The following is a 288358-nucleotide window of genomic DNA, read 5'->3' as shown; positions in this document are numbered from 1 at the left end:
ATTCTTATTCTTATTATTATGCTTCTTCTTATTCTTCTTCGTCTTCTTCTTTTTCTTCTTCTTCTTCTTCTTCTTCTCGTCGTCGTCGTCGTGGTCGTCGACGTCGTCGTCGTCGTCGTCGTCGTCTTTTTAATTTCTTTATTTAACGTCGGTCTAGTACCAATCATCGACGGACATCGATTGCCATCCATTTACGACAATCGAATGTGTATAGGGAGACAGTTTCCACATCTGCGTAGGAAATCGCACCCATCAACACACATGGACCGGGACCAACGGTTTTACTTCCCTTCCGAAGGAAGACGTGGCCACAGATTTTTATGACTCAGCAAAATCCCACCGACCTCCGTTGGGATTGAACCCAGATCCAATGGGATGAGAAAGCTGTCACGCTTACCACTAAACCACTGGTGCAGGCTAACCTCACGTCGATCCCTCCACGAATGAACAACAAACGAATGTAAATAAACATTCCTGGCAGTGGTGCCAACAGTATTAGAAAATTTTGTCTTTTCATGCGACAGAAGGGTGTTTTTGATGTGCTAAAGTGGGTGTGGCAGAGTGACTTACCCCTTGAATAGCTCTTAGGTTAACAGTTTGTCTTGCGATCGTAATGCGGTTATTATCTACAACACCGACTGTACAATGTTTGGGTGCTGTAAATTTAAAGGGTTTATTGGCACGCTGAGATACTTCAAGGGGTTGGTTCGGAGAACATTGCTGAGGTAGATTCAACAACAGTCATGCGGACGTATTAGTAGTAGTGAATCATCAGCATAAACAATATTTGACCCTGCAGCCGAGTACTCCCCCATTCGGGTCAACAACAAGAAACCCAAACAACACCGACGAAGACCATGAAGACGTACATCCAACCAGAAAGGAACCGCCTCGAGACGATCAGCAGCCAAACAAATACACTCGAGAGATACAAAGAGAGCGCTGAGAGTTTTTGGCTCTCTTGAATCGATTCCGTTTTGCCGGTTGTTCTACCAACACCAAAGCCACCTTACCACAGCGAGCGAGGTAGTTATCTCCCAAACCATATGTTCGATTTTCGGCTGCAGACTGTATGGATATCCAAAATACTCCTACAATGAGGGAATGCCCTTGCATAACCGTCCAATTAGAGACAAAAAAAGGAAGTTTGCTCCATCCAAACAAACCCTGTACTGATTCTGTTAGCACTTTCGTATAGATGACGGATGTTTGGATTGACAGACTTGTTATCTATAGGTATATAATAGCGCGATGAAAGAGGACACTGAATTCTGTGCTTTATTTCTAGACCAACAATTGAAATAGGCGGAACATTCAAACGTAACCAATGGCTTCAAACAAAATTCTCCTGGCGAGATGGACCGTGAGAGGTCTTAGGCCGACAACATAGTAGAAGCGACTCGAAGCGATTCGATGCGATAGCAATTGGCAAAGCGAAATGCAGCGGCAAGCGAAGCAACATATGACATAGTGAAAGCGTTTTTGAAAACATTACAGTCGCGCGCGCAGTGCAAAATTTTTTTTTTCAAATTTCGGTGTCCATTTTTCCTCACTAGAATCAGTCCACTTGCGTTCGAAGGCGTCAAAACACAACACGAACAGCTCTGTCGCTTTGCTGAACGCTTTACACCTCTTCGCATCGCTTTCACTATGGCTGGTTTGGGCGCTTCCCATAGAACGCTCATAGAGGGTGCTTTCACGCAAGCGCTCCGCTTATTGCCAACGAATCGAATCGCCTCGAATCGCTTCTACTATGTTGTCGGCCTTAGCCGTCCAAAATAAGGACATAACAAAGAAAAAAAAAACAAAATTCTCGAGAATCAAAACACTCTCACGCACACTAACAATGTCATTCGATAAAGGAAGTTTGCTCTATCAGATGATGGTGTTAGATTGCTTGGATGTTCTTTGATTCTCGAGGAATTTGCGTTTAAAGCCATTGTTTACGTTTGATTGTTCCGCCTATTTCAATTGTTGATCTAGATTTTATATTGCACACATAGATAGACTGCAACGAGTGCTCAGCGCTCAGCTGATGATAATATCCCATGGTAGCGACGAAGACGACAAGGCGTGAGTGGTATTAGACTAGTGCTGCTTATTGCAGTAGTATCTGACGCGACGGTGAGGGTTATGGTAATGGCGATATCATCATAAAAATAATACTTGTGACAAAATGGCATGTTCTGATAGGAGCATTAAAGCTAGACGATAAAAGATTTCCTTTGCTTTTTGATCTCATTCATAATGTATGTCAGGATGGGAAGACGCTGACGGTTTAAATTAAAAACAACAATAGTATTCACTACGAGCCTTATCAAGATTCGATGGTAATTATTTTTCAACAAATTAGCAATTTGAAGCAAGTATAAATATTTACCTTACCAACCATTCCAATGTTTGCATTGTGTGCTCAGAAAATGGAAAACATTTGTCACCGAAATAGAATTTATGACCTTCATAGTCCACCCCGCGCTGATATGTAATTCTATCGCATCGCTATTTAGCGGAGTCGGCGTCAACGGCGTGAAACTCTCTCTCTCTCTCTGTCTCTAAGCGGGTTTAATACGTTCATTCATAACTTGGATTGCGTTCCAGTACGTAGATAAGAATGTATTGAGCACAGATTAGTATCAAGGAGTGTTGGTTCTATTAAACAGTCATCATTTGCTCGAATGTTGACCACCAGATCGGGGGTGATTTAAATTCAATTCACTTGCCGCGTATATCCTCGACTTAAAGAATAACATCTCAGATTGGTAGAGAATTAAACCTTCATTTAAACAATCGCTAAAGGTGCATCGTTAAAACGGTCCAACGGTCAATGGTTGAAGTCCATTGGTTTGCCTGTAATTGACCGCGTATCAGTAACGGTTGTAAAAATGTTCTCTTTATTTGCCAACACTGAACAAACAATTAAATGAATCAATGTGTTATCATCATCTATTTACGTCTTAAATAAGTTTTTACGAATACCAATTGCCGTTTTTTTTTATAAACAGGTGCATCATTCGAAAATAGAACTGAAACAAACAACTTGTCACAAATATCAATCATGTGGCAGTATTCATCAAAAGCTCCGGAAAATTTTTCCTCATAAAACGTCCATCAAATTCTCGTTACAATTAGCATATTATTTTGCTATTACACTTTGGCTTCGGTCGTAATCAGAATATGTTTTTCTTTCGTTGCCGATCGACCCTATAATCAGCAAACCTTTGACGTAGTTGGTGAGCTCAACATGGGAAGACGTGGGTATCCCGTCAGAAAGAAACGACTGCACAGTTTCCGACCACACTACTGTGTCACGAGAGTTCATCGGGATTGCTGCTTCCTTCACGGATTACAACTCGCGCTTATCAGTCGAATGTTGTTCATCCACCACGTTTGCAAGCAAAACAAAACAGGCCAGAATCCAATTTAATCGCTCACTTTTGAAGAACTGGATCGAGCTGCATTCTCCCGGGAATCTCTGGAATTGGACTTGATGTTTATTGCTTTTATTACGACCGTAAATTTGGCAAATCAGATTTCCTCTCATGGTTGCCGTCGCCTGAACAAAGTCTGATGCTCACGCTCAAGTGTGCACCAATTTAGGTCAACCCAATCTTCAATTGAGACCTATTAAGTGGCTATTGAGCTAATTGCTCTTGCTTGTTGAGAGGTGGACATTATTTATCACCTAGCAAGGACGTGATAGAACGTGGACGATTGGAACTTGCGATTGCGATTGAATGATGGGATTCCACTGGAGGCATTTGGACGATTTGTGGAACTCTTATCAATAATATGAAGACCGAACTTAATCAGTCAGCACATAAGAGTGAGTAGGAGTAACCTACCGACTTGAGCAGTATTGACTTTACTTTTACTGGTCCGACGTCCCTCTCTTTCAATGTTGCGCCAACTAACTTGACTGCTTGTCTCCAGTTTCTTGACCGTCCCACACTTCCTAGATCTTGCTCCAGTTGATCTAACCAACGGCGCCGGTGGTGTAGTGGTAAGCGTGATTACCTCTCACCCCAGCAGGCCTGGGTTCAATCCCAGTCGGCGCCGCCGGGATGTTCTGAGGCATAACATCTCTGATCACGCCTTCCTTCGGATGGGAAGTAAAGCCGTTGGTCCCCGGTTCATGAGTTGATGGGTCGATAGGTAGGGTCCAGGTGTGGGAGCTGCCTTCCTGGCACGTCGGTAGCATTGGTGCTCAGCACGGAAAACAAGATCGACGGAAAAAACAAACCAAAGGAAAAAAAAACCCGAATTTATCCACCTATGATGTGATCAGATCCTTCTTACTTATTCAAGTTTATTTATTTTATTGTCATTATCAGTGACCAAGCCCCCCACCCCCGTGTCATCCAGTGACGCTACACCACTGCCTGGGGGTACCCGGAATATATCCGGGTGTAGTCTATTTGCTGAGGTTACCAATCACGTTATCATCGTATTTTAATGTGATTTAATGGGTTTTAATTCAATTCATATTCAAGCAACTTCCCCGGGGTACCCGGAACATGTCCAAGTGTGTCCAATGTGGTCTGGAACACTTAACACGACTTGCATTGATCTTATTTTTGAATTATGTAGTAATTTGATGTGTCGAATGATGGTTTTAATACGTTTTCACATACACACACACACACACAGACATGTTCCGATCTCGTCGAGCTGAGTCGAATGGTATATGACTATCGGCCCTCCGGGCCTCGGATCGATAGTCGGTTTTTCAAGTGATATCTATACCCTTCTTTGTAAGAAGGGTAAAAAGTTGATCTAACCACCTAGCTCGCTTGTACCGGCCGGATTCGAGGCAAATACCATTTTTGCGGGACTGTTATCCGGCATTCTAACAACATGCCCCACCCATTGTACCCTTCCAGTTTTGGCGGCTTTCTGGATACAGGTTTCATCATAGAGTTGAGCCAGCTCTTGGTTCATTTTTCTTTTCCATACGCCGTTTTTACATAGCACCGCCAAAGATGGTCCTAAAGCACACGCCGTTTGAAAACTCCCAGTGCTTGCAAGTCCTCTTCGAGCATTGTTCACGTCTCGTGCCCGTAGAGAACTACAGGTGTTATAAGCGTCTTGTACATGGTACACTTAGTATGTCGGTGAAGTTTACAATGTGGATTCGTAGTAATCATGACTTCTGGCAATAATGCGCATACGAATTTCTCTGCTGCAGCTGTTATTCGACGTGATCCGCGGTTCGCACTTTCATCCATCACCTCGAACTCATCTCCGTCGATCTGCCTATGCGAGCTCTATCGCGCTCGGTTGCTCCAGCCAACAAATACTTTTATTTTCCAGACCGATGCATGCTGATTGATTTGGAGTCTCTCTCGGCAAGGCGTATCAAATTGCAATGACTGTTCATATTCGACCTAATTACCAGCAATGTGGACTGTTCCAAACTCCTGGAACGGATTCCATGGAACATTCCTCCTCGCAGATTTTGTAACTCCCCTTTACTGTCAATGCCATTCGACCGAACTAACTATGGATTCAATAACTGTTTAATACTGTTAAGAGAACTTACTTTGGATTCAATAACAATAACTGTTAATTCTTGTTTGCGTTTGTAACGAATTTGATTTTACTATGTCCAAATATGTGTTTAGTAATAGAATAAGAGGTTAAGATTAAACAAGTTTCAGTTTTAAGTAATCAGTCTGTACGACGTAGTCGAAGACGGTGCGCAATAAATAAAAATTAAATAAAACCAGTCGAAGTCAAACGCCGAGACTCAACATTGAGCAATTACAGGACGCCTAGGATTACGCGCAGCAGCTGGAAGCTGCATTACCCATGGAAGAGCAGCTTGGTGTAGCTACTCTTGAAGATGGCTGGAGGGACATCCGTTCCGCCATAGGTAGTACTGCTGCATCGGCACTAAGTACTGCGATCCCTGACTGAAGAAATGACTGGTTTGACGGCGAATGTTAGTAGAGGAGAAGAATGCAGCATGGGCGAGAATGCTGCAACACCGCACGAGATTGAATGTGAAGCGATGCAGACAAGCGTGGTATAGACAAAACTAGGTTTTTCGAAGGAAGAAGCTTCAGCTGAAAGACCGAGATCACGAGGCGATGGAAAACCTGTACCGTGTAAACGACAAATGGAAGCTCTACGAGAAGCTAAATAGTTCGTGCAAAGGCTACGTACTACAAGCCGATATGTGCAAGGACTTGCACAATAGCCTTCTAACGATCGAGTGTGAGGTGATTGAGAGGTAGAAGCAGTACTATGACGAGCACCTCAACGGTGAAGCAGCAGAAAACGAAGGTGGCACGGCGACAGACCTAGGAGCACGCGCAGAAGACGACAGGCTACCGGCCCCTGATCGTCAAGAAGTGTAGGAGGAGATAGGTCGGCTGAAGAACACCAAAGCAACTGGTGTAGATCAACTATGGAAGGTGTCGTATGCCCAATCTACAAAAAGGGCGACAAGTTGGATTGCTAAAACTACCCCGCGATCACACTGCTGAGCGCCGCCTACAAGGTACTCTCCCAAATTCTTTGCCGCCGCCGGTCACCATTTGCAAGAGAGTTCGTGGGGCAATACCAGTGGGAGCCGCGCTACCACGGACCACATTCGAGATACGGCAGGTTCTGCAGAAATGCCGTGAATATAACGTGCCCACAGAAGATTTGTTCATCGGTTTCAAATTAACATACGACACAATCGATCGAGATCAACTATTGCAGATTATGTACTAGTACGGATTCCCGGATAAACTGACGCGATTGGTCAAGGCGACGATGGATCGAGTGAGGTGCATTGTTCGAGTACCGGGGACACTCTCGAGTCCCTTTGAATCTCGAAGGGGATTACGGCAAGGTGATGGGCTTTCGTGTCTGCTATTTAACATCGCGTTAGAAGGTGTGATCAGAAGAGCTGGGATAGACACGAGTGACACGATATTCAGGAAGTCCATCCAGCTCCTTGGTTTCGCCGATGACATTGACATTATGGCACGGAACTTTGAGATGATGGCGGAAACGTACATCAGACTGAAGGCTGAAGCTAGACGGATTGGACTTGCCATCAACGCATCAAAGACAAAATACATGAAAGCAAGAGGTTCTAGGGAAGACAATGTTAGCCTCCCACCCCGAGTTCAGATTGGCGGTGACAAAATCGAGGTAGTCGACGTGTATTTGGGCTCACTGGTGACCACCCAAAATGATACGAGCAGAGAAATTCAAAGACGCATTATAGCAGGGAATCGTGCCTACTTTGGACTCCGGAGGACGCTCCGGTCGAATAAAATTCGCCGCTGCATGAAGATGACTATCTACAAGACGCTGATTAGACCGATGGTCCTCTACAGCCACAAGACCTGGACTATGTTCGTGGAGGACCAATGCGCCCTTGGTGTTTTTGAATGGAAGTTGTTGCGTACCATCTACGGTGGAGTGCATATTGATGAGGGAACGTGGTGCTGCTGGGAGAACCATCCATCGTCAACATTGCACAAATTGGGCGACTACGGTGGGCTGGGCACGTCATAAGAATGCCAGACGACGACTCAGTGAAAATGATTCTCGAAAGCGACCCAGCAGGAACAAGAAGAAGAGGCGTGCAGTGGGCAAAGTGGATCGACCAAGTAGTAGGCTACGAGGCTGGCGACGTATATCCATGGATCGAGTAGAGTGGAGACGGCTTCTTCGGACAGCAGAGGACATCAAGGCCTTAGCCTGATTGGAAAGGTAAGGGATTTAACTTCTGGGCCAGGAATGCAATCTAGCGGGACAAAATTATTAACTCTGAAACGACGCATTTCCGTGACTTGAAGTCTCCAGAAAAGTGGCTCATCTTAATAAGAACCATAGTTTTGGTAGGGTAAATTGCCAATGGTTGCACTGCCAAGCACCCGATTTAGCTATTTTGCGTATTTACGAAGTTGAAAATGATTTGAAAATAGGGACTCTTAAGAGTAGAAGCTTTTGAATGTGATTCTTCAAGCATTTCCAGAGTTCATTTGTAATTTAAATTCGATAACACTTTCTTTATATTAGATCTTATGATTAATTTTCGATTTAGCAGCAGACCCAAGTAACCATAAGCACGCTATTTCGCCTTTTTGGCTATATAAAGCTGAACAACGGCTATACCAGTGTTTGTAGGTTCTGATGAGGCCCGTATATAGCCAAAAAGGCGAAATAACGTGCTTATGGTTACTTGGGGATGGCCCACGATTCTGGTAATGATTTCTATCGAGCAAATTTAGCTTAATTATAGTCCTATCCGATGACTTCACGATGGACACTGTGACCTTATGGAGGTATTTATGTTCAATGATTGATCGTCGATTTAGCTGATGATGGCCCACGATTCTGGTGATGATTTATATGGAGCATATTTAGCTCAAGTTTAGTCCTATGCGATGGCATTGCGATATTGGACGCAGCGTGTCAATTTTGGTATTTTTACCCTATGGCCTTGTAGAGGAATTTATGTTCAATGATTGATCATCGATTTATCTGATGATGTCCCACGATTCTGATGATGGTTTCTAAGGAAAAAAATAGCTTAAGTATATTCCTATCCGATAGCATTGCAATATTAGACGTAGTGTGTCAAAATTTGCTATTTTTGGCCTTATGACCTTATGGAGGTATGTTCAATGATTGATCATCGATTTAGCTGATTGATGATCCATGATTCTGACGACGGTTTGTACGTAGCAAATTTAGCTCAAGTATAGTCCTATCCGATGATTTCGCGATATTGGACGCAGCGCGTTAAAATTTGTTACTATGACCCTATGACCTTATGGACGTATTTATGTTTGATGTTTGATCATCGATTTAACTGATGATAGCCCACGATTTCGATGATGGTTTATATGGAGCAAATTTAGCTCAAGTTTAGTCCTATGCGATGGCATTGCGATATTGGACGCAGCGTGTCAATTTTGGTATTTTTACCCTATGGTCTTGTAGAGGAATTTATGTTCAATGATTGATCATCGATTTATCTGATGATCACCCACAATTATGATGATGGTTGGTGTGGAGCAAATTTAGCTTTATTATAGTCCGAGGCGTCGCAATATTAGACGCAGCGCGTCAAAATTCAAAATTCCCACGAGTCTGATGATGGTTTCTGTGGAGTAAATTTAGCTCAAGTATATTCCTATCCGATGACGTCAGGATAATATGTGTGCTAGGTGGATTAATCATGGAAAAGTTAGGTTCGAACGAACGAGCTAGCCAACTATACAAAGTCATTGTATGTCTAAAATAATCTGTTTTCGCGTAATTAATAAAACGCACCCTTTAGCGCCTTTGAACCACTGTGCAGCGGGAACCTTCCAGAAGTTCTGAACATTTCAGGCAAGTCCAGAGAGATTTTTATTTCAGGGTAATTCAGGAACTTCATCAGGAGAATTGTGAGAACTTCAGGAAGAATAAGAGAACTTCAGGGCAGTCCTATTTACTTCACGAAAATTTGCGGAGAGCTAAAGAAGTCAGAAACGTGAAGAGAAGTTTCGAAAATTTCCGGGAAGTTACTTAAACAGACTACGGAAACAAAAGAATAGTACTCAGAACTCCTGGAAAAGTTTCGGGTTCTTCTACAAAGCTTCAAGAACTTCAAGGCAGTTTCATTAGCTTCAGGAAAACTGCAAGCACTTTCAAAAGTTCTTAGAACTTCAAGGATTTCAGTAGCGACGCCGGTGGTGTAGTGGTAAGCGTGATTGCCTCTCACCCCAAAAAGCCTGGGTTCAATCCCAGTCAGCACCGCCGGGATTTTCTGAGTCCAATGCCAAAGGATAATCGAGTAATAATTCAAGCAATGCTGTCGATGGAAGAGAAAACTTTCTGGGAGGCCCCGCAGCTCCAACAAAATCGGTCAACAACAACAGAGCAGCCGACTGAGAGAAATGAAATGAATGCGGCATATGAAACACTGGAAGCCGTCAAATTAGACGCATAAAATTGATAGGAATACACAGCTTATTGTCAATGGTAGCCTTCTCCAGAAATAATGTTGCGATGATGATCCGAATAGCATCAGTGCAAAACTGGAACTGGAATTCTGGAACAAAATCTATGATCACGTCTTCTTTCGGAAGAGAAGTAAAACCGTTGGTCCCCGGTTCATGAGTTGATGGGTCGATAGGTAGGGTCCAGGTGTGGGAGCTGCCTTCCTGGCGTCGGTAGCATTGGTACTCAGTATGGAAAACAAGATCGACGGAAAACAAATCAAAGAAAAAAAAAGGGGTTTTCAGTAGAACTTTCGGAAAGTTCGGAAATCTTCAGCGATGTTCAGAGAACTTGAGGATTTTTTTTTTAAATATTTGAAAAAGTTCCTTTAAGCTAAGATAAGCTTGAATTTTAAAAAGTCCAGACCGTTGGAGAAGTAAAATGATCTATATGGCAAAGTTCTGAGAAATTCAGGACAGTTGCAAGAATTTCAGGAAAATTTTGATATCCTTTAAGATGTTCCGAAAATTTCAAAGTAATGGCGGGATCATCAGGGAATTTTCATTAATATCAGGAAAATTATCAACATATTAAGGAAGTTTAGAGAGCTTCTTGTCAATTTAGGGAGCTCCAGGGAAGCAACATAAACTTCCTAAAAGAACTTAGAACCTAACAAACAATTATAACTGTAGGTCAGTCTTATCTTTATAAAGCAGGCTTGTTAGACATTCGGCCTAGTGTTTCCTACTCAGAACATCCAGGGAAATTTACCAGATTCACGTTTACCGATTCCCGGGAATCTGTTCCAATTTCTCGGGAAACAATTTTAGAAGGACTTTCAAGTGAAAGTTATAATATATTTTCCAGAGGAGTCCAAAGGAAATTTTCATGGAGAAATGTCCCAAAAGATGTTTGGAAAATTTTCAGGAGAATTCAGAAAATTACATACAGAGCCAAAAGGACTCATCGGATCTCGAAGAAACTTCCGCGAATGCCGAAAAAAACACTTCAGGGATAGTTGAAAACGATTCACTAGAAACTTCCAATCATAGTTTTAAGACATTTGTCGGCGAAGTTGGATGAACCTTCCAACGGATCTCAAAGAAGCTACCGTGGATGAAAAATGAATAAAACTAAAAAGATGGATCCAACTAGAGACAGAGAAAAACAAAATCGAGTGGGGTTTTCAAACGCAGAATCACAAGGAAATGCCAAAGGATAATCGAGTAATAATTCCAGCAATGCTGTCGATGGAAGAGAAAACTTTCTGGGAGGCTCCCCAGCTCTAACAAAATCGGTCAACAAAAGCAACAGAGCAGTCGACTGAGAGGAGCGAAGTGAATGCGGTTTACGAAACACTGGAAGCCGTCAAATTAGACGCTTAAAATGGACACAGCATATTGTCAATGGTAGCCTTCTCCAGAAATAATGTTGAGATGATGATCCGAATAGCATCAGTGCAAAACTGGAACTGGAATTTTCATCTGAAATTCATAGGGTATGATTTAAAATTCGCGAAGCCAAAACATAGTTAACTCCATGCATTAGGATTTTTACAGTCTGCTCAGATACCGTGGTGGCCGTCCAAATTTCTTGGAAGTGTTTGATATCTTTGATTCCTTGTTTCTTTCCAGAAAACTTCCCCTTCACAGAACCCAATATCTCTCGATTGGACGTAACTTTGGACAATTTCTCGTATGTGCGGTTTTTGATCAAATATTCACTTATTTTGCTTTGTACCACACCACTCACAGGTTTAGCTTGATTACATGATGCCAAATTGGGCCAGAACAAAGGGTTTTCTTTATGGCTTTTGATGAAGGGTAGCAATCGATTCTGCAGGCACTCTTTCTGGTACATCTTCTTGTTGATTTCAGACACTCGTGCAAATTGCTTGCCAAATAAGCTATTTTTTAGGAAATTTCGATGCCTTCTTCGTCCTGAAAAACTCAGCTGTAGCATCTTTGGTCATAGCAGAATAGAAAGCCAGTCCTGGAAGCTGCTTGAAATCCTCCAGGACATAAGTTTCATCTTATGGACGACATGAAAACGCATGAAATCTTCGTCAAATATTCGCAGTACAAACGTCGAGTCCGTGATTTTTCTGTCAAATTATGTTTGCCTTTGCGATTTGGAACTGTTTTAACTTTATATGACTTCAGTTTTCCTTCAATATCCTCGTCAAATTTCGGTCCATGACTGGATCAGTACGTCCAATGTTTTTATCACTTCTCGGTTCCTCTCGACCGTTAAACGTTCCGAAAACGATTTGAGCACACCGTGAACAGTGGATTTAGGTAAATCCAATTTCTTTGCAAGTTCCCGTATTGACAAGTCAGGATTTCCATTTCGTCCGTATAAAATCCGATAGCACACGTGTTTTTCATTCGTCGACATCTTGAACACTAAACATGGAATGTAAACACCAATCATAGTATTTTTCATCAATGACTCCCAGCTATACCTCAGCGAAATTGTTCGCTCCTTCGTGCAATATTTCAAAAGTTACTGTGATTTGAAGGTGTCGGATTAATGTGGATACAGACCTTACACTTTAAACATTGTTCTACAGAAGTTAAAACGTAAACATTCTGATGAAAAACGGTCATGAATTCAACTCTTAAATAGTTCCGCTGTTTTCCCTCGAATAAAAATATACATTAGCCCAACGTTTGATTTTGATGTCTACATCAGCATCGAAATCAAATGTATTTCTGATGTCAAGCATTAGAAAACATTACGATTTAGTTGTATTTAAGCAAGGTAACATGGTGTATACATCAGAAATTTTGGAACAAAATGTTGCTATTCTAATGTTGTTCTGACGTCAAAAATTTCAATGTTTTGACATTAGAACCAAACGTTTTAGGAATGTTTTCGGATGTACACAACGTTAGAGCTAAACGTTGGTCGGATGTTTTCAATTGTACCTCGTGTTTGTTGTTCTCTGATGTTTTCAGATGTACAAAACGTTTAAAGTAAACGTTGTTTGTTTGAAAACAGTTTTAGTTGAGCAGTATTGCCAATAGGTAGCTAGCCACACGAAAGACAGTTACACAAACCTTCGGAAGTACTAACAAAAGGATTCTTCTCTATTTCATTTACGATCACCTTGATGTAGATATCTGCCATCTGGGTCAGAAGTTGCCAAAGCGGAGGCAGAATTGTAGCCAGATAGCCAGATACTGATTGACAAACTTGGACATGTCCGAAATTCTGTGCTTCAGAACTAAAATTTGCAACAACTTAACTTTAACTTACCTTTAACTTTAACATAACTTTAACTTTAACTTTAACTGTAACATAACTTTAACTTAACTTGAACTTCACTTTAATAAAACTTTAACTTACCTTTACCTTAACTTTAACTTAACTTTAAGTTAACTGTAACTTTACTTTAACATAATTTTAACATAGCTTTGATATTAATTTATTAATATTTTAACCTTAACTTTAACATAACTTTACCTTAACTTTAACATAACTTTACCTTTACTTTAACATAACTTTAACTTTTCTTTAACTTAACTTTAATTTAACTGTAACTTAACATTAACGTAACTTTAACATAATTTCACCATAGCTTTGACATAACTTTAACTTTAACTTAAGTTTAACATAACCTTAACTTCAACATAATTTTAACGTAACTTTACTTTTACTTTTACTTAATTTTAACTTAGCTTTAACATAACTTTAACATTATTTTAACTTAACTTTAACATAACTTTAACATTATTTTAACTTCAACATAGCTTCAACTTTAACATAGCTTTAACCGAAGACAACAAATCAAGAAGACTGGCAACTCTTCCATTTTCTCATACGAACGGTATGAGAAAGGTACAATCACAAACGAGGTGACAGACGACTAACTGGCGAAGAAATCCATTAAAATAATGTGGTTCACTGTAATAGAATTTTCTTGGAAGCTTGTGTCATCATCCACCAGATGGGTTAGTTTTTTTTTTTTATTTGAACAAAGTTGATTTAGTGTACAATGATTCTTTGACAGTGTGCAAAGAGAGTGTGTGTGTGTGTGTCATCCTCTATCCCTCACCCAGCCGGGGGCGTTGGACAAGTAGAACTGCGGATAATTTGATCAAATCTCATGCTCCGTAATGGTGCCCTTTATGTTGTGAAGACTAGTACTTCAAAAAGGGTAACTTTTGAGGCAAGACAGGGTGTCCTCAACAAGTTAAGGGAACAGGATGCACTAGATGTCCACAACAGGTACAGCAAAACATCACATAGACGCCCTTATTCACACTAACTACTCAGGGGATAGAAGGTCAAGAAGAGCCACCGCCGCCAACTAAAGCTTGAACCGGGTACCTGGGACTCCCACGATATACCCGCGGCAATGGTCAGCAGACGATGCCCTGTGCGTATTTAGTATGTAATATGTTTTATTTGGATACACAAAATGTTTGAAGCCATGCGTCATCTAAACCATAATTTGCATCACCACAAACACACTTGTCAACAATCTTCAACTGGAACGTGCTCATCAAATCACTTCACCCGGGAGAGCATTCCCGATGCTTCCACGCAAATTTTTCTCTCCACTCCAACCACACAACAACCAAATATCACTTTTCTTCACTTTTCTTTTTCAATACACTCCGTGCACAAAAGCAATGCACATCGCAAAACCCTAACAATAGATCAGCGCCGTGCTCATCACCGCGTAAATAAAAATAAACTAAAACCCTCACTCGCGATGCCACAAATTTTCGGTCCGGGAGAAACATTAAAACCACGCAACGCCAAATCTTCTGATGCTTGCAATTTTGCAAACATGATGAATCATGTTTTCTTTCTCGATTCTAAAACTTCTCGGAAAGTGAGAAAACCACCACTCACACACGTATAACCGTCCGGGAGGCAGAGTGCCAGCGCTAATCCGGCAAATGCAGCCGAAAACTATGAAAGAGAATGCACGCACAAAACAGAGAGCAAATTTAGATACAACCGTATCCAAAGGCTTTCAAAACTCGACTCCCCTTTGACAGTGTGCAAAGAGAGTATCATTTTGTCATTTTTTTATGCATTTCAGTTTTGAGTAGAGTGAAAGAGATAGAACCAAAACATTCTAATACATTTGTTGAAAATGCTAGTACAATCCAGTAGTAGTGTTGCCATGTGGTACAATCTAGTAGTAGTGATGTTGCCATGTGGTACACTGAAAAATTGAAATAGCAGGTTAGTCACCAAAGTTTTCGAGCCGCTCCGTCTGTCACTTCGTTTGTGGTACAATTGCGTCATCTGCCGCTCAAAGGTAAATGCTTCGAACGAATTTGATAGCAAAGATTACAGCCTCAGAAGAAAGGTTTGTGTATTTGCTCATTTTTCTATGCGTTGCTTCAACCTTCACTCAAGCGTGGCGCTATTGTATCTGTCGCTTGGATTCTGGCAAAGTTGCCAGTCTTCTTGATATGATGTATTTGCTTTAACTTAACTTTAACTTTAACATAAGTTTAAAACACCTATAATTTAACTAAAGCCCGATTAAAAGTAAATTTGGACGCATTAAAGTGATCATTACTCAAGAATTAAACAACATACACGGTTGATCAAAACGTCGAACAACAGGGTATTTATTCAGCTTTCAAACGATATATAACAAGTTAATACATTTTACCGTTTCGAACGATTTGTCGCACTTTACTTGTGATCAATGCCATCATGATCTGCACAGTCACTGATGACACTGTACCGGCGAACTTATTCCACTTTAAACGCATTTATTGTGCATTTGTCACTTTTTTACCGCATCCTCGAAGTTTTCGCTTGACAATTGCCCAATATTTTTCGATCGGTTTGAACCCAGGGCAATTCGGAGAATTAATCTCTTTGGCGACGAAATTAACATTGTTTACAGCATATAATTCTAGTACCTCCTTAGAGTAGTGGCAGCTGGCTAGATTCGGCCAAAACATAACGTTGGTCTTGTGTTGCCGAATGAAGGGTAAAATCCGCTTTTTCAGACACTCTTTAATGTAAACCTTCGACGTCGGTGTGTGAGATGTAATGAAAACCTTGGTTTTAAGGCCACAACTACAGATTACTTACCAAATCATTAGTTTCCAAGCAAACTTATCAGCAAAAACAAATTTATACCTGGAATGGACATCCCCACGACCAGTTACCAGGTAAAATTTTCGTCCGGGGATTTGTTTATAATCCATTTTGACATATGTTTCGTCATCCATTAAAATTCAGCCATTAAATTTCGTCAAAACTCGTTCGTATAGTAATCGTGCTCACTTTTTGGCCACTAAATTTTGTTTCAGGGAGCAATTCGGATGTTGAAGGATGGAAAAGTTGGAATCGTATTTCTTTGCCAAATCACGTATGGAGACACCTGGGTTGCTTTTCACGTACCTCAACACCTTTCTCCTCAGCTCTTTGTCCCTAGTGCCACTTTCTCTAGATGTTTGTGCACAATTAATTTTCTTTTCTCAAGTTCCATGATCCATAATTTTGGGATGCGTCGATCAATCGAGAAAAACTTTTCACCAATGTCTTCATTAATGAAACATCAACAAATGCCTGTCAAACGTTTTTTGTTCCAACCACCAGGGGCGCGGTGGTGTACCATGCGTCCAGATTTACTTTGAATCGAGCTTTATAACTTAACTTAAACTAGACTTTAACACAACTTTAACTTAATTTTAACTAACTTTAACATAACTTTTACTTGAACATATCTTTAACTTTAACATAACTTTTACTTTAACGTAACTTTACCACAAATTCCACAAATAGTTTGGATAATACTCCGAACACGTCGTTAAGCTCTTTCTTATGGTTATTTTTATTAGGGTTCTCACAAGGACATTGATTTTTCCATGGAAAAATCCAGCTCCAGGTTACTATCAGCGATCTCAATATCTTTAAGTCAAATGGGAGAAATTAAACATCACATCAACATAAGGTATCATAAAGAAACTTACCACAAAATTTAAACATCACAAGACTATCCATGATATTCGTAGCTCCCCGGGGAAGCTGGAATCGAACCCGGATGATCTTGGCCATCCGATGGCCACCAAACACGATAAAAAAGGAGGAGGAACCGAGGAACTGTACCGATTAAGTTTTTCATCGGCTCACTGTCACATTTTCGCCCGGCCTTCATGAGGTTGTAGTGTTATAGAATTGCCGCGGATACACTTGTATCACAAACTATGAACATGAGTATTAATGGTATAATAATAATGAGCACTATACAAAAACTATACAAGTGTCACCATGGATGAGCATGAGTTGTATTATACAAATAAGACTCATGCTCATAGTTTGTCATGCAAGTGTATCCGTGGCAGATGCATTCAAATATTTTATGCGTGCAACAATTTACATCGTGATGAACTTTGATTCTAATGTAACGTTTGGTTCTGTTGTCATTGGATGTATTATGATGTTTTAGGTGTGCAACAAATTCCATCGCAATGAAGTTAGATTCTCATGAAACGTTTAATTCTGATATCAACGTATGTGTCCTGATGTCAAATTTTACATCGCCAAGACGTTTGATTCTAATGTAATTTTTGAGGATAATGTATTTTTATGTACTTGGACGTCACATTGAAGTCTGAATACATTAAGGGTACGGCAATACACATTAAAATTTAGTGTTTTGAAGATGTCTTCTGATGTTTCCTACATTACAATTTTTATTCGGGCCGTTTCCCGGGAAACCAAAAATGGCCGGGAAATGGAAATACAAATAGCCTGCCCAAATATTTCTAGATAGAGCTGGAATTAGGGCGTAACAGCTTTTGTCCCTCCCCTTGGCTAGTTTTTGCACCTTGCTGTTGGTGGGCGGGCTTAATTTCATGCTTTATAGTGGAATGTTGGAGACGGTAGGTTTATGGTCGGCGTTGCTGGCTCATGCCGCGATAGAATGGCGACATGGGCAGGCGATGGGGATTACTAAGCTTCCCCTCTCTGATAAACCGCTGCATGAGAGAACCAAAGATCTAGTCTAGCAGTGATAGTATCACACTTGTTACTCCTTTTATTGAGAGCCGCGTCGTAGTACGCTTACGTATAGGCACTGACGTTGGGTGTGATACTGGCGGGTTTTGTCGCAAATCACTCTTATTTTATTTATTTTTTACGCAGATAGATTTATTTGTGTTTGCAAGGGAATTATACTATTGAAATATTTCAGAAAGTGCCCAACAGTGCTCCTTCTATTTGCGTGACAAGCTTTCGTTGTTGTTTTCATTGAAGTATTACTCAGAAAACAATGTTAAACATCATTTTTGTACATGGTATTGTAACTAATCTTATATGTGCTTCATTTTGATTTGGGATAAGTGTTTGAACTATGGCTCGGGATTTCCACTGTGGTGTGCTTCTATTGTGACATATCCATATGTATTTTTATGGTGCCACATAGTGGAAACGTGAGAGCGTAGTTGGAACATTTACCCTATACAATATACAATTTAAAATTAGCATGGAAACTAACTTCAAAGTGAAGCATTTGAGTCACTGGAAGGTGTCATCTGGGACGAACAAAGATATAATTAATATATGTAAAAGCCAGAAGTACTTGAAACACGTTAAATTGTAGTTTAAACGCATGGGTTATGATTGTGTAGGTAGATTAGAGATTTCAGTTATTTATTAAATAAACTTCAATTATAGAATTCAGAAAGTTAATTAACATAAGAGATAGGACGCGGGGGGTCCGCTTAGGGAGGCGACTAGCCTATGAAGTTGTATAATAAATCTTCCTATTTAGTGTATTTGTTAATTACAGACAAAGTCAATAGCGAAAGTCCTATCTTCAACCAGGCGCTTACGAACAAGTGAAATTTTAGGAAAGATGTGTTAAATATGTTGATAGGTTTGAAATAAGAATTAGGATTGTTGTACTTTAGTTTTCGGTAAGGTATGATGTGTCAACAAAGCCCTTTTGAGCAAATTTTCAAACATCAAATTGATTGAGTGGTTTATTGAAAGACATTTCGTTGCGAAAATTGACAAGTCATACATCTAACATAGTAGTAGCAGCAGTGTCGCATAATCTTATCACAATTGCTGCAAATAGTGCTTGAGGGGCCAGCAGGGCTGAATACGGATCAAAACTAACATAACTACTAACACTAAAATGATTCCGGAACTAACACTTATCCATTGCACTTTTAGTTATTTATTAGTTTTATTTTTCTACTAAGTCATCTATGCTTCTTTCTATTGTTTGGATCAAGTACAACTAATACTAATCTACCTTTATGTATGTTTTACTCCCTTTTAACCCATTATCTTTATGAATGGCGAATCATATGACGTGAGACACGTACAAGCTGGAACTCAAAGAATTACTTCGAACAGGATGTCAAACAAATTCAGGACCAATCCAAATGAGACCAGAAACCAACAAAGCATCGGGGAATTATATATTCTGGGAGAGGTATTTGATAAATAATCAAAAAGTGGTAAGTTAAAATCAGAGCCAAGGATCATGAGAGGTAATTGTCAATAATTCATTAATTAGTAGAAATCTCGATAACTTTTTCAAGGGAGCGTATCGGCTTTTGTAGGCGGTGCGTTTGGTCGTCGATTTGGCGTAACTGGTGGCTCGCCCGCGCGTGCTGGCACTATCATCAGATAGGGGAAATTTTCCTCTACCTGCTGGTGGTGTTGATAAGCGTGTGCGAGATGCCGGTTGCGTCGGATCGACGATCGGATGCATTGTTTGCAGGAGCTGGTGCTTCCCTTTGAAAAAGTAATCGAGAAATAACCATATTATCCTGTAATTGATATTACTATTTTTATATATCAATGAAATTAGTCATGACAGAGTAACAGATGGGGAAGGACAATAGACACAAGTTGACACAATAAACAAGACAAGTAGGGGTTAATACACAAGACAAAATGACAAAATAAGTGACGACAGAAGACAAGACTGGGACGAAAATTAACCTTTTAAAAAATCAAGAATGCGCAATTATATTATCAAAACTATTTGGATCAGCACAAAAACAACAGTGACCAAACGGGCACCATAGCCTAGGAACGTCTGTGTGTTGATTTAAAATAGAGGCTCATAGAAGCAAAATTTATCAATAAAAGGGGTCCAGTGTAGAGTTTTAGCAAGTTGCTGCCACTGGATCACTACAAAAAAAAAAAAATTAGGGCGTAACAGCTTTTGTAAACAATGACTTCTTTCGATGATTTCTAGAAATTCAAGGCACGCCCACGCAAACCAACATAACCATTAGGTAGGAGAAGTCTTCCTTTATCCGATGCTGACGTTTATTTGCGTGGGCGTGCCTTGAATTCCTAGAAATCATCGAAAGAAGTAATTGTTTACAAAAGCTGTTACGCCCTAATTCCAGCTCTATCTAGATTTGTTAGGAAGCTCAGGGAAATTTCCAGCTTTTAAAAGTTGTTTCGTAAGCTTTAAGACAGTTTCTAAAACTTCGAAAATTGCCTTGAGGAATTAACTTCAGAAAATTAGTGGTATTTTTTTTTTTTTCAGGGAAGCCTAGGGAATTTTAGACAAGTTTAGAGAACATAACGGTTATTCCAATAATTTCAGGGGAAGCATCTAAAGTGTCACAAAAGTTCAGTGTACAACATCCCGAAGAATCAGTTCTGATAAATTAAGTGAAGTTTCATGAACTGGAAAGGCATTGGGAAATCGCTGATTGTGACTCTCTGAATGTGAAATTGACAGGTTTTAAATGGCAAACACATACTTTACCACCTCTTCTAGTATCTTACAATTACATATAATGGTTTCATAATTCCCGATAACATTTTTTATAGCAAATAAATGTCATCCATCCTATTCTGGGGTTTTATTTTTCTGTTGCGCTGCATCTGATAATAATGATAGCATTTTAATGCTTTGTTTTACCATATAATCAATCTGAGCGACAACTAACCGATTGCCATGTAGTCAAGTATTTTGCATCTAAACTGTAGTAGCAATACCTGTTCGTTTCATCGTAAACCCATCTCCTGTCAGTCAAACTGATAACCGCACTTCAACGTATGATTAACTCCCGTGAACGCGCTACCGATGATGTGGTAATAAATCAACTATCCACAGTTGCCGCTGGGGGGCCGAAAAAGAGACTGATACATTTTTACTTCGATTTGAACGCTTTGTTACCTTGGCTGATAAGCGAATCAGAAAGCCTCACTGAGAAATTTCTACCGTGAACGAAAAGAATGCACATTGTTGCGCTGTGTGTGAACGACTCAACCTTCATTCAGTGTCACAGCCAGTCAGTCGACCGCCAAATCGTTCCACCTATCTACTTTTCAAATCGTTTTAAGCCATGAAAATCCTTTGAAAATGGGATCTTCGTATTGATAGCATTGTTTATGAGACCTGTCGGTTGATGATAAGAAATTGAATCTATGACAGTTTAGTTTTGTTGCTGTAGAGTGCGATTTGTGTTGAAGGACTTTTCACTTTGGAACCGTTGTCAATTGCCTATTGAAGCGAGGTCTCTGTTATCAGTTTCTATCCGGTGTGGGAAACTGGGCCTACACTGGCGAATCCAAGCCAGTGTTGTTATGTTATCATTGGAAATGATATAATTTAAATTTTATGGAATTACCGTAGCACATTAACAGTATGCATCGTTATGAAATTCGATTTTGCATAACTATAGTTGAAATGAAAAGCTATAAGCCATCTGATAGTATGCCTCATCTAGGTGTTTATTAGGTTACGCAATCGACCAATCATGGGGAAACAGGATTCAATTATGCACTAGCTGTCAGGCAGGGTTGCTTCCACTCACTTGCTATAAAAAAATGATTTTCGAAATTTTGGAATCATTAGATGTTATAGTGATATTTTGTACTTGTTAGATTCAAGAAGAGGTTGAAATGCAAGTGTTTGGCACATGAAACCTATCAAATTCACTATCAGATAGTCACAATCAGCGATTTTACTGATTTTGACACTCTCAAAGCAAAATTGACAGGTTTCATGTGTCAAACACATAGTTTACAACCTCTTCTATTAACTTACAAGTACAAAATATCATAATAACATCTAACGATTTAATAATTCCGAAAAACATTTTCTATAACAAGTGAGAGGAAGCAACCCTGCTAGCTGTGTATATTAATTGACGGATATGCAAAACTTTCATCCTGGCTGACCATGAACGCAATTCCTGGTACAATATAAAGCTGCAATGGGATCGATAAATCTTACGTGATGTACTATACAGGAGCAGAAGCAAAGCACAAGCCATACCAGATACTTATTACAACACAAAACCACACTCACAAACGCTGACACTGTTCTTGTGAACTGAATCACCTTAATACCACTGGCAGATGAAGGAGAAAAGGATAATTCTCGCGTCACTTTTCAAATAGACCAATGTAACATATCCACCATTTTGAGAAAATCGAGGTTGATGTTCGATAGATTATTATTTTAACTGTTTAGAACAATACATTTTGAAATACTATTTTTTATGTAGTCATTGAATAATAACGTTGAAAATTCAGTAAAAACGGCAAAATCACAATTTTGCTTTGAATTTCATGCTACAATATAGAAAAAAAAACTACAAAAGACAGCCCTATGGGGTTGTACGCAATGGTGCCGTAGGACTACGTGGTCTTATATAATAAATCTTATTTGTTAACTGCAGCAGGAGCTTGTGTTTTGTGTAGGAATATGAATTTGAGCGGGGTTCACTCTGTTTATACAACACCATTTTCCAACCCGAAAAATTCCTAGGCCGGACCGGGAATCGAACACAGCCACCTCCAGCATGGTTTTGTTTTGTAGCTGCGCTTTTACCGACTGAGCTAAGAGAGGCCCCTACACACCACCACTCACCACGCGGTGATTGAATAAACACCGTTGGATGAGAGCGAAAGCAACATTTGCTCATTCGTGCAATTTTCAATATTAATATTTTGAAAAATGATCAAGTCTTAAATTTTAAGGATGCGTAGGAATATTTTTGATCGATTGGTGATAAATTTATTGAAATTGGTCCAGGGGCAACTGAGTTATAAACGTTCAAAATCTTTCATAATTGTGTTACATGTTCCATTTTCGGTTTTCACAAAGTGTACCCCCAAATAGAAACCACAGACGTAGTCGTACGTCAAAACCACATAGAACGTTTTGACTAGTCAAGTTGTACATCGGACATGTTACATTGGACGATTTTTTCTCAATGACATAATCAATGAGTGTTACATTGGACGTTTTGTCTACATGATACTAGATTCCCTTTCACAGATATCAGAGTAGAGTACCTAACTTTAAATTGACCCCGCCTTTTGAAAATGAGCACCAATCATGTAAGGCAGTCCGAATTACCGAAGTAACAATCATGTACCCATCATTTCAAATTGCACATTGGACAATTTTTGACCTATGATTATCTTAAATAAATGAAAGTAAATTTGGATTGATGTTTTTGTATCACATACACTGATAGAAGAGCAATAGTTTGTATTGCTTAACTCGATTTGTTTACATTTGTTTCATTGGTCTATTTGAAAAGTGACGCGTGAATTTTGCTCTGTTTTCCACCTGATGCGATCTTCTCTCCGTTGAGAAGTCGTTTTAGTTTTTGCGTTCCGCCCTATATAGCAAATAAGAACGACCCAAATTTGAGTTTAGTTTACTCATAATCGCAAAAAGTGCAGGAACGTAGCAATGGGTAAATTTGCCTTGATTATGTTTTTCTGTGGAAAACCTAAAAAATCTGCCAGAAAATGAGGAAATTGGACGACAATTTTACTCAGTCGAGGAGCAGGGGAGCAGTACCAATAGACTGCGTGAATCCAATCTTTACTTGTCTCATATTAGGGTATTTCTTCCTGGAAAATCTTGGAAAAACATGCGGCAAATTTACTCATCGCTGAGTTCCTGCAGTTAATGTGATTAATGAGTAAGCTAAACTCAAATTTGGGTCGTTCTCATTGGCCGTGCATCGCCATCATTGAGTGCAACAACATGACACGTGGTGCGTTGCTCACGTTGAACCTTTAACCCGATGGAAATGGTAATAAATTACAAAATCTAGCTCAAGGAAATCAAGTTAATTCATAAGGATAAGAATAAGAAGTGAGGAAGTCATTCCAGTTTGTTTGCAGCTTGTCGCATCACCTGACATTTCGCCTGAATCACAGAACAGATAGGTAACATGGGAATCAGAAACGGAGCCATTTAAATTTCAATTGGTAGTGACACCTAGCGGTGGAGAGAACGCTTTTTACACTCAAAATTTATTTACACTTATACCACCTTTTACCATTTATACCAAACATACCCAAGATTCATATATTGAAAGGTGTGTACACTTCTGTTGGTGCTTATGTATAGAGTGTCTTTAGGAAAGATGAGAAAATCTTATTTATTTTTTAGATTATATGCTTGTTTTGAATTCTTCTTCTTCTTCTTCGCATTTAAACTTATTGCTTATTGCATATAAGCTTATTGCATGCTCTGAGCTTATGTCGTTTTCGTTTTTGCGGTGCAGCACTGGTGTAGTGTAAGCAGGAATAAGCACGAGTCTTTGACAGCTCAGATCACTTCCTACCCACAGATTTCATCAATGCTTCCTGCAAAAGCAAAGGGTAAGTAAAATGCTAATTGTGGAGTGGAGATCACATAAAAGAAAAACTGTATGATGATTGTTTTGCTAATTCTAGTACGATTATCATAATTCCGTACACTTTGATATTCAAAAACACAATTAGAATAAGACATATCCAAAGTTTAACGATAGGAAATATTATCATCAGCGGGTATTTATTTGCATCATGTTCCAATGTATTGTTCTGCAAACAATTAACACTCTAAGACTTCATTTACCCCCGTTGCGATAAAAGGGAAAGAAGTGCCGAAGCTGACATTCCCCCTAATTAAAAAATATCCAATCTTTCATTCATCCTGAATTCTCAAAACTATATTCAATACACATGCAGATCGCTCTACCTATAGGATTAGAAAATATCTTGGGTTGTGAGAGGATATGTCGAAGGAATGGCAGGGAAACTCTCTTTACTCCAATGGCATTTCTCATGGCCGTGTGCGTTTGTGTTAAAAAGCAAAACATCTTCCGTCTTTCACTTTTTATGCGTAAAAACCGTCGTCCAGAAAAAGTGAAATCATAATGCATTTCGTCGTAGAAAAAAATCGTTCCATTCGCGACGGATGACCCCATTGTTTACGATTTATGAAAGGGAAAGCGAATACGAGCTTATCAGTCATGTAGCATATAGCCGTCTCTTTTGTTCTTTCAGTCCTCCTGGTAGCAGTTAGTGGGACACTACACTCGATATAGAGATTGCTAAAGTATGATTGTGTCAGTGATTTGTTTTCATCGGGAAAATTTTCCGGTATGAAGTTTTTTTTTCCCGATGAAAACATTTTGCGTATACGTATACGTGACGTAGTGTGCGTACGTTAAACGTCAGCAATCTCTATAGGCAAGTCAGTGGCGCCTTGTTGCTAGTTTTCCCAGACTTTTCGATTCGTTGCGTGTGTAATAATATTTTTTGCAATCCTTTGCTTAACGCCTTTGATGTTTTGATCAAATAATTCAATGAAATAATTCAATAAATGTTGTCATGTTTCTTTTACATGTAACATTTGAATGCTCATCAGTACATAGTGGCTTTAGCATTTTTGAATCCAAGGTTAGTTGTGTACTAGGATTTAATATTTTTCTTTCAATCTGGCATTGCTGGTACTAGTATAATGGACAACAAGAATCGTACAGTACTATCCTAATATTTTGATCGTGTGAATCAAATGAAAACTTTACCGTTTTATTAAAGTACGTTAAATTATTTTTTTACTAAAGATTGCTAGTATTGAAAAGCCAAACGCAACGGATTATAATTATATTATGCATGGACAGCTTATTTGACACATGATCTTTATTAGCATATTTGTATAGCTTTAGCTTATTAGTGGACATAAAACATTTGTTTCATGCGAAATTAATGGAACGCACCCTAATTACACGCAACAGAACAACGGCTCTCTAAACAAATCTTTACACTTTTAACATTGAAATCAGTGGTTATGTAAGGAAATTGGTTTAGTTTTGTTGCTATTGATTCGTGGAGCTTTGCTTATTTCTTAGACAAATATTGCATTTTTTTAATGTGCTATGAAACTTTCAGAAATTTTGGTTGCAAAATAAGAAAGTTATTTAATTTTTTGAGTTTGTGGTTGAAGCAAAATAAACCGTTTAGAATTGTCTCCGAAAAAAGTGCACACACAATAATAGTTGTAACTTTTTAATCATCGTTTTCAGAGAAGGTTATTGTGTACATAGTGCAATTTTTTGACGATCTAGAAGGTTTTATACCAAATTACAATGGAGTGAACACACTTCTCTCAGAAAAAAATGTGCACACTGTTCCAGGCCTCCGCTGTTCGGTAAATTTTTGAACTACGGTTTGTTTAGTAAAAGTTTAAAAATCAGTGAAAAATTCAAAAAATAATAAATTTATACGGAACATATACATATATACAGACTTCGTTTAGTTAACCCCATTTAATAATAAAAAATAAAAATAAAACTTGTCAATTTGACTGATTACTCACCTGTAACGGAAATTTGAATATTTTATCGACTTATTTAGATGTTCAAAAATTCAGTAAAATTCTACCGGTCTCATATATAAAATCAGCGGTTGCAAGAAAATTAGTGGATCATTGATGCTTTTGATTTGGGTCTTACCTATTTTTGCAGGTGAATGAGATGTAATTCAAAATATTGTGCAGTTTCTTTCATGTTTTATAGTTTTATAATCTGTAACTTGAACAAAGAACATACCGAATTAATAAAACATAGTAAAATGTACTATTTTGCACATCTAATGGGAATGTGTTATGGTCAAAATCTAGGGATGAAAATTATCTCAGAATTTCATAAAAATATAATTTGAAAAATATTTTCCATGAAAATTGAGAAAAGTTGCAAAGAAAAACCGAAAGAACTATTTTCTAAATAATCAATTTTTTTCAATATTTTTTCGAAGGATAAGTGTGACAGTTTTTAACCCTAGTTGTCATCTAATTGGCCCTATTTTGATTTTCAGATTTTTTCATTCATTATATTATTTATTTCGCTACAATGTTAGAGCACAAAACTGGAGCATTAGTTTTAAAACTGACACACTTACCTACTTGAAGATTTCTTATCTTTCACTGGTGAAAACTTCAGGATGGATTCTCTTATTTTTTTGTGTTAAGATCAAAAATCTAACTAATTTTAAAATTTGAATATAAAACATTATTTTTACAATGCCACCCTCAAGGCAAAATTGCAAAGCAAGTGACGAATGTAAAAATCCGTAAACTTGTGGGCAAAGTTTCTAAAAAAAATCTGAGACTCCTCTTTGGCAAAACCTGCAGACAGATCTTTTGAACCATATCATTTTGTCCGCGCACGGACTTTAAACTTTTACGTTGCGTTTTCGTTGTTGTGTAGTTGAATTGAACAAATAATACACCAATTGCTTGACCATACCTTGACTGAACCTTATTATTATTATCATACAGAGTCTGAACAGTAAGTAGCATAGTTGTACATACATACATAGTTGTTACACAAACACATTTGCAATCACCTTAATTAAAAACGAGACATTTCACCAACATCCCATCAAATATGTTTTTAATTGGTTCAAACAAATTGTGATACTAATAGTAATTTTATGCAAATCAATATAATACCCTATTCACGTATTCCAACAAAACCGCTAGAATTGCGTCAATAATGATTATTTTTGCCAAGCATTGAAAAAAAGAAAATTTAATTTTTGCATGTTCAAACAATTAGGAGCGTACTGTAAGCAAAATGTTTTAACGGTAATTATACCAATTTATACAAGATTTGAAATCATCATGTGCACTGCGAAATGAAAATAGAAAGGAATAGCAAAAATTACATGAAAAGCATGAGCTCAGTTTCAGATGAAACCGTTTGCTCTGAGTTACCTATCTGTTCTGTGCCTGAATGCTTATTCCTGGCAGAGTACATCTGCTGCAGATGATGTGCATAACACATTTTGCTGTGACGACTGTGAGCGAAAACAATTATGGCACAGCAAAGCGCACTCGGCGCCTTTGGTTATGCAGAGAAGCACATCGTTTATGCATAGCTGCACGGCCGATAAAATAAACTCAAATTTGAGTTTCGTTCATTCCAATTCGCCAAAACGTTGGTTACTCATAGACTGAGTAATTTTTTTTTCGTTTTTCAAGAAACTCTTATCGAATATGAAGAGGTTTCACTGAGTCTGTTAGTATACTTCTAGACTGTGTCAAATTATCGTCGATTTTCCTCATATTCGAGCAGATTTTTGAGTAGCGAAGAAAATTTAACTCAGTCGAGTTTACGTTTATGCGACTTTGAGTAAGAACCACTTAATTTAGAGTTGATATCATCAGATGTGTATAACATTATCGCTGAGCCAAAAAGTTGAGCACGTTATTTCGGGACCTTCTAGTCTTAGAGTTACCTCTATGATAATACGCGATTTAGACCAGATTTTCTAACATCTAGATTAATTTTTAAGGCACCATTCGATAGCACCAAGAGAGGATACAACCAACAATCAATACGAAACTAACGATTTTAAATTGGCTCACCACTTTAGTAGCCTATTGGTCCCAAGCAAACGATTAACGTACCCTATTCTAGTTGAAATTCTATTACTACACTATGTTTGTTTTGATTCGCTATGAAAGTTTGACAGATAACATCAGGGGTGTGTGGATTCATGCAGAACATGCAGGGGTGAGTGAAATAGCTTGGGACTGCTTGGGACCGTTGTTCTGGTACTGAGTGAGCCAAAAATAATAATGATTTTCTTCGGGACCCAGTGGTCTTAGAGTTACCTCTATGATACAACCATAGAGGTAACTCTAAGACAAGAAGGTCCCGAAATAACGTGCTCAACTTTTTGGCTCAGCTCTGGCACTCTCTTCGGTCCCAAGCTAATCGATTCACCCCTCGAAACATAGGAAAAACCAATAACCCCTCATTTTATCTGTCAAACTTTCATAGCGAATCAAAACAAACATTGCGTAGTACTAGAATTTCGACTAGAATAGGGTACGTTAATCGTTTGCTTGGGACCAATAGGCTACTAAAGTGGTGAGCCAATTTAATATCGTTGGTTTCGTATTGATTGTTGATACAACTTAGAACGCACGCAGCCATTCTCTCTCGTACACGCTATTTCAAAACTACCCAAATTTGGGTAGAATCCACCCAGATCTGTCAAAACTGAACCTACCCAAAAAAGGGTTAACTGTGTTGGGGGTTACAAGTTGACAAATGAAAACTAAAGCGACATGAATCCGATCGACGTTGTTAATTTGTCGACTTGTCACTCCCAACATAGTTTACCCATTTTTGGGTAGGTTCAGTTTTGACACATCTGGGTGGATTCTACCCAAATTTGGGTAGTTTTGAAATAGCGTGTATAGTAGAGAATGTCAAGGTGTGAGTGTATCACCGACAAACCGACATGAATGATCATACAAATTACAAAGAAATTTCTGGATCAAAGCACAAAACTGACATCTGCCGTCGTGTTCGCGGAACATATTTATCCTAGCCACGAACACGCGTACAAAATTTATGAGTTGGTTCGTGTGTAATCTATTTCCGACAAATTATTTTTATCTAGATAAAACATTTCTATGGTTTTGACAGATGGGATCGCTGCACATTTGAATCGGCCGTTATGGATTCTCGATCAAGACTTAAGTTTAAGTTTCATGTCGGTTTGTCGGTGAGTGTATTGCGTCATGCACACTCAAAAATATTACAAAACGAATATAGATTAAATTTTATGCATTTTCTGGTTTTTAAAAATTTATACATTGGTTCGATTAAAATTTTCGTTAAAATTATAGTAAGTCCGAATAACGGAGTGGAATTCGATTAGTGTTTACTAAAATGACAGGAAAAAGAACATCTGGATTCCCTTCGGAGCTTCGTGCTGGTGAAGAACTTCGTCCCGGCGGATTTGTTCTGTGCCTGTGATCTGCTGGGCAGCTAGACTGCGTGAGCATAAGTTCATCCTAATGAATATCGATATTGTAAGTATTTTTTCAATAATATTCATAAAAATAAACTAATAACAAAAGCTTCCTGAGACAATTTTAATTTTTATATGAAAAATACATTCTCTCGAATAAACCGTATCTATACATTGTAGGTATATTTCGATTTTATACTATGGCACGCATAAACCATTTTTATACTAAGGCTATGTTCCATTTGGTGAATTTTCACTTAAAGTTGATAGATGGAAAATTTTAAAATAAACCTGCTATTGTACCAGACTTATTTCCGACAGACCAGGAATCAATTTTGACAAACACCTTCTCGAAAATAGGAAGATCAACAACAGAGGGATTTTCGAACATCTTAATTTATTTTCGAAGTGTCAAATTTAAGTGAAAAGTCACCAAATGGAACACAGCCTAAGTTTGCATTCTCTCCCTTTATACCGACCTTTGCGTCGGTACGGAGAGTTGCGATTTAGCGTAACTTTTATACTATTTAGATTTCAATATTTGTTGAGTGCAGGCGGAAGAAGAGTACTAGATCAATAATTGAAATAGGGGGAACAACCAAACGTAACGCTATTTTCTCGAGAATCAAAATACACCTACGCAAACTAACACTGCAATGCGATAAAGGAAGTTTGCTCTTTTCGATGCTATTGTTTTGATTATCGAGAAATTTCTTACGTTTGGTTGTTCCACCTATTTCAATTCCATAATAAACAAATACAATGGTTCTATAACGAACTGCATTCCGGATGGGTAACCCTAATAAAAAATAACCATAAAAGAGAGCTTAACGACGCGTTCGGGGTATCATCCAAACCATTTGTGGGATAGTTTACCCATCCGGGATACAGTTCGTTTATGGTATTTGTTTATTAGGGAAACTATCCCTTAAATGGTTTGGGATCTACCGCCGACGTTGGAAGCCGTCTTCGAATAACTACGTCTATCTTGTTCAACGAAGCCAGTTCAATTATTAAAACACATACCTAATACATTCCAGGACGTCTAAACCCAGCTTAAACGTCCTGAAATGTATTAGGTATGTTCGTTGTCAATTGAGGCAAGTCAATTGAGCAAGTCAGTTTAATTCAATGTAGATAAATCGTTGAATCTGAGACAGAGTTTAACTTTGCGACTAAAATGTACTAGGCCTCTAATCTACTTATAGCAAACGAAAATAAAGACATCAATCTCCACATGCGATGTTTCATCAATTGACAACCGATCATCTTCAAGAAAACACATGTATCCAGCTGGCATCGCGGAGATAACAGTTCTCTGTAGGAGAATAACAATGAACTCTTGCCTGTCGGTACGGGACAGGTGGTGCGTGTTATTGACATAATCGAATTACATGCCTTCCAGCAAAAAGCTCGCTTGCATCGTTGCTCGCAGATGTTTGCCATTAATTAATTAATCACATTTTCCCCGTTATATCTCGTCGTGTTCTTCTTAAAAGCTTCTTTCAATGAGACAATGTTCGACTGCGGTTTCTTCTCCCACATAAACTGTTCCGCTTGCCTGCAAGCAATCCTTTCCTGATCACAAAACTTACATGATGATTATTTGAAAAGCAAAAACAAACAGAACAGTGACCGCAACCTTGACACAGCAAAGAGCATGTTTGAGCTGCACTTTCAAATGGACTATTTTCAGCATTTTCAGGTGGCAGCAAGTATCCCGCCGCGCGCCGTCCCGTGTACAGAGGATTAGTTATTACAAGGCGAAAGGTACACCAAGTTTTCTGCTTTTCAACATTCCCACCTTCCGCATCCGTTCAATTCTAGCACAGACAAACGGACGTATCCCTTTGAACACCTTTTCGATCTGCGGAACATGAACCTGCATGCAATTGTCTTGTTCAGACTAATGACAAGACAACTGTCTTCAAGATAGCCTTGTAACATGTTATAACTCCCTAGTCTGAGCATAGTTTAAGTCGCGAAGAATTGTTTCTGCACTTTGAAAAGCAGACAGACAGAATAGAAACGTCAAAACTATCCGACACCAGCCAGCGCTGCAGTGAGTTATCTGCCAAATCAACAATATTAAAATTGGACGTTCAATAACGTCTGTTTGTCTGAAATTCTATTTTATCGCGCAACTGGCAGGGAATGGGTTCGACAGAAGTTAACCATCCACCGGTGTTGATCGACTGGTTGGAATAAACAATGACTTTTGTACACGTGTCCGTTTTGTGACCCGTTTGCGGGGTAAACTCCCTTGACTGACCATGAACGTATCGCATATCGCATGCTATGGTGTGATCAGATCATGGCTTATAGTCGTAGCGAGAAAGAATAGGGAAACAACACGGCGAAGGCACTCGACCTGTGCGTCGGCAATATTTCGGTCTGAGCTTTACTGCTGATTTTGACAAATCTATGAATTTGATAACACACCAAAAGGTGTAGAGGAGACTGTGCTAAAATTGTGAACTTCTGGTGATAAAATTTGTGGGTTTTATAACGTTTAGTTGAAAACCATGTAGCTCACAGGATATAATTATAATTTCAGAAATACATAACATGTTTAACAGGGTAACCGCTCTGTTGGGATGACCGTTCTCTTGTACTAAAGGAGTGGTGAGATTCTGCAGCCAGTACTTTTTTTTTTATTCTAGTTCGTATTTAGTATAAGCAATGTTTGTATATGATCAATAATTTAAAACGATCTCACCAACTTTCGCCAGTTTTCCACTCTTCTGTCCAATTGTCGTGGATGATGAGCGAACCTGAAGAAGAAGATAACCATGAGCCCCTTCTCGGAACGAGTGTATTGTTGATGGACCTGGTCTACGATTCAAGATTGGTTTCTGTATTTTTTTTTGTTAATTACTTTATTTGTACAGGCTCAATCGAATAAACTTTACAGAGCCAAGTTATCATTTTCTTTATACATTATAAATGTCTTAAATCTAAAATTAAAGGATTGGAACCGATTACTCGCGGTCTTCTCGAGGTTAGTGGATGACAATTGTTTGGATCGGGAGAGGGAAAAGGAGATTTGGAATATGATTTATGATTCAAAAATTTCACTATTTCTAAAACATATACTTAATCCTATCGACGTTATATCAACTCTGTAATTATACAATTATTACAGAAACAAATCTACAAAAAAAAATACACACACACATACAAAACACAAACTAAACACAAGGTTAATCAAACTTACAATCTATGGTTAATATTCTTCAAGAAAACATGTATGAGTTGCATAAACTCCAGATCGCGTCTAGCCAAAATATCCCGAACTGGAACATTAGGTTGTCTACCTCGAGCCCGAAGGGAATCGTACAACTCGGATCTGACTCCACGGTGCTCAGCACATGACCAAATAATGTGATCTGCGTCCTGGTAACCTTGTCCACATTCACAGAGATTACTGTCCCCCAGCTCAACACGGAACAAGTGAGCGTTTAACGAGTAGTGATTGGACATGAGGCGAGACATCATACGAATGAAGTCTCGACCCACATCCAACCCCTTGAACCAAGGACACTTCGACACCTTAACCATCGTCCCAAACTCCCTTCACTCCATTTATTTTGCCAGCTGGCGAGGGACTGTTGACGATAAATGAAGAAAAATTCGTCGTAGGCGATTTGTCGATCGTAAATATCGCCTTCCTTCCTTCCATGCAAAGGTGATGACAAAAGATCTTAAAGATAAAGCACTTAGAAGCTCTCGTATTTTCATGAGAAAATACGAGGAGTGCTTTACCGGACTCATGGAGCGAATAGCCTCGACAGAACTGAGACTAAAAGGCGAACACGAAATTATTGCGACACCGAAAATGTCATGCCAATTTTCTTATAATGTTTAGAATCAAACCAAAATTTTAGAGTAGTTTTATACATATATTTACTTCAAAAATCAAAAGAAAAGTTAATCGATGGAGCCTTGCGTGTAAAATTGAACGCATTTTCGCTTGATGCCCTCCATCAAAGTCTTTACAGTGTCATCCGGTACCAGTTTCTGAGTTTTTTTTTTCTATTTTCTTAACATGTCCTTCTCGTCTTTGACTGTCTTCTTGCTCTTCCGAAGTTCCCGCTTCATTATTGCCCAGTACTGCTCCACCGGGCGCAGCTCCGGACAGTTTGGCGGATTCATGTCCTTTGGAACAAAATGGACAGAATTGGCCTCATACCACTCCAGGACACTTTTAGAATAGTGGCATGATGCCAAATCTGGCCAAAATAGCGGAACTTCGTCGTGCTGCTGCAAGAACGGCAAAAGGCGCTTCTCGAGGCACTCAGATTTGTAGATCTCGCCATTTACTGTGCCCTTTGTCACGAAAGGCTCACTCCTCAGTCCGCAAGAGCAGATGGCCTGCCAAATGAGATATTTGGAGGCGAACTTCGACATTTTCTTCTTCTTAAATTTGTCGTCCACATCGAACTTGCTCTTGCCGGTGAAAAACTCCAACCCCGCAATTTGCTTCGGCTTTTACATACGTTTCGTCGTCCATCACACAGCAGCCATATTTTGTCAGCATCTTCTCGTAGAGCTTCCGTGCCCGAGTTTTAGCCGTCGATTGTTGCCGCTCATCGCGGTTTGGGAAGTTCTGTACCTTGTATGTATGTAGTCCAGCTCTCTTCTTTGCATTCTGGACGTAGCTCTGCGACATCCCGATCTTTTTAGCCAAATCACGGCTTGAGACGTTGGGATTTGCTTTAATCATCCGCTTCACCTTTCCCTCCGTCTTTTTGTTCTCCGGTCCCGGTTTTCTTCCAGCTCCTTTGCCGTGGTCCAACGTCAACCGTTCCTGGAACCGCTTCAACACTCTGGAGACGGTTGAATGGTGAATGTTCAACATTTTTCCCAACTGCCGGTGCGACAGGTCAGAAAATTCCAGGTGTTTGGAAAGGTTCACCTCCATTTTCGTTGAATCGAAAAACACGACTTCGAGTTTGACAGCATGTACATAATACACATCAATGAGAAAGTGTGCAAAATTTGGTTGATTTTTACCCAATGGTGAAAAAGTTATGCCCTGTTGAATGTGTCGCAATAATTTCGTGTTCGCCCTTTAGCAGGGGACAATTTCGTTTTAACTCAAAAATGTGCCGTGCGACAGCTCTTTCTTCATGGATTTACAGGAATATTCTTTCTATAGACTTAAAGTGAATTATTTACCACATTGGCCGCTCACCTGGAGCAGAGGACAATTGCATTTTTACACCAAAACATGCCGTGCGACAGCTCATTCTTCATGGTTTTTCATGAATAGGCATTCAATAAACTTCAAATGAATCAATGACCACATTGGCAGCACTCGAAATCACGCGATACCCCCGGGGGAACCTGTAGTAGGGGGCAATTGCGTTTTTACTCAAAAACATGCCGTGCGACAGCTCTTTCTTCATGGATTTTCATGAACATTCAGCACTGGAGATGTTCGTCAGCACTTTTGTACTTGCTAGTGACTATCAGTTAGTGCCATTTCCTGCATTTCAAATAAACAATAGTGAACAATTGTAGGAAAATGTTGTAATGGTTCCGTCTAATATGATGTTGGACCACCATTTGCTTCAATAACAGCTTGGATTCGTCTCGGAATTGATTCATAAAGTTTTTGGATGGCTTCTAGTGGAATGTTGTACCATTCTTGGATCAGAAGATGTTCAAGAGTTTTCAACGACGATGGAGGAGGAAAAACGCTTCGAATACGAGCTTACAACGTCGACCAAAGTGGCTCAATTATATTTAAATCCGGCGCTGGCCATGGCAGGTGTGTAAAGTCCTCGTCGTGTTCCGCACTACAGGTTCCCTCCAGTCAATGTGGTCATCCCAGGAAAGGTCAATGTGGTCAATGATCCACTTCAATTCTATAAAAAGCATATTCATGAAAATCCATGAAGAAAGAGCTGTCGCACGGCATATTTTTGAGTAAAAACGCAATTGCCCCCTACTACAGGTTCCCCGGGGGTATCCTGTGATTCCGAAAGCGGCCAATGTGGTCACTGATCCATTTGAAGTTTAATGAATGCATATTCTTGAAAAACCATGTAGAATGAGCTGTCGCACAGCATGTTTTGGTGTAAAAATGCAATTGTCCTCTGCTCCTGGTTCCCTCGGAGGTATCCCGTGATTCCAAGAGCGGCCAATTTGGTCAATGATTCATTTGAAGTTTATGGAAAGCCTATTCTTAAAAAAAACTATGAAGAATGAGCTATCGCACGGCATGTTTTGGTGTGAAAATGCAATTGTCCCCTGCTCCAGGTTCCCCCGGGGGCATACTGGATGTTCCGAGAGTGGCCAATGTGGTCAATGATGCATTTAAAGTATATCGAAAGTCTATTGACGAGAAACCATGAAGAAAGAGCTGTCGCACGGCATGTTTTGAGTGATTAAATGATCTGCCCGCATTCAGAACCCTTCACCAGAACCAGGGAAATAGCCATATCTCGGTTGATTATTGGCCGATTTTAGTTCTTGGCATATGATTCGCTTAAGAAATGATTTTTCTTTGGTTGTATTTACTAAACATATATATATTTAAACAGCATCATATATAAAATTTCACCAAAAATTTAGCACGTTAGACAAGCCCTCCGGAAACCCGGAATATCTCCGGTATCCGGTGACCAGGATTATTTTCGTGGCTACACCGTAGAACATTTCTTGGAAGATTTAAAATCGGATCATATTTGACGAAGATACAACACTCCAAAGTTGACCAAAAATTTGCCTCTCCTAGTTATTTTGAGTAACCCATGTATAGCTCAATCAATTTTCGTCGAGCAACAAACTTTTCAGTCACCATTTTCGTTCCATGGCTCATTTTCGATTTAATAGTGTGATCCCCAGTATAGGTAAAAGTCTCCCCTGAGTGGTGCCAAAAGATGAGCGCAATAGAATCATCAAGTTGCCATAGGCACGGAATGAGACTATTGCATGGCTGGGTAGCAAAAGTCTTCCATTCGTTAGTCATTTCAGGTGGATTAGAACAGGTTTAGGTTCAGGGTGGGCGTTGGCCAGATTTGGATTTTTCAGATGTAATCCTGGATAGGACCCTGTCATTGAACGTCGCGTGAAAGTGGAACTTAATGAAGGCCTAAGTACTTTTTCGTAGTTTTTAGTTTTCGGATTTGAAAGATCGTCGGTTACAGTGGCCTGCTTACTGAGCAGAAAAACGCGGTCCCAGGTCCTTACATATCAAATAGATTTATGGTAAAATCGCTTGTGTATCGTGTATTTTGCGAAACTCGTTGTTGTCGTTGGTTCCGGGTTTGAATGGATACAAAAATTTGAGCAACGGTATTATGTGATATGAGGGGCTCGGTGGCCTTAGAGCAACCGTTTTTGCTTACTGAGCAGAACATCATGAGTCTAATCTCAAGCCCATCCACATTCAAGATTCGTCAATCGTTTTATTTGTTAATATGACTACATGGTAATAACAGCAACTCGGTGATTAAAAAGGTGCTCGTCTGCCTTGTGGCAAACGTTTTTGCTTACTGAGCAGAAGACCGTGAGTTTAGTCCCAAGCTCCTTCGCGTTATATTATCGTTAGAACATCAATTCAGCTTATAGTTTACCAAAACGAACCCTGCTGCAAACCCAACCCTCTTATCCAACATCCCAGTGATTCCTCGTGGAAGTGCAGAGGTGTTCTCGGCTTCCATCAAAGCGAGTGTCATGTCAACACAATCCTTCCGATTCCTTTCTTGACCTGTGTTCGGGGGCGGCCGGCGCTGGTATTGCCTAATTTAAGATCACCAGTTTTTACACATTGATGATGATTGCTAGTCCCAAGCATCGTCTATTGGTTCTCTGTGTAATTACAGCTGATCTGGCAGTAACAGAGTAGCAACCGTGGGCGGTCAAGCTCAAGCTCAAGCTCAATAGTGTGATCCCCAGTATAGTAAAAAAAGACGTAGTCCTACGCCAAAAATCTTCCAGTGACCACATTTCTCGAACCATTGCAAATTCTGCATATTTTGCATACAAATCTGTACTAGAATCTAACATTTCCCGGTTGGGTGTATGATCATTACTAACCGTATTTGGAAAGAATCCTCGAATCCCAACCAAATTTCAAACAATCGCGAAACTAATTTTATTCAGTAGAGCAAAATGGCAGAGTGGTACAGAGAGGAACCGTTGTTTGCTGATGGAGTTCTAACCAATGTTCTTTTTTCTCAATTCATAGCTGCCTGATCTTTAGTAGTACGAATACTTAGCGCAAATGGTATCTATATTACCAAAAACCAGGGATCAAGGATTCAAGAGAAAAGATTACCGACTAAAACTCTATCCGCAAACAACGGTACCTCATTGTACATGTTTTTAAATTCGGCAAGCCCTAATATTGTTATTAGCCAGCTACATCCTAAATCCTGCACACGTGTTCCGACTCTAGTCCAGCCCCTTACTTCCTCCATCTGTCAGTGAACGCATGCTGCAAACTGTAGACCAGCATGACCATAACACACGCTCAACCGTGACAGTAGCACTAAAGATGAACCCATTGAACCTGAGCGCATCAGTCATCGAGGGAGATCACAAAATGCCCCACCATAGTGTCCATGTGTCACTCCCAGCGTGATTTGCAGACACACACACCCACACATCCGGACAGCACGTGTAACTCGTTGATGCGGATCTGGGAAACTCGCGTGCCCACGTATCGTCAGCTCCACGCGGCGATCGTAAAATGATGACCAATTAGCAGTAGCAGGGATTTCAATTTCCCTACTTGGCTACTATCGAATGGATGATGCGATGTTTGTGTGTGTTTTGAGTTTTCGGATCCACGGACGTGTTTCGGTATCCGTGTGATTAATGAACCCATTCCACGAATCGATCACAACAGACCCAAAACATCTGTTTAAGTGTGTTCATTCATGCGAAGCTGCCGGTCCAGACAGCTGTGCAGCGTTTCCTCCTATTTGAAGAGTTTGTGTATTCGTTGAGAGGAAGACATTAAACTTAAAGTAATCACATCAATCAAGGCATCGATATGGGCAACAGCTGGTTGGATACTTGCCCGTTCATTCGCGCTCAGATGGTAGGAGAGTTTACGAGCCCATCGAGGAGCCACACGACCGACATTGCAACGTGAAAAATCACCTCTATCACCCAGCTCGTTATCATATGCAAACAGTGTCACAGTCACTCGGGAGTAGAACGGATAGAGCTTCACTCTGATAAACGCTTCGACCTAATCGGAAAGATACACACGTCGTAGTGATTTTTCGCTGTTTACCTACTGCATGCTTTGTGTAATCCCCAACTAGGTGTAAACCACCATCATCGTCGCTATTCAGTCGCATTCTTCCTGCTGTACAAAGGTGCAAAAATTTCCAAAGAACTTCAAATATTTACGACTTATATCGCTCGCCGTACAGACAGAGGAATGCGGTGATGATATTCGCCATCGGGAATTTAGCAGCGTTAATTAAACTAATAACTCATCTTGTTCGTCATCTTCGTTCTTTCTCCTATCGCATCCAGCAGTATTGGCATCACGTGTCACGTGAGCACATATCTTGTGACTAATTGTCATCCTCTTTCTTTTTGGGCTATTTTGTTTCACGACTCGTACAGCGGCAACAGTTGCGTGAATCCCGGTAGCTTTTGCAAACAGACAACTTCTACCGAGACAGAGAGAGAGAGAGAAAGGCTGGTCACGGCATTCCGAAGGTCGAGTCATAAACATGTCATTGCATTCTCTGTTGGTTAAAATAACTCACTTCACAGTTTGCTTTCTGTAATGGGAGGAGCGGTTCTGTCTAGCGGTTTTGTGACGGTAGCAGCAGACATAGGCAAACGAGATAGCATCGGATATTTTTTACATCGCAGTACATCCGACATGCAGTCACGGATGGGGTACAGTATAACAATGTACTTGTTTGAATTTACTGGGAACGTGATGTATAACTAGTTTCGATGCTTTCAGAGTTTAAACCGGAACAACCCCCAAATCATGGAAACGATCATTACTGAATTTGCTTCCCAGCGTTCCCAATGAGAAAGACACTTTCCGTTGAATTTTCAAGGATTGTCTTACGATTACTAATGATTTCCGTTGAACTCTTAGCGTTGATCGTGCTGGCATCATCCTACTTTGCTCGGAGATATTTTTGTTTTACGAAATACATCACGTTTTGGAAAAATATTGACATTCGCTGAATTGCGGATAAAACCGAACGCAAATCGTGTAGCGCCGGTGTTAATAGCTTCGATTCTGGAGAATTTCGCTCTTTGTTTTCGGAAGCACTCCAATAGATTCACCTGCTATGAATCACATAATTCGATAGGAAAGACTTTAAAATATTTAAAATTTGCTGGCACGCGAAATCTAATGAAGACTGTCATTAAATTTCATCCGGTTTCGATATATTGCTGTCTATCCAATTTACATCATACTGAGCAATTGATTGTTCGAGCGAATGGTCTGATAATTGACGTTGATCCGGATGACGGAATCCACTCTAATTAACTCGTTAGTTATAACCTTGCTCGTGTGATATCAGTTCATAAATTCGTTAATTTGAGAGCACGTTGACCTTTGCCAACATTGTACTCGCTCAAGGGGGATCAAAATTGAATGAAACGTTTAACCCATTTTATCCGATCGCATAGCATTCATTCCGGATCGAATTCCTAATATTTTATACCAACTACCTACGGCGCATCGTTGCATGGTGCATATTAGAACGAAACAGCTGCAGTGTTGAACGTAGTTGTAGAAAAATTTATGTCCAATCTTTTCGCCTTAATGGTTATGGCTTTCTATCCGGGGAGAACGAAAATTATAAACAAAGTCTCAATTCACAACAAGGTATATATTGGGGTATGAACATTTGGACTACACACCTCTGCTTGAACGTCAAACAGTTCAGTTCGGTCTTTGCTCGCTTTGTCGAGTTGTTCGATAAATCTATAGTTTGTTACAAACGTTCGCAGATATACTGCACGTCGCGTCGTCAGTAGTGTCGGTCGCATCGCGTGATGGGAAGACAGCGCTCTCGGAGCCGACTTCGTGACCAAGCGGAGAAGAAGAACAGTGGTGAGGGTAGCTCGGTACCTACCTCAAATAGGTACGCTACTCTGCCCACCGATGTTGGAAATACCAACCCAGTCCCGGTGAAGCGGACGAAAAAGAGGAAGAAGAACCAAGGACAGTCCGATGGTACGAGCGGACGCGACGATGTTACCGCGACGAACGCCAGCGACATCGGTGATTTCGGCAACGCCGTCGAAACCGAGAATTCTGCCGGCCCGAGTGCGGTGAAAGTCAAGCTTCCTCCACTGGTGGTGAAGGTAGTTCCACTCAAGACGCTCATTGGCGATTTTGCATCGCTAGGCATCGCAGCTGAGTACAAGATCAGCAGGATCGGCACTAAGGTGATACTCCGGACGAAAGCGGAATACGAAATCGCAGTCAAATTCCTGAAGGATTCCAATGCGGAATACTTCACGCACGACATTCCCGGTGAAAAGCCCTTCAAGGTAGTCATTAGGGGTCAACCGGATGTTGATCCCAAGGCGATCGAAGAAGAACTCAAGGACCGGTACAAGCTGGCCCCAATCGCTGTCTTTCAGATGACGAGGCGAGACGAAAACGTGAAGACGTACCCGGATTGTCTTTTCCTGGTGCACTTCCAGAAGGGAACGGTGACGCTGAATGCGCTGCAGGCTATCCGCTCAATCTACTCCATAATCGTACGATGGGAGCCGTACCGTGGAGGCCATCGCGATGTGACCCAGTGCCAACGATGTCTGAACTTTGGACACGGCACTCGCAACTGCAACATCAAGCCACGCTGTAGCAACTGCGCTCAAGAACACGCCACTTCCAACTGCCCTGCGGATGGAGCCGTGGCGTTAAAATGTGCCAACTGTGGTGGTGCTCATCAAGGTTCCGACAGACAGTGCTCCAAACGCGTGGACTTTAAACGCATCCGAAAACAGGTGGCAACTAACAACCAACCAGGACGCAAGAAGGACAAAGTCCCGGCATTTCGGACGGAGGATTTTCCGCCCCTTCGTGCTCCTCAGCAAAGGCAAGTGAATTCGCGGGTGCATTCCGCTCAAGCAACTTCCGGTGATTCTGCTGGCCAAAGCTCTCCATCCCCCCCTGGATTCTGGAGACAACCAACAGCGCAAAACCCCGATCTGTTCTCAGCGGATGAACTGATGGAAATTTTCGTCAACATGTCCGGTGCTCTTCGTAAGTGCCGCAATAAGCCCGAACAGATCAGTATGGCGTCTAAACCGCTAAGTATCGTCACCTGGAATGCTTGCTCTGTAAGAGCAAAAAAGATTGAGCTTGCCGACTTCCTCCGCAAGCACAGCATCGACGTGGGCCTTCTAACCGAGACCCATCTAAAGTCCGGTGACAGCTTCCGGTTGCCTGACCACAACATTATCCGGCTTGATCGCACCAGCTCCAGGGGGGGTGGTGTTGCGGTCGTCGTCAAGAAAGGAATAAAATACCACACTTTGTCCCATATCCGCACCTCTATCATCGAGGCCCTTGGTGTGGAGGTGGAGTCGTCGACTGGATACGTCCAGTTCATCGCCGTCTACTGCCCTCGACAGTGTGCCGCCAGCAGTGGACTACCGGCTAAATTCAAGAAGGACCTGACCACCATCACCCGTACCGGTTCCCGCTTCGTAGTTGGAGGAGATCTGAATGCTCGCCATGAGGCCTGGCGGAACTACCAGCAGAACCAGAACGGTCGTCTCCTGTTCGACCACTCACAGCATGGGCTGTACTCCGTTTGGTTTTCGGATGAACCAACATTCATCTCACCGGCGGGCAATCCATCGACGCTAGACCTGTTCCTGACAAATATCGGCTTGTCCAAGCCGGTAGCCTTGAACGAACTCAGCTCCGACCACCAACCGGTGGTGGCTGAACTGGGCTGCAACGTGGCTCCTGCTTCAAGCCTGCGCAAGGACTACCATCGCGTAAACTGGGCCCAGTTTGGACGCGTGGTAGACAGGCACATCATCGACAACCCGCCGCTTGACACCGTGGAGGACATCGACCGAGCGTTGGAGGGACTCCACCAAGCCATAACCGTGGCGGACGAGGCGTGCGTCCGACGAGTTCCTGTGAGGGGTAAGTTTATTGCCATTGATTCCCACACCCAACTTTTGATTCGCCTGAGAAATGTTCGTAGACGCCAGTTTCAGAGGACTGGAGATCTGGGCAAAAAACTGAAATGGCCGATCTGAACAGGCAGATTGCTTCCAGAATAGACTCACTCCGAAATGAAAGTCTCGGGAGTGTTGTCCAAAATCTGGATGACCGCTCCAGACCATTCTGGAAGGTAGCCAAAGTCCTCAAAACTCATCCCAAACCAGTTCCACCTCTCAGAGTCGAAAATGATGACGATCGGCTTTTAATCACCCCACAGGAGAAAGCAAATGCGATCGGCAAGCATGTCGCTTCATCGCATTTGCTTGGCTCGACTATCCAAAGTCCGCTCGATGATCAGGTTGCGCAAAGCGTTCAAAACCTAGATGCCTCCCTTTGTGTCGTGCCTCCGGCGGATATGATTACAGTACAACAAATTTGCTCAGCGCTGAAATGCACCAAGAACATGAAGGCCCCCGGGTTTGACGGTATATTCAACTTGATCTTGAAGAGACTCAGCATTAAAGTGCAGTCTCTCCTAACCGCTATCTTCAACAGATGTTTGGAACTGCACTACTTTCCAAGCATCTGGAAAGTAGCAAAAATCATACCAATCCGCAAACCAGGAAAGGATCCTACATTGCCTTCAAGCTACAGACCAATCAGCCTCCTTTCAGCGCTGAGCAAATTGTTCGAGAAACTCATTCTCAATCGTTTGCTCAAGTTTGTCGAGGAAAATAACATTCTCCTTCCGGAACAGTTTGGGTTCAGAAAGGGGCACTCCACCAATCACCAGCTAGTACGGGTGTTAAATAACATCCGAAGTAACAAAGCTGTATCCAAGTCCACAGCCATGGCCTTGTTAGACGTTGAAAAGGCGTTTGACAATGTTTGGCATGATGGACTTGTGTACAAGCTTTGTAACTTCAACTTTCCTTTACATCTTATTAAAATCACCCGTAACTACCTCCAGCAAAGGTCGTTTAAGGTATCGTTGAATGGTTGTCTCTCAGACACGTTTTCGATCCCAGCAGGAGTCCCGCAAGGTAGTCTGCTGGGCCCCTTGCTTTACAGCATTTACACTTCCTACATTCCTCCCCTCGGAGACGGTTGCGTGTTTTTCCTGTTCGCAGATGATACCGCAATAGCCGTCAAAGAAAGGATGCCTCGCGAAATAACGAACAAACTTCAACGATGCCTTAACGCCTTTGCTGATTATGCCACCACGTGGAAAATCAAAATCAATGCCTCCAAAACACAAGCGATCATGTTCCTCCATCGGCAATCGCCCAAACTGAAACCGGCTCCATCTTGTACTGTAATCATGGATGGCTCAAGGGTTGAGTGGTCCGCCGAAGTAATCTATCTCGGGATGTTGTTCGATGAAAAGCTCCTCTTCCGTTCGCATGTAGAGAAAACAGTAGTCAAGTGTTCTGCCTTGGTTAGGTGTCTGTATCCGCTGATTTTCCGCAGATCCCGCCTCTCAAGGGTAAACAAACTGGCCGTCTACAAACAAATCATAGCACCTGCGATCCTCTACGCAGCTCCGGTGTGGGAATCATGTGCACAGACTCACAGGAACAAAATTCAGGTCGCTCAGAATAGAGTGCTGAGGATGGTTCTTGATCGTCCTTTCGACACTAGAATAACAAATTTACACGAAGAGGCAGGCATTGCCAAAATAGATTTCAGAATTAACGAAATTAAGACTAAATTTGCACAAAAATGTAATTTATCAGAACATGTTTTGATAAGCAATTTGTATATAGTAGGTTAGGTGTATATAGTAGTTGTAGGTTAGTTTTAGTTGTAAATAGTAGTTATAAGTAGTCTCCTTTTTCCAATTTAAATCAAAACAATCCCACCAAGGTGGTCATACTTTAAAATAGGCCTGATAGGACTAGTAACTGTAAATAATAATTAAAATCTCAAATGAACTAAAGTTGAAAAGACGCATCTGTGTCACTTGAAAAATTCATAAAATGTAAACCACACAAACACAAGAAATAGAGATCATTTTAAGTAAGTTGGACTACACACTACTTTGCACTATCACGCGTGTTAGTTAAGTATAACGACGAAGAAGCTTAACTGATATGTTGTTGGTAATATCGGTTTGATCAAGGACAACACATGAAGGGTGGAGAACGGCTTCGACCTCACAAGGACGACACCCCATTAGGCATATATATGTTAGGCATACGGCATATGGTCGCTATGCATACGTATGTTAGGCATAATAGAATAGCTACGATAGGCATAATTTTTAATGGGCAGATCTAATTACGCTTGAGCTTGAGATTGATTGGATGCATAATTGGTTCGTATCAACACATTAGTTCATGTGATGGTTTAAGGTTTGATGATGAATAAAATAATATTCAAAAATCAACTACACAATGAATTTCCAGTTGATTTAAAAAGATTTGATACACAAGAAGTTAATGATTCCTTTCCACGAATGACGAATACCAGCATCACTAACGGCCTCAGCGGATGATCCAACACCTGCAGCGTATAAGGGAAAGCGCTGTGTGCAATTATGTTTTGTGGCATAATTTTCATGACCGATATAAAACATGAAGCACTCTTAGACCTTCATTAAAGCCTCATTACAACTATCATCTTTATCAGAGGCCTAAGATTCACAGATAAGAAATATACTACAACAATAACAAAAACAATACTTTGAAATTTGTTACCAATATTTAAAAAAAACGAATCGGTTCAAAAACAAGAAATGAAAACCCCTTCAGTGCTTTTAAACACGATGAAGATGAGACGATCGCCAATATGAAACTTCTAGAAGATCTACAGCTATGGGTTCCCTCATATAACATAAGGCACAGTGCGGTGAAGGAGCTTAATCTGGTTGGAGATGGCCAGTATCGGCATCACGGCTTTAAACATTGTTTTGAAAATGCTTTTAGTGGAGCCAATTAGCATTTCTTATATCTTGATAACAAAAGAAAATATAAGGATAATGATTCTTTAATTTATGGTGCTAATGTAGACAAATTAAAAATATCCCTATATTTAAGGATTCATATGGCACACTGAATGTGTGCTCCAATTTGGTATAATAATCACCATAAATATTGAACGGCATGATATAAAGCATATACAGATTGGTTCAAAATTGTTATAAAGTTGTCTTATTTTCAATGCACAACAATGTCAGCTATTATTACAAACTGACATTGATCATGGTTTCACATCAAACATCGAAAGAATATAACCACAAAAAATATTTCATCCAAATAAACTCAACTTAAAACCTTCAAGGTTGTCAACATGTTTTGCGTATCATGTTTTATCAACTTCTTCAGGAGCGATTTATGCGGTTGTAATATAGTGTTATTTACATTACTTAACGGTCCTGCGCACCTCCAGGGGTGCAAAGGGCCTTTGTGAAAGATTTCCACCCTGGGCGATTACTAGCTTTGGCCTTGACCTGTGCCCAAGTCAAATTTCGGTCAACGTTCTTAGTTTCACTGTTTAGGCTCCGCCACCACGAGCCTCCGGGTCTGCCTCTGCTGCAATTTTCTGCTGGATTCCAGTCCAGTGCTTGCTTGCAGATTTCGTTTCCGCTCCGTCGTAGTGTGGTGCCGACCCACCTCCACTTCCGTTCACGAATTTCTGTCTCTATCGGCTTCTGATGGCACAAACGATGAAGCTCGGAATTTGAGATCCAATTGTGGGGCCACCAGGCACGAATTATGTACCGCAGGCATCGGTTGATAAACACCTGCAGCTTCTGAGTGTTCTCCGCTGATACACCTCGTCGATTACGATGAGGAACAGTAGCGGTGATAATATACATTCTTGCCTCACACCCGCGATTACCCGAATCGGGTCAGACAAAGCTCCGTTGTGCAACACTCTGCATGAGAAAGCCTCGTACTGCGCTTCGATGAGGTTGACGATCTTATCAGGGACTCCCTTGCGTCTCAGAGCGCCCCACAAGTTTTCGTGGTTTAGTCGGTCGAAAGCTTTTTCTTAGTCAATGAATACCAAGTACAGGGACTCTTGGAACTCATTGACCTGCTCCAAGATGATGCGGAGCGTGACAATATGGTCCACACAGGATCTTCCAGCACGGAATTCTGCCTGCTGTCGTCGGAGAGTCGCGTCGATCTTCTCCTGTATCCGATTGAGGATAACTTTACACAGAACTTTGAGAACAATACACAGTAACATGATGCCTCGCCAGTTGTCGTATACAGTTGGATCCCCTTTCTTGGGGACTTTAAAATGGCTTAAATTGCTCGGCTGGCAAATGACTGAGATAATGCGTACCACCAGTACTTCGCGTACTTGAAAGTTATAAAATAGACCCGTCACGCAAGTGAAAGTGGTCCTATACCTTCCTCCCCGCCGCGCCGTCTAGGGTGCGTGTAACCTTAGGGAAGATCGGGTAATCAACCCCGGTGGGAGCTTTGGTCGTATGCTGACAGAGAAGGGGGAGCTGCATCCTTTTCGGAGGATGTGGCTTACAAAACCCGAGCGTCTGTTCTCCATGTTAGAGGCGGCTTAAACAGCATCTGACTGGCATGCAGCGGCTGAATACGAAATGCTTCTCCCCGAAAGCTATACCCAAGATGGCAGTCCCATCACGGCAGATAGGAGACCTTAGGCCAACCACCTACTGTCTCCGAAACCTTCAAATTGTTACAGAAACCTATAGTAATATAGTTTTATGGTAGTCATCAAAAGGTTGTTAAATCTTTCTGACCAGGAGGAGGTTTTATGCTTTCATTTTTAACAACCATGGGTAGAGTGTGATAAAACTGACATAAAACCTATGCTCCTGAGGTAGTTCGAATATCAAGTTTTAATGATTGCATTAAAACTGGGCCAATTGGCCATGACATGGCTTTATAGCGGTTGACAGGAGGTGTTAAAGCAATGAAATTGTAAAATGGTCATTCTTGTGAAACCGCGTTGAATTTGGTATGAGCGAAGTGGAAACATAACTTGGAGTGTAAAGATACGATTGTTGCTGTTTTTTTGGATCTTAAACGCGCTTTTGAAACAATTTCTAGGCCCTTATTGTTAAGATCAATCAAGCGCTTTGGAATTACGAGTACTGCATATAAATGGTTTGAAAGCTATTTGTCTGACAGAACTCAACGGACTGTTTTTAATGATTCTGTTTCCAGTACCGATAACCTTGGAGTGCCCCAGGGAAGTGTATTGGAGCCCCTGTTATTTATTATGTATATTAATGACTTGAGACGTGTTTTACGATTTTGTGATATTAATATTTTTGCAGCTGATACTGTGTTATTCATTGCAGCTAAGGATTTAGATCAAGGTTGCAAATTCTCATTTCAGCTAAAACAATGTTTTTTTTATTATGAAATTATTAGATGCCATGATCATATTTTGAATTGGTAGGATACAAGAAGAGGTTGCAAAGAATGTGTTTGACATATCAAACCTGTTTATTCCACTTCATGAGAGTCACAATCAGCGATTTTTCACACATTCACTCACTCACTCACGCACTCACTCAGCGATCAGAAAATCGCTGATTGTGACTCATAGAAAGCAAAATTTGCAGGTTTTATGTTTCAAACGCATACTTTGTAACCTCTTCTTGTAAGTTACAAGTAAAACATGCCATCATTCCATCTTTTGGTTTTATTATTCCGAGAAACATTATTTTAGCTGAAATAAGTATTTGCAACCTTGATTTAGATGATGCCGTTTAACACTTGCATGAAGATTTGCGTTCTCTAAGTAGATGGTTGAAGTATAAGCAGTTGAAATTGAATACAAGTAAAACTAAATATATGTTAATTTCGCGGAATCGATTAAATGAGAACGTCTCCGTTGTAATTGATGATGAGACAATACAAGTATCGAGATTACAGCACTTGCAGAATAAAATAATGCGATTGATTTTGAGATGTAATAGATTCACTTCCTCAACTTTGATGCTAGACGCCTTACAATGGTTGTCGGTGAAGCAAATAATTGTATATTTGACTATGATGTTCATTTTTAAAGTAGTTAACGGTTTGCTGCCTCGATATTTGTGTGATCGAATTGAAAGAGGAAGTGACTCTCATAGATATAATACTAGAAACGCGGATGAAATAAGAACACCACATTTTTGACTTGTGCTTCACAAAATTCATTATATTTTAAAGGAATAAATGTTTTCAATCATGCCTAGACATATCAAGCGTTCAGCAAAATTTACATATTTCAAAAGACACTGAATTTCACACTTTAAAACTGTCTTTTGAACAGCTATCTAGTGATTTTTTTTATACATTGACAAATTATGTATTTTGACGAAGTTATCTTTAACGGATTATTTTATATGGAGAGCTGTCATACCGACTTTTTAAAAATTATTGCAGCACTTTATAAACTATTTCTGTTCGCCACGATGGTGATGATCGATTTTTAATATTTGATTTAATAGTAGTAGATTAAACAAAAGTAGTCTGCAAAGGTTTGAGCCTTGCTCTCGTATTACGGATATAGAGGACTGAATTTAAGATTTGAAAAGAAAAAAAAAATGCAATGGAAGATACCTCCATGCATACTAAGTTTTCTTGCTGAATGCCAGGGGTTCATAAGCATAAGCTTTTTCACATTTATATCGTTGTGAAGCAACTGTAAACTCTAGAGAGAATTTATGTATGTAACTGTAACCAGTTCGATTTTGTTTGCTTACCTGGTTAAAATGTCATATTAAATTATCTTAAAGCGAAGACAACAAATCAAGAAGACTGGCAACTCTTCCATTTTCTGATACGAACACTATGAGACTGGTACAATCGCGTCATCTGCCGCTCAAAGGTGAATGCTTCGAACGAATTTGTGAATTTGCTCATTTTTCTATGCGTTGCTTCCACCTTCACTCAAGCGCAGCGCTACTGTATAGGTCGCTTGAATTTTGACAAAGTTGCCAGTCTTCTTGATTTGTTGTCTTCGCTTAAAGATAAATCGTCCAGCTCAAACCTTTGTAGGGGTAAGAGGTGGGACCATTATCATCATCATCATAATGTGGTCGTCAGTGAAGGTTTTATAATTTGGTTACATCAACTGCTATAAAACTTCAATAGAGCAAAAATTGTTGCTTGGGTGGTCGCTTCACTACCACTAACTAGCTGTTGCTTACTTCCTGCATCGCTAACATTACGTCAGATCTAATAAGGATTTAAAAATCTCAAACATAAGAAAATTCTCATGTTAGATAATTCTTAGCGTTAAATAATTCCATGAATTTTGTAACTAGATTGTTTTTACATCTTCCATATTTAATCCTCAGTTAAATCTCAGAAATAGGTACCAAAATTAAAGTCTATAACTTTGAATTTATAATATACAAATTTTTGACTTTGAAATAAGGCAATGTGCATATTTAGGACTTTGCAAAATGTAACAGGCCCAAAACTACGTTTGGGATCGAGGTAGGCCGTGCTTTGTTTCTGGCGTGTTTTGTTTATGCTGCTGCTTTATTTTTCGCAAATATTTAAGGAAAAATTTAAGGAAATTGAAAAATTCCTTAAACTGAAACTTATTCGATAATTTCGGGTGTAAGTGCTCGGTTGTTACAAAAAATAAGAGCGAACGGATTTTTAGACAACCAAGAGTGGACCGGTTTGGGAGATCGAAGAGTGCTGTGCTTGTAGATGGAAGCGAAACATTTTCATCCCTTCAAATTTTTTACTACTTAATAAAACACTGAAGAAATTATCTTATATGTAATAATTTTTTTGTTGAGAATTGGTGTAGTGATCAACTTCACCCCATTTTACGGTACTCAACATTAGTTAGGTTAACTTTGGCATACAATTGTGTTAACTGTCATAATAGCAAACGCCACGCATTTTGCGAGTATGGTATTATAACTATTAGTAAATTTTGCATTTCCTGATTTCAATTCCAATATAAAAGTTTAAAGTGAGAGCATTTTAATCATTATGTACTGGTAATCATATTTTAAAATATTTTGCTATTAAGTCCTGAGCGCCTCTCAAAAATGCGCAAATACCGACCGTTCTATTTTCCAAGCTACACTCTCGCTCAAAGATCGTATTGCGCAGCTAATCGCGAGGAAGCAGAAGGGGAAGTTGATCTCGTTCGATCTTGACCACGCGTTCGATCGGGTCTATCATGAGTTCCTGCATCGGACCTTGCTCTCTCTGGGCTTCGACCAGGTTTTCGTCTGTTGGCTCTCTCGAGTCGCTGCTGCCTCTTCATCACGGCTGCTAGTGAATGGGTGCCTCTCAGAGCCGTTCCGTATAGAACGGTCCGTACGTCAGGGAGACCCGATGTCGATGCTGCTGTTCGTGCTCTATCTTCATCCCCTCCTCACACGGGTGGAGCGTGTATGCGCTGGTGACCTTTGTGTTGCGTATGCTGATGACATCACGGTGATGGCCACCTCAACTCACACGATCGACCGTATTTATCAGCTGTTTGGTAGCTTCGAGATCGTATCCGGGGCAAAGCTAAATCGACTGAAAACAGTGGCGATCGATGTTGGTTTTATCAATGGAGATCCACTGACGATACCAGGGCTGCAGACAAAGGAGAATGTCAAGGTACTGGGCGTTATTTTCACCAACTCAGTGCGACTGATGGTTAAACTAAACTGGGACGCTTTAGTATCGAGGATCTCGCAACTCATATGGTTGCATAACATGCGCTCCCTTTCCCTGCAGCAGAAAGTGCTACTGCTGAACATCTTCATTACAGCGAAGGTGTGGTACCTCTCGTCTGTTATTCCACCGCAATGTGCTCACACGGCGAAGCTGACATCAACGATGGGGACTTTCCTTTTTCGTGGGCTACCCGCACGAGTCCCAATGCAGCAGTTGGCGCGCAGCAGAGAGCAGGGTGGATTGAAACTGCAACTGCCGGCGATCAAATGCAAAGCACTTCTAGTCAATCGTCACCTGCAGGAGATCGTTTCCCTTCCCTATTATCAGTCCCTTCTCGCCCAAAATATTCCTCCCCCCGCCGATCTTCCTTGCCTAAAACTTCTCTCACAGCCAATTCCCTTATTTCCACACCACATCCAACAAAACCCCTCCAGCGATCAAATCCATCGTTTCTACTTGGAACAAACTGAGCTACCCAGAGTGGAACGAAACCATCCAGGCATCAATTGGAAAAAGATCTGGATGAACATATCATCGAGAAGGCTATCGTCGAGCCAGCGTACTGATCTCTACCTGCTAGTGAACGAGAAGACGGAGCACCGTAGACTGATGAACGTCATCGGCCGTGCAAACGACCCAAACTGTCAGCACTGTGCGGTAGGAATCGAGACTTTGCAACATAAGTTTTGCGAATGCCCTCGAGTTGCTGCAGCTTGGGCACACATCCAGCGAAAATTGACGACGACGCTCGGCGGCTGGCAGAGGCTGAGCTTCGACGATCTTGTTCGGCCAATCTTGGGTAACATGACAACAGCGAGAAGAAATCAAATTTTAAAAACGTTCATTAAGTACATCAACTTTGTCAATGTGAATATTAATAATAGAATAGATGTAGGCGAGCTAGATTTCATTTTGACTCTAGAAGATTGATATATTTTTTAAATATCTTGAATATGTTATTTAAGACCTAAATAAACAATATTTAACAAAAAAAAAAAAAAAAAAAAAAAAAAAAAAAAAAAAAAAATAATAATAATAATAATAATATAGAAAAACTGGGTAACACTGGATGAATTCTAAAAAAAACTGGAAGATTTCAAACTTTAAGAGTTGGTGTATATTGAGTCACACCAAGGTGAAGCCAAGTCTACTTAGAGCATTAATTTGACATAAGATACGTTTGGTAATGATCAGTTATGATAATTTGTAATATTTGTTGTGAAGATAATTCGACCAAATCACTGATATAATGATTTACTACTGCCGCTAATTCCTCACTAGAAGTCATTTGAAGGTGATGCAGAAGTCCTCTGTTGCCAAGTAAAAGGGAAGGAAATCTTTAGAAAACTGTGATGGGAATTCCACTGTTTTTCTCTTGACGCGACTCTTATACACTGACTGGAATGTTGTATCACTGATAACAATAGTAACTGGGGGCGAACCGTAGTAGCTAGCTTCCATACCTCTCACGCCAAAGTCACGAGTTCAAATCTCACCCCCGGACAATTCACGAATGACCCAAGAGCGTTAAAGTGACTATAATAATAATAATAATAATAAAAAGAACATTAACCTTCTTATTGCATTAGGAAAAAAAAATCAGGTTCAGATTGCACCTAGCAGTGAGTTGAGGTGATACATCAATTTTGTTGTGAGTTAAAGAAGATCACACCTAATCGACATCCACGTAGTTCTTTCTATTCCCATCGAAGAAAACGGTTTCGATTTTACGCGATTCCATCAACCTGAGACTGACATATACGAGCGTCAATTTTGACATAAAATTGAGTCATAATAGACGCGAAATTCAGCTCAATCAAACGTACTTTTCGTCGAGCAACGAACTTTTCAGTCTCGGAGCACTTAATTTTACATGACATGTTTGCTTACATCTCATTCTTTATGTCAAAGATGGATTCCGTCCCGTGTATAATTAGTTATTTGTAAGTGCGTACCAAAGGGGAACATCGTTCACCAACTGGGTCGAGCGTCTCGGGTATTTTTTCCAGGTAACTGGCATAATCGATCCGGAAATGTAGAAAGCTTTCCTAATCACACTGCTCGATTCCACCACGTTCAGCAAGCTGAAGGTATTGTGTTTGAACAAGGATCTTAAGTTGGTTACTTACGAGGAAATTGTGCAAAGGCTCCAGGACCGGTACGATCGGAAGGATTGCAGTTTAATCCAGCGATACAAGTTTTACAACCATGTCCAACTGCCAAATGAAGCGTTGCTGGATTTCATAGATGCCGTCAAATTACAGACTGAGCTTTGCTGCTTTGGAAACTTTAAGCAGACGGCGACCGTTGATGGAATAGTGATCGGAATTCGCAACAAGGTTCTGCAGCGGCGGCTTCTGTGCGAGGAAGAGCTCACACTAGCGTCAACGGAGAAGACCATAGCTCCTTGGGAACTGACAGGGCCGAATAGAGGTCAATCGGTTATGGAGAGGATTTTAGTGGTTCGAGTTGGAAGAGCAAGTGTGGGCTATGAAGATCTCACCAAAACCATCAAGAACAAACGGACAAAGGACCAGTCAAACTCGACCTGTGGTTTCTGCAGTAGGTTGGGACACGCTACGAAACGGTGCTTCGTGTTGAAAGTTTTGACTGAGGAAGGAATGATGGATGTCTATGCTGGAATGCGCACACCGAAGAGAGTCGTCGCCACCAGCACTTCTGATTATGTGAATGAAGCGAACGGAAGCTATTATTGGAAACGTGTCGTCCCAGCGAATAATTCGACGACGGTTGGAAATTTTAGGCTTTAATTTTTTGTTTTACATCTTAAATACGATGTGAATTTATTGAAATAAATAATTGTTAAAATTTAAACAGAATATGCACAATACAATAAAATGTATCTATATGCCATAAGGGGCTGTCCTTAAAAATAAACAGTTTGTCCAGGCCAAAAAGAAAGTATAAATCACATCAAAATGGTTTTCTTACCTAGGTTCCATTATTGAAAGTCTGCAAAACAGATAGCGATGAATTTCCTCATTCTTCTGCATTTATCTCACCGGAACAAATTTAGTGTCCCAGGTTATGCGAATTCCACTGTTTTCTCTTGAAGTGACTCTTATACACAAACTGGAATGTTGGCATCACTGATAACAATATTAACCGGGGCAAACCTGGTGTAGAGGTTTGTTTCCATACCTCTCACGTCAAAGTCACGAGTTCAAATCTCACCCTGAACAATTCACGAATGACCCAAGAGTGTTAAAGTGACTATAATAAAAAAAATTAACCTTCTTATTGCATTAGGAAAAAAATTAAACAGTTTGTCCCAATGAGCAAGCCAGCTGTATGTACTCAGAGTTAATATTTATGCAGCGAGTAAATTTGAGTAACTCATGATTACTCATAATTGATCAAAGTAGTCGCACATGAGATCGTTCATTCATCAACAAATAAAAAATACAGACTGTTTGAATAAACGTCAACTGTCAGAGTGATCTTTTTTAAATTACTTTATTATAATGATACAAATACTCCAGTCCAATTTAATTCATTTACAGCCCACTACCCTTATATTGGAGACATCATATCAAGAAGACTGGCAACTTTGCCAGAATCCAAGCGATAGATACAATAGCGCTGCGCTTGAGTGAAGGTGGAAGCAACTTGATTTGTTGTATTCGCTTATATGTTAAATGTTGAAAAAAAATATGAACAGGATGTGTGATTTTAAGATTTAAGATCCAATCCAAATCAATCCATCCACAAAGATCCTTCGCATCCATCAATGTGAAATCATTTGAAGGGTCTAAATGGGATATTTTAGCTTGGATTGTATGGTTAGCTTGGGGAATCGTAGATTCAAATGGAAGCTTTTGGATATGAGTGGACAATAAGATCGTTGTCGAAACATCCAGAAAGGTGTGCATTATGATGGGGTTTTTTTCCCTTGATTTTTTTTCCGTCGATCTTCTTTTCGTGCTGAGCACCAATGCTACCGACGCACACTGGGGACAAAATCGAAACAATGTGTTAAAATTCAATAACTTCGGTGCTCGCTGGAACAAGAGACTAAAAAATAGTTATTCTTATAGAAAAAGAGTCTCAGGAATCGATTGGAGTGGGTTTCATCTTGGGCACGATAGGGTAAGTTGGGGTTTTCACATTTCTAAAATTGATCAAAGATTTAGAAACTTGACCTATTTTAAACAAAAAATTGTACTACTAAGTTTTTTTATATATACGTTAATTAAACTGTCATACCTAGATGCTTCTTAGTGAATCGAGCCAGCTCGCCATATTTGGTTTTACTTAACCCAAGTTTTGATTTTATCGCCAAAGATGACTCCTCCGAACACAGAGATGTTCCACGAATAGAGTCAACGGATTCGATGGTCTCTTTTGCCCAAACCTCACCGTCGCTCAACAAGTGCTGTAAGATTTGAGCAGTTGCTGGATTAGCAGCCTTTACGGTAGCAAGTTTGGCTGAATACAGCAAGTTCTTTGAAAAGTCCGATACTGCGTCTGTATTTCGAAAATCTTGTCAACTGGCTAAACTCCTTGCGCTTTCGACCTGGAGGCTTTAGGGTTGACGGTCTTCGCTGACTGTTGGAACTGGTATCCAAATCCGGAGTGGCAAAAGGAGGTGAAATAGGAAATGATTGTGACGAGGGATCTTAGGGTTTCCTTGAATGGACCCGCGTATTTTTCGAAGGCCTGGATCCTGAGGGTTGGTCTTCGACCTGATAAAATAATTGATGATGAATTATATTCAAGCATTTTTTTCGTAAAATTTTGAGTTGGTAGTTTTTGTTTAGGATTTTTATAAAATATTCATACAAATATCAAAGACAAATCTTCTTCTAATCGCGGTTGATGCTATTGATTATTTAGTAACATAAACAAAAACAGATTTCATTAGTAGTATGTCTTGCTTTACATTAACGCATTTCCACGCTAATTTTCGTTCAATTTAAATTGGTTTGGAACCCGTTGTTTTTTGAAAATTTAGCACTTCGCTCAACAGGTACAATTTTTCCGAACTGTTAATTTTTTTAATGTTCGACGGTATCGTATTAAAAACGTTTCTTCGTTAATTTATGCTGCTTTCTAAAATTAAGCACGCCCAGGGATTCTTACTTCGAATATGCTTTCAAGCCACTCTACATTATTCTTAAAGAACCGTTCCTTATTGTGGGTTTTTGACCATCGCCGATTAAATTGACCAATCCAGTTTTTAATTCCTTGCGCAACAGCCGCAGGTGCTTTCGACAGTGCCCTAGACACAAAGTCAAGTAAACGGTTTTTATCTCGACCAGACGCAAAATATTCCTCAACGATATTTTTATTTGACCGCATTTTGCTTAATGAAATTCAGTGGAACACACTTAACACCACGTAAGAAGCACTACACTGAGCTACTGTCACGCAAGAAACAAGAGTAAACAAATAATTCTTTTGGATTGAGTTTCCATGACGACATTTCACATTTTCGCATCAAAGTGGTCTTCGTGGTCGAGTGGTTAGCGGCGTATAATATATACAATAATGACCCGATTTTATCAGCCCCCTTTTTGAAAATATTTTCTAATATTCTACGAAACCCATGTGCTATTTCAATGGTTTTATTGCACCAAAGTTTACCCTAAACATCGATCAAGAAGATTAATGGAAAAGATTTCGAATTATGGATATAGGAAATTACTGAACATTAAAAGAATAATGAATGAAGGGACTGATAAAATCAGGGCATTACTGTAGTTTATTTTTTAATGAATATTAAGAGACCAAACTTGCTTATATGTATAGGAAAAATCCCAATTTATTCACCTATGGTCTGACCCTATTTACACTCAACATGACTACCAATGATCTTATTTAAAAATTCTCACGTCATTTGATGTGGCACATGATTGATTTTAAAAAAAAGTCAAATCTGGCCACTTCCCCGGTGCAACCCGGAACATATCCGGATTCAGCAAATCTGGTTAAGGGTACTAGATATCATTGTATATGAAACTTGTTTTCGAATTCTGATGTAATTTATTGTGTCGCATGATGGGTTTTGAACTTACTCATAAGCTGGTTATTTTCCCTGAGACACTAAGAACTTGTTCCGGCCGTATCTCCGGAATTGTATGACCAATTTTGAAACTATTCCGTAGCGATCTATGTAATCATAATCCCGAGCAAAGTAAAATATCAAATTGATAACAAGTTCTATGACCCGGTCATCACTTTTTGATAATGTCCTGCAAAATACCTCAGCGGCGAAACCTACCCAAACATGTTCAAGGAGTTACTGCACATCGTTCTTGATCTATTTGGATGTATATAAGAAGCTCAAGTGACGTTCTAGGTCATCCAAAGAATTCTGTAGTTTAGAACATGGCTCATACTGCCGTGAGATGACAAAGTGACGTAAACGCCACCATGGTTAATTTTCACTTTTCTTCATATTCATAATCTATACCCTAAGATACACCAGAAAACACTCTCTTCGTGATAAAAATGTGTTTTGGAAGCCTGGAGACAAAGTGACGTAACCATACATTTTCGGAGAAAGAGTAATATGTTTTCACTGTTTCTACGGATAAGTGACGTCCACCATATAAGAATGTTGAAAATCCAAAAGAGGTTCATATTTCCCGCTTAATTTTGACATTTTTTTAACAGAATGAAATTTTTTTGGCAAATTTTTATAAATATTGCAAGTTTATGCACCCAGGTCCATGAATATAATGCACATCATTTTCGTTGTAATTGATGGTGTATGAGATGTTCTAGGTTCTCCAAGTTGCTTTGGAGTTCTGATTATTTGATCAACTGGCTCTACCATGAACTGCACGATGTTCTCAGCGACAAAACCTACAAAAACATGTTCATAAAGTTTCTGCGGATCGTTTTTGATTTATTTTGATTTATAATCAAGGTTCTCCAAATTGTCTTGAACTCAGATCAAATGATTTACCTGATCAACCATAACTATACAAGGTCCTTAGCAACTAAACATCTCTGAACAACGTCAATTTAAGGTGTATTAGACGTTCTAGGTTCTTCAAATTGTTCTAGATGTCAGATTATTTGATCTACTGGATCAACTAAAATCTGCACGATGATCTCACCGACAAAACATTCCAAAACACGTTTATACAGTTTCTGCTGTTCGTTTATAGTTGATTTTTAGGTGTATAAGATACTCACGGTTCTCCAAATTGTCCTTGAGTTCAGATCAAATTCTCATCCAGGTTCACTGATTCAAAGCCCTTTGTATTAAAACATCTCCAAACAGAGTTAAACATATCATGCACATTATTTACGTTTGAATTCGATATGTTTAAGACGTTCTAGGTTCACCAAATTGTCCTCAAAACTTGTTAATTAGGCTACCATCTCGCATTTTAGTTTGATTACATTCATAGATCAGGGGGCCTCCATAACCTCGGTCGGTAGAGCCTGCGACTATAAAGCAAACCATGCTGGAGTTGGTCTAGGATGTCAGATTGGAAAATTTCTCGACTTCCCTGGGCATAGTATATTATTGTACTTGCCACCAGGCATGGAAAATCATTTACATTCATTTCATGCATTCATTTACATTCATTTGCCTCTAACTTTTTTAATCAACAGCATTTCGCAAAATGATGTACAGAATTTTTGTAGGTTTTGTTATTAACTACAAGTTTTATTAAGAACTCAAATCTGTATCTCTTATGCATCATGAATTACAGCGGGAAGAACTCGTTACTGTTTTTCAGTGAATGTAAAATACATTCACTGAAAAACAGTAGTGGATTCTGTTTGCTCTGGTTTGTCATGCATTAGAAATACGGATTTGAGTTTTTTACAAAAGTTGTAGCTAATAACAAAACCTACAAAAGCTCCATACACTATTTTGCGTAATTCTGTTGATAAAAAAAGTTAGGGGCAAATGAATGTAAATGAATGCACGAAATGAATGCAAATGATTTGCCATGCCTGCTTGCCACACAATATACACATGTAAAAATCGAACAGGCTTGGAAAGCTTTCAATTAACAACTGTGGAAGTGCATCTAGAGCACTAAGTTGAGAGCAGGCGTTAAGTTACAGTTGGGACGTTATAGCCATAGATAGCACTAACTAGCGGAGGAATTCCGAATTGTTCTGTCCATCATCCAACAGTCCTTGACCCCCTGATCAACTTTGCCCAAGAAATCATCCGTCTAAATAGTCAGGATCTTGAGATACAGCAGCGCAAATATATTCACTTTCAATAATCACTAGTGCCACATAGTGGAGGAATTCCGAATTTCTCTGTCGATCATCCAATAGTTCTTGACCTTCTGATCAACTTTGCCGAAGAAATCATCCGTCTATATCATCGGTATCTTGAGATACAGCATTCAAATCATGCAAAATAGGAGATTTTAGGGCAAAACTGTGAAAAACCCCAACTTACCCTATCGTGCCCAAGATGAAACCCACTCCAATCGATTTCTATTAGAATGACTATTTTTTAGTCTCTTGTTCCAGCGAGCACCGAAGTTACTGAATTTTAACACATTGTTTCGATTTTGTCGCGACGCCAGGAAGGCAGCTCCCACACCTGGACCCTACCAATCGACCCATCAACTCATGAACCGGGGACCAACAGCTTCACTTTCCTTCCGAAGGAAGGCATGATCAGAAATGTTTTGCCTCAGGACATCCCGGCGGTGCCGACAGGGATTGAACCCGGGTCTTAAATTTACGCAATTAAAATTACATAGAACGAATTTATGAAGAAGGAAATTTAAGAAGGTTACGGGCTTTATTTGGTTTGACCGAGCTTAAAGTTTTGAGTAAACAAATGTAACTAGACGCTGAAAAGATTCATTCCCACCGATTCCATGTAAATAGTCATGGAATTTATTTTAATAAATTTTCTAGAAAACCATGTGAATCAGTTTTCATTTTGGATATTTTTCTTAGTAGCACCAACCGGTGGAAGCTAACGATTTTAAATGGGCTCACTACTTGACTAGCCTATTGGTCCCAAGTCCATCTATAAGCGTACCCCATTCTAGTCGAAATTCTAGTAATACACTATGTTTGTTTTGATTCGCTATGAAAGTTTGACAGATTAAATGGGGGGTTCGGGGTTTTTCATATGTTTCGAGGGGTGCCTCGATTAGCTTGAGACCGAAAATAGTACCAGAGAGTACCGGTGCTCGATAGTTCCCGCGATTAATGTGTTGAGATGCTTCAAATGTGGAGAATTTGGGCACAAGAGCATGGATTGCAAAAATTGTGATAGATGCTCTAGGTGCAGCCAACAACACAAAACGTCGGAGTGTACGTCAACTGTATTGAAATGTATTAATTGTTTGAAAATGAATAAAGAACGAAAAATGAACTTGGACGTCAACCATGCCGCATTTAGCTCGGAATGTTTGCTCTATAAAAGACTTTTTGATCAGAAGAAAAGCAGCTTGCGTTTCAATAAATAGCAGCCAAGTTCCAGGAATGTGAATCAATTCGATTTTTTATATTTGAATATTGCGGGGTTGTCAACAAACTACGTAGCATTACGTCAGATTGTTGAGGAAAAACGTCCTCTTTTAGTTTTATTATCTGAAACTCATATTGTAGAAACTGAAGCTTTTGATCAGTATAGTATTCCGGGATATATTGTTGCTGCTTGTTTATCACATTCTAGACACACTGGCGGTGTTGCTATTTATGTCAAAGAATCAGTTCAATTCAACCTTCGTACCAACGAAGTTATTGATGGCAACTGGTTCTTGGGCATTACAGTTGTACGTGGCATGAAGATGGGTAATTATGGTGTTTTGTATCATTCTCCCAGTTCTAGTGACCAGCGTTTTGTTGAAGTTTTAGAGAACTGGCTCGAGACATTCCTTGATTCTAGTAAATTAAATATATTGGCTGGTGATTTTAATATTAATTGGCGTGATAACCATAATTCGAATCATTTGAAGCGTTTAGCTGAGTTTTTTAATTTAAAGCAAACGGTAAATGAATATACGCGTATTTCCAGGCACAGTAGGACTTTAATTGACCACGTTTATTCCAATTTTGATTCCATTTGTTCAGTTACGGATACTGATTTGAAAATAACCGATCATGAGACTTTAGTGATTAATGTCTTAGACCATGTTAACGATAACGATAATTTTGTAACATTGAAGTGCTGGAGGAAATATTCGAAGCAAGTTGTTTCAAACCTTGTTGAGAGAAGCCTGGATTTTCCATTCGCGGATGGTAACTTAGATGAATCTACAGCTGTTCTTAATAACGCTTTGAAAACGTGTACCAATCAACTAGTTGAGCAAAAGTTTGTTTCTTTGAAAAACTCGAACAGCTGGTACAATTTGGATCTTTTGCGTCTTAAACGGAAAAGGGACAAATGGTACAAAAAGTTTTGTAGATATAATAATGACAATCATTGGACTAGGTACAAAATCGCGCGTAATAAGTATTCACAATCGATAAAGAAAACTCGTTGTGAATATGTTCAAAGGAAGATTGATCAGCATCAAAACAACAGCAAAGAGTTATGGAAAATTTTGAAATCTTTATTAAAACCTAGTAATTGCAAACCGCGGTCCATAACTTTTAATGGCACATTAGAACAGTCAGAACAAGTAATTGCATCTAAGTTTAATTATTATTTCGTAGACAGTGTTTCATTGATTAATCAATCTATTGAATTGGTCGATGAACCTGACGAAATAAAACAGCCAGTTAATAGTAGTTGCAGATTTGAAGTTTTTCACCCAATTACATTAGATGAACTTAGAGTTATTTGTTTTTCATTAGGAAAATCGGCTGGAATAGATAATGTTAATGCTAGAGTTATTCAAGATTGCTTTCATGTCATTGGCCACATCTTTCTGGACCTTATTAATGAATCATTGCAGAATGGACATGTGCCACAAATTTGGAAGGAATCCTTAGTGATTCCTATTCAAAAAGTTGCTGGAACGATTAAAGCCGAAGAGTTTCGTCCCATCAACATGTTGCACACTTTAGAGAAAATCTTAGAACTTGTTGTTAAAGGCCAGCTGTTGGAGTATTTGAATAGCAACTCTTTGTTGATACCAGAACAATCGGGATATCGGGAAGGTCATTCTTGTGAAACTGCATTGAATTTGGTGTTAGCAAAGTGGAAAGACAACTTGGAGCGTAAAGATACGATTGTTGCTGTTTTTTTGGATCTGAAACGCGCTTTTGAAACAATTTCTAGGCCCTTACTGTTAAGTACAATCAAGCGCTTTGGAATTACGAGTACTGCATATAAATGGTTTGAAAGCTATTTGTCTGACAGAACTCAACGGACTGTTTTTAATGATTCTGTTTCCAGTCCCGTGGGGAACAACCTTGGAGTGCCCCAGGGAAGTGTATTAGGGCCCCTTTTATTTATTATGTATATTAATGACTTGCGACGTGTTTTACGGTTTTGCGACATTAATCTTTTTGCAGATGATACTGTGTTATTCATTGCAGCTAAGGATTTAGAAGTTGCCGTCTCACACTTGAATGAAGATTTGCAGTATCTAAGTAGATGGTTGAAGTGTAAGCAGTTAAAATTGAATACAAGTAAAACTAAATTTATGGTAATTTCGCGGAATCGACTAAATGAGAACGTCTCTGTTGTAATTGATGATGAAACTATTGATCGCGTTCAGGAGATTAAATATCTTGGCGTGATTATTGATGACAAACTTAAGTTCAACTCTCACATTGACAATGTCATCAAGAAAATTGCCAAGAAGTATGGAATTCTATGTCGATTGAAAAACGATTTAACTATTGCCAGTAAAATACAGCTATACAAATCAATCATCTCTCCTCATCTAGACTTTTGCCCATCCATTTTATTTCTGTCGAATGCAACACAAATATCGAGATTACAGCGCTTGCAGAATAAAATAATGCGTTTGATTTTGAGATGTAATAGATTCACTTCCTCAACTTTGATGTTAGACGCCTTACAATGGTTGTCGGTGAAGCAAAGAATTGTATATTTGACTATGGTGTTCATTTTTAAAGTAGTTAACGGTTTGCTGCCTCGATATTTGTGTGATCGAATTGAAAGAGGAAGTGACTATCATAGATATAATACTAGAAACGCGGATGAAATAAGAACACCACATTTCTTGACTTGTGCTTCACAGAATTCATTATTTTTTAAAGGAATAAATGTTTTCAATTCGATGCCTAGACACATTAAACGTTCAACAACATTAGCAGAATTTAAGAGACATTGCATTTCACACGTTAAAACTGTCTTTTGAACGGTTATCCAGTGATTTTTTTTTTATGAATTGACAAATTATGTATCTTGACGAAGTTATCTTTAACGGATTACTTTGTATGGACAGCTGTTATAACGACTTTTTAATAATTATTGTAGCACTGCAAAAACTATTTTGTTCGCCACGATGGTGATGATGGATTTTTGATATATGATTTAATAGTAGTAGTAAAAAAAAAAAATAGTAGTCTACAAAGGTTTGAGCCTCGCGCGCGTATTACGGATATAGAGGACTGAATTTAACATTTGATAAAAAAAAAATGCAATTTTGAAGATTATTTGGAAGATACCTTGAGTTAGTAGTAAGTTTTTTGGCAAATGTTGGGGGTTTGTGAGCATTCCTGACATTGCTGAAAATTATGATAGCATCAGATTGCGGGGTTACTAGTGTAATATGATGCTTTGTTGATTGTTCATTAACTCTTGATTGCTTGTAAAACTTATGAATATTTTAGGTGGACAAAAAGGCGAACTAAGAGGTGGACGCCTGAGCTTTTCAACATTTATATCGCTGTGAAGCAACTGTAAACTCTAGAGGGAATTTATATCTGTAACTGAAACCAGTTCGATTTTGTTTGCCAACCTGGTTAAAATGTCATATTTAATTATCTTAAAGATAAATCGTCCAGCTCAAACCTTTGTAGGGGTAAGAGGTGGGACCATCATCATCATCACCAGAGCTGAGCCAAAAAGTTGAGCACGTTTCTTCTGGACCTTCTGGTCTTAGAGTTACCTCTATGGTAGCACTAAGCTGTAGCAGTGAAGATGCTACTTGATGTTATACTAGAGAAGTAAGGGGTTGCCTTCCAAAATTTTTCATCGATTTCCAGCTGCACCTATGTAAAAATGTTTTTTTTATAACCAGGAGCATTACCTAGAATAAAACAAAGTTTTTTTTTTTTGTATTACATCTGTGATACTCTAAGGAAGCCTTAGCGTGAAACTTTAAAGGCACAAATGTCAGCTTCCACAAAACATACAAATTTGAAATTGCTACTCCTTGTTTGCTGTGCTACTGTGAAATCTGTTACGTAAGGCTTAGCAGAAAAGGTACGAAGATTATGGGATTTTAAGGTATCCAGTATTATCCGTCGATGGATGATGGTGGGTTGTAGACTTCTGGAATGCTTGCTTCGTCAAATATCTAACCTTGATATTTGGGAAATAAACACGCACAAAAACACGTTGCTATGTTACCGTGCAATCAACAACTCGAATTACTCAGAGTTACTCCAAATTAACTCCAATATTGCAATATTGCTCATGATTAAAAGCTGACTTGCCAATAGGTTTGTCCAGGCCAAAAAGAAAGTATAAATCACATGAAAATGATTACATGGTGTTATTACCTAGGTTCCATTACTGAACCAAAAGTCCGCAAAACAGATACCGATGAAATTCCAATTCTTCTGCATTTATCTCACCGGAACAAATTGAGTGTCCCAGGCTATGCTATGGCATTCCTCACGCATCCTCCCCAAAGGAAGGGGCATTATCAGGTCGGCTGTTTTTTGTCGTTGTTTTCATTCATCGTCTTACCGCTTTGCATCACCTTGTTTGTTGTTTTTGCTCATCCTCGTTTCGGCTGAAATTCTTACCCATTCAACCGGGAAGCGCTAGCCAGCTCCCCTACCGGTCAAGCCCCGGTGCGACATCAGCTCCCGGTCAACGCATGCGCTTTCCACCAGCTATAAAATTTTCCATTCGCAATTTATAGCACCCCTCGTCGCCGCGACGGGAGATGTGCGAAGGAGCTGGCTGGCTGTTCAGCTGTTCGCACAAAATATATATGACTCGGCACGGCTTGATCTGGTTTCAGTCTGTTGAAGTAGCTTTCCCGGTGTATTTCGCGAACCACGCGCTCTAGGCATCTCTCTAGCAGCAGAAGCAGCATCAGCAGGATTGTTGTTTGCATTTCTCTATAAGCTGAGTGTGTGTTTGTGTGTGTACGTTGCGGACAGTGGCGCAACAAGTTGTTTTCATTGAGTTAAAGCTAGCAGGAATTATCTGCCGCCGCCGTGTGTGGTTGTGTGGTAGTAGTTTCCCGAATTCCGTGCCACAATGGACTTAACGCTGCCCAGTGTAATGGACTGAAGAAGCGCACCGTGAAATTGGGTTAATTTCGGTGAAAAGAGCACAGAAGAAAAGCGCTATATGCAAGCGAAAAGTTCACAGTGTGGTGATTTTTAAGTTACAACAAAAAAAGGGATTGGAGTTTATTCGGCAGAATATTTGCTGGGACTTTGCACAGTGCATGTGTGCGTTGAAAAGAGAAAAACATTGTAGTAGGAAAATAATTGAGGCAGAGCCAAGTGCTTCACACAAAGGACTCATCGAGACCTTTCTGTTGATTGGATTTTAGCAGTTGCCGGTCAGGATACTTCAGAAGCCAAGGTAGGTGTTGCTGATCACACTCGAATTTACATTCTTTCCCACGCCCGTTCGACTCATGTCGAACATCAACGTCCCACGCACAGAAGTGCTTCGAGGAAAATCCTCTTCTAATTTCTTGCAAGTGGGTGGAAAAACCAACCACCCACCATGGTCATATTAAACGCCCATGGTCCGATTGGATAGAAGCACATTGATAATGTCAATGGGTTTGCAATCTCCGTGTAGTGGAATTCCTATACGTACCTACGATATAATTCTTGCTGAACATTACACCCATACAGTATTTTTTGCACATTGCTCCTAGAATGTTAAAATCCGTACACATACAAAAATTATGCTTCCCCCTTGGAGTGATCTAGTTAGACCGTAACGCTTTGTTTACAGTACTTCCGCTCATGCTACTAGATTTCACACCTCCCGAGCCGGATTGTTTACCGCACTATCCCGCATTCCGATCCGCATGTGTTCATGTCTTAAAACCCTAAAATGGAGGAGTACACAGTGAAGCTGACTTTTATGAATGAAAATTTGCGTTCCGAACAGAAAGGGGGTGAATCAGCCAGCGTTCAGCTTGCCTTTCTTGTTGGTTGATCCTTTGGCGATGGTGTCCATTCAAGTTAAATGATGGATGTCCGGATGGGCAAGTCGCGTGGACATATGCTGATGGGAATTGCGTCAGAGTTGTGTAGAAGATCGGCGAAGGAAAAAAAATAAAATACTGAAGACAGTGCACCACCAGAGATGAACGACGTGCGTTGATGGGTGGTTTGTTTTATATTGTGTTTTTTGGGAGATGGGATGGCGTTCATTGGTATTCGAGTTTTGTTTTTCTTTTGTTACGGCACTCGGCTCGGCAATGGTTTGTTTTTCGCTTTTTAATCTGTTGGTGGAAAATTTCTTTTTGTGAATGGACGGCCGTTGTTTAACTTGACGAACGGAAAAATCGGACACTTGAACGTCTATCCGTTGAATGTAAAAAAGCCGATTGTATGAAATTTGAGCGGATTGGAAAATGCAAACGCTACTCTGCTCAACGGAGCGGGCTTTGGCAGTGATCTTAGAAACTGTTATTGCTTACTTTTAAAGAATAATGTGACCCATACGGAAGTTGATGATTTGTTCAGATTGAGACAATATTTTAGCTTCTTTGGGCAACACAGTATTCCAGTAGAAAATCTTCATCAGTTAATTCAATGGAAGCCTATCAAGACTGAATGAAATGGATACATGATTAAGTACTGACATTTCATCAAACTCTAATCACTCACAGCTTGTGAAGGATTTTGACTCAAACTGATCGTCAAAGTTAAAAACGTTCTTTTGATTTTACATCGATTTTAGATTTTCAATACCAAATCTACAAAGGCTTTTGGGAAAGCATGCCAATTGATTCAATAATGACGTTCAAATCGTGCTTTTGTCTTCCACTAATATACCGGTACTCACCAAATGTACGAAGTAATACAAGATACAAGCATGTAGCAAATTTCCAACAGTCAAGTGACTCCGCACGTTGACTAGCAGTGGCTGAACGAAACAGTCGAGAAACTGCAAGAATGTGAAAATCATTCCCTACTTACTTCAGTGCGATAGCGACTGAAAACGAAACAAGTAAATGACCGTGCTTTGGCACTGTGTGAGAATCAAATCAAGCAATTTAATTTTATTTCTATTTGACGTGATATCTGCACTTCCATAGGTTTAACAATTATAAAATGCTTCATACCAGCACCAACATTGCTATAAAAGTTTCACTTAAGGTGATACTCTAAGGAAGCCTTAGCGTGAAACTTCAAAGGCACAAATGTCAGCTTCCACAAAACATACAAATTTGAAATTGCTACTCTTTGTTTGTAGTAGTACAGCAAACAAGGAGTAGCAATTTCAAATTTGTATATTTTGTGGAAGCTGACATTTGTGCCTTTAAAGTTTCACGCTAAGGCTTCCTTAGAGTATCCTTAAATCCGGAAAGCAAATGAGGGGGAAAATAATGAAGTAATTGCAAGGGACTTTATACTATGGCAAAATTGCTCCAATTTGTGAAAAAAATCTATCATTTGATAAAATCTTAAATATTGTTGACAATGCTGGTGAAACCAACTAAGGAAGAGTGTTCACTCTTTGACAGTAAGTGCATTTCAATACACTGCTATCAAATATGGAGCTCGTGTCACATAAGTTAAATTTTCTAGAAATTCGATTTGATAATCCATATTTAACAATATGGTATGGATAATGGCATGCAGACCTTTGATATCCAGGAGAAAACTCTTGATCTTGAGCTATGGAAAGCACTAAACATTATTTGTCTTAATCAATTTTCGAACATTATGGGACTTGGAATAAATCTTCAGAATTCACAATTGAACAATGTTTTAATAACAGACGAGCTTTCGGACGTAGAAAATGATTTAAAATTTCGAATTTAAAGACATTTTCATGATTATGAAACTGTGAGAAATTATTTCGAAACGATGAAAAATTGTGGAAGAAATGGCCAGAATCACATTTATGTTAAACGGCAGGCAGGAAATGTCTAGAAGAGGTCAGGGAACACCTGCAGGGAAATTAGAAGACATTTCCATTCGAAGTCAACAATACTAATCAAGGAAGTCAGAAGAAACTGCTGGGGAGGTCGGAAAAGTTTCTGAGCTAGTTAAAAACGTTTCAATCGAAACATTCCATGAAAGTTTCCGTGGAAGCCAGAACGACTCCTGGAGGAAACTTCCGATTAAATCACTTGAACATATCCGAGAAATTTGGAAGAGACTATTTTCTGGGTCAAAAGAAACTTCCGAGGGTAGTCGTAAAAAAATCTGGAAGCAGTTGAAAGAAAAATCGGAAGCAGCTCCGAACATGTTTCTGATGATTAAACTATTCCATACTATATTCATCGTTCTGCAGAATTTAATTTACAAACATTCTGATCAATAACTGTCATGAATTAAACTAAGTAAAGGGCGAACACGAAATTATTGCGACACCGAAAATGTCATGCCAATTTTCTTATAATGTTTAGAATCAAACCAAAATTTTAGGGTAGTTTTATACATATATTTACTTCCATAATCAAAAGAAAAGTTAATCGATGGAGCCTTGAGTGTAAAATTGAACACATTTTCGCTTGATGCCCTCCATCAAAGTCTTTACAGTGTCATCTGGTACCAGTTTCTCAGTTTTTTTCCATTTTCTTAACATGTCCTTCTCGTCTTTGACTGTCTTCTTGCTCTTCCGAAGTTCCCGCTTCATTATTGCCCAGAACTGCTCCACCGGGCGCAGCTCCGGACAGTTTGGCGGATTCATGTCCTTTGGAACAAAAAGGACAGAATTGGCCTCATACCACTCCAGGACACTTTTAGAATAGTGGCATGATGCCAAATCTGGCCAAAATAGCGGAGCTTCGTCGTGCTGCTGCAAGAACGGCAAAAGGCGCTTCTCGAGGCACTCAGATTTGTAGATCTCGCCATTTACTGTGCCCTTTGTCACGAAAGGTTCACTTCTCAGTCCGCAAGAGCAGATGGCCTGCCAAATGAGATATTTGGAGGTGAACTTCGACATTTTCTTCTTCTTAAATTTGTCGTCCACATCGAACTTGCTCTTGCCGGTGAAAAACTCCAACCCCGGAATTTGCTTAAAATCGGCTTTTATATACGTTTCGTCGTCCATCACACAGCAGCCATATTTTGTCAGCATCTTCTCGTAGAGCTTCCGTGCCCGAGTTTTAGCCGTCGATTTTGCCGCTCATCGCGGTTTGGGAAGTTCTGTACCTTGTATGTATGTAGTCCAGCTCTCTTCTTTGCATTCTGGACGTAGCTCTGCGACATGCCGATCTTTTTAGCCAAATCACGGCTTGAGACGTTGGGATTTGCTTTAATCATCCGCTTCACCTTTCCCTCCGTCTTTTTGTTCTCCGGTCCCGGTTTGAATGGTGAATGTTCAACATTTTTCCCAACTGCCGGTGCGACAGGTCAGGAAATTCCAGGTGTTTGGAAAGAATTTGTTCTCTCAACTCGCGTTGGTTCACCTCCATTTTCGTTGAATCGAAAAACACGAATTCGAGTTTGACAGTATGTACACAATACACATCAATGAGAAAGTGTGCAAAATTTGGTTGATTTTTACCCAATGGTAAAAAAGTTATGCCCTGTTGAATGTGTCGCAATAATTTCGTGTTTGCCCTTTACTTTATGGGTTTTGAACTAAAATATTTTCCGGTATTCAAAAAATGGCCAGGAAATGGAAATACTGCTTAAATATTTTTGCAAGAGCACGGACTTAGTAAAATCATCAGTATTTTAGGACTTTCTCTAAAATCTTCAGTATTTAAGGACAAATTCTCAAGATTGTTATACATATTTTAATTTTTTTTTGTATTCTAATAGTTTGGCAATTCTGTCTGTTTTTCAAAAGCAAACCATGGAAAGTTTTAGATTTCAGATTCAAAACATTGTTCTAGAAACCGGACGTTAGCTTTGACATTTTTGAAAAATTTCGGATTTTTCACGTCATGTTGCTTATCAATTCCGACGTCATTAGATTCTGTAATTTGTAAATTATATTTTTAGCAGATTTCTTCTTTAAATTTCAATATGTTCCGACTACTTTTAGGTGCTGCTCATTCAGGAAATTGAAATTGAAAAAGTGCAACATTTCCAGATTTATTATGGTCTTCTAGTCCATTCTAAGCTTTATAAACCTCTTCAAAACCATGATAAAACCAAAATTCTTACTTGGGTACTGATTCCACATGACTAAGTAGTCATTCCAATTTCAGTCTAATGACATTCAGCGAAATGGTAATGGTGTCTGGCCATTTGGTCAAATGCCAGTTGGCCGAATGGCCGTTGGCTGAATTTTGGTTGGCCGAATGCCATTTGGCCGAATGCCGGTTGGCAGAATTCCTTTTTCTCGAATAGGTCGAATACATTACAAGAGATTTTCAATTTTCGAACACTATGTTCGAGATTCTTGAGTGCCTTCATAACTCTTGTTTTGGAGCAAATTTAAGTTCCCAGATCTTTCATTAAAAGAGATTTTCAATTTTCGAACACTATGTTCCCGATTCCTGAGTACCTTCATAACTCTTGTTTTGGAGCAAATTTAAGTCCCAAGCTTAGTAGAATTTTACGACTGGGGTCTTTTTTTTCTTTTGGCATCCACAATTCTGGTTTTTTGAGATTATGAAGATGATAAATTTCCAAAAATTTACATATATTGTATAAATCTTTTTTTTTATATTTTCGATACATTCATTATTCTTTTAACTAGCTATTTTTTTTAGTTATATAATTGGCATGATTTTTAGCCGTATGACCCCTTAAACATTACCAGTTTTTTGGAGTTTTGATTGTCTATTTATTTTTATTCCAACATATGCAGCTTGCCATATAATTAAGATAAATTAAATTTTGTTTTCCTTTAGTCCAGGGTTCAGCATGCAAAGAAATGAGGACGCATAATTCTTCGTTTATAAATTTGCAACCACTCAGTATTAGGCCAAATGGCATTCGGCCAAACGGCAAACGACCAAAGGACCCATTTGACCAAACGGTATTCGGGAAAATGAACCATTCAACCAAACGGCATTCGGCCGCTCATGAATAACATGATGTAGAAAAAAGTAGCACATTCCTCACGCACGTACTGGTTAATCAACGAATTACCTTGATCATATATCTGCCAGAATAAAAAATCTCCATTGCTCATCAATCAACCTCGATGACCAACTTACAGTAATCAACAATATGCTTAAATCAACACTATAGCCTCATCAAAAATTATCATTTATCAATATTGATCTCCTGGATTAACAATTTATAATAATAATTATTATTTATTATGGCATGATAAAAACAAATTGTTTTGATTGACAAACTGCCTTGATTGAAAATCATTTATAATAAACAATCATCCAAATTGATTCAAGCTACCTCGATCTATCTGTTCGCTAAGTTGCCTCGATCAACAATTTGTCTTGATCAACAATCTGGCTTGGCAAATTATAATCTACGATCAACGATCTGTACTTCGATCAGGGGTTGAAACTGTTGACGTTTTTACGACACTCGCTTCGTCTGTTTTTATTCGTACTCTCATGCTCTACCGTCGTCTCTCTTACACAACACAAACGGTAGAACAACATTCGAGCAAAAAGAAATTTTTCAAATAACTATCATATGACATGTGTGATTTCGTTTTAATTCCTCAATTTGGTGTAAATTAAACCATTTCTGATCATAAATGTTATTACTAGGACATCGTTGCTTACTGTTTTCAGAATTCACACAAGCATAACATCAGCAGCTTTTATTATGAGAATAACTAAAATACATACATTGGTGACGGTGTTCGGAAACAGTGTCGTATGACAGAGCCTGTCATATGACATTTTTGATTGGTACTGTAATTTGATAGCTTGTTCTGCAAGCGTCGGAAGCAAAGGCAGTCGATTATCACAGAAAATATGACGACTACGGTGACCACTTACAAGACTGACTTTGATCCACAATATGCTGTGATCATAAATTTCTATCAACAATAAACTTCCTTGATCTATAGTTACTTTGATCATCAATTTGGCTTAATCAAATATCTACCTTGATTGTAAACTTTCTCTGGTCAACAATCTGTCTTGATCAACCATTTGCTTTGATAAATAATTTGCTGTGACGGTTGTAGGACAAAGTGTCGAACTACATAGGGTCCAAGGACAAAACGTTGAAGGGCAAAAAGTCGAAGAGACAAAAGATCAAGTGGACAAAAGGTCCACAGGACAAAAAGTTGAAAAAGCAAAAGATCGCATGGACAAAAGGTCGAATTGAACTTAGAGGGACAAAAGGTCGAATTGAACTTAGATCAAAACGTCGAAATTGAAAAAAAGGTAGAAATGAACAAAAAGTCAAATAGACAAAAGGTCGAATGGACAGAAGATCGAATGGACAAAAGGTTGAATGGACAGATAGTCGAAGTAAACAAAAGTCTGAAATGGACAAAAGGTCAAAATGAACAAAAGAAACTAGTCAAATTGTTGAATGATAATATGGATGGCTACCTCTCAACTATTTTTCCTTCTTTATATCATTGGTGATTCTTTGGAAAATTAAGATAACAAGTATTTACTGTGCGTTTGTCGGCAATTTAAGAGACAAATAATTGCTTTTCTGTAAAAGTTATTCCTTTTTTAAATTATTAACAGCTCTTTGGAAGTGTTTGCATAGTATTTTTTTAACTCTAATTTTCTAAACAATATTTTGTAAATTTTGATGTTGGTTTCTTTAACTGCTGTCCGCTTCGACTTTTTGTCCATTTCAACATTTTTTCATTCTACTTTTGTCCCTCTAAGTTTAGTTCGACCTTTTTTCCATTCAATATTTTGTCCATTCCACCTTGTGTCCTTCTAAGTTCATTTAGAAATTTTTACCATTCGAACTTTGGTCCCTCTAAGTTCAATTCAACCTTTTGTCCGTTCGACCTTTTGTCATTGTTTGACATTTTATCCCTCTAAGTTTAATTTGACCTTTTTCCATTCGATCTTTTGTCCATTCGACCTTTTGTCCTTCTAAGTTCATTTCGACATTTTTACCATTCGAACTTTTGTCCCTCTAAGTTCAATTCAACCCTTTGTCCGTACGACCTTTTGTCCCTTCGACATTTTATCCGTCTAAGTTTAATTCGACCTTTTGTCCATTCGACTATTTGTCCATTAAACCTTTTGTCCATTCGACCTTTTGTCTATTAGACCTTTTTTTCATTCGACCTTTTGTCCTTTAAGTTCAATTTTACCTTTTGTCCATTCGAACATTTGTCCCTTCAACCTTTTATCCATTTGATCATTTGTCCTTCATTCTGCCTTAACCAATAAGGCTAATGCAAATTTTTATTTTGATTTATGTCCCCTTCAAACATTTCAAAATATTAAAGGGGCAAACAAAATTCGGCCCTATTTATTTAGCTTTGCGCTTTATCATAAACTACAACAGTTGTTTTTAATTATTTATAATTTATTATTAAATTACATGTTTATACATTTATTTTTCTATCGTACCTTGTTTTTTTATATTTTGTCCCCACCCTTGTCCTATTTGAGTGATCTTGAAAACGAAAATAATATTTGCATCAAGCTAACTTATCTTGATAAATAATTTTCCTTCATCAATAATCTATTTAATAAATGAATTGCTTTTATCAAAAATTTGCTTACGATTTGCCTTTATCACCATTATACATTGATAAAAAATGTGGCTTGATCAGCGAATCCAAACACATAAAGCAACCAACGGTAAAGACAAAACGGTTGCTACGACTACCATGACAATCTTGCTCTGTAACATAGCTCGATCGGAGTGGTGGAAGGATAATGATATATTGCTTGCCTGCTTTGTTGCGATATACACGGATGAGGACAAAGCTTGATCTGAGTCGAGAAAAGACATAACAAAAAAATTCCCATTAACACACTTGTATTATCTTCGGCTTTACTTTGTGAAGCAGCTTGCCAACAATTTGCTCGTTTCCTTCTACCGCCCCGAGTGAGCTGTGTCGCACGGGCTGCTTGTCATGAAAAAAAGGAAGAAGATTATGTCATTTTTGCTCTCTACTTCTGACATAGCGTCATCATTCGCTAATCGCTTATCATTTTGCCATTTGGAGATATTTTTGATTCCTTGGTCTTGACCGAGAGTTATCGTTTGTCAACGGTTTGCTTTGATCACAATTTGCCTTGCCAAATAGTTTATTTTAATCAATAATTTTCTATGATCAACAATCTTTGAATGATTTGCCTTGATCTAACATTTACTTTTCATCAACAATTCACCTTAATCAAGCATTTACCTTGATCGATAATCGATCTTTTCATTAACGATTTGTTTTGATCACAATTCGACCAATAGTTTATCTTGATCAATGGTTTGTCTTGATAGACAACAAATGATGTCCCTTGATCATAAAAATGGCGGTGATGAAATCGCCAATCAGCCCTGACCAATAACCTGTCTTCATCATCAATCTGCTTTCATCAATAATCAACGTTGATCAAACACTGTCTGTGGTCAACAATTTGCCATGATAATCAATTTGCTTTGGTTTACAATCTTCTTTAATGCACGAACTGTCTTGATTGAAAATAATTTATAATAAACAATTATCTTTGATTCAAAGTGAGCTCAATGGTAAGCTTGTATTCTAAGTTACCTCGATCATTTCTCTTGATCAACAACCTGCCTGACTAATCTGTGATCAAAGATATGCCTTGATTGACAATCAGCCGTGATCATAATTTTGTATGATCAGTGATTTCGCTTGAAAACCCATATTTAAAATGTAATATTCCTTGATTTTAAACTTTTTATTATTAACAATCGATCTTTGATCAGAAATTAGAAATCTACCTTGGCCAACGAATTTCCATCACCATCTATCTGCCAGGATCAAAAATCTGCATTAATCATCAGTCTACCTTGATCAACAACTGCCAATAGTTAATCAGCACTATGCCTTACCCACATTATGCCTTGATAAAATCTGTGCCTTTATCAAAGATTGTCATTTACAAACGATATCCTTTGATCACAATTTGACCAACAGTATATCCTGATCAATGGTTTGTCTTGATCGACAATCTATCATGACAAATGATTTCCCTTGATCAGAAAATTTGCGTTGATCAACAATTTACCTAAATCAACAATTAGCCATGATCAAACAATTGCATTCATCAACAACATGCCATGATCGAAAATCTGTCTGATCAACCTTGATCTAGCACCGCCTGTGATCAAAAATTTACCATGGTTATCAATTTGCGTTGATTATCAATCTCCCTTGATGAACTAACTGTCTTGATTGAAAATCATCTATAATAAACAAAATATCCTACGTCGATAGTTATCCTGTATTCGATCAAACATTTGTCTTGAACAACAACCTGGTCAGTGTTCACTCGACTGTCGACAGAAGCAGACCACTTTCAATCAGGCTTGCTGAAACTTCTCAAACTCACTGGAGGTTTTAAAACACTCTTGTCCTGCGAGTTTACCCAGCCCTCACCTCGAGTGAGTGGCGATAGGAATATGGAAGAAGTAAACAAAAACTCATCGAGAGAGAGAACTTCAGTGAGAGGATGATTTGACGTGAGGTGCGCTTTTCGAGACTCCGGATGACTTTGTTCGACGCAAGAAGCTCAGAGTTTACCCAGAGTGAGAGTAAGAGCGTGTGATAGAAAACATGAACATGAAAGGCAGCAAACCACACTCTCATAATGATTTGGCAGTAGGCATTCTACTCTTCAGAAAAATGTTACGCTCAGCTCATTTCAAACTCGCGAGTAAGGCTCCATCAAGCCTGCTTTCAATGTGTGTCACGCGATCGTCTATTTACTCGGCAGCAACCATTGTGTGGTCCTCCTCATTGGTCTTCATCAGCAGTTCTTTCAGTCGATGCGTTGTCGAGTTTGGAAAGCAACCGTTTCGAGCTGAATGTGTGAGTGCTGACCACGTGTTGCATCCATTGCTGCAATGGAAGCGCTCTGACCCCCGTTGGCGAATTTTCCATACAATGAAACCCCTGGAAGGGGCTCTCGTTCTGGCGGAGGAGACTTATTGGATAGCGGAAGATAAACTGTTTATTGTGTTGTACCTTTTGACTATAGTTTTAAGATGTATTGTATAGTGAACAAGAATCCTCGGCTCTGTAAAGTTAATTCGGTTGAGACTTATCAAATAAATTAATATATAAAAATTGCTGGATCAAAAACAATCTATGATCAAAGATACGCCTTGATCGACAATCAGCCGCAATCATAATTTTGTATGATGGATTATCATCCTCATTTTGACTTGATCAAAAATATTCCTTGATTGTAAGCTTCCTATGATAAAGAACCAATTCTGATCAAAGCTTTGCCTTGATCGGCAATCTACTTTGATCAACAACTACCAGTAATCAACACTATGCCTTGATCAAAAGTGTGCCTTGATCGAAAATTGTCATTTTTCTACGGTTTGCTTTGATACAAATTGCGATCAACTCTTTATTTTGATAAATGAGTGCATAGACGAACCAGCTGAAAGTCTCTTTAATAAACTAACCTCATAAAATTTATTAAATAATTTGCCTTAACTAACAATCTAAATGATTAAAATCTCCTTTAAATGGCTTCATCATTGACCCAACATCTAACCAACATTATTATGATTCGATCCCGAAATCGGATCAACATTGGTTTAAAATTGACCTGACATTGATCTGATATCGGATTGACATGAGACCCCTTTCTGACTTTATTTCACTGTCTACTGCCATCAGTCCATTGAAAGTGAATGTTCATAAGTTTTCTTTCACTCAAAACGAAACTACCTCATAAAGTGAGTCACTTTTACTCAGTTGTGAGTCACTGTTACTCAGTTGTGAGGCACTGTTACTAAGATGTGCGTCACTTTTACTCATTCGTATGGAGAAATTAAAAAAAGAGTAGGTCATTAGGTAGAGTAAATTCTCCATACAAATTAGTAATAGAGATTCACTCCCTGAGTAAGATTCGTTTTCAGAGATGGAGCTGTTTCTCTAGGACTAATGAAGAAAATATACGTTAAACGGAATTGTTTGAATTGTTCAGTTAGATCGCATTCAATCAACACTGAATGCTAATTCTCTCACAGGATAAAACAAAACAAAATTCACCATTTCACTTAACCCTGACCCCCTGATAAAGCAGTCAAGTTTTCCCTCAGTAGGTATATTGTTCTCGCAATGCTTCGTACGACACAACTCTTACACTGCCTGTACACAACCTACCAGGCGCATCCTTCACCGCCCGAGGCAAAAATTTGCGGGCGCTAACGACGTTTCAAGTCTAGCAGGAAAACCGATAAACAGTCCGCGATAATTACTCCGTCACTCGCTTTACTGGCCGAGTCAATTTGGTTTGATGCTTCGGGAACGAGGTCAGTGAGTAGGTAATAATTTGCAAAAGCAATATTCCTGTCGTGCCTTGGTGGCTTGAAAATTCAAAAGTTTTTCGGTCGCCACCCACCATGAGCAACCATGGTTAATGACCGAAGGTATTGTTGGAAACGACGCACGCTCTATCGTCAATATGAGTATTTTAGACAGTACGGCAGTACTCAGGGTAGATAGACTTTTCCGGCAGATTTTTATTAGATTTATACCTGCGTCGTAGAATTTTATGACATTCGCTGGAGTTTCCTACTGGCAGGTGGTAACGACTGGAGACCCTCGTAAATCAATGCGAAAACTACGCATTAGCAAGCACAGTTTGCGAAAATCGAGAAAATGCAAAAACAAAATGCGCCACAACCAAAGCATACCATAAATGTATCACGTCATCGTCGGCAGATAAGGAGAACCACGTTCAAGATGCGCGTAATGAAAGTATAAAAATACACGATCAACATACCTTCACAAATCAAGCTGCGCGGAAAATAAAACAACGATTTCCTAAATTAAGCGTGAATCGGCCTTCAGACGTACGGAAAGTATAATTATTCCTCCCAAAATAGTAGCCGATTTCGGGTAGAATGCCCAGAACCATTTTATTGTGTTGAGAGAAAATCCACTTATTTAAAATCCAAATTCAACCGATAGATAGCAGAGCAAGAATGCTCGCATAGAACATCACTAAACACTAAATGCCACAAATTGGCTCGTGCACGGCACGCAGTGACCCCACTTGCTTACCCACTGAACCGCTCATAAAACGTGTAGCGCGTGTTGCATCGCCCAGATGAAGATCCAAAAAAGTAAACGGAGGCAAAAGACAAAAGGATCAACATCAAACAGACTGCTGATGACTGTTCGGTTCGTTGGATGGAATTAATCTTTTTTACTTCTCGCCGTAGAGTGCTGTTACCTACTTACACGCTACGATCAGACAAGTCATACATAGATTAATTTTACCCAGATTGCGTAAAGCGGACAAATTCAAATATTTACCCATGTTTGAGTTATAAAATTTACCCATATTTGGATTTGTCCGCTTGACGCCCAATCTGGGTAAACTTAATCTACAGATGGCTTACCTGATCTTAGCGTGTACCTAGATACCTACCCAGGAAAGTGGGGTGCTTGAGAAAATTCTGTCTATTTTTTCGCTTTTGTCGGCACCGTTGTCGACTTTCATCAACAAACTTTGTTGCCATGCTGACGACGACGATGATGTTGCTTTTATAGCGCGACACCGACGAATAATTCATCGCTCTTCCAAGAAGTGCGAACGAAATCCGGGAATGTCGTCGTCTGACAGAAGGTATACACAGTGCACGATTTGAATAATGGCTTTCGAATTCAAGTGGGAGCCCCCCTTCGGTGTGGGATGAAATTCCCTTCTCGGTAAGGAAGGCTACGAGAGCGAATCGATGCTGATTTGAATGATTGAATTATATGTCTGTATGTATGTATTCAATGGCTGGAAAATTGGAAAAATCTGAATGAATCGGCGGAATTGGTGGAGGTATACAGTGGCCTTTACTCAAATAAGCCGATTAGTAGTATCTGGTTTGAATGTAAAGCGAAAAAGTCAACTCGTTATCAACGGAAATGGAAGATCAAAATGAATCATTACTCATCTCCACTTATGCTTAGGCTCGCTTAGAATGACTGCACATATCAAATGGTTGTTACTCCGTGATTGATCAGAACCAGTGAAATTGCACAGTGACCTTCCATTCTCATTGTACAAGTTTCAGTGACTCCACGTCCTTGCAGTCAGGTGGGAGTAGGGAAGGAATATTAGAGCGACCTTTGATGTATGGGGACCGTGTTTACCTCTGCGCCCCCACAAATGTATTGATTTCTGAAATTAACGCGAATAAGACTTGCCATCTTTGGAATTGCTGGAAGGCAAATGAATCGACCCTATCAATTCAGTAATGTAAAGGGCTTGGGTTCTAACCAACGGTCTTCTGCTCAGTAAGTTAAAACTTCCGCTCTATGGCTACAGTGCCTCAATTGTAGGCCCGGCCTTGATCAACTCAGTAATGCAAAGAGGCTTGCGTGCTTACCGATGATCTTCTACTCAGTAAGCAAAAACGGTTGCACTAAAGTCACCGTGCCATTTACATCACAACAAGCTACGACAGTGTAAAACGCTATTAACGCCAGTTTAGAACAATGCTGTAGAAATTTATCCTCAATATTCTTGGAGATGATAGCGTTGCAGAAATGAAATATGTATTAGGGAAAACACATCAATCACAGAATCTGAGTCTACCGGACTGTAACATGCTTTGCATCAATTAATCATTTTGTTCGACCATTTTCCACAGAGATGGCGCTGTTCCGCTGGTAGGAAGTGATAAAAATCCCCATATAGAAATTGAGAGAAGTGGGAATAATTCGCTTTCGGTGCATATTCAGGTGAAAAAAGTGAACAACAACCTAAAGAAATTAGTCAGGGACTTTGTCGTTCAGTTTTTTCCCGGAAATTATTGTTAAACAAGCTACAATGATTAAAAATGATTTTTCCCCATACAATTTTACCTGCTTTACTACCAGTCCCCAGAGAGCCAAAAAAAAATCAAATTTTAGAGAGAAATTCTCTCTCACGAGCTCAATCTCTCAACATGCCATGTATTTTTTTTTTTTTTTTTAATAATTCGTTTATTTTTCCAGGCTCATTTGCTGTAGCTTTGCGGAGCCGATATTCATTGTTTAGATAACAAAATTACTTAAGACTAACGTTAGTAAAGCGGGGGCCGCCCACCTTAGCCAATGAGTCCGCTTTCTCATTACCCGGAATTGAGCAATGAGATGGGACCCAAGCTAAGGTGATAGTATAGGAGCAGTTAGATAAAGCACTCAGTTTAGATCGTATTTCAGGCAGGAAATACGAGGAGTGCTTCATCGGCCTCATTGAACGAATAGCCTCCATGCCATGTATTTTGATGACACTCGATTTGTGATATTTCCCTTTCACAGATTACAAAATAGAAAACCTGACACTACAAAGCATGTCTGGTACCTCTATATATGCATTTGCTTTAACATTTGGAATCCCTCCTTTTTTACATATTCTGCTCAAAATATAATTTATGCCCCGCCCCATACATGAAAATCGTCGGGAAATTCTGTGGGGGTGAGCAATTTTGTGTGCAGAATGTGTAAAAAAGGAGGGACTTCTAATAATAATCTAAATGCATATATAGAAGAACAAGACATGTTTTGCACTGCAGTGTCTTCTGTGAACAATTATAGGAAAACAGATTGTGTGTAGTTTCCGATAGATGTCACCGCAAACAACAGCAGTGACATCTGATGGAACATGAATGCAGAAGCTTGATAAAATGATTAATTTAGCCCCTTCTATTAAGAGAATTCGGCAAGATTTTTTTTGGCATAATTCTCTCAATAAGAGGGGCTTAAAATTTGCTTCAAAAGGCATGCTCAGTGCTTGGTATCAATATTCGGCGACTGTGTTAGGGAAACTACTTTTCCCATTACGGAAACGTCCACAACGGTTCACGACGAGCAACTGAATCGGATCAGCGGTTGAGGGCAGCCTTGATAGCTAGTTGCTTGCGGAGAGCCTTTCGTTGTGTACTGGAGAATACCACCACTCACCACACGCGGTGATTGAATGAACAGCGTTTAGTGAGATCGGATGGAATTCAATTTTGGAATCTGTGTTAGGGAAAGTGCTTTTCGCAGCCAATCGGTAATCATTTTAATTATCATAGCAACAGAATGACAAATTCATCATCTCTGGATCAAAATCAGACCACTTTCACCGACTTTCGATCGACTTTGGATTCTGAAATTGCACCGCCAATGTTACCTTAAAAATATATGGTATGTTAGATTTAAACATATGGAAACTGCCATCATCAATCGGATTCGGATCGGATCAACCTTGACAAATGTCCAAAAAATAGTCCTGAAAAGGACCGTTTTGTCATGATGGTTGAGTAATGCTGAGCTATTAGGGTGTTCAACACGGATGAGGCTGGCAAGCTGTTGTTTGGAACGAGGGTGACGCGCTTGGCATAGATGGCCCACAGCGACTCACGAAGATGAATCCCGGTCAGTAGTGGTGAGGCTTCTTCCTCCTTCTTCGGTGAATGGACGCTCATGTGCACAGCAAAAAAATAATTTTGATATCACGTCAAAGTAGATGCACTACAATCATGACGAAAATATGGTGTAATATTACTTGCTAAAAAGGACAAAATCATCATTAATACAATGCATGAACTGACATTACGCTGCTTTTACTGCATTTGTTTATTTATATGGTCATAAAAATTACATGAAATTTTCGACATGATTGTAGTGCATCCACTTTGATGTGATATCAAAATTATTTTTTTGCTGTGTGGACAGCAGCTCGCTGCTTGCTGGCAGCCTTTCGTTGTGTACAATGTTCAACGCCACACGCCGTAAGCATTGCTACTGCTGCTGCTACTGATGATGACGACCAACCGGGCACCACCACACACGGTGATTGAATAAGCACCGTTCAGGGAAGCAGGATCGAATTCGATTTTGAAATCTGTGTTAGGGAATGCGCTGTTTGCAGGCTCACTATTGCAACAGTTGGAAATTTGTGCAATTTTCGGTAGTGACCTATCGAAAATTAATAAAATGTTCAATTTAGCAGATTCGTAGCAAAATTTCGAATCGACTGGCTTGTTTAGAATTAAAATCCATCCGCTATTGACAGAGTAATATATGGTCACAACCTGACCACTTTTCATAATGAGATCAATTTTGGTTTTTTGAAATTGCATCCCCAATATGTTGCTGAAAGACGTAATCTTACATCAAAATACTTGCTAGTTGTTGGCTTTTTCTGCCACTCTCTTACGTTGGTCGGCTGCTTCCCGTTGTGAAAAGGTTCTCAGGGCGAAATTGTCCGCAACGTCTTATTTTCCACAGTTGCAGTTGCAGTTCACTAGTAGAACGTTCCGCAGAAACTAACATTTCATAGTAAAATCCAACCAATTACCGGCCACCCCGTGGCGCTGTTGTCGTAGCGGTGATAAAAATGTAAACATCTGTCAAACGTGACTCACATCAAAAATTTTCACTTTTTAAATTGAAAATTTGTCTTGTCTTGGTACGTTTTTGGTGATCAAAAAGCTTGTAGAATTGTAGGAAAAGTGTCCTTCTTCAAAGTGACAAATGACTACAATGATATCACTGCTTGCAATCAGGAAAATAGTTGAATTTTTAGACTACGTAAACACAAGCTCCACCGCTCAACATTCTCATTGTTGTTGCAGGATCTTTGCATTACCCTGGGATGCAACGAGAACAAATTTCAACTTTTTCGAGTTCCGAATTCAGGGAGCAACAAATTCGTGCAGTGGAGAAAGGTTGCCACTGTTTACGGATCAGAAGAATATAAGTTCCAAAGTTTGTTGTCGGGGGGGGGGGTTAATTTGAGATTAATTTCATGTGGCCGCTCCCCGGGATGGGAACTTTGCAGTACAAATCCATTCCCCTCAATTCTTGCATTGCTGCTGATCTACTGGTGTAGCCCAGGCACACAATATGCTAGGTCTCTAAATCCGCTAGCACGGAGTCCCCAACATCATCCAGTATATCTAGCAGACTGACTTGGACGTCGATTTTAATCATACAAACATAACCTAAATAATATCGGTGCTTCAAAACACGCATTGTCATTATCTTTCAATGACATTGCAATGAAAATTAATATAACATTACATTATTCGACAAATTTCCTACATGTATCATCCATAGTAATGCTCGTTTCTCATTATTTTGAACTCTTTTTTTCAATAATTTATCACGGAAACTCTGGAATTTAAATCGGCTGCCATAAATTTATCACCATCGACTAGTACTATTTCCCGCCACTAGTGACGCATAAATTTCACTTGGATTCTACTATTGTTCTTCATTAAAAGCACGTCAAAGCAGGGAATCACAAATCTTAACAGCTAAAATAAACACGACCGTTCGCCGGCACAGCCTACTTCGTTTCATTAAATTGGTGGAAATATAAATAAATAGTTCTAAATCTTATCGGACCCAATGTGGGCGGAAGCGGAACGGAAACGGCAAGTTTGACAGTTGTAGCAAATTACATAAAGGTGTCTAATTGAAACCGATTTGTTCCTAACAAATAACATGAGCACGGTTTACCGGCCGCAAAAGCTAACTCCAGACCTGCTAGCAATTTACTAAGAACCAAAAGATGGCGCTTGGGAGTATCATTTAACCGCAATGTGCAAATGCTGCCGACCTCGGCCGGATGCAACTCAATTAGGAAGAGGGACGGAAATTGTTGGCGTTATACTGAAGATCTTCTACTCAATAGGCAAAAATGGTAACCACTAGATCACCCAGCCCTTTACATCACAAAATTAATTATGAATGTGGCCCCGATCGAGTTGCTACCATAACCATTCAAACCCGGTGGCGGCCTCAACGACGACAACAGCCATTACGTGAAATGAAGCATCAGATGTAAAACGACAGTTAGATCATTCATTTAAAACCGTATGAAAAATTCATGTAAATTTCTGCGATATATAGCACACACGTTATTAACGCTAGATTTGGTGTGAATTTATACCATACTTCATGTACATTCAAGCGCAGTTTCGCTGTTTCTGCGAACTGTAGCTCAAAATTAAACGAGTGGAGATTTTACGGGACAGTTAAAATTCAGCGTCCAGCAAATGCGTCCATTGCTGCAATGGAAGAGCTTAGCGCCCCGTTGGCGATACTGCCATACAATGACACCACTGGAAGTGGATCCCGTCCTGATGGAGGAGGCTTATTGGATTGTTGAAGATAAAGTGTTTGCTGTTATGTACCTTTTGACTATAGTTTTACGATGTACACTGTAAAGTTAGTTTGAATGAGCCTTATCAAATAAATAATAAACAGAAAAAAACTATACCAAAACAATTTGACGCAAGTATTCTTTGGTATCCAATTATAAAATTTTAGTACGTACAAAGTATTTTGCTTGTATTTTTTAATATTATTTTATGGTATTTTACCAAAAGTTCGGTATCAGGTCAGAATTAGGTATTCATTGGTTATTTTCTCGTGCACGGGACGGCTAAACCATTGAGCCATTCTTGTGTTATCAATTACCGCCCCGCTATAACAAGTTAATTGCTTCCTCTATTTGTTCAGGATCTACACATTTAAACCCTCTGGGACCCGGATCCTAAAGAGACCTTGTATGTCGACCCCGGGACTTAAGACCAGTAGCACGGGACTTAGGCTGGTTTTCTTCTAGGGCATTTTCAATGTATCGGAACTGATGAAACATTTGGAAAAATTTGAATGGTAAAGGAAACTTATACTGGACGATGAATTTAGGGTTAATGGACATGACTGCGTATGTAACGTAGCCAAGAGGATCGTTGATCTACCAGATCGCCTACTTTGACATCCAGGACGATTTGACTAGCCTGAAGACGATTAAAATTGTATTGCTTCCTACATTCTGTATCATAGACGCATGAACCTGGCTAGATATATTTAGATAGTGAACATATCGCATAAGACTTTGCATATCACGTATATCTACATAAATGAACTCAAGAATATTTGGTTTGGTACCTATGGGTAAAATTTCGCATAATTTCTCAGTCATCCAACCTTCTAATCTAGGCTGCCAATCTAGCTCTAAACTGGTAGTTTGATCTTTTTCCTGAGTAGTAAGAACATCTTTTTTGAAGAATGTATGTTGCTATCACCTATGGTCGAGAGCTGGGACTTCAACTATCTGGATACTTAAGTTTTTTTTTTCAATAAAATGACTTTCAGACAAATGAAATATTAATGAATTTATATTCAGTATGCAGAATATCATGCTTTCTAGTGCCCAATATTGTTATAAAATAAATTTAGAAATTATTGAGATGGTAATCAGGCGGATAGTAACTATCCGGATAGTGAAATTTTAAACATGTTCTCCCTATAACAGTTTTCTTTTTTACTGTGTCATATATTTGTCAAAAAGTTGATTTTTCGGTGCCCATGTGGTCTGATGTGGAATGGCAGATTTGTTAATTGCCAAAATTTAATAAAATTAACAAAAAATCAAAATATCCGGATAATCCGAGTCCGAGCACTACTATGGGGTCATGAATGCCAATACAGATTCTGTAGGCAAATCTGATATTTTCCGCTTGGAACCAATCTTCGACGCATACACAAATGGGAGCAAGAATGGCTCTTCACTTCAATAATCCTCATCCAAACTGCAATAATTACCTTGAAAAAGTTCATCCTACTTCCGGGAAAAGTTATCAATGTCTACCTGAACCCTCAGCACCAAAAATTTCCCACTTCTTTTGAGTTAGGGTCATCCACCTGCTGCGAAGAAGATGTCCCAGCACGTTTCACCCAGTTCGTAGAACTCTTACCAAACGAGAAATTGATTGCACTTGATACACGCGTCCCTTGCAATGGATGAATCCATGAAACAGCTCTTGCTTCGGCAAATCAGCCAGGGCCAGGGCGTAAAAGTTCGTTAGCTGATAAATTAGTTCGAGGAAATCAATCCTCCCCTCGTCGTCTACCTTCGTTCGGTGTATTACCGCATTATTACTGTTGAATCAATGGAGTCGCTTGGTAGCTGGTTTCGAAACTTTCTAATGAGCAGTTGGTTCTTGGTAGACACATTAACTTTTTTTTTTGTTATGATCATAAACCTTCAGAATTGTACCTTCAAACCCACAAATACTCCCACATAACAATCAGTGAAATGTCAAGGGGAAACCTTCAAACAAATCATCAAATCGGCTGCTACCGAAGAGCCATGGATGCCGTTAAACTTCACTCGCTTGAAACGGCAAAAATTTAAATAACTTCAGAGCATTCTCCCACATTCTTGCCATAACTCCGATGGTTGAAAACAGCACGACGCAACGCTTCGCGGTTGTTGGCTCCTTGTTGTTGAAAATTGGCCATTTAGTTGCACGCGAGCGATGTTGTTAATCCGGTGTTTGCACGAGCATATGCTTTCCGTTTGAGGTTAGCAACCTTTCCGGACTGAGTGTTGTGCTATGTGTAGAAAGGAGGCTCTTCATTATGTTGAAGGATGCTGCGATGCCTCGGAACGTGCACGTGTGTGGGTTGCAAAGGTCAAATGAAGCGCGTTTCTAGCGGAGTAGCAGCTTTCGAGAAACTAAATTGTGTCGGGCATTGTTGCGTAGGATTTAATTTTGGCTTTAAACGAAAGAAAGACAAACAACAAATCACTGCATTCCACACCGTTTGAAACCGAGATAGTAGGTATGTGAAGGAGGAATTCAACGGTACACATGCACTACGGGCTGGGTAGAGTGGTGATGTGTGAGTGTAGAGATGCTCAGCGCGATGCTAGTTGGCGGGACTAGGGAGATGGTCATTCCTGGCGTGGTAGCGAGAGTTGGGTTGGGGATTGAAAGTGTGAAAAACGAATTAAAATGAGTGTATGGCTGTGGGGAAAAAATGCAGAGAAGAATCACTGCGCCTCCGTTGCGATGCTGAATGTGTGGTAGTGAAACCGTATCGTGTTGGGACGCCATAAAACAGCAATAATTTACGGTAGCTTCGTTAGGAGTCTTTGTCGTTCGGATAAATGCGTTGATGGCCTTTTTTATTAATCGTATATTTTTTTTTTCAATTATGTTTCAATTTTGGATCGCTTCGGGCTTACCAACGGAATCGTTAACGGACTTAAAACACAAATGTCGGTTGATTTGCTATCTGGATCATTGGTTAAATTTCCAGACTGCTGACTGAATTGCCTGGAAATTGATACGGATTCACAAATTTTCTCATACACACGTCTCTTACCGATGATATGTGACTGTGTACTCACTTTACTTTTTTTTTGCCCAGATTCCATCAACCGAGTAGTTCTGCAATTTATTATGCTGAGGTTCAGTAAAACAATTGCTTATATTGAACTACAAATTAGAGTTTCGCTGAGATCTCACTTAGCAAACCAAGAGGTGGTAACTCTTCTCATATTTTGTGCCAAATTCTTTCACAGTGTGCCTCACGTATGCCGCAGCTGTGCCGAGAGTGCCAAACAACGGACTGACTTTGTTTATTTGAGAAAAATGCGATGTTTGGCAACCCGGTTAGTTTTACAGTTCGAATGTTTTGGTTTGAAAGCACAACACAACAAGCAGTGGAATCCAAAGCGGTGACGACGATACAGAAGCACCCCAGCTGAACAAGCTGATGCCGGATAAACTGACCCTCGATAAAGCGATCATGTTCCCAACTGGACGAGAAGAAACGGGACGAAGCGTTTAAGTTGCTAACATCGGATGAAGACCCTAGAAATTGCGATGAAAGTGTTTCTGCTGCTAAAGGCTGGTTGTTCACTGGTGGCACGGAGGACCAGTTGGATGCATTCAAAAAGAGCTACCAAAATCGATTCCCGAATGTTTTGCTTTGACCATTGACCTTCCGAACATTAGCGTCAGCTATTCTCTCTGATGTTTTCAATGCTATTGAGGGTGTACTGCTTCGGACATGGATTAAGATTGCGCTGCTGAAAAATCCAACTAGGTTTTGAGGAATTTATGGCGGGTCTTGGCTGAAAATTTACGGTTGTCGCTATCCGTGTTATCCGAATCCAAAAATTGCAATTTGTCAAAAACAATGATTTGACACATGCGCTACGCAGACGCAGAGATAGTGCAGTGTTGCCAGTAACTTCAAAGATCATGACAATTTCTAATAATGGGTGCCAAACAGTGCCAATGAGTTTGCCCTTGTGTTTTTGGCACACTGTGCGGAGTGATCAACCTCTTGTAACAAACAGATATTTTGCAGAGACACCAGCAAAACATAAATGCCGAGGCAATCAGCTGTTTCAGATTCAACCGGCCTAGATTGAGTATATTTAATATACTTTGACTATATGTTTAGTATTACTTCTGCGTGAAGTCAACGATTTACATACCGTATGCGTGATAATGTTTGCACTATTAAACAATGTCAAATAAAAAAAAAATCTCAAAAATTTCGTTTTCGAGTTTTTTTTTATTTGTTTCTCAGAGTCTTAAACTATGTTAATAGTCGATCTAGTTTCCACTTGCTGCAATTACAGCCTCCACACGCTTCCGGAATGCACGGCAGGTTCTAATAATGTAGTCTGGATCAATTTCTCTCCAGATACGGGTCAATGTTTGTCTGAGGCTTGCTGTACTCGGGTGGCGTTTACAACAGGCCTTGGCCTTCATGACGTGCCAGCGTAATCCAGCGAATTAAGATTGGGGCTGGATGGCGTGCGGTTCGAGGTGTGGCACGGAGCCCCATCTTGTTGAAATGCAACATTTGGCTTCGGACCGTACTGTTCTTTGATCCACGGAAGAACATACTTACTTAAAATCCCGATGTAGACCTCCGTGTTGACCTTGTCGCCTTCTGGAAGGAACACCGGGTCCATTTTTTTGGCATCGGAAGCCACCAATCCAAACACCATAACGCTAGCAGGATGCTTGGTCAGATACACGTTCTTGTGCTCGTCGGCCACGTGTTTTACCGGATGAGAACTAATATACCGGTCGGTTCTGGAATTTGATACGGGATCGACGGTAAACATGCTCTCGTCGGTGAACAGGATTACCGGATTGTTTCGCTTAAGGAAGTTCAAGATTTTCTTGCATCGTTCGACTCGTTGCTCCCGGATGCGGTTGGTAATCATGTGAGGTTTTTTTCCGTGCCATCGACTTCACCCCGCAATCTTCCTTTACGATCTTCCGTGCCGTAAAGTCACTGATCCCGTGTTCCTTTGCCATTTTCCTTATTGAACGCACTGGATTCACCCGAATCTTCCTTTTGATAGCAGCGATAACCCTCGGAACCCGAGCTGACCTCGGACGACCTGTGGCCACCTTCGCGGATAGTTGTCCTTTCTTTTCTCGGTCTAAAACCCTTTTGACGGTCCACCGGAAAACTCCCACGGCGATTGAAATGTCTTCTTGCGACATTTGCGCGTGGGACAAATCACGAATACGCTATCACTTCGTCATGGTGCAACTGTCAAACTAAGTAAATCATTTTCTATTATACACAGCCTACTACGGTGTGAGCTGTAGGTTACGTGCATGCAAAGAAAACCAAGGCACAGGTGAAACGGGAACCTTATTTGTACGATGGTGCAAACATTATCACGCATACGGTAGTTGAAGATGCTAATTTCAAATAACAGACTAAAGTGGTAATTTTTATACGATAGATGAGGAGATGAAGGTATAGAATTGATAGTTCCGTTTAGAGCAAATTTGATTTTCAGGTATTTTTCTCTAACTTTGGAGATCTTTGAAAAACTTCAGGGACTCCGTAGTAATACAAAACATTTAACGGAGATCCACTTAATCAGAGGATTTCAAGGAACTTTATTAAAGTTCTTGAAAACTTCGTAGAAGCGGGAACATTGTACACATGTTAGCTGAATGAATGGTCATTAAGCCGAATTGTCATCAGCACGAATGGATTTCAGCTTACCCAGACTTGAATAAATATCGACAATCTTTTTTTACACAGTTATGTCCAGTGTTGGAAAAATATCAAAAAATCAAATCTCAACAATGCAAAAGATCACGCTTGATTGTGGAGACAAAAATCAACAAGCAAACATCTGCGGTTGATTTTGCAAGCTGTGATCTCACCAACTGAAAATCTCACCAAACTGTGTTGAAATTGAGTTTGATGATGTTTGCTTTACACCCGAATGCAACCGAAACTTGCATAACGGCTGGCAGCAGTCCCTTCGTGTCTGCCATCGGTGAAGAGTAAAAAGAGATAGCAAACTATGCTTTCTCTTTCTAAGAAAACGATGTGGAACGGAATCATTTTTGTATCGAGTCAGCTCTCAGCTTGATTTTTTCACGTTGCGAATAGTCTCGCAATATCAAAGGAGCTTGTAAAATCAATATCAAGCATGACATTTTGTTCCAATGTCACGCGTGATATTGAGAGCGTATGAGAGCGGAAATTTTTTTGTTTGATTAATGATTTTGCCAATACTGGCTATGTCTTAAAGCTTTTTAACGCTTAGATAATTTTTCAGGCTATTCGGAAAACTTTTTGAGAGCCTCGGACTGCGATTGTTGGATTTTCTGGAATAGAGCAGTTTCCAGGCCAAATAGTGGAAAAAATTGAAATTTTGAATTGACATTTTCCGCTTTGTATGAAACTTTGGGTTTGTTATGGACAATGATTCACAATTTTACTAAAAGTCGGCCATTTTGGATCATATAAAATTTTATAAATGGCATCATTGAAATTAAAAAAAATCAGGCACGCAAATGGCATCGTCCTTCAGATGTTCTCTCGAGATGGCCGGTCGAACAGAAAGTATATAAAGATTTCCAGTTGATCGAAAATTTCAACAATCCTGTGGATATTTTTTCCGAGATTTTTTCAAGACTTCAAAGATTCTCTGAACATGTTTAACTATCCAAAAGTAGGTTGATCGGAAAGTATTCGAAAGATCTCCAGCTAATTGAAGATTTCCGGATATTTTTCTAGACTTCAGTTTGTTCACATATTATTCTGACCTTGTGGTAGTTCTTGGAATCTAAGACATTCTGGAATTCATGATGGCATATGTTTAATAATGATAGTGGATTTAATTTCAAGGATGACGGATTTGAATTCAAGATGGCAGCATCCAAACAGCGAATACGCATCTCAACCCATGGTGCTGAATAGGTTCAATGAATAGAAAGTTAAAATCGATGTCCGCTTCCATTTTGAAATTCTAGATGGGTGCTTTCGGATAGTGAATACTCAACTGAACCTATAGAATATGGGCATCTAAGGAATGCGGTTGATGAGAATGAGTTGGGCTGGAAGTCACTGAGGGGTCCGCTCTAATGGGGGCTCGGAATGTGTCGTTGTCATCGAAAGTCGCATCAGAGCAGCTATCGTGGTAGAAGTAGTTCGTTAGTATTGTTGAAACATGACTCGGGCATCAGTAGCTGTCGGTTTAAGGTGAATCACTAAGGGAACCTTGCTCCTCATTCGCATCACCACCTCGAAGCACAAATATCGACTCTCACAAAATATACAGCAATCAAATGGGAACTCCACATTTCCTTCTGGGCAGCAAACAAGGAGTTCCGATTTCATGAGCGTTGTTGCATAAATGACCAAGATTTGTGCTCTGGAAAACTTGAAGTGATCGGGCATATTAGCCTTCAGGCGAATCACCTTAAGTGTTTTTAACATAAGATAAATGTGTTCAAAATAGCCTTATAATATATTATAGCTCCTCAGTCTGGCCTTTGTTAAACATTCAATAAATTAGAAACAATACGCGTCCTTTCATTCAACAGAGGCTTGCTAAACAGAATAAAACTCTGAATTTTAACTGTCCCGTAAAATCTCTACTCGTTTAATTTTGAGCTATAGTTCGTAGAAACAGCGAAATTACGCTTAAATGTACATGAAGTATCGTGTAAGTTTATGCCAAATTTAGCGTTAATAGCGTGTGCGCTATGTATCGCAGAGATTTACATGAATTTCTCATACGGTGAAAGAGATAAAACGGTGAGTGAAAGAGATAAAACATAAACATTCTAGTACATTTGGTGAAAATGCTAGGACAATCCAGTAGTAGCATAAAGGGTGTCCACGATGAAATTGCCACACACAAAATTGATTCGCAAAATTCGAGTTTTCATCCGATTGCCATCAAATTTTCAGGGATTGAGAAATAACTATTAAACTTCATTTTACCATTTTACTCGTATTTTATTTACAGTCCATACGCAAATGCCCGCACCTTGGCCTTAACCCCGGCCATAAGATTATGCACAACCTGTGAATCAACCGTTTTTTGCATGTAAACCCATACTTTCTTCAGTTCCTCGACTGTCTTCACTACCTTAGGTCGTTTAAGAAGGTGCTGCTTCATAATCGCCCAGTACTTCTCGATGGGGCGGAGCTCCGGAGTGTTGGGAGGGTTGAACATTTTCGGCACGAAATTGACCTTATTGTCCGCATACCACTTCAGCACGTCCTTGGAGTAGTGGCATGAGGCCAAATCCGGCCAGAAGATTGTTGGGACGTTGTGGGCCTTCAGGAGAGGAAGCAGCCGCTTCTGGAGGCACTCTTTTATGTACACCTGTCCGTTCATCGTGTCCTGGGTCACGAAAGGTGCACTCCGCTTCCCGCACGTGCAGATGGCTTGCCAAACCAGGAATTTCTTCGCAAATTTGGACATCTTCTGAGTGCGGACATGCTCCGGAACCCTGAACTTATCCTTGGCCGTGAAAAACAGGTTGCCGGGGATCTGTTTGAAGTCGGCCTTCACATATGTTTCGTCGTCCATGATGCAGCATTCAACTTTCGTCAGCATGTTGAGGTACAACTTCCTGGCACGGGTTTTGGCGGACTTGTTCTGCTTCTCGTCGCGATTAGGGGCCTTTTGTACCTTGAACGTTCGAAGCCCAGCCTTAGTTTTGGCCTTCTGGACAAAACTTTGGCTTAGGTGCAGCTTCTTAGCCACATCCCTAACGGAGGCGTTCGGATTTCGGTTGAAGGCCCCAACTACGCGGTTGTGATTTTTGGTGTTGTACGGAATATTTTTTCCTTCACTTCTGGGCTTCCGATCGGTGGTCAACCGTTCCTCGAACCGCTTAATCACTCGCGACACCGTGGAACTCGCGATTCCCAACGTTTTAGCGATGGAACGATGCGAGAGATCCTTGTTCTCGTGATGAATGCGCAAGATTTTATCACGCACGAGCTGTTCTTTCGACTCCATTTCCGCGAGTTTTGATCACAGGACTTTAAAACTTGCTGGATGTAAATAATGCACTATGAACTAAATCCACCCAAATTTTCATTAAATTCTACCCAACGGTTAAAAAGTTAGAGCAATTTCATAGTGTGGCAATTTCATCGTGGACACCCTTTAGAGGTAACTCTAAGACCAGAAGGTCCCGAAGAAACGTGCTCAACTTTTTGGCTCAGCTCTGGCACTATCCTCGGTCCCAAGCGAGGGGGCGACACATCTAAATCTGAATTCTAGATGCTCAAAAAATCTCACACTAGCGAATCAATCTTCGAAAAATCATCTTTCAATTCTCGCATCTACTTGCATCGCGCTTCATTTTTTTGCAGGAAATCTTCAAAATCGACATAAATCTTCCTTCTATCTACTCAGTGTGTGTGCAGCTAGCCACAGCAAAACACAATCTTTTCTGCATCGTAGATAGAGTCGTCCCCCTCGGTCCCAAGCTTATCGATGCACCCCTCGAAACATAGGAAAATCCACGAACCCCTCATTTTATCTGTCAAACTTTCATAGCGAATCAAAACAAACATAGTGTAGTACTAGAATTTAGACTAGAATGGGATACGCTTATAGATGTACTAGAGACCAATAGGCTGGTCAAGTAGTGAGCCAATTTTAAATCGTCAGTTTCCACCGGTTGGTATTACTGTTGCGTCTTTTCAGAAACCTGGGAATTCGGGAAGTGGACCATATTGTTTAATTTAGCTGAAGGAGTCAATTTGGGATTGCTACAAAAGGCAACGTATTCTGATTAAGCATGGAGTATGCTCAGTGCTCCGGATATATGCATTAAAATTTCAACAGCGTTGGCAGAAGTGACCGGCCAAATTTATCAAAGTATTCCAGGTTGGCGATTTAAAATTAACAATAAGTTCATGATCCTATCCTTGCAAAGAGTACAAAGTTCAATCTATCACTTACACAATTTTGGCTTAATGACCCATTCGGTCTAATGAATTTTGGTCTAACTGAATCTACAGGTAGAATGCAGCGATAATTGAATGAGGGTTGCTAGACAAATCGTCCGAAATGCTGCAGCTAGAAACTTTAGGGGGAAGGGGTTGGCGTGTGTCCCTTTCAAAATCGATCTACGTAGTTTATAAACAGCCATAATCGCCATAATGCTTTCACAAAACCTTTGCAGAAATGGCTGATACCGATCTTCTACTGCTATCCATTCCACGATGATCAGATTTTAAAACACAGTTGGCAGTTGCAATTCCTTCTCTATTGCTTTGTTTTTCTTTCTGAAAAAGAAAATAGCATTCAAACGTGAATGCAACTACACACAGAGAAAAAGTGGCCAATATGAGCACATTTTACCGCCAGATATTTTCATCACCCAGTCGAGAGAAAAAATCAACCATCTGAAAAAGAATACAGCGAATCTTTCGCTTAAAAATACACCTCTTTTGAGTCAACTTCCCGCTGACAGCGACCTGCTGTGGTGCGTTTTATGTTCCCATATACCGCACTCGAACCGCTCTGGCTGTGGGTACCTATTTTTACGACCCGCCTATTTGCGTGATTGAAAAATGAAATCTCTGCACAAGCGAACCAAAAGCTCTCGCATTGATTGGAAAGAAGATGATTGCACAGCCGATGAGATCGACTCGAAATTGAGGACTGAGTAAAATTTTCTTCGCTTCTCCTCGAAAATCTGCTCGTTTGCTCTAATAGACTGAGTGAAACCGCTCTCGATTTTCCGCATATTCGACAAGGTATTCTAATCAGTCTATGAGTAGCCTACGTTTTTGGCGAACGAAACTCAAATTTGAGCTGGTTTAATCGACCGTGTCCCTACACATATTAGAATTTGATTGAAGATTTAAGCAACATTAAAACTCGCACCCGCATTCGCGATGGTGTTGGTGGTGGCGCCAAGCAAGTGACATTTCCTACCACAAAACGCTCAATTTTCCAGCCGCCACCGCGAAAACCTATCGAATTCACACTATGATCCTATAGCGCGGCGCCAACCAGTTGGATCCGGTACTAAATATTACGCATGTAGGCAGAGCAAAACCTCTCAATTCCTTAACATACGAATTCACGTAACAGCAAACCAACGACGCGAAGCTGGGCGGTAATATAAGTAGTGTCGACGATTTTCCGCTGTCCAATTTCGGCCGTTCTGCCACCTCCACCCGATCGGCCGCTTGAATGAATCTATTTTAATGGGGATTCATTTGTCATCGCGTGTGTGGTGAATCTTAACGGCGGGCGGCCGCTTCCTTTTCGAAATTGAGAAACATTATTAGGGTAGCTTACCGCTTGTTCCAATGGAAACGGGGGATGTTTGATAGCATTTGTGTTGCTTCGCCCAGAACAATTGGATGCACTACATCTTACTCAATCCAATACAATGCCAATAGTGTACTTATCGAATTGTGCCCAATACAGGACAAGTGACCCTTGGCATGATGGGAAAGGTATTTACGACCTGCTATGCGCTTCGTTTGAAATGGCTGATCTCCCAGGCGGTGTTTTTCGCGGTCCATGCCGTTACGTATAATAGAGTGTGTTACTACAAACCGTCAACTACTGCCTGGCGCCAGCTGTTTGGTCGGTGTTTGGGTTATAACAGCTGACTCGTGGGAAGCGTGCATTCCACACGTTTCATCAACAACCATGGGGTGATAAAATTTCTATACTTTGTTAACACACAATCGCCAGCCAGCACATCTTTGAAAGAAACCCAACTAATGCACCAACCGCAACCTTCACTCTAAGCCCATTTAATCGATTGATGCAAAAGCATCCATTAGCACGCAGCCGGTTTCGTCCTTGATATTCATTATGCACGGAGTTTAACTTACGGTGAAAGGCATGTGTAAAGTACGCATATTTTTTCCAGCTCAAGGAAAACCTCTCATTATTCCCCCTTCCTGCCATTGTGATGATGCCACCACAGAACAGAGGAACTCAAAGGAGAAAAGTTGCCACCGCTCACTCTTCACAAGAACAACTTGCCATAATGGCTTTTTGCTGCTACGACGACGACGACGACGTCGTTGCTCTGTTGCTATGTGTATTGAAAATGAATAAAACGAGTTTTTTCCGGTGGCTTCAAGGAACGAACGACGACAGATGCTAACTTTTTCAACATAACATCATGGTTTTCCTAAGTTTCGCCTTCTGTGGTTGTGATCGCTTACATCACACATATTAACCGGTGATGGGTGGCGAGTTGACAACGAAGTTGCCATGGTTGAGCTGTTAGCTTTAATTTATCTGGAGCACTCACTTTGTGGAGGATTTTACTAGATTTGAAGAGATTAACCTCCGAGACGAGAACCAGAGAAAAACTCGGGTTTTTTTGCACAACCTTTCAACTTTGCTTTTATTCTCACACGGCGAATGAGAATGACTCAAATTTGAGTTTAGTTCACTCATAATCGCCAAAAGTGCAGGAACTCAGCGATGAGTAAAATTTGTCCCATGGTTTCCTGTGGAAAACCTAAAAAATCTGCCGGAAAATGAGGAAATTGACGAAAATTTTATTCAGTCTCGGAGTAGTACCAATAGACTGAGTGAATCCAATCTTTACTTTTCTCAAATTCAAGAATTTTTCCCTGGAAAATCCTGGTGGAAAAACCTGGGAAAACATGAGACAAATTAACTCATCGCTGAGTTCCTGCACTTTTGGCGATTATGAGTGAACTAAACTCAAATTTGAGTCGTTCTCATTCGCCGTGCACTACGGGCACTACGGGCATCATTGCTATGTGAAATGTACTTTATCGTCTGGGTTGAGATTAACATTTTGGATAGCGGTCATAATGTGAACCCTTTTTTCCTAATGCAAATGTGTCGTTTTTGCCATACTAATTAAATGATGGGAATTTACCTAACAGCCATGATTGAAATTTGAGTCCGTGAGATATTTCACATAGAAAGGTCAGCCAATGGTCAGATTAAATCCCTTGTGTGACTGTAACCCCCATGTTCTTGAGGAATCCTAAGGTCAGATCCAGTGTCAATGCGCTGCATTGAAGTGAAAAATAGTGTTTAAAGTTACTCTGTGAAATTCTGCTCATTTGGAGAATGCCCACATGTATCTGGGTATTTTTTAAACATAATTAGTTGGGTTCACTTTTTTTTTCAAATTTGATCTTCAAAGCCACCATTTTGGAATTGAATTTTCTCTGCTATAGCAGATTATCATAACTTTTGCAACAAATTTGCAGTGATAAATTCATCAAAGAACAACAACCATTTTGAAGATCAGCCACCATCTTGGAATTGAATTCGACAGTGAGCATGCTCACTGTCAAATTTGTCATTTGAATTGAAATAACATTTCTTTCAAAAAGATCGAACATTTTAATCTTGAATCCACCATTTTGAAAATCTATTGGCATCTTGAATCATTCATTTGGTAAATAATCAACCATTTTGGAAATTAAATTTTTATTGCTATCACAATAATACTGCATTTAGAACGCTCGACCATTTTATAAAAATTCGGCTATCTGGAAAACATTTTGAATTGGTATTGGCATTGGTACCGTCGAATGGTACACAGAGGGACAAAAGGTCGAATAGACAAAATGTCTAATGGTCCATAGTGGGACATAAGCTCAAATGATTAGAAGGAGAATAAATTGTCAAATGATTAGAAAGCGGACAAATGGTTGAATGTACAAAAGGATGAATGGTCTAAAGAGGAACAAAAGGTCAAATGGGTAAAATGTCAAATGATTAGAAAGGGGATAAAAGGTCGAATTCCCAGAAGCTTAAATAGATAAATAGTGTAAAGGGCCGAAGCGGTACAAAAGGTCGCATGTATAAATCGCCAATGTAAAAAATACTGTCTGCAGGTCGAATGGTCCATAGAGGGACAAAAAGTTCCATTGGAAATAGGTCGAAGGATCTAATGAGGATCAAAAGGTTGAATACTAAGCAATGATAATGACTCCAAATCTCGACCTTTAGTCTCTTTATAACTTTTAGACCTTGTGTCTATTCGACCTATTGCCGATTTTTGTATCATTCGATCTTGCGTCCATTCAACCTTCCGGTCATTGAACCTTTTGTAAATTCTACATTTTTTTCATTCAACCTTTGTGCTTCTTTGGACCATTAAACCTTTTGTACATTCGTTCTTTGGACCATTCAATCTCTTGCGCTTATTTTGTCCAATCGACCGTTTGTCCCCCTTCTATACATTAGACCTTTTGTTCATCTTTAGATCATTCGATTGTTTTTCCATTCAACCTTTACTTTATTCGATATTTTGTCCCTTTTTGGACCATTCGACCTTTTATATGTTAGACGTTTTGTCCATTCAACCTTTGCCTTTCCGACCTTTTTCCCTTTCAACCTTTGATCATTCGACGTTTTGTCATCCGATCATTAGTCCCGCAATTCCCTGGAGCTTTAGGCACTATCCCACCATTGTTGTCGACGAAATGAACAGTTACACCACAGACAAACAGACATAAAAAAAGCGTCACAATATCAGCTTTAATCGACAAAATCGATGAGACGAAGAGATTACTAGCTTTGTTTTTCTGTGAAGTCGAGCAGCTTCGCATCATTGCACAGTGGTCCAGAATGCAGATTTAGGTGGAATGATATGTTTTGAGCCTGAAATTTAAACTTTAGACTAAATGTCTCTTCTACAAAGTTGGTCCTTATAGTTAGGCTCTCATTTTTATGACAATGAATTCTAGGGTGGTTCTTATTATCATTAAAATCAAAAATACAACTTTTTTGTTTGAATAAATTAAGTTATACAGTTTCTAGCAAAGTTATAGCTTAGCTAATTTCAAGCAACTTTGTTGAAAACAACTTTTTTTGCATCTCTTAAATTGGCCGATTAAGAGCTATTTTCTTGAATTGAGTTAGGGTGGTTCTAAAAAAAAGCTATTTTGCTCTAGTTTTCTTATTTCAAATTTCTCAGTAAAGGTATCTTGAAATATCTCAATGTCCTTGTCAATGTCTTTTGCCGATCAAGAGTTATTGACGTGTTTATGCTAGAAAAATTTGCTTAATATCTCTGGTTGGGGCAAACAAAAAAAGTTTTTTTTTACCGCATTTGAAAGGGCGTATGTTATTCTGAATAATATGAAAAAAAAAATGATTTAATTTATATTTTAAACACGTATAAGACTCGGTATAAAATCAATTTGAATTTATTCATATGTTTTACTATATTTGGGTGTATCTTTTTTATTGGAAGAGATACAGGCAACAAATTTCGCTATAAAACATTTGCCTCAAAGTGTTTTAAAAGTCTCTAGAAGATGACTTTCATGAGAAATTTGAAATAAATAAGTTATTGGCAAAATATGGATTTCATAGGACCACTTTGCCCAAGAATGTACACCTTAATTTATACAAACAAAAAAGTTAGATTTTTGATTTTAATGATAATAAGAACCACCCTAGAATGCATTGTCATAAAAATCAGGATCTAACTATAAGGAACAACTTTGAAGAAGAGACTTTTAGTCTAAAGTTTCAATTTCAGGCTCAAAACATATCATTCCACCTAAATCTGCATTCTGGACCACTGTGCACTGTAGCACCTCAGTCGGCATCTACAAACCAAATTTTCAATCATTTTTCTCTCTTCGCTTCATTCGTGTTTCATTCAAGCTTCCGTGAAGCGGACGAATGAAAGAGCGCTCGACTTTGATCTGTTCGTCTTTCATGAAGTACATCAATCGAGGTTGCAACGAATTGTACGAAAATGAAAATATATATTTAAAGCATTTCTCCCATGAAATAGCTTGAAGATTACACGTAACATGGTATAATCAACAATCAATTCGAAACTAACGATTTTAAATTGGCTCACTACTTGACTAGCCTATTGGTCTCAAGCAAACGATTAACATATCCCATTCTAGTCGAAATTCTAGTACTACACTATGTTTGTTTTGATATGCTATGAAAGTTTGACAGCTAAAATGAGGGGTTCATGGATTTTCTTATGTTTCGAAGGGGTGCATCGATTAGCTTGGGACCGAAGATAGTACCAGAGCTGAGCCAAAAAGTTGAGCACGTTTCTTCGGGACCATCTTGTCTTAGAGTTACCTCTATGCTAGTACACCCCAAAAGTTGTGTTAAGCTTAAATAAGTCTTGTTTAGTATTTAGTTCAACTAACTTATTGAGGTTGAATTATGAGGATACAATTCGATTTATAAACTACTAAACAACTATATATTCAGCCTGGTGTTAACCAGCTTTGTACACCTTAAATCAACCAAAAATCAGCTTCTGTTCTTACTGTTCAGCTGAATTGTTACTCTGAATAAAGCTATAACTTCTGAGTCTTTCCATCATCTGAGATAATATTTGATCCGAATGTTCACTGCTGTATAGATCGTGTTATTCACGAGTGCTTCTTGTTGTACAGATTATAAACAATAATGCTGTCTGTATGCAATACAGTAATGACCCGATTTTGGATCATTCTCCAAACTCGAGTTAACCCCTTTTTTCAGTGGTCTTATTGCACCAAAGTATACCTTAAACATCCATCTTGAAGATGAATGAGAAAGATTTGGAATTACGGTTATAAGAAATTATTCAAAGATAATCACAAACTCGACAATTTGACAACTGTACTTTCAATGGCAAATTTTATTAAAGAGAGATACATATAAATTCATAAGATCTTGTTCACGATAAAAGTGAAGGCTACAAATCAAGAAGACTGGCAACTCTGTCAAAAATCAGGAGACAGTAACGGCAACGCCTCTTCTGAGCAAACGTGGAACCTGTGTATGATGGTGTGTGTTAATTCACGAGTGCATTCACACACATAGGTAGAAATAAATAGCTGTCGATTATTGGTTTTGTTATGACTGTCGTAAAACGTGAAACTTTTCTTTTTTTGAGTGCTGATAACGAGTAAAATTCCAGCTGAAATTGAACAGATGTGAAAGTAGACTTGTGTTGAAAATTTAAACTATGGCAATGATGCCATTCACAATAAATGGTGGAACCTTCCTTGATCATTAATTTGCTATCTCAGAATTATCTTCCACTTTTCCTAAGCCATTTAGTGATGCATTTATGGGCATTCGTATGGTGCATTAGTAAAGCTGGCCATAGCGGGGGGAGTTAAGTTGTGACGCTCGGAAACTTTTGCACAGTTCTCGTTGACCATTTGAATGTCACTGGCAAATCCGACACTGTTGTTATCATTCTCTGGAAGGAGTCGGCCGATTCCAAGAATTGTTAAAGCATACAGAGGATCACTATCCGGTGATTTCATGTTCTGACAACATCTAAAATGGAGAAATATTCTTTATCAATACGAAACGTTTGAGTTTGTAGTCCTTCAACCTTTCATTTTCATTTTCTCCAACATTAGATCCTGCTACGCCTTCCGTTGGATCGTGATATAGGTACCGAATCTTTCTTTTTTTTTAATCCTTGAATTTTGGAAGCTGCCAATTCCTTATAATTGATTGCTTCCTACAGGCAAAATAACAATATTTCGGTTCCTCGTTCACAAGTAAAAGTTACTTTCACTAGATATCGATCCGAGTTTCAATCCTCTACTTGATCCACCATGACAAGTTTTTCGGTTTGGAGTTGGAAAACCACCGGCTTGCTGGGATTAGGATTCAAATTGCCGTGAAATTTTGTAGAGCAAAACAAAAACAACAACGAGTACCGTGTTATAATTATTCGTTTCGGTGACTTTAGGTCGCACACACACAGTCACTGTTTATGAGCAGTCTCACTAACACTTGTGCTTCAAAGTTCCACCTTTGATTGACAGAGGCGCAGTTATCAGTGACGTTTGACATTTGTATGGGAGAAGGGAACAGTTGCCAGTCTCCTTGAATTGTAGTCTTCGATAAAAGTCAGCGTTTCCAACCCTATGTTCATATAAGCTTAGAATGAATTTAAAATAGAGTGAAATTGACTTAAAATAAATATTTCATGTTGAACAGGATACTGGGATTTCCAAAATTTAATTCCCGGATTCGGGAGTCCCAGGAAATGAAAACATCCTGGGACGGAAGCCCTACCAATAAATAGATGAAACGTGGACATCTCATACAGTACGATCCATTTTGGTAATTTTATGATTGGTTGATCGTTGAAAGTATCTAAAATGTGATGTTCCATTTTCCTCTAACTAACTCTTGTTCTAGCCTTTTATGGCTTACGATAATAGCGCCATTACTCGCTCACCAGCAGGGATTATATTCCTCAACAATATCTCCATCATGATGTAACGTAAATACAGTGAGTGCAGTAACCCTTTCTGGTAGTATGTTCAACTCATGTTTATTTTCATAACGCATAATAACGAAATTTAAGAGCAAGTAAGTTGGGATCACTCGAAAATTATTTTCCATAAGTGATCCCTCAAGAGTTATACAATTCATACCAAAAAATGTCATAATACTGCTCAATCAACTGTATTGCCCAATACTGGCAGCAGGATATAAAAACACGCACGGTTCAATCAAAATGATATTGTTTCGTAGAATGAGAACGCCCGGAAGTGATAGCAATGTAACTCAATTTCCTACACTGGCAAAGCACAGTCTCTCAGTAATTGGTAAAAGCATACAGTGGAGCAATATGATACTTGCTTTTGCGGCATTCAGCCCATGGAATCTATAGCCAAAAAGGAAAAGTAGGTATGTATATATGTATGGGAATCACGTGCAGGTTGAAGCAATTTATTTTTTGCTCTTGTTGGATCAATGTCACTTTTCTGTATTGCAAAATTTATACTAATATAACATCAGGACTTTTAGGACAGGATTTGAGCAAAATACTTAAAGGCGTGTATGAGAAAAAGTTCATGAGCAACCGACGAAACTTGCACATGTCACGTTTCAATATGCTAAATAATCATGTACATGAGTAATTGAGTGGCAAAACCAAACGCGACACTCTTGTGCCAACAATGCTTCTGTTCAATTAGCTAAGAATTGATTGCTGCACGTGCATCCACCGCAGCTCACATTTCGCTTTAACCGAGAGGATACCAGTTACAAATTGAGTGCACTGAATTCAATCAAGGAGTGAAGCAATAATTTCATCATTGATGTTGAACAGCTTTTCAACCGTTGCACGTGGACCTCTCGATCGATGGACTGGTGGCGAACGTGGCAAGCATTCATTCAGACGCGCCCCTGCTAGTCATTCCTCCACGCAACCACGCCCGCCGACCAGACACGCAGTAGATTTATCTAATCAAGCGATCCAATAAATTTCGTAGTACAATCATTCATCAGCCGTAGTCGGTCTGCTCTAATTCAATTCGCTCTCTTCTGGAAACCGTCACGTGTTTCTTCAACGCAAGGCGAAGGCGGATCCGCTTCGGAATGCTTTCCCGACAATTAGGATATTCATTCTTCCGTTTCGGCGATCCCTTACGGATAATCATCACGTGATTCAGCCCGTGGAAAGACCGGTACGACACCCACAGTTACACGGCCAACGGGAACCACCCGAATTAGAGTTTAATTTAGTCAGAATCGTCAAAAACTCAGGAACTCAGCGAGTACCAATAGACTGAGTGAATCCAATCTTTACTTTTCTCATATTCAGGATTTTTTTCCTGGACAAACCAAATTTACTCATCGCCGAGTTCCTGCACTTTTTGCGATTTACGAGTAAACTATACTCAAATTTGGGTCGTTCTCATTGACCGGTGGTGAGGATGCTCGGTTACCTTCCAACTAAATTGTAAACGAGCTGCGGTGAAAGGAATCGTACGCAAATTCAATCCGGACGTTTGGCTTTTGGTTTCCTTTGTCCGAGCCTTCCGAGAAGTGGCTGATGATTGTACATAGACTTCCCGAACAGTCTCGGCTGGTCGTTGCACAACTGCGGTGAAAATGTCAAATGACGAAGATGGCCGCTCAATTTTCGCAGTGGAATAATATATTTGTTTCATTATGGAAATTCCTCATCGGAAGAAACTGATACTCAGATGAAATTTCCCGCATGATCCAAACCAGGTCAGGCAAGTCGAACGAACCAGCTCGCAACCGAACCCCGAAATCATCACTGTTTGTAAACATTCCACACCGTTTCGCCCGGCGGCAATTTGAAGCAACTCCGGGGCTGATGAAAAAGAGCAGACTATCAATTCGATGTTTCTTCTGGCATGAACAAATTACTACTGCCCTCCCTCGCTCGCCCAAAACGATGGAGACGCTTGGTGGGTGGACCTGATTCGACTCGGATGTGTTTCTCGCAGTCAGTCTGTTAGTCAGCGGAATGCGAAAGGAATCTTCACTCTAGCTTGAGAGGGTGCTGGTCTGAAACCACTTTTTCGCAATTGTTATTTACTTAACCTTACCCGGTTCTTACGGACACCCATCAAACAGTGTTGCTCAAAAAGTCTGACGGATCCGTGAGACGAATGAGTAGAGTGGAATAAAAAGGTCGGGATCGAATGCGCCCGTCTGGGGGAGCTCTCCACGCACACACAAGTGGCCACAGATCTTTGTTTACAAACATTGTGAAGTGGATTCCTTCGCGCTTGGGTCAATCTCTTCGAGTTGGCTCACACTAGCAAACACTCACGTAGCATTTTCGACGGGAATGTGGCAATCCCAAGAGGCCTCGAGCAGACGTCCTTCAAATACTCTCCAACTCCAATCATTGAATTATTGAAGCAGTGGCAGCGTGAAAAGATGACTTTCAATTGGAACTGAAGATTGATAGACCGAGAAGTGATCCAACAGACCTTCGCTTTCGCCACAAGTTGACCTCATCATACTAAACCCCCCAGCCGGTTCGCAATGGGGATGGGGAAAAAGTAAGTAGCCAATGTTTTCTACTTAAAAGTTTACTCCCCCGGCCCGGCCTACCCTGAGGGACGGCGGTGTAATGGAACTACCGTGTAGCGTCACAATAGAACGGCAGTAAAACTTTTACTATGGCTGACAAAGCCGTACCGGTCAGGAGCGGTTGTAGGTTGGAGTAATCAACTCTGTTTTACATAAGTCAAGCGAGGAAAGTTCTTTGCTAAATAGCATTTCTTCACTCTGCTTCGGTGGAATCGATTAGCCTTGATGCTGGTTTACCGATACCAAGAACAGGTAGGAACATTGTGAAAAATTGTCTCCGGCTACAGAACGGGGAAGAGCAAGTTACGGAGCATATTGTTAATTGAGGGTTATAATTGGTGTGTCGTAATTTTTCCAAGAAAAGATCATCAGATGGAAAACTTCCACCGCAAATGTTACACAACTTGGTGCAAAAATTTTACCTTTCATCTTTCAACTGAGGATTGATTGGATTATTCTTACTTGTTGGGTTGTAACATTATCTGTAAGATTCTTCAATACATGGGCTGAAGCCAATGGTTGGAGACTCAGGTGCAGAGATGCCAGATTTATTTTTTCAGAGGTCTGTGAAAGATGTCTGTGAATTTTAGAAATGTCTGTAATTGGGCTGCATAAAATTAGCAGAAGTTTTGTGTGTGATGAAGAGGGTAGGAGGCTAGGGGGTTTGTCATGAAATAGATACGAAATTTGAAATGTCTGTAAAAGTCATGTTCGAGAAAAAATGACCTGCATTTAACGAATTGAACCTAATTGGAATTGGGAATGCCGTATACGTTAAAAGCAATTAATAAAAAGATAAATTACAATTACACGACAAATGAGGTCAACTCAAAGTTGAGATTAGTTCACTCATATTCTTAAAAACGTAGTTAACTCATAGACTCAGTAACACTTCCCTAGCTTTTACAGGAATTTATTTTCTAAAATGAGCAACATCTCGATGTACATATGAAATTAGTACACGGAAAAAAGTTTTCATGTAGTTTCTATTGGGCATGCACATCATATTTTTCCATTCCGGTGTTCACTCGGCTGTCGACAAAAGCAGGCCACTCTCGATGTGTGCCACGCGATCGTATGTTTTCTCGGCAGCAACCATTGTGTGGTCCTCCTCATTGTTCTTCATCAGCAGTTCTTTCAGTCGATGCGTCGTCGACCTTAGAAAGCAACCGTTTCATGATGAGTGTGTGAGTGCTGACCACGTTTTGCGTCCATTGCTGCATTGGAAGCACTCTGACTCTCGATGGCGTACCTGTCATACAATGAAACCACTGGAAGCGGCTCCAGTTCTGATGGAGGAGGCTTTTTGGATAGCGGAAGATAAAGTGTTTGTTGTGTTGTACCTTTTGACTATAGTTTTAACTTTAAGATGTATTGTATAGTGACCAAGAATCCTCGGCTCTGTTAATTCGTTTGAGCCTTATCAAATAAATTAATAACATATTTTTCCATTAACAAAACCAATGATATCGATCTGAATTTTACATAACATGAGTTCCATATGATTTTGTTTTGTTAATTACTATATTTGTACAGGCTCAATCGAATAAACTTTACAGAGCTAAGTTAACATTTTCTTTATACATTATAAATGTCTTAAATCTAAAATTAAAGGATTTGACCGATTACTAGCGGTCTTCTCGAGGTTAGTGGATGACAATTGTTTGGATCGGGAGAGAGGAAAGAAGTTGTATATGATAAATCACTTAAATTTCATTTGACCCATAAGGTTCATTCACTAGCGTGCTCAGAAATCTTGTTAAGGAGGGGCAGTTTTTTTTCTTCTATGATGCATTTAATCTGGGGATGGGGAGTACTCCACCACTGTTTCCCTACTGTTTAATTTAGTTAATTTTATTTATTTTTTGCTCCGGTGGTGGTTCACCATCTTCAATGTAAACTGCGGAAATTGGCAATTTAATCGCATCGACGATCATGAACCGTCCCAAAGTACCGTCAGTCGGGGTGACAGAAAATGATGCCGAACATTCAACATGTTTTAAAGATGATATAAAAGACAAACCCGAATTTATTGCAACGCAGCTGTATCTTTTTAAACAAGGTAACAAATGACTTGAAATTTTCAGAGAAGATTCTTAGGCGAATTTTTAGTAAGACAACAATAGACCAAGGTTCAATGGCAAACTAATACCCATCTTTCAAAAGCTGTCTTTAAACTTTGTACAGTTGCGAAAAAGTCCATCCTAAGACGTTCTTTTGAAATTCATCTCAACAATTAGAACTCTTCATGATTTTTTCTCAGAACACATTGGAATTGAATGATCCTCGGAATTCGCTTGAAATTTTGCATAAAATTGGATTACACTCAAAATTGGATTTTCTCGGTATTCTTTTCGAAATTGTCTTGGAACTATCTGCAGAATGCACCAAAAACTGAAACTTCTTCTTAAGTTTCAGAAGAATTTCCTTTGCATTCTCTAGAAAGTCTTCCCAGATTGAGCTTGAAATTATCCTCGGAACTCCATTGAAATTTTTCTCAACATCCCTTTGGAATTTCATTCAAAATTTGATTCTCTCGGTATTCTTTTCGAAATTATCTTGGAAATATCTGCAGGATTCACTAGAAATTATTCGCAGAATTTTCATGGAATCATCCCCAGAATTTTTTTCTTTTAGAACTGTCCTCAGAATTCAATACCGTTGAGGTTCTTCACGGAAATCAAGTTTAAGTTGTCCGCCCATTCGACAAATCGTTGTAGTTTTTCTACCATAAATGTTCAATAAAGCTTGCCCCTCCATTCACCAGAACTGTGCAATTTTTACATCAGGCCTCTCCATGCAGCAGATTGTTGCAAATCTTACATCAGAAATTTTCAATACAAACTTGCCACCAGAAAATTTCAATTGATCAGAACGATGCAAATTTACCACCGTTAATGTTCAATAAAAATTGCTTCTCCAATCTTCTGATTGGTGTAGATTTCCTTTTTTCCATTTTCCACCAGACATTTTCAATATAGCTTGCTTCTCCTATCATCAGAATGTTGCAGGTTTTCCACCAAATAAAGATTGCCACTATTTTTAGATTTTTCAACATAAATTTTCAGTAAAGCAGCTTCCCTCCAATCATCAGAATGGTGCAAATTTTACACCAGAAATTATTATTAAAGTTTGTTTCTCTATTCAGCACAAGGATGCAAATTTGAGACCAAAATTTATCCAAAAATATTGCCCATCCGTTCACCAGAACGGTGCAGATTTTCCACCAGAATTTTTCAATATAGCTTAATTTTAAATAAAGCTTGTGCCTTCATTTACCAAACCAGTGCAAGTTTTTCACCAGAAATTTTCCGTTCATTTAATTTATCAGACGCGATACAGATTTTGCACCAGAAATTTTCCATAAAGCATGCTCCTCCATTCACCAGAACGGTGCACCGAAAATGTTCAGTGAAGTTTGTTTCACAATGCACCTTTGTGGTGCAATTTTCAGGCTTTGCCTCTTCATGCACCAGAATGCTGCAAATTTTCCACCATTAATTTTCAATGAAGCTTGCATTCATCAGAACGATGCAAATTATGCACCAGACAAATGAATAAACCTTGCTTCAACATTCACCACAGTGTAGCGAACTTTCCACCGGACATTTTCAGTTAAATGTGCACCTCCAAATTTTAAGCGTGATTCAATTTTTCTAATTTTCATTTTGATAAGTCCCTCCCTGCACCACCTTGATGATATTTTTACACCAGAAATATTCAATATAAAGCTCTTTCTTCGATCTACCATCACGAAGGTGTTTTTTTTTCAACCTTAAATTTACCCTCTTCTTTAAACCCTTCATGAACACTCTTGAAAAAAAAAATTACACCAGTATTTTTTTGTATGCACCACTGTGGTGCAAAAATGCACTGTGTTGCAACCAAAAAAAAATCATTGAAGTTTGTCCCTTCATGCACCTTTGTGGTGCAATTTTCAGGGACCATCTCAAAGGAATTGACGCAATAAAAGGTTTTCAGTACCCTTTTTTTTATGAAATCAAGTTATTTTATATTTAAATTTTGTAAATGTGGAAATCAAAATCTTATTTATAAAAGGAGGGACAATTGTCCCTCACCTTGCCCCACCCTGTGCACGCCAGTGGGTTCATTGATTTTGTGGTACAATTCCAATGAATATTTTCCATTGGATATGTGATTTTTTTTTTTAGTGTGTACTTCTAAAATGAGTAAATTTTTCGTCGATTTTTGTCATATTCAAAAAATTATGAGACTCAGAAAATTTTACTCATTCTACAAGTAAACTACGTTTTCTAGAGTTTGAGTAATTTAATCTTAAATTTGAGTCGATTTTATATGCCATGTAGTGTGGAAATCCGCTAGTTACTTAGTACTGTTTCTTTTGCACGCCAGCAGCGTGGGAACGAGCACATTATAGTGAGCAGATTCAACTTTTCACCACCTAAATATTGAGAAATCGACAATTAAAAGAACAATTTATAAGCTTATTAATACGACTCTAAACACTTCGTGCTCCAAAAGTTTTTGTTCAAACTCTGGAGAGGGATAGGTAGCTCATCGATTCTTCCGGTTCGCCTCCTAGCATCGTGCTATAAGGTACCAGGCGATAACCAGGGTAGTTGATCGATAGCTCGATGACGTCATTTCGTTGGCGTCTGCAATGGGAAATTCTCATAGCAGGCGTTGACGATGGGACGTTGTCGAGTTGTTGAATAGCAACTATGGTGGTAGCTCACCGATTACCTGTCGATCTGCCAAATTTGGAAAGACGTCTGCATTGAATTGTCTCATATAATAATATTCTGCCCACTATATCACAAGAAATTGCGAGTAGCTGAGTGGAATGGAGATAAGTTAAGCATTGGGTACAGGACCAAGTCTCCCCTGGGTGGTGCCAAAAGATGAGCGCAATAGAATCATCAAGTTGCCATAAGGCACGGAATGAGACTATTGCATGGCTGGGTAGTCAAAGTCTTCCATACGTTAGTCATTTCAGGTGGATTAGAGCAGGTTTAAGTTTAGGGTGGGCGTTGGCCAGATTTGGATTTTTCAGATGTAATCCTGGATAGGACCCTGTCATTGAACGTTGCGTGAAAGTGGAACTTAATGAAGGTCTAAGTACTTTTTCGTAGTTTTTAGTTTTCGGATTTGAAAGATCGTCGGTTACAGTGGCCTGCTTACTGAGCAGAAAAATGCGGTCCCAGGTCCTTACATATCAAAGAGATTTATGGTAAAATCGCTTGTGTATCGTGTATTTTGCGAAACTCGTTGTTGTCGTTGGTTCCGGGTTTGAATGGATACACAAATTTGAGCAACGGTATTATGTGATATGAGGGGCTCGGTGGCCTTAGAGCAACCGTTTTTGCTTACTGAGCAGAACAATATGAGTCTAATCTCAGGCCCATCCACATTCAAGATTCGTCAATCGTTTTATTTGTTAATATGACTACATGGTAATAACAGCAACTCGGTTATTAAAAAGGTGCTCTCTGGATGACTGAGATTGAGGAAGTCTGTCGAGGTAGCGATGGAAATTAGTAGTGACTTTGGAGATATCGACGAATTCCCATTCGTGACATATGCGTTTCCGTACTTCCTATAATGTGTGTAATGCGCTATACTCATGAATGATGTCACAACTGTGTCCCAAATTTGTTCTCTAGAACAATTAATCATTTTGTTCAACCATTTTCCACAGAGATGGCGCTGTTCCGCTGGTAGGAAGTGATAAAAATCCCCATATAGAAATTGAGAGAAGTGGGAATAATTCGCTTTCGGTGCATGTTCAGGTCAAAAAAAAAGTGAACGACAGCCTAAAGAAATTAATCAGGGACTTTGTCGTTCAGTTTTTTCCCGGAAATTATTGTTAAACAAGCTACAATTAATTAAAACTGATTTTTTCCCATACAATTTTACCTGCTTTACTGCCAGTCCCCAGAGAGCCAAAAAATTCAAATTTTAGAGAGAAATTCTCTCTCACGAGCTCAATCTCTCAACATGCCATGTATTTTGTTGACACTCGATTTGTGATTTCCCTTTCACAGATTACAAAATAGAGTACCTGACACTACAAAACATGTCTGGTACCTCTATATATGCATTTGCTTTAACATTTGAAGTCCCTCCTTTGTTACATATTCTGCGCAAAAGGTAATAAAGGAGGGACTTTGAATAATAATCTAAATGCATATATAGAGGTACCAGACATGTTTTGCACTGCAGTGTCCTCTGTGAACAGTTATAGGAAAACAGATTGTGTCTAGTTTCCGATAGATGTCACCGCAAACAACAGCTGTGACATCTGATGGAACATGAATGCAGAAGCTTGACAAAATGATCAATTGAAGTGATCGGGCATTTCAGCCATCATCAGGCAATTTGTGGATTCTTCAAGGAATCACCATTAACTATTTTTCTTTTGATCATACGATTTTCGAACAGATTTATCAACCAACAATCCTAAATGGTGGATCAGCAAACATGTTATGACCTTATCTTGCAAACTGAAGCACGCCAACGCAAATCAATTCCACTATCGAATAGGAGAGAATTTTCCCTAGCTGACGGTGTTGTTGATTTGGTAAGGTGAGCTTCGATTCGTGAGAAAAGATCATTACAAGATTTGATTACAAAAGTCTTTTTGAATAGTTGGTTGATATTTTACGACGTTCCTTTCGTATAAACAAACGGGTGTCATCATTACTTATAGAAATGTGATCCGATATAAGAGATAGCACGATTATATCGGATGAATCCGATAAAATGGATTTCTCCGACTTTTTATCAATAGATCAAACTTAAGAGTAATTTTTGGCAAATTTTAAGTCTGGGATTTTTGTCCCCTTCGATTTCATTCACTTTTTCAGTGACAGTGTCTATAGACAGTCAAGTTATAGACCGGCCAACGTGAGTTGACGCATAAAAAAAAACCATCAAATCATATGGAAAATGTTCGTTTTGGATACAAAATGGCAGCACATTGACAGGTCTATAACTATGAGCGTCTATAACAATTACAGCTCGTTCGTGTGGTGGATGCGTGTTGCAAAATGCATCGCACGTGTAATTTGATTAAAGATGTAAAACGGTGCAACAATAAATTTTAAAATTTTCCCTTGATTACAAAGTCTGTAAATATCTCTGAAAAAACTAAAAAGTCTGTGAATGGCTGTAACGAAAAAAATGTCTGTGGAAAAAAATAAAAGTCTGGCATCTCTGCTCAGGTGGTACCCATTAAATGATTGCACCTGCTGGGGACTAGAGTTGGAAGCTCTGGGAAAGGATATTTTCACCCTTCCGTTAGCTTTTCTAATGCATTAGGGAAAATTTAGACAGTGTTTGCAGGCCGGAAATGACCCAACTGCTCTAGGCAGGTTTAACGGCCATCGAAGCAGACTCAAATTTTAATTCCGTTCACTCAGTTTAATTAAAACCACGGTTACTCATAGACTGAGATTTGGGCGTAATTGCTTTGGAAAACAAACACGTCAATCGCCGATTTCTCGCAATTGAAAGCTCAATTTCGAAAACTAATAACACTTACAGGTAGAAAAAGGATTCCTCTATCATTTGGTACAATTAGCCAACATTTAGATACCAGAGCATTAAATCACTTAAAAACTATGTTGATAACGATTTTAACCAATATTTTTTGACGTAGGATCACGTCTTTTGGCAACATATTGGGGGTGCAATTTCAAAAAAACCGAAATCGACCGCATTACGAAAATATGTCAGGTTTTGACCACTTATAACTCTGTCAATAGCTGATGGATTTTAATTCTAAACAAGCCAAACGATTGGAAATTTATCTACTAATCTGCTAAAATGAACACTTTACTAATTTTCAATAGGTCACTATTGAAAAATACACAAATGTCCAACTGTTGCAATGCTGATCAAAATTATCCCCGAATGCCTGCAAAAAGCGCTTTCCCTAACACAGATTTAAAAATCGAATTCGATGCGGTCTCACTGAGCGGAGCTCATTCAATCGCCGTGTGTGGTGGTGTCAGGTGGTCGGTGTCAGCAGCAGCAGCAGTGCTTTCGGCGTGTGGCATTGAACATTGTTCTCCAGTACGCAACGAAAGGCTGCCTGTAAGCAGCGAGCTGCAGAGCCCACATGAGCATCCATAGAAGGAGTAAGAAACCGCACCGCTATGGATCGAAATCAGTTTCTTCGTGAGTCGCTGTGGGTGATCTATGCCAAGCACGTCACCCTTGCTCCAAACAACATACTGCTCAACAGCCTCATCCGTGATAGCTCAGCATTACCAACCATCACGACAAAACGGTCATTTTCAGGACCACTATAAATTTGATAAAGATTATTATTCGGACATTTTTCAAGGTCATCAATCGGATGTCGGTTCCAATATGTTAAAATCTACCATACCATATATTTTTAAGGCAACATTGGCAGTGCAATTTCAAAATCCAAAGTCGGTCGAAATTCGGTAAAAGTGGTCTGATTTTGATCCAGAGATGATGGATTTTAATTCTGAATACGCACATCTATAGGATATTTTTCTACAAATCTGTTAAAGTTAAGGATTTGTCATTTTGTTGCTATGATAATTAAAATGATCACTGATTGCCTGAGAAAAGCGCTTTCTCTAACACAGATTTCAAAATTGAATTCCATCCGGTCTCGACAAACGCTGTTCATTCAATCACCGCGTGTGGTGAGCAGAGATGCCAGACCTACGGGAATCTCCGTAGATCTACGGATTTTACAAATTTATGCGGAAATACGGATCCGTAGGCTAAATCTACGGAATTTGATACAGTTTCTACGGATTTTTTCTTCAGTATACGTCTCCCTTCAGAATCGAATTTTACAATCTAGAGTATAATCTAATTCTGAAGGGAAAGAAGCATAAAGTAAAATACACCCTCGCAACTTGTCAACCGCCTTTGCTTCCGACACTTGCAAAACAAGCTTTCAAATTACAGTACCAATCTAAAATGTCATACAACAGGCTCTGTCATACGACCCTTTCCCTGAAGGCCGTCACGAATGTATGTATTTTAGTTTTTCTCATAATAAGAGCTGCTGATGTTGTGTTTGTGTGAATTCTGAAAATAGCAAGCAACGATGTCCTAGTAATAACATTTCTGATCAGAAATGGTTTAATTTACACCAAGTTGAGGAATTAGACGAAATCACATATGCCATATCCCAACTAACAGCCAATAATCGCTTAAGTCACTTCTATGCAAATATCAATCAACTTTCAACTTGTAGCTGCAAAACAAAGCTAATAAAGTGAATATATAACTAATTTGATGGCTTCTATACAAACAACCACTCTGGCTGAATAACATAAACATCAAAAGTGATTTTTCAACAGCTAAACAACCTGTACTCAGCTAATACACTGGGTTAGCGCTACTTTGGAAGCATTTTTACAGTCAACTAGGTTTATTTTTAGACGTGTGCAGTTTTACAGCTTTTACTCTGCTCCTTTACAAAGCTGTTGTCGAGAAAAGTGATTCATGTGCACTATTATAAAGCCTCTACTCAGCGATATTGTTGAAGTAAGTCATGTAGATTATTTTACGTCAGTTCAAAGTGTTGGCGTAGCGAAGTCGGTAGTGTCAAGGTTTGCTAATGCAGTCGTCTCGAGTTCGATTCCAGGTTCCGGTGCAGGGTAAATAATTTTGGAGTGCTCATAACTAATTTCACTTAATATGATTATCACAGCAAAATAAACTTAATCAATTCCTCCAACAAAAAAGTGTAAACAATATTTAAACACCGGCTTCAAGAGAAAGCTCTGTAGTGATTATTAGATAACCGGGAAAAGGTTGAATAAGCGCCATTCGAGTTCGCACACAACTAAACAGCAGGATAACAGCTGTTTAGAAGCGTAAATGGAAGAGCAATAAGAGCTTGTTCCTACCGTCCCAACAGCTATAAGTAGCTGACTAAGTTCGCCAGATTTGCTTGTATAGACGTTGTTGAGTAAAGGTTGTCTCATATCGTATAACGGTTGAATACAGCTTGAGGCTTTATACATAAAATGAGTAAAGCGTTTACATTGTGAAAATTGTTAGTTGGGATGATAGTTATATGATATTAATTTTTTTTTGCTCGAATGTTGTTCTACCGTTTGCGTTGTGTAAGAGAGACGACGCTCTCTTCCCCGTCAGCTCGATGATAATCAGGCCTTCCATAAGTCGTCGTACTTGTCCGGTTTTATAAAGAATACTACGGTTAAAACGTGGCTTTCTTATTAGATTACGACGCCACTGTACTGCCGCTACGGGATCACAATTGATCAGATCGCCATAGATGGTCTTGAAACCCCTACAGTGGATCCTCAAATTGAGCTGGAAACAATTGCCGTGGATAATGAGACAGAATTGCTGCTTGGGCAACAGGAAACGCTCCTTTGGAATGAGGAAAAATGCTTGGACATCGCTCCCGCGCAAAATCGGATTCATCTGTCGTTAATATATGACGATCACGACGAAGAGATAGCTTTTCCTGCCATATGTTTTGGCCATCTAAGGAATTTAAAGCCATATTTCATGATGGCATCCAGTAAAATTTTTCGTCAAGACAGGCGTGTGGTCAAACCACAACATTTGTTGTATATGACAGTGAAAGTTCTTCGCCTTTGAGTTTTCGAAAGCTTGCAATGAACTTTTAAGTGCACGGGGACCGCTAACATTACACGTGTCAACCCTAAGAACCGCCTTATTGATGGGGCAGTGCATTGAGCGAAATCTATCCTTCCTTAAATGAATACCGACTTCAGTAAAGTATTGGCAACAAAGGAAGAGACATTTTTTCACCATGATGCGACAATTGGGAAAGCCTACGATGTTCCTCACACTTAGTGCAAATGAGATGAAGTGGCTCCATTTGTTGAATCTCCTACATCGATTGTCAGAAGGACACAATGGCAATTACTTAACAGATCCTATCCAGGAATTGACTGCACTTCAAAGAGTAAGCACTCTGGTCAATGATGATCCAGTCACGTGCTGTGTGTACTTCAACAAGCTGGTTGACACGATTGAATTTCAGCACCGTGGAAGTCCTCACGCGCACATCTTGCTATGGCTAAACAAGGATCCCCGGGAAGCAATCAGTAAAAGTATGCCAAAAACTACAGGTGCAACAGTATCATGGTATTCATACTGTACTTTTCAGGGCATGTGTACATGTCCCAACTAAAATTCATATCAAAAGCTTCTTTTTAGAGCAATCATAGTCATACTAAAGAGTATAAACAGTCCCTCTGTTGTCCCCGCTCAAATTTCTATTCCTACGCAAAACACAAGTCCTGCTACAGTTAACAAATAACATTTATTATATAAGACCACGTAGTCCGACGTCACCATTGCGTACAACCCCAAAGGGCTGTCCATAGTAGTTTTTTAAAAAGTTAAGTTAAACGATTTACCATTCAACGTAAAATATCACCTTAGAACTAAAAAAAATTACCTTCAACTAAAAAAATCCGTAGTAATCCGTAGATTTGAATAAGTCTACGGAATTGCATATAATAAAGTCTGGCATCTCTGGTGGTGAGCGGTGGTGTTCTCCAGTACACATCGAAAGGCTCCCCGCAAGCAGCTAGCTATCAAGGCAGCCCTCAACCACTGATCGGATTCAGTGCTCGTCGTGATTCTGTGATTGATGTGTTTTCCCTAATAGATATTTCATTTCCGCAACGCTATCATCGCCAAGAACATCGAGGACAAATTTCTAAAGCATTGTTCTAAACTGGTTTCCAAGCTTCCAACCCATCAGTCCGTTTCAGGACCACAAATGACTGATAAAAGTAAGAGCTTGTATCCAAGACATACCGTCCAGGATTGACTTGTACTACATGGACATCGACAGAGCACCTCACAAACAGAACTCTCAAATTGCTTCCGAATTTCAACCTATTGAACATTTTCGCTGATAACGAGTTAAGAAATACTACTAACTCGTAGAAAACTACCTTTCGTAATCCTACGTCAAATCTACGGTCGTGTCTTGGATACAACCTCTTACTTTTTATTACGACCGTTGTTTGTAGCGAGTCACCCCACTGTGCATCGCGTCACGCAAATGGTACACATAGTGGAAGCCCATTATTGGAAACCTGTCGCTTCGTACACGTGCATTTTGACTGCGCTAGAAATACCAGGCACGATCTACTCCCGGGAAAATGCCGTTAAGGATGATTTTTCCCTTTCAGCTTAGCTACACAAACATTGGAAACTTCACAACGGAGCAAAGTTCAGAGAACAGAACACACACAGAGCCGTGCCAACGATGACGTCCTGCGATTGGATACCCACGTCCTACCTAAAACCTAGCTGATCTGGTCCGATAGCAATGATGCCAACTGTCAAGCGTGCACACGTGCTCGTACGTGATTCTACGTTCTGTTGTCCTCCTATATGGCACGGATCACTGATAGCGTCCTCTCCGTCCAGTGACCAGGGCCACACGGGGCAGATTAGTTTTGCAACTGCCGCCCACCCTCCTAATTTCACCCCTTCCCTCACATCGTTGGTTGCCATTATCCTTTGAGCGAACAAATTGCCTTCCCGGAAGTTGACTCCTCAGGAGCTAACTACCTACACACACTACATCCTATTCATATCTCATATCTGTTTTTTTTTTCTCTTATTTCGCAGATATCGTTCCGCAGCAAATCCGGCCTCAAAGAGTCCGTCATGAAGACGGATGAAAAGACCAACGTACCGAGGGTACGGATAGCGGTCCTCGGGAATATGAACGTCGGTAAATCAGGTATGTTTCATCGAAGCGCATATCGTCATCATTCGTACCGAGGCGGGGAGGAGCATAGCAAAACAAACCTTAATCCCAAAACTGTACGATTCAACACGATAGAGAGTGGGCTCACGTTGCAACGTAATTGACACGGCAACTGCCAAGTCGCATTTCACGTGCGACGTGCGGGGAACTCACGATTGCGTTGTTACAATAGTTTAGGATGAAACTTTGGGTGGCAATTCACCAGAAGTTCTTTTACATCAATCCTGAGTATTTTGAACAAAAGAGCACGTGTCCAACTTTATGCTTGTTTGAATTGCTCGGGATTAGTTTTATTGGTTTTGGATTCAACGTCCGTTTTCCATGTGAAGTACATCTACCTACGATTGCATTTTGAAACTAGCAGATATTGCCCATGTTATCGCTCTGCTATGCTAATCAAGTGCAATACAACCCCGGAAACATTTATACGAGAAAAATAAACAGAACATAACCTCACATACAAAAATAAACTCAAAACCACATAATTCAAAATTCAAATCGAAAACGATCTAGCATCCTTCAACTGGTGAACCTTTAACGAGCATCAAACCACATAGTGATCGTTTGCGTTCATCAACTCCGAACTAACTGACCCTGGTGGTTTTAGCTCATTTTCATCTCATTTCCTGACAGCTCACAATCCGGACGAAAAAAATGCTTTATGAGATATTGAGTATCCGCACGCACCATATACATCAGTTTGAGTGGTCTTTCTCTTTCCTAGCCATCCGCTTTCTGCACCAGTCTTCCTCGAAATGCTTCGGAATTTCCCTCCGGAAAATGATTTCCATTTCAGATGACCGCTGCTACTTCCTCGTTTTTGAATCACACAAACAAAAAAACCAGGCCAAAAGCAGGTCAAAGACGCATTCTACAAACAACACAGTCAACGCTGCAGCTAATCACCTTGTAGCACCAGGCGGTTCATCAATGGGGCAACGGCAGTTCTCTGGTTGATCGTCATCATCATCATCATCATCATCAACGCATGTTGACATTTCACAACACAAAACGATGGCGATGACTTAGCAATGACAGAGAGGTCTAGCCTATGTGGGGCTTTGAAATGATTGAATTTTCCAACAGACCTCACCATCCCCGGCGCACACCGGTCCCCGAGAATTGTCAATCACCAACCAACAACAGTCGACCGGAGTGTGGAACTTTTTGCTGCTCGAGCGGAATGTGTCTGATACTGTGTATGAACGGAGCAGGATGTGGATGGGTGGGGATGCACGGGTGACACAGTTTCTCGGACCGAACCGACCAGGTAGCAAACGGCATTTACGCACAAACACACAGAGTTGTGTATGGTAAACAATTTTCCTTAGCATCATTGATACGGGTAGATTGGATATCTAAATCAGGAAAAACGATTTCCTACACGGAAATGTAAATTGATTGAACCGAAACACAGGGTGCAGACAGGCTACAGCAGTGGATTCGATAGATAAATAACAGGTCGTGGCTTGCTTTTCCGACTCAAAGGGATGTTTGTTTACCAGAAGTTGACGAGCATCGATTCAGCGGGATTCACAATAACTTGTTAATGCAGTGATATTTTTAACATTGTAAACAACTTGAGGTAGACACTGCTATTCTAATGAAGGGGTCATCAACTCTGCACACCTCAATCTGTGCCGAATGTTTTAGCGGTGCCAAAATCTGTGCCTAAGCGTGCCAATCAAGTATCCCGTGAGTTTAGCATCACTGAAGTTTCAATTACTTTTGTGATAGTTTGTTTGTGATTGTGCAAGAAAAAGAAGTGTGCTGGATTGATGTAAGGAAATTCCATTCGAATAAGCAAACTGCAGGCTGGCAAACTGGGCAAAGTAAACCAAATCGGTTCCAAGATTCAGGCCGTTTATCACCAACAAAACACTGAGCGTAGCAGCTACAATGTAGCCCTGGTGGAAGCCGGTTTCGAAGCCCATCTCAGGCGGATCCATGGCATAGAGCTTTTTGACGTTTAGTTGGCGCACACTATTTCACCATTTAAATCGAACAAGCGCGAGCAAGAAGGAAACAGATTAGTGGGAAAACAAACCGTGCATTCATCCATATGTGCTAGATAGAGAAAGCCGATTAAACGTCAAAAAGGTCTATAGTTCGAGTTTCTAGTGGATTCCGGCAAGCTGGACGCGGTCCTTCGTCTATGGTGCGTTGATTATGAAGCAGTAGGACAGCGATCACAACTGCAAGGTGGCGGTGGAACCAACAATCAATATGAAACTAACGATTTTAAATTGGCTCACCACTTTAGTAGCCTATTGGTCCCAAGTAAACGATTGACCGACCCCATTCTAGTCGAAATTCTAGTACTACACAATGTTTGTTTTGATTCGCTATGAAAGTTTGACAGATAAAATTAGGGGTTAGTGGATTTTCCTATGTTTCGAGGGGTGAATCGATTAGCTTGGGACCGAAGAGAGTACCAGAGCTGAGCCAAAAAGTTGAGCACGTTTCTTCGGGACCTTCTAGTCTTAGAGTATCCTCTATGGTGGAACTGTTCAATCGGCTGCAAGCCTACCTGAAGATTAGTGGAGATTTTGCAAAAATGGTTTTCGAACTACGAGGGGCCGAATGCGGGTATTTTGTATGCGCAGGGGAAAGTTTAAAGGATTCAAGGATCGGGTTTAGTTTGTTAAAACGTAGGGGAAATGTCTCTAATGTTGGCATATGGATCTAAGATTGGGCCCAACGCTAAAAATCTGCTATTTATCAATTTTATCTAGATGAACGCGTTATTGGGACGTTACTAATGGATATTTTTGGTTGCTATTGATAATTTGTTGGAGTAGATCTTACGCTTCAGGTTGGCCCAGAAATTCTCGATGGGACGCAGCTGGGGACGTTTGGTGGGTGCCACATCGATATTCAGCCGCTCCATATCCTCCAACGATCTCTTCGAGTAGTGGGCCGACGCCAGATCCGGCCAGAACACCACGTGTTCGCCCTTATGGTATTTCTTGATGAACGACGCAACTTCGAGGCAGGCATTTCTTACTATAAATGTCCCCGTTTACGGCCAGTCCGGAGTGAAAGAAGAGCGGCTTTGACATACCCTTCTCGCTGATTGTCAGCCACAGCAGCACCATCTTGGGGAACTTGGTGTGTGAAATGAACTTCACCTCGGAGCTCACTTCCTTCGTGGGGGAAGTAAAATACGAAGTGCCCTGCCAGTCGTTGCCATCCAGGGTGAGATAGGTCTCGTCGTCCATCACCACCGCCACGTCGCGATTCGCCGGGAAAAACGAGTTGACCATCTTATTCAGCCGCTGCCGCTGCGTCATTGCCTGCAGCTCCGAAACCAGTGGACGTGACTTCCGCTTCCTGACATGTATGTTCATGTTCGCCAGGTACTTTTTCACTGTTTGGCCGGTTGCACCGACCTCCCGGCCAAGCGCACGCAGCGATGTAGCCACTTTCCCCTCGGTCTTCCTCTTCAACATCCTTTGGAGCTTCTTGTCGCTCAGGGTCGTAGGCCGTCCAGAACCGGGCTTGCTTTCGATGCTCTGATTGTTGTCTAATAGTGCCAAGATGTTGTAGATGCGTCCACAAAGTGCCGCACGATGTCCGTTTTCGACGCGGCGGGGTGCCGTTCTTTGAACGCGCACACTTCTGAACGGAGTTGCTTTACTGTTTTGCCATCACGGTTAGAGTTAGACTGATAGAGCTGTCAAATTTTGTCTGCTGACTCATGGGTTACTATGATTGATGCTGCATGGGTAGTTTCGTCAGTGCGGGTGAAGGTAAACCCATGAAAAATCGACAATTTTTGTCCATTTTTTTTTAGTGCAACCGTTAATCTTAGCTGCAGACTAGCTTATACAAGCAAAACACACCTGTATAAGCTATTTTTGCCTGCATAAGCTAATCTGCAGCTAAAATTGTTAGTAGGGCTTTCATCTGATGGATCGCTAATTCATTTCTTTTTAATATAGAAAGCTTGCATTTAGCCCAATTTAATGTTCAGTTAATCCACCTTAAAATAGGTAGAGCTGGTAAGCTAGTATTCTTCCGATCAAAGTTTCAAAATGTCTTATCGTTTAGCCACACTCTGTATTTTCACAAAAGGTGCACCTGAGTACGCACCCTACTGATTTATCGGTAAAACACGGAGTGTGGCTCAATGGTGCGAAACTTTTGAAGTTTGATCGGAAGAATGCTATCATTAATTTATCTATTGTAAGATGGACTTACTTAAAATTTGATTGGACTTAACATTAACATTCTATATTGAAAAGAGCGATCCATCCCTGCATCTGAAGGTTGAAATCTTTAGCTTTGAGCGGTAGACGATGCAATTGTGCCTTTTTGATGGTGGTTGTGTTCTAAAGTCTGGAACGCGCAAAAATTGGTCAACTTCAAATTTGTGTATTTCTGTTAAAAAAGCATAAAAGAAACCTGAAACGCTGCATTTGGAAGTTGAGTGTATATACAATGGTTGCTATGATGAGTTTTCACCGTTTGCTCTCCAGTTTTCAAAATGACGTCCAAGCAAGAGGAGCAGCGTGTCAAAATTTTACTCGCACAGCAAGAGAATCCGACGTTCTCACACGCCAAGTTGGCAAAATTGGATGTGGCCAAATCGACCGTGACAAACATTTTAAAAGTGTTTGGGGAGCGTCTGTCGACCGCCAGGAAGCCTGGAAGCGGTGGCAATCGTGATCCGGACGTGGCAGCGGCGACGAAGAAGGTGGCGGTGAAATATATAACCGGAATCCTAACCTCTCCATCCGGGACAAAGTTCGACTGTTTCGTCATGTGAAAGCGGATTTCAAGCAGCTTCCGGGGCAGGAGTTTTATACCGCATCAGGAAAAGGGAAGGTGGCTGAAACTTTCAAAACCATCAAACTATCGAAGTTCCCGAAAAAATATCTCGTCTGGCAAGCCTTATGCACGTGTGGTCTAAAAAGTGGCATTTTCATTACTACGATGCGAACAACGTGGTTGTGGTACCCAAAGACCACAACCCTCCCAACAGCCCAGAACTCCGCCCTATCGTAAGGTATTGGGCCTTGGTCAAACGGAATCTAAAATAAAACTAATAAATCCATGGAAAACGAGCAGCAGTTTAAATCTAACTGGCCCTCGGCGGCGAATAAGGTCGATGAGACCACTGTGCAAAATTTAATGAGAGGGGTTAAGTGGAAGACACGGCAGTTTGGATTTGGAACACGAACATTTTTTTTCCTTTAAATATATGAATTGAACTACCAAAAGAAAAATAAGAAGATTTTTGTGATATGAATTTTGACTGAACGAAACGATTTTTTTTGTCGACCAATTGTTGCGCGTTCCAGTCTTTATGTGCTGGCAGTCTTCTTGATATCTTCGGTAATTCAATTTGAATTCTTCTCATGAACATTTTGCAAAAAAACTCCAGGAAATCTCTTCAAAAACCCTAAAGTTTATCCTAAGATTCCAAGAATTACCTGAAGTTTCCAACCGGAATGCCCTGAATTTCTGCCCAGAAATGTCTGCCTTGATATTTTAGGTAATTCACTTTGAATTCTTCTCATGAACATTTTGCTCTCCAGGAAATCTCTCCAAAAACCCTAAAGTTTATCCTAAGATTCCAAGAATTCAATGAAGTTTAAGTTTTGAATAATATCAAGTATGTACTTCCGCAAATCCAATGCAGTTCTTCTCAAAATTCTCACGGAATCCACTAGGAACACTTCTCGGAATGCCCAATGACTTATCCTTGAAATTCGCTTGAAACTCTTCCCAGAATGTCCGTGGAATTACCCTCAGAAATCGAGTTCCTTGGTATTCCTCTCGGAATTTATTTTAAGCTCTTTTCCTTTTGAGTCATCCTTCAAATTCCTTTCGAATTAACCTAAGAATTTTCTTTGAATTCTTCTCAGAGCTGGTTGGGGATACTGATTAGAACTGAATCCCCAAACAAGTGACATGAAATTCTACTCAAATCTCTCATTAGAATTTTTCTGGACCTATTCCCGCTACGAACTTTGATCTTGAAAATTGTGAACACAACATCAAGTCAGTTTGTCCCATCCAGCAGAGATTAGCGCATATCAGTTACATCCTGAAATTTGTTCGTCCAGAGGTCAAGTTACAGTTCTGCTTCATTGCAACTGGTGGGAAAAATTCCAAGAAAAGTCAAGAGGAAATTCCAGAACTAGTCTTGTCTTAAGACACTTTAAGGAGAATACAGAAAAAACTTTCCCGAGGATGTCTGAAGAAACGTTCAAAGCAAATCAGAAGAAATCACCCCCTTTGCTTTGTCATCAGTTTCGAATCTAATAGTAACAATAATGAAGAAACTCTGTGATTGTGTATACGGTAAATTTCTCGTTAGCTTCAACCACCCACCAGATGCGAGTTCAATGAACAAATCAACCACCCACGTCGCAGGTAGGCTTTCAGGTAAAGAGAAAAAATATAAGCCCATCTCTCGCAGCCCTTCAATCAACAACGTATACCAGTTCTCTAATTGGGGTCAATGAACTGAACGCTTTGCTACGATGCAAATCGACACCACGCAAATCCATAGGGACGATTGACACCTCCAGCTACCCTCCACAATTCTGCGGCTATTATCCTGTAATTTGCGTTCCCTACATTCACAGAACGATAGTTCAATATTCATTTGCCATTTATTTGAGTTCATTGCCCTGCGGTTGCTTTTTATTGGTGACTGCAATTCCGATCCGAACATTTTTGGCATTAGGCGGTTTGATATTGAACTGAAACCTTTTCCTTTTTGCATGCCGCTCACTAGGGTGGGTTACATTTGCAACACTCAGCTCCCCACTGCTCTTTCGATTTGTATTGAGGTCTCAAACAAATGTGTTAAATTTGATCGAATTTTGCTGCGATCTGGATTTACGGAAGAATTCCTTATGTTGTACATGGGAAACGCGATAAAACTATTAATTTGCATGCCAATCATTCAAAAAACTGTTCAATTTTGACCAAACCTGCGATTTAGATTGGAGAAGCTACGCAAAACAACTTCGTCGAAGACCGCAAATCGATTCGACTTCGGTGCAAAAAGTAACTAATGTTTTAATTTAGAAGTGCTCCGCACATACCTAAGCTCTTATATAGGTATGCGCAGAGCGGCCTAGTGCTAGTGCCTAGTGTATAAAAAATAAAAACTTTTTCCGCAAACTTTTCTCAATCTAAGTCCCAGGGTTGGTCAAAATTGAACAATTTTTGAATGTCCGACAGGCAAATGAATAGGCTCATTCCGTTTCCCATACAAAATTTAAAATTCTCCCGCAAATCCAGGTCGTAACCGAATTGTTTCAAATTTGGCCCAGTTATTGGGGACGTCATTACAGATTGAAAGATCTGCAGGAAGCAGGGAGTTATTATAGGCCATTCAAACCTGACCCACCCTACCGCTCATTGTTCTGTATGCTCGCTCACGGGCAGTGAACTTTACCCAGCACATCGCATCGCAGAGTTCGCACTCCGCGTGAACAATAAGGCAATCGACCCACCGGAACTAGTGGGCGGTTGTGAGGCAATATGAAAAGCGCGCCCGGGATCAATTATATCACGTCGTCATTGTCGACGTCGTCCCGCAGCAAACTTTAACTTCCCATCCATTGTGTTCAATGTGTTCCGGGTGGTTACTGTTAATGGTTCGGAGAAATACTGTTTCTGTTAACTTGGGAGAGCACTGCTTTGCACGTCACAGCGACGTTGTACAACGTTTGAACCTTAACCTTTTCGCATAAAATTAATAGTTTTTTTTTAATAAAGGGTATTGTTCGTAGAAGGTATTATCTTGGCATACACACTTAATCTAGCTCGGTAAAATCTCCAACAGCCGATTACCTCGGCATTTAGTTTCACTGATATTTCTGCAAAATATCTGTTTGTTAGCTGATATCTCAGCAAAATGTTTTTTGTTAGCTGAGTGGCGATTGTTTTAAATAAATTGCAAAACTACTCGGCTATTGGAATCTCAGCGAAAAAATTTAAGTGTGTAAAAAAATATGTCAGTCAGTTTTTTGTTCTTGGAAACAAATCTTAAGAGTAAGCTGTTCCAAAGAGATGACGTTTGTGACCATTCAAAGGTTGTCTCGTGCTAGGAAAATCTCTATTAACACTCCGAACACAATGCGGTGGAGTTTTTTTTTGTATCTATAATCGGTTGCTGATCTGGCCAAAACCAGGCCCAGGAGACAATTTCTAGTTCCTCAATCCCTATTATTTGCCGCTGAGAAGCTGTTTCGAAGCCAAGTAGAACCTACACGAGGCGTCCCATCATTCGTCCCATCGTTCGTCCCATCGTTCGTCCCATCGTTCGTCCCATCGTTCGTCCCATCGTTCGTCCCATCGTTCGTCCCATCGTTCGTCCCATCGTTCGTCCCATCGTTCGTCCCATCGTTCGTCCCATCGTTCGTCCCATCGTTCGTCCCATCGTTCGTCCCATCATTCGTCCCATCATTCGTCCCATCATTCGTCCCATCATTCGTCCCATCATTCGTCCCATCATTCGTCCCATCATTCGTCCCATCATTCGTCCCATCATTCGTCCCATCATTCGTCCCATCATTCGTCCCATCATTCGTCCCATCATTCGTCCCATCATTCGTCCCATCATTCGTCCCATCATTCGTCCCATCATTCGTCCCATCATTCGTCCCATCATTCGTCCCATCATTCGTCCCATCATTCGTCCCATCATTCGTCCCATCATTCGTCCCATCATTCGTCCCATCATTCGTCCCATCATTCGTCCCATCATTCGTCCCATCATTCGTCCCATCATTCGTTCCATCATTCGTCCCATCGTTCGTCCCATCGTTCGTCCCATCGTTCGTCCCATCGTTCGTCCCATCGTTCGTCCCATCGTTCGTCCCATCGTTCGTCCCATCGTTCGTCCCATCATTCGTCCCATCATTCGTCCCATCATTCGTCCCATCATTCGTCCCATCATTCGTCCCATCATTCGTCCCATCATTCGTCCCATCATTCGTCCCATCATTCGTCCCATCATTCGTCCCATCATTCGTTCCATCATTCGTCCCATCATTCGTCAAGCTTCGTCTACAATTTGGACTTATAAATCAACACATGTTAGGCAGCATTCAGGTTCAACTGGCTAAACTTGGTGAGTTCGTTCCATTTTGTAATGTTTTATCTTTTCAAACCAGTAACATTGGGGGATCACCTTTTTGTGGTGCGTTACTGGTATAAGATCTACCACCGTACCCTAGTCGTGATAACTTCAAACTAGGGAATCAGGATTTTCCGGTAATCAAAGGATTACATTTTAGTGCTTGTTACTTTTTATGACTTGATAATAGTGACAAGATTCGGGTAGTGACCACCGCCGTTATGCATTTATGTATATTGTATATTTCAAATCAAAAACATTTTTTATGTTCATAGAGTTTACATAATCCATTTCCCTTTGTCCCCTTTGTCCTGCTACTTTACCTTTCCCTCTTCTCTGTTCAGAAAGCGAGTAATGGCGCTATAGCCATAAGCCATAAAAGGCTAAGACAAGAGTTAGTGCTCATGTACAATCCGTCAGAAGAAAATGGAGCATCACTTAACCTTTCAAGCTTTGATGCTTCCAACAGCCAACCAATCATATAATTACCAAAATCGGAACGTACGGTACGAGATGTCCACGTTTCATCCATTTATTGGATTCTGAAGTATCGTGTTTAAATCTTCGATTTAAACAGGCCCGATGTTTTCTGAATCATCTTGCCCCTTAAATGCAGAACTGGCTGTGTTGGTGTTAGATTAGATTAGATTAGATTGACGATACTCTCCGTGCCCTTATGCTTTTTTGGAGGATGGACCTCTAAAGAAATTCAACAGGATATTTGAGGGATGTCCATAATTTCAAAAGGATTTATGTTTTGGGGGAAACCCTAACAAATTAGTCAGAGTCACCATGCCGCGCAGAATATGCCTGCTTAGGATCCGAACCCAACGCAAATTGTATAGGTAAAGAAAATTGCATAACCCAGTTCCAACTGCACCATTGATGAATGGTGTCAACAAGAGCCCGGTGCACGACGATCCTGCCATTCTGTAGATGCATCTGCAACCGCAGCAGTTTCTCCCGGAGAACCACTCGATACGACTGATGGTCCACCAATCATGTTAGCCGTACAGTTCATTCTATGAACTGAACGCCGAGATTCGATTGACTGTGGAGGCTGGTGGAGTTAATGGATCCCAAATTAGCAACATTAAAAAGTATTCTGCTTACAGAATTGTAAAGGTAACCACACCGGAGGTAACGGAGCCAATCTGAATTTGAAGCCAATTCCGGCGAGACCAAGCAAGTATGACAAATATGAAGGGACAACAAGCAGAGACAAAGAGGAGGTAGTAATTAATCGTTGGCCACCAGTATCAAGATCCTGGGCCAGTATTTGGAAGCTGTTGGAAATTAGTCGATGGAAAATGTTGATGAACGGATTAAAAGTAAGAGGTTGAGAGCCATGAGAATGAAGAAGAGCAATACTAGAAAATTTTAAAATTGTTAATGAACAGCCTTAGTGGTTTGTGCCTCCTGTTTATTTGTATAGGTGTTCAAACGTTCAATGTCATGGATGCAGTCGTTTGACTACCTCACCAAAAAATGTACAGCTCAGTTAGACGAATTCAGTACCTAACAGCGACTGCTGGAATTTGAAAGCTACAGTAAGTACTGAAGGTGTATTGCTGCTACTACTATCGCCGCGGCACCGGCGGGTATTTTAGGTCAAACCCGTCCTGATTTCTAGGATGTACCATTGCCCGAGTAGCATGATGATAATTAAGAGGCACATCTTCCACTCGCCATTTGAGTACTTATGATACAGGATTCGGCGCACGTCTACCAGAATGACGCCCGGTACAGAACTTTCTTCTCATAGATGGACCGTGGAGTGGCTGAACTTCAAGGTTCAACGGTCAGTGTATGCTGGCTAACAGTTCCAGTAGTGGCCGACGATCCAGCGTATGTCAAGCTCCTCATTCGTTTGGCATCGTTGAACCAAGAGGAATGAATGTTCTACAACAACAACATAAACAACAAAAAGACTCACATGCGTGTTATTTGGTGGTCGTTTAACTTATAAACTGGACAGCCACAGCGATTACCCTCGTAAATTCTATGCAATATGCACGCAAATAGCTCGTTCAACTATCCGTAAAAAATTGACAATGTAAACATAAAATCTCATAAGTCATAGCTGCAGGGTTGCCAAACTCATGCTTGATTGCCACGCTTCGGCACGCTGGGCACAGCTTTCGGCCCAGATAAAGTACACGGCACAGATTGAGGTGTGCAGAGTTGAGTACCCCTTGCCATAGTCTGTACGGGGTATTAGCAACCGGTGGAAACTAACAATTTTAAATTGGCTAACTACTTGACTAGCCTATTAGTCCCAAGCAAATCGATTAACGTACCCCATTCTAGTCGAAATTCTAGTGCTAAACTTTGTTTGTTTTAATTCGCTATAAAAGTTTGACAGATAAAATGAGGGGTGCGTGGATTTTCCTATGTTTCGAGGGGTGCATTGATTAGCTTGGGACCGAAGATAGTACCAGAGCTGAGCCAAAAAGTGGAGCACGTTTCTTCGGGACCTTCTGGTCTTAGAGTTTCCTTTATGGTATTAGTTTGCGTGAGAGTATTTTGATTCTCGAGAATGTGTTTAAAGCCATTATTTACATTTGGTTGTTCCATCTATTTCAATTGTTGATCTACAACTATTCTATCAGGACGTTGATCGAAGCTTTTTGACAGCTCGTTTGTTCGCGGTGTCTGTTTTGTCTCTCGTAGCAATTTGTCTACGCCTACAATCACAATGGCTACTCCAAGAACCTCAAGGTGCCTCGGGGAACCTGTAGCAAGAGACAATTGGATTTGTTCGCCAGGACAAGCCGTTTGACAGTTCTTTCTTCATGGATTTCCACCGGTCAGCTCACTACAGTCTTTAAATGGATCATTGACCACAGTGGCCACTCCCAGAACCTTTCGGAACCCTCGGGGAACCTTTGTCCGAATTCAATCTTGTCAACTGACATGGTTATTAATGGAATTTCCAAAAAAAAAACTGAAAATTTTGATACGGCCATGACTAGCATTTGCTGAAATTAGATATTGACCACTTCCTCCGGGGCTTCCGGACCCTATTTTGAAGAATTCGAGTGGCTATTGTCACTCTGCTCAGTTAGCATGGCTTTTAGTGAATTCTCCATGAATTTCTGAAGGTTGTAATACGCCTCCTTTTCTTGAAATCTTAGATTGGACAAAGTTCATACAACTTGGTAAAGTTCGGAAAACGTTCCTGGAATTAAAAAAAAAAGCAGGTTCCATGAAAACTTTTATGAAGTATACTTTCAACGTTGTTTTTCCTTATAATTCTACTACTATTACAATTCCTTCATTTTCACTTTCACTAACTCACTTTCACTAATTCACTTTCACTAATTCACTTGCACTAATTCACGTTCACTAATTCACTTTCACTAATTAACTTTCGCTAATTCATTTTCTCTAATTCACTTTCACTAATTCACATTCACTTATTCACTTTCAATAATTCACTTTCACTAATTCACTTTCACTAATTCACTTTCACTCATTCACTTTCACTAATTCACTTTCGCTATTTCGTCACGCCGCAGCGGAAAAGCCTGATCTGAGTAAGCCTAATTGTCTCATTGAAAACTAGTTAGAACCAAATCGACTTCGGATAGGCATCTTGATGTAATTTGTGACAAACAAACATTTTCACTTTCACTAATATTCACTTTCACTAATTCACTTTCACTAATTCACATTCACTAATTCATTTTCTCTAATTCACTTTCACTAATTCACTTTCACTAATTCACTTTCACTCATTCACTTTCACTCATTCACTTTCACTTATTCACTTTCACTAATTCACTTCCACTAATTCACTTTCACTAATTCATTTTCACTAATTCACTTTCACTAATTCACTTTCACTAATTCACTTTCACTAATTCACTTTCACTATTTCGTAACGCCGCAGCTGAAAAGCCTGATCTGAGTAAGCCTAATTGTCGCATTGAAAACTAGCTAGAACCAAATCGACTTCGGATAGGCATCTTGATGTAATTTGTGACAAACTTTCCGTCTCCGTTCCGCTTCCTTTGATAAAGAATTACATATTTTTCCCGTTGATCTTGTTTTCCGTACTGAGTAGCAATGCTACCGACGCCAGGGAGGCAGCTCCCATATCTGGACCCTACCTATCGACCCATCAACTCATGGACCGGAGACGAACGGCTATACTTCACTTCCGAAGGAAGGCATTTTCAGAGATTTTATGAGCCATAAAATCCGGGAGGCACCGATTGGGATTGAACCCAGTGCAGAAAAAATGAGAGCGTAATTTCATACACATAAGTCCCCATAATTCCCGAGATATGTGTTATCGAAAATTGGAAATGGCAGTGCAAAAGAGCCATTTGTGTTTGCAGACCAGTATGTCCTTAATTGATTTTTTTTTTCTCTCCCTCATCCTTTGTTCAAAGCAACCTGGCAGAAGTAATCATTTTACGAAAGCCCCTTCACGTCACTGTAGCTGGATAACTCTAATTCAATCGACACCAGATTACGTCTGCAGCTTCTTTGAAAGGAGCATAGTGATTTTTCCCTTGACCTGAGCTCTGCAGTTGCAAGAAACTTATGTAACGGCATTGAGCGTTGTTGCTTGGAAGCTATTGACCTTTTATTCGCAATTTCACTCGAAGCCAACTTTACGCAATGGAGAAAAGAAAATAGTGCCGAGAGGCTTCTTGACAGCATTGAACTTCAGCAATCAATATTAATGTCGACACCTACTCAGAAATGTCGAGAAACTGTTTGCTGCACTAAGGAAAATTGACCTTTTGCGGTGTCTCTGTAAGCCAAAGAGATAATAGGTCTGTTCCCGTAGTTGCTTTTTTGCTTTAAGTTGCTGTAAGAAAATAATATGGTACAGCAAGTACGGGAACATTGCTTTTTGCTGTTTACTGTACAGAATCTTTCAGAAAAGCAAGTACGGGAACAGGCCTAATAAGTGAAATGCAAATCAATGAAGAGTGAACATTTTTCCATTTAGCTTCACTACGTGATCAATTATACCTGGTAAGAAAAGCGAACTTTTTTTTTCTGCAAAATGTCACGGTGGTATTTATTGTGCGCTGCATAATAGATCGCTATAAGAGGCGTGTTGTGATGTATAAACAGAAAGACTACGGGTGGTCTGGGAACGTGCATCTATATTGGCGATTGTTTTTGTTGCACAATCGCCTTAGCATTAAAATGGTGGATGATGAAAGCTTGCCGACCACGTCTAAATTCTACCAAGCAAGCTGCTCTGCGCATACACTCGAAAGTGATAGCAAGAAACGAACCAGGAGAGAAATTGAAAGAATGTGAAAAACATTCAACGCCGAGTGCAAACCTGAATGAAGGCGTCAAATCTGAACGGGAATTGTTTTTGCTCAGCAATAAAATCAGATGGATTTGGATGATGATTTTTCCCTCGGTTCTACGCTCAACGAAGCAACTGAGCAACTCACCTTCATCACTGTTCATTTCTGATGCGTGCGAAATCCGTAAATAGTTCCAAATCAACAGTTTACTGGCAATCTTGATTTTAAATTCTTGATCTGATTGTTATAGTAAGTATTTGAACAAACACTGGTCTGTATTTTGCGCCGAGATTTGGTTTCAAGACATCGATCTGGATGCGCGTTACTGTGTGATTTCTGTTTACGCTTTTGCGACGATAAACTCTGTCGAGAAAGCGTAAACTTCCTCATGTTAACTTTCATTCATTTGACTCAGTTTCCATTTCAATCGAGAACTTCAAGTGGCATCCACTTCGGTCCACTTAAATTCATCAATCCAATTCACTCGACACCTCAGGTGATGGGCCGTTATTTAGATTGCTCGAGCTAAACTCACTCTATGCCTGCACCGAAAATCCATCCCGTGAAATAAAAACACAATGGCCGTTCCCGCGGCATCCCGCCGCGATGGGGTTCGGTGCCAAATGGGTCCCAGTTTTCCCACTGCTTTCGAAATTTCATTCGCGAAAATGTTTATTTTGAACTTTTCGCTACCTTCGGTACAGTAATGAGTGGGTGCATTGCGCCAGGGTGGTGAAAAACCACAGAGCAATTTTCCTGCCAACGAACGGGCGGCTATTTTTCCTTTCCTAGCATTTACTCGTCTTCACTGCATGGCACTTCGGTAATGTCCGCGTTTTTCTCCGATTGACTGAACGTGATCAAACTCTTCATTTGCATAGCGGCTGTAGAGCTACTGTGGGTGTGAGCATGCTGCGCTTGAGGGGTAAAAATAATCCTCCATGTGGTGGATGGCCAAAATAATTTGACGCCCCTGCACCCGGACGCACCACCGGGCCAGAATTTCTTTGTTATGAAAGTTGTCAATTTCGGTTTCGATGACGCCAGCTGATGAAGCGAGTGTTTGTGTTTTCTTTGGCGCAAGATTGGATTTGGAGGATAGGAAACTTTTCGGAACTGCTTTTAGAGTGGGACTCCAAAGCCGGCAATGGTGCTGTTGACAGATGAGTCACGTTAAACGATGGACGCTTGAATCGCCTCGCAAACGGAAGTGACATTCAATCCATATACTCTGGTTAGGTTTCGCAATCAAAGAGCGTACTTAAGTGCAGGAAGTCAGCTTTGGGAGGCGGAAGTCGAAGAAAACAGAAATCGAGTGGTTTTAGAACTGTTTCAGCGGTGAAGGTCAAACGGGGAAAAAATGGAAATGGTTAAAATTAATTGTTTGAATGAGATGTCAATCATCGTAGAGAAAACCACAGCTAGTTAAAGTTCATAGCCGCAACAAAAAAAAAACGATGGCAAATTGCCCGATTTCTGGCTGGTTGACAAATTTCATTTTCGTTTTACTGTTGGCTAACTTATCCCTAAAATTTATGAGAAATCCTGGGACAGCTAAGCTAAATAAAAACAGGGAAGATGCGAACGTTCTCGTCTTGTCGCATAATAAGGCATGTTTTCATTTAGTTAGACTGTTAACCTTCAATGTGAGTTGGGTTTACAGCTGATGCTGATTAATTCGGGTCAAATTTAACCACATTCCAAACATCAACGCGGAAGGGCTTGATCTTCGGTTCAATAAAGAGAAGGAATGTGTGGGTTGTGCTTGGTAGGGTTGGAATCAGATAGTAAACCCAAACTGCACTCTTTTATTGGATAGACCAACGAGAGCTCTGTTTGCGATTCGGCTCATACCATGCTTATTAAAACACATAATCGATTAGTTCATGTTATAGACTACTAATGGTAAAAAAGGCAAATGTACCTTAGATTCGAGAAATTGCCCTTTTAAACCCCAATCAACCCCAAAGCTAATTTCACTTTTCACCGATCGGGATAAAATTTGCAACAGCTCAAAGCTGTTTCGAAACACCAAAAGAGCCTTCAATACGTTTGAATAGCCATACAACGGTAAAATAGGATTGAATTATGGGAAACTTTGTGAATTATAGTAATTTTGATTAAATTTTGATTGATTTGGTACTTTCGATACTCTGGCACATTTTGTACAGAGTCGATTGTAATCAAAATAACGATCCCCCTACTGCAAATCCCCCGAAATTGAATTGAACCCCACCCAGGTCATCCAACCAAGGTTCTAAAACATCCGCAAACGATCCTTCATAGTCATTGTTATGCAACGCATTTTGCCCCACTTCTGCCGCAATTCTGCCTCATTTAGAAAGCTCGTTAACCTTTTCCACCCTATAAACTCAATGCACAGGACGTACCTACTATTCATTGATCGACCGAAGTTTTCAGAGATGAGACTCTTTCTTCCCGCTTAGAACGCTATACTCAAGCCGATGACGGGAAGAAAAACATCCGTCCCCTGCTCGATTGACACTAGACGAACCCATCTGCTAGTGTCACTCCACTCCACATATTTCACGGTGCGCTGCATGTTCCCAAACACTACGACCGACGTCTCATCGCTCTCGCAAAGTGACCGACCCCATGTAGCCAATGTGAGCACAGTGCCGCATATTATGACTAGTAGAACTAGAGAGAGCGTAGTTTGTCAAACCACCATCCCGTGCCGTCTGCACCCAACCGGACAGATACTTGGCACGTGTGCATTCCTCCACTGAACCTGCTGATTGAGTTTCCCCCCCTATTGTATGATGGGGGGATGCAGGAACATTTTGTGTGAAAAACCATCAAAACGTAGCTCCCTAACCCTGTGCCGCCATAATACATATTCTTATGAAGGGGAAAATAAACAACTTATTGAAAATTGTTGATCCCCTCCCAGCTTGTCCGATCTCTATCATAACAAACGTTCACGAGTGACTTTGAGGGACACCAATTGTAGTTGTACACGGACCCGGCTCGGCATCTTAGCCCATGTAGAAGGTTGAACAAATCCCTCTCCACGGAACAGTTTGAAAGGTGGATTTTCCGCCATTCGGTCAGATGGACAACCTTGAGTATTATATTGTTATTAGCTATGACAAGGGTAGTCCTTCCGAGAAATAATAGTCATAAAGCATGTTATATGCTCATCTCCCCGGCCCCACTCACAGAAATTCCTACCCCTCCAATTCGTGTAAAATGGGACCTAATTTTTCGACTGTTTGCTTTCTTTATTTTTCTCTCCACCCGACCAGCTCTCACCGTGCGCTATCTCACGCGAAGGTTCATCGGTGAGTATCGCTCGAACACGGACCTACTGTACAAACAAACGGTGACCCTGGACAGTGGCGTGCTGGACGTGGAAATAGTGGACATCTCGGCGGAAAACGAGAATGATTTCCCCGTGGAGCAGATCCAGTGGGCCGATGCATGCCTTATCGTCTACAGCATCACGAACCGGGCCAGCTACGAGTACGCTCAGCGGTCGCTAGCCGAGCTACGCCAGTTGCAAAACTCACCGTCGGCCTATCTGATCGGGAACAAGGCCGACCTGGACCACTTGAGAGAGGTAAGTTGCCGTCGCCTGCTGTTGCTGGCTGCCATAAAACGTTTAGTGGATTAGATGATGTTTGTTTTCCTATGTATGCTGGGGAAGGGGCGGATTTCGGGGAAGAAGGGATTTCGAGATCAAAGAAAGCAATGGGTGAAATCGTCTGGCACCGAGCTGTGTTTACGGTGGGACAGATGTGATTTTTCATAGTTTCCGATTTATTTATTTCAAAATGCTTTTATGAATCAACCAGCCATGAGTGGCAAATTGGTTTGTGGAAAATCTTTCTATAGACAACTGACAAAGTGCATTCAAAATTCATTCGACTTCCGTTTATTGTTCAAATATGAATTGCCCCGACATTCACAATATGCCACATACCGATAAATACGAAAATGTGTTTGCCGTATTGAAACATGCGACTTTTACGATTTTAAGAAAAACGACATCTGTGGAGTTTCGTTCACTTAAATTCGCAAAAAAAACGTAGGTCAATCATCGACGTAAAATTTTCCTGGTTTATCCATTAAAATCTTTTGGAATTTGATGAAAACCGAGAGAGGCTTCACTCAGTATTAGTATGCTCCTAGGCTGGGTAAACTTTTCGACGAGTTTCCCCATATTCGAGCAGATTTTGAGGAAAAGCGAGGAAAATTTACCTAGTTTATGAGTGGCTCGCCCAAGATTTAATGAGTCTAGTCTAGAACCTAGAAGTGCTTGTTATTAAGTATATACGATCGACTGGTATTTGGCCTTACTTCTTCTTCTTCTTCTGCTTTTTCTTATTCGCATTTTAAGCTTATTGCATATCGCATATTAGCTTATAGCGTGCTCTCAACTTAGTGTTCTAGATGCACTCTCACAATTATTAATTGAGAGGTTTCGATGTCTGCAACATTTTTGCATTAGTATAGTTGTGTGGTAAGTACAATCATACCATAGAGGTAACTCTAAGACCAGAAATTCCCGAAGAATCGTGCTCAACTTTTTGGCTCAGCTCTGGTACTATCTTCGGTCCCAAGCTAATCGATGCAGCCCTCGAAGCATAGGAAAATCCACGAACCCCTCATTTTATCAGTCAAAATTTCATAGCGAATCAAAACAAACATAGTGTAGTACTAGAATTTCGACTAGAATGGGGTACGTCAATCGATTAGCTTGGGACCAATAGGCTTGTCAAGTAGTGAGCCTATTTTAAATCGTTAGTTTCCACCGGTTGATCACACTCTATTCCCAGGGAAGTCGAATCTCTTATATAATCTTATTTGTCAACTGTAGCAGGAGCTTGTGTTTTGAGTAGGAATAGGAATTTGAGTGGAGTTCTCTCTGTTTATACTCTTTAGTATGACGCGCTTGGCATAGATGGCCCACAGCGACTCACGGAGAGTTACTGATTCCGATCATTAGCGGTTCGGCTTCTTCCTCCTTCTATGGATGCTCATTTGGGCTGCAGCTCGTGCTTGCATGCAGCCTTCCGTTGTGTACTGAAGAACACCACCACTCACCACGCGTTGATTGAATAAACACCGTTTGGTGAGACCGGATGGAATTCAACTTTGAAATCTGTGTTAGGTAAATCGCTTTCCGCAGGCAATTGGTGATAATTTGAATTATCATAGCAACAGTTGCACATTCGCGCAATTTTCAATAGTGACATTTTGAAAAATGATAGAGTCTTAAATTTATCAGATGTGTTGAAATAATTATGATCGATTGGTCATAAAATTATTGAAATTGGTCCAGGGGTTGCTGAGTTATTAACGTTCAAAATCTTTCATAATTTTGTTTCATGTTCCTTTTTAGGTTTTTACAAAGTGTACCCCCATATAGAAATGACAGACGTAGTCCTACGTAAAAAACCTGGGTCCGTAGAAACAGGGATGGATTGCTTTTTTGGGACTGTTCCATTACTTTTTAATATAGAATGCTTACGTTATAAACAATTTAATTTTCAGTTACCCCGCTCCACAGAGCCATACTCTGTGGTTTCACTGAAAGTGCACTTGAGAGCGCTCTTCAACAGCTTATATAACCTTTTTGTGGCTGGATTTGTTTATTCAATATAATTCTATGAATTTGCGTTACTTAGCTCAGTGAAAACACAGATTGTGGCTTTGCGGTTCGGAAATTTTTAATTTTTAAAGGGAGATTTACAGCATTAAACTATCTATTTTACGATGGGTTAACTGAAAATACAACTAGAATTTACGTTAGCATTCTAGAATAAAAAGTAATAATAAAGTCTCAAAATGATGATTCATTCCTGCTTGGAAACATCAAAAATGGGCTCAGACACTTCAAAATGGTCTAGAAACGCAAAAATAGCTCTGAAAACGTTAAACGTGTCATAGAAAACACTAAAAGGTAAATACCAAGTAACAATTTTGGTTTTATGAGGATTCTGTAGATCATGGTTAAGACTTGAAGATTACTTTAAAATCTCGATAAAACTTTTTACTTGGCTTAAATCGAAGACAACAAATCAAGAAGACTGACAACTCTTCCGTTTTCTCATACGAATGTTATGAGACAGGTAAAATCGCGTCATCTGCCGCTCAAAGGTAAATGCTTCGAACGAATTTGATAGCAAAGATTACATCCTTTGAAGAAGGGTTTGTGTATTTGCTCATTTTTCTATTCACTTAAATACAGCAAAACTGCCTGAAAACTTCAAAAATGGCATTAGAAACGCCAATATGGCCTAGAACCGTCGAGGGTAGGGTTATTAGGCCGAAGGCATTTAGACCAAATAGGTTACTAGGCCTAAATTATAAAAGTTAAAGATGGAACACTTTTATATTCACTGTAACAATTTTCAACAGTCTGGATCTCAAAAAATGTTTCAAGTCTCTGTCTGAGAAGGGACATACATGAATTTATTAAATACCTTTTAAAAGCGTAGTATAAAACTTTCGGATCAATGTCCATTATTCAGTGTCTTTGAATAATTTTTAAAATCTTATTCCACACACTTAGAAATAACTGCTTTTACACGAGACGTAAATCATGGATCGTAACCAAACATTCCATGTCAAATTAATTGTTCTCAAACCGAAACTTAAGCAAGTCGACGAAGAGAACGTTTGATTGAATTGATTTACCGCCGTTTACCGAACGTTTGATTGAATTGAGGGCCACTTATATGTATCGGTCTGAGAGAACCGAAAGTTCCACGACTTTTCCGTAGTGTGTAAGGTAAGAAATTTTTTTTCCAAATTTGAAGACTGCCAATTTCATATCCAAGATTGTAAACGTTAGAAAAATTTTTAAAGATCATAGGCGTAGAAAATGTTTTAAGAATTAAGACTGTACAAATATATGGAAGATTTCGCAAATTGTAACATTTTCAGCTGAGTAATTTTTAGCCTTTGATTTTTCAAAAAAAAATCTCCTTCTTTCAAACATGAGGGGTTCTTTAGAGTTTTTTTTTTCATTTGATGACATTTATAGCTAAAGATTATCTACAGCAGTTTTTTTTTTCTTTGAAACTTGAACGGTTTTGTTTTGGGACTTATTTTTGAATTTTCAAAAATATATCCATATTAACAAGCATTTTCCAACTCCAAAAAATAACAAGAATAGTTTAGTTAAGTGTTCATGTTTAAGAAAAGAGAATATCTAAGAAAAATTAACCCTGATTTTTAATAATTTTTTTTTGAAAAACTGTGCTTCATGTTTGGAAAGGATCTAATTCGCACTCCAGTTGATGAAAATTGAATTGCATTAGAAATTTGTTACTATATGAATGGTTGAAATTTCACCGAAAATAGCACAAACAAAGATGAAAATAAAGAAAACCCAACTAACAAATTTTCACAATGTAAACGGTTTACTCATTTCATCTATACAGCCTCATGCTGTATACACAAGTTATACGATATGAGGCAACCTTCTCTCAACGTCTATACCAAACTTGATGAAACTCCTCAAACTCACTGGAGGTTTTAAAACACTCTAAACAACAACTCTTCGAGAGAGAGAGGAAGAGTGATCTTCAGCGAGAGGATGATTTGACGTGAAGTGCGCTTTTCGAGACTCCGGATTACTTTTTTGTTCGACGCAAGAAGCTCAGAGTTCACCCAGAATGTGAGTAAGAGCGTGTTATAGAAATCATGAACATGAATGGTTTACCTCACTCTCAGTGGAATGATTTGGCAGTAGGCATTCTACTCCTCAGAAAAATGCTACGCTCGGCTCATTTCAAACGAGCAAGGCTCCTGGTGAACTTAGTCAGCTACTTATGGCTGTTGGGACGGTTGGAACAAGATCTAATTGCATATCCATTTACACTGTCATCAACTGTCATCAGCTGTCATCCTGCTGTTTAGTTGTATGTGAACTTGAAAGGTGCTTATTCAACCTTTTCCCGGTTATCCAATAATAACTACACAGCTTTCTCTTGAAGCTAGGTTAAATATTGTTCATGCTTTTTTGTTGTTGGAGGAATTTATTGAGTTTATGTGTGATAATTGAAACTAGTTATAAATAAGCACACCACCAAATTATTTGGCCTGCCCGAAATTGCACACTTAGTTTTTTTTCTACCAAGATCAGCTGTGCAAATCTCGGCAAAAATAAGTTTTACTGAGATCTCAGCAAACTTTTCCTTTGTTTGCTGAGACTCAGCTAATCATTATCCGAGACTCAGCAATCAAATGTCACTTATGCTGAGATCTCAGTGAAACTTATTTTTGCCGAGATTTGCACAGCCGAGCTCGGTAGAAAAAAGTAAGAGGTTGTATCCAAGACTCGACCGTAGATTTGACGTAGGATTACGTGCTCGTTATCAATATTTGGCGACTATGTTAGGGAAACCACTTTTTGCAGGCAATCGGTGTTAATTTTGATCACCATTGCAACAGTTGGACATTTATGTAATTTTCAATAGGGACCTATTGAAAATTGATGAAATAGTCATCTTCCAATCGATTGGCTTGTTAAGAAATAAAATCCCTCCGCTATTGACAGAGCTATTAGCGGTCAAAATCTAACCACTTTTCGTAACGCGGTCGATTTTGGTTTTTTTGAAATTGCACCCCCGATATGTTGCCGAAAGATGTAATCCTACGTCAAAACCTAAGAGAAGAGGTGACAATACGGGGGCGAAAATGAACCACTTTTCTGTCAAACGTGAACCAGCTCCTGATTGGCCGATTTCATGTGCGTAAGATAGAGATAGAGATAGATATAGATAGAGATAGTGATAGAAATAAAAGAGGAAGAAGCCAATTGTCACCTCTTCCTCTTAGGTCAAAACTAAGTACGTGGAATCGAAATCAAGACGACTGCATTGGCAAAGCATGACACTACCAACTTAGCTACGCCAACACTTTAAACTGATGTAAACAAATCATCATGGCTTTCTACAACAATATCGCTAAGTAGAGGCTTAGTGCAACATGAATCCTCGCATGAATCACTTTTTTCGACTAATTACTTCGGCTTTGTAAAGGAGCAGAGTAAAAGCTGTAAAACTGCACAAGTCTAAAAGTAAATCTAGTTAACTGTAAAAACTCTTCCACAGTAGCGCTAGTTTGTTAGCTGAGCACAAATTGTTTAGTTGTTGTAAAAGCACTTTTGATGTTTATGTTATTCAGAAAGAGTGGTTGGCTGTGTAGAAGCCAGTGTTGGCAAAAGCATCAATCAAATAATAATAAATTCCGCTCTCATACGCTCTCAATATCACGCGTGATATTGGAACAAAATATCATGCTTGATATTGATTTTACAAGCTTCTTTGATATTGCGAGACTATTCACAACGTGCAAAAATCAAGCTGAGAGCTGACTCGACACAAAAATGATTCCGGTCCTCATCGTTTACCTAGAAAGAGAAAGTATAGTTAGCTATCTATTTTTACTCTTCACCGATGGCAGACACGAAGGGACTGCTGCCAGCCGTTATGGAAGTTTCGGTTGCGTTCGGGTGTAAAGCAAAAATCATTAAACTCAATCTTACCACAGTTTGGTGAGATTTACAGTTGGTGAGTTTTGTTAGCTTGATATTTCAAGCTGCGATATCACAGGTTGCAAAATCAACCGCAAATGTTTGCTTGTTGATTTTGGTCTACGAAAATCAAGCGTGATATTGGGCATTGGTGAGATTTTATTTTTTGATATTTTTCCAACAATGGTAGAAGCCATCAAATGAGTAATATATTCACTTTGTAAGCATTTTTTGCAGCTGCAAGTTGAAAGTTGTTTTGTATGTGTATAAAAGTGACATTAACGTTTACTGGCTGCTGTTATTCAGTGCGGTTGACAAACTGAATAATGGTTGTGAAAAAGTTGAGTAAACCCTCTCCAAAAATATTTGACTAGCTGCAACTTTTTTAACTACCACACTAAGATTATTTCACCGAAATCTGTGAAATTTTACCGAAATCTCGACAGTTGAACGTTCGGTAAACAGTTCGATAATTTTTTACAGATTTGCTGCAATTTTCCACCGAATATCTGTGAAAAATTACAGGAAATCTGTGAAAAATCACCGAACTGTTTACCGAACGTTCAACTGTTGAGATTTCGGTAAAATTCACAGATTTCGGTAAAATAATCTTAGTGTATACTTTAGAGCACAACGCTGCAAAAGTTGGCTTTTAATGCTGAAAATGTTAGTTGGGAATAACATGTTTAAGTATCATTAATCTCTAGTACCAGAAGCCATGCCCATAACTAAAATGAACTACCCATGTTTACAAGAATAAGTTAATTTTTAGAGTTAAACAATGTTTGAATTAATTTTGAACAATTTCTTATTTTCAGAATTCCACAAAAAAATTAGGATTGTGAAAAGTCAAGGGATCTGAAACCAGGCTTCCGGAAATCTCACGCGTACACAAATGCGACAGCGAGCTGTGAGACGGAGCGTCGCATGACTCTCAAATCCATGGTGTGCTACATTAATTGTACAAAAGAGAGACCAGAACTATGCGCGCGACAAGCTACATGCTCTCAACAAATTCAAGCGTTTCAATTTTTTTGTCTCATCGCATTGCTCTCTCAATGCGACGCATGTATTCAATCACATGCGACTGTTTCATTGCATATTATTATTATTATTTAGCTTTATTTAGGAGGCTTTCAGCTTTAGGCTGGTTCGCCTCCAAATTTCATTGCATAATCTCTATGCGCTCTCTCAGGGCGCCATCGCCGTGCGCTGTTTCGCATGCCTTGACTCTCGCGGTCCCATCATATGTGATGTTGTCGGGTGACGAGAGAAGGGACTGGAAGGGTTTGTTCACAGAAGACTTTGTGTGCCCTTTTCAAATCGGGTGAAGTTTTTAAATGGTTCCAGAAATATCTTCTAGTATAGATTCAAGCAGACTCAACACATGGTTCCAGAGTTATACTGGAATCACCGTAAGATCACCACTCATGATCCTAGGAAGACGCAATTGCTTGTCGAAAGGATGCTAAAGGAAGGTAAAGGAAGACAACGTGAGCGGTGGATGGCAACCTTACGGTAGTTGGGATACCGTTAGCATGTTAGCACCCCAAATAATACCGGAATATCTGTGGAACTATGTGTCCTTGAACAAGTCCTTATGCGGAAATCTTCTAAAATACATTTTTGGAAGCCTCTGAAGCTTTCAGCCCATTTGGTGGAACAATATTAGACTCAGAATCCCTCAGAATACTTTTACTCAGACCAGTAAACATATAAATGGACGATTTTGAATGTAAAACAGCACTACATTATACTATACAAGATCATATAGTCGGCGTTAAGTCACAAGGGACTAAGTAGCAAAATAAAAACAAGAAATGAGTTAATGATATCATAAGATCAAGAATTCCCTCAGCTACATTTCACTTTTCAGCCAGATTTGAAAAAATAGAGTAGCAAGAGAAAACTGTCAAATGACATAAGACACAAACAGCCAACTTTAAATTCGTTTTTCTCGAAATCAAAAAAAAAAATCACAGTTCGGTCTGACTTGACCGATCATATCAACACGCTAGTAATGATAGAACTCTTAAAATTAATATTTGTATTTTGTCTGGCTTGAGTGAACACTATTTTAAGGGATTATTTTCAACGCAGTAGTGTACTTTGCTGCAAAAACGTTGTTGGTGACTTCTCATTACATACACACAAGTCTACACTTAAAAATTAACCAAGTTTAACATGTTGTAAATGTGTTCTGTTATGATCAATTGAGCTGAAATTTTGACACAAAACTTGCTTTTCCATTGACCTTCGTCCGATCAGCTATGCACAAATTTTATTTTTATTGTCACCTTCCAGCAGGTGCTTCAAAAAATTTGGTATTTCTTACACGTGAAATTCAACATATTTGTAGTTTTGCGTCAAAATTTCAGCTCAATTGATCATAACAAAACACATTTACAACATGTTAAACTTGTCGGGTTTGTATGAAAACGACCTTTGTCCGATCAACTTGGCACCACAGTGTACGTTGGTACAAAATGCTGGATTAAGGTTAATGTAATAAATTTAGGAAAAAGTTGTGTCATATCTGTATTACGGATTGTTGCTAAGCTTCTTGCTTCAGGAATTGTATTGAATACCTGTCAATCAACAAAACTTACTACGACAGCAACTGAATTCTTCAGATGTGTTAGGGTAAACGCTCCTATAGTTGCGATACGTTAGAAGCGTTAGGTTCCTATAGTTGTGTATTGAGTCTCCATACACAACTATAGGAACCTAAAGGCCGGCGCACAATGCATACGTTTTCAGGTTTTTTGACATGACATGGGCTAACTGTCGAAAAACCTGAAAACGTATCTAACGTACCGCTACTATAGGAGCGTTTAGCCTAGTGCTCACAGGATAGTTCATATCTGCCACCATGATGCTGAATTGAAACAATCAATTTGCGACAACAGATTTCCAAAACGTCCTAGTGTTAGTACCGTGGACCCTCGGTGTACATTTCGCTTACCAAAGCCACATCTCTTCCTTCGTTCGTTATGAATGGGCTATTTTTCAAGTTAATCCTTTAATCAACGAAAATTGCCACTAGGAAAACTTTGTTGGTCATAACCATCCGACACCTCTGCTCCATAAGAGTGTAGTAGCTAGGTCGCTTTCCATCGTTTTCAAAACAAAACAACACTTTTCCCACATCAAGAACACGAGTTGGTCTTCCAGTTGAGTTTGTTATTTCGATGTCGCAATGCGACGTTGCTTAGCGACGTCTCATTGAGAAAAGCGCATGAGCTTCGGCTCACGCGACGTCGCATGATGCTCGTTCTCATAAAACGCATACATCCGGAAATGTGCTGTGCTTACAAAACAGTGCGACACGCTAACATTATGAGAATGTGAGATGCGACAAAACTGAAGAGAGAGAAACAGAGTGCTACAAATCGCTTGCGCATGAGACTGCTATGACTATGAGACTATTCGTATTGCGTCTCGCATACGGTAGCGCGCGCACTGGAAGCCTGTCTGAAACCACGAATTTTCTCCATTTCTCAATTCCATATTGACTAATCAGGAACCTAGTATTGTTAGAAAATGGAAGAATTCCTCTAAAGTATTCGGCCAAATGGCCGGACATTGCTGTACATGCAACCTGTCAATTTTGCCCTTAGAGAGTCATGTTGATGGTATTTTTTGACATTAAATAGGCCGTTAAAAATAGTTTAAAAATGTTACCCCTCCCCTCACCCACCCTTCAAATCTGTCACGGAATATCAAGGGCCACAAAAATAGTTATTTTCAATTTTTTAGCGAAAACGGATATTCTACCAAAAATTTCGTCGCTAAAATCAACCATATTCCTAAGTTACACACTTAGAAAAATTGATGCAAATTCAGGTGCTCTGGGACTGACATATACGAGCGTTAATTTTGACATAAAATTGAGTCATAATAGGCGCGGAATTCAGCTCAATCAAACGTACTTTCGAACTTTTCAGTCTCGGAGCACTTAATTTTACATGACATGTTTGTTTACGTCTTATCCTTTATGTTAAAGATGGATTCCGTTACGTGTGAGATTAGGTTTTTCTAAGTGTGTACCTAAAAAAGCTGTGGAAAAGCGCCCAAGGCGACCAAACAGCAACTAAAGCTTAATTTGATTAATTGAAGTGTATGTCGCACGGTCTCAGTTAGCTACTCGGGCTTCTATCTATCGAAGAAGAGAACACTCATGCCCTTTCCGCATTGCCGACCCGGCATACATGTGACAAAAACTCCTACCAAATCTTAAACGCGTCACCATGACGGCAACGGTTCGATCTGTTCGTGTCATATCAATCAGGAAATAATCAATAGAAATCTCTAGAGCCTTCACGTTGCATCATATCATCATTCCACATTCCAGCCAGCCAATACGAGTGACTCTATCATACAAAGTGCAGTCTATTTTTAGAGCACTTATTTTGGGCTCTGCTGCCATATATACTTAGGCTTTCAACTATTGGTTTCCTTGATGCAGATATTTGCAGAAGAAAAAAAGTGGAAGCATCCTCTTACCACGGTATTAGCATATTTTATGAACGAAAAAAAATTGTCGAGAATTCTCGTTTGTGCTTGCATATTTGCTGACATCAGAGAGATTAACGGTATGCCGATGATGCAGAAGATCGATTTTGCATTCAACGGTGACTATGCCGGTTGCTCTTGCACTGGATACAGCGCATGAGCTATTTTAGGCAAATGCAATCAATCGCCGCTAGTCAACGGGGAGATGATGGATAGTCGCTGCCATATCACATTTCGCCAGGTGAATAACTGAAGATGACGCACACTTGCATCAGCACCGGAATGTTCGTCAATATTATATCAGTTTGTTATTGTCGGCATGCACAATTCTAGTTATTCGAGCTATGGAAGTCCTAAATTTTCCATGCTCTGAGAAACGCTGAAGAGGACCGACAGATGGGTGTGACCGCGGTCGTCGCTGCTTCGCCAGCAGAGTGGCAATAATAATTAATTTAGATTAACTTCAACAAGTACACACACACACACTTATGTCAGCATTCGGTGAATTAGATTTCGCAAATCACCGTAGGAGAGTGCCAAAAACCTAGAAAACCCTTGGAGAAATCATACCATGCCATCAGCAAGTGGCATGCGAACCGACTGCTGACCTAAAAACGCCGTGGAAAACTACACACGCAAAATAGCGCGTGTAGTTTTCCACCGCCGGCCGTCCATCTGCACGCTCCTTGACTAATCTAGTATTTTGTTATGTGCCACCTACTTCCCCCGAGCTGATGCCGTGGCCTCCATATCCGACCAAACCGACGACAAGTACCAACAACCGGCTGTACGGTCTACGGTCTGCGATCAGTTGTCTTAATTAATTGTAACATCAAATTTCAACGACGCAACCCTGTCCGTGAAGAAAATCGGTGTGTGCTGCTAACAAATCGGTAGACACAGAGTGCACTGCAAAAACTTTCCGCACTTACCAAAGTGCAGTTCAGGGTAGTGTGCAGAATCTGGGTTTTCCTTGCCGGGAATCGAACAAAAGTGGATCGGTGGAATTTTCCCATCTCGCGTTGCTCATACAAACAGACATGTGAGGAAATTCCACTGATGGACCGGAAAACTCCACCCGTTCACTGGACATGCAGGAAGAAACGATGAGATGATTCTGTAATACCCGTGGCGCCAAATATGCAAACAACATACGGGCATGCAGGAGGCTACCTACCTCCCTCCGTACATAGATATGTGCAATGCATCATCATCCGCCGTCGTCGTCGTCGTTGGTGCAGTTCAGTGCATATCGCATTGTGCGAGGTGGTGTGCAATGTGTGAGGAAAGAGAACGCGTCTACGGCGAATTCAGGTCGTGATTCGATGCGAGGTGTTTTGAATGCATGAGCAGTAACGATGAGTTTAAGAGAATGTGGCTCCGGGAGGGTGGGTATGAGACACGTGCTGTAGTTTGATGGAGGGATTTTTTTAAATCTCAAGTTTGCCTTGCAATTTGCAGTTGAATAAGTTGAGTCAAATATTAAATAGCCAAATTTTAAGATATGTAAGGGAAATGGATGTAATGTCGGCCTAAATGCTCCTAGTTTGGGCCCATACATACATTCAGCTATCGACTAAATTTTCAATAGTGACCAAAAATATCCATTAGAATCGTCTCAATGACGCGTTCATCTAGATAAAATTGATAAATAACAGAGTTTTAGCTATGGGTCCAATCTTAGATCCATAGGCCAACATTAGAGCCATTTCCCCTATCATGATTTTTAATGATTTTTTTCACGTCTCAGAAATCACGATTTTTTCGATGCAATATAAGATGCAATCATCAAAAGTAGGTTATCATAATAATCATTTACATTCATTTCGTACATTCATTTACATTCATTTGCCTCTAACTTTTTTCAACAACAGAATTTCTTAAAATGGCATGCCTTTGTAGGTTTTAATATTAACTACAATATTTACAATATTTGGAATAATTCAAATCTGTATCTCTTATACATGATGCACTAGAGCGAACAGAACTCACCATTGCTTTTACATTCACATCCACTGGAAAACAATAACAAGTTCTGCCCACTCTGGTTCGTCAGGCATAAGAGATGTAGATTTGAATCACCGACAAAAGTTGTAGCTAACATTAAAACCTACAAAAGCTTCATATATCATTAAACGAAATTCTGTTGTTGAAAAAAATTAGAGGCAAATGAATGTAAATGAATGCACGAAATGAAAGTAAATGATTTTCCATGCCTGGCTACAAGATAAGCTACGCATCACTCATGGTGCTTTTCGCAGAGCTGATCATCGACAATATTTTCATCTCTCATTCTTCAACGATTCTCTCGATCCTCTTCCATTCAAACTGTGAAAATGTCACTCTCGAAATATCGGTCCGAGCAGGAGTGTCGAAAATAAGTGTTTAAGCCGAATGTGATGTTGACAGGTAGCGATGACATCGCTGTTAACACATGAGGCGATGTGAATTTGTCGTCTGTTTGCTCTCCTGGATGACGAAGTTTGGCATGGTTTAATGTCACACTCAGTCAACCATTTAAACAGGGGAATAACACAAAATACGACAAATTCACATCGCCTCAAATGTTTACATCGCATTGATTTGAGCCAACATAACCCTCCGTTACTCGCGCTGTTGTACTTTGTACCACAAACATGAGTTTTCCATTGCCATTTCGTTGTTGAGTTACCAATCGATCTGAAACCAACGAGTATTACTTAAAAAAAACTTTTTTTTTGATCAAAGCAAGCTAAATTTTGATTACAGTAAAGACCTAAAAAATGCGGATAATAGGGAAAATGTAAATGGAAACCGCGTAAACTGTGGCCATACTACGTGGGATTTGACTTCATTGATTTCAACATGGAATATATCGAGATCCTGACCAGATAGAAAGTTACTGTCTCCGACAAAGTTGTTCAGGAGCCTTAACGCTGGCGCACAGTAGTTCTGATTTTTCTCACTACGTAGCGCTGGTATACGTGTGGAATTCTCGCATGTTATATATCTCGAGATCCTGACCAGATAGAAAGTTACTGTCTTTCACAAAGTTTTTCAGAAGGTCAAAGCCCATTGCTTGGTGCTGAATAGTTCAGAATTTGCTCACTACACGACGCTAGTATACACGTGAAATTCTCATATTTAATATCTCCAGTTCCCAACCAGATAGAAAGGTACTGTTTTCAGCATAGTTGTTCATGAGGTCAAGGTTTTTTCGCAGGTGGACAGTAGTTCAAAGTTTTCTCACTTTGCGGCGCTACTATACATGTGAAACTTTTGCATATAAAATATCTCTAGATCCTTGTAATAATATAGATAGATATAAAGTAAATGTATCGGGCAAAGTTTTCAGAAAGTCAGATCTTTTTGTTGGGTGACAATAGTTCAGAATTTTCTCACTAAATGCAGCGCTAGTATATACGTGCCTTTCTCGCATATTCAATAGCTCGAGTTCTTGATCAGCTAGAAAGTTGCTGTCTTCGACAAAGTTGTTAAGGAGATAAAGATTTTTTGGCTGGTAAACAGTAGTAGTAGTAGTAGTAGTGTTCTAGCGCCGCGTAGTGAGAAAATTCTGAACTACTTTCCATCAGCCAAAAATACTTGACCCCCTGAACAAGTTTGCCGAAGACAGTAACTTTCTATCCGGTCAGGATCTCGAGCTATTGTATATGCGAGAATTGCACGTAAACACTAGCGCCACGTGGTGAGAATTTTCTGAACTACTCCACCAACGAAAAGATTTTGACTTCCTGAAAAACTTTGCCGAAGACAGTAACTTTCTATCTGGTCAGGATCTCGAGATTTTCCATGTTGAAACCAATTAAGCCAAATCCCACGTAGTACGGACACCGTTTACGCGGTTTCCATTCACATTTTCTCTATTATCCGCATTTTTTGGGGGCTAACTGTGATAAAAATTTAGCTTGTTTAGTTAAAAACAAGTTTTTTTTAGGAATAACCGGTGGTTTCATATCGATCGGTAGCTCGGCTGCAAAATGGCAATAGAAAACTCACACTGTTATATAAAGTACAACGCGCGAATACTCGTGTTACAAAAGTTGGCGCGAGTAACGGAGGGTTAAGATCGAAACAAAATAAAATAGAAGCAAGCAATATTTTGTTTTCACTTATTTACGTTTGCTTTATAGTGCACCCTATACGCATCAATATATTGATACGAAGGGGAATTATTTACAATAATATTGATGATTTGATTAAAGAAATATTGACGGCAATGTAATGACAATACGATTATTGTCAATAAAAGCAATCATGTAGAGTCCACTTGAGGTAAAATATTGACAAAAATATTGTAAATACTGCGCTGGTTCACTAGCTCAACCAACTAAACCAACTAGCACGAATTTCAGTTGCTCCTGAAATCTCATGCCGGTAGGTGCTGACGCCCTGTTTACATTATGCTGGCAACTTTTGACGAAGACTACGTCTTACGGGAAGGTACAGAAAGGTAAATCGAAAATCGAAAATGCGACCGTCACGAAAAGGAGTTAAGTTTTGAACGCTTATAACTTTGTCATTTATATATGAAATTAAAATCCAAACCCACCAATCGGTAGGAAATAACTCTTAGAATCTGCTACAAAATCGTGTATAACGCATTTAGCAGGTCGTGATAAATTTTGCTCATACAGTATTGTCTGTTGCAGTGGTGATTGGATTTTTGGGAATATTTTGAGTCGCACTTTGATGGTACGCTGACGAAAAACAACGAACTTTTTGGTTATTTCACGCCTAGAACGCTATTGAGTTTAACACATTTGGAAACAAAAAAGGTGTACCATTTGAATTTAAACACGTCTCAAAATCATTTTCAATCTAATTCATACTTGGAAAACCATATAATTGTTCACAAATAAGTAATTTAGAATTGTTTGCAAAATTGCAAATATTTTGCAAAATTATTTTTACACGTGTTTCGAGTAGAATGCAATGATAGTGTAAGATCTTGAAATCAAAACAACAACAAAAACCAAAACAGACACTTTGTTGTTATTTTGATTCCGAACAAAAATCAACCACTTTGACAACTCTATCTGTCATACGCATGGCCCGCACTTATTTCATCCCCGCACTTTCAAAGTGCGGAGTCCAGTAAGGTGCAAAATGCGCAATACTACTTTTGACTGATTTGTCTCCTTTTCTCCTTCTAATGTAGTCGAAAACGGAGGAGCAAAACCACCCAACAGGGGTAGTAAAGTGTGGGAACCAAACGTTGACTATAATCATATTTAACTACCAAAAAACAACTTACTTTTGCGTAGAAAGCTAGTGGAAAATTCCATACAAATTACACATAAGTAAATGAAAATTACTTTGACTCACTTAACCTACTTTTGAGTTCCTGCACAATAGTGCCGAGATGAGTGATAAGATCTTACTTTTGGGTACACACTTAGAAATAACTTATTTTACACGAAACGTAATCCATATTGGACGTAAATCATGGAACTTAAACAAGTATTTCATGTAAAATTAAGTGTTCCCAAACACTTAATTTAAACAACTCGACGAAGAGAACTTTTGATTGAATTGATTTTCTCGTTTCTTTTAACTGATGATTATGTCAAAAGGGCCGCTTACATGTGTCGGTCTCAGGGAACCGAAATTTACACGTCTTTTTCGTAGTGTGTAATTTTATTCTTACCGTGTAGGGACCCCAAGGAATGTGTAAAAAATATAAAAGGCCATAGATGCATCTAAATTCAATGCATTAGAAATATTTGTTCAACAATGAGTATGAAAAATAGACATTTTTCAAAAATTCGTTCCCAGGTTTTTCAGATAAATTTCATACAGTTTTGTATAAATGATAAGACTTTTCAAATAAAATAATAACTTTATTGTTTGCTGAATCTATGAGTCCAATGGAATCTACCAAGACCTATAAAATAATCTTCCGAGGATTATGATTCTGAAAATAGTTGCTTTTCAACGACAGTCCGATGTATTTGGTATCAATCAACCGCAATCCACAAACCGTTACCAACCTAGTGATTTAGAACAGCCCATTTCAACCCGCTTTTCCTTTTCTCTTCTCATAGGTCCAAGAAACGGAAGGTGCCACCCTCGCCGCCTCGCATGCCATCGGCTTCTGCGAGGTTTCCGTCGCCGATAACTCCCCCGCCCTGTACAAAGCCTTCGAACGGTTACTAATCGAATCCCGTGCCCGTCCCGTCAAGCCTCGAAAGTTCTCCGTCAGTAAAATGTTTGGTAAGTGCTTCCGTCCAGTGCCGTAATCGAATCATCAAATTAATTATTCTGCTCTCTTGCTCCCAATAGGTACCCTCATCGGTAACAACGGCACCCGACAGCCTTCGACCGCGGTGAGCCAAGGCACGGTCGTGCCGTGCCACAAGGGAGAACTGCACAAGTCCCGGGTGATGAAACGACGACAGGCATTTACCGCGACGGCATCGCTATGACCGACATCGACTACGGCCGAGGACAGCAACTAAAGAGCAGTCGCGTGTGGCGACCACTTCATCTACTACTGTCGGTCACCTACTCTTGTGTGCATCTGATGAAAGCAGCGAAGAGAAGGTAGTATTAGTATAGTAGCAGAAGCGAGCAGCAGCAGCAGCAGCAGAGTCGTTTATAACATACACTTCATTGACTGACTGAAAATTTGGCCGGTCTGCGGCGTCGGAATGTGGCTGAACGCAAGCGACGACATCATGCCGCCGTGAGCGGCCCGGGTCAGCGTCGGTGAAATGAACAAAATGTGATTTTAATTTTAGCATTCTCTCAAATCCGCTGAAGAGCACACTTACCAAACACTATACTGTAGGTAAAGACCGTCTTACTCATCATCTCCTCAAACTCTGTCGGTACTTATCCTAGGTAGCATCTTAAGCCATCACGTGTACTCGCGTGGTACTACTTGTACTTGTATAGATCGGAACTCTCTTTATCGTTTTAGATGAGGAGGTGTTTAGTTAGTCCTAATTATTCATTGTAAACCACAGGTCAGGAAAACAACGGCAATGCTAGTGGGAGCAAGCGGGTGGATCATTAAAGAGCTTTGAAAAGCCAATCACGGCGACACACCCCTCGAACTTATTTTTTTTTTGCGATGCGGGAAAATACGGGACACAGTTCACATCCTAATTATCGTTCCCCAGTGGGCAAGCCATAGTGTCGACCGAACGACGGGAAAATTTTCCATGGCTTTTCGGTGCGACGTAGCAAGAAATGATTGGTCCTGGCAGCAGCACACCCCTGGTACCGGCCTCCAAGCGATGTTTGTCTTTCGATTAATTGATTGTTATTTCGCTGTCGATGTCGCGCTCTGTGTGGCACCAACCGCTTGGGTTGGCAAACAGAATATCGCATTTCCATCACCTCACCACCCACCGAAGACAAAGACCGACCGTGTGGCGGCATTATCGATGAAGCGTCAGGCGCGTACTCAGGAGGTGTGCAAAATTGCAAATGCCAAATTAGGATTTATTGTGTTGTAGTTAATGCCGGGAAAACCCTGCACGCTTCTGGTAACGAGCGCGATAACTGCATGCTCATAAACTACAGCGACTGCTCCGGTCCCACTAGCATCCGTAGGGAAATACCCGCCAATCCCTCTGGTTAGCAAAAGTAGGAACCCCCGACTCAACACGCAATTAAACAATGTTTAAATTACATACACAAACACGCTAGAGCAGTCGATTTGCACACACTTTTGTAAACCTACTTAATTGTTTCGGAAAGTTTTCCTGCAGCGGCAGCATCATCATCATACACAATAACGCCTGAACGGTTTCCGTGAAATTGATTGCCGTATTACTATGTACTACCGATCCCAACCAGCAAAGTCCGTAGCCAAGGCCGTACAAATCGCTCCAGGATACAGAAGCTTTTTTTTCCGAACGGCCTATCTAGCTTGTAACTTGTAGCCAAGGAAACAAAACACCCAAATTTGTGAGTGGGTAGACAGCGGCGCTTTTGAGAAGACTAGGAAGCCAAAGCAAAACGGTAAACAAAAGTTGTACATCTTAAGATCATCTACCGTTGAACCGCTACCAAGATGGATGGATGTATAGGTGGCACAGTAGTTACTCACGGTTGCCATTAATGTTCATGAAAAGTTCACTATTTTGCCATAAACAGTGCCAAGACAAACAAACAACGGACGGATTTGGATCTGTTCCATACGACCGAAAGGTGTATGCTGGCCACAATTGCCTTGCCAAATTGATTTCCTACACAAGTGTTTAATCTTTGATGTGAATTTTGCGAAACACTAGGGGCATTGGTTATAGCTAAACTTGCCATATACAATCGTCGTAGTTCATTTTAGTAAACAAACTAACACTTCTTCTTTGTATTAAGTGGCTAGGAACCGTCCGTCCAATTTTCTCATCGCATCGCATTTTCGTCGCCGTTGGGAATTGGGAATTTTGAATTCTACTGAAAGTTAAAAAGTTTTAGCCTTTGAAGCCGAAAGTACTACGCAGCGACGTCACAGACAATTAATCCTCTTGGGATGCGGTGCGTGTCTTGAGTTTGAACATTTGTTTGTTTCTGAAAATTTCGTTAGGTAAACACTGTTAACGCAGAGGGCGAACAGTTTTCCACCAAACTTCATGGGAAATTGCAATTCATTGTGTTGGCCTTTTCATGCTCAAGACCACTAGATTTTAAATCTGAAGACAAATGAAATTAATTGGAGCGGAGAACACCTTCTGCAAAACATAGCGCATAAAATGAAATTTCCCAGAATTACTTACATTATCGACGCCTATCGCTACCAGCTAATCGAACAAGAAAAGTTTAAATGCCAAATATGTTCGCTCACACATTAGCAAATTGCTGCACGCCTCTGCTTAAAATTATCTGTTTTCACGACGCAATGGTTCCCGCAGTCGTGAATATTGGCTTTTCACAATTTATCGGAGCCTTTAACGGTTGGCAAGACTTCTAAGGAAGTGTTTCCTAAATTAATACCTAGTCTGAGTAGAGCACTGTGGAACATAATTAAAATTGATCCTTTTATCCACTATTTGTGACAGCCAGCGTAGAGCATTCCAACGAATTCAAAGTCTATAATTTGAACATTGAACTTAATTATCAAAGCTGCAAATAAGCAAGCATTGGAGAATACATTCACTCGCAAGACCACAAAACTCGGTTGCTAAGTGACTCTACACCTTCACTCAGAGCTGACAACAGCATAACCACCGGTTGGAAACTAACGATTTAAAATTGGCTCACTACTTGACTAGCCTATTGGTCCCAAGTACATCTATAATCATTTATATTCTAGTCGAAATTCTAGTACTACACTATGTTTGTTTTGATTCGCTATGAAAGTTTTACATCAAATTTGGGGAAAAAAATTAGAATAACTTACAGGTCAAAAACTGTTTTCATAATTGATTTTATTCAGAAACATTAAATATTTCAGCAAATACATTAGTTAGAAAGTTATACTTCAGTAAAGTTGTTTATATTAATGATCTCTACCACTTTGCTGAACACAACAAGCCTCTAGCTCACATTTTACAAAAAATCATTTGTCCATCTCACTTGTAGGGGGATTAATCGCTTAACTGCTTATACCCTGGGCGATGCGAAGACAGACCCCAAAATTGAACCCATCCCGAGCTGTCAAATCGAACCAATCGTTTACTATCCCGGTATGATGAAACAAATACAAGTATTGCAGTCCTTCAATATTAAACATAATCAAGCTCACCTCGAATGGGAAAATTCATTTACTCGCGCCACAGAAACTGAAATCCTCACCTACAAAAAGATTGCCGAACGAGTGTAAATTCGACAGTGAGCATGCATAAGGGCCTATACGCGATGATCGATTCTCTTCGTCGATTTTCTCTTTTGTTAATAACTCGCTAGATTTAACGTTTCTCGTTGCGTTTGCTGTTGCTTTTGATAGCCAATACAACCTGTTACTACTCTGCATTGAACAAATTCTAGAAAATTGTTTCGCTCAGCTGTAGCAATGCAAAGAGAAAGTCGATGAAGAGAATCGATCATCGCGTATTCGCCCTTATGAATGCTCACTGTCGAATTCTTCACACCAACTGACTCTGCAAGTAGACTCGGAACTGACAGCAGTAGAAGGAATGAAGGAAAAGCTGAAAGGCAGCCAAACAAGTTTCTGTACCGAGGGAGAACCCGATTGAAAGCGTTAAAACCGGACGCTAACGATTTAAATAACCGAGTGATATATTTTTTAGCTCAGTGATTTAAATCAGTTGAATTGACCACAGCAGTTTTACAGTATTTGCGTGATGCTTACGTTTATGTGTTACAGTATAATAATAATAAGTGAATAATATTCCACACCACTACACTCAAAATCAGTTTAACAGTTTGCATGCATAAGGGCGTATACGCGATGATCGATTCTCTTCATCGATTTTCTCTTTGCATTTTCTAGAATTTGTTCAATGCAGAGTTGTAACAGGTTGTATTGGCTATCAAAAGCAACATCAAACGCACTGATAAACGTTAATTCTAGCGAGTTATTAACAAAAGAGAAAATCGACGAAGAGAATCGATCATCGCGTTTACGCCCTTATGCATGCTCACTGTCAAGTTCTGTGTTTAGCTCGATTCTGCATTCATCAAAAAAAAAATAGAATCAATGAGAATACGCACAACATCAGTGCGGCTCGCACAAGCTACTACTCGTTTCTGATGTTGCATGCATATGAGTAAGTAATAAATGCACAATGAAACAATTTTTCCCATGCTTGTCTCTAATCAGTCTATTTAAGGGGAAGCTTACCGGCCCGAAAATAAAAAAAATAATTTCAATAAATTTTATTTTTCTAAAAATATTGGAAAAAAATATAAAAAATCCAAGAAAATTAGTTTCTTCCCTAGATTTTTTTTCAAAAATTACATGTAAAAATATTTTTTTCTATCTCATCATGAAAAAAAAATTGGACTCTCAGCAAAACCGAAAAATCGATGTTTTGTGGTTTTTTGAGTCCAACTTTATGCCATAATAACTTATACAAAATGGTTTTGCACGTGAATTTTCTTTGAAAAATTAGACAAAATGTGATTTTTTAGATTTTTGATATCTTTTTCCAATATTTTTAGAAAAATCAAAACGTAATTATTTTTTTCGGAGCGGTGAGCTTCCCCTTAAGATGGGATGTAGTGAAAATGTATGTCTCACTTTTGCATAGACATCAAAATATTTTTTTTATTTTTTTTTCATCCAAAATTTGTTCATTTTTCCCAAATTTACGAACGTAAACGAACAATCGAAGAGTCACGCAAAATGCAGTTTGGCGGCACTGCTGTGCCAACCGATGGCTATGAACCGACTATATTAGCGTTGCCATCATTGAACAAAAAATCACTTTGCATCACCCATCTTATAGCATACCATGTATGCCAAGAAACATTCCTCAAGACATCAAGCTTCTACATTCAACCATTTCAGCGCAAATAATAAAAACACGCGTTTTGATATCCCTGGCACCACTGCACGTACAGTGGACAAAAATCGACAAAACCGCGACTAAATTGAATATCTCGACTGACAAACGGTTTCAGTCAACATGTTATACATACACACTTAAAAATAACTAATTTTACACGAGACGTAATTCATCTTTGACGTTAATTATGGAACGTAAACAAACATGTCAGGTAAAATTAAGTGTTCCCAAACAGAAACATACGCAACTCGACGAAAAGTACGATTGATTCCGGGATGAACCCGAGTTCCTGAAAAATAGGAAATGCCGCTATCTATCGACATAATTTTACATCTTGATTTAGACATATTACTGGAAATTGATAGTACTTAATATATATGGTGCAAAGGGCCATACCATGGTTCTCCGGATAATCTGGTAAAGTGGCCACATTATTAATGTCCTAGAATATTGCAGTTTTTTTCTATTTCGTTCAGAATCACGAGATCAATGCGTATTTAACATGGCATTGATTTTTTGGGATAAAGTAGCCATATCCTGATTCTCCTGGTAATCCGGGTTGACCGATAAAGTGGCCTGTTTATAAAAATTACCTTGAAGCTTGTGACTTTTTTCTATAATGTTCAGAATCACGACATCAATGCGTATTTAATATAGAATCGATATTTTGGGGTAAAGCGGTCATATCCTGGTTCTTCGGATAGTCTGGTAACCGTAAAAGATGTAATAACATGTAAACAGTCCTGGGCTCGGGAAACTGCGGAGAACAAGAGAATGTTATCAACACGCTATTTTGAGGCTACTCATTTTTGAGTCGAAAATCACTCAGTCCAGCCAACTTACCCAAAAATGGGTAAACAGGCTTTTACTCAAATTTTAGTAAACGTGCCTACGGAGGAAACTGGGTAACGGTTACTCAGATGATGACATTTGTCAACTGAGTAAACCTTACCCATTTCGATAGAAACGAATGAATGCCCCATGGATGCTTTATATATGACTAACTGAGTGTGCCTGGCCTTGCTATGGATTAAATATTAGCTTGAGTTTATGCACCGATTCCAAAATCATACTATATTTTTCTGTTTCATTTGTATGGAGAGAGGTCTCGAACCATCATAAGAACCTTTCCCGTACCAAAAAACCCCTGCATACAAATTTTCACGCCGATCGGTTCAGTAGTTTCCGAGTCTATAAGGGTCAGACAGACAGACAGAGATTCATTTTTATATAGGAAAAATGGCTCTAATGTTGGCCTATGGATTTAAGATTGGGCCCATCACTACAAAATCTGCTATTTATCAATTTTATCTAGATGAACGCGTCATTGGGACGGTACTAATGGATATTTTTGGTCACTATTGAAAATTTAGTCGATTGCTGAATTTACGTATGGGCCCAAATTAGGGGCATTTAGGCCGACATTACATCCATTTCCCCTATATACATTTATTTCGTCTAGGACGAATATTAAAAAAATATTATGAAAATAATAATTCTGTATTTATTGATACCAACGAACTATGTAAATGAGTGTTGTATACCTCACAAACTAGCTGTGGATATCTTTCGCCGGCTATTGTGTAGCTGCTCCATTTTCACTGCTTCAATTCTAGAAACTAATTTTAGACTCACTGCGCAAAAATCGCCTGTTCACCACTTCAAACTGCACCATTTTGCAGTTAGGAAAAATTGATATCAGAAACATTTTCCCAGAATCTGGGTGGATTCCACTCATCGGAGCAAAACCAGTTTACTAATTTTTTGACAACTTCATACAGCATGCAAAAATGAGTGCGATCCATCCAGTCACTGAGTAGCTTCACAATAGCCTGAAGTCAAAATTTAAATTCACATTCTTTGAGGTTGCCTTGATTTCCAGCTAATTGAGTGTAGAAGAAATTATTTTATCAACAATAGTTTATTATTAAATTGACCTTCTTTGTATGATTATGGTGGTCCTAATTTTAACATGAATCAGATATCAAACTTTTTGTTTTAATAGGAGTTTTCATTCTTTAGTTAGTTGATAGAAAAAGTTATTTCAAGCAACTTTTCTCAAGACATCATTAAACTACCTCTTCACTTGACCATGCAAGAACTAATTTTTCCACTTTATACTAAAGTGTCTCTAAAATATCGTTTTTTTTTTTTATATTCTAATTTTTTTGTTTCAAATCCTTCGAAAAAGTGGTCTATAGAAGAGTTGTAGGAACAATAATGGTGCACAGTTTTACTGCACAAAGAATGGGGTATGACTAAACATTCAAAAGTGATGGATAACTGGTTGTACACAGTTCAAAAAAGTAGTGTAAATTTCTGTTTCAATATGATGCACAATAAAAGGAGCGTCACATCTCATCTAAGTTTACATTATAAATCGTGTAAAATTCTGAGACATTTCATGAAATGTTGCAAATATTGTATACAAAAGCCCATATTTGTAAACAACATTGCTTACAAGTTGCTCGTTTGCGTGAAATGAAATACAAGTTTACGTGAATGAATGTTAATAATGTAAATAATTCAGAATTTTTTGCTGTGTACAACATGCAGTTTCCGAATGTTAACTATTTCAGATAATTGAATAGATAATTGCATTATTGATACGCTTTCTGAAAGGTCACATAACGCAACATTTTAAGGTAAAAACTGCGAGAACAAACTTTATTTTAAAGGAGTAAATATGCTTTAAACATATAGCAACTTGCAGTCTTGTGCAAAAATGTAAGCTGTAGCTTGTTCTATTAGTCTTCGTTACATTACTTTTTAACGAATTGTAAATCTAAAAAGTTAGAATCAAAAACTGATGTTTGTAGAGGCATCCTAATGAAAAGCAGCAAATAAGCTCAAGCATGGTCAATTAAATAAGGATTCATGAAAGACCTATTTTGGTCGACGAGAGGGCGCGTCTTTGGATGAGTCTTCACCGTTTTTGATTGATGAGAGAGTGTGTCTTTGGAATACTTCATTACTTTCCCATAATAATGAGGTACTATTACATGCACTAAACAAAGGACACGGACATATCACAAAAGATCAATGTATTGGTAGTATTCGTAGAACAAACTTCGTGATGATGAATAATGGTCCAAATTCAAGTTTTTCGGCGTTAATAGTTATTGAATATGAAAAATCCAAAAGTTAAAATTGATCATAGTGGCGTATACGCTACTTTGCTGTCACACGGCAGTGTACGGCTTTTGGATGTTGATATTTGATGGGGTGTAGCCCTTAAATTAAGCTCAATATGGTTTCTACTGTTTTTACTATTAGCAAAAACGTTCGTCAGGTATTGGCTTGAACCCCGATTGATGGAAATAGGTAACAGAGCAACAAAACTCACATGACCAACGCAAGAACAAACCGTTCACATCAAGGTTGCAAATACTCATCTCAGCTTACCCTGCTTAATCGTAATCAGTGTTGGGAATATATAAAAAAAAAAATCAAATGTCACCAATGCCCAAGATCAGGCTTGAATCTCGTAGATAAAAATCAACAAGCAAGCGACTGCAGATGATATTAAACACGAACGCGACCTGAAACTGCCATCACTGCCGGCAGCAGTAGCTTCGTGTCTGTCATAGCAGCAGAGTAAAGAGCTGGGGGGGGACGTGCTGTCAAATCAGCCTACTGATCATTCTTGTATGAAACTGGTTCCAAAGGTAAACAAACGCTGTAGGTTTCTTATGGCTTGTTTACGTTTGGAACCAGTTATCCCAGTTATGCGAGGTAGGCGACGATTGTTCGTATTTGACAGCCACCTCCCCCCCTTGGTAAAGAGAGATAGCAAACTATACCTCTCTTTAAAAAAAAAAAAACGATGTGCAGTGGAATCATTTTGTGTCTCAGCATCATTTTTACACGTTGTGAATAGTCTCGCATAGTCAAATATCAAAGGAACTTGTAAAATCAATATTAAGCATGATATTTTTTTCCATCATCACGCCGTATAATCGCGTGTCTGATTGTCGAGGGGCAATTGTTCTCGTAAATAGCAAGGGTAATCGTATAATGTGCGACCGTTTTCAATGCTTACTCAAAAAGTTGAAATCAGGTCATTATGACTAAACTTCATTTTTGCGTGGTCAACAACTCACAAAGTGACGGCTTGACCAAAACAGCAAACGAAATTATTTATGTCAGGGACATGAAGAGGGTGACTGAACTATGTTTGTTGCTATGAAGGTCATTTTTTGGCAAATAAAAGCAATCAAATGATGTTAATAGATTTTTGCTAGTTTCTAGTCAAACAAATTCAATTCCAATAAATGATACCCTATACGCACATTGAGATGCTTTATTTCCATGTATTACTGTGACGCAAACTTAAGATCCCCATCATGTTTGGCAAAAGTCAATAAGCAGTATAAAAGCACTGTTCCATGAAAATACCCCCACGTAGTGAACCATTCAAATCGATGTCAACGAGGTGGAGCGTGAACGTCGTCCGTTCCAGGTGCAACACCAATCTCAAGAATACCGTATAACGGTGGCCTTCCAGAGAAATCTGCAGCAGCTATTAATAAGGCAAACCCTACGTCACTTTTCTCATTCAGGTGCAATCACCCAGCATCTTTATTGATCAAATGAGTCTCATTTTCAAATGCACAACTACACAATGTGTCAAACCCAACAACGACGACGACGACGATGACGTAGGTTTCTATCGCCTACTTACCAGTCAAAAACATTGGAATACTCTACCGTATACGCATCCAAGGAGTGCGCTTAAAATAGAACTCATATCTTTAGGACAAATGCCTAGAGACAATATTATTGAACAAAATATCCACTTTTGCTCGGAACCCAGATGACGAACGCCGGGATTAAATCATACTCTGGTGTGGTCAATTGACGTATTTCGGCACGTACCACCGGTGGAGGGTTCTCAACTGGCCCCAACCATCTTATCCCACAAGTTTGGTTCATCCAATCGATGAGTCCCTCGTTAAACCACTTTCAGCAGCAGCAACAGCACACAGTGGCCGGAGATGGCAAAATCACGATCTTAATTGAATTGTGCATGAAATATGGGCTTAATTAAAAAAGTGTTTTAATAGTATGAGACGTAATGGCTTGTGGAATTGAGTAACAGTTAGTCCAGTTTGGTAAGAAGATGTAGAAACACACACAAAATAGGATAAAATAAAGATAAAAAGTGCTATAACTTTGCAAGGAATGTACACATAGCCACATACTGTCTTCAGCAAAAACAGGTAGTTTTACTTTATTTACATTTGCCTAGAACATTATTTGCTTGAAAAGTTATTATGTAAGCCGTTCTTAATAAAAACGGTTCATATATCCAAAACTATTACACATTGAAAATTGTTATTTTAAAAACAGTTTCATATTTTGAGTAGCTCTACAACTTTTCCGGAGAAACTATCTTTATATCTCTTTAGGGGAAAAAGTTAGGTTTTTCATTTTTCTCATGGTAGGCCATGATACATTTTTCAAATTGTAGAATTTTGGATAATATTTAGCTGAACAATTCCTCCGAAAACACTTCTTTGATTAAGTCAAAAGTGTATACGCATTTTACCATCTCGGACCACTGTGCGGCAGCAGCCGTACGCCAGCTGTCAGCTGCAGGAAAATTGATCGCACGTCTCCACCGCGAACAGCAAATATCTAAAGTGGTTTCACCTCAGGGGGTGCTGATGCTCTTCCAGACACTCTCACCGATACACACACCTTGTGGAATGCATATTGGAATAACAGAGGCCAAGTCGAGCAGCTCTATAAAAACTATTTTAATGCGGACTTACTTATTTTCATTTCGAAGATCCGGTCCAAAGCTGAGGGAAAACAATTTTTCGCCACACTGAGTCTCTGAGACTCGAGCTGGAAAAACGAACGCGCACCATACGTTAGTAGGTACGTCAATAAGGGAGCCCGTATGCTCCGATGACAGAGGATTAAATTTATGTGATTCACAATCATTTTCTCAGTTGGCACTAGTTCCTGCACTGACTGGTCCGATGCCAAATGCCATCTGTTTTCGAAGCCATTCATCGAACTTCTGCCGCCGAGCGCTTGCAAACAAATCATAATTTAATTACCTCTGCCGAAGGGGCTACCAATATACCACGTTCACAGTTTGGGGGGGAGGGTTGTTTTTGTTAAATTTATATGGACTATTGTCCGGGCAGGGGTTCTAAAGCCTCTAAAAATCTTTCCACGTTGAATATGGACAGTCTCTAGCGGATTACCTGAATTAATTTCACACTGTAAAAATTGTGGAAAAACTCTAACGCCGAACGGACGACCTCTAACGCCGAACGGACAACCCGGCTTCCTCGAAATTGGCTCGCATCGATTAACTCCCCCTCTCGTTCTGACCCATGATTGGAGCAGCAGAGCAGTATTGTGCAAAGCTTTCCCGGAACGGATCGGTTTGGTATTACGAAGCTTACCAGGTTAATGAAATCCATGTATTCAAAGAAATGGCAGCTCTCGTCGGTCTGTGCAAATGGAAACCGTTCAAGCGTTACAGCATGGGAGACATTGTAGCGAATATATCGGAAGATTTTTTTTTATCAAAATGGCTGTGAATAAAAATAAGTTTCATTTTGTTTTCGAAGTACATTTGGCTGTCTAGTGCAATGAAATTGAATTCTTATTACTTATTGAACGAAGTTGCAATCGTAGCACATAGATGAAACGGATCGGTCTATATGAAGAATTTAGAAAATGTAATTTCTTTTTTTTTGTACCACAAAACCTTTCGTCGTCATTTGTGAATTTCAAACCGGTGGATAATGTAAAATCTATCCTTAGTTTTCTGTTATCGTAGTTCTGAATCGAATCGATTGAGCCTAAGCAAATAAATCAATAGTAAAGGAAGAAATAGATGTATACTTGATTGCTGTCGTTATACGTTAGATATACAATGTATTATTATTCGTAAAAATTATATGAATATATTATATTTGTTTACACGAAACAAGAATCATTAAGATGAATAAAATTTATAACTCAAAGCGATATAAAACAACTGTAATTTTAATTTTTATAATATCACAATTTCCATTTTCATTGTAAAATACTAAGCCTTCAGCAGAATCCACAATTTTCTTATGTATGTATGTATGTTAGGTAGCCACCATCCCTTCGAAGATCTTGTCGGATGCAGTTAAATGTTGGTGATATTCGGCTAAGCAGTCTTTTTAATTAAGAACAAACGGTTAAATTTTGTCCAACGTTTCGATGCCGGTTAGCATCATCTTCGTCTTGTTAAGAACTGACTAGCTCAGGTATTAATTTCCTCTCAAGGTCGGCTAATTTACTTGCATTAGGGAGAACACACAAACAACCAAACAACTCACCAAACAGACAGACCCAATCGGGAGACCAAGGGCTATGCTCCAAAAGAAAGTGGCACAAACACAGTTAGTTAGCTTATTTATATATTTTTCCTTTTAGATACATTTAACAGGGGGGGGGGTGGTTACGTTGCGACCGTGCTGGAACTGGTGGGGCTCTTTCTACGGTGCATGCATGTCGAGAGAGAGAGAGAGAGATAGCTTCGGGTTACCTTGATTGCTGCTGGTTAGGCGGTTGCTCTGGTGTCAGTGGCTCCAGACTGGGACGGGGTTCTTCGCAGCCATCGTGAATCGTCCTGTTCTCCCGTTCGTATTTGCCGCTGATTTCGCAGTTAACGGAGGGTCGATTGCTCCGACTTTTGGTCCGTTGTTTCCTTGTCTGCGTCCGAGATTCTAGCCGACGTTCCTCGTGCTCGCAAACGGGGCAGTAAGGCATTGGATATTGGGCGCTAGCAAGCGGGGACGAACCACCGGACCTCACTAGTTCCTCACCTCCACAACTGAGGTTACTGCTCGCCCGTCACGTGTGGCACAGCAATGGCTTGACGCTTGTCAACACCCAGCACGGGACTCGCCGAAACACTTTCCTCGCAGGGTCCGCGAAATCACACCCGGCGCGATCTTCTGCCGGCTTGATCACTCCCGGGACTCGTAAACGTGGTCACCGAACTTCAACGGTCGTGGTGATCGAGTCCAAAAGCGTTTTATTTTCTTTTGTCAACTTTTCTACGACCCGACTTTTCAACTTGACGGTTGGACACTTTCTACTCAATGGGTCCGCGAAATCAAACTTCGCACGCTCTACTACCGGCTCAATCACTCCCGGGACTCTCGTAACCGTGATCTCGCACTCCGACGGTCGTGGGGATCTTTTTCAAAGGGCCGCAGGCGAACCAGCCCAAGGCTGAAAACCTCCTTAATAAAGAAAACCTAAACTAACCTTTTTCAAAGGCGTAAATTTTATTTTGGCTTCAACTTGACTTTTCTCGCGCACTGTTGGAAACTTTCCGCCTCTTCCAGAAAAAAAACTTCTTCATCATCTCCCCTCTCTCTAGTTGCTCTTCATTCCTCACTCTTACTCAACCCTTCTCCTTTTCCGGTGATCCGTGCTACCAACATTAAACTTATCAGTGCCAACATTTCAAAGAGGCGTAATTGCATTTGTAAACAATGGCTTTAGCCGTCGATTTCTCGCGGATAAAAGCTCACTCATGAAAAATAATGACACCAGCAGGAAGAGGAATGTTTCCTCTACCAGCTAGCATTGTTATTTTAGAGAGGTAAGATTTCATTCGCGGCTAATTGAAATTGACGGCTAAAGTCATTGTTTACAAATGCAATTACGCCCCTTTGAAATGTTGGCACTGATATAAATGGCAACTGACGTTACGGACAAGATGTGAACCGTTGCCGAGGGGTTTGTATATTTTAAACTTGGTAATGTTTTTTTTTTCTCCTCTGTTCGGGACATAAAACTACTGCGACCAGTAATTTGATCTATTGTAGTATATCCCGTGTCCTTAGTTTAGTGCATGTCGTATTACTTCATCACTATTGTGTTACCGTTTGTAACATTTGTTGATGTATTTCTGTATGTTTATCGTATTCTGCATGTCCATTTGAATTTAAATAATAATTGCCAATTTGATACCCCTAGTTTTAGTACACTATACAGTACCACAGTTTACTACCAACTGCTGGAATAGGTGATGAGCCAAAAATTTGAGTTCAGTGGAACAGAAGAGAATGGGTACGAGAAGTACAGAGAAAGGGAACGGCGAGTAGCACGGAAACTTCTTCCGCCACTTGCCAAGAAACCTTAAACGAGAGCAGTTGAACAATCTAAAAAAAACCGTTCAAATTATATAGAAGACAAGTAAGAGTGCCATAGTAGCAGGAGTGGAGCGAGAGAGTCAGGTATGGTACAGGGATGGAAAAGGTCACATGTCACAATCGGGCCTAAGACCGTTTCTTTTGTGCACTATAGGACCCGTTAAGTTTTTCCATTAAGAACGCTCGATCGAGGGGTTCGGCCAGATCACGCCGACAGGCCTTCCGTGAGCGATTGACCGCTGGAGAGCCAGTTCCGTTCGACGGCCCGGAGGATAGGATCACTTTGGACCTTTCCGTTCCGAACGAGTTCCAACCGGATTCATACCCCGATCGTTCCCGCAGAGCCACAGAATCCTGAGAGGGACCCGCCAGTACCCCGTGTAAGGTGCCGGGACATAACCTCCCACCGAAGAAGACACCTCTCCACAGTCCACCATTGTGACTTGGCATACCGACAGGCGCCACCAAACGCCCTTAAGCAACCACCGTCACCATCACCAACACCGTAGTCTCCGGTGTAACCACGGCCAGCGTCACCGCCATAATCGCCGCCACTACGGACGTTAACAACGCCGAATCCACCACCAGCCTGTACAACATCACCACCGCCGTATCAACCACCACCACGTGCAGCATCACCGCACAAAAGACCCAGCAGTCGCCGGCCGGCCAGGTATCTGAAGAAAACCTACACTATACACGCCACACACACACCCATAGAATGTAATTGGTAGGGAAATAAATCTCTAAAGTGTAATTCATTAGCTTTTTCCCTTCAATCACACTATATCCGAGTTCTGATTAGCCCGGTAAATCACTCCAGCCGACCTTGAGGCTAAGAATTGCCCTCCAGATCGAGCTAGCCATCAAAAGAGGTCGTTGATTGACCCACCCTCATTGGTAGGCCGTTGCTTAGCCAAGCCCGCCGAGGTGTTTGTCCTGGTAGCCCCCTAGGTACCCCACCCTAGCAGCAACAATTGGCGCCCAATTAAATCAAATTGAAAAGCTAATCAGATCTCAAAAAAATAATTGGCATTATTTTTTCGAATACGGAGTGTAGGAGAGATAAATTTAACAATTTACAACAACACATTGCTACTAACGATAACTATACCACATTTCCTGATATAACAGAACCTCTCAGAAGCGGCTTACTAGTGCGCGTACGTTTTCTGAAAAAAAGCATTTGAACAGTTTTTCGGTAGAACAGTGAATTGTTGAACGAAAGTGGAACAAGTAGTCATTGATCGCTTTTTGCAATTTTGAAACGGGTCTTGATTCAGAAAAGTTCTTGCTTATTGGTAGAGACTTTCAAAAAAGGAGTGTGTGCAGTATCCTTTCATTAGTGCGGAGGCAGAGTAAAACACGGTTTTGATTATTTTATTGATCGTTTTTGGAACAGCTCAAGATGGATCTCAAGACACAGTATCTCAGAATGGATGTGTCCCACTTGAGTATTGATGAAGTTGAGTATGAATTATTCATTCGGAAAATTTCATACAGTCTTACTGAGCACGAAAGCGTGAAGCGACGTAGACTAAAGGATCAGTTGAAGCAGGAGAGCGACACGAACAGTCCATTGATTGTACGTCGTAGTTTCTGGTCTACTACCACAGAGGAACTTCGGTTAATATTCTCTAAATTGATCACTATTGGTGCTTTGCTAGAGAATCCCAAACTTGGCGCTAGAAATAAGGAGAAGATGAAGACGAGATTAGTTCATTTCAGAGTGCGAATCTCTCGATTACACTCAGCCACGGACTCTCACAAGTTTGTGTCAGAAATAGCGAGGTTAGAAAAAGAGATTAACCAGATCTGCTTGAATTTTTTCCCGTTGTTAGCCCCGATTCCCGAAGAGGATAAGGTAGAAGATGAGATTTTGAAGGTTTTGGAAGATGTGAGGACAGAGATAGAAGATTTGAATCAGTCAGTTAAGGAAATCCCGAGCGAGTCAGAAGAGGCTCAGAGCACTACTAGGCACAAGATGATCACTGAGAAAGAGAAGGAACTGGAGACGTCTATAAAAAGGACAGAGGAAATTCTAGATAAATTATCAGAATATGAGAAAGGAGAGGTCGAAGACCTTCCAAATTTATTGAAGGCATTCAAAGATTTTGTCATTCAGTCTTCTGAGCAGGAAAAACAGCGTCGCCTAAAGGAGATTGAACTGAAACAGCAAAAGATTAAGGAGGACGAAAAACATTTACTCAACAAAATGAGGTTGGAAAAATTACTGGAAAACTTGAACCAGAACTTGAAGGTAGATTCGACCAAAAAGGATATTCCCGGTGTGTCGTCACCGATAGATCCTGTCGAATCGAAGAAACCTGAAAAGAAAAAGATATCAAAAAGCTCAAGCAAAAATACAAAAAATGCAGCGAGTGAGATAGCCAGCTCTTTTTCGGAAAGCTCTCACTCAGTTTCCGATTCCGAACCTGTAAAGAAACCCACCTATCTTAAAAACAGCAAATCGTCTCGTTCAGGTCAATCTCGAATTAGCCACAAGAGTAGGTCAGCGAAAACGAAAAAGAAATATAAAAGCTCAGAATCCGAGTTGGAGAGTGAGAGGCATAAATCTAGCAGTAGTAGTAGTAGTATGAGTAGTTCGTCGTCTACTTCGAGCTCCGATAGTTTCTCTGAACCTCGACGACATAGTAGAAAGAAGTCAGCTAAAATAAGGTCTAGGTCCACTCGACGTGTTCCTATTTCTGAATGGAAATTGAAATACGATGGCAGAGACGAGGGTAGAAAGCTTTCAGAGTTTTTCAAGGAGATCAAAATGAGAGCTCGTGCAGAAGATGTGAGTGATAGGGAACTTTTCCGCTCTGCAATTCACCTATTCTCAGGTCGAGCGAGAGACTGGTTTCTAGATGGTTATGAGAATAAAGAGTTTAGGAACTGGTACCAGTTGAAAAAAGAGTTGAAGAGGGAATTTTTACCTCCAGACTTGGATTTTCAATTGGAGATTCAAGCTACGAATCGTCGCCAGGGTCGAGGAGAGAAATTTGTGGATTACTTCCATGAAATGCAGAAGATTTACCACTCAATGACCAAACCCATTTCAGATCGTCGAAAATTCGACATAATTTGGCGAAATATGCGCCACGAATATAAAAATGCGATGACCGGAGCAAACATTCATAGCTTGCACAAATTAAAACGTTTCGGTCGTACGGTAGACGAAAATAACTGGTATCTGTACCAAAAATCGGCTGAGAACCAGAAGTCACGGAATTCTCAGCTTAACGAGATCTCAGGGTTTAAAGAAAAGTCCAAGAAAGACCAATCTGGAAATAATGTTTCTACAAGAGTCTTTCAAAACTCCAAGTACAACAAATTTGGCAAAAATGAGAGTGAATCCGATAAACCACGTAAACCTGAAAAGGAGCATCCCAGAAGGCAGGAGAATGTCCCACTCAATTCGATGGAAGGATCGAGTGGCGGAACTTTTAAAAACTTGGTAGAAACATATCGAAGACCTCCACTTGGAGTGTGTTACAATTGCCGTAAACCTGGCCATCACTATGGTGAATGTCCGGACAAACGACAGAAGTTTTGTCGACTTTGTGGTTTTAGTGACGTATTCACTAGTTTATGCCCGGTTTGTACAAAAAAAAACGTGGAGAATTCAGCTTGAGAGGGCAAGTTGAATCTCCATGTCCAAATCCCTCTGATACGGACGTTTCGCAAAACTTACGAAAAAATGGGTTTGTTCCTTTCTCCGAAACTGATACTTATGAGGCACCAGAGGTGGGAGAGCTCTTCATTTATAACGCTGGAGACGCCCGACCTTTCGTAGAAATTGAAATAATGGGGAGAGAGGTCATCGGTTTGCTCGACAGTGGAGCGCAGTGCTCTGTATTAGGCAGGGGAGCCGAAAAGTTGCTAAAATCTCTTAAATTAAAAATAAACCCTTCTAATACATCTTTGATTAACGCCGCAGGTAGAAGCATCCCTGTTATTGGATGCGTAAATGTACCTGTGTGCTTCGACAATCGAGAGAAAATTATTCCCATGATTGTTGCTCCACAACTGAACCGTCGATTAATCTTAGGAGCGGGAGATTTTTGGAAAGTGTTTAATATTCGTCCCACTATTCAAACCACAGTGGAAGTCGACGAGATTGACCAGTTAGAGGATGAACACAAACTTACAGATGAGCAAATCACTCAGATTGAATCTGTAAAACAATTATTTAAGGTCGCTGTGGATGGAGAGTATCTCGACACAACGCCTCTAATTTCTCACAAAATTGAGATCAAAGACGAGTTCAGGAACTCACCACCCATACGCATAAACCCATACCCAACATCTCCCCAGATGCAATCAAAAATAAACATCGAGCTGGACAAACTGATCACTCAGCAAGTAGTGGAGAGGGGCCATAGTGACTGGTCATTGAGCACGGTACCTGTTATGAAACCGAACGGAGAGGTGAGACTTTGTTTAGATGCTCGCCGTTTGAACGAGCGAACCCAACGAGATGCTTACCCGCTGCCGCACCAAGATCGCATACTAAGTCGATTGGGGGCGTGTAGGTATTTGTCGACAATCGATCTCACGAAAGCATTTCTTCAAATACCTCTCGAATCCAATTCGAGGAAGTACACGTCTTTTTCGGTGTTAGGTAGAGGGTTGTTTAATTTTACCCGGTTGCCCTTTGGTCTCATCAATAGCCCAGCCACTCTTTCTAGGCTGATGGATCAAGTACTGGGGTACGGAGAGCTTGAACCGGAAGTTTTCGTTTACCTTGACGATATTGTCATCGTAAGCGAAACTTTCGAAGGGCATCTCAAAAGTCTGCGGGAAGTAGCACGTCGTCTGACAAATGCAAATCTTTCTATTAACTTGCAAAAATCAAAATTCTGTCTCAATGAACTCCCGTATTTGGGTTATTTACTCACACCTGATGGTTTGAAACCCAATCCCGATCGGATTGAGGCGATCGTGAATTACGAGCGACCGACCTCTATTCGCGCCTTACGCCGGTATCTGGGTATGGCAAACTATTACAGACGATTTATTAGCAATTTCAGTGAGATTTCAGCTCCACTCACAAACTTGCTTCGGAAAAAACCCAAAACGATTGTGTGGAACGAACAAGCTGAGAGGGCTTTTCTCCGCATAAAAGAATGCCTGATATCTGCTCCCGTTCGGTGCAATCCAGACTTCACCCGATCATTTCAAATTCAGAGCGACGCCAGTGATACCGCTATCGCGGCGATTCTAACTCAGCAGCATGATGAGGGCGAGAAAGTAATCGCATACTTCTCTCAGAAGCTCACGCCCGCCCAACAGGCCTATGCAGCTTCTGAGAAAGAAGGGTTAGCGGTTCTGTCCGCAATCGAAAAGTTCCGACCCTACATAGAAGGAACTCATTTCATTGTAGTTACCGATGCATCGGCACTCACGTACATAATGCGGGGCAAATGGCGAACTTCATCACGTCTCAGCCGATGGAGTATCGAGCTCCAGAGCTACGACCTCGAGATAAAGCATCGGCGGGGAAAAGATAATATCATTCCCGATGCCTTATCGAGAGCAGTGGAGAACTTGGATGTCGGTGTCTCGGATGATTCGTGGTACAATGACCTCCTAGAAAAAGTGGAAGATTCTCCAGAAGATGAGCTCGATTACAAGATCGAAGATGGAAAGCTCTATAAACTCGTTCCTACAAAAACAGATGTTCTAGATTACACCCATCAATGGAAGCTTTGCGTCCCTCAACATTTACGCAGTCAAGTGCTGAAACAGGAGCACGACGATGCACTGCACGTTGGGTTTGAGAAAACATTAGACCGTATAAAAAAATTGTACTTTTGGCCAAAAATGTCCGCATCCGTCCAGAAGCACGTCCAGCAGTGTATGGTTTGCAAAGAAACAAAACCCTCGAATGTTTCGCAACACCCGGAAATGGGTAAACCCAGATTGGTAACAAAACCTTTTCAAATTTTGTCCATTGATTATATTCAATCATTGCCCCGAAGCAAATCGGGTAACGCACACCTGTTGGTCCTTTTAGATCTATTTTCGAAATGGACAGTGCTAGTGCCAGTCCGAAAAATTTCGACAAGCTTGACGACCAAAATCCTAGAGGAACAGTGGTTCCGAAGATTTTCGGTTCCAGAGATATTAATCTCGGACAATGCGTCTAGCTTTGTCAGTCATGAATTCAAGGCATTCCTTGAGAGATATCAGGTGAAGCATTGGACCAATGCCCGTCACCACAGTCAAGCCAATCCTGTGGAGAGGCTTAACCGAAGTATCAATGCCTGCATTAGAACGTATGTGAAGATGGACCAGAGGTTGTGGGACACACGTATATCTGAGGTAGAGCACACAATAAACAATACTCTACACGCATCGACAGGCTTCACGCCGTACAAGATCGTATTCGGTCACGAAATTGTGTCCTCAGGTGATCAGCACCTTCGTGAAGTCGAAACTAGAGACTTGTCTCCTGATGAACGAGTTGAGCGAAAACAGGCCATTGATAACAAAGTAGCCGACATTGTTCGCCGAAACCTCGAAAAAGCATATGAGCACAGTAAGCGAAACTATAATCTTCGGTACAATAAACCCTCACCGGTGTACCAAGTAGGTCAGCACGTCTACCGTCGAAATTTCACACAATCGTCCGCTGGAGATGCATACAATGCAAAGTTAGGTCCAACTTACGTTCCTTGCAGGATCGTTTCTCGTAGAGGCACGAATTCCTACGAGCTTGCCAATGAACAGGGGAAGATTGTAGGGATCTTCTCTGCTGCCGATTTAAAGCCCGGTATTTCAGAGTCGTAGTTAGTCGTCAGTTTGTTACCCGTATGTCTTCGTCAGTTGGTCTGTTTTGGATGTAGTCATATTATTATTTGTCTGTAGTTAGCCGAAAAGTTGCTTTGTCCAAGGTTCGTCAGTCGGTAAATTTTGTGATCGATCGCTAAAAGTAAACAAACCGCAATTAGAGAAAATTAGATAGAGCTCAAGCTGAAGTGTTAGGTGTTCGTATAGATCTCTTTTGTTGTCCATAGTCGCTTTTGTTCTCCCCTACAGCTTTTGCTTCCAATGCGAGTAGCGTTCTTTTTGGGATGGATAGATCGTCCAAGGTTGAATAGAACTGCAAAATGCAATCTTCCAAATAGTTTGAGCTATACCGGTAAGGCTCCGCACTCGAAAAGGAGACGATATACTGTAGGAATTAAACTCCATAATAAATTATAATAATCAATTTCCCAACAACACTAGCACAGAGTACCACACGAAGCTATTTGAGTAACAAATGGCTATTGTGTAGCTTGAGAGACACTCTATCAACAAGCAAGACCGAGATAGGAATAATAGTTCAATTTCTAGCAGTTTTAGTACAATACGCCCTCGAAAGGAATAGGGTAAAGCGCGTAAAATAGTACTTGTTCGATTGTCAAATTCACTATTTTGTCGAATTTCGCGTTCAAAATGCATATTTTCACATTAGTCGAGTCAAGCACATAAAGGTTTTGTCTCAAACCTGGGCTTAATTTGCTGAGGGAAAGTTTAAACGAAAATAAACTTTATCGTTGATAAAGATTTATTTTCTAGAGGGAGTATGTGGTAGTGTTACCGTTTGTAACATTTGTTGATGTATTTCTGTATGTTTATCGTATTCTGCATGTCCATTTGAATTTAAATAATAATTGCCAATTTGATACCCCTAGTTTTAGTACACTATACAGTACCACAGTTTACTACCAACTGCTGGAATAGGTGATGAGCCAAAAATTTGAGTTCAGTGGAACAGAAGAGAATGGGTACGAGAAGTACAGAGAAAGGGAACGGCGAGTAGCACGGAAACTTCTTCCGCCACTTGCCAAGTAACCTTAAACGAGAGCAGTTGAACAATCTAAAAAAAAACCGTTAAAATTATATAGAAGACAAGTAAGAGTGCCATAGTAGCAGGAGTGGAGCGAGAGAGTCAGGTATGGTACAGGGATGGAAAAGGTCACATGTCACAATCGGGCCTAAGACCGTTTCTTTTGTGCACTATAGGACCCGTTAAGTTTTTCCATTAAGAACGCTCGATCGAGGGGTTCGGCCAGATCACGCCGACAGGCCTTCCGTGAGCGATTGACCGCTGGAGAGCCAGTTCCGTTCGACGGCCCGGAGGATAGGACCACTTTGGACCTTTCCGTTCCGAACGAGTTCCAACCGGATTCATACCCCGATCGTTCCCGCAGAGCCACAGAATCCTGAGAGGGACCCGCCAGTACCCCGTGTAAGGTGCCGGGACATAACCTCCCACCGAAGAAGACACCTCTCCACAGTCCACCATTGTGACTTGGCATACCGACAGGCGCCACCAAACGCCCTTAAGCAACCACCGTCACCATCACCAACACCGTAGTCTCCGGTGTAACCACGGCCAGCGTCACCGCCATAATCGCCGCCACTACGGACGTTAACAACGCCGAATCCACCACCAGCCTGTACAACATCACCACCGCCGTATCAACCACCACCACGTGCAGCATCACCGCACAAAAGACCCAGCAGTCGCCGGCCGGCCAGGTATCTGAAGAAAACCTACACTATACACGCCACACACACACCCATAGAATGTAATTGGTAGGGAAATAAACCTCTAAAGTGTAATTCATTAGCTTTTTCCCTTCAATCACACTATATCCGAGTTCTGATTAGCCCGGTAAATCACTCCAGCCGACCTTGAGGCTAAGAATTGCCCTCCAGATCGAGCTAGCCATCAAAAGAGGTCGTTGATTGACCCACCCTCATTGGTAGGCCGTTGCTTAGCCAAGCCCGCCGAGGTGTTTGTCCTGGTAGCCCCCTAGGTACCCCACCCTAGCAGCAACAATTGAGAAATGATGAAGTATTCGGTTTTGATACAGTTGTCATTCTTGCCTTCATCGCAAGGGATCTATTCTAATTGAAAGGTCCCGCTATTTATACCCTTCGAAGTGTTGGAGCACCCTTCAAAGGCGCGCCCCTTTGTCAATCAAAATTGGCTTCCTTAGCAAAAAAAATTAAAGAATGACACCGATAGTGACCATGCATCAGAACCCTAGTCTTAACCACTTCAAACTAGGGAACAACGAATAGAAGATTAGGAATCACATAGATGAAGACTAACTAACTCATTTTTTCCTTGTTTCAAGATCATCCTCGGTCCAGACAACTCGAGGACTTATCACTATCAACAAGGCTTAAAAAGTAACAAGGACTAAGATGTGTTCCTTTGATTACTGAAAAATCCTGTTCCCCTAGTTTGAAGTAGTCAAGACTAGGATTCGGTGGTAGATCTTACATCCCGTAACGTACCACGAAAAGGTGATCTACCCACGTTACCGGGCAACTTGGTAATGTTAATGCGGACTTTACCGTTTATTTTGATTTACATTTTTTTTATTTGTTTATTTAGTTGTTTATCTGCATGCATAGATTTACAAACTTTTATTTACAGGGCTGGGTAACTAATTATACGGGTTATATATTTATGTTAGGTTTAGTTTACAAATAATAAGTGCCAATGTACTAGATTTATGAATTTAAAATATGAACTTAACTATCCTCCTTGAACATCTTGCCTTGAGCCGGACCATTGTTCACAAGCAAGCATGGGAAAATTCATTCACTCGCGCGAGTGCCACAGAATCAAAATAGTCATCCTCACCTACAAACAGATTGCCGAACGAGTGTAAATTCTTCCAACCAATTGACTCTGCAGGACTGCAGGTCGACTCAGAACTGACAGCAGTAGAAGAAAAGAAGGATAAACTGAAAGGCAGCCGAAAAATTTTCTCTACCGAGGGAGAACCAGATTGAATGCGTAAGATCCGAATGCTAACGATTTAAATAGCAGAGTCAGATAGTTTTTGGCTCACTGATTTAAATCAGTTGAATTGGCCACAGCAGTTTTACGGTATTTGCTAGACGCTTATGTTTAATAAACACACGTTCCACTTGATAGGGAAGGTACCGAAAGAAGTTTAGACACCCCTGCTCCAGTAACAATAATAAGAAGCCGATCAACGCGCTTTCCGTTGATGTCAGGCAGAATCTTTCCATCCCAGTGTACTACCAAAGGTACATCATTTTTTCCTAAACGATTTTGCTCTACACTCGAAGTTTTTCCAAGTAGAATTGCTTGAATAAATTGTGCGCCAAAGCAAATACACCCTTGTGAAAATTACGCTTGTTTCCAAATGACCCCCGTGAAACATAATTGTTGTACTATACCGGAAACCTGTGTAAAATTTCATCAAAATCGAAGATTCTTTGCGCATGATATCGGCTTTGCTCCATGCTGAGTGAACCCCCACACAACGTGACTGCAGACAGCAGCAGGCGGCAGCTGGCAGTGCTGCTAGAAAAAAAAAAATGAGCCGTTCGTTTGGTTAGCAATCAGTTATGCTCTGAAACAAAATCCATTGGCAAAAATACTATATTGCTGATTTAAATTAAATACCCTCACCAATAGATTTTTGCAGAAAACAATTTCATTTAATTTTACTATTATTTCTATCAAAATTACTATGCATTTTGAGCAAGCATAGTAGTTTTGCTAGAATCATAGTAAATTTGTTAACATTCATGATAAACTAAACTGAATTCATAGTAGATTTAACAGTAATAAGCGTGGTTATATTGATAATTAGTGTTTTCTGCAAAATAATATTCCTAACTAAGGTCCTTGTTTCAGTGTGGCCTAATAACTTTTTCCACAAGCGTCGGATCGTTTTGCGGTCTTCGAAGAAAAGTTTCCTTGTAAAATGTTCCTAAAGAAATTGTTGGGTTGATTTATTTTTAGAGGACAATGGGTGACCTCACCAGATTTTTATTTGAAAAAGTAAGTTTTCCCATAGAAAATCCTGTGTAAAATTAAAACCGCTGGCGCTAAATTATAATTCCACCGACCGACCTGAAATTTTACTCCGTTATCCTAGGACCCAGAAGACCCCCGGAAATCATACTGGAACTGGAATTTGAATTTTGTCCCACCCTAATGTTTATGTGTTACAGTATAACCGTTTTCTCCATATTAACAGCAATTTAAATGTGCTAGAAAATAAAAGTGATTATTTCTGCAAAATTCTCATTCAGCTCACTCAGCAGAATGCAATCGTAAAAGGCTCAGCATGGCAAAAATAATAAAAGAGAAATCATCCGCACTACTACACTCAGAATCATTCATGTTAAGTGGACCCTACACGATTGCTTTTATTGACAATAATCGTATTGTCAATACATTCTATATTGACGTCAATACATCGAGATTGACAATATTTCTGAATTCACATCATCAATATTATTGTCAATAATTCCCCTTCGCGTCAATATATTGATGCGTGTGGGGTTTGCTTTACGCTCAGCTGTCTGTTTTGCTCAATCCTGCGTTCATCGAAGAAAATAGAAGCAATGCGAATACGAACGAAATCAGTGCGGCTCGCACAAGCTGCTGTTCGTTTCTGATGTTGTATACGTGTGAGTGAGTAGTGAATGCAAAATGAATCGATTTTTCCCATGCTTGTCCACAAGTTGTTGGTAACAATCTGTTACATTTGTTTTAAAATTAGTGAGTTTTACATTTTGTCTTACATATATTGTACTTACCAATTGTTTTTGTTCTTCGTTCAATGCTAACAGAACGACTGTCGAAAATGGTTAGACGCGATTATCCACAATACCCTAATACCCCTTTCACATTACAACGTATATCACGTGATATACGCTGTCTTGCAATGAGCACTCATACATCTAGTTTTCACTGGAAATCCTATGTATGAGTGCTCATTGCAAGACAGCCTATATTACATGATATAGGCTGTAACTTGAACGGGCTATTCAACTCTGCACACATTAATTGTTGCCGAGTTATTGAGTTGTACCGAAAGCTGTGCCAAGCGCTGTGCCGAACGTGTCTCTCAAGGTCAATCAAAGTATACCTATCAAGGCGTCAATATTCCATGAGTTTGGCAACCCTCAAAGTTATGACTTTTGTGATTGCGTTTACATTCTCAATTTCTCTGATGGATGGATGGCAAGCATTCAACTTCATTCTCATTAGAGCGTTAGCGGGTCAAGAGGTGGAAGCGGAACTGGAAACCATCAAACCAATATGGTGTTCAAGCTAATTCCATAAGATTCTGGCTCGATGTACTTTTGAATTGGTGGTTGTACAGAAACAAAGGAGAAACCCGATCGATGAAGAATGAAATTCTTCCCCGACTAAAGTAAACCCAGAACTGGAACTAGCGATAGCGCAATCCTACACTAGGAGCAACATCGTCGAAACAGTTTTAAAATCTGATCGACTCAGAAGTGCGTGTTCTCAAAGCCTATCGTATTGCTGATTATGATGCCTACTACCAGCTCCTAATTACACACCACCAAGCCTACCAAGCTACGATCTGATGCAGTTGAAGTACCTTCCGCAGTGTACCACCGATGAAAACTATCAAAAATCTCCCCCTGAACATTTGTCATACTTCGAAAATAGGATTCTCGGCAAGTGCAAACTTCAGCGGAAATGCTTTATCTGGCGCCTGTAGGTCTTTATAGAACTCGAGCAGATTCCGCTCAATCCACTCAGCTCCACACAGATGACAGACGTGGGCGATTCTTGATTCAAGAGCTTATAGCATTCTATGGTCATCCCTATAAAGTCGTGTGGCCATGCCAGTGAACTCCATGCCAATTGAGACTAATGACTGGCAAGAATCCAGGCGAGTAAGAGAGGTGCCACAGTCGGAGGAAGTGTTAGTTTGTTTACTTAAATGAACCATGTCCATTTTGTTATGGTATGTTTGCTATGAGAAATGCTCCTCGCGTTTATTAGCGAATTTCACATCAAAGATTGATTAATCGAGTAGGAAATCAGTTTGGCACGGCATTTGTGACCAGCATACACCTTCCAGTCGTATGAAACAGGTCAAAAACTGTACAAATCCGCAGATAAATTTATTTTGTTTTGAATTTCTGTATGGCAAAATAGTGAACTTTTCGTGACTATTAACGGCAAAGAACTCACCAATACTGGGAGACCGTGAGTTCCTGCCCACCTGTCATTTCCCATCTCGGGCAAGAATATCCGACCCCGAGATGTTTTATGACAGGTGGGCAGGAACTCACGGTCTCCCAGTGTTGGTGAGTTCTTTGCCGTTAATGTTCACGAAAAGTTCACTATTTTGCAATACAGAAATTCAAAACAAAAATTTGTATGGGCAGATTTGGACAGTTTTTGACCTGTTTCATACGACCGGAAGATGTATGCTGGTCACAAATGCCGTGCCAAACTGATTTCCTACGCAATTATTCAATCTTTGATGTGAATTTCGCTAATAAACACGAGGAGCATTTCTTAAACCATTTCTTATTTTAGTAAACAAACTAACACTTCTTCCTACTGTGTCACCTATGTATTAGGTGCCTAGATCCGACCCAGTGTTCACTCGGCTGTCGCCAGAAGCAGACCACTCTCAATGTGTGTCACGCGATCGTCTGTTTACTCGGCAGCAACCATTGTGTGGTCCTCCTCATTGTTCTTCATCAGCAGTTCTTGCAGTCGATGCGTCGTCGACTTTGGAAAGCAACCGTTTTGTCATGAGTGTGTGAGAGATGACCACGTTTTGCGTCCTCTGACCTCGTTGGCGAAACTGCCATAAAATGAAACCACTGGAAGCGGCTCCCGTTCTGGTGGAGGAGGTTTATTGGATAGCGGAAGATAATAGGTTTATTGTGTTGTACCTTTTGACTATAGTTTTAACACAGACAAACAGACATAACACTCGCAAGTTGTTCATCGAACAAGCATTTAACGGTCAATTTAAAAGTATCGTAGTTGGTAGTACCGCCACCTGTGGCGCGCATAGTTAATTCCCTTGCGTTTGACGTTTACACACTACCGCCATCTGTTCAGCGTACTAACCACCACACTGTATTCAACAGATGGCGGTAATGTTTAAGCGACGATGTTTTATAGTGATGAATATTCAATTTGTTATGTCTGTTTGTCTGTGGTTTTAAGATGTATTGTATAGTGAACAAGAATCCTCGGCTCTATAAAGTTAATTTGGTTGAGCCTTATCAAATAAATTAATAAATAAAAAAAAAAAGAATATCCGAGGAAAAACACAGGAGAAAATTTGAAAATTTCCCTCCCGAAGATACTCGGCAAGACCGGGAATCAAATCTGGCCACCCCCTATGATAAGCTTGTTTTCTTCTTTATCGTCCATTATGCATAATAAAATTGTTAATGTACCTCAACTCTCGCAGAAGATCGTGCTATGATCCTTCGTTGTATGCTTCGTATAAAATGCTAAGTTCAAAAATAAGAACTGTATTCTGGACTAAGGCCACCAATGGTTGACCTTTGGGAGAATGTGAGCAGCGTTGGGAAAGTTTGCGATATTTCACGAAGTTGCTATTTCGGATTTACTTCGTAAAAAGAGGTTTTTGAAAATATTGTCAAATACCCCACAATATTGGTATTTTTGGAATCGGAGTGACCTGTAGGAACTGAAAATTCATTTCTGAAACCGTGTTAAATTCTAAGATGGCGGCTTCCGGTTAGAGAATAACTCGGAAATACTGTGAAATGGCCCACAATATTGATATTCTTGGGCCCAGGGTTATGTGTAGGGACCAGAAATCCATGTCTGACGCTATTTTGAATTTAAGACGGTGGCTTCCGGTTATAGAAAAACTGGGAAATAATGAAGAGCTTTGAGTGGGTTGGTTTATTTCCTTTAAATTCCGTTATAATTGCTTATCTTTTGACAGATAAGGATTGGGAAATAATGCCAAATTTTCCACAATGTGGGTATTTTTGGAATCGGGGTGTAGCTTAGAGACCGGAAACCCATGTCTGAATAAAATTTGAAATCCAAGATGGTGGCTTCCGGTTACATACAAACTGAAAAATGATATCAAATAATCCCCAATATAAATATTTTAGCGATCAGGGTGACGTGTAAGAACCGGAAAGCTATGTCTGACGCCAAAAACTTCTTTAAGTTCTATAACTTGATATCGCGTTAGTGGATATCGAGTTGTGGAGAGTTGACTGTATTTACAAGATTCAAACCGGAAGCCGCAATATTTTAATTTCTGAATGGTGTCATACAAGGGTTTCCGGTCCCTACACGTCACCCAGGTTCCATAAATAACCATATCGTGGATGATTTGGCAGAAATTCCCAGTTTTTCTATATCATAAATTTAAAAATGGCGTCAGACATGGATATCCGGTCCCTTAGCGCCACTCTGATTCCAAAAATACCCATATTGTGGGGTATTTGAACGCATTTTTCAGTTTTTCTCTAACCGGAAGACGCCTTACTGAACGTCAAAATGGATGTGGGTTTCCGGTCCTTACACGTCACCACGATTCCAAAAATACCCATCTTGTGGTTAATTTTACAGTATGGCGTTAGACATGGCTTTCCAGTTACTACCCGGCACCAAGATTTCAAAACTACCCATATTAAGTGGTATTTGACAGAATGTCCAAGTTTTACTCTTACCGGAAGCCACCATCTTTGATATCAAAATGGCATTAGATTTCCGAAGTCTACACGCGTCCCAGATTCCAAAATACCCATAATGTGGTATTTGGCTGTGTTTACAGTTTTTCTGTATTCGGAAACCGGGATCTTGGATTTCAATATGGCGTCAAATATGAATCTCCAGTCCCTAAACGTCACCCCGATTTTAAAAATACCCATATTGAGGAGTATTTAACAGAATTTTCAATTTTTATCTAACCAGAAACCACCATCTTGGATTTCAAAATGGCGTCAGATATAGATTTCTTGTCCCTAATCGTCAACCCGATTCCAAAAATATCCATATTGTGGGGTATTTTTTTTGACAGTATTTTCATTCAAAGTGTTTTTATGTTACTTCATACGCGAAGTTTGCGATTTTCAGAGTTGGTTGGAAATGCTGTATATATGGGTAGTTAGCTACCATTTGCTTTGAAAAACTCAGTTTTGACAAAAACGACAATGGGACCGACATGCGATGTGCGGCAGTACAGCAAAAGCAAAAAACCAAGTGCGGATACACACCTAATGATTTCTATGGATTTCATTGGCTATAAATTAGACTTCAAAAACGAATCAATATTGTTTGTTTGTTTATTTGTTTAACGACCCTTTTACGTTCGAATAAATATCGTTCATCTCCATTCCTAACACGCCAACCAAAACCAATCGTAATCCGGTCGCAGATTCAAATCCTTTGCGTAATAGTTGGGAAAACAGACGCAAACGATAATGCAACCATTGATGGGTGCGCTACATGGCGCTACTTTTTTGTTTTGTTTTATTCTTCTCATCGATAACAAGTATGCAAAGCGTGATAAAGGTCATATTCATTCAACCGTCACTAATGGCAGTTGACATGTTTTGTTGTTATATTACGTGTACCACCTGTACGCCATGGAGCGTCATCCCAGGTAGTCCCTCGTTGTCTGGAAACATCACACACCATCCTGCCGTTAACGTTAGTTAACATTATGGACGGGTCTACCACCTACTGAGCCGTCCTTATGCCGTGGGAGCACCTTCGAAAGAATTACGCATTCCGATTTGATTCAAACGTTGGAAAGTTTATTTGACGTAAAAAGAGCTGCATAAAGCAACAATTCGATCTAACTGACAAGGAACATAAAATACTAATATCATCACATCAAATCACGCATCTGAATCTCGAGAATATCACGCAACACCTTCAAATCGCCCAGAATTTCCATATGCCCAACGCCACTGTACTCCCTCACATGAACGGGCTGTTTTTGTTCACTGGCCCAATATTTGCAAGCTTCCAAGGATATTCTGTTGATTGTACCGTCCCCGTCACCTTGAATGAACTCCGGTGTCCCGGTCAATTCGTAGGCTTCACCGTAGTCTAGCCTGGAAATGTAAGATCGACGTCAATGCCTTAGCTAAGATGCCATATCTGAATGGTATTACTGTTCGATGGTGGGAACATTGGTTCCATAAAAGCAGTATATCTCCACACCAGGAGCAGTGAAATTTTTCACATATGGTAACACATCTTGGTACATCTCCCACCCCAGTGGAAAGTCAATGTCCCTGAAAGGAAGCATATAATAATAATAAGTAATATGTCTTGCATCGCCAGACATACGCAACTCACTCATAAAAATCTTGTAGGTTCTCCAATGTGTAGACTTTGGTTTTGGTTTTGGCCAAAATAGTCTGCGGCTTCCAAAATAACGGATTCGGCATCATCCAGGCCAGAGATGGGGTTGTTATTTGAAGTGCACGAAGTGCACTACTGCTCACAATCCACGAGCCCAAATCATCACCCATGGCGTAAACCTTCAACGATTTGACCGTACCTCCCCAGGCGCCATTCAACGAAATCACCCGTTTGATGTACTTATCCTTCCACTCCTGCGGTTGCCCCTGAAGAAACTGCAGAACCATTGGACCACCCATGCTGTGCACAATCAACGTAACCGGTGTGTCGGAATTCAACTCAAAAGCACCTTCAATTTCCTTGGTCAACCAAGTGTAAAACAAATTAAACTCGTCTGCAAGATGAACAAATGCATAAACATCAACCATTGTTACGTTGAACCAAACTACTCACAGTAAGGCAATCTAAAATCATAAGGAGCACTCTGTACCGAGAATCCTCGGATATAGCCATTGGCAACTAGTGTGTCCACCAGATTTACATAGTATGCACAACGGCTGGACCGAGAACGGCACAACCACTCCACCGCATCGGAATATCCCCATCCCGCCACTTGAACGGTCACTCCAGGTGAGCTTTCTGTAGTTCTCGACTCGTTGTTATACACCAACCGTAGATTGTCCGATAGGCAATTAATTGCAAACGGAGCCAAATTTTCCACGTTAAGCCAAATGTCGTAGAAAGCATCCGTTTTCTTACTGCATAAAAAGCTAACACGGCTTGGCTTGTCGAGTTTGGCTTCCAACCGACTTCCACCCAGTCCTGGAACTGGAGTACAAAAGATTCACCATTTTTGTTTGAAGGATAACAATTGGAGCAACAGAAATGGCGGTTACTTACCAAGAATAACCGGGGATGGTATTTTGTCGGGATCCCTCGATAAATTCAACGGCTGGAGTTTGCTGCCTATATCTTCTATGTATGGAATTCGACCAATAGTGAATGTGTGAATGCCATACGCAACCGAAGCGAGCAGCTGAAGGAAAATCAAACTCACAAAGCACTTCATTATTGTGGAGAAGGTAAAATCAACGTACTGCAAGCGGACTATTGTTTGCGATAATGAGCTGTGATTCCAAGGTACAACAAACAAATAGGATAGACTATCACGAAACGTTACACATCGTTATGCAACGTTGATTGATGTTAAAGTAACGCTGTTGGAAGCGTTTACATCCTGTAAACGCTTCCATGAAACGAGCATGTTAGATGTTAGATCTGGTTAGACTATAGTCGCTATATTCATAGTCTGGAGGATAGAATTTCGATTTATCAAAAAGCGGAACCAATTCTATGTATTGTAGACCAACAATTGAAAAGGTACTATGAACTTTCATAAACAAAACGTTGATTATTCTTTCCTCGAAACTCGCTCTCCTTTCGTGTGGCAATTCTGCCCCGGGATCTGATAGAATCAAGTTCAACTTGCTGAAAAACCTCCCAGACGTCGCTAAGAGGCGCATGTTGAACTTGTACAATCAGTTCTTGGAGCTCAATATTGTTCCCGACGATTGGAGACGAGTGAGGGTGATAGCCATTAAAAAGCCTGATAAACCCGCGTCGGATCACAATTCGTATCGGCCCATCGCGATGCTGTCGTGTATTCGGAAATTGATGGAGAAAATGATCCTTTTTCGCCTCGACAAATGGGTTGAGACGAACCACCTTCTTTCAGATACTCAATTTGGTTTCCGTAGGGGTAATGGAACGAACGACTGTCTCGCGTTGCTTTCCTCGGAAATTCAGTTGGCTTTTGCTAAGAAAGAGCAAATGGCTTCTGTGTTCTTGGATATCAAGGGGGCTTTTGATTCAGTATCCGTTGAAGTTCTTTCAAAGAAACTCCACGTTTGTGGATTGTCTCCATTAATTAATAATTTTTTGTACAATTTGCTGTCAGAAAAACATATGAGCTTTTCTCATGGAAACTCTACAGCTTTTCGATTTAGCTACAGGGCCAAAAAAGGTTGACCTGCAAGGACCCTTACAGGATACCTTGGACAATTTGTCTACTTGGGCTATTCAGCTAGGTATTGAATTCTCCACGGAGAAAACTGAGTTGGTCGTTTTTTCTAGGAAGCATAGCCCAGCACAACCGAAGCTTCAACTTTTGGGTAAACCGATCACTCATTCCATGTCTTTTAAATATCTCGGGGTCTGGTTCGATTCCAAATGCACCTGGAGGTCCCACATTGAGTATCTGAGACGAAAATGCCAACTAAGGATCAATTTCCTTCGATCAATTACCGGAACGTGGTGGGGAGCCCATCCACAAGATCTTCTGACGTTGTACCGGACAACGATTTTATCGGTTTTACAGTACGGTAGTTTTTGCTTCCAGTCGGGAGCTAAAACGCACATCATCAAGCTGGAACGGATCCAGTATCGTTGTCTTCGCATCGCGTTAGGATGCATGCACTCGACTCATACTATGAGTCTCGAAGTGCTGGCGGGCATGTTGCCACTATCCGTCCGTTTTTCAGAGTTATCTCTGAGGCTCCTCACCCGTTGCGAAGTAATGAACCCACTAGTGATCGAAAATTTTGAGAAGCTTCTGGAGCTAAATCCTCAAACATGTTTTATGACTTTGTACTACCTATATTTAACACAGGATGTCAGCCCTTCAAGAAATATTGTAGTCTTCTCCGATTTCGGCAATTCAGTGAATTTTGATTTATCTATGACGCAGGAAATCCACGGAATCCCAGAGCATCATCGTCCTATGATTGCTCCGTCATTATACGCTGCAAAGTTTGGCCATGTTGATTCTGCAAGAACGTTTTTCACAGATAGATCTTTTATAGAGGAGTCCGCTGGTTTTGGTGTATTTAATGAATTTCATAGCGCCTCTCGAAAACTTGAAGCTCCTTGTTCTGTGTATGTGGCTGAACTGGCAGCAATTCACTACACTTTGGAAACTATTGCTTCACTTCTTCCACACCACTACTTTATTTTTACGGATAGTCTCAGTTCTGTCGAGGCTATCCGTTCCATTAGGCCGGTAAAGCACTTCTCGTATTTTCTCTTGAAAATACGAGAACTGCTTAGTGCTTTATCCGTGCGCTCTTTCATCATCACCTTCGCGTGGGTCCCTTCGCATTGCTCAATTTTGGGCAATGAGAAGGCGGATTCACTTGCGAAGGTGGGCGCTATGGAAGGCGACATTTATGATCGACGGATCGCCTATAGTGAATTTTTTTCTTTTTATCGTCAGCAGTCGCTCGTTAGCTGGCAACATCAATGGAGTGAAGGGAGCTTGGGACGATGGCTACATTCAATTATCCCTAAGGTGTCGAAGTTTGCATGGTTCAAAGGGTTGGACTTGAGTCGAGACTTCATACGCGTGATGTGTCGTCTCATGTCCAATCACTATTGTCTAAACGCTCACTTGTTCCGTGTGGGGTTGGGAGACAGCAATCTCTGTGAATGTGGACAAGGTTACCAGGACGCTGATCACATTCTTTGGTCTTGTGCGGAGTATCGTGGAGTCAGATATCATTTTTATGATTCCCTTCGGGCTCGAGGTAGACAACCTAATATTCCAGTTCGGTATATTTTGGCTAGACGCGATCTAGAGTTTATGAAACTCATATTTGTTTACTTTAAGGATATTAACCTTAGATTGTAAGTTTGATTAACCTTGTGTTTAGTTTGTGTTTTGTACGTCTGAGTTTTTTTTTTTTCAATGTTTGTTTTCAAGATGAATAGAAATAATTTCATGCTTTAGGATTAATTAAATAGTTGTATCGTAAACCACATTTAAAACCTCCATCTTCCCTTTTCCCATCCAAAAAATTGTAAATCTCCACTAACCTCGAGACGACCGCGAGTACTCGGTCCAGTTCCTTTAACTTTAAATATAAGACAGTAATAATGTATAACGCAAAGGATAACTCGGCTCTGTAAAGTTTATTCAATTGAGCCTGTACAAATAAAGTAATTACAAAAAAAAATATTCTTTCCTCGTTAATCGAACGCAAATTACCAGCATCATCGGATAGGGGAAACTTTCCCCAACCCAACGATGGCATTAATTTGCAAAGGCGCGTCTGTAGTCACGAGAAAAAGGGTTCCGAAGTTTTCCCGAGATTCTAAAGGGTGTCCACGATTAAATTGCCACTCACAAAATTGATTCGCAAAATTCGAGTTTTCATCCGATTGCCATCAAATTTTCAGGGATTGAGAAATAACTATTAAACTTCATTTTAACAATTTTACTCGTATTTTATTTACAGTCCATACGCAAATGCCCGCACCTTGGCCTTAACTCCGGCCATAAGATTCTGCACAACCTGTGGATCAACCGTTTTTTGCATGTAAACCCATACTTTCTTCAGTTCCTCGACTGTCTTCACTACCTTAGGTCGTTTAAGAAGGTGCTGCTTCATAATCGCCCAGTACTTCTCGATGGGGCGGAGCTCCGGAGTGTTGGAAGGGTTGAACATTTTCGGCACGAAATTGACCTTATTGTCCGCATACCACTTCAGCACGTCCTTGGAGTAGTGGCATGAGGCCAAATCCGGCCATAAGATTGTTGGGACGTTGTGGGCCTTCAGGAGAAGAAGCAGCCGCTTCTGGAGGCACTCTTTTATGTACACCTGTCCGTTCATCGTGTCCTGGGTCACGAAAGGTGCACTCCGCTTCCCGCACGTGCAGATGGCTTGCCAAACCAGGAATTTCTTCGCAAATTTGGACATCTTCTGAGTGCGGACATGCTCCGGAACGCTGAACTTATCCTTGGCCGTGAAAAACAGGTTGCCGGGGATCTGTTTGAAGTCGGCCTTCACATATGTTTCGTCGTCCATGATGCAGCATTCAACTTTCGTCAGCATGTTGAGGTACAACTTCCTGGCACGGGTTTTGGCGGACTTGTTCTGCTTCTCGTCGCGATTAGGGGCCTTTTGTACCTTGAACGTTCGAAGCCCAGCCTTAGTTTTGGCCTTCTGGACAAAACTTCGGCTTAGGTGCAGCTTCTTAGCCACATCCCTAACGGAGGCGTTAGGATTTCGGTTGAAGGCCCCAACTACGCGGTTGTGATTTTTGGTGTTGTACGGAATACTTTTTCCTTCACTTCTGGGCTTCCGATCGGTGGTCAACCGTTCCTCGAACCGCTTAATCACTCGCGACACCGTGGAATTCGCGATTCCCAACGTTTTAGCGATGGAACGATGCGAGAGATCCTTGTTCTCGTGATGAATGCGCAAGATTTTATCACGCACGAGCTGTTCTTTCGACTCCATTTCCGCGAGTTTTGATCACAGGACTTTAAAACTTGCAGGATGTAAATAATGCACTATGAACTAAATCCACCCAAATTTTCATTAAATTCTACCCAACGGTTAAAAAGTTAGAGCAATTTCATAGTGTGGCAATTTCATCGTGGACACCCTTTATCCGCCAGACTATGAATATAGCGACTATAGGTTAGACTATACTGCCTATAATCGCATATCAGTCCCATATGGAAAAAATAGGCATTGATAAAATGGCAATCTAAATTACAAAGTGCAATTCTCATGCAAATATTTGAAAAATCATATTAAATTTAATCATAATTTGTTTAAGTTAAAATGAGTTGCATTGAAGCTGGCATATCAACGAAAAATCTGGCAACTCAAAAAGCAGAACTTTAACTTGTCTTATGGCCGATTGAAATTCCTGATGGGACTGATATTATCATTTGCACCGTCGTCGCGAGTAGTTTGTAGAATTTAAAAAAAAAAACCGAAATTGTGTAACAAATGTTTTCAGTTATATACTGCCTATAATCGTATATCAGTCCCATAAGGAAAAAGTAGACATTGAGAAAGTGGCCATCGAAGTTACGAAGTCCAATTCCCATGTAAATATTTGAAAAATCATAGTAATGATAGTGATTGTTATTAAGCTTAATCAGGGTTGCTTCCACTCACTTGCTATAAAAACATATTGATGTTATATGTTATATGTTATGACATAGTTATATGACATATAGTTCGGGTTAAGCTCGCTCTCGTGAGTTGTTCGGAAAGATATTTTTTGAGATAGTGTTCGCGCCCTTTCGTACGTGATTTGCCGTGCGTGTGTGTGTGCCCCGAAATGGGGAAGCATCGCTCGCGAAACCCGGTTAAGGACCAGAACCCCGGTGAAGGAAGCTTCGGTGTGCCCACATCGAACAGGTTTGCTGTTCTTCCCATTGATGGGCATACCCAGCCAGCTGCAAAAGGAAAGCGCAGCAAGAAGAGGAAGAAGAATCGGAGCCAGTCCGGTTGCACGATTTCTCGCGACGATGCCACTGCGACAAACGGCAGTGATGTCGGAGATTTCGGTGACGTTGCCGACACAAGCACGGCAAAAGTAAAACTACCTCCGTTGGTAGTAAAAAATGCCCATCTTAACGATTTCACCGCAGATCTGCCGTCGCTGGGCGTTAAAGCCGAATTCAAGTTGGGCAGAGTCGGCACCAAGGTTATGCTCCGTACGAAAGCGGAGTATGACTTGGTCGTTGCCCACCTGAGGACTACCAAGGTGGAATTTTTCACCCACGACATTCCCGGCGAGAAACCATTCAAGGTCGTCATCAGGGGTCTACCGAATTTTGACCCGAAGCTGATTGAAGCGGAAATCAAGAACCGCTACAAGCTGGCTCCAACTGCCGTCTTCCGAATGACAAGGAGGGACGAGAACGTTAAGAGGTATCCGCATTGTCTTTTCCTGGTGCATTTCCAGAAGGGATCGGTGACGCTCAATGCGTTGAAGGCTATTCGCTCTATCAATTCCATCATTGTCCGATGGGAGCCATACCGTGGCGGCCGTCACGACGTCACCCAGTGTCAACGTTGCCTGAATTTCGGGCACGGCACCCGAAACTGCTTCGTCAAGCCGCGCTGTGGCAAATGCGCCCAAAACCATATCTCCTCCGAGTGTGTTGTCGACGAGTCGGAAACGGCCAAATGCGCCAACTGTAATGGCGCTCATCAAGGGTCCGATAAACAGTGCCCCAAACGCGAAGATTTCAAACGGAGCCGAAAGCAGGCATCCACAAGAAATCAACCAGGACGAAAGAAGGACAATACGCCAGCATTCAGGCTGGAGGATTTCCCGCCGCTTCCTGCTACGCAACACGGTCAAGCAAATCCACGGGTGCAATCCGGCCCCCGCCAAGAAACATCTGGTGCCTCAGCTGGACAAAGCTCTCCATCCCCCCCCCCCCCTGGATTCTGGAGACAACCACCAGCACAAAACGCCAATCCCGATCTCTTCTCTGCGGATGAGCTGATGAAGATTTTCGTCGACATGACCAGCGCTCTTCGTCAGTGCCGCAGCAAGCCCGAACAGATCCAAGTGCTCGGTAAGTTTATTATTCAGTATGGTGTCTAAACCGATAACTGTCGTCACATGGAACGCATGCTCTGTAAGAGCAAAAAGACTCGAGCTTGCTGACTTCCTCCGCAAGCATAGTATCGACGTGGGCCTCCTAACAGAGACCCATCTTAAATCCGGTGACAGCTTTTGGTTGCCTGATCACCACATTATCCGGCTTGATCGTATCGACTGCAGGGGGGGGGGGGTGTTGCGATCATCATCAAGAAAGGAATCAAGTTCTGCACGCTGCCGCATATTCGCACTTCTATCATCGAGGCCCTTAGTGTGGAGGTGGAATCACCAACCGGAAACGTCCGGTTCGTCGCCATATACTGCCCTCGTCAGTGTGCTGCCAGTAATGGATTGGGCATCCAATTCAAGCATGATCTGACCACCATCACTCGCACGAGCTCACGATTCGTCATTGGGGGCGATTTAAATGCCCGCCACGAAGCATGGCGGAACTATCAGCGGAATCAGAACGGACGTCTGCTCTTCGATCACTCGCAGCATGGGCTGTATACAGTGAAATTCCCTGATGAACCGACATTCATCTCTCCGGCGGGAAACCCTTCCACGTTGGACTTTTTTCTATCGAACATTGGCCTATCCAAACCGATGGCGATCAACGATCTCAGTTCCGACCATCAACCGGTGGTGGCTGAAGTCGGCACCCACGTGGCACCTGCTCAAAGCCTGCGCAAAGACTACCATCATGTCAACTGGGTGCAGTTTGGGCATGTAGTCGACAGAAACATCGATGAAAATCCGCCGCTTGACACCGTAGAGGACATCGACCGGGCACTGGAAGGACTCCAACAGGCCATATCCGTGGCAGACGAGACATGCGTTCGACAAGTTCCTGTGAGGGGTAAGTTTGTTGTTATTGATTCCCACACCCAATTACTGATTCGGTTGAGAAATGTGCATAGACGTCAGTTTCAGAGGACTGGAGATCTAGCGAGGAAGCGTGAAATGGCCGATCTGAACAGGCAGATTGCTTCCAGAATGGACTCACTCCGAAATGAAAGTTTCGGGCGTGTTGTCCAGAATCTGGATGACCGCTCCCGTCCATTCTGGAAGGTAGCCAAGGTGCTGAAAACTCATCCCAAACCCGTTCCACCTCTCAGAGTCGGAAATGATGACAATCGGCTCAATAACCCCACAAGAGAAAGCAAATGCGATTGGCAATCATATTGCTGTATCGCATTTGCTTGGCTCAACTATCCAAAGTCCGCTCGAAAACCAGGTGACGCAATGCGTCCAAAATGTAGATTACTCTCCTTGTGCCGTGCCTCCGGAGGATAGAATTACGGTAGAACAGATTTGCTCAGCGCTGAAATATTCAAAGAATATGAATGCCCCCGGTTTTGACGGCGTATTTAACCTAATCATAAAAAGGCTTAGCATGAAAGTCTATGCAGTTTTAACTGCCATCTTCAAAAGATGCTTGGAGCTGCACTACTTTCCAAGCATCTGGAAGATAGCAAAAATAATACCGATCCGCAAACCCGGTAAAGATCCAGCATTGCCGTCAAGCTACAGACCGATCAGCCTCCTCTCAGCGCTGAGCAAATTATTCGAGAAATTCATTCTCAATAGATTGCTCAAGTTTGTGGAGGAAAACAATATTCTCCTACCGGAACAGTTTGGGTTCAGGAAGGGGCACTCCACCACTCATCCGCTCCACCAGCTAGTACGGGTGATGAACAACATTCGAAGTAACAAGGCTGTATCCAAGTCCACAGCCATGGCCTTGCTAGACGTCGAAAAGGCGTTTGACAATGTCTGGCATGACGGACTTATATACAAGCTTTGTAACTACAATTTACCGCCAACACTGCGTTGTTTGTATCGGATGCAAAGTTTTCTCGCTGCTACATTTTAACGATTAATTAATCACTTTGTGAAGTTTGACTATGGTTATAAACCATTTTTGTTAGCTTTTGTGTTTAATATCGCCAAAACAGTGAAAGTTCATTAGTACCTGTCGTATCTCGAGTGAAATTTGTGTAGTGATATCTGCATAGTGGCTGTGTTGTTTTGCTTTGTGCTGCTAAGATACGTCATTTCTATTTCTCATCCCACGTCGATTTTTCGTGATCCAGCGCCATCTGTTGTCCAGTAGTGACACTATCACGCTTTCATAGCACCATATTGTTTGGCGTGAAGTCTACTGAAAGGCGTATTTAATCCCTAGCTCAGTAATCATGGTCTGCACACGCTGCCAGAAAACGATTGCTAATTCGGATTTAATTACCTGCCGTGGCTACTGTGGGAACGTTTTTCACGCTATTTGCGTGGAAGTGGATTACGAGCTCAAAGACCAGCTTGGTTTGCATGAGAAGAACGTATTCTGGATGTGTGATGACTGCGCTAACTTATTTGCGAATGGACATTTCCGCAACATTGTCACCCATTATGATGGCAATTATGCGGGAATCACGGATTCGTTGAACGGGATGAAAAAGGATATAGCGTTTTTGAATTCCACGGTCAAGGAATTGTCTACGAAAGTGGACAGCAAGCAACCTGATCCTTTAACTCCTCTTGGACCAAACCGATGGCAAAAGCAACTGAACGGCAATCTTAAACCGGGTTCGGCTAAGCGACGTCGAACGGATGATACTGCCACTGAAAGACCGAGCACAATTAAAGGAACGAAATCTACTGCCTGTAACTCTGTCAGATACGTGCCTCTCGAGGATGACCTACTGTGGGTGTATTTGTCTGCATTCGCACCTAGCACTACAGAAGATGACATCGCAACACTGGCACGCGAGTGTCTTTCGTTGCGCGAAGATGAAGTACTCAAGGTAGTGAAGTTGGTTCGAAAAAATGCGGATATCTCGAATCTTCGATTCGTGACATTTAAGATCGGCATTGATAAAATGCATCGGGACTTGGCACTAGCTGCTGACTCTTGGCCTGAGAACGTAAATTTCCGTGAGTTCAGTGACGACCGGACAAAAAACGTTACCAGGATAACCAGAATAAGGAGTCAAGGTTCGGATCAACCCCACGAGCTGAAACCACCGGATGCGAATTAGATACGAATTTGAGGACATCTAAACCAGAACGCACTGCCTGTCGCCCTATGGAAGCCCCTAATCCTCCCGACCCAGTCCTGCTTCCTGTTTCCTGCCATCACTGCCGTTCTGGTCCTGTGGTCGTGGCTGGCAATGGGGGTTTCCAACATCCTTCTGCAGGCAAGTATGCGCCCCTGTGTAACACTTCACCGCCTCATAATTCTTCATGTTCTAGCACTGTATTTTATGCTCCTGACTCCCGTTATGAATGCCAACACCTTCACCAACTGCTGTCGTCAGAGGATTGTGCACATCGTTCTCATGGATCTCCGACGTCGCATATGGGCTCCATCGCCAGATTCATCAAACCAGAACGCATTGCCTGTCGTATCATGGGAGCCCTTAAGCCACTCAATTTTCCTGCCATCGTAGTCGTTCTGGCCCTGTTGTTGAGATCGGTGACGGGGTCTCCCAACCTTCTTGTGCAGGCAAGTATACACGTGTTCATGAAAATTCCCTTCCTGATCAGTTTCCGTGTTCCAGCGCTTCGATTCATAGCCAAGACCCTTCATGCAGCAATGAGGAAAATGTCTATTCGAGTACTACGACGATCATTCATCCGGAACGCATGCAACAAAGTATCTTGGGAGCCCTCGTTCACTCTGACCCAGTCGAGCCAATCGCCGTTTCCTGCCAGTCATCTGTGGTATCCTGCCGTCCAAGTCGTTCCGGCCCTGTGGTCGGAGATAGGGCGAGGGTCTCCCATCCTGGCTTTTCAGGCAAGTATACGTGCTTTCTCGGTGATTCTCCTCGTGATGAACATTTGGATTTCAGCGCAACACCCACTCAAATTCATTGCATTCTGCCGATGAACGGACGAGAAGTTTGTGACAATCCTTCCTCAACAACTTCCGAGCTACGCATTTACTATCAGAATGCACGAGGACTTCGGACAAAGATAGATTCTTTCTTCTTAGCTACAACTGACTCGGAATATGATGTTATCGTGCTAACTGAGACTTGGCTGAACGATTGCATCTTGTCTACTCAATTATTCAACGACTCTTACACTGTGTTTAGGACAGATCGTAGGAACAGTCGAAAAACTCGTGGTGGAGGTGTATTGATTGCCGTCTCTTCTAAATTGTGTTGCTGTATTGATCCAGCTCCGATAAGTAATGCTCTCGAGCAGATTTGGATCAAAATCAAACTGTAGAACTATGATGTCAGCATTGGAGTGCTTTATCTACCACCTGATTGCAGAGACGACCTGTCGCTCATACAGCAGCATACTGACTCCATTGATTCAATCCTTTCCGGCTTGAGGCCTCATGACCTTGAAGTAATGAAATTGGGTTGTTAGCGGAATGCTTTAATAAACAGCAAAAAAAGGTTATCTTCCATTTAATTCCACTTAATTAATTTTGGTATCCATGACAGATACGTATTTCGACTACAATGTGCAGTCTTCATCAGTGTCATTCCCACTAAAGAACTTATCAAAATCTAACCCCCTTAAGTACTCATCCCCTAGGTATAAAAGTCAAGATCACAGGTATATAAATGAAACTACAATGTGTTGAATCGGAACCTACCTAACTAATTAAAACCAAAGATTTAAGTAAGCTAAAGGAGAAAAATCTATTCAACTCTCTAATAAGGAAAATCCCAAAGGCTTGGTAGCCATCATAATGAAATTGGGTTGTTAGCGGAATGCTTTAATAAACAGCAAAAAAAGGTTATCTTCCATTTAATTCCACTTAATTAATTTTGGTATCCATGACAGATACGTATTTCGACTACAATGTGCAGTCTTCATCAGTGTCATTCCCACTAAAGAACTTATCAAAATCTAACCCCCTTAAGTACTCATCCCCTAGGTATAAAAGTCAAGATCACAGGTATATAAATGAAACTACAATTTAATTAGTTAGGTAGGTTCCGATTCAACACATTGTAGTTTCATTTATATACCTGTGATCTTGACTTTTATACCTAGGGGATGAGTACTTAAGGGGGTTAGATTTTGATAAGTTCTTTAGTGGGAATGACACTGATGAAGACTGCACATTGTAGTCGAAATACGTATCTGTCATGGATACCAAAATTAATTAAGTGGAATTAAATGGAAGATAACCTTTTTTTGCTGTTTACTCATGACCTTGCTTTCCAGTTTGGAGACTATAATCATCCTGAAATGCACTGGGTACCATCAGAGGATGGTGGCCTCACAATAGATTCCCATACATCGAGATTAACGAATGCTAGCTGTGCATTGTACGATGCCTTCTGCTTCCAGGGTCTGACACAAATCAATACTGTGAAGAACTCCAGTTCACGGATTCTCGATTTAGTACTCGTGAATGACTCAGCGTTATCAAGCTGTTGCATATCCGAAGCGGCTGAATCGCTCGTAGAAATCGATACTCCACATCCTGCTATTGACGTCACCGTTTCTATTTCGGGACCAGTGTCATTTGAACCATCTCTAGACGACTGCCGGTTCGATTTTCGTCGGGCTGATTATAGCTCGATGAATGATGCGCTATTATCAATCGATTGGCAATTTTTAGATTCTGATCAGGATCTGGACGATATTGTATGTATTTTCAACACGGAGATACGTCAAGTCATCGAAACTCACGTGCCTCTTCAGCGCCCTCCACTGAAGCCTCCTTGGACGAACTGGAGCCTCCGCTAGTTGAAGCGCCGTAGGCGATCTGCACTTCGAACGTATAGTCGGAGTCGTTCGCAGCACTCCAAACATCGCTTTGTAATGGCCAGTAACAAGTACACACGGTATAACCGTCTATTGTATGCTCGATACGTTGATCGTACACAGAGAAATTTACGTCTACATCCCAAACAGTTCTGGTCTTTTGTTCGTACTAAACGCAAAGAAGATGGATTGCCAACGTCCATGTATTTCGGCGACCAATTTGCTAGCACAGCCTCTAGTAAATGTGAGATCTTTGCTGAACACTTCAAGAATGTCTTCTCAAATACGCCTGCTACGCCATCGCAGATAGAGGCTGCTGTTCGTGATACGCCGCTAGACAGCATCGACTTTGGAATTTTCCAGATCAGCGAGGAGCATGTCGAAAATGCATTACGTAAGCTCAAACATTCCGTGTCACCCAGTCCTGATGGGATTCCTTCATCTGTGTTGAAAAACTGCTCGAGTTCTCTGATGACACCGTTAGTAAAACTGTTCAATCTCTCGTTCCAACAGCAAAAATTTCCTGCTGGATGGAAAACTTCGTTTCTGTCACCGATTCACAAAAAGGGTGACAAATGTAACGTCGTCAACTACCGTGGAATAACGTCCTTGAGCGCTTGCTCTAAGGTTTTTGAAATAATTGTAAACAACGCTCTCTTTGAAGCCACCAAAAACTACATTTCATGTGCCCAGCATGGATTCTACCCGGAACGATCTGTTACTACTAACCTCACTCAGTTCACCTCACTCTGCATACGCTCTATGGACGCTGGTTCACAAGTGGACGCCGTATACACGGACTTCAAGGCTGCATTCGATCGTGTGAATCATGATATCCTGTTGCAAAAACTCGAGAAGCTGGGGGTATCTTCCGCGCTTGTTAGCTGTTTTAGATCATATCTGTCTGAAAGATCCGTGACAGTAAGGATTGGTTCGTCACATTCGGAGCCGTTTATGATTCCTTCTGGTGTACCGCAAGGGAGTAATCTTGGACTTCTGCTCTTCTCATTATTCATAAATGACATTGCCTTTGTGTTGCCACGTAGACAGCGAATATTCTATGCCGACGATGTTAAGATCTTTATGATCATCACGTGCACTGAGGATTGCCTGGAGTTGCAGAGGTTATTAGATTTGTTCGAGGACTGGAGCAAGCGAAACCTACTCGATTTATGCATAGCCAAATGCAACACAATATCATTCAGCAGGAAGCGGCAACCAATCAATTTCAACTACAGCATGTGTGGACAAACTCTCGAGCGCTTGTATCAGGTTAGGGATCTCGGTGTGATATTGGACCGCGAACTCACTTTCCGATCGCATTACGAAGACGTGATTGCAAAAGCCAATAAACAGCTCGGTTTCATGTTTAAGCTTGCTGATGGATTTCGTGATCCTCTCTGCCTGAAGTCCCTTTTCTGTGCACTGGTTCGATCTATTTTGGAATCTTCCGTGCTGGTATGGTGCCCGTACAACAGAAACTGGATTGACCGTATCGAGGCGGTGCAGAAAAAATTTGTGCGCCTCGCTCTTCGCCACTTACCCTGGCGTGATTCGTCAAATCTTCCTCCATATGAACATCGTTGTATGCTGTTAGGCATCGATACTCTGGAGAAGCGAAGATCCAATTTGCAAGCCATCTTCGTCGCTAAGGTAATGACCAATGAAATCGATGCCCCAGATATTCTTGCTGAATTGCACGTATATGCGCCGCAAAGACCTTTGAGGCAACGTAATTTCCTGCACCTTGCTACCCGGAACAGTCGTTATGGTCAACACGATCCTATCAGGATAATGTCTTCTCGGTTTAACGATGTTAGTGGACAATTTGACTTCAATGTTTCTGCTGCCACTTTTCAACGCCGCCTCAATGCACAGCCGTGAGTATCTGTCCAATCACTGCTACTTCGAAAGTGTGTATTACCTGCTATTTTTTTTATTACATGATCCTTCTACAACACTACGCCAAGTTTCCAACCCTCCGACGCGTGAGCTGCGACGCATTTGCAGATTGTTGTGTTCAATTATTTTAGATTATTGACTTAGCTTTTAATATGTTTGTCATTTGTATTCATTTGTATTCAACGTGTTCTGTGTATTGACTATTTGTAATTTTATTTATTGTTATATGTATGAAAAGACATGGGGTTTTTACGCCTCTTTGAGCCAACTGAATGGTTTACTCAAAGAGGCTTTTCCCCATCCTAGATTTCATTAAGACTGAAAAAAGTCAGGTGAAATAAGAAATAAATAAATAAATAAATAAATAAATTTGGTCAAAATTACCCGTAACTACCTTCAGCAAAGGTCGTTCAAGGTATCGTTGAATGGTTGTCTCTCCGACAAATTTTCCATCTCGGCAGGCATTCCACAAGGCAGTTTATTGGGCTTCTTGCTCTACAGCTTGTATACTTCTGACATTCGTCCCCTCGGAGACGGTTGCGTGTTCTTCCTGTTCACAGATGATACCACGATATCATTCAAGGGCAGATGCCTCGCGAAATTACAAACAAATTACAATGATGCCTTGACACCTTTGCTGACTATGCAAAAACTTGGAAAATCAAAATCAATGCCTCCAAAACCCAAACTATCATGTTCCTGCATAGGCAATCACCCAAACTGATACCGGCACCTTCTTGCACAGTAGTCATGGATGGCACAAGGGTTGAGTGGTCTGCTGAAGTTACGTACCTTGGTATGGTATTCGATGAGAAGCACCTGATCCGCTCGCATATAGAAAAGACGTTAGTTAAGTGTTCAAACTAAAAAGTTGAATTTTGCAGCGCCACCTGTGGTGAAGTTTCGAACTAAAACTTAACTTCATTCAATGAGTCTTGTTATTTATAAAAACTCTTCTCAAGACACCCTATTTATTTAGTTATTTATTTATTTATTTGTCTGCATCAACAGGCTGTGTATAGCCCCAATGATGATTTAAGTAACTTATATAGGTAAGTCAAAAAATAAAAACTAAGAATAAAATACATAAACAACTCACACAATCATTCACGGTTAACTGTGCCAGAAAAGAACGATGAGAAGTATCTTCGTAGCAGCTGTCGAGGCATATGGAAATCGAAGATGCCCGAGACTCGATTGAACACTCGTTGCAGCCCACCTATTGCACCGTTCATGCCATAGTTTGTGCGCTGAAGTGACAATCTCAGCATAACGTTGTTACGTAGCGCACGGGGTTGGACGTTAATGTTGACTTGCCCCAAGATTGCACTGCAATCAATTCTACCTTGTAAAGTGTCCGCAATGAACAGGACCCTAGAGGTGTCTCTTCTAGTTCGGAGAGGCTCCAGATCAATCAGCTGGCAACGACTTTCATAGCTGGGCAGATGAAATGGGTCTCTCCAAGGCAGCTTCCGCAGAGCGAATCGAAGAAAATGGCGTTGAACGGACTCAACTCTCTCAGCACCATTGTTGTAGTTTGGACTCCAGACCACAGAACAATATTCCAGAATGGATAGCACCAAGGAACAGTACAGTGACTTCAAACAGTAGATATTGGAGAAATTCTTTACTATCCTGAAGATAAATCCAAATGTCCTAGACGCCTTGTCGACAACGTACGAGATGTGCTGCTTGTACGTAAGTTGAGAATCCAGAATAACACCCAGATCTTTCACATGGTTCACACGGTCGATTACAGTACCGATAAGTTTGTATTCAAATGTGATTGGTTCTTTCTTCCGAGTAAAAGTGATCACTGAACACTTAGTGGGGTTAACCACCATTCGGTTCAAATTACACCAGCTAGCAAAGGCTTCGAACTGACGTTGAAGGAAGTGACAGTCCTCAATTGAGCGGATTCGTAGGTAGATTTTAAAATCGTCTGCATACGATAGTCGTGGGCCTTCGATGACCAAGTTCACGTCATTGAAGTAGAGTAAGAAAATCAAAGGTCCCAGGTGACTTCCTTGAGGTATTCCTGACGTAGCTAGATAGATATTGAAAAAACCACTGTAAAAGGTGCTAATGAAAAAAGTTCGTGGATTTAGCCTGTTGCACCACTGCACAGTGGTCCAGAATGCAGATTTAGGTGGAATGATATGTTTTTAGCCTGAAATTGAAACTTTAGACGAAAAGTCTCTTCTACAAAGTTGTTTCTTATAGTTAGGCCCTCATTTCTACGATTATGAATTCTAGGGAGGTTCCTATTATCATTGAAATTCAAAATCTAACTTTTTTGTTTGAATAAATTAAGGTATACATTCTTCAACAAAGTTATAGCTGAGCTAATTTCAAGCAACTTTGTTGAAAATAACTTTTTTGGCCGACGAATGTTTTATAGCTTAATTTGTTGCCTGTATCTCTTCTAATAAATAAGATATACCCAAATATAGTAAAAAATATGAATAAATTTAAATTGATTTTATACAACTTTAAAAAATAACATACCTCCAATTTTGTCATATTATTGAGAATCACATACGCCCTTTCAAATGCCGTAAAAAAACTTTTTTTTCGTTTGCCCCAACCAGAGATATTAACATTTGAAAAATGCATATTTTTAGTATAAAAACGTCAATAACTCTTGATCGGCGAAAGATATTGACAAACTTTGTGGAGCAAAAATTTGCGCCTTCTTAAGATCTAAAAGTTATTTGAAGACAGCTTTGCTGAGAAATTCTAAATAGGAAAACTAGAGCAAAAAAACTGTTTTTTTAAGAGCCACTCTAACTTAATTCAAGAAAATAGCTCTAAATCGGCCAATTTAAGAGATACAAAAAAGCTCAGCTATAACTTTGTTGAAGAATGTAAACCTTAATTTATTCAAACAAAAAAGTTAGATTTTTGATTTTAATGATAATAGGAACCACCCTAGAATTCATTGTCATAAATATGAGAGCCTACCTATAAGGAACAACTTTGTAGAAGAAACTTTTAGTCTAAAGTTTCAATTTCAGGCTCAAAACATATCATTCCACCTAAATCTGCATTCTGGACCACTGTGCACTGTACAATGGTAAGATTCGGAAATATTCAAACAAACTCTGAAACCATGGGCCAAAAGGTAGTTCCTAGAGAGGAAATGTACCCGTTACTCGCCGGGCTGGTTGCTAGGTATTTGTTATCACAACCAGTATTTGTTAACAGTGACCCACTCTTATACCCTGGACAGACTATGGCTTATATCATGTAATATAAGCTGTCTTGCAATGAGCACTCATACATCTAGTTTTCACTGGAAATCCTATGTATGAGTGCTCATTGCAAGACAGCCTATATTACATGATATAAGCCATAGTCTGTCCAGGGTATTATACCCCGTTCACATTACAGCGTATATCACGTGATATACGCTGTCTTGCAATGAGCACTCATGCATCTAGTTTTCACTGGAAATCCTATGTATGAGTGCTCATTGCAAGACAGCCTATATTACGTGATATAGGCTGTAATGTGAACAGGGTATTAGGGATGAAGTACGTAATATGATTTTTTTTTATTACGAAACCCGGAGTCGGCGGTTGATTCTGATAAGTCATGTCGTTTGATATACTGAAATACTAGAACCCGGAGAACCAATTCATCGAATGTCTCGGAGGAAATTATGGGACCTGCAGGAGTCAGTATGGATCCCACCAAGGTCGAATGATTAGGGTTGTGTTTACTGAAGTTGAAGAGGTCTAGACCCCGATACTCTTATTTTAGTAAAGCCCTCATTGATCGATGGTAGCATACCAAGAGTTATAGAACCTAGCAGAAATGCAGGATGGATTCTGTAATGGAAGGTTGAGCGGAAGATTGTCAAATCTGAGTCAGTAAGAAACCTGAGTTATAGAAACTGCCTATAGGATGATTTCTATAACGGAAGGATAAACGGAACAAAGCTAAAGCCTAGCCAGTGAAAAACCTGTGTGGATGACCTCATTATATTAGAGTGTAGTTTTTGTATAGCGAAGTCTAGGCCAGGAATGATTCTTCGCGAGGAAATATATATAATCATCCATTATAAATTTCATTGTTCGTTCGTTGAAGAGGCCGAGGGTTGCACGGCGCTCCGTTGGGAAAAGTGGGGAGAGCATTTCGATGCTTATTTAGTGTGGAAAGACGTAGCAGACCACGAAGAAAAATACAAATCCTTGATGCTATTCGGAGGACCGGATGTCCGGAAGATAATCTCCAAGATACAAGCGAAGATGAACATGTTCTTGGAAACCGGTACAACGTGGCGATGACACCCGGTCCGAATGAGAAACTAAGTTTCTCATTCGGACCGGGTGTAGGTCGCCTGCTTTTTTAAACGAACAACAAAATTTGTTGTATCAAGTCTTGATACATTTGTTGTTCGTTTAAAAAAGCAGGCGACATAAATACTGCGATTACGGTGATCAAGCAGACAACATGGTTGTAGACCAAATAATTGCTACTACAAAAGACGTGCAGCTTTGACGGAAATGGTTGGAAAAGTATTACACTCTAAACCAGGTTTTAGCAATAAGCCGCAGCCACGAGTCAGTTGACCTTCAACTTGCTGTATGGGAAACTATCGGAAAACCCAATGCAGACACGGATAAAACTAGAACTGACCTAGGTGAAGAATCCATATATAAAATCAACGCCGAGAGGAAGTTTCGAAACCGACCACGCTGTGTCCGGTGCGACAGTAGGGTGCTTCATTCTGAAAAAAGTGATGAATTTCTGATGGGCCACCCTCCAGTTCGATTCATAGCCCCAAAATATGAACCTGTGCAAAAATTGGTAAAGATTGATGAAGGTTTAGAGGTCGCACCAATGATTTGAAATTTGTATGGGAATTACTATGGAAGAATTTAAAAAATCGCTTATATCGCTATAACTTTGCTTCTACTTGTCCAAATGTCGAAAAAATTTAGTATGTTATTGCTATGGCAATAAACAAAAAGCCTACAGTTGCTACGCTCAGTTTTGCAGCGTATCAAGAATTATAAAAATGTGAAAAAATGGCAAAATAGGGTAAATTGACAGATGAATATGTACAAGGCAACAACGCCAATTTCATCGCAACAACAACAGGCTTGTTGATCATTGTCATGACAACCACATATTTTTTTTTTCAACGTTTGGACAACTACAACCAAAGTTAGAGCAATGTAAACGAAAATCAATAATTTCCCATACTAATTCACCAAAATCTCCATACAAAATCCAAATCATTGGCGCGACCTCTAAACCTTCATCAATCTTTACCATTTTTTGCACAGGTTCATATTTTGGGGCTATGAATCGAACTGGAGGGTGGCCTATCAAAAATTCATCACTTTTTTCAAAATGAAACACCCTAGGCGACAGTCGTCATGAATCAAGCGATTCTTCGTGTCCAGCAAAATCCGAAAAATGTCGAAGCTGTGGACAAATCGGACATTTTGCACGTTGCTGTTTCCTGAAGAGGAAGCAATCAAAGCCGGTAGTATATCAACAAAAGACGAAGAAACGATTCGTTCGATTTATTGAAAATTTAGTACTGGTGCATTTTGGACAACTGAAAACTTTTTCAATAATTTCGCGTGTGTTTATTAGTGCTGTGTTTGGTTATTTAAAAAAGGATCGAAAGAGTTTTTAAGATTACCGCGAGTGAACAAACTGGGTTTTTTTTTCTTCCTTCGCCGCCGCCGTGAAACGTTGCGAAAAAGCAGATCTCTGCTGAATTTTCTAATGTACGCTGTTGAATCCTGTCCGTTTGGGTTTAGTTACAAGTGCATAACGATCCAGAAGCCGGAAGTTACAAAATAAGTCCAGGAGGTAACGGTGATATCCAGTGGAAGTAGGTTAAAATCGTACGTGCAAATTATCTCCTGCAAAGTGCTGCTGTCTGCAAGTCAAAATGGGCGCGTATCTATCTTAACCACTCACAACGAAGGATTCGAGCGAGGAGGCAAATGATTTGCTTGCTTGCGGTTCCAGCTCGATGCAAGGCTGGCGGATCAGCCAGGAGTAGTAGTTTGTAGTGAAAGAAATGCTCTCCATCTCATCACTAAACATAACCACGAGCAATGACGAGGAACTGCATCCCAAACCCCATGATAAACAAGGAGCGGATGCATCCAACGAAACTTTTAAGCACAAAATAATCATTACCAACATAGGAAAAAATTCGGTAAGATCCTTCCATTGCATTATTTTATGATTCTTCAATATTGTACAAATACTTACATATTACACACAACTACACATAGTAACTCGGAGCGTTTGGTACGATATGGCCCCGCATCCTTCCACCCCTGTAGATTCAAGAAATGTTCCCATTCAATTCCAAGAATCATCTTTGCGGCAAATACAACGCAGTAGGCCTGGCCGTATTGATGTTTATATCATATCTCAGATATGCTGTAAACATCAATTAGACAAGAAAAATGATTAGACCTCATCTAACCTAATCATTTTCTAGGATGCTTTCTCGTACTGGCTGCGTCTAGATTAGATTAGATTAGAAAAGGCGAAGAAACGATTCGTTCAAGAAGTTCACGAAGCTACTGCTGAAAACGGAAACAACAAGGATGATGCAGTTTTCAACTTATTTCATCTTGGTGGAAAACGTACCGTCAGAATCGAAGTCGGAGGTGTGCCTTTGATGTTCATAATAAGATACTATAGATTCCATATATAAGCGGAGGCACAAAAAGTTTGTTTGACAACCATGAAAAATACATGATCTTACTGGCGTTCGTGAAAAATTTTCATGCCATTATCAAAGTTCAAAATGAAGTACAAAGCCAATCTTTGCAACAATTGGCCTTGAAGGTGACTCTGTAGCTCTTTACTCCTATGAAAAAATCCATAAGCAAACGTCAGACTGTGTGTGAAACATAGCGGACTTTGTACCATTCTTTCACTCCACCGAAAATTCCCATAAGAAACTGTCTATATTTGCTGGAAGAGGAAAATTTTCGAAGATGCCGTCAACGCCAATGAATCGAGGAGTGGTTTCCTTTTTCCGTTTTCCGCGAAATAAATCGGAATGTGGCGTATGGAAAGCGGTTTGTGGTCATAATTCGAGGGGTGCGACACATCTAAATCTAGATTTTAAATGGTCGAAAAATCTATATAATAATCATAAATCATCCACGGCCCATACAAATTTATTTTTTTTATTGTATGGACAATTGGGTTGTTTAATTTTGAAAAAAATATATCCGTTTTTATATATCATCTGCTTCGTTTTCTGAGCACAGCGATATTTTTTTCGAACCCACACAGTTTCATCTCGATTTTTAAATCAAAATAATAACTTCACTGTTTGACACTAAACTGACAAACTGACAGCTCGCTCCCATACAAAGTGACACCGAGGGGCGCTAATAAGGTGATTTTTGCAAAAGTAATTGTACTTATTTAAAATAGTTCCAGTGTACCAAAATTGATGAAATGTTGGTTTTGGGTTCCATATTTAATGCAGATTACGAATATGCATTTACCTCATTACTCTTAAGGTGATTTCTCGTAGGGTCCACAAATGACCGCCACGTAGGCTATACATGCACTTCCATTCGAATTTTTTTATTACACAAATCTTGGAAATCAGTGCTCCATTTCCTTTGATATTGCTACTTCATGTATACTGCAGTGCAGCAAACGTGGAGTAACAATTTAAATGTTGCACGTGTCGTAGAAGCTGATATGTGTGCACTTAAAGTTTCGAAGTGATTACGAGAATAAGGATGTCACAGCGAGTTACCTTAAAGAACCCAATTGTCTACGCAGGGGGAGGGGGGGCGCTTATTTCAAAGACGCCATTTGCCCATAACAAACAATTCGACAGTGAGCATGCATAAAGGCGTAAACGCGATGATCGATAGCTCGCTTGGATTAACGTTTCTCGGTGCGTTTGCTGTTGCATTTGATAGCCAATATAACCTGTTACAGCACTACATAGAACAAATTCCAAAAAATTGTTTCGCTCAGCTGTAGCAATGTAAAGAGAAAATCGATCATCGCGTTTACGCCCTTATGCATGCTCACTGTCGAATTATACACAGTTTGATGCAAATCGTAGGAGGAAGACTATTTTCAATTCGTCATTTGGCGTGCAATTGCTCAATAACCAAAAAAAAACTACTCTCTCCTATTTTGTTTTGAATACAGTAATGACCCGATTTTGTCAGCCCCCTTTTTGAAAATCTTATCTAAAGTCTACCTTAAACCGAAGACAACAAATGAAGAAGACTGGCAACTCTTCCATTTTCTCATACGAACGCTATGAGACAGGTACAATCGCGTCATCTGTCGCTCAAAGGTAAATGCTTCGAACGAATTTGATAGCAAAGATTACATCCTCAGAAGAAGGGTTTGTGTATTTGCTTATTTTTCTATGCGTTGCTTCAACCTTCTCTCAAGCGCAGCGCCATTGTATCTGCCGCTTGGATTCTGGCAAAGTTGCCAGTCTTCTTGATTTGTTGTCTTCGCTTAAACAGCAGCTGAATTGAGAAAGATTTACGGTAATTATTACGGTAATATTGAATTATTGAACGGCAAAAGTCTTATGCGAGGAAGGGCTGACAGAATCGGGTCATTACTATATCACAATACTCTAAAAACATTAGTAAAATAAACGGAGTTAGGCTATGCGCGAAATGATGGCACTTCAGGGTAGTTGGTCTCATGATGGTAATAAAGTCAACTTTCGCTCGTTGAGCTAAACCTGTAGCCCACTTACTGAAAGACTTTCATTAGTTGGGCTAAGCTGTCAAGGTGGTAATTTAGTTTGAGGGATACACCGCTTGTTTATTATCATCACAATCCTTTAGCAACTAGCCAAATTGTTCATACATGAGCCCCTAGAAAAAGAAATAGCACTGTCAAAAATGACGTTTAACTTCGATTTAGGTGGGCTACAGTCCAACTAACGGGAGCGCAACTAATACGTAGCCCACCTAAACATAGCCCAACGAGCGAAATTTGACTGTATTAATAAATTTCACACCACAAGCATTTATTTCAAACATTTGGAATCTTCATCACACAGTACAAATTCTACTTATAACATAAGCTCTGTTATGCACATAACAGTAGTCATGCAACACACCTGCTCTATAAACAATCAAAACTAGTTCTATGTCATGGACTACGGTCAAATACGATCTTTTCAACCTACTAAGATTGCCTGGCAAATTAATCACTTAAGTAAGCTGACCATTTTTGACCATTTAAGAAGGTTCAAGTCTCGTACTCTCTATTTGATGTAGGTACCTATTTGATGGCATACAATTCATAAACCCTCATTAAAAAAATGGCCTAATCATCATACATCAGCACTTTGACGATGCTATCCAACACACTCAAATCCGCCAAAATCGCCATATGCTCGGCTCCGGGAAACTCGCGCAGATATATTGGCTGCTTCTGCTGTCCACTCCAGTGCCGACATGCCTCTAGTGAACGCTTGTTAACCGTTCCATCACCATCACCATAAACCAGAGTGGGCTTACCCGTAAAGTCGTACGAGTTCTCGTAGTTGAGGCTAGAATTTCAAACACAAACAATCCGATCTCAACGAAAATCTACAGACTGATTTTATCAGGACTCTTACCTATCCACTGTGTTGATACTTGAACCATACAGACAGTGCAGTTCCACTCCAGGGGCTGTAAAATTGAGCACATACGAGAGGGTATCCTTTCTCATTTCCCAACCGTCCGTGTAATCAAGGTCTCTGGAAAACAAAACATGCAAATTGATTAAAACAATGTTCTAAAATATTGATCAAACATACTTGAAGAAATCTTCCAGTTGTTCCATGGTATAGACCCTGGACAGCGAACGAACCAACACTTCGTTCGGTTTCCAGAGCAGCGGATTCGGCATCAGCCATGCCAGTGACGGGTTGGTAATCTGCTCCGAGCGCATCACCTTTCCACTGAGGGCAAAAGCTCCCAGATCATCCCCGATGGCAAAGCATTTCAAGGCCTTTACGCTTCCGCCCCATGCGCCGGCCACGGAAATGACCCGTCGAATGTACTGATCCTTCCACTGTTGGCTTTGCATCTGCAGAAACAGCAACGTCATCGGTGCACCCATGCTGTGCACGATAAAAGTGATTGGGGTGTTATCGTTCAGCGTGTAGGTCTCTTCGACGAGGTGTTTCATTTTGATGAACCACTCTTTGTTCTCATCTGCAAAATATTGATAGATGATTGCTCTGCTGTAGACACAGCGAACTGGAAATTACTTGGTGCCTTCCTAAAGTCATACGGAGCTCCCCGTATCGAAAGATCCCGTTTGTAGCCATTATGTACGAGTGCATTGCCGATGTTCACGAAGTATGCTCCCACAGAGGCATGGGATGGGTCGATCCACTCGACGGTTTCCGATGTGCCGAATCCGGGTATGCGAATCTCGACGCCGGGAGAATTTTGCGTTTTCCTCGTTGTGCGGTTGTATATCAGCCGAATGTTATCGATCCAACAGTCAATAACGAACGGCACCAGCAGTTCCTTGTTCAGCCACAGATTGAAGTAGGTGTCGCTTGATTTTTGACAGAAGAAATGTATGGAATCTTTCTTGTTGATTATTGCATCGATCTGGCTGCCTCCGTCTCCGGGAACTATGGTGAAAAATTAAGTGTTGTTGGGTTGAGATTAAATCATGCAATTCAATATTATGAGTTTATTTAAAAAAAAAAGTCAGTTACCCCCAGAAACTGTCTTTACGACTTTGGCCACCCTCTTATCTGTCCAATTACTCTGGTTAAAACCTTAAGGTGAATTTCTATATTGCTAACCTTGACATTACTTTACTTGATTACATATCCGCGCAATCTTACCTTTAAACAGACAACAATGTCAAAAGTTGAATCACCACTAGGAAGTTCGCGAAACAACATATTTGTTCTGAACCATACTGAGTTCACTTGCCTCCAACATACGCAAAAAAGGAGGCCAATCGCAGTCGTGCAAAAGTCGGCTGATCTGCTACGGTTTATCAGCTTGTTTTAAAATAAGAACGCTTCGTTGACAGTTTGTTTTGGCATTGTAGCCGGTCGTCACTAGCACAGCAGTACAGCTGCAGATCGGTACACACGACGGCTATTTGTTATTGCTAACTATGTGTCGCAAAATATAGTATAGTAAGAGGCAAACAACAAGATTAGTCGCTTTCTTAATCCTATGGATGGTGAAGATCGCAAAACATAGAATTACTACGCCTATGCTTCTTAAATTTGACGCAATTTCAGAATGCGATAAAGTAGAATAAATTTCGTTAATTCCAAAATAGAAATATTGCAAAGCATACAGTTGTCAAAAAAAGAAATTCCAAGTTACATTTTCTATTCAAAGATTGTATCCTATCATCGATCGATAAGTCAAAACAATGACAAGGTCATAGCATATTTTTAGTATGTATTTAGGACATCACGGAAACTTACCAAAGATTACCGGCGACAATCTCTTCTCAAATCTTTCATCGTATCTGCGGCGAAGTTTCTTGTGTAAATCCTTAATAAAATTGACTCCTGCGCCAAACATGGTTCCATAGGCAGCGGTAGCCACCATCAGCAGCAGGAAAACCGCAATTAATCTCATTTTAATTTGCACTACTATCAACACTCTCACCCAATCGATCGATCTCAATTTGACACAAATAATGCACACGCGAGTCTATAATATTGACATCCACACCGACCGACCACCAGAAACCGACTGAGCTGTGAATGATGGCAATCACCGCATTATTTGCGCGACACGGACTTGTGTCCTGTGCTTTTGTTTTGCGAAGATTAAAAACTTTATACCTACACTGGACCAGCCGGAAGATCACTCATACAAAGGGAATCAATTGATTGATAACAGCCGAAATAAAAGGTCATTCGCAAAAGTATGAATGACTGATTCGCTCGCTGCTGATAAAAAGAAGATGCTTTCGCTGCTGTTTGTTTACCTAACCGAGTACCGTTGCTTTACGCTATTTACTGTCAATTCAATTGTAGCGGTACCCCGTAACGAGGGAGTGAGGCTTTGATGTTCTTTCTGCGCGACGCGAATGTAATAAGTACCCCCTGTGACTGAACTCCTAACCAAAAACTAGGGTGCACTAAGGCTGTATTCCATTTAGTGAATTTTCACTTAAATTTCACAGATGGAAAATTTGCAAATAAACCTGCCATTCTACCAGACTTATTTCTGACAGTCCAGGAATTTTGACAAATACCTTCTCGAAAATCTGCTGTTGGGATTTTCGAACAATATAATTTACTTTCGAAATGTCAAATTTAAGAGAAAGTCGAGGTTAAAATTCACCAAATGGAACACAGCCTACACGGTAACCGAAAATACCCAATAATGACTATAAATAACTCAATATTGACTACAAAGTAAGCATTTTCGAGGGAAACTGGGACTATCCATTATATGAGTAAAAAAAAAACCCAATTATGAGCATTTCCCTAATAGATATTGTGGTTCCCGAGAAATTCTAGCAAAAGCTTGATTTGCTCAGCTGTCACTCTTTTGTGCGCAAGGGTATGTGACTGATAGTTGACTCGAACGAAATCTTATATTGCTTCAAAAATTGTCTTTAAATATTGACGTTACCCTTCTTAAAGCTTCAACTCGTTATTACCTATATGTATTTCGGGCCAGTGAATCATAATTTCACATAAAACAGTTGCAAATCAACAAATAAAAAAAATTACTTGCAATCGTACATTTTTTTTTCCTTGTCGGGTATTTTCATCACTGCGACCATTTTTCTGATCTATTGTGATATATTCCCCATTTTTTTTCTTTAGCTATATCAAGATGCCGTATCACTATTATTAGGAGTGATCGCCATCGTTTGACTAACAGCATTATCCCAGCACGGCATTATACTTCGAATAAAGTGCACTGCCGTACTGGGAGTTGTTCTCCAAATGTCAAAGGGTTCTATCAGCCCCTTGTCGAAGAACTTACGCCTTTTATTGAAAATTGCCGGACAGTGGCATAGCAAATGTTCCGAGTCTTCCTTTTCTATGCCACAGAAGCGACACACATCATCTTGAAGTTTTCCAATCAGCTTCAAGTGATAACGGCTCGGACTATGACCTGTTATAAGACCTGCATATATACTAAGATCTTTCTTAGAAAGTTCCAGGATTTTGTGGGTCACAGAAATGTTTGGATTAATAAATCGCTTCGACTGCCTAGCAATGGAAGTGTTCTTCCAGTTTTCCTCCACTTTTGAAGATTCCCACGCTTTTAGCTCCATTCTAAGAGATGCAGCCGATAAGCCACAAAAGGGCTCTGGCCCGATGAACTTATGAGAAGATCCGAGTCTTGCTAGTGCATCAGCTCTTTCATTTCCCTCAATCCCGCAATGACCAGGAACCCAATATAAGTTGACTTGATTATGACAAGACAATTTTTGAAGTGATTGAACACACTCCCAGACAAGTTTTGATGTACATGTCGCCGACTTTAAAGCATTTAGAGCAGCTTGACTGTCGGACATGACGCATATATTTGAACTCGTATAGTTTCTACGCAAACATATAACGGAACACTCTAAAATTGCTTGGATTTCAGCTTGGAACACAGTTGGCCATCTGCCCATAGGAACCGATATTTCTATCCCTGGGCCAGTTACTCCTGCTCCCACTTGATTGTTCAATCTTGAACCATCTGTATAAAAAACAATCGATCCTGGACGAAGAACCGGGCCACCAAATTTCCATGAATTACGCCCAGGGTCAACTACTCGAAAAAGTCGATTGAAGTTGTATCTTTTCTCCATCCAGTCTTCGTTGTTCCTTACTAGAGAGTTGATACTAACAGTTTTTAGAATCGTAAGATGTCCTCTAAGGTCTCCTTCAAAGAGTTTCACTGACCTTGTAATCCTTAGAGCACACTTTTCGGCTTCTAATTGTACAAATTGATGCAATGGTAGCATATAAAGCAAAGCATCCAATGCCTTCGATGGTGTACTTCTCATTGCACCTGTTATTGAGAGAGTTGCTAACCTTTGGAGTTTTTCTAACTTTCTCTGAACAACACTCTCTTTTGTTTTTGGCCACCAGACCAATGCACCATAAGTAATCCTGGGTTTCACAATTGCTGAGTAAATCCAATGGATCATTTTCGGTTTCAGTCCCCACTGTTTACCGAATGTTCTTTTGCATATCCATAGAGCATTAGTAGCTTTGTTTATTGCCTGCTCTAGGTGCATATTCCAATTAAGTTTACTATCAAGGATTACTCCAAGATATTTGACAGCATTAGAAAGTTCCAAAAGTGTGCCTTTCAATCTTATGTTGTCTAATGAAAATTTCTTCCTTCGGGTAAATGGCACGATAGTAGGCCGAAACCGTGAATACTGCCGAAATGAGCACGGCAAAAGTGAAGCTAGTTCCATTGGTAGTGAAAAATGCCCATCTTAATGTGCTCATTGCGGATCTAGCGACGCTGGGTGTTAAAGCCGAATACAAGTTGGGCAGAGTCACCTGAGGACTTCCAAGGTGGAATTCTTTACCCACGACATTCCCGGTGAGAAGCCGTTCAAGGTCGTCATCAGGGGCCTACCAAACTTCGACCCGAAGTTTATCGAATCAGAAATCAGGGACCGGTACAAGCTGGCCCCAAGTGCCGTGTATCGAATGACAAGAAGAGACGAGAATGTGAAGGCGTATCCGGATAGCCTTTTCCTGGTACACTTCCAGAAGGGAACGGTGACGCTCAACGCACTGAAAGCCATCCGGTCCATCAATTCCATCATCGTTCGCTGGGAGCCATACCGTGGCGGCCATCGCGATGTGACTCAGTGCCAGCGGTGTCTGAACTTCGGACACGGTACCCGCAACTGCAACATTAAGCCACGCTGCGGAAATTGCGCTCAAGACCATGCCACCTCCGAATGTGCTGCGGATGAAGCTGTGGCGTCCAAATGCGCCAACTGTGGTGGTGCTCACCAAGGATCCAACAAGCAGTGCCCTAAACGCGAGGATTTCAAGCGCATCCGAAATCAAGCGTCCACCAACAATCAACCAGCACGAAGGAAGGATAAGGCCCCGGCTTTCAGGACAGAGGACTTTCCACCTCTTCGTGGACAAGCGAATCCCAGGGTGCGATCCGCGCCCCCTCAAGAAACGTCTGGATCTTCTGCTGGACAAAGCTCTCCATCCCCCCCTGGATTCTGGAGGCAACCAACAGCTCAAACAAACAATCCCGATCTGTTCTCAGCAGACGAACTGATGGAGATTTTTATCAACATGACCGGTGCTCTACGTAAGTGCCGCAATAAGCCCGAACAGATCCAAGTGCTCGGTAAGTTCATCATCCAATATGGTGTCTAAACCGCTAACCATCGCTACCTGGAACGCTTGCTCTGTAAGAGCTAAACAGATTGAGCTTGCCGACTTCCTCCGCAAGCATAGCATCGACGTGGGTCTTCTAACCGAAACCCACCTAAAGTTCGGTGACAGCTTCTGGTTGCCTGACCACAACATTATCCGGCTTGATCGCACCAGCTCCAGGGGGGGTGGTGTAGCGGTCATCGTCAGAAAGGGAATCAAGTTTTGCACTCTGCCCCACATCCGCACTTCTATCATCGAGGTCATTAGTGTCGAGGTGGAATCACCAACTGGAAACGTCCGGTTCATCGCTGTTTACTGCCCACGCCAGTGTACCGCAAGCAACGGATTAGGAATCCAATTCAAGAAGGACCTGACCGCCATCACCCGTACTAGCTCCCGATTCATCGTTGGGGGCGACCTGAACGCCCGCCATGAAGCTTGGCGGAACTACCAGAGGAATCGAAACGGATGTCTATTGTTCGACCACGCACAACATGGACTGTACACAGTGCAATTTCCGGACGAGCCAACTTTCATCTCTCCAGCGGGAAATCCCTCCACGCTAGACTTTTTCCTGTCAAACATCGGACTAGCCAAGCCGGAGGCGCACAACGATCTCAGCTCCGACCACCAACCGGTGGTGACTGAAGTCGGTGTCAACGTGGTTCCTGCTAGAGGCTGCCTGCGTAAAGACTACCACCATGTCAACTGGGTGCAGTACGGTCGAATGGTGGACAGCAACATCGATGAAAATCCACTACTCGACACCGTAGATGACATCGACCGGGCGTTGGAGGGACTCCAACAGGCCATATCCGAGGCTGACGAGACATGCGTTCGACAAGTTCCTGTGAGGGGTAAGTTTGTTGCTATTGATTTCTACACCCAATTATTGATTCGATTGAGAAATGTGCGTAGACGCCAGTTTCAGAGGACTGGAGACCTGGGCAAAAAACGTGAAATGGCCGATCTGAACAGGCAGATTGCTTCCAGAATGGACTCACTCCGAAATGAAAGTTTCGGGCGTGTTCTCCAGAATCTGGACGACCGCTCCAGACCATTCTGGAAGGTAGCCAAGGTCCTGAAAAATCATCCCAAACCCGTTCCACCTCTCAAAGTCGAAAATGATGACGATCGGCTTTTAATTACCCCACAGGAGAAAGCAAATGCGATCGGCGAGCATGTCGCTTCATCGCATTTGCTTGGCTCGACTATCCAAAGTCCGCTCGATGATCAGGTTGCGCAATGCGTTCAAAACCTAGATGCCTCCCCTTGTGTCGTGCCTCCGGCGGATATGATTACAGTACAACAAATTTGCTCAGCGCTGAAATGCACCAAGAACATGAAGGCTCCCGGGTTTGACGGTATATTCAACTTGATCTTGAAGAGACTCAGCATGAAAGTGCAGTCTCTTCTAACCGCTATCTTCAACAGATGTTTGGAGCTGCACTACTTTCCAAGCATCTGGAAAGTAGCAAAAATCATACCAATCCGCAAACCCGGTAAGGATCCAACATTGCCTTCAAGCTACAAACCAATCAGCCTCCTTTCAGCGCTGAGCAAATTGTTCGAGAAACTCATTCTCAATCGTTTGCTCAAGTTTGTCGAGGAAAATAACATTCTCCTTCCGGAACAGTTTGGATTCAGAAAGGGGCACTCCACCAATCATCAGCTAGTACGGGTGATGAATAACATCCGAAGTAACAAAGCTGTATCCAAGTCCACAGCCATGGCCTTGTTAGACGTTGAAAAGGCGTTTGACAATGTTTGGCATGATGGACTTGTGTACAAGCTTTGTAACTTCAACTTTCCTTTACATCTTATTAAAATCACCCGTAACTACCTCCAGCAAAGGTCGTTTAAGGTATCGTTGAATGGTTGTCTCTCAGACACGTTTTCGATACAAGCAGGAGTCCCGCAAGGTAGTCTGCTGGGCCCCTTGCTTTACAGCATTTACACTTCCGACATTCCTCCCCTCGGTGACGGTTGCGTGTTTTTCCTGTTCGCAGATGATACCGCAACAGCCGTCAAAGGAAGGATGCCTCGCGAAATAACGAACAAACTTCAACGATGCCTTAACGCCTTTGCTGATTATGCCACCACGTGGAAAATCAAAATCAATGCCACCAAAACACAAGCGATCATGTTCCTCCATCGGCAATCGCCCAAACTGAAACCGGCTCCATCTTGTACTGTAATCATGGATGGCACAAGGGTTGAGTGGTCCGCCGAAGTAACCTATCTCGGGATGTTGTTCGATGAAAAGCTCCTCTTCCGTTCGCATGTAGAGAAAACAGTAGTCAAGTGTTCTGCCTTGGTTAGGTGTCTGTTTCCGCTGATTTGCCGCAGATCCCGCCTCTCAAGGGTGAACAAACTGGCCGTCTACAAACAAATCATAGCACCTGCGATCCTCTACGCAGCTCCGGTGTGGGAATCATGTGCACAGACTCACAGGAACAAAATCCAGGTCACTCAGAATAGAGTGCTGAGGATGGTTCTTGATCGTCCTTTTGACACTAGAATAACAAATTTACACGAAGAGGCAGGCATTGCCAAAATAGATTCCAGAATTAACGAAATTAAGACTAAATTTGCACAAAAATGTAATTTATCAGAGCATGCTTTGATAAGCAATTTGTATATAGTAGATTAGGTGTATATAGTAGTTGTAGGTTAGTTGTAGTTGTAAATAGTAGTTATAAGTAGTCTTCTTTTTCAAATTTTCAAGCAAACCAATCCCACCAAGGTGGTCATTCTCTAAAACAGGCCTGATAGGACTAGGAACTGTAATTAATAATAATTAAAATTTCATAGGAACTAAAGTTGAAAAGACGCATCTGTGTCACTTGATAAGTTATACATGTAAACCACACAAACTCAAGAAATATAGATCATTTAGGTAAAAAAAAAAAAAAAAGTGCTTTTGCTCATTGTCGCTTCGGACGGCATGGCACGACCAAATCAGCGGTTAAAGGTGGATCACGGCGTGACCACAATGAGGAAAAGTAATAAGTGAACCCCTCCGCCTTTCACATTAACCCCTCTCCCTCCCCCCTTCACAACAATCTCTCCCCCCCCCCCATTCATCAATAACCTTTCCTACCCCCCCACCCCTCAACAATAATCCGAAAAAGACATAGACTTTGACGATCTCTTTTTTCCGGGAAATAAATTTGAACAAATCACAATCATTAGAAAAATCAGAAGTTTTTCCCTTAATTTCTTCCCACACCAAAACTTTCAAACTTGTACATATAAAAACCATGCGTGACCACACATACTATTCATTTGCGTATAAATTTCATGTGTACTTCTGAGTGGATTCTGTTTATGTGTGGTCAAATGAAAATCATGTGGAATTTCACATGGATATTTGACAAGAAAAATGTGTAAATTGTTTTCAGTCAACCATAACCAAAAATTGAAATACTTGAAAATTTTAAGATAAAATATAATAGTCAAAAATGCATGAAAAACATCAATTTTGTGTGGTTCTACGTCATACTGCGGTCGTGTCTAGGACACAACCCTTTAATTTTTTATTAGGGTTGTTACTCATAAATCAATAGTTACAACTCATTTTTGTAGTTGTAATTACCGTAAAATGGGGTAGCATTGATAGTTTTTTAAAGTATATTCTATATATTTTTTACAGCAATAAATGTTTTTCAAATTTTATATTTTTAAACAAGTACTGAGGATCCAAGAGTTTATTCGTTAGTAATATGTTGAACGAAAATTAAAGCATTTGCACATTTTTTTTTAGTTTTTTGACCGAACTTCAGTATTTTGATTTGGGGTAACTTTAATAATGCTCGATGAATGTAGAAAAAATGAGTGAAACTCAAACAATTTAGTTCTGAAACTTTGAATGGGTGTATAATCAGAAAACTTCATAAGCAATAAGAATACAACATTTAATTTGTGATGGGTGTATCGGAAATACATTTCATAAGTGATGGTTTGAGTCTTGGGGCAAGACAGCTTTTGATCATGAGTAAAATCAGAGTTAATTTTGAGTAACTCTGAGTAACTCGCGTTGCTCAACATAAAATACACATAGCAACCGATACTGTCAAGCAAAGCAAAGCAACAACATTTTAAACGGTGTGCTTGCAATGCTATACTGGGAACATCTTTCAGCAATTAAAAGGCAACTGCACGTGTATGAAAGGAACTACAAGCTGTCCCCTCAAAATCGATGGAAGATTTCTATGGTGACCTTACGGAACAGTCAGAGCTGTCTTGCTGTACTGCCATGCCGATGACGTTTTATTAGGGGGATTTTGTACAATCTCTAGGAGAGTTCCAGTTAATCGCAAAGGGGATTTATGACAGTCTCAGTAGAGATTCCGAACAAGCCTAGGGGGAATTTCAGACAATCCCAGTTCGGTTTCCCAACAATATCAAAGGTAACTTCGGAAAATCCAAAGAAGGAATATGTACTATCCCAGGGAGGATTCCGGACAATCACAGGAAGAATTGCACTCAATATTGACGGGGATTCATGACTGTCCAGGGGGGTTCCATATAATTCAGTCAAGTTCCTACATCCTTTCGACGATCGCTCATTGACAAACTTCATATAAGTTTCAGAATAGAATCAACTATGAAGTTGGCCAGAACTAACCTATTTGGACCTGGGATGAACAATTAAATAAAAGACTGCATTCAACAATGCTCCTTTTGTGTTAAATATCGATCAACACAACAACACCAGACGATGAAAATTCAACCTGTTCCTGTTCAACCTTTTTCAACTCGTGTCTATTGATGTCTTTTTGCAGGAGTATCAGGGAAAACAACGAACGCTTCTGGAGAGAGTTGACCCTAACTCTGACATTTTCTAGCTAAATATTCTCAGAGATTTAAACCCCTCTTCCTTAATGAATGCTGGTAAATAAAATGTTGCTTATCACGAAAGAGTTTCCTCATTTCAGGCATGTAGTGCAACAAAATATGAAACCTCTTTGACCGATTTTGTGAGCTTGAGTTTTAATTTTCATGAGCTAAATTAATCTTCTGAAAACATTTGGCCAAATTCTTACTTCCTTAGTCTTTAAATCACACCATCTAGTGTTTCCTTCCCGGGCAATTTACCAGAATTATCACTTCCCGATTCCCAGAAAACTAGTTTGACTTCCCGAGAAGCAGTTTTTTTTTGTACGAAAACCATGTTAAACATATATTATATTAAAAATGACCACACAACTTTTGGGGAAAATTGATAGACATTTCCGGAGAAAGTTTGGTGAATCTTTAGTGCAAAGTCAGGAAAGCTTCCTGGCGAAGAATCTTTCAAACGAAACAGGTAGACGCTTCTGACACAAACTGTGAGAATCTCCCGGGCGAAGTTAGAAGAGACTTCCATGCAAATTTAGGCAGCCGGATGAAACTTTCAGAATAATTCAGAAAAGTTTTCCGTGGGAAGTCCGGATGAAATGGGAAATAGTTTCCACTTACAGCGGTAGGATTTCTGATTGTAATCTAGGACTTCTGATTATAATCTGATACTGTTGGAATGAAAAGATGATGAAACTTCCGTTGAACAATGGACGAAGGTGGAAGATTCTTCCAGGGCAAGTTTAAAAAAAAAACTTCCAGGGGATGTTGGAAGAAACTTTCGTGCAAAGTCAGACGAAACCTCCCAGAGTAATCATAAGAATCCTTCCGGAGAAGCTGGTCGAAATCTTCAAGGGGAAGTTGGAAGAAATTATCGGAAAAATCTTCCGGGAGAAATCCTGACGAAGTTCAAGTTTTAATAAATAACTACCGAAAATATTTCCCGATTTCCGGGAAGAGCCTTCAGCTATTTTAAGATTCCCGGGTAATTATAAATGGCTGGGATATGGAAACAATAACACCACCACATCACCAAAAACTTCAAAGACATTACACTTTAGCCATCCATCCTAGAAAGCAAAAGAGACCTAAACATCCCTTGGCTTGGACAAGAGCCATCTAACTTGGATCTTTTAATGAATGAAAACTAAATCTTGAAATCAAAACATTCTGTCAGACGGGGATTGTTTGAACATTATTTGATGAAAAATATTAGACTACTTTGTTTGTTTTTGAGTAAATATTGAGTAACTCAAATTTACTCACTGCAAATATATTAACTCTGAGTACAGTTGTCTTACCCCTAGGTTTGAGAGCTTTTTCAAAAAGGCCAAAAACACGAAAATTGTTTTTTTAATATGTTTGTAAAACACTTAACACTTTTTATATTAAAACTATATACGATATCAACGGAAATACCCTAAGCTACAATACGGAACCTATGTTGGAAAAAGCACAGCGAGTAAATTTAATCTTTATATTATACTATCAAAGTGACCCGCATTATCGAAGATACCCCGTTTTACGGTACTCATAAATCGGTAAAATTTCACTCATTTAGTGGGTAGCCCCAGCTTCCCTCGAAAATGCTTACTTTGTAGTCATTATTGGGTATCTTGAGGTTACCGTGTAAAGCACTCTACGCTCTACCAAAACAGCATCCTCTGTTGTTCAAATGAAACCTCCGAGCATTCAAATCGAAACATCGAAATGGCTTTTTCGAATGGTAGCTGCAACCGGATGATGGTTGTTTTGAAATCAGCTGATGCTCCTCTCGAATGCAGGATGAACATTGACACGAGAAGCGAACGGACCTCAGTTGAAATATGTAATGCTCTTTGTAGAATGATTGTCTTCCCAAGTTGAAGTGCATGTGGTATTGGTTCAGCCCCTTAATGCAAATCGCCCAAAACGATGATGTAAATAATTTTCGAAATAATTCTATCGAACCTCATTTACTGATCTGAGCAGACAATCGAGGTGGAAACATGGTCATCGTTATCAGAGGTGGTACGATCATTGGTAAACCGTAGCCAGAATCCATTCGTGCCATTGGCTGCAAACACCGAAGAACAGGGTACTAGTTCCTCAACAACGCCATCGGATCATAAATCTGGCAAAAATAAGCAGCCGCTGCTAGTGGAGTGGAACGTGGATTTCTCTACCCTTACACAGTCGGTGCTGAAGACCAGCTCCAAAGCAGTCCTCAAGATAACTAGCGTTGGCACAAGATTTCTCCCTCGTGAAAAATCATCTGCAAACAGCGAAAGTGGAATACTACCCGCACGACAAGCCCAATAACCGGCCCTTCAAGGTCGTCATCCGAGGGCTTCCACTGGTAGACTCAAAGGAAATCTGTTCCTGTATGCTCACTGAGTGTGAACTTGAAGCTCTCAACGTTCACATTATCAAGCGTAGCGAGGAGGTTGCTATGCAAAACGATGCCCTCTACCTGGTATACTTCCCCAAGGGTTACACCAACAATCAATACGAAACTAGCGATTTTAAATTGGCTCACTACTTGACTAGCCTATTGGTCCCAAGCAAATCGATTAAAGTACCCCAATCTTGTCAAAATTCTACTTCTACACTATGTTTGTTTTGATTCGCTTTGAAAGTTTGACAGACAAAATGAGGGGCTCGTGGATTTTCCTATGTTTCGAGGGATGCATCGATTAGCTTGGGACCGAAGATAGTACCAGAGCTGAGCCAAAAAGTTGAGCATGTTTCTTCGGGACCTTCTGGTCTTAGAGTTACCTCTATGGTTACACCACTCTCAAGAAGCTGCGTTAGGTGAAAGCCGTCGCGAACATCATCATCCGATGGGAAGCATAACAGATCTGATGTGACACAGAGTATGAACTGCCTTCTCTACGGTCATGATATATGAAGAACTCTCGTCTGAAGAGCCGATGCAACAAACTGCGGTGCTGTCCACAACACCGACAATTGCCCGACTAAGAGTGCCCCAACCAGGCGGTTTGCTAACTGCAGAGGATCTCATCCAGCAACGGACCGTTGCTGCACCAAGAGCACCGAGTACATCAAAATTTAGCAAGAAGCAACAACTGCGAATCAGCCGGGGCGCAGACTAGTGAAGAAAACACCGAAGGCACCGAAGTTCACAGAAGATGATCCCATCCCTTCCGTCGACCCCAGAGTTGCCAGGCGGAAAACCTAACAATGCGGATCCCCAGCCCGGACCGGGCGCTGCCAAAACATAGGTCGCATTGATCCTCACCCTGGAGCTGCATCGTATGCAGCGTCGGCAAATCCAACACCAGAAGAGGATGGGTCGAACCTCTACAGTTCGGCCCAACTATGGCCCATTTTAAACGAGCTCTGCAATCGGCTTCAGCAGTGCAAAATACGCGTGGAGTAGATCAGGGTCCTTGGCTATATGGTTTGTCATTATGGGATGAACTGAGCCCCGCAGTTTCAGAATTACCAACTGGAACACTCGCTCTATTAGCATAGAGGTAACTCTAAGACCAGAAGGTCCCGAAGAAACGTGCTCAACTTTTTGGCTCAGCTCTGCACACTTAATCTAGCTCGGTAAAATCTCCAACAGCCGATTACCTCGGCATTTATTTTTGCTGATATCTCTGCAAAATATCTGTTTGTTAGCTGATATCTCAGCAAAATGTTATTTGTTAGCTGAGTCTCGGCAGTTGTTTTACTGAATCTCAGCAAAATAACTTGCAGAATCACTCGGCTGTTGGAATCTCGGCGAAAAATTTTAAGTGTGTGGTACTCTCTTCGATCCCAAGCTAACCGATGCACCCCTCGAAACTTTAACTAAATTTAAGTTTTGTTTTTTTTTTGTTTTTTCATAATAAAGGTGTCTGGCAGCGAAGAGTTCAGCGATAATCTTGTTTAGGTTAAAACTCATTTGAAAAGATAAATTATGTGATAATAATAAGAGAGATAACTGATTTTTGTTGGTGGTATTTCTTTTTTTTCTTTTTTCTTTTTTAAAATACCCGCAGTAGAATCCAGTCGGTGGCAATAGTTCCAACTCTAAGTGCAAAATTTGCAATCAATTGGTGGGGCCGTGAACCTATATAGAATTGACAATCAGTAACTGTTCCGTTGCGGATGTCTTGGTTTTTTGCACGACATCATTACATTTTTTAGCAACTGTTCCTCCTGATACTGCTGCTTTCGTGGATCCTAACCGAGTTCGTATTAACTTTTTTTCGGATGGGAAGTTTTCAAATCAAACCAAGAATGTTTCTCTTTCCCGGTCATTTAAACAAAAAAATAACAATCGAATGTAAACATTATTTGCAGTGGGGCCAGAATTGATTAAAACCTTTGCTTATCATGGGTGTTAGTGAGTGTTTGAAGTGTGTTTCTGTGGGTGTTAGCACAATGTGGCAGAGTGACTTACCCCTTGTATAAATGCAATTAAAAATACATGTGTTTTCCGAGGGGGGCGACTCTATCTACGATGCAGAAAAGATTGTGTTTTGCAGTGGCTAGCTTCACGCACGCTGAGTATATAGAAGGAAGATTTATGTCGTTTTTGAAGATTTCCTGCAAAAAGATGAAGCACGATGCAAGTAGATGCGAGAAATGAAAGATGATTTTTCTAAGATTGATTCGCTAGTGTGAGATTTTTTGAGCATCTAGAATTGAGATTTAGATGTGTCGCCCCCCTCGGTGTTTTCCTATTTCTTATCCTGCTGGTTTGGAAAGTTTGGCTTGTGCGAGGGCTTGTGTTCCAGGAGAGATAAAGCCGCTTGACCGACAGTCACAACCCGTCCGGGAAGAAATCCGTCACGTCACAACTCGTCCGGAAATAGAACATCTGGATTCTCTTCGGAGCTTCGTGCTGGTGAAGAGCTTCGTCCCAGCGAATTTCTACTGCGCATGTGATCAGCTGGGCAGCTAGACTGCGTGAGCAGGAGTTTATCCTATTTTTTTTCTTTATTTAGGAGATTTTTAGCCGTAGGCTAGTTCATCTCCATCGTTCATCATAATGAACATCGAAATTGTACGTGTTTTTTTTTTAATAATATTCATTGAAAAAAACCTTCCTAAGACAATTAACCACTTTTTTCGAGCAGTTATAATGACGTGTACTACCACTCGAACACTTCTAGAACCACGAGAAAAGTAACCAACATTTGCACGTTTCATAAAAATAGAAATTAGTTGGTCCAGTTTTGTGAAATCGCTGGTAGAAAGTCACGCAAAAACTGCTTGACAAGGCGGTAATTTTTTTATTTTTATTTGAAAACAATAATATTTACCATAAATAAAATAAATAGGCGAAAAAATACTTCCTCTCGAATAAACCGTATTTATGCATTGTAAGTATATCAGTGCTAACATTTGAAAACGGCGCAAAAGCCATTTGTAAACAAATGGTTTGTGGGCCCTTTACTCGCTACCCGAAGAACGCCCACGCAAACCAACAGGATCGTCAGGAAGGGGAAAATTTCCCCTACCCGATGTTGCTGTTGTGTCGCGTGGGTGTACTTCAAGTAGTGAGTAAAGGGCCCACAAACCATTTGTTTACAAATGCCTTTGGTGCCGTTTTCAAATGTTAGCACTGATATATCGATTTTATACTATGGCTCGCATAAACCATTTTTATACTAAGTTTGCATTCTCTCCCTTTAAACCGACCTTTGCGTCGGCACGGAGAGTTGCGATTTAGCGTAATAGTACGTTCAGACTACAGAGTTATAACATGTTATAGCGCTATCTTGATTGTTGTTTCTGTGTTGCAATTATTTGACAACCGTTATAACATGTTATAACTCTCCAGTCTGTACAGCGTTTAACCAACAATCAATACGAAACTAACGATTTTAAATTGGCTCACCACTTTAGTAGCCTATTGGTCCCAAGCAAACGATTAACGTACCCTATTCTAGTTGAAATTCTATTACTACACTATGTTTGTTTTGATTCGCTATGAAAGTTTGACAGATAACATCAGGGGTGTGTGGATTCATGCAGAACATGCAGGGGTGAATGAAATACCTTGGGACTGCTTGCACGGATAGAAATCTCCTTATACCTTTTGGCAAATTTCCATTGCTGTTTATTCATAAAATGTATAAGTCAACTAATAAGCAGACACCTTGCAAAAAGTTAATAAAGATCATGTGTCAAATGAAATGTATAAGCGGTCACACATACCTTTTATCCATTCTTATAGGACCTATGTGGTTTGTCTTATGGAATGTATAAGGCTGATGCTTTGGCAAAAATGTATAAGTGAAACACATGAATTAAATAATTGATTTTCGTTTCGTGTGGGACCGTTGTTCTGGTACTGAGTGAGCCAAAAATAATAATGATTTTCTTCGGGACCCAGTGGTCTTAGAGTTACCTCTATGGTTTAACTTTATGCTATTTAGATTTCAATATTTTTGAGTGGATGCCCTAATAAACGGGTACCATATACCGACGATATCTTAGATGGTGCGACCATACCACATAAAGTTGGGATGATAACCCGAATTGGTGGTTAGGCGCATCTTATGGTTATTGTTTATGCGGGTGTAGGTTAAGCACGGTTAAGGATGTGTCGTTCCCCTGTAAAAAAAAGCGACATCAGTTCGAATCGTTGACACTTTCTTGCTTCTTCTAATAACTTCAGCCACAGGGTACAAAGCAAACAAAACAAACCTTGACAAAGCAGAATCCATCTACTCGACTAATCCAAATCGTCGATGTGTGTTAGTGCGAGTTCATTCATAAATTCCGCAAAACACAGAAGCAAAGCATCAAAGAGCCAATCGAAAGGAAATCCAACGTCAAACGACCCTCGTTTGCTGCCTCAGCCTGATGTGATGCTGAAGCTCATTCATGCTGGTGTATTTTTGTCACACACACACTCATAAAACACCCCCAGAAGAAGATGGCAAGCGAGGATTTTATCTCGTGAAAAATGTGAAATTGTGCACGTTTTCTGTGATGTATCGACCCTAAAGTGCATGCAATCGTGAGTTTGAGTGACAATGCATGCGTTGTGATAGAAATCCGGCCGAAAACGGACATGTTTAGTGGTATAATTTAAGGTGGAATATTCGGAGAGGGGGACTCAAATTAGTCACCCCTTTTGGTTGGTCGGTCGGAGGAGGAGGAGGAATCGCAAGCGAGATCTTCGAAGGAATTTCTTCTCGTCGTCACCAAATAATATAGCAGGAGTCAGCCAGTGGTATAGAGCAGCAATAGCTTTTAGTGCAAAGTGGAAGGCGAAAACAACACACACGAAAAGTGGTGGTCAGTGAAGCGAAGGCAGTAGTCGCGGTGCTCTGGGAAAATGGCTTACATCAATGTGGCCGAATGGAGCAGCGATCAGGTCACGGACTGGTTAAAAGGTAAGAAAACAGGGGGTTTCGGGCGTGCTCGTTGGGGTCAAGTTTGCTTCCACTATGTAGGTAAATGGGATGGGTGCATATTGAATCATATCCATTATATCAAATTTCTCGAGTGCTATAAATGCTAGTGTTAAGACATGTAAAATCATTTGAATATTGATGAATTCGTTCAACAAAAGGACATACAAATTTTTTTGGCATATTATTAGAACTGACATTTTACATCAATCCAAATCACCATGGCCTGTGCAACCAAACGAACAAAACAACCAGCAAGATTGAACATTTCGCTTATTTCGTAACCTTCAGCGCTCTCACACAATCTTCGGTGAAGCTGTGCCATTGATAACATTGTTTATCTCTAGCAGCTACTTTTGACTGTTTTCGCACTTTTTGCCTCTTCCCGAACTGACTCCATCTCCATGCCGTAGGATGCCTGCAGGCATTAAAAAAATGTTTACCAAACAAAAACGTTTAATTACCAGCATGGATGATTACGATTTTTCTCATTCTGTCTTTTCCTCTCTGGATGATGACTATAATAAAGTATCAGCATCTTTCGGTGCCTTTCCTTCAACATATTATCTTTTATGCTAATCGGTTTTCTAGTCGACCGTGTTCTTTGACATTCACTCACACACACACACATAATTCTATAAAGGGTACATGGATCCTACAAGGACGTTCATGCCATGGTTAATGGACGTATCTTTATCGACACTGAATATGACGGAAGTGTGCTCAGTTTATTATTGAGCATAAAAGGGAGAGCGAAAAGCTAACCTTTGGCATCATCGCTCGGAAACTGGGTCACCAACTGGGAAAAGAGAACATACTTCCTCTTTTACGACATGTTGTTTTATCTCGCAATACTCTAGGCCTCGATAACTCGATGTATCACTACGTACAGTCGTTTACCAACAATGAAGTAGGTGGCCGGCAACTACTCAACATTCGTCCCTACGAGTTGGAGCAACTCGGGATGCTATCGATAGGTCATCAAGAAATCGTGCTGGAAGCTGTGGAGTATCTTAAGAATTTTGTAAGCATGACAATCTGCTGAATATCAAATGAACAAGAATGAGTCAACCTTATTTCTGTTGCAGAATTACAACTTAGACAAGGAAAATCTACAACTGCTGGCCTTGCATGTTGCCTCGGCGGCGCGGTCACTTTGCAAGCAACTGGAATACTCGGATCAAACCAAACTCGAAACGCAGATATTGAAGGATATTACTCGGACCATAGGGGCACTGAAGCCGTTGATAGGATGGCTTGATCGAGCTCCATTTAGAGGTAACTGCTGATTTTTTTTTGTTTTCGACGAACCAATTGTAATGCGTCTTCTCTAGGTCAGCTTCAATTCGATGAATTGCGGACGCAGATGATGAGACTTGGTCTCGAAATGGCCACCATGGCTATGCGTGATCGATTCTCCGTAAAGCCTGTGGAAACGGTATGTTCGTTGCTAACAATGTAAATAGTAGGTGGGAGGTAACCTTCGGTCCGTTTTTTTTTCAGATTCACAATGTGGCCGACAAACTAGCGAAAATAGCCGACTATATCATCCAGGATATTTCCGATCCGATGGTTCTACAACCGGCATCGCTTGACCTCGTCACCCTAAAGAAGCGGGAATCCGATCTTGGCTTCTTGATCATGCCCAGCTTGAATGGAATTCACAGGTACGTATTGCACAACGTTTCACTCGGCCTATAAACTTAATTTTTCTTTCATCTTCTACGATGTTTATTTTACCCGACACAAATAAACAAACCATTAATCCAACCCGATTTGCAGGATTGCCGAAATAAAATTCAACTCCCCCGCACACAACTCTGGCAAGGTGGAGGAAGGTGATGAAATAGTACAGATCAACTACCAAACCGTGGTTGGCTGGGAGTACAAGAAGGTTCTCGTACAGCTACAGGAATCGCCACCTGGTAAGCAGAGCGTTTTTCCCCCCTTATCGTATCAACATTTCACTCACTCCTGTTCTCGTTATCGTCAAAACATTTCACAGACGTTCTACTGACGTTGAAAAAACGACCTAAGCACACGAAAATTTACGGCCAAATCTACATCAAACCGTACCGGTTGCCGAGCAAGAAACGATCTATGCCCTATCGGTGGGGCGAGAGTCTGCCTAGCCCCCGGGCCGAACTGTTTGCTCTGCAAGATTTCAGTCTCCCGCTGACACTGGCACGGGTACCGGAGAAGCACGTTTCGTCGGACTCCGAGTCGGAAGGCAGTGATATTCTAACGCCAACGGATGTGAAAAAGTCCGACAAAGACATTCGCCTGTACATGCCAAAACCGAGAGCGGTGCTGCAGAGGAGACACTCGCTGTCCAACTTCAAAGATCTGGTCAGCGTGTCGTTTTGGCACGAACGTCAATCGAAACTACTGTCTGCCGATCCGCAAAATCTGCGCGACAAATCCCTCTCGTTCGGATTCGGCCTGGAGATGGCACCGAGGCCAACGACCTGTTTGGGCATGGTAGGCGGCACAGGTAGCGGTGTTGGATCCTCTGAACCGGGAAAACTGAACAGTTTCGCTGGCTTGAAAGGATCTTTACCGGATATCATCCCGCCGGAAAAGAGTGGAACGTCAAATGCCACCACCGCGGAAGGCGATGACTACAAACCAGGAATTTCCAAAGTAGTTCGCTTCGAGTCGAACATGAAGTTTGAAGAGTGCCATATCGACACCAAGTACACCTGCAATGTGGACAATACGGTGTTGGAAACGTTCGAACCCATCCCGTACGTGGACGAAGAGTTACCGGCTCAAAGTGTAAACGAGCGAGTGAAACGATTCGAATCGATTGCCAACAGAAAATGTGCCAACAACAACAACAACAGTAGCAGCAGCAGTGGCAGCTCAACTTCGAGTGCTTCCAGGTGCGATGACGAAAAGTGATTACCAACTTCCAACAACATAAAATTCCCCTTTTTTTGCAGTAATGTTGAACCCAGTAAAGTAGCATGTAACCAAAACTCCAACGAGAAAGCTATCGGCAATGGTGGTAACTCGAACGGCATCAGTACTACGACCACTGGTAGCGAGAATAGTAACAGCAGTAGTAGTAGCACCAACAACCACCGACCACTGGTGAAACCGATTCCGATGCAGAGACAAATTTCGCGGGAAACTGATATCGCAGAAGCCATCAATACGGTGCTGATCAATCGGGACACGGTGAAGCGGGGTCGCCTGGACAAGAGTCACAGCACGCCTGCCTACGACGATGATGGTGAGTGTAAATTTCGAATCAACACTGGGGAACATGTTTATTTTTTCAAATCCAATTGTACAAGACACTGTAAGCGATCCGGGAATGTTCAGAAATTAGGATGGTAAAAAACTGTTCGGGACATAAAACCAAATAAACATAAACCAGTAATTTGATCTATTGTAGTATAATGCAAGGCGGTATTCAAATTTCTGCTTTCGTCACTTATTTGAACTAACAGTCTTCGTCAAGGCAAACCATGTCAATTGTCAGTAACAATGCTGTCAGTGACGAATGTGTGCAGTTTTTTTGATTAGCTAAATTTGTAACGAAATTAAGTGACTTGAGCAAAACAAGTACATGTTAAAGTGAACAAGCATCTACGTCCTGAACTGCTTGGATAACAATGATGTGACAAAGAATGCACGAAATTACAGTTTTTGTAACCAGGTCGACAGTTTTTGTCATTGACGAAACAATGAATGACATTTTGACGAAGGAGGGTGACGGTGAGAAGGAGGGGAAAGAAAAACAAGGATTATTCTTGTAGCGCCGAGTTTGCAATTGCGTGTAAATTGCCAAGAATAAAGAGTTTGATATTATCCGTAATAAACGTCTTCGATCATTGAAATCGGTTCGAAACACCACATTGGTGACCCGCGATGTCGCGAAATCTTTCGAATTCGATCGGTATACCCGTTTCGATCACAAAGACCCGTTTTTCGGAAAATCGTATGAAACTAACCTCAAAATGGCTAACCCGAAGCCCAACAATCAAGCTGCAGCAGAAGGTGTAAAATTACCGGACTTCTGGAAGACGGACCCGATCATGTGATTTGCGCAAGCTGAATCGCAATTCGCCCTTGCCAAGATTACCATCGACGAGCCGAAATTTCACCATATTGTGGCAAAAGTTGACCAGTCTGTCATTTCAAGACCAACAATTGAAATGGCCTTAACTCCATTTTGTAAACAAACCTCGTAAGGCCATTTTCTCGCGAACGGAAGTCCGCAAAGGCAAACCAACATAATGAACAGGTAGGAGAAATTCTAGACTAACATTTGAAAGGGGCGTAAGAGCCAAAATGTAAACAAACCATATTTTGCCACATATAGAGAGAATAGTTCACAAACTACTCGATAAACACGAAAATGTAGAAGAAAATATCACTTCAAATCATCAAAAACGTTTCTTCTCACATGGCGTATTTCCAACTCTATGATGCATCTGGTTGTTACGCCTTGCACCAGAGCTACGAATTATACCGTTTTAATATGCCAAACGTATTGAGTCTGTAGTATCTAGTCACGCCCGATTCATTTGAAATGCATCCGATTGATAGTTCACGTGTAAACAACGAACAAAAAGAAGACCAAAAAATCTCCGGGCGTAATTCCACTCTCACAAAATTTGCGAACGAAGAACCAAGGCGGAACAACAAACAAAAAATCCCGAGGGTGTACTTCCACGGCGTATCACCAGTGTTGGCAGTTCAAAGGGTGGATGATCCGGGGGGTAACAACATGTATAAAATTATCAGGGCGTATGATGTTTTCTTCTCGATTTCACGACAAAGAAAACTTTTTTTTGAGTTTTTAGTGATGCATGATGATAGATTACCCTATTAACTATATGTCAAGCTTATAAAATCATCCAGAAAATGGAAAGTCGTGAAATAGGATTAATTTTTAGGTCATCAAAATTGAGAAGCGATTTTCTCGATATGGTCATTTTGGAATTACGCCCTTTTCAAATGTTAGTCTAGAATTCTCCTCTACCCGATTGTGGTTTAGGTTTGCAGATGTAGGTTTCGGTTCGCGATCAAATGGCTTTACATGGTTTGTTTACAAAATGGAGTTAAGGCCATTTCAATTGTTGGTCTTGATTTGTCACATTGCCGATCTTGTTGCAACGCCGCCCGCCGAAAACAAATACAATGTCGTAACAAGCCGACTGATCGCTCGATTCGCCCTTTCGCTGGAAAACAGGTTGGAACGCCTGCTCGGAACGCACGATCTGGGGGATCTACGTCCTACGCATCTGCTGTCAAAAATGCAGGAACGTTGGTTTGGGAGTTGACGACAATTTGTTGAAGATGTTGTTTATCCAGCGTTTGGCTGCGAACATTCGTTCTATCATCACTTGTCACGACGGAACACTGGCCAAGCTTGCGGAAATGGCAGACAAAATGGTGGATACAGCAAGCGTCCAGGCTTCAGCGGTCGTTGTAAGCGGAAAGGAATCAGAAAACACGGCGGAAAGTTCTCTCCGGCCGGACATCGATTTTCTCATAGCAGAAATCCGAAAATTGAAAACAGTAGACCGTTCATGTAGCCGATCCGTTTCCAGAACCCGATTTGCTACCGGAAGACGATCACAAGGTGAGCTATGCTGGTATCACCGAAACTATGGTCACGACGCACGCCAGTGTCGGCAGCCTTGTTCCTTTGATAAAAAAAAAACTAGAAGCTTCCCCACCTATCTCGGTGGAGGTGGGGGCAGTGTCTGATGGAAGCCGCCGTTTAACCATTCACGATCGCACAACCAACTACCATTATTTAATCGATATCGGATCAGACGTGTCGATATTACCGGCTAATAAGTGAGAAAAAACCAATAGGGTTTACTGTAGAATCACTTCACGCGGCAAACGGGACCAGGATTCAAACATACGGGACAAAATTTCTAAGCCCGGACCTCGAACTCCGGTGGAGCTTCCTTTAGATTTTTTTGATTGCTGACCAGACATTACAATGCCGATTTTATTGCACACTTCGGCATTCTAGTGGATCTGAAACATCAACGCCTAACGGACGGGAAGACTGGCTTGAGTTCCCCAGGAAATGTGATGACAGCTCAGGTCTACAATGTGACGACAGTAAACGCAGATCATCCGTATCGGGAACTACTACTGGAGTATTGAGAAATAACGGTGCCTGCTACGATGCGGTAACAGACGCAGAAAAACGTTACTCATCATATCCTTACTAAAGGGCCTCCAATAGCATCGAAAGTTCGTCGGATGCATCCTGAAAAAGTAAAAGCTGCGAAGGAAGAATTCAGAGTCATGTGCGATTTAGGAATTTGTCGGCCGTCAAGTAGTTACTGGGCCAGTCCCTTACATTGTGTGCCCAAAAAGAACGGTCAATGGCGTTTCGTAGGAGATTATCGTCGTTTGATTCAAGCCACGACTCCGGATAGGTACCCAGTACCGCACATCCATGATTTGCTGAACTTGTTCCATGGTAAGTCCATTTTTTCTACTACCGACTTAGAGAGAGCTTACCATCAAATCCCTGTAGAAGAGAACGACATTCCAAAAACGGCGGTCATTACACCGTTTGGTTTCAGTGTTACATGAATCGGATTTCCGCTAACTTGGACTTTGTGATTGTCTTTATTGACGATATATGTACATATTGCTTCTTCCTCCACTACAGAGCATCTCGAACACATACGAATCGTATTTGAAACATTGTGTCAACATGGTCTGGTCATAAAAGCGTTTTTGGACGCACTGAGTTGGAGTTCCTGGGATACCCCATCAGCGAAAATGGTGTGCGTCCTCTTCCGGCACGGGTACGAGCTGTTATGGACTACGAATTGCCTACGAGCGTTAAGGAACTGCGCCGCTTCTTGGCGCTTGTGAACGGGTATAAGCGGTTCATTCGTCATGCCACGGATATACAAGCTAAGTTGCGGAAACTGATTCCAGACAACTGGAAAAATGACTCTCGGAAGCTACATTGGACGGAGGCTACACGCAAAAGTTTCGAACAGTGCAATCGACGCTTCGAACACTGCTGCGGAGGCGGTACTACAACAGTTAAACGGCACTGTTTGGGAACCACTAGGTTTTTATTCTGAAATATTTTCAAAATCTCAGTGTTCCTATTCCACGTTTGGGCGTGAGTTAAACGCTATGAAAATGGCTGTGAAGTACTTTCGACATTTACTAGAAAGGCGTAACTTCACTATTTTCACGGGATCATCGTCCAGTAACTTTCGCGTTGGCAACTGAATTCACTTACCACGATTACCGCATGAAGAACGATACCTTAGATTTATATCGCAATTCACAATCGACATCCAGCATGTCAGCGGAAAATACAATGTTGTTGCTGATGCACATTCGCGTGTAGATAGTATTCTATCACCGAATTCAATTGATTACGTTGATTGATTAATTAGTCGTGATCAGAAAGATGACGTGGAGCTTGAATCTCTAATGAATTCCAACAAAACATTCCTGAAATTTGAAGTCAAGTCACTGCCACCCCACAGTCCGGTCTAAACATATACTGTGACATTTCAACCGGCCATCCTCATCCGTATATTCCTAAGTAAATGTCATGACGCACTTTCTTGAACTAGCGCATCCCTGTTCTCGGGCTACAAGAAAACTCATAGCAGAGCGTTTCGTGTGGCCCTCCATGAATGCTCCTATCAACAGATTTGTCAAGAACTGTTTAAACTATCAACGTTCGAAGGTCATATTACGTCTCCTCTGGGTGAATTTGATCTTCCAAAGGCTCGATTTAGACACGTTCATATCGACCTTGTTGGACCTCCCAACAAACAATCGTCTATTGAAGAAACGACTTCTTGGCCATTTTATTCAACTGCATGCTTAATAGTACTTGTACTATTTTTAATAATAACTTCTGTTCAGGCTTTGTTCACACAAATCTGGAGAATTTATTCAACCACAACATTGAACTACTGGTGTTGTATAAGGTATGTCGAGAAGCTTTTATTCGACATATATGAGTTGTAACAGAGTTTATACGATAAAATTTTTGATTATTCAGCGTTTATTAGACATCACTGCTTTCCTTAAAACAGTGATGTTCTGTATACGCTTGATTCTCATGTGAAGTAACGTTTAATTAGACATTATTATACATTTATTAAACGATTATTCAACGTGGGAAAATTAATCCGAAAATAAAAGGGACAGGGACAAGGGAAGGGGTGTGAAGGGTGTGTGTGTTTCTTAAGTGTATTTTGTATTTCAATATTGCTGACCTGGCTCGCACCACACAGATATTAGAAAATTTATTAAATACTTATACATGCCGTTGTATGGGAATCGAACCATGTACCTTCCGATCACCAGCCGCTTGCCTTGTCATCTGAGCTATCCTAGAATTCATCATATGGGTAACTCAATAATCAACAAAAGCTTGCTTGAAAGTAAATACCTATCAGCACACCCGATCGCAACTCTAGCTCCTTCAAGGCCCTGTGGGAATGATTAATTCATTCATCGTTGTTTTAAATGAGACCAATGTTGCCTCTTCACCTCTCCAAGTCGAAAGAAAGGATGTTCGGTTATATTTTAAACTAGATCAATGCATTCATTATCGTGAGTCATGTGATCGATGATTACTATTTAAATTAATTATGTTCTACACAAATGAAAAAAAGGGTTGAGTCTGGGATTAAACTCACGACCTTCTAATTGGAAAGCGGAAACGGTAACCACTACTCTACTGATTTCGCCTTGTTGTGAGACTGAATCAGTATTGTCGAATAATGAATCTAATACGTCGTTTTTAAAGCATTTACAAATCATGTGATTACAACATGGAAGCATAGTGGTATAAGAGCTATTATGCTGACTGTATTCACCTTTATTCAGCAATATTGTAAAGTAATGCAATGAAATCTAATAAAGGAGCTGGAGAACATTTATTAGACGTGTAATAAAGCATGTTATAAAATCAATTGAAAACAGTCGAATTAAAGTGTCAATGTATGTACAAATTACACTTATTCAGTTTGTTATTAGATCGAACTTCTGGCGTTGAATTGGGAAGACATTTAACACTTTTACAGCTTTTAATAAGTAAATTAATCAGATCAGAGCAAACAGTCGAACAATGAGCTTTTTCAGCACATAATTCCACAACTCTTTTTATTCAGCATTGTACACTGTTATACAGAATTTATTCCATAAATATGCTTATTTGTGACTTTGAATTGTTTGTTGGGTGGTATAAGAGCTATTTTGCTGAGTGTATTCACCCTTATACAGCAATATTGTAAAGGAATGCAATGAAATCTAATAATGGAGCTGGAAAACATTTATAAGACGTTTAATAAAGCATTTTATTCAATCATTTGAAAACAGTCGAATAAAAGCGACAATGTATGTGCAAATTACACTTATTCAGTTTGTTATTAGATCAAACTTCTGGTTCTGAATAAGGAAGACATTCAACGTTTATAAAGCTTTTAATAAGGAAATTATTCATATCAGAGCAAACGGCGGAATAAAAGCGCATCTATCGATCCCAATGAGCTTTTTTCAGCACATAATTCGACATCCTGTTTTATTCAGCATTGTACACTGTTATACAGCATTTATTCAATGTGTATGCTTATTTGTGACTTTGAATTGTTTGTTGGGCTCTGCCACCATCACAAGGACATCGCTATCTTCTCACGATGATCGATCGTTTTTCACGCTGACCAGAAGCAGTGCCGCTAACCGACATGACAGCACCAACGCTAGCACAAGCATTGTACTCGACGTGGATTTCAAGATTTGGTGTTCCTGAAAATATAACAACAGACCAAGGACGTCAGTTTGAGTCGGAATTATTCAACGAACCGACCCAAATGTTAGGGGTTCATCATATTCGAACTACTGCATACCATCCACAAGCGAATGGAATTGTGGAAAGATTCCATAGGACGTTGAAAGCTTCTATTATGTGCGTCAACCCGAAGGATTGGTACATCGAGCTTCCGATGATCTTGCTTGGACTGCGTGTTTCATACATAGAAGATTTGAAATGCTCAGCTGCAGATCTAGTGTACGGTCAAGGCTTACGTATTCCTGGTGAATTTTTTGATTCGCCGGCATCAACTGTTGATCGAACAGATTTTTGTAAATTGTTACATCGCTCATTTGAGAACGTAAAATCACCCAAGCCCAGTCATCATGGTCATTAAAAAATATTCGTCAACACAGAGTTGAGTTCTTGTACGCACGTTTTCATTAGAGTGGACTCAGTGAAACGATCGCTCCAGCATCCATATGAGCACATAATATGAGGGACCATATGAGGTAGTACAGCGAACTGATAAATACATGGATGTCATCATATCTGGGAAGACTTAGCGCATTTCGATCGACCGGATTAAACCTGCTTTTATATGCAACCCTGACTTGGAACATCATCCTTCGGACGATCAACGAACTAAAGTTACACCAACAGGACACCGGATTAGATTTTTGGTGTAACTGGGGGAACCTTTGGGATGCAACTGATAAAATGGATACCACCCTGGAATTTGCAGCCGTTGACAGAGCTGTGGGAAAGAAAAACAAGGATTATTCTTGTAACGCCGAGTTTGCAATTGCGTGTAATGTGCCAAAAATAAAGAGTTTGATATTATCCGTAATAAACGTCTTCGATCATTGAAATCGGTTCGAAACACCACAGCTTTTTTGAGGATCAAATCTATCAGTGACTATGTAAAAAACAATTTTGTCAATATCGTGCGAAAGTCTGTCAATGACAATGGCAAATATCAGCACTGATCCCATGTCCTTAGTTTGATACATGTCGTATTACTTCATAACTATTGAGAAATGATCAGGTATTCGGGTTTGATACCGTTGTCATTTTAGCCTTCATCGCAAGGCATTAGGTCGTATGAATAAAAGCGTTTACTTTAATTTTTCCCGTAAGAAAAGCACGGGAAAGTAAAGTCAACTCTTTTTATTCATACGGCCCATTGATTCTAATTGAATGGCCCCGCTCAAGTTCGCGCGAAAAGTTTGTCCTGATTCCGTGCCGGCACGGATGATTCCTCACGAAAAGACTAATGCGGTAAACGAGATCAGCCAGCCTTTTTCAATGCTGGAGCTCTCCCTCGCGCTCCTTTCGTGTGGCTCCGGGGGCTGATAGGATCAAGTTCAACTTGTTGAAGAACCTCCCGGACGTCGATAAGAGGCGCATGTTGAACTTGTTTGGTCAGTTCCTGGAGCACAATATTGTTCCGGATGATTGGAGGCGGGTGAAAGTTATAGCCATTAAAAAAGCCTGGCAAACCCGCGTCAGATTGCAACTCGTACCGACCCATCGCGAAGTTGTCGTGCATACGAAAATTGATGAAGAAAATGACCCATGAAAATACGAGAGCTTCTAAGTGCCCTCCCCTTGGTTAGTTTTTTAACCTGGACGTTGGTGGGCGGGCCTAATCTTATGCTTCATAGTGGAGCGTTAGAGACGGTTGGTTTAGGTCCGGCATCGTTGGCTCATGCCGTGACAGAATAGCGTCATGAGCATGCGATGAGGATTACTGAGCTTCCCCTCTCTGATGAACCATTGCATAAGAGAACCAAAGTTCTAGCCTGAAGTGATAGTATCACACTTGTTATTCCTTTAGTTGAAAGCCGCGTTGTAGTACGCTTACGTATAGGCACAACGTTGAGTGCGATACTGGCGGGTTTTGCCGCCACTCTTATTTTATTTATTTTTACGCAGATAGATTTATTTGGGTTTGCAAGGGAATTAAACTATTGAAATATTTCAGAAAGTGCCCAACAGTGCTCCTTCTACTTGCGTGACAAGCTTTCGTTGTTGTTTTCATTGAGGTATTACTCAGGGAACAATGTTAAACACCATTTTTGTACATGGTATTGCAACTAATCTTATATGTGCTTCATTTTGATTTGGGATAAGTGTTTGAACTATGGCTCGGGATTTCCACTGTGGCGTGCTTCTATTGTGACATACTCATACGTATTTTTGTGGTGCGACATAGTGGAAGCGTGTGAGCATAGTTGGAGCATATACCATATGTAATTTAAAAATCAGCTAGGAAACTAACTTCAAAATGAAGCATTTTAGTCACATGAAGGTGTCACCTGGGACGAACTAATGTATATTAAATATAGGTCAAAGTCAAAAACAACTTGAAACACGTTAAATTTTAGATTACATTCACAAGTGCAGGTACTTAATAAAGCATGGTAGGTAGATTAGAGATTTCAATTATTTATTAAATTATACTAGAGAATCATAATCATCAAACGAACTTAAATAAGAAAATTTAGACAGTCTAGTAGCATTAAGTGGATTAACAGAAGAGTTAGGATGCGGAGGGTCCGCTTAGGGAGGCAACTTGCCTTTAAAGCAACTGGCAATTAGCCTTTTCATGTGTTGTCTGTTAATTTTGATTATTGCTTTAAAATATCAATTTGGTATATATGTGAAAGGATGAATCAGTGGGAGATGGATTTTCGGTTTCTTTACATTTAGCATCACAAATCTAGTACTTTGTGTCATTTCCTCAAAACCCCCCAATAACCGGCCTCTTCAATCCCTTCCTTTTCCCATGGCGTTCAAGTGGTCCGCATAGACTATTCAGCCATTACCCGTCCTTTATCCTCGGCATTGGATTGACTTGCGCTCCCATTGCCCCACCAAACGCTGCAAAATGAAAATGAAAAATGAAAGTACGAGAGCTTCTAAGGCTGTGTTCCATTTGGCGAATTTTCACTTAAACTTGACAGATGGAAAATTTCCAAATTAACCTGCTATTCCAGCAGACTTATATCTGACAGACAAGGAATCAATTTTGACACACACCTTCTCGAAAATTGGCCGATCAACAACAGAGGGATTTTCGAACATTATAATTTAGTTTCGAAGTGTCAAATTTAAGTGAAAATTCACCAAATGGACCACAGCCTAAGTGCTTTATCTTTAAGAAATTTTGCCATCACCGTTGCATAGGTCCCATCTCATTGCTCGATTCCGGGCAATGAGAAGGAAGACTCGCTTGCAACGGTGGGCGCTATGGAAGGCGATGTTTACGATCGACAAATCGCCTGGCAAAATAAATGGAGTGAAGGGAGTTTGGGACGATAGCTATATTCGATCATCCCTAAGGTGTCGAAGAGTCCTTGGTTCAAAGGGTTGGAGGTGGGTCGAGACCTCATGTCCTCGTTAAACGATCACTTGTTCCGTGTTGGACTGGGGGATAGCAATCTCTGTAAATGTGGACAAGGTTACCAGGACGCAGATCACATTATTTGGCCATATGCTGAGCACCGTGGAATCATATCCTAGTTGTACAATTCCCTTCGGTCTCGAGGTAGACAACCTAATGTTCCAGTTCGGGATATTTTGGCTAGTCGCGATCTGAAGTTTATGCAACTTATATATGTTTTCTTGAAGAATATTAACCATAGATTTTAAGTTTGATTAACCTTGTATTTAGTTTGTACTTCTTTTGTATATTTGTTTCTGCAATAATTGAATAAATTACAGAGCGAATGTAACGTTTATAGAATTAAGTACATGTTTTAGAAGTAGTTAAAGTTTTGAATCATAAATCATATTTCAAATCTCCTCTTCCCTCCATACAATTGTCATCCACTAACCTCCAGAAGACCGCGAGTAATCGGTTCGAATCCTTTAATTTTAGATTTAAGACATTAATAATGTATAACGCAAATGATAACTTGGCCCTGTAAAGCTTACTCGACTGAGCCTGCGAAGTATTTAATTCTCTTGACAAAGTTCTTAGAATGCCTATTAACTTCACTGCACTCCTGAGACTCTGAGAGGCTTCGACCGTTACCGATTAAGTTGAAATTTTGCAAAGTTGTTTGCTATTTACCAAACCGGATCCAATGACCAGCTAATATATCAAAAATCACCATTTTACTGTATTCCATATAGAATCAGAACAAATCAAAGCTTACTTTGATCAAATTTACACAGCAATCAATTTTACAGATGTTCGGGATCTTCCGGTGGACCATCTGTTACCATCGGAGCTAATGAGCAGCTGAACTTTTTTAGTTTTAAGCATGAATTCTCAAGCATTTCGCTCCAAATGACGCTTAATTGTTTTGTCGCAACAATAACAGAGGTAGGGGAATTTACGTATTCTCGTCAATCTAAGCAGCGTCTGCACTTCTAGTAGCATTTTCTCAGCGTCACGCACATATATGATGTGTCTGTTTGTTTACATTCATCTGCTGCTTGCTTCTCTATCCATTCCAATCGACAGAATTTTTCAAAACGTTTTGAAAGCGTTTTTACAACGCTCCAAACTTCTCAGGTGAGTGTGACTATTGTCGGCAGTCTCTTTTTCTTCGGCAACCTTCCCATTAGAACTGCGTGTTAACCAGCTGTTCTATTATCGGCAACTCGAAATCAACCTCATTTTGTAGTGCGTATGCTTTATTTGAAGAAAAATGTAGCATTACTGGATTGCTCGATCGTTCAAATATAATCAGATTGAAGCTGAAAGGCTAAACAATCGTTTGGACACATTCAGGGAAGTGCGTTGATGGGAAAACATAGTGAAATTAACGTTTAAATTTTGGTTGCCGAAAACAGTCAATGGGTGCCGAAGCCAACATTTACCCTAACTGAAATAAACCTCAATTATTGTAACACTGCACAGCTGTATCGAGTCCTTCCCGATAAGGCGAACTAGGTGGCGGATAAAGCTGGGATGGCTGCAATACAAGTTATGGGCAGATACCCCATTCAAGAAGAAGGGTTCGTGATCGCCAAAATTAACGGAATATTCATATGCAGTTGCTACGCACCCGATGGACGATGGAGAAGTTCCACGAGACGCTGGTTGGACTTACCGAAGAGCTGATCGGACGAAGACCGGTAGTCATCGGAGGAAGCTGGAAATTAGGCTGTTCAATAAAGGCACTTTTCGCAGAGATGACCGGAAATCCATTATCGACATCACTTTATGCGGACTGCAGTCCGTCGCTGATGGAAAACAGGAATTGAAGAGTGTGTGAAGGATATACCCACAGTGACCATCAGGCAATCCGATATGGCATCCGCCAACGGAATCCTGTGGCAGTAGAGAGGACGAGAACTTGCGACCTGAAGTGGAAGACGAGTTGACAGAATCGTTAGGGAGAGCATGTGACACGACCATGTTAAGGAAATTGGATCGTAATAACAGACGGCCTCCAGCTTACTGCTGCAACGAGGCAATTAGCACCCTCCACGCTAGTTGTCTCAGAGCCAGAAGACGTGTTCAGAGAGCAAGAGTTGTGGAGTTGTGGAGAGAGCCGAGAAGGCGTCGAAGCAGAAGCAGAGAGGAGGTCGATATTACGCCGTGATAACGATCGACGTCAAGAATGCGTTCAACAGCTCCAGCTGGGAGGCCGACGCTACTTCCAGAACCGGGTTCTGATCTACGAGCCAAATATGGGACAGAGATCGATTAGGATCACACTGGGAATTCCACAAGGCTCCATCCTTGGTCCAACGCTCTGGAACGTGATTTAAAACGGCGGCCTAACGCTGAAGCTACCCAAACGAGTTGAGATCGTTGGCTTTGCGGACGACGTCGTCTTACGGTAACAGGCAAGACGCTGGAATAGATGGAAATGTTGGCGACATGATTGGAAACCTAACACATGGAGCTAAGCTGCAGATCCACAACAAAAGCGAGGTGGTATTGATCAGTAACTTTAAAGCGCTGCAGCGGTCAGAAATTACCGTAGGAGAGCACGCAATAAACTAGAAGTGCGAGTAGAAATGCCTGGGAGTGATGGTCGACGACCGTTTGGCTTCAATAGCCACGTAGAATACGCCTACGAGAAGGCGTCGAAGGCCATCAACACGGTAGCCAGAATCATACCGAACATCTCGGGACCGGTAGCAAGAGACGGCTCCTGGCTAGTGTATTTTCGTTGATACTGAAATATGGAGGTTCAGCCTTGGTTGCAGCGATGAAAACCAAGCGGAATTAAGGAATCGAACAGTACACGTACCGGCTCAACAAACCGTACGCAAACTTTTCGAGACGTTTGGTGTACCCTTTGTTGTAAGAATAGTAAAAAAATATCAGTAATTCCATTAATAGTGGATAAATAATGGCTAAACTTGATTTCAAAATCATTTTGATGGTTAAAATATTGAAAAAGGAAATTTCCCGATTTTGTCAGCTTCCCGTTTTTGTCAGCCTATAATTTCAGATGGGGCTGACGAAAAACGGGAAAGTACTGTACCTAGGCCCTCCCGAAAAGTAAGGAAGGTTGTGTTCATTTGAAACGCTAATAACTTTTCGGAGTTAACTCGGATTAACATCCGGTTTTCATCCAAGATGTCCTCAATGTGAAAATCCGCCGATATTAATTACGGGCAAATCACCCACGACGCAGCTAATAAATGTTTAACTTACCCGTGCAGCAGCTTGAATCCAAATGACCTTTCACCAACTGTCAGGAGTGTATGAAAAGTCATGACCTACCTAGTTATTATCCATCTCATACCCTACTCCAAAGGTTCTATATTTTGTACACGAAGAAAATCGATCAACTACAGCGCCAACTACCATTCCAGGGGATAGCGTTTGAAAATCTCGATTGACTTATTTTGAAACACTCTAAAGTAACACCTTAATCAATGGAAATAAAAACTAATTTGCTGCTACCAAATGCTCACGATCGTGAAATTAGCAGGAAGATTCAGTTAAATGGGCTTGGTCAAAGTGGTACAACACCCCACTAATGAAGAATTATTTCCATTTTACCCGCAGATATTCCCCCAGCCATCGAACCACGGAAGGAACACCTATTCAAGGCACCACCGGTTCCACCTCCAAGGCCAAAAAGAACCCTCGAATCGAACATCAACCTCGTACCGGAAAAGCCACCTCCACCGTCACCAGCCGTACTAGCGGCAGCCGCAGCCGCTGCCGCCACATCCGCACCATCTACTCCGGCAGATCTGGGATTCATCAGCCCTCAGCAAGCCTCCGTTTCCAGTGCCGAACACGGCGAGGACAACAACAAATCCAAACTGGCCAACCTGGTCGATCTGAAAAATCGTGATATTAGCTCGCACGCAGAACCACCGTCGAGTCCTTTCATCCTTTCGCCACCACCCAAACCGGCGGACAGAGTCGTAGCCCCTCCTCGACGGGTGCCAGTGGCAAAACATTTCCTAGAAGGTTCCGTCGAATCCCCCTCGGAGCTCTACACCCCGAACAAAACGAAAAGCTTGACGTTGAAAAAGAAGAACTCCATACTGTCCAAGCGGAGAAAGGTCTCGCTGAAGACGCTTTGTGTCAGTGACATTCAAGGCCATCTGTACCGAAGAACAAAGGACCGAAGCGGTCTGGCCTATTGGGCCAAGTACTACTTTGTGCTCATTGAAACTACTCTCTACGGTTTCAAATCTAAAGACTCCCACAAGGCAAACAGCATGATATTCCTGTCGGGATTTACGATCTCCTTAGCGAAGGAAGTTCACTCGAAACCGTATGCTTTCAAAGTGTATCATCCGAATAAGACGTTCTATTTTGCTGCTGAAACGCAGGAAGCTCTGGGACAATGGATGGAATACATCAAGCAAGCTACACTGAAGGGGAACAGTACAGCCCCAGGCAGTGGCTCAGCCGATCATAGTGTGAAGGAATTGTTCTCCGAGACCGACAGCTCCGAGGACGAGTTCAGTTTGATGGATAGTCAAACGAAGCTCAATCTGCTCTGTACCCCCTCACCACAGCTGTCGTCTTCCTTGGGTAGGGCCTCGGAACAACATTCGATGCAAGCGGAGGGTAGCAGCAGCAGTACTCCAACATCATCCAAGCAGGAAAAGTACCATCTTAATTTTGGATCGTTAAAAAAATTCACCAAGAGCTATCCTTTTAACTCCGACAGCGGCGGGACGAGTGGCAGTGGAAGTAGTGAGAGCAGGTTTTTTGGATTTTTCAGCTCTCACAAAAATGTAGAAAAGTCCAACTCTAGCGAAATGCCAGTTCCCACGTCGCAGTTTCGAACCTACCGTAAGGTACCCGGAAATAGTGCGCTTCTGCATAACGGTGGGGCAAGTTCTGTTTCAACCGAAGTAATTCCGTTGGTTGTAGGACATGAGATCAAAACTGCAAGCAATCTATCGCTGGCATCCATCAGTGCTCAAGTTCCCGCTGCTCCTGTAGTTCAGCCACAACCTCCACCCACTCCGGTCGAGGATAAACCTCCACCCACTCCGGTGGAGGATAAACTGCCACCCATTCCAGTGGAGGATAAACATCATCCCACTCCTGTGGAGGATAAACCTCCTGTAATTGTGGAGCCACTCCCTTCGGAACCATCCACCCCGAATCCATGTGAAACAGATGAACTGCTGAACCGTGCCAAGAAAACCAAACGGATTTCTCCGCACAACTTCATCCACGCATCCAACCCCAACTTAGTGGAGTTTGATTTCCAGACATCGAAGGCTATAATGCAATCTTCCTCCAACTGGGATCATAATCCATCGCACAGCAACTTGCATTCAATGATCACACTGAAAGATTTGATGCTGCAGAAACAGGCAGAAGAAGCTCAGGACATGTACAACAAGCGAGTTTGTTTGGGAGTGGAGAAACTAGACGATCGTAACATGAAGAAGACCCTAGCCAAGCAAAGTGAAATCAAACCGGAGAATACGGTGGCCAATGTTCCGGAAGCGGTCAATAAGATCCAGAAACGGCGGCTCCCCATCACTCCGGATTATGCTCAAAGCTTCAAGCTGGATGATGAAGATATTCTCTACACTAGAAGTAAGGAGGGTCAAAAGCTGAGAGATTTCGGCTACGAATTGATTTCAGGAGACGATACGTTTGACTTGAAAAATGCGACCGGCTCTTCCACTGCTGCCACCAGCGGGTTGGTGAGTCATCATGATACCAAGCGAAACGAAGGAAGTGGCTCAATCAAAAAGAAAACCCTCAATTGGATCAGTTCCGACCGGAGAAACGAAGAATCATCCTCATCGGATCGTTCGCTGAGGGATAGTTTCAAGAAATCGAAAAACAAAGCCGTCATAGCCAAGCTTGACAATATTAAGGCGAGCAGCGAAAAGCTGTTCCAGTTCAAACACAGTAGCAATAACGACAAGGAATCGTTGAAAACCAAACAGCTGGACAAAACGACTCCATCGCTCAATGTGAACCTAAAGCAATCGGGACCGTTCGGCAGTCTCACGAAAAACCATCCCGGAACACCACTGCTCGATCAGTCGACTATTTTCAGCTCAACCACGACGTCCGGTGCATTCATCACAACTAGCCAAATCCTCCCCGGTGGAGGCGGTTCGACGATAACGAGCTACATCCCCGGTGGAATCAAGAAATCCAACACGTGCAATAGTTCCTCGGACTTCAAGGAGAACACTTCGAAGGTGCAAAATTTGCGGAAAAATTCCGCCCCGGAACGGACGGCTTCGTACTTTACGAAGCTTTCGTTCAGTAGCTCTTCGGGGAAGACTCCCAAGGAGAAGAAGCTTCTGGGCTCGCCGGGGCTCCACAGGGCGTTCTTCGGGAAGAATCAACACCAGCCGACCGTAATCGATCATGAGGTGTTTTCGCCCATCACTTATACGAAGGTAAGTTGAATCGGCAACAAAATATATGTTTTCAGAATATTGAAGATTTTTGTAAATTTTTAAATGGTAGCTGCGTTTTTCAAGTTCCAAGATTACAACATAAATCCTAGTTCCTTATTTAGATGATTTAAAAAAAAAAACAATATGTTCATGTTATTCAGAATATGATCTTAGAACATGTATCATACTACTACCCAGATCACATGTTTCCAAGTGATATTGAACAACATTACAAGACTTGGAGTAGATATAACATTGAGCAATCAAGTTGATAAGTTTGACAATGTTTTGTAATAGAACTTATCTGAATAATACACTATTATTGAATACAGCAACAATTTCGTAATACTCGCGCTCTAGAATGCAAATTATTTCGGGTGGAAATGGAGAATTATCGCTTTCTTGCTCTTAGGCTGTGTTCCATTTGAAAAAATTTCACTTAGATTTGACACTTCGAAAATAAATTAAGATGTTTGTATCGTGTCAGTCGGCCGGAAAAATCGTTTCTGGTTAACAGCATCGCGTTGTGGCATAAACGTCATGGCCATTTAAATGAAGGAAGCTTGAAGAAACTCAAGGAAGTGACTAGCGGAATCGACTTCAAGAATGAAGCACTTACCAATTGTGTGTCGTGTCTCACGGGCAAACCGGCACCATTTTCGTTTCCCACCAGTGGTTCAAGAGCGAAGAAATTGCTAGAGCTGGTGCACTCCGACCTGTGCGGCCCCGTGGAGGTGCCATCGTTTGGAAGAAGTCGCTACTTTATTACCTTCGTGGACGATGCCACGTGGATTTCTTGAAAGGAAGAATCAGGAGCTTGAAAAATTCAAGAAATTCAAAGCTAGAGCCGAGAGACAAAGTGGGAAGAAGCTGAAGATTTTGTGAAGTTCTGGAACGTGAAGGTATCCGGCATCAAACCACGTGTCCATATACGCCTGAACAGAATGGTGTTGCAGAACGTATGAACCGCATGGTGGAGAAAGCACGGTGCATGCTCAACGATGCAAAGCTTGGTAAGCAGTTTTGGGCGGAAGCATTTTCGACAGCTGCCTATTTGGTCAATCGTTGTCCAACGCGGTCATTGGAGAACATAACGCCAGAAGAGGCGTGGTCTGGAAAGAAGCCGCATCTCAAGCATCTCAAGATTTTTGGATCTCAAGTGATGGCACACATTCCAAAAGTGAATCGGAAGGAGTTTCATGCCAAGGTCAGAAAAGCGATCTTCGTCGATTATTGTGAGGACACCAAAGGCTACCGTTTGTACGATCCTGACAGCGGTGAGTTTCAAATCAGTCGAGATGTAGTAGTCCTAGCAGAAGGTGAATCAAATCCAAGCCTAACGAGTGATTAAACTGCACAGCCAGTGGAGTTCATGGAACTGAATTTCCAACAGCTGTTGGTACCAATCAGCGCTGCTGATGGATGCAATGAAGAGCAGCACTACAAAGTCGTTGTGGTTGTTTTTCTGATGGTGAAGATGAAGACATCGAAGAGGTTGCGGATGCAGCTGAAAACGCGCTCCCATCGCAACTGAATAGACCAAAGGTTAAGGCGCAGCGATCGGGAGCGCAGTTATCCTGCCAAGTACAACGATTTTATTAGCTGTGGAGCATATTCTAGTGATACCATTTCCCCCCAGTTACCACCTAATTTAACCAACGGTGAATCTGCGATGGACGATCCAACGACTTACGAAGAAGTTCTGCTACGGCCTAACAGAGATCATTGGGTTCAAGCGATGAACAATGAGCTGAGGTCACTGAGCGAGAACAGCACGTGGGTGCTTGCGGATCTGCCTGAGGGGCGGAAAGCGATTCGGAACAAATGGGTGTTCACATCGAAACGTGGACCTGATGGAACCATTCAGCGGTACATAGCCTGTCTCGTCGTGAAAGGATGCTCGCAGAGAACAGGACGACGAGGTGTACTCTCCCGTAGTACGGTATGCGACGATTCGTTATCCCATGACGTTGGCGGTGAAATACGATCTGGATATCGATCAGATGGACGCAGTTACAGCCTTTTTGCAAGGAGAGCTGAACGATGAGGGGATCTACATGCTGCAGCTGCAGAGGATAGACCATCGAAATGGAAAGGTATGCCGCTTGAAGAACGGTCTTTACGGCTTGAAGCAATCAAGCCGAGTATGAAATGCGCAGCTGGATGGCGTGCTTCAGAAGTTCGAACTGATTCGTTCCTCAGTAGATTGTTGCCTGTACTGTGTGTGGAGACAAACTGATGTTCGTCACTATTTACGACCAACGATCAGAATCTGAGGCGAAAGCTGAAGACGTATTTGAGCGAACGATTCAAAATGAAGGATCTCGGTGAAGCCAAGTATTGTTTGGGCATCCGGATTACGAGGAATCAAGCAGAAGGAAAGTTCTGGCTTGATCAACAGGCGTACATCGAGGAAATCATTCAGCGTTTTGGAATGATCGAATCGTATCCTGTAGCAACGCCAGCTGATCGCAGTTTAAGACTGGACAAATCCATAGGACCGAAAAATCAGAACGAAGCCGAGGAGATGAAGACAGTTCCTTTCAAAGAAGCAGTTCGATGTCTGTCTTTCGTAGCCCAGGTGACTCGTCCGGACATCGCTTTTGCGGTGAATGTAGCTAGTCAGTTCAGCGCCAATCCGGGACAGCATTGGGAGGCCGTCATGAAGATAACAAGGTAGAGCAATATATGGATATATGGATATATATATGGATTCCATTTATGGATATATATGGAACGTAAAAAAGCAGAGTGTATGGCCCTGTCTCGAACAATTCAGGAAGCAATGTGGCGGAACAACTTGCGGTCGCAGATATTCGAGCAGCGACCAGTAATTATCAATTGTGACAACCAATCTACAATCAGCATCGCGAATTTTAGAGCGACGCAGCTGATGTACATTCCGACCATGGAGCAACCAGCAGCTGATGGTTTCACAAAGCCATTAGCCGTTCAGAAACAACAACAGTTTTGCAAACTACTAGGTGTCTCGGATTAGGGAGGAGTATTGAATAACGCAGCAGTCTGTGATAATCCATGTGACTGTTGTAAAGAGAAAATATAAAATAAAATTCATTCCACTGTATAACGTTAACCAATAAATACCTGTTTCAATGGTACTCTACAATTAAACTATATGTTGTATAAATAGGGTTGAATCCATTCTCTTGAGAGTTAAATAACTTAAATAAGTTTCAGTTGAAAGCCTCTTGTCTGTGATAGTTCTGAACATAAAATGTGTGATGTCAGGTGCACTTTGATTTCTAAAGTTGTTTTTCCATGACTAACATTATTAAGTTTCTGAAAGTTGGGTGAACATGTTTGGAGTCTAATCATGAATAATAAAGGTACCGTAAAACGGGGTAACATTGATAGTTTTTCAAATTTTATATTTTTAAAACAAGTACTGAGGATTCAAGAGTTAATTCGTTAGTAATATGTTGAACAAAAATTAAAGCATTTGCACTATTTTTTTTTAGTTTTGTGACCGAATTTCAGTATTTTGATTTGGGGTTACTGTGATAATGCTCGATGAATGTAAAAAAAAAGAGTGAAACACAAACAACTTAGTTCTTTAAATATGAAACTTTGAATGAGTATATAATCAGAAAACTTCATAAGCAATAAGAATACAATATTGAATTTGTGATGGCTGTATCGGAAATACATTTCATAAGTGATGGTTTGAGTGCTTTTTCAAAAAAGCGAAAAACACGAAAATGGTTTTTTAATATTTTTATGAAATATGTAACACTTACTATATAAAAACTATATACGATATCAACGGAAATACCCTAAGCTACAATATGGAACCAATATTTCTTATTTTGAAGAAGCACAGCGAGTAAATTTATTCTTTATATTATACTATCAAAGTTACCCGCATTATCAAAGATACCCCGTTTTACGGTACTGATTTCCTAATTTCAAGCATTTAGTCTTAATCTAAGGATTTATTCAATGCCCAGTTTCTAAAAAATATATAATGGATTGTTCATTTTGGAGTTAAATATCTAAACCATTTATTTTGTTATCAATATATTATTGAATGGAGTAGCAAAAACCATCTCTTAGTCATACGCCAACAATGCGGTCGTGCTTTGGACACAACCCCATACTTTTTTCTGTTTGAAACTCTCCAATTAGCACTCCAATCTGCGTCTCCTAGATTGCTCAATTCCTTTCATTCCTATTTGACACCGATGTTTGATTCGCCATATTAAAAAAAAATTACAACAACAACAAAAATCACAACAGATTCAAATTCCAGCAGAGCAACCTCCCCTCCGCCGAAGGCACCCTGCAGTCGAGTTCCACCACCACCATGACCAGCACCATAACGGCTGGCAGCCTACAGTCGACTGCAAGCACCACCTCGGTGTTGACCAGCAACCTGTCGAACCGAACCTCGCCAGACTACCCGAACATGGAGTACCCGCCGGTGTTCGAGCCGGAAACCTACTCGCTGAGTGATCCCACCATGACGCTACTCAAGCGCCGTCAAAATCATCACCCGAAATGACGGAAGCTGGCCACGGTCCGGGAGCACGAGAGTGGGTAAGTAAGTAGTAGTCAAGTCACAATGATCTTCTCCCGAGGCCACTGTATGAACAACAACAACACTTGCAAACGCAATGTTAATTTGCTACAAAAGTTTACGTGATTCTTAGCGGTTAGTGTGAAATGATATTATATTCTTATGGTAAAAATTCTAATTCGCATATAAGTATAAAATGTTATACATTTCCAATTAATCGGAAGGTGCTGTAAAAGTTGTTTTATAATGGTTTACTTGAAGATGGTTATTATAGATTTAAACCGTTTGTAACCAATTATTTATGATTGAAATAACGCACTAAACTATATATATATACCTAAATCGAATCAATTAATTGCATGAATTCTACTACTTCATTTAACGCCAACAGTGCAGCAATTGTGATCCCAAAATATGGTTACTGAATCTGAATATTAGAACATGCCATGTTTCCTTCGTAGACCGATGAAAGCGATTTCAAATTAAACTGGTTTGATTAGCACCGCTTTCTGTTTATACTTAGCTACAACAAGTAAGATGTTTAGATGAGCATTTAAGCACTACTCAACGTAATCAAACAAACTCGAAACATTTGCAAGATATTTTAGTGGTAATTTTCTATACCTAAATGCAATCGCTTCCAAACATTCCTTCAACAGGCTAGCGCGGAAACTACAAATGTTGTAGCAACAGTAGTGTTAAATCATGTGGTATGATCAGTTATCCTATTCAAAAACAGAAAAACCTGCGCGTGCTACGCGGTAATGTAATTAATTCTTATGTTAGAACAGTAGGTGTCCCAAGACAAGTATAGTGCCTTACTAGAGTTTGAGTTATGATAAAATTAAACAGTCGGTTAAATGTTACAGTTTTCCTATGAATAATCAGCTGTGTCGTTTCGTTTGCTATCTACTCGATGACAGCCCCCAGATATATTGCTTTCAAGGTTTGTAAACAACTGCCGTCTGATTCACCTTTATTGACAACACAACCCGATGTAACCGGATAACCGAAGGCAATCGAATTTGAACGGTAAACAAATTAATATAGGCTCTCTAATAGTAGTCAACCACTTTCATCATCGTATCACAACATAAACTGCCCAGGAACAAGTAGCAGCATGCATGTGTTCTTTTTTTATCGCGCGTGTAAGCGAATCGTTCTTCATTGTTGCTACCCTCGTCGTTAGTTTAATATATTTGTGTACATCTAACTCTTGATTGACATAATTTAAAGAAACCGGTCGAAAAGTGGTAGGAAATTTCCTCAATAAAATCGCGCGGCAGTAGTTCTGATTTTCTTCAGAATAATTCGAGTTTGAGACGGACCATTACGACAGATTACGACTAGCGTTCGGAATGGGATAATGTTGATAGTAGTAGTAAAATAATGTTTATTTCTGTTGATTATGGTAGTACGGTAGTACATTGATTTATCATTTCAATTGATTAGCCTACCTGGCTCTTCATCTTTGTTTAATTTGATATTCTAACTTAATATTTTCGTTTTTCCACTAGTTTACAGAATACCCCTTTGGGGATGTGTTTTATTTGAATTGAAAAAAAAAAGTGATAACCTACCTAATTACGAGTATAACTTAACCTAACGTGCTAGATCACGTATGATCTGATGATTTGACCTCAGACAGGTGTCTCTGAACATTTCCAGGATGAATTCTCTCCGTTCTTCTAATGTCTGAATTCCAGCCAGGAGGTGGATCTCAGAATGTCTAGTCCGCGGGGGACTGTTTAGGACCATCCTAAGGATCTTGTTCTGGATCCTTTGCAGTTTAAGGTGATGGCATTTTGCGCAACTCTCCCAGATTGGCATACCGTACTCGATTACAGGAAGGATGATTTGTTTGTAGACAGCAACCTTATTTTTCATGGACAGGATTGACAACGTGCTCCCTGAAAAGAAGCTTGCTGTCTAGTGTTAGCCCGAGGTACACGACCTCTTTGAACCATTCCACCACTGTGCCGTTCAGGCAGATTTTATTATTCACCGACGGAACTTTGGGTCTTTGCCGCGTTGATACGGATCTTCCAGCAGTTGAAATATTCAGACAGGACGTCCAGACCTCTCTGAAGTTTGGTAGTCAGAGCTCCGATGACCCTACCCTTGTAGACGATGGATGTGTCATCTGCGAACAGAGACAGCGATCCACCATCAGGGAGAGCCGGCATATCGAAGGTGAACAGGTTGAATAGGATGGGGCCAAGGATGCTTCCTTGTGGAACCCCGGCACCGATGTTGAAAGCATCCGATGAGATGCCATTCAGAGAGACTCGGAACGTCCTGTCTGATAGATAGTTGTTTATTATCTTTACTAGGAAGATTGGAAGACCGTACTGTTGCAATTTGAACACCAGGCCATCATGCCAGACATTGTCGAACGCTTTTTCAACGTCCAACAACGCCATGGCAGATGTTTTCGAAACATACTTGTTCCGTCTGAGAATGTTTGTTACTCGAGTCAGCTGGTGGACGGTCGAACGACCTTTCTGAAAACCAAACTGTTCCTCGAGTAACAAGTTGTTTACATCGGCAGATGTTAGGAGCCGGTGGTACACTGCTCTTTCGAACAGTTTTGATAACCCTGAGAGAAGGCTGATTGGTCGATAACTTGAAGGAGAGGACGGATCCTTCCCAGGTTTCCGGATGGGTATGACTTTAGCTGACTTCCAACACGAGGGGAAGTAGCCAAGTCTGAGGCACTGATTAAAAATCAGTGCCAGATGGTTGTAGAATCTGGAACTCAAGTGATTGAGTTCCAGATTCAGGATGTTGTCGAAACCTGGGGCCTTCATGTTTTTAGATGATTTGATATAGGCCAACAGTTCGTCAGCCGTAATCTCGGATTCCTCTGGAAAAATGTTAGGAATCTGAAGAAGATTGGATGCATTTTCAGCAACCTCAGATTCATGAGGGCTGTTATCAGATGAACCACGGGGTCGCCGGGATGATCCAGTGGGGTCAGTAGTGGAATGGGCCTAGGCTTGTTTTTAAGAATTTTTGTAACTTTCCAGAAGGGCTTAGCACAATCTGGGAGAGAGCGGATCTTACTAGCAAAATCGTTATTTCTGCGATCCTGAATGATCTTTGTTAATCGATTACAATTGGTCTTCAAGTTAGGCAGGCCAGTACGCTGGTACTGCCTACGAATGGTGTTACGGAGTCTAATGATATCTTTGGTAGGGCTGTCAAGGTTCAGAGTGTTACTCACCTGTCTGGATACTGGCATGTGTTGTTCCCTGGCCCGGGAAATCGACTCCTCGATGGTATGTAGACACCGGTCAACATCTTCGGACGTCCCCGGTTGGACATCGTAGTCGATGGTTGTGTCGACGCAGTGTTGATATTGCGCCCAGTTGACTCGATGGTAGTTGCGCCGGGAAGCTTCGAATCGGTTTACCGAGGATCCAACTTCGGCCACCACAGGGTAGTGGTCCGAGCTCAGCTCGTGGAATGCCACAGGTTGCGAGATTTTGTGTCTCATGTTGCTTACGAAGATGTCGATGGTCGCATGGACCCCAAACCGACTCAACCGGGTGGGAGAGTCCGGGGCCAAGATGGTATAGTGGCCGTCTTGCAGGTCTTCATTGAGGATGATGCCGTTTATATTGCTCCGACCGTTGCCCCAAGCTTGGTGTTTTGCGTTCAGATCGCCAGCGATGATAAAGTTCCTGCTCCTCCAGGTGAGTTTGATGATGTCTTTCCGGAGGACCACTGACGACCCGTCCCTGATGTTGGTTTGCTTGGGGCAGTAGGCCGCGATGATGGTGATTGGGCCAAGTGATGTGCTCACCTCCACTCCGATGGTTTCAATTGTTTTCAGCTGGAAGTTTGGTAACAACCAGCAACCGGCACATGCTGGCGGAGCTGTTTTCTTCAGCAAAATTCATGCGTAACCCTAGTATGACCAATGCGCAGACGAGTGAGTATGCGTTGATCGGCAGAGCTGTACTGATCGATCCACTTCTTCGTTTCCCTTTTGACCTCCTTCAGCTTCACATCTGTCAATTGTGCCCGACGTGCTTCCCATAGCTGACGAAAGACTTGGTTCATGTTCTTGATGGAATCAATTCTTGGTACGGCAACGTTGATTGGTGGACTGTTTCGTGCTTCACTGGCTAGACGGTCTGCTTCTTCGTTACCGCGAATTCCGGCATGACCAGGGATCCAACAAAGGTGGATCGGCCGTCCACGTAGTAAGCGCTCGATTTCCTGGATCCACGGATGCTGCGATCTACCACTCTCTATGACCGAAAGACAGCTGGCCGAATCAGACAGAATCAGGGGTTGAAACAGTTGACGTTTTTTACTACACTCGCTTCGTTGTCGTGCGCGACAGTCTGTTTGTATTCGAACACTCATGCTCTACCGTCGTCTCTCTCACACAACACGAGCGGTAGAATAACATTCGACCTAAAAGAAAATAATCAAAATAGCTATCATATGACATGTGTGATTTCTTTGTAATTCCTCAATTTGGTGTAAATCAAACCATTTCTGATCAGAAATATTATTACTAGGACATCATTGCTTGCTATTTTCAGAATTCACACAAGCACACCATCAGCAGCTCTTATTATGAGAAAAACTTAAATACATACATTCGTGACGGTCTTCGGCGACAGTGTCGTATGACAGAGCCTGTCATACGACATTTTAGTTTGGTACTGTACAATGATAGCTTGTTTTGCAAGTGTCGGAGGCAAAGGCAGTCAATTATCACAGCAAATGTGTCGACTACCGTGACCGCTTACAAGACTGGACAGAATTATAACACATTCGGTTGATGCTCTTGCAGCGATGACGGCCAACTTGATTGCAAAGGCCTCCGCCGAAAAAACGCTACATTGTGACAGAAGACCTATTGCTTGCTGAATGCTGCTACTAAATACACCTGCTCCAACTATGTTCTCGCATTTAGAACCATCCGTATAAATAGCCAAAGCACGGCTAAACCGGTTAGCCAGCAACTCCTGCACGATGGGACGCACTGTATTCGGGGGGTCCCCAGCTTTCACCTTCCGTTTCACATCCCAAACAATATGCGGCTTGGGTTCATACCACTCTCGGTTGGCTAGACGTGTTCGTACAGCGATGTTTGGAAGCTCTACATCAATCGTCGCCAGGCGATCGGACGCTCGTTCCACAACTGGAAGATCGATATTCCTGGAATCCTTCTCCATAAAACGAATTGCAGCACGAATTATGGCTTGCATAATCATTAAATCGAATGGCAAAGTGCCTGCTTCAGCCATAATCGCTGGAATCGGACTGGTGACGTACGCCCCTGAGGCGAACCGGACCATCCGGTTGTAGATGGGTGCAAGAGTCTGCACCACCGAATCCTTTGCTCTACTGACGAGCCCGATACCGTAGACAAGTCGCGACGTGACGATTGCTGATCCGATACCCAACAGAGAATCGCGTTGCCCTCGCGGAAGTTTAGCCCCGATCATCTTCAAGATCCGCAGTGTAGAGTCGCACGTGTTTTTGACTACCTTACAATGGTGTTTGAAGGACAGCGACCGGTCAAGGTTGAAATGCACCAGGAACAACTGATCACGGAAGCTGGTGTTTTGGTTGGGACGCCGGTTCATCGGTTACACTGCCTCAGGCTTGAGCCCGAACCGCTCCAGCTCGGATTTCACCGCAGTCGCCTCGAACGACGGTAATCCACGCAAAACCACCTTCAGTGTGAAGTAATGAAATTGGGTTGTTAGCGGAATGCTAAATAAAATAGCAAAAGGGTTTATCTTCCATTTAATTCCACTTAATTAATTTTGGTATCCATGACAGATACGTATTTCGACTACAATGTGCAGTCTTCATCAGTGTCATTCCCACTAAAGAACTTATCAAAATCTAACCCCCTTAAGTACTCATCCCCTAGGTAAAAAAGTCAAGATCATAGGTATAAAAATGAAACTACAATGTGTTGAATCGGAACCTACCTAACTAATAAAAACCAAAGATTTAAGTAAGCTAAAGGAGAAAAATCTAAACAAATCTCTAATAAGGAAAATCCCCAAAGGCTTGGTAGCCATCATAATGAAGTAATGAAATTGGGTTGTTAGCGGAATGCTAAATAAAATAGCAAAAGGGTTTATCTTCCATTTAATTCCACTTAATTAATTTTGGTATCCATGACAGATACGTATTTCGACTACAATGTGCAGTCTTCATCAGTGTCATTCCCACTAAAGAACTTATCAAAATCTAACCCCCTTAAGTACTCATCCCCTAGGTAAAAAAGTCAAGATCATAGGTATAAAAATGAAACTACAATGTGTTGAATCGGAACCTACCTAACTAATAAAAACCAAAGATTTAAGTAAGCTAAAGGAGAAAAATCTAAACAAATCTCTAATAAGGAAAATCCCCAAAGGCTTGGTAGCCATCATAATGAAGTAATGAAATTGGGTTGTTAGCGGAATGCTAAATAAAATAGCAAAAGGGTTTATCTTCCATTTAATTCCACTTAATTAATTTTGGTATCCATGACAGATACGTATTTCGACTACAATGTGCAGTCTTCATCAGTGTCATTCCCACTAAAGAACTTATCAAAATCTAACCCCCTTAAGTACTCATCCCCTAGGTAAAAAAGTCAAGATCATAGGTATAATTTCCCAATGGTACCCAATTTCATTACTTCATTATGATGGCTACCAAGCCTTTGGGGATTTTCCTTATTAGAGATTTGTTTAGATTTTTCTCCTTTAGCTTACTTAAATCTTTGGTTTTTATTAGTTAGGTAGGTTCCGATTCAACACATTGTAGTTTCATTTTTATACCTATGATCTTGACTTTTTTACCTAGGGGATGAGTACTTAAGGGGGTTAGATTTTGATAAGTTCTTTAGTGGGAATGACACTGATGAAGACTGCACATTGTAGTCGAAATACGTATCTGTCATGGATACCAAAATTAATTAAGTGGAATTAAATGGAAGATAAACCCTTTCACCTTCAGTGGCTTGCTCGATGGCAGATCATGCGTGAAGAAGTCCACGTTGTTGTTCTTCAGGAAACTTCCTATTTGTTTGTACTCCTCCAGGCTGGAGCACATGATTTTGGTACCGATGCTGCAAAGCTTGAAGCGAGACAGCAGCTTGTGTTTTGCCAGTTCGGCACCCAGCTTGGCAACATCCTTCACCGGCGTGAAAAGCGGGGGAATCCGCTCTCGTCTTGCAATGGGAACGGCGTCACCATCGCCATTTTCTTCCGGGAGTACTGCATACTGGTTGGCTTCCACGGCTCAACGCGACAGCACAAAACGAAACAAAATCGAATCGAGAACTCGAGCAAAAATACGGACTGAACAGCTCGACAGTCGAGCAAAGAATGATTATAATGTTGATTGAAAATATCAACCGTTTTACCTTTCTCGTACACCTAGGTGTACCGAAAGGCAATAATATCTCTTGAAAACAACACAACTCAAATGACGCGGAAGGGTCAAGTGCCATATACCAATCGATTAAGCACGACGAGATCGAAAAATGTATGTGTGTGTGTACCGTTACGGGTTAAAACATGTTTTTATTGGCACCCTAAACATACATTCGGTACACCCAACCGGGGGATGTAAGATTCGCTTACAATTATGTGGGATTCATCATCAGAGGATGTTAGTGGAGACCGCATGAACTGAGGATGCGATATACCTAGCTGCGGTCCAATGCAAGAAAATTGGAGACCGACAAATGTAGAGTGTATTAGTGAGGTAAATTAGTTATGTCGAAAAAAATAGAAAACAGATTGCCGACTGGACTCGAAGAACCACGAACGTTGCGATTATCAGACCTGTGCTTTCTGCGCTGCTCTCTCCATGCTTCTGAATATGGATAGCCTAAAAGCAAACATGAAGCGCTCATTTTCTCGCATACTCGACTTCGTATGCTTTTTCTGCTGGAAAAATTCGAGGCAAGTGTGTGCGTCGTTCTACAATGTTCTACAATGTGCGTCGTTCTACAAGCTTACTTGTATAGTCGAAAGCGTAGATAGAACACGAAATAAAAAAGACAAAAAACCATTACATCGCCTGCATGGTCAATTTCTAACATTCGTTGCGATGTTAATGAACAGAGGATGATAGGAAACGGAACTAACATTCATTGTAATAGATTTTCGGTTTGCGTGTACTACCATAGAGGTAACTCTAAGACTAGAAGGTCCCGAAATAACGTGCTCAACTTTTTGGCTCAGTTCTGGTACTATCTTCGGTCCCAAACTAATCGATTCACCCCTCGAAACAGAGGAAAATCCACTAACCCCTCTGATCACGCACGGATAGGACCCAATTTGTACGTTGTGTGATAGTTGAAAATAATGATTTACGATCGATTTACTGACCGTCCTGCCATGGCGGAGATAAAAGTACTACAGACGTTTATTTACTGTAACATAACAAGAACAGTACATAATAAGCTGAGTACTGCGGAGTCCACCGATTTTGTTTTGCAAGCCAATGAAAAATTGCTTGAAAATTTTCTCAAGTGTAAAATTATTTTTGTTATTCCTCAGTTGAATCCCGCCAAAAGCGCTGAGCCAGGAGTGCTCGAGCCCCAATGACTCTAATAAAGTTTGATTCGTACCTGTTTCGCCAACGTATGTTTTATTGAAAATGAAAACCCGACTGAGTCATATAAACTGTGCTGTTTCATATGCTTTCATCGCGTGGCTCGTTGGTTTCTACTGTTGAGCTTACAAATAAAAATATGTTACGAAAAAGAATTTCTGATTTCTAAGAGATAACAATTTTTGGCAATGGAACAGAAGAGTAACTACTTTTGTAGCTTCTGAATGTTTGGCTCCCGTTTGACAGTTTACGCTGGCTCACAGTTGACAAGCACACTGGTTGAGTCCGCAGTACTCAGGTCCGCAGTACTCAGATAATATGCTATAACAATGATACGGGGACAAGTGGTGACATCTATGGGTAGGCACAGTACCTATTTTATGTTAAGGGTAGAGGCAGTAGTAGCAACAATCAATACGAAACTAACGATTTTAAATTGGCTCACTACTTGACTAGCCTATTGGTCCCATGCAAACGATTAACGTACCCCATTATAGTCAAAATTCTAGTACTACACAATGTTTGTTTTGATTCGCTATGAAAGACAACGCACATCACTCGATCCATCGTCGCCTTGACCAATCGCGTCAGTTTATCCGAAAATCCGTACTCGTGCATAATCTGCCATAGCTGATCTCGATCAATTGTGTCGTATGCGGATTTGAAATCGATGAACAAATGATGTGTGGGCACGTTGTATTCGCGGCATTTCTACCGAACCTGACGAATCGCGAAAATTTGGTCCGTGGTAGCGCGAGCACCCATGAATCCCGCCTGATATTGCCCCACGAACTCTCTTGCAAATGGTGACAGGCGGCGGCATAGAATTTGGGAGAGTACCTTGTAGGCGGCGCTCAGCAGTGTGATCGCGCGGTAGTTGCAGCAATCCAACTTGTCGCCCTTTTTGTAGATTGGACATACGACACCTTCCATCCACTCCTCCGGTAATATCTCCTCCTCCCAAATCTTGGCAATTACCCAGTGCCAATGCCATCAATGCATAAAAGGCAACACCAGTTGCTTTGTTGTTCTTCAGCCAACTGATCTCCTCCTCAACTTCTTGAAGATCAGGGGCCGGTAGCCTGTCGTCTTCTGCGCGACCTCCAAGGTCTGTTGCCGTGCCACCTTCGTTTTCTGCTGCATCACCGTTGAGGTGCTCGTCATAGTACTACTTCCACCTCTCAATCATCTCACACTCGTTCGTGAGAAGGTTACCGTCCAAGTCCTGTCGTTTACGCGGTACAGATTTTCCATCGCCTCGCGATATCGGTCTTCCTGCTGACGCTTCTTCCTTCGGAATACCGAGTTTTGCCTATTCCGCGCTTGTCTGTATCGCTTCACATTCAATCTCGTGCGGTGTTGCAGCATTCTCGCCCGTGCTGCATTCTTCTCCTCTACTAACAGTTTGCATTCGCCGTCAAACCAGTCATTTCTTCGGTCCGGGATCGTCGTACCTAGTGCCGCTGCAGCAGTACTACCTATAGCGGAACGGATGCCCCTCCAGCCATCTTCAAGAGAAGCTGCGCCAAGCTGCTCCTCCGTGGGTAGTGCAACTTCCAGCTTCTGCGCGTAGTTCTGGGCAACTCCGGCGTCCCGTAGTTGCTCAATGTTGGGTCACGGCGTTCGACTTCGACGGGTGTTATGAACCGTCGAGAGTTTTGAGCGCATGCATACTGCAACTAGGTAGTGGTCCGAATCTATGTTCGCACTGCGGTACGTGCGGACGTTGATAATGTCGGAGAAGAATTTCCCGTCGATTAGAACGTGATCGATTTGGTTTTCTGTGTGTTGGTCAGGTGATCTCCAGGTGGCTTTGTAGATATCCATGCGGGGGAAAAAGGTACTTCGAATTACCATACCCCGAGAGGATTTTTTTTGTCTCTTTATTTAGGAGATTTTAACCCAAAGCTGGTTCATCTCCGAACCACGAGAGGCTGCAAAGCTCACGCATCGTTGGCCGTTGTCGTTCGATACGGCATGCAGGCTGTTTGGCCCGATTGCCGGTCTATACATTGCCTCCCGTCCTACCTGAGCGTTCGAGCCGATGACGATTTTGACGTCCCGTTGCGAACAGCCATCGTACACCTGCTCCAGCTGCGCATAGAACGCTTCTTTCTCGTCATCGGGTCTTCCTTCGTGTAGGCAGTGCATGTTGATGATGCTGTAGTTGAAGAAACGACCCTTAATGCTCAACTTGCACATCCTCGCGTTGATCGGCTGCCAACCAATCACGCGTTGGCGCATCTTACCAAGCACTACAAAGCCGGTTCCCAGCTCGTTGGTGGTGCCACAGCTCTGGTAGAAAGTAGCCGCTCGATGCCCGCTTTTCCATACCTTTTGTCCCGTCCAGCAAAGTTCCTGCAGTGCTACGACTTCGAAGTTGCGTGGTTGAAGTTCGTCATAAATTAACCTATCGCAGCCCGAGAAGCCGAGCGATTTGCAGTTCCATGTTCTGAGTTTCCAATCGTAGTCCTTATTTCGTCGCGTAGGTCTGTGCCGATTGTTCCGATCCGTATTTCTTTCTTCAGTATTTGCAACTGTATGTTTTTTTTTTCAGGGCGGCTTGTTGGGCCTGCCCCAACCCACTGTCTCGCCGGGGGACCATCGTGCACATCTCTGTTTAGAGTCCCACGCTGGCACTAGGACGGTGATCAGTCTCTCCTAACATGGATAACAGCCGCCGTTTTGAGCCGCACCTCCATGGTGAACAAACGCTCGGGCTGAACACACAATCTCGATTTATGAGAATCTACCTTCACTACATATCTTGGGATGTGTCTTCCTTGGCATACTCCAGACCGTGCTCACTTCACCATTAGCAGTTCCTCAATTAATTATATGATGTGAGTAGTAGCTATACTGAAGATCCGAGAGATGTCGCCCCTTCAGTGGTAGGAAAATCTTTTTTGCAGTATGGAGAATATCAGAAAATCCACGATTTGTGACTAAACATGCTTTCACAGAAGGAAACAAATAAACGAGTGTTTACCTTATCACCATAGTAATGTACTCGTGCAATTTTTGTGCATCTAAAACTGCCCATAAAGACGATAACGAATAAAAACTGAAAATTTTCATGCATTTCCAAATGGTTTCCTACCCAAGTAACAATTTCCAGTTGAAGAAACGCTTTCGTTTTGATTTTGTTCAGGTGCATGTTGAATAATAATTGCACAATGTGTTCACCACAACTTTTATAAAACCCTTGTTTACACTCGTTTGGAGAACCTATACAACTGCAACACAAAGGTGTTGTCTAACGTATTCAGTAAAACGTTTGCCCAAAATCAATTTCTTGTTGAAGAAACGCTTCCATTGTGATTTTATTCAACTGCATGCTGAATAATAACTGTACAATTTGTTTATTACAACTGCTGTAAAACTCTTGTTTACACTGGTTTGGAGAACCTGTTCAACTACAGCATTATATGTATACGCGGTATAGGAGTAGAAGCAACTTTTATACAACGTTTATAGATACATATTTAAACTCAGGCTTTATTATTTTGGTGAAAGCTCTTATACAACGTTTGTAGACACTTCTTGACAGCTGCTTTGAAATTTAGTAGAGAGTGAACCTGAGAGGCGTTTGTTGCACTCTTTTATGACTCCTAAATAATCATTGTACAGCAAGCGGTGAAAAGCGTTTATAGCACTTTTTAATGACTCCTTAATAACCGTTGTGTAAGTACTCACAATATTCACAGATTAAAATTAATTTAACAATTGTCGTGGTACGCCAAAATAATTGCTTGTACAGTTTTTATTAATTTAATTCATTTGAGCACATTGAAAAAATATGTAATTATGCCATAATTCACATTCTGTGATCATGGAGGAAGTAGTAACTAGCATCGGTTTAATCTTTGATTGATATTCTTTCAATTAATCTCTCTAATAATTAGTTGAGAGAATTTATCTAGAAATGTTATCGTTGATTATATGATATATGTCTTAAATTAATGTTTGCATTTATTAATAAACACCTATATATATAATTTACCTCTACTCCACCGAGGGTTTCTCGAAGCAAGATTCGAACTCATGATCCCGGATTGCCAGCCGCTTCTGTTTCCATCTGCTCTATGATTTTGTTTGATGGTTTGTTTTGATGCGTTTATTCCCCGTTCTATATGGCTCCTGTCAAACAGTTTAACCGAACGTAAACAATCATTTAAGAGTGCTCCATGCAGCTTTTGAAGCTTCTAACCAAAAAGGCAATACAACTACATTCTTGTTCAACTCTGGAAGCTATTATTCAACCATCCTGTATGGCTCCTGTCAAACAGTTTAACCGAACGTAAACAATCATTTAAGAGTGCTCCAAGCAGCTTTTGAAGCTTCTAACCAAAAAGGCAATACAACTACATTCTTGTTCAACTCTGGAAGCTATTATTCAACGTTTGATCAACTCAGGTGTTTTATAAGAGCTCTCAATTGTTTGTTGGGTACCATTCCCATACATTCGAAAGTGACTGGCCCTCTGTATGTGGATGATATCAAAAACAACAAAACATAATTAATTGAATATGATCTGTCCATGAAACAAGTCATTCATGGGATTCCAGATCAACTTCGAACTATTATCACAGACAAACAGACATAACACTCGCAAGTTGTTCATCGAACAAGCATTTAACGGTGAATTTAAAAGTATCGTAGTTGGTAGTACCGCCAACTGTGGCACGCATAGTCAATTCCCTTACGTTTGACGTTTACACACTACCGCCATCTGTTCTGCGTACTACCTACCATAGTGTACTCAACAGATGGCGGTAATGTTTTAGCGACGATGTTTTACAGTGAGAAATATTTAAAGAGTTATGTCTGTTTGTCTGTGCTATTATTATCCCACGTATTTTTACTGAAAAGTACCCACTCGTCAATTGCGTGAAAAGATATTTTACAGACGGTTCACGTCTCAATGGATCCACTGGCTTCGGTGTCGTCAATGAAAACTCTAGTGCCTTCCGCAAACTCCAGGAACCTTGTTCTGTTTATGTTGCTGAGCTGCCAGCAATCAACTTCGCATTGGGGATGATTTCCAACATGCCCGCAGACCATTACTTCAACTTCTCGGATAGTCTCAGTTCGATTGAGGCTATTCGGTCGATGAAACCAAGTAGGCACTCATCTTATCTCCTTTCAAAGGTAAGGGAGCAGATGAGTGTGCTGGTCGAAAGATCGTATATGATTACCTTTGTATGGGTCCCATCACATTGCTCAATCCCAGGCAATGAGAAGGCGGACTCTTTCGCAAAGGTGGTCGCGCAGGAAGGCGAATTTTATGACAGGCAAATTTCACCATTTAGTGCGTCAGAGTACCCTTTCGAGTTGGCAAACCGATTGGGACAATGGAAATCTTGGACGGTGGCTACATTCAATTATTCCTAATGTTTCTTCGAGAGCGTGGTTTAAAGGCTTGGGCACAAGAAACAATGAAAGGTGATTTGTTGCGTTGCCTCCTTATTTCGAGAGCTGACATCTACTAAATAGACCTGAAACGAACTGGCACCACTGATAAGTTCGAAATGTACTGACTTGCTTAACGCTTCAGTGGCGCCACCATGACAAATGCGAGCACATTCCAAACTAAAATCTTGTTTGCGAAGAATGTGATTGTGAGACTTAAGTCTGTTTGTCTGTGCTTGAGGTATGTCCTTAAACCGGAAGGAAAATGTTAGCCGGTAATTTGTTAATACATTTTAGAACAAAATTAAATTTTATTTGTTCCGTCAAATAAGACCAAAAATTCATCCTACGTGTCATTTTTAATAATTTAGCATACCTATATAATTTTTCCTAAGTCCAGCCGTTCTTTCGGCTTCAATCTGGGGCCACATTGCGCATCTCGAAACGAAAGACTTTTTGTACGAACGCTTGTATGAAAAAGTTTTTCGTTTCGAGATGGGCAATGTGGCCCCTGATCTGAATTTTTACAACTGATAAATCGCATTTTGCCAGGTTTTTCTCAAAATGCATCATACACACTACAAAATGTGTCTCTGATTTCGAGTTGCCGATAAAGGAACAGCTGGTTAACACGCAGTTCAAATGGAAAGGTTGCCGACAATAGTCACACTCATGTGAGAAGTTTCGAGCGATGTAAAAACGTTTTCAATCAGCTTTGATCCATACTATCGATTGGAATGGATCGAGCAGCATGCAGCAAATAAATGTAAACAAACGAACACGTCATATGTGTGCATGAAGCTGAGAAAATGCTAATAGAAGAGCGGACGCTGCTTAGATTGACGAGAATACGTAAATTCCCCTACATATGAAGGTAGATTTCTTAAACTACGAATATAACCGCCAGTTTGATGTCTACTAAAGATTATCTATTAAAACTGTATTATTGTGATTATCGCTACCTTCTCCTTAATCTTTTATAGCAGATGATCATGTTCATCATCTTCTTCTTCTTCTTATTTGCATTTCAAGCTTATTGCTTATCGCATATTAGCTTATTGTGTGCTCTCAACTTAGTGTTCTAAGATGCACTTCCACAGTTATTAATTGAGAGCTTTCGATGTCTGTACCATTTTTGCATTAGTATAATTGTATGGCACGACAATCATACTCATCAAACCAGGGAAGTCGAGAAATTTTCCAACCCAAAAAATTCCTAGACCGGACCGGGAATTGAACCCAGCCACCTCCATCATGATCTTGCTTTGTAGCTGCGCCTTGCCCATAATTAGGCACTGCTCAGCTTATGGTGTTTTCACGGTATCCGTTGTAAATCGCAATAAGAACAATGGCTAGCACCACAATAGCACACATGAGAAATCTAATGATCAACATGTGACTCACTTAGCGGAATGTAATTCGATGCCTGCAATCGCCTGCACATCAATAACAATAATACCTTAATGATCGAAAAGCTAATTAGGGTTGCCGTTGCGCTACAGATTAATTTACTCAGAAGCTTGATCGGGAATTAGCCTCGGGCGATATCCAAAGCGAAATTTCCTTTTCAGGCACGTCCAAACTCGGAATATTCAAATCGCCAAGTTGCTCATCCTGACTGCCTGTACAATCTCGCTGGCGCAAACAAGCATAAAGTCACGAAACGTCCAGAACCGGTATGGTTTTCCGAATACGAGAGGCGAGAGTGTGCCGTTTCGCACCGCAGCTCAGCGCACAGTGGAAATATGTATTCAATTTTTTAAATAAACAAAACTAAACACGTCCAGCAGCTTGTGCGTCTCCATCGGCCTGCCTGCCTCTTCAATCAACGGAGCGAAGAGGCGCGCCCGGCGACGGACGGTGAGATGAACTGCGGAACTGCGCCCGCCGCACAGGCAAGGGTGCCAAGTGTATTTTTAATAAATCTGGTTGTTTTAGAATGATAAGTCTGGATTTATCTGCATGTTGTTAACACTACGAACACGGTGGGTAAAATACTTTACGCCGACTACGAAGCCTCCGAAAATATTGTAACAGCAAGTTTACAATGACATAGCTTAGCCATTTCTTGATTAATTTAAAAAATTATGGTACCTCTAGAATTCCTAGGCTCTGTAGAATTGTTGAACGATTGAAAATAGGGTTGTATATTAACTTCAAAAGCGAAAAGAGTCGTTGCACGTTTTTCAAAGGTGTGTTTATGGGTTTTGCAAGTGGCTTGAGATCCATAATTTAGATTAATGGGCACAAATGTTCTTAATTAGCCAGAATATAGTCATGGTTCCTATATATGGAACCTGGAGATAACGGAACGGTCCTCGAAAGATCCGGAATATCCTTAAAACTGGTCTATTCATAAACCCCTGACCCTAGAACTCCGCGGTTTTTTTCGAAAACATTAAGAACTGTGATATAAGAAAGAATTTGGGTTCATGACATAAACATGAACCCGGATGGCCATCGGACCGTCCTCTGGAAGATCCGGAACATCCGTAAAAGTGTTCAATCACTTTGTACACTTTTTGAAAACCAAAAATGGCTCATGTAACGAAATTATGAAAGATTTTGAACGTTAATATCTCAGTTGCCCCTGGACCAATTTCAATAATTTTATCATCAATCGATCAGAAATATCTCTACGCATGGCTTGAATGTTTATTTTTAACAATGCTTTTGAATTTAAGAAACTATTGAAAAAGTGATAAATTTCAAGAATTATCCAAAAACGTCGAAATAACTAAAAAATCCACCAATTACATACGCTGCTTCCCCAACACAGTCATCAGAGATTCGTTTCTAGACAAAACATGTCGATGTAACATTGTTGCTTCCCCAACATTGTCATCAGAGTGTCGTTAGTAGACGAAACAAATCGAAGTGACATTTGCCTTCGATATTCGGGCGTGTGCGAATAGGGAGGATGCAATTGCGTAACATTTTGTACACTTATCGCCATATTCAGAACCACACGCCCCCAACGACCACACAAAATGCTCTCCAGAGTTGCAGGGCTGTTACAACTGGCGTGGATTTCGCGAATTTCGCGGATCTCGCGATTTTCGTGGATTTGTCGCGGATTTGAACTTCCAGTCGCAAAAATCGTGGAAACATTAAATGATGTCGCGAAAATCGCGGAAACATTAAATGATGTCGCGAAAATCGCGAAGGGACTGATGTACTGTCACAAAAAATTTCCGTCCCGGATTATTTTGCTGTCATCAATTTTGTTGTTCATTTGGCTCTCAATTTTTACCGGTTCAAACCAAACACCCTGTAAATAATCGAAAAATGATCTCAATTCCATAAGTCACACCGGATTTACACGGAAATTCCCTGAGATGTGTCCAATGTGAGAAATTTTCCTTTTTTCCAATATGAAAATAGCTTGTTTCGTTGTCAAATCATAAACGAGTCGTATATAAGCGAGTAATTGCCATGTATACCGGATATTCTAGGTTCTCCAAACCGTCCTGGAGTTCAGTTGATTTGTTCTACTATATCAACCAAGACTGCAATAATGTCTGTAGTATCGAAATATGTCCAAACAGGTTCAAAGTGTCTATGTGGATTGTACCCGACCTATACGACCTACACTCAAAAAAATTATCACATATCTAATGGATGAAAACCATGTGAATTTCACATAGCTTTCATGTGATCACATAGCTAAAAATCTCACCACAAAATCACATGAATATTATGAGGCCGATGAAATTCATATGAAAAATCATATAAAATTAACGTGATCGCATAAATGTTATGTGAAATTCAGATGAATTCCATTAATTTTGCTTATGGATGAAAATCATTTGCGATTCCAATGGGAGCTACATGAAACATATTTTCGGTGTACGTATACAAGATGTTATAGGTTCTGAAATCATTCTGTAGATCAGGTTATTTTTCTACTTGATCACCCAAGACTAATTCAATATCTGTAGTATCGAAATATGCCCAAACAAATTTGCAGTGTCTATGTGGATCATGCCAAATGTTTTAGGATTTCCAAATCGATTTTCGTTACTACAGATATTATCCTAGTCTTTGTTGATCTAGTAAAACAAATCATCTGAACTGCAGGGCGATTTGGAGAACCTAGATCATCTGGTATACGTGAAAAAAAAATTAAACATTATCCATATAGACACTATGGATCTGTTTGGACATGTTTTGATGCTACAGACTTCATCCCAGTCATGGTTGATCTAGTTGAACAAATCATCTGAACTCCAGAACGATTTCTTCTTCTTCTTATTCGCATTTCGAGCTTATTGATTAGTGCATATTAGCTTATTGCATGCTCTCCACTTAGTGTTCTAAATGCACTCTCAAAGTTATTAATTGAGAGCTTTCGATGCCAATTCCAATGCATGAATTTGTATATTGTGTGGCAAGTACAATGAGCCCAGGGAAGTCGAGAAAATTTCCAGCCCGAAAGATTCCCTCGACCGGACCGGGAATCGAACCCGCCGCCTCCGGCTTAGTAAAACCATGTCTTTACTGACTAGGCTATGAGGCCCAGAAGGGTTTGGAGTACTTAAAACATCTGGTATACATGACAATAGTTTATGCATGATCCACATAGACACTGTGCATCTGTCTGGAAATATTTCGATACTAAAGACATTGTCCCAATCTCGGTTGATCTAGTAGATCAAATTATCTGAACTCCAGGACGATTTGAAGAACCTTGAACATCTGGTTTACTCGGAAATAGATCATGCATGATCCACATAGACACTTTGAATCTGATTGGACATATTTCGATACTACAGACATTATTGCAGTCTTGGTTGATCTAGTACAACAAATCAACTGATGTCCTGGACGATTTGGAAAACCTATAATTTCCGGTATACACAGTAATGAGTCGTGCATGATCCACAAAATCACATTTATAAGATTCGGTTATGATTTGACAATGAAAAGTACTAGGTTCATATTAGAAATAAAAAAATATATCATGAAAATGTCTCACCATTGGGCACAACCCAAGGAATATCCGTGTAAATAGACAACCGCGACGTGACCAACAAGCGTGACTTATGAAACTTTGGTAATTTCTCGATTATGTGCAGGGTGTTTGGTTTGAATCGGTAAAAAATTGAGAAAACAAGAGCCAAATTAACTACAACATTTAGGACAGCAAAATTCGTCTCTGGTTAATTTTCAAGAAAATTTGCATTTCAAATGAAAATGCATCTTTTTTTTTAATTCAAAGGTTACAAACGATACTCCTTTAGCTCAGTCGGTAAAGGCGCAGCTACAAAGCAAGTACATGCTGGAGGCGACTGAGTTCTATTCCCGTCCGGTCTATTAATTTTTCGGGTTGAAAAATGTCTCTACTTCCTTAGGCATAGGATGGTACAGGCATAGAAAGCTCTCAATTAAAATGTGAAAGTACTTCAAAGAACACTAAGTTGAGAGCTGGCAAAAATCTAATATGCAATAAGCAATTAGCTTGAAATGCCATGTAGTAGTATACAAATTTTTAGGCAATGAAAACACTTTTATTTTTTTTGGCGCGGATTAGTATTTGAAGTCGCGGATTTCTTCTGAGAAATCACGGATTTCGCGGATCAAATTTAGAAAATCTTGTAACAGCCCTGGAGTTGTAATCTTGAAACCAAACTTGGAAGCAGGGGTGCAAGTGGTTTTGATCGATGATCTTCATCGACTTTCTGTTTCGTTTATAACTAGATGGCAAACACATTCATTGATCCGTTTGTTGTTCTGAATGATAGAAGAGCACAGCAGAAATAGTGCGAAATAGGTTAGTGAAGCCATGGTCATCAAAAGAGGAAATCGATGAAGAGAATTGACTTTCAACCCTCTGCTTCTAAGTCCCTTAATTCAGTCGTCGTCATAGCAATGAAAGCTAGCATCGCACCGCTTTTGGTTCTTGAGTTACATTTGCTGGTTGCAATTCTGCTGTTCGACATTTTCCAAGGACCACCAAAAAAACATGAATTTACACTGTTTTCTAGAGGTGCCTAAAAGTCCAATTATTCGATTAACGATTAATCGTACAGATTTTTCCAGCTATTCGATTAAATATTTATCGAATTTTCAATTATCCAAGCGCATAACCGACATCCCTTCTTATTTCTACTCGTTTGATTAAGCGCAGTAGAGAAGAATCATGACGTGAAACAGGATCATAAATTCGCCGAAAAAAGTGTAAAGTGTCTTTCTGCTAAAGGCTAAGATTTACAAACTTGTTGAGAGAAGGAGTTTAACGAGAAAAACTAAAAAGAGGAGGAGCTTTAGCTGGGTAGACACTGATATTCTGCGGCCTTCCAACCTGTCGCAGACACCAGTTCAACCCCTGCCCAGCAGCAAACGGGCCGAGACTCTTGCGAGTGCCCAACCATTGAACCGAAGAATATGGGATTGTCCGGTCCGATTTGCTGATCCAGCAGTCTACACGTCATCATCATCTTCCAGAGGCTTTAAGTCTGTACTACCATATCGGCCCTTTTCAGGGCCAACAAGATTTTCCAAGAGAGTTAAATTTCTGAATATGTCCCAACTAAAATTCATATCAAAAGGTTCCTCTCAGGGCAATCATAGTCCTACTAAAGAGTATAAACAGAGATAACCCCGCTCAAATTCCTATTCCCACACAAAACACAAGCTCCTGCAGCGGTTAACAAATAACATTTATTATATAAGACCACGTAGTCCTACGTCACCATTGCCTACAACCCAATAGGGCTGTCCCTTGTAGTTTTTTTTTTAAATTGACTGAAACAAAGTTTTCGTTGTTTACATTTGAAACAAATTCATAAAAGATTGAAAAGGATGCTCAAAACAAACGTTTTCAATCATCAACTTCTTTTCATAGTCTGTTTAACCATAAAATAAGTGATGCAAATTCAAATGCTAACTTGTGATTCATAGGAAGTTTAATTATACCGGCAAAGTTAATGCTACATTATTGTGAACCAAGGTCAATGCTGGAAAAATCTGGACAAATCATGAAAAGTCTGGATGCTTGGATGGTCCATATAAATCTGGAAGGCTGGCAATGCTGCTTGCAGGCCGATTTTGAATCCCTTGTGCTCTCTAACGAGAGAGCGCGCTCGAGACTGCAGGGGGTTCAGTTTTCAATCGGACGTCCAGAAGTTAAGAAGTCAAACAAACGGCGAAGTCGCTTGCAGTGCGTCGCGCGCGTGATCCTTTGGAATAAATTACTTTACTTGTGATGTGGATGTGAGAGGAAGATAACGGGTTGAACGACAGTAACGAAAGCGATTATTTGCCAATCGAAACAAAGCCGACTACATGGAATCCTTGGCGAGGAGTATGATTTTCGTGGCATTCTTTTTGGGCTGCTTCGCTCTGGTTGCGAACCGGAATGCCCCAGTTAGTGGAATTAATTCGCAAGTGCAGAACAGATTGGATACGCTTGCAACGGAAAATAATTTGTTGGATGCTGTTAAGTTTGCAGAAGATGTGATTGAAAAGTCCAAACGCATGGAGTCCACGATTGCAGGTTCTAGGGTGAAGGTGACCAAGGGAAGCACTTCCTATGCGCAGGCCATCGATGGTTATTCAACTCCTAGTACCCAGAGACAGGACTACGTAGCGAGGACCGTGCTGAAGGCTACTTCATTTTTCCTGAATACCCATTGTAAGCCACAGGGAATTTCGCCCCACGAGTGCGGATTGTATTTGAGCCACAAGCTGATACCGAAGAGCAAGTTGCTAGAGAAATGCTCTAACATAGTGAATGCTAAGACATTTAACGATGAATATCGTCGTATGCTGCCAGCAACTTACCATGATGGAATTTATCATTTCCGGAAAAGTGTTGAAGGTGGTGACCTGCCGTATCCCAGGAGCATTTCGAGCAAATTTCATGGTGCTCTTGGCCAAAATCACAAAGACAGTAAACACAGCGTAGCATTAGTCCAGTGGACACAGTTCATCGAGCACGACCTTGCTAAATCTACAGTTCAAACGATGCATGACGGAACCGACATTGAATGCTGTACTGCAGATTTCAATGCAGTTATGCCGAGGTATCTTCATCCTGCTTGTAAGCCATTGTACATTGCTGATAATGACACCCACTACAAAACACACCGCGTAACCTGTTTGAACTATGTGCGAAGTGCCCTATCCCTCGGAGATACCTGCAATCTTGGACCTGCAAATCAACTGAATCAGGCAACAAACCACTTCGACCTGTCCCAGCTGTACGGAAACCACGAGAGCGAAACCCTCCCACTCCGAAGCCACCGAGGAGGCAAGCTGCGATCACAATCGTTCGATTCCACTGAATATCTACCGGAAAACGACGACAAGAAGCTCTGCCTAGTCAATGCCACATTGGACGCAATCTGTTACGCGTCGGGAGATTCTCGTGTCAACATTAATCCATTCATTACACTGCTTCATACGCTCTTCCTGCGGTCACACAACCGCATTGCGAAACACTTGGCAGTGATTAATCCCGACTGGGACGATGAACGATTGTTCCAGATGGCGAGAAAGGTCAACATACGTATCTACCAGAAGATTGTCCACGAATGGACACACACCGTGTTGGGTAGTTCCGTGGAAACCGACCATTCCGGCAGCAAAGAACCCCGTGTAAGTAACGAGTTCGCAACGGCAGCTATCCGCTTCTACAACTCGATGATGCCCGGGGAAATTGCAAATCCATCCGCAATCACCAGTCGATATTCGGCATTCGACATGGAAGACCTATTCTACAAACCCAAAGACCTTCGTAAAAAGGAGTACTTTAACCATTTGATCAGCTCCGTTCTGCAGCAGAATGCAATGTCCTTGGATACCAGCTACGTGGATGATGTGGCACATTTACTGTTCAAAACGCGTAACGTTGGTACGGACGTGCTTGCGTTGGACATTCAACGAGGTCGAGATCACGGTTTGAGCAGCTACACAAACTACTACAAACACTGCACCGGTAGATCTATCAACTCGTGGGAAGACCTTTCCGGAACTGTCAAGCCATCGGATTTGGAGAAGCTTAAGGCAGCCTATGTTTCAGTGCGAGATATCGATCTGATCGTAGGTGCAATAGCCGAGAAGCCTGCCTCCGCGGAGGCACTGGTCGGTTCAACTCTGGCCTGCATTATCCGGGATCAAATGGCCCATTCCTTCGGTGATCATCACAGCCAGCAGCACCGACAAATCGACAGCCTATTGGTCAACTATTCAGGTGCTCGGTTCCTCTGCGATACGGCACTGGTGTCGCGTGTGCAGCAAAACATTTTCCGGCTGCCTGCGGTCGACAACCCTCTGGTGCGTTGCACGCAGCTTCCCACGTTGGATCTGAGCACCCTGCGGGAGATTCATCACTAGACTATAAATTATTTATGAGCCATTTATTCTCGCGATGAACGGTGACGATGGCGGCGGCGGCGACAAGGAAGTGTATGTAGCATGTTGTTTTCGTCGTAAGAAGCAACTTTCATCCATTGCCGTTTCGATAGTGGTCGAAATGAAGCAAACAGTTAAAAGACTCGTTTCGCTCGAAGAAGAAAGAAGCCATACCGCAGAAATGAAAATAAAATTCTCATTCATTATTACATGGAGGCAGAATGCCATGTAAACACTTATACATGACTGTTATAGGCAGAGCCGTTCGGAAACGTATCTCTAGTTTAATTTAGCTGTAACCTTTTACTACGTAGTGTTTATTTTGTTCACTTGAATAAAACCTGATAAGCTACTTGGCTAGTTTACATACCAGTGTGAGACTGATCAGCGCAGTTTGTTTGTTTTTCAATGTTTCGATGACGCCATATGCGGGATAGGGAGAGGAGATAAGAGGTACCTACTTCGGGGAAGTGGCTGCAAGTGTTGCTTACAAGAAGCTGCGGCAGAAGTCGGGGGCTATATCAATACAATTGATACCGTCGCGGAGGTCATCGATGGTCTTACTGGTGGGGCACATTTGGGCTTACTTCTCACAACTAAACTGGAAGCATTATCAATCGATTTCTAAAAAAGGGTTGCTTCCAAAACATTTTGATTATTACCAATAAAATTATTGAAAATTCTTTCGTGGAAGTGGAATACACTCCTCATACATATTGCAATGGAACAAATGTGTTCAATTCGATGCCTAGACACATTAAACGTGCAACAACACTAGCAGAATTTAAGAGACAATGCATTTCACCCGTTAAAACTGTATTTTCAACAGTTATCCAGTGATTTTTTTGTATTGACAAATTATGTATCCACTATCGACAAATCACCTTCAACGAATTTTTCTTCATTTTTCGTCAACAGTCGCTCGCCAGCTGGCAAAATAAATGGAGTGAGGGAGTGTGGGACGATGGCTATATTCGAAGATTCCTTGGTTCAAAGGGGTGGAGGTGGGTCGAGACTTCATTCGTGTGATGTCTTGCCCCATGTCCAATCACTATTCGTTTAACACTCACTTGTTCCGTGTTGGGCTGGGCGATTGCAATCTCTGTGAATTTGGACAAGGTTACCAGGACGTTGATCATTATTATTTGGTCATGTGCTGAGCATCGTGGAGTAGACAACCAAATGTTCCAGTTCGGGATGTTTTGGCTAGACACGATCTGGAGTTTATGCAACTCATATATGTTTTCTTGATGAATATTAACCATAGATCGTATGCTTGTGTTTAGATTGTATTTTGTGCGCGTGGGTGTTTTTTTAATTTTTGTTTTGTAATAATAGTATAATTCCGGAGAACTTCAAGATTTGGGCGTAATTGTTTTTGTAAACAAACACGTCAATCACCGATTTCCCGTTTTTTTCTCCCTTGATTTGTTTTCCGTCGATCTTGTTTTCCGTGCTGAGCACCAATGCTACAGACGCCAGGGAGGCAGCTACCACACCTGGACTTATCGACCCATCAACTCATGAACCGGGTACCAACGGCTGTACTTCCCTTCCGAAGGAAGGCGTGATCAGAGATGTTATGCCTCAGAACATCCCGGCGGCGCCGACTGGGATTGAACCCAGGCCTTTTGGGGTGAGTGGTAATCACGCTTACCACTACACCACCGGCGCCGCTAACCGATTTCCCATGAATAAAAGCTCAATCTCGCGAATAAAGTATACCAAATGATAGAGCTATCATTCCTTTACCTGATCGTGTTGTTAGTTTTCTAGGCTGAAGTTTTATTCGCGATTTGCAGGGATTGGAGTAGGCACGTAGCCATGGGGGAGGGCTATGGGGCTGAAGCCCCCCCCCTGAATTATTATAATAATGTGAAAAAAAAATCTGACCCAAGATAATGGATATATGTTACTTGTACTGTACAGGTAATAGATATTCATTACCTGGGTAAGGTTTTTTTATTTTTCATATTATAGGGTAGAGAACTACTTCGGCCTAATCGCCCTTTTTCGGCCTATCCAGCAGAAAACTTCAAATAAATCCATGATTCCAGAGTTAACAAGTCAATTAGGCGTTTCGTACGATACTTTGGTTAATAAGCTACTGAACGAAGTCAACGAGAACGCGTGATATGAACGTTTGCACCCATTATTCTCAAAAACAAAAGAAGCGCTCCGACCGAATCAATTTTTATCTTCATCCGATAGGCCGAAGTGAATTCAAAAGCGTTTCAACGGCGTTTCAATGCGTTAGGCCGAGTTTAGAATCCGTAGGCCGAGTTTGGCGTCAAGAAGCAGTGTTAGACTTTTGACAATATTTCAACGATTGGTTTCTCTTTATAAAATCTTACGGTACATACGGAAAGGTAAATAAATGTGGAAGTCATCAGTAATAATAACATTCCGTTTGGTGCTAAACTGTGCTAGATTAAGAAATACTAAGTGCGGGTTGTGCTTAATAGGCTGGAAATGGGGTAGTTAACCCTATTAAAATAATTTATGGACGAGGCTTCAGGCCTATAGCCCCCTCTGGCAATGGGACTCGGGCTGTATCTATATAGTGTGCATGAACAATTTATGTTTGCAGCGATTCTGTTAAAGATCATGGAACCATCGAGTTTTTATGAAAGATCAGCCTCGTTTCACTTCCGTAGGAACTAGGGTGTAGACCCAATAAGTAGCCTTCTAAACACAATCCGCACTGTAAAGGGTGTCCACGATGAAATTGCCACACTATTAAATTGCTCTAACTTTTTAACCGTTGGGTAGAATTTAATGAAAATTTGGGTGGATTTAGTTCATAGTGCATTATTTACATCCTGCAAGTTTTAAAGTCATGTGATCAAAACTCGCGGAAATGGAGTCGAAAGAACAGCTCGTGCGTGATAAAATCTTGCACATTCATCACGAGAACAAGGATCTCTCGCATCGTTCCATCGCTAAAACGTTGGGAATCGCGAATTCCACGGTGTCGCGAGTGATTAAGCGGTTCGAGGAACGGTTGACCACCGATCGGAAGCCCAGAAGTGAAGGAAAAAGTATTCCGTACAACAGCAAAAATCACAACCGCGTAGTTGGGGCCTTCAACCGAAATCCGAACGCCTCCGTTAGAGATGTGGCTAAGAAGCTGCACCTAAGCCGAAGTTTTGTCCAGAAGGCCAAAACTAAGGCTGGGCTTCGAACGTTCAAGGTACAAAAGGCCCCTAATCGCGACGAGAAGCAGAACATGTCCGCCAAAACCCGTGCCAGGAAGTTGTACCTCAACATGCTGACGAAAGTTGAATGCTGCATCATGGACGACGAAACATATGTGAAGGCCGACTTCAAACAGATCCCCGGCAACCTGTTTTTCACGGCCAAGGATAAGTTCAGCGTTCCGGAGCATGTCCGCACTCAGAAGATGTCCAAATTTGCGAAGAAATTCCTGGTTTGGCAAGCCATCTGCACGTGCGGGAAGCGGAGTGCACCTTTCGTGACCCAGGACACGATGAACGGACAGGTGTACATAAAAGAGTGCCTCCAGAAGCGGCTGCTTCCTCTCCTGAAGGCCCACAACGTCCCAACAATCTTTTGGCCGGATTTGGCCTCATGCCACTACTCCAAGGACGTGCTGAAGTGGTATGCGGACAATAAGGTCAATTTCGTGCCGAAAATGTTCAACCCTCCCAACACTCCGGAGCTCCGCCCCATCGAGAAGTACTGGGCGATTATGAAGCAGCACCTTCTTAAACGACCTAAGGTAGTGAAGACAGTCGAGGAACTGAAGAAAGTATGGGTCTACATGCAAAAAACGGTTGATTCACAGGTTGTGCAGAATCTTATGGCCGGGGTTAAGGCCAAGGTGCGGGCATTTGCGTATGGACTGTAAATAAAATACGATTAAAATGGTAAAATGAAGTTTAATAGTTATTTCTCAATCCCTGAAAATTTGATGGCAATCGGATGAAAACTCGAATTTTGCGAATCAATTTTGTGTGTAGCAATTTCATCGTGGACACCCTTTACCCCTCTTTTTCAAGCAGGATTTCATACAAAATAGAATGTTTCTACAACAAATGACTTCTTAATTTATTTACCTATCTGCTGTAATTTTTATGATATAAATCTAAGTGATTTTACATTGTTCCTGCCTTGGAAATTCAGTATTTTAAACAGGTCTTCTAAATCTGCATGTCAGTATAACAATTCACATCAAAACTAAAAACTTAAACTATATGTTATCTCTGTATAAAGGGAATTATTCGTTGCAATTAAAGATTGCAACGATTTTTCCCTAAAATTATTAATTATTTTGTTGGAAATTTCTAGATAGAGCTGGAATTAGGGCATAACAGCTTTTGTAAACAATGGCTTCTCTCGATGATTTCTCGAAATACATGGCTCTTCCTGGCAAATCAACATTACCATCGAATAGGGGAAGACTTCCCCTACCCGATGGATAGGTTGATTTAAGTAGGGGTGCCTTGAGTTGCTAGAAATCGACGAGAAAATTCATTGTTTATAAAAGCTGTTACGCCCTAATTCCAGCTCTATCTAGATTTGTTCTAAAGTCTCAACATCAGAGTTGCGACCTATCACAATCACGATCGCCAAAGAGTTGATGGTACTAACGCTTTGTACATTCCTATCAATGTGCTCGTCGAAGCTCTCTCCATGACTATCCATCAAGTTGACGAAAGAAGTAAAAAGCAACTAATGAATGTCGTTTTCTGTTGTGATCCATCGCCGATCTGGTCATTCCCGACAATCACGACACTCATCTGTGGTCGTTTTGAAGCAGTTGCTGCTTTGCTTGCTTATTTGAGTGTGTTGGTGAGTGAGCCCAACAGCTTCCGTTTCATGTTGCCTGCTTTGTTTGTAACTCACACAGTCGCACCTGCCGAGACGAACTTGGAATGCGTAGGCATTGTTTTCATTTTCTTCTGTCGCTTCGCTTTTTCTCATCATCGTACTGCAGAATTCTTCACTGTTTTCGTTGTGCTTTTCATCATCAACAGTGAGTGCATCGTTTTGCTTGTGAGCAGCGACCATCACTGGTGATTATTTGATTGCCATGGCTCTACCTCTCACTGCGTGACAAAACGATCTGTCAGCGATAGTTGGTTGATGCGAAGACGAGTGTCACGTGAATGTCATGATATTTTGCATCACTGGCTGGTTGCAGGTAAAGGTGGAATACGAGCTCTGGTGCCGGACATCCATAAATATTAATAAGAATTTTGAGGCATTTGGCCTGCTTGATAAATGTGACTCGACGTATTTTCCAACAATCAATGTTTTGTTGAAGATTTTGGTGACACTCCCGGTCACTACAGCCAGTGTGGAAAGATCTTTCTCCACACTGAAACGAATTAAAACTAATGGGAAACCAGCGACTTTCGGGCTTGGCTATAATATCAATTAACTGCTTAGAGTAAAGCTAGAAGATTACTTTTGTAATAACCAGGTATAATGTCCAGGATATGGCTCTACATTGTGTTTAATTTGTTGCTCAGATTTTTGGACAGCAGTTTGGAGATCGGTAACTGATTCAAATGAAGTAAAAGAATACATTTCTCATTCACTATTCATTACCTCCTTCAGGCAGCACCCTGATCGGAAGTCAAATTCAAACTTAATCTAATTGCATTAAATATTTGCACTTATATAGCTAACTGGAACAATACAAAATATCACAGAATAACGATCAATTCCAAAACAAAACAAAAATACAGTGATGCTAAAACAAAAACTTAAAAATATACAGAATGATGAAGGCAACAATATTCGCTGTTCGTGTTTCGTGTGGATCACATTGCTACCACTGCATCGAGGGATGTTTGTTTTTACGGCCTTCATAAATTTAAATGAATTAGGATCCGGTGCCGGTGATTTTAAGATTCAACACCATTAAAATCTTAAAATAATTATGTTTTAAAAAAATATGTAACATATTTTTGTCTTTCTTAACAGAATGCAAATCTTGATCATCATTACCAACAGAAAACAAATAAAACTACAAATATTTTCTTGAATTTCATACATTTGTTTTACTTTTCTCATAACTGGGTATTATAGAGTTTGAAAAATTATTATTTTACATTCTGATGGTTCAAAATTCCAATCAAAGATTAAAACGAATTAACAAAAAAAAAAAAAAAAAAATGATGGCACATGATTTTGACCGATTTTGGTTAAGGCAAAAAAAAACAGTGTATCATTCGATGTTTAGTTATGCGCACATTTTATAAATCATTGAAGTTTTTATGTCATAAAATTAGCTCCCCCCGAAACCAAATGCTGGCTACGGGCCTGAATGTTTACCAAATCAAATTACGCCCAAATCACAAATTACTCCAGAATTACACTGCTGATATCAAGTTGAATAGGAATAAGTTCATGTTTTAGGAATAATGAAATATTTGTATCGTAACTCATATTTCAAACCTCCTACCATAGAGGTAACTCTAAGACCAGAAGGTCCCGAAGAAACGAGCTCAACTTTTTGGCTCAGCTCTGGTACTATCTTCGGTCCCAAGCTTATCGATGCACCCCTCGAAACATAGGAAACTCCACGAACCCCTCATTTATCTGTCAAACTTTCATGGTAAATCAAAACAGACATTGTGTAGTACTAGAATTTCGACTAGAATGGGTTACGTTAATCGATTTGCTTGGGACCAATAGGCTAGTCAAGTAGTGAGCCAATTTAAAATCGATAGTTTCGTATTGATTGTTGCTCCTACTCCCTCATCCATAAAACTGTAAATCTCCACCAACCTCGAGACGACCACGAGTAATCGGTTCATTTCCTTTAATTTGAGATTTAAACATCTCAATTTGTGCCGAGTTCTTTATCTGTTCCAAAAGCTGGGTCTTGCCTTGTGCCGAAGTATGGCAACAAGGTCAGTCTCAGTATCCCATGAGTTTGGCGTCCCTGTAGTTATGACTTTTGAGATTTATTTGTTTACAGTTTCAAGTTCTCGCAGATGAAAAACGAAAAAATTGAGAACATAAATTTCAAGATATATTTAAATATTAAACGAACTCGTTGCCGTTCATCCGCTTCAAGGAAGTTACACTCGAAGTTCAGCCCTTCTGTTAGAAGGAGAAGCGTGACTGATGACAGAAGCTGGAGCAGGAGAAGAAAATTATTAACTGTTTGTCGTTCTGGCAGACGTTTGCTGAAACCAAGTACCCAACCGGCAGGTGGAAGATTCGCTGTATCACCACCATGCTACTTAGGCAATGCTACAATCTAGACCTGCAGTAGCTTGCCAGTGCCCAGTCGTGGTTGGGTACTGCATTTGTCTGAACTGACTTCACCTTTTTATGGTGGAGTAAAACTACTGCCTCCACGGTTTAAAACTTGTGAACAGGAGACCCATGAAACCGCAAAGATTGGTCATTAACGATAAAAAAAAACTGTGTAGCTCCCCTTCCTTCTCATCATGACTCATGACTGGACATATGTTCTAAAGTCTCAACATTCGAAATTCTATGTACCTCGGTAGTACTGTACCAGGGAGGCAACTTCAAAATCATTTTCAGAACTTTGTTGAATCCTTTGAAGTGCTTTTTTCCTGGTAGTGCAACAACAAGACCATATTGGCACAGCGTAAAGCATGGCCGGTCTAAAAACTTGTTTAAATATTAGAAGTTTATTCGTCAGGCAAAGTTGGGATTTCCTGTTTCTAAGAGGATACCAACATTTTATATATTTGTTACATTTGGCTTGAATGCCCTCAATGTGATCTTTAAAAGTTAATTTTTGGTCAAGTATTAATCCAAGATATTTCACTTGGTTTGACCAGGAAATTGGAACTCCGTTCATAGTGACTATGTGACTACTACTAGGTTTCAAAAAGGAAGCTCTAGGCTTATGTGGAAATATTATAAGTTGAGTTTTGGAAGCGTTTGGAGAAATCTTCCATTTTTGTAAATAAGGAGAGAAAATATCTAAACTTTTCTGCAGTCTGCTGCAAATAACACTAATACCACAGACAGACATACAAATTAGTACCGTTGTACTCCTTTAATCAAGTACCTCAAAACGTACAATTTGTGGTACTAGCTTAAAGCAGTACAACGGTAGTACAACAGTGAACTTTGTATGTCTGTACAAGGTATAAGACTTCTTCCTTTAGCGGAAATGCCTGTGTCATCAGCGAACAAAGATTTGTGGCAACCCTGAGGCAAATCAGGGAGGTCCGAAGTGAAAATGTTATACAATATAGGCCCAAGAATGCTACCCTGAGGAACTCCTGCTCTAACAGGTAGTCGATTGGATTTGTAATTTTGGTAATTTACCTGCAGAGTTCTGTCAGTTAAATAATTTTGAACTAATCTCATAATATAAAGTGGAAAATTAAACTTTTTCAATTTAGCAATCAAACCTTCATGCCAAACACTGTCGAATGCTTTTTCTATGTCTAGAAGAGCAACTCCAGTTGAGTGGCCTTCAGATTTGTTTTAACGAATTAAATTGGTAACTCTTAAGAGTTGATGAGTAGTTGAATGCAAATGGCGAAATCCAAACTGCTCATCTGCAAAAATTGAGTTCGTATTGATGTGAAGCATCATTCTATTCAAAATTATCTTTTCAAAAAGTTTACTTATTGAAGAAAGCAAACTTATTGGACGGTAGCTAGAGGCTTCAGCTGGATTTTTATCCGGTTTCAAAATTGGAACAACTTTTGCATTTTTCTATTTATCAGGAAAGAATGCCAAATGGAAACATCTGTTAAATAATTTTTCCAAGAAAGACAAGGTACTCTCTGGGAGTTTTTTGATGAGGATTTAGAAAATTCCATCATCACCTGGAGCTTTCATATTTTGAAACTTTTTAGTTATAGACCTTACTTCGTCCAAATCAGTCCCCCAGGAATCATCAAAAATATTTTCCCGAGAGAAAATATTCAGAAAATCCCCAGCAACCTGATTCTCAATAGGACTAGTAAGACCCAAACTGAAATTATGGGAACTCTCGAATTGCTTAGCCTGTTTCTGAGCTTTTTCCAAATTTGTGATCAATATTTTACCACCTTCTTTAAGCGCTGGAATAGGCTTTTGAGGTTTTTTCAAAATTTTTGTGTGTTTCCAAAAGGGTTTGGAACTCGGGTCTAATTTAGAAATATTATTTTCAAAAGTTTTGTTCCTCAGGGCAGAGAATCGCTTTTTAATTTGTTTTTGCAAATCCCGCCAGATAACTTTCATGGCAGGATCGCGTGTTCTTTGAAATTGTCTCCTACGGACATTTTTAAGACGGATCAAGAGCTGAAGATCGTCGTCTATTATAATTGAATCGAATTTAACCTCGCATTTTGGTACTGAGGCAGCTCTTGCTGCAACTATAGAAGTAGTCAGAGATTCAAGAGCATAATTAATTTCATCTTTGGTTTGCAAAGGAATGTTTAGATCGAAGTTATATTCCATAAATGTTCGATACTGCTCCCAATCAGCTCTATGGTAATTGAAAGTAGAGCTGTTGGGATTACAAATTATTTCTTGGGATATTTCAAAAGTTACTGGAAGGTGATCAGAACCGAAGTCAGCATGTGTAACCAATTGGCTACAAAGTTGACATGAATCAGTTAAGACCAAATCAATAGTGGAGGGATTTCTTGCAGAAGAAAAGCATGTTGGACTGTTTGGATATTGAATAGTGTAATAACCTGCAGAACAATCATCAAACAGAATATTACCATTGGAATTGCTTTGAGCATTATTCCATGAGCGGTGTTTTGCATTAAAATCACCAATAATGAAGAATTTAGACCTATGACGGGTAAGTTTCTGAAGGTCACCCTTGAGAAAATTCTTTTGCTGGCCTACGCATTGGAATGGCAAATAGGCAGCTATAAACGTAAGTTTTCCAAATTTTGTTTCAACAGAAACTCCCAAAGTTTCAAAAACTTTGGTTTCAAATGAAGAAAGAATTTTATGTTTGATTCGTCTATGAATAATGATGGCAACGCCACCACAGGGTCCATCAAGACGATCATTTCTATAAATCAAGTAATTTGCGTCCTTCTTAACCTTATGTTCAGGTTTAAGGAACGTTTCAGTTATAACGGCAATATGCACGTTATGAACTCTCAAAAAGTTAAGTAGCTCGTCTTCATTATCTTTAAGAGATCGAGCATTCCAATTTACAATATTTAATGCTTTAAAATCCATTACTGAATTTTAAAGTCATGACAATATTATTAGCAAATTTTACTCCAGTTTGAATAGCATCAAACATGGAGTTAGATTTAAGCATATCAGAAATCATATCAATTAATGAATTCTGTAAAAATTCCATTTTGGGGGCAGTAATGCTTCCTAAGTCAAAATTGTCAAAATTTCCGTTAGAACGTTGGTTAGTATTTTGATTTCTACCCGATGCAATAGCAGCATAGGTAGCTCCATTAACTCGCTGAACATTGTTAGCAGCGAGGGGAGTAGGTACAGATGGAAAAATTTGAAGCAGGGGTGATATTTGTACCTACGGGTACGAATGTAGAATTTGTTCCTCGCTGACCGTTGTTAACAGCAGAGGAATTTGTACCTGGTCGGAAACGTGAAGCGTTTCTTACCTGTCGGTTAGAACGAGATTGTAGGATCGCTTTGCGAGTCTTACATTCCAAAAATTGGATTTGTGGTTTTCACCACAATTTGAACATTTAAATTTCTTAGGATCTTCCTTCACAGGACAGTCGTCCTTTGCGCGAGAGGAATCACCAAAATTCATGCATTTAGCTGGCATGTAGCAATTTTTAGTTCCGTGACCCCATCCCTGGCACTTACGGCACTGAGTGAGGTTTCGGAAATTTCCTCCAGTCTTCCTGAAGTGTTCCCACTTCACTCGGACATGGAGCATAAGGCTAGCTTTTTCTAAGGCCTTAAGGTTGTTTAGTTCACTAGACTTGAAGTGAACTAAATAAAAATCATTAGAAATCCCGTTGCGTGAATCGCCAGGACGGGATTTCATTTTCATTTTGATTACTTGGAGTGGCACAACTCCAAGTAATTTTGCCAGTTCATCTTTGATCTGATCCAGGGATTCACCACTGGGCAGTCCTTTCATGACAACCTTGAACACACGTTTAGTTTTGGTGTCGTAAGTAAAAAATTTGTGCTTCTTCTCAGTAAGATACTTGAGAAGACATTTAAATCCGTCCAAGGTTTCAGCCAATACACGGCATTCACCCCGACGTCCAATTTTTAGTGAAAACTTAACTTTCACGAAATTCAAATGTTCCATGCGAAGAGCATGGAAATCGGAAGTGGTTATCACAATAGGGGGAATCTTTTCCTTCTTGGCATTAAGCCGGGAAAGTTTACTAGAATTTTTCTTGGATGATGGATCATTCTCATCATCCGTGAGCAAATCAAATTGATTACTCAAATTAATTTCTTCAGAAGGGGGGTCAAGAGTTTGCCCCTTTCTTTTGCGTTTAGGCGCCATGGCGGCAGTAAATTTTTTATCCAAATCGACTTCCAAGCAGATTACTATAAGAATCTGAAGGATCGAAGAGGAATTTTCCAAATCGATATCCAAGAAGGATTACCTCGGGTAAGGTCCAAACAAGGATCGAAGAGGAATAAGAGTTGAACAAGGTAGAAAATTTTTTACAGGTTGAGCACTGAAAAGTGCTGTTTAAATTTGTTATAGCTTTAGGTAGTAGTAACACTTCCTTCAGCAAAAAGTAAATAGATCCGCACGGCAATAGAGCACGATGCGGACTGATAGATGCGCCTTTATTCCGCCATTTGCTTTGATATGATTAATTTACTTATTAAAAGCTTTATAAACGTTGACTGTCTTCCTGATTCAGAACCAGAAGTTTGATCTAATAACATACTGAATAAGTGTAATTTGCACATACATTGTCACTTTAATTTGACTGTTTTCAAATGCTTTATTAGACGTCTAGTTTTCTAGCTCCATTATTAGATTTCATTGCATTGCTTTACAATATTGCTGTATAAAGGTGAATACAGTCAGCAAAATAGCTCTTATATCACTATGCATCCATGTTTTAGTTGAATGCTTTGTAAATGCTTTATAAACGACGTATTTGATTAATTATTCCACAACACTCGTTCAGTCAAACAATTCAGAGTCACAAATAAGCATGTAGATTGAATAAATGCTTTATAACAGTGTACAATGCTGAATAAAACAGGTTGTCAAATTATGTGCTCAGAAAACCTCATTGAGATCTATGATGCGCCTTTATTCCGCTCATTGCTCTGATTTGATTAATATACTTATTAAAATCTATATAAACGATGACTGTCTTCCTGATTCAACACCAGAAGTTTGATCTAATAACATACTGAATAAGTGTAATTTGCACCTACATTGACGCTTTAATCCGACTGTTTCAATTGATTTAATTTTTTTTTTTATCTTTATTAAGGAGACTTTCAGCCGTTGGCTGGCTCGTCTCCGAATTGATTTAATAACATGCTTTATTATAGTCTAATAATTGTTTTCTAGCTCTATTACTAGATTCCATTGCATTGCTTAACAATATTGCTGAATAAAAGTGAATACAGTCAGCATAATAGCTCTTATACCACTATGCGTCCATGTTTTAATTGCATGCTTTGTAAATGCTTTACAAACACTGCTTCAGGCTAACAACAAAACGAAATTGGTAGCATAGTGGTTACCGTTTCCGCTTTCCAAGTAGAAGGTCGTGAGTTCAATCCCAGCCTCAACCCTTTTTTTTATTTATTTTCTACGCCTAATTAATTTAAATCGTAATCATAAATCGTATCACTCACGACAACCAATCCATACAGTATGCAAAAAAAGTTTATCCACCCCCCTACTAATTTACATTTTTTTTTTGTTTTTCTGGTGAAAATCAGTTTAATTTTATGAGTGTTCCTCCATGATTTATCAATTTATGTTTATTTATCACATTGCCATTACAAATACGGCGTTTATATCTTTTCTTGAGATTTCATGTGATAAATTATGAAAAATGGTAAAAAATTACGCAAAAAAGTTTATCCACCCCCAAACGGATACTATGATTTAAGTGTGTTTTACATTGTGTCTCTCTGTCATTTAGTGCTCTTGAAGTTTTCGTGCTCAAAATTTCAGTTTTGTGTTGAAAATTGGAAGTTATTTGTTTCAAAATGCCCAAAAAAGACCAAATTTCGATCAGTATCCGAAATTTGATTATTGGACATCACAAAACTGGCAAAAGCTACCATGATATTGCCGATATTGTCCAGCTTCACAAAGATACGGTCGCTAGAATTGTGCAGATGTACAAAAAGCGTGGTTCTATCTCACCAGCTAAGCGATTGGGGCGTTCTTCAAAGACAACTGACCTAATTGACAGATCTATCGTGAAGAAGGCGGAGCT

The 288358-nt window shown here is 40.7% G+C and overlaps 5 protein-coding genes and 1 pseudogene across 5 annotated transcripts; 4 read left to right on the top strand and 2 right to left on the bottom strand.

Moving 5' to 3' along the window:
• The first annotated feature begins 51516 nt into the window (after nucleotides 1–51516).
• LOC135699024 (uncharacterized) lies at nucleotides 51517–54515 on the top strand (annotated as a pseudogene).
• Nucleotides 54516–65843: 11328 nt separating this feature from the next.
• On the top strand, nucleotides 65844–157889 carry LOC135699020 (ras-related and estrogen-regulated growth inhibitor-like protein). Its single transcript, XM_065219205.1, has 5 exons — nucleotides 65844–66403; nucleotides 118584–118698; nucleotides 136386–136699; nucleotides 153187–153355; nucleotides 153425–157889. Exons 2-5 carry the CDS (start codon nucleotides 118623–118625, stop codon nucleotides 153565–153567), a joined length of 702 nt encoding a protein of 233 aa, XP_065075277.1. The 5' UTR covers nucleotides 65844–66403; nucleotides 118584–118622; the 3' UTR covers nucleotides 153568–157889.
• Nucleotides 157890–184338: 26449 nt separating this feature from the next.
• LOC135698996 (phospholipase A2 group XV-like) lies at nucleotides 184339–186013 on the bottom strand. The gene is made up of 5 exons (XM_065219166.1): nucleotides 185785–186013; nucleotides 185338–185712; nucleotides 184879–185278; nucleotides 184692–184814; nucleotides 184339–184631 (listed from the first exon to the last, which is right to left on the bottom strand). The coding sequence occupies exons 1-5, from the start codon at nucleotides 185951–185953 to the stop codon at nucleotides 184403–184405; spliced, it is 1296 nt and encodes a 431-aa protein (XP_065075238.1). The 5' UTR covers nucleotides 185954–186013; the 3' UTR covers nucleotides 184339–184402.
• Nucleotides 186014–208971: 22958 nt separating this feature from the next.
• Nucleotides 208972–211635, bottom strand: LOC135698995 (phospholipase A2 group XV-like). Its single transcript, XM_065219165.1, has 5 exons — nucleotides 211391–211635; nucleotides 210194–210568; nucleotides 209738–210137; nucleotides 209555–209677; nucleotides 208972–209485 (listed from the first exon to the last, which is right to left on the bottom strand). Exons 1-5 carry the CDS (start codon nucleotides 211545–211547, stop codon nucleotides 209260–209262), a joined length of 1281 nt encoding a protein of 426 aa, XP_065075237.1. The 5' UTR covers nucleotides 211548–211635; the 3' UTR covers nucleotides 208972–209259.
• Nucleotides 211636–226945: 15310 nt separating this feature from the next.
• cnk (connector enhancer of ksr) lies at nucleotides 226946–252523 on the top strand. The gene is made up of 11 exons (XM_065219207.1): nucleotides 226946–227475; nucleotides 228354–228517; nucleotides 228582–228771; nucleotides 228828–228931; nucleotides 228997–229160; nucleotides 229276–229418; nucleotides 229499–230378; nucleotides 230439–230731; nucleotides 244266–245650; nucleotides 245729–247102; nucleotides 251376–252523. The coding sequence occupies exons 1-11, from the start codon at nucleotides 227418–227420 to the stop codon at nucleotides 251622–251624; spliced, it is 5004 nt and encodes a 1667-aa protein (XP_065075279.1). The 5' UTR covers nucleotides 226946–227417; the 3' UTR covers nucleotides 251625–252523.
• Nucleotides 252524–272748: 20225 nt separating this feature from the next.
• On the top strand, nucleotides 272749–275395 carry Irc (Immune-regulated catalase). The gene has a single exon (XM_065219179.1). It carries the CDS (start codon nucleotides 272934–272936, stop codon nucleotides 274983–274985), a length of 2052 nt encoding a protein of 683 aa, XP_065075251.1. The 5' UTR covers nucleotides 272749–272933; the 3' UTR covers nucleotides 274986–275395.
• Nucleotides 275396–288358: the final 12963 nt, after the last annotated feature.

The sequence above is a fragment of the Ochlerotatus camptorhynchus genome, unplaced genomic scaffold, assembly GCF_037179485.1.
Source record: "Ochlerotatus camptorhynchus isolate MF236.1 unplaced genomic scaffold, CSIRO-AGI_Acam_v1.1 ptg000101l, whole genome shotgun sequence".
In the NCBI taxonomy this organism is placed as follows: domain Eukaryota; kingdom Metazoa; phylum Arthropoda; class Insecta; order Diptera; family Culicidae; genus Ochlerotatus; species Ochlerotatus camptorhynchus.
Note: the sequence above shows the minus strand (reverse complement) of the source record. Positions and strands in the feature narration are given on the sequence as shown.

Bases quoted from the DNA above. Each gene is read 5' to 3' on its own strand.
- LOC135699020 (XM_065219205.1), top strand. From the start codon at position 118,623: ATGAAGACGGATGAAAAGACCAACGTACCGAGGGTACGGATAGCGGTC. The intron at 136,700-153,186 runs GTAAGTTGCCGT...CTCTTCTCATAG, and splicing joins ACCTGGACCACTTGAGAGAG to GTCCAAGAAACGGAAGGTGC. The intron at 153,356-153,424 runs GTAAGTGCTTCC...TGCTCCCAATAG, and splicing joins CTCCGTCAGTAAAATGTTTG to GTACCCTCATCGGTAACAAC.
- LOC135698996 (XM_065219166.1), bottom strand. From the start codon at position 185,953: ATGAAGTGCTTTGTGAGTTTGATTTTCCTTCAGCTGCTCGCTTCGGTT. The intron at 185,279-185,337 runs GTGAGTAGTTTG...TTCATCTTGCAG, and splicing joins TGATTTTAGATTGCCTTACT to ACGAGTTTAATTTGTTTTAC. The intron at 184,815-184,878 runs GTGAGTTGCGTA...GCTTCCTTTCAG, and splicing joins AACCTACAAGATTTTTATGA to GGACATTGACTTTCCACTGG.
- LOC135698995 (XM_065219165.1), bottom strand. From the start codon at position 211,547: ATGAGATTAATTGCGGTTTTCCTGCTGCTGATGGTGGCTACCGCTGCC. The intron at 210,569-211,390 runs GTAAGTTTCCGT...TTTTCACCATAG, and splicing joins ATTGTCGCCGGTAATCTTTG to TTCCCGGAGACGGAGGCAGC. The intron at 210,138-210,193 runs GTAATTTCCAGT...AATATTTTGCAG, and splicing joins TGACTTTAGGAAGGCACCAA to ATGAGAACAAAGAGTGGTTC.
- cnk (XM_065219207.1), top strand. From the start codon at position 227,418: ATGGCTTACATCAATGTGGCCGAATGGAGCAGCGATCAGGTCACGGAC. The intron at 228,932-228,996 runs GTATGTTCGTTG...TTTTTTTTTCAG, and splicing joins CCGTAAAGCCTGTGGAAACG to ATTCACAATGTGGCCGACAA. The intron at 229,419-229,498 runs GTAAGCAGAGCG...AACATTTCACAG, and splicing joins GCTACAGGAATCGCCACCTG to ACGTTCTACTGACGTTGAAA.
- Irc (XM_065219179.1), top strand. From the start codon at position 272,934: ATGGAATCCTTGGCGAGGAGTATGATTTTCGTGGCATTCTTTTTGGGC.